At 54.1% G+C, this 253326-nt stretch overlaps 15 protein-coding genes and 1 long non-coding RNA gene across 40 annotated transcripts; 7 read left to right on the top strand and 9 right to left on the bottom strand.

The window, feature by feature from the left end:
* Nucleotides 1-19782: 19782 nt before the first annotated feature.
* NANOS3 (nanos C2HC-type zinc finger 3) lies at nucleotides 19783-22929 on the top strand. The gene is made up of 2 exons (XM_014558443.2): nucleotides 19783-20641; nucleotides 22617-22929. Exons 1-2 carry the CDS (start codon nucleotides 20179-20181, stop codon nucleotides 22679-22681), a joined length of 528 nt encoding a protein of 175 aa, XP_014413929.1. The 5' UTR covers nucleotides 19783-20178; the 3' UTR covers nucleotides 22682-22929.
* Nucleotides 22930-24796: 1867 nt separating this feature from the next.
* On the bottom strand, nucleotides 24797-42488 carry C22H19orf57 (chromosome 22 C19orf57 homolog). Of its 2 annotated transcripts, XM_032465479.1 has the most exons (11): nucleotides 42214-42488; nucleotides 41184-41245; nucleotides 40594-40645; nucleotides 36930-37107; nucleotides 34369-34450; nucleotides 34029-34133; nucleotides 31218-32513; nucleotides 28111-28236; nucleotides 27799-27887; nucleotides 25896-25988; nucleotides 25201-25503 (listed from the first exon to the last, which is right to left on the bottom strand). In XM_032465479.1, the coding sequence occupies exons 1-11, from the start codon at nucleotides 42302-42304 to the stop codon at nucleotides 25350-25352; spliced, it is 2328 nt and encodes a 775-aa protein (XP_032321370.1). In that variant the 5' UTR covers nucleotides 42305-42488; the 3' UTR covers nucleotides 25201-25349. The 2 variants fall into 2 exon arrangements, with proteins under 2 accessions (XP_032321371.1, XP_032321370.1); XM_032465480.1 differs by lacking the exons at nucleotides 27799-27887; nucleotides 28111-28236; nucleotides 42214-42488 and adding an exon at nucleotides 41400-41507 and having other exon boundaries at nucleotides 24797-25503.
* On the top strand, nucleotides 41627-57760 carry CC2D1A (coiled-coil and C2 domain containing 1A). Of its 4 annotated transcripts, none has more exons than XM_032465477.1 (29): nucleotides 41676-41972; nucleotides 43366-43501; nucleotides 45205-45320; nucleotides 45414-45479; nucleotides 45708-45842; nucleotides 45938-46172; nucleotides 49697-49821; nucleotides 50127-50199; nucleotides 50371-50442; nucleotides 50541-50671; nucleotides 50751-50823; nucleotides 51505-51638; nucleotides 51983-52097; nucleotides 52179-52351; nucleotides 53039-53161; nucleotides 53245-53303; nucleotides 53395-53511; nucleotides 54703-54776; nucleotides 54852-54910; nucleotides 55029-55080; nucleotides 55167-55266; nucleotides 55354-55444; nucleotides 55740-55877; nucleotides 55966-56030; nucleotides 56572-56635; nucleotides 56728-56854; nucleotides 56930-57006; nucleotides 57096-57143; nucleotides 57226-57760. In XM_032465477.1, exons 1-29 carry the CDS (start codon nucleotides 41913-41915, stop codon nucleotides 57244-57246), a joined length of 2859 nt encoding a protein of 952 aa, XP_032321368.1. In that variant the 5' UTR covers nucleotides 41676-41912; the 3' UTR covers nucleotides 57247-57760. The 4 variants fall into 4 exon arrangements, with proteins under 4 accessions (XP_032321367.1, XP_032321366.1, XP_032321368.1 ...); XM_032465478.1 differs by having other exon boundaries at nucleotides 41768-41972; nucleotides 55969-56030; XM_032465476.1 differs by lacking the exon at nucleotides 43366-43501 and having other exon boundaries at nucleotides 41627-41972; nucleotides 55969-56030.
* Nucleotides 57761-58205: 445 nt separating this feature from the next.
* On the bottom strand, nucleotides 58206-64145 carry PODNL1 (podocan like 1). The gene is given in 12 exon segments (XM_032466360.1): nucleotides 58206-58661; nucleotides 58806-58954; nucleotides 59691-60348; nucleotides 60799-60914; nucleotides 61181-61337; nucleotides 61608-61717; nucleotides 61858-61922; nucleotides 62199-62292; nucleotides 62803-62961; nucleotides 62963-63028; nucleotides 63159-63209; nucleotides 64092-64145. Coding segments are annotated over 12 exon segments (1830 nt in total). The 3' UTR covers nucleotides 58206-58510.
* A 12870-nt stretch (nucleotides 64146-77015) lies between these two features.
* Nucleotides 77016-84814, top strand: DCAF15 (DDB1 and CUL4 associated factor 15). Of its 2 annotated transcripts, none has more exons than XM_032465471.1 (13): nucleotides 77016-77173; nucleotides 78788-78885; nucleotides 78976-79111; nucleotides 79775-79881; nucleotides 79963-80102; nucleotides 80187-80357; nucleotides 82347-82781; nucleotides 82891-82982; nucleotides 83086-83214; nucleotides 83308-83393; nucleotides 83611-83715; nucleotides 83803-83912; nucleotides 84282-84814. In XM_032465471.1, the coding sequence occupies exons 1-13, from the start codon at nucleotides 77042-77044 to the stop codon at nucleotides 84335-84337; spliced, it is 1797 nt and encodes a 598-aa protein (XP_032321362.1). In that variant the 5' UTR covers nucleotides 77016-77041; the 3' UTR covers nucleotides 84338-84814. The 2 variants fall into 2 exon arrangements, with proteins under 2 accessions (XP_032321362.1, XP_032321361.1); XM_032465470.1 differs by having other exon boundaries at nucleotides 83797-83912.
* Nucleotides 84815-84922: 108 nt separating this feature from the next.
* Nucleotides 84923-114897, bottom strand: RFX1 (regulatory factor X1). 6 transcript variants are annotated; one of them, XM_032465457.1, is made up of 22 exons: nucleotides 114681-114897; nucleotides 107825-108208; nucleotides 104426-104587; nucleotides 100855-100964; nucleotides 100553-100636; nucleotides 99761-99868; nucleotides 98770-98886; nucleotides 97727-97822; nucleotides 96120-96214; nucleotides 92990-93362; nucleotides 91350-91531; nucleotides 90222-90341; nucleotides 90016-90131; nucleotides 89672-89790; nucleotides 89481-89590; nucleotides 88874-89025; nucleotides 88697-88794; nucleotides 87478-87627; nucleotides 87174-87382; nucleotides 86613-86766; nucleotides 86485-86530; nucleotides 84923-86349 (listed from the first exon to the last, which is right to left on the bottom strand). In XM_032465457.1, the coding sequence occupies exons 2-22, from the start codon at nucleotides 108141-108143 to the stop codon at nucleotides 86180-86182; spliced, it is 3090 nt and encodes a 1029-aa protein (XP_032321348.1). In that variant the 5' UTR covers nucleotides 108144-108208; nucleotides 114681-114897; the 3' UTR covers nucleotides 84923-86179. The 6 variants fall into 6 exon arrangements, with proteins under 6 accessions (XP_032321348.1, XP_032321349.1, XP_032321350.1 ...); XM_032465458.1 differs by having other exon boundaries at nucleotides 107825-108204; XM_032465459.1 differs by lacking the exon at nucleotides 99761-99868.
* Nucleotides 102931-127656, top strand: RLN3 (relaxin 3). Of its 2 annotated transcripts, none has more exons than XM_032465474.1 (3): nucleotides 102931-103253; nucleotides 125230-125434; nucleotides 126852-127656. In XM_032465474.1, the coding sequence occupies exons 1-3, from the start codon at nucleotides 103050-103052 to the stop codon at nucleotides 127079-127081; spliced, it is 639 nt and encodes a 212-aa protein (XP_032321365.1). In that variant the 5' UTR covers nucleotides 102931-103049; the 3' UTR covers nucleotides 127082-127656. The 2 variants fall into 2 exon arrangements, with proteins under 2 accessions (XP_032321365.1, XP_006178734.1); XM_006178672.3 differs by lacking the exon at nucleotides 102931-103253 and adding an exon at nucleotides 115103-115792.
* Nucleotides 127657-127836: 180 nt separating this feature from the next.
* On the top strand, nucleotides 127837-143413 carry IL27RA (interleukin 27 receptor subunit alpha). Of its 5 annotated transcripts, XM_032465466.1 has the most exons (15): nucleotides 127837-128078; nucleotides 128514-128631; nucleotides 131478-131635; nucleotides 131725-131882; nucleotides 133410-133569; nucleotides 133664-133737; nucleotides 136115-136135; nucleotides 136220-136295; nucleotides 136391-136579; nucleotides 138806-138907; nucleotides 138982-139140; nucleotides 141701-141826; nucleotides 142201-142294; nucleotides 142482-142575; nucleotides 142696-143413. In XM_032465466.1, the coding sequence occupies exons 1-15, from the start codon at nucleotides 127985-127987 to the stop codon at nucleotides 142948-142950; spliced, it is 1878 nt and encodes a 625-aa protein (XP_032321357.1). In that variant the 5' UTR covers nucleotides 127837-127984; the 3' UTR covers nucleotides 142951-143413. The 5 variants fall into 5 exon arrangements, with proteins under 5 accessions (XP_032321357.1, XP_032321359.1, XP_032321356.1 ...); XM_032465468.1 differs by lacking the exon at nucleotides 136115-136135; XM_032465465.1 differs by having other exon boundaries at nucleotides 136115-136295.
* A 56-nt stretch (nucleotides 143414-143469) lies between these two features.
* Nucleotides 143470-151914, bottom strand: PALM3 (paralemmin 3). 2 transcript variants are annotated; one of them, XM_032465463.1, is made up of 7 exons: nucleotides 151697-151914; nucleotides 149170-149218; nucleotides 148209-148289; nucleotides 147550-147692; nucleotides 147303-147387; nucleotides 145558-145603; nucleotides 143470-145461 (listed from the first exon to the last, which is right to left on the bottom strand). In XM_032465463.1, exons 1-7 carry the CDS (start codon nucleotides 151735-151737, stop codon nucleotides 143798-143800), a joined length of 2109 nt encoding a protein of 702 aa, XP_032321354.1. In that variant the 5' UTR covers nucleotides 151738-151914; the 3' UTR covers nucleotides 143470-143797. The 2 variants fall into 2 exon arrangements, with proteins under 2 accessions (XP_032321354.1, XP_032321355.1); XM_032465464.1 differs by lacking the exon at nucleotides 151697-151914 and adding an exon at nucleotides 149530-149589.
* Nucleotides 151915-155757: 3843 nt separating this feature from the next.
* MISP3 (MISP family member 3) lies at nucleotides 155758-160463 on the top strand. 4 transcript variants are annotated; one of them, XM_032465454.1, is made up of 3 exons: nucleotides 155758-156128; nucleotides 156860-157469; nucleotides 157836-157971. In XM_032465454.1, exons 2-3 carry the CDS (start codon nucleotides 156881-156883, stop codon nucleotides 157955-157957), a joined length of 711 nt encoding a protein of 236 aa, XP_032321345.1. In that variant the 5' UTR covers nucleotides 155758-156128; nucleotides 156860-156880; the 3' UTR covers nucleotides 157958-157971. The 4 variants fall into 4 exon arrangements, with proteins under 4 accessions (XP_032321345.1, XP_032321346.1, XP_032321347.1 ...); XM_014554133.2 differs by lacking the exon at nucleotides 157836-157971 and adding exons at nucleotides 157976-158049; nucleotides 158305-160463 and having other exon boundaries at nucleotides 155796-157469; XM_032465455.1 differs by having other exon boundaries at nucleotides 155764-157469; nucleotides 157892-158028.
* A 1305-nt stretch (nucleotides 160464-161768) lies between these two features.
* C22H19orf67 (chromosome 22 C19orf67 homolog) lies at nucleotides 161769-164838 on the bottom strand. 2 transcript variants are annotated; one of them, XM_006178673.3, is made up of 7 exons: nucleotides 164680-164838; nucleotides 164224-164556; nucleotides 163361-163505; nucleotides 163147-163247; nucleotides 162878-163063; nucleotides 162404-162538; nucleotides 161769-161943 (listed from the first exon to the last, which is right to left on the bottom strand). In XM_006178673.3, the coding sequence occupies exons 2-7, from the start codon at nucleotides 164553-164555 to the stop codon at nucleotides 161769-161771; spliced, it is 1074 nt and encodes a 357-aa protein (XP_006178735.1). In that variant the 5' UTR covers nucleotide 164556; nucleotides 164680-164838. The 2 variants fall into 2 exon arrangements, with proteins under 2 accessions (XP_006178735.1, XP_032321343.1); XM_032465452.1 differs by having other exon boundaries at nucleotides 164224-164838.
* A 906-nt stretch (nucleotides 164839-165744) lies between these two features.
* SAMD1 (sterile alpha motif domain containing 1) lies at nucleotides 165745-168995 on the bottom strand. The gene is given in 7 exon segments (XM_032465451.1): nucleotides 165745-166487; nucleotides 166587-166698; nucleotides 166790-166886; nucleotides 166977-167271; nucleotides 167690-168124; nucleotides 168126-168322; nucleotides 168325-168995. Coding segments are annotated over 7 exon segments (1620 nt in total). The 5' UTR covers nucleotides 168650-168995; the 3' UTR covers nucleotides 165745-166328.
* A 931-nt stretch (nucleotides 168996-169926) lies between these two features.
* Nucleotides 169927-186679, bottom strand: PRKACA (protein kinase cAMP-activated catalytic subunit alpha). Its single transcript, XM_032465453.1, has 10 exons — nucleotides 186401-186679; nucleotides 178738-178799; nucleotides 178149-178277; nucleotides 176390-176488; nucleotides 175256-175338; nucleotides 174335-174461; nucleotides 174146-174241; nucleotides 173925-174047; nucleotides 171858-172022; nucleotides 169927-171436 (listed from the first exon to the last, which is right to left on the bottom strand). Exons 1-10 carry the CDS (start codon nucleotides 186444-186446, stop codon nucleotides 171311-171313), a joined length of 1056 nt encoding a protein of 351 aa, XP_032321344.1. The 5' UTR covers nucleotides 186447-186679; the 3' UTR covers nucleotides 169927-171310.
* Nucleotides 186680-188478: 1799 nt separating this feature from the next.
* On the bottom strand, nucleotides 188479-197158 carry ASF1B (anti-silencing function 1B histone chaperone). Its single transcript, XM_006178678.3, has 4 exons — nucleotides 196753-197158; nucleotides 191965-192080; nucleotides 190070-190246; nucleotides 188479-189693 (listed from the first exon to the last, which is right to left on the bottom strand). The coding sequence occupies exons 1-4, from the start codon at nucleotides 196859-196861 to the stop codon at nucleotides 189487-189489; spliced, it is 609 nt and encodes a 202-aa protein (XP_006178740.1). The 5' UTR covers nucleotides 196862-197158; the 3' UTR covers nucleotides 188479-189486.
* A 244-nt stretch (nucleotides 197159-197402) lies between these two features.
* On the top strand, nucleotides 197403-217073 carry LOC116659028. The gene is made up of 3 exons (XR_004314301.1): nucleotides 197403-197607; nucleotides 215128-215304; nucleotides 216939-217073. It is a non-coding gene; the product is annotated as an uncharacterized LOC116659028 (long non-coding RNA).
* ADGRL1 (adhesion G protein-coupled receptor L1) lies at nucleotides 208721-252055 on the bottom strand. 5 transcript variants are annotated; one of them, XM_032465446.1, is made up of 24 exons: nucleotides 251252-251613; nucleotides 237504-237668; nucleotides 233923-234136; nucleotides 230176-230285; nucleotides 226627-226641; nucleotides 222298-223098; nucleotides 221083-221397; nucleotides 220238-220341; nucleotides 219743-219928; nucleotides 219382-219420; nucleotides 219069-219252; nucleotides 218802-218924; nucleotides 218026-218240; nucleotides 217554-217724; nucleotides 216909-217118; nucleotides 216594-216814; nucleotides 216372-216438; nucleotides 215900-215991; nucleotides 215184-215352; nucleotides 213686-213814; nucleotides 213404-213500; nucleotides 213183-213311; nucleotides 213009-213026; nucleotides 208721-212558 (listed from the first exon to the last, which is right to left on the bottom strand). In XM_032465446.1, the coding sequence occupies exons 2-24, from the start codon at nucleotides 237571-237573 to the stop codon at nucleotides 211816-211818; spliced, it is 4422 nt and encodes a 1473-aa protein (XP_032321337.1). In that variant the 5' UTR covers nucleotides 237574-237668; nucleotides 251252-251613; the 3' UTR covers nucleotides 208721-211815. The 5 variants fall into 5 exon arrangements, with proteins under 5 accessions (XP_032321337.1, XP_032321339.1, XP_032321340.1 ...); XM_032465448.1 differs by lacking the exon at nucleotides 213009-213026 and having other exon boundaries at nucleotides 210867-212558; nucleotides 251252-252055; XM_032465449.1 differs by lacking the exon at nucleotides 217554-217724 and having other exon boundaries at nucleotides 210867-212558; nucleotides 251252-252055.
* Between the last annotated feature and the right edge of the window lie 1271 nt (nucleotides 252056-253326).

The following is a 253326-nucleotide window of genomic DNA, read 5'->3' as shown; positions in this document are numbered from 1 at the left end:
CCCGGATGCCACTTTGCCCTAAGATGGGACCCGGACCAATGGTCCCCAGACCACCACCACCACCATCACATCACAGGGTTCTGCAGCCAGAGGATCATTCCCCGACTTGTGTGAACACAGCTTTGGGGCACAGTTTTTCTCCCACCCCCAACATTTCTGAAGTCTTATAATTGGGGCTGGGGCTCATAATCTTCACCACCCACCTCCCAGGCAGTAAGAGTAATGCTGAGGGTAGGGGGACCCAGCAGCAGGCCCAGGCAGAAGACTGGAGTGGCCGGTTGGATGCCTCTGGGTCACCTCACACCCCCAAATTCCTCCAGAGCCCCTATTTCCTCAGTTCAGCTCAACAGGCTCCCACTTCGGATTTTGGTGGGATTAGGGTGAGGGGGCAGAAGCCACACCTAACTACTATCCCATGGGGCCCAGCCCTGGGGGGTTCCTGGGTCTTTCTTCTCTGTGGGGCCCAAGGGGCAGGCTGGCCCAGGCTGCAGGATCTGGCAGGTTGGGGCAGGAGGGGGCAGAGCTGCCTGTGGGGCCCCAGGGGAAGATTTGGGGTGGCACAGAATTCCCCGACTCAGGGTGGGGCCCGAGGGGGGAGGGGGTACTAACCACATGGCCTCCTGAGCAGCTTCAAACAGAGGGATGGAGTTCCTAGGTCCAGGGTCTTCCTGTGGAGACACACACACACACAATCATTTCAGAAGTATAAAGTGATCAAATTACAATGAGGCATCCCCTCCACTCTGCCCCTCCAGAACACTCCCTTCACACTCCAGGACAAGTTCTCCCATCAGAACCACCCTTCTCTCTTCTCATTATTAGTCCAATCAGGCACACATTAAGGGGAAATGTCTCCTCCACGCTGGCCTCCAGGGATACCTGTGCCAAGGGCCCTCAGCCCATATAAACCATTTTGCCGTTTCCCTGCACATGGCTTAGACCACCCTGACTCACTTAGCATCCCTCAGTCCACGCTTGGAGAGTCCTCCCAGTGCCCTCAGTCCTCTATCTGCAGCCCAATGCTCCACCACTGAGCAATACCCCCATCAGCCCTACATCTAGATCCCTGACATTTGCCCCCACATACCCTGGTTCTCAGCTGGCCAACTGACCCAGGGACAGCAGCCAACAGGGATCAGAGCTCTCCAAACTGGCCAACAGATCCTTTGTAATGACAGGGAGGAGTGAGAGGACAGGGCCAGGGTGAGGCCAGGCCAAGCGGTCAAGTGGCACAAGGCACACACACGCACGCCCATTTGTTCATTCTTCAAACATTCATTGAGTGCCTGCTGTGTGCCAGGTGAAGTGCTGTTCTGGGCACTAAAGACACAGCAGAGAACAAGCCAGAAAAAAACCCTGCCCTCGTGGGGCCGATACAATAAACAGACAGGTATAAAGATCTATGGTGTGTTGCGTGGCATGTGTTGGGAGAGGTAATAGAAGGGGGCAAAGGAGATGGAGTGAGGGGGTGGTGAGCAGGTCAGGAAAGGCTACCTTGAGGAGGAAGTGACATTTGAACAAAGATTTATAGGAGGTGAGGGAGAAGCCATGCGGACTTCTAGAGGAAAAGAATTCCAGGTGGAGCAGGAACAGCCAGTGCAAAGGCCCTGCAGCAGCATGTATGTACCTGGAACATTTGAGAAACAGCGAGGAGACCAGTGTGATGGAGGAGGGAAGGGAGCAGAGTGGTCAACTAAGTTTCAAATTCTTGCTTCTCCACTTCTAGTTGGGTGTCTTTGGCCAAATGATCACACCTCTCAGCCTCGCTTTCTTGATCTGTAAAATGGGCCTGAAAATGCGTTTTGAGGTCTGAGGGCCTGAGATGGAGTAGAAGCTGGATAAGCTTTTGCATGCAGTTACACCAAGTTTATGCCACCATGCAGACCTGGGGTGGGGGGCTGGGTCAAGGGACCCTGACAGACCCAGTCACCCTGTAGGTCACCCTGGTGGCTCATACGCAGGGCTGCCTGCCGGGCCCCATGGCAACGCTGCACACAGAGACATCAAACAGGCCCTGCCGAGGAAGTCCCACGTCACTGTGGTTAGGGTGGCTCCTCCCAGCCCAGCCCCCGGCTGGCGCTGTGCTCCTCCTTGCCAGTCAGGGCCCCTGCCTCCTGTCACCCTGGTGACAGGCTGTGTTATGGACTAAGCAGGGATCCCACCACCTGCCCCCTCACTAGGGCACCAGCCACTCCCCACATCCAGGGAAGGACATTATGTGGTGGCCCCCATTCACTGCCACTAACCCTTTCATTCAACCGCCCCAAACTGGTGTTGGGAGCATCAGGAAAGCCCTTACCTACCCACATACAACTCAGAGAGACAGAGTTCCTAGGGACCTGTGGGGACCCCGAGCTAAGTGCCTGAAATCCTCAGGGCAGGGTCCTTCCTGGTGTTGCTCCCAAGGCACTGGAGGGGTGAGTCAAATAGGAATAGCCCCCAAGCCTGGCCCAGCCCCCACCGGGGACTGACTCACTACCCACCCAGCACCAGATGACATCAGGGCCTGGCTGGCCACCCTCACTTGGCACCGGGCCAGAATGGGGGCGCCCAAGAGGTGTCACATCTGGCTGCCCTCTCCCCTCTGACTAGGGCCCGGCAGGCGCAGGGTTAAGAAGGGGCCCTCCTGGGGGTCTCCCCTCTAATCCCATCCCCCCCTTTCCCGGGGATTTCAGGCCCCAGCCCCTCTGACGTCACTGGGGGTTGCTATGGCAACTGGCCGAAGTTCCCAAATAAAATTACCGCGGGCGGGTTAAGTTTCCTAGGAGGCAGCCGACGGGTAAACAATGGCGGTGGCAGGCGGGGCCGGCGCGGGGCTGTCTCCCTCTCCCACCCTTCACTCTGCTGGGACCCGGGGGTCCCCAGGTCGAGGAGCAGGGTCCCCTCTCCGCCCGGTTCGGAGAGCCCGTGGATATCAGGGGAACTGGCGCACAGATGGGGGACAGTGAGGCCACCGCCGAGATGAGCGGGGGCGGGGTAGGTGAGGGGGGATCTCGGAGGGGAGGCTGGGGCGGCGGGGAACAAAGGGGAGACCTGAGGCCTGGGATCCGCCCCCTGCACACCCTGCCTTCCCCCGCCCCCGGCCGGCCGCCCGTCCAGCTGTGGCTGCTCCCAGCTGCCTGGCTCCCCGCATCTGGCGGGCCGCGCGCTCACTTCCTGTCGCCCCGGCTGCATGGAGGGAGGTAAAAATAACCCACCCCCTCCCCCTGCCGGCGGGCGCAGACGGCGGATCCTGCCGGCTTGGAGGAGGGCGAGGCCGAGCCACAGCCGGGGAGAGGAGCCCCCCTGAGGCCGACTGCCGTCCCTCCCACTGCCTCGGTGTCCTGGGAGGAGGGGCTCAAGGGGAGGTGACAGCCTAGGCTGCAGGGGAGGCTGGGGAGTCTACTGCATTAAGAAGGCCAGTACCTGGGCCACCAGAAACCGGGGAAACCCGGCATTTAAGTCCCACCCCTCACCCCTTGGAGAAGGGTGGGGGTACCAGCTCTAACTGGCTGGTGAAATGTAACCAACATGCCTGGATTCCAATCGGTCCCACTTACTAACTGTATAGAAAAGTTTCTTCTCTGGGCCTCAGTTTACCTATCTGCAGAATGGGGATGATAGTAGTATCCACTCCAAAGTGCATTTGCTCCATTATTGTTAGCTATTATTATTTCCCCCATTATTGTTAGCTATTATTATTTCCCCATCCCCAGGGCCCCGAGAACTTAAAGTACTCTTGCCAGATAAAATACAAGACACTTAGTTAAATTTGATTTTCAGATAAACAATGAATCATTTAGTATCAATATGTCCCATGCAATATTTGGGACATAATTTTACCAAAAAAAAAAAATTGTACTTACTCTGTATCTGAAAATCAAATTTAACTGGGCCTCCTGTATTTTTATTTGCTAAATCTGTTATTTCCAAGCCACCATCATCTCTGGCCTGAAAACACTCCAACAGTCTGGTCTCCCTGGTCTCCTTGCTTCCAGCCTTACTCCTTCCATCCATTCTCTAGAGAGAGCCAATTAAATCAAATCACATCTCCCTTCTACCACCCACTGTGAAAAGTTCCTCCATGGTCCCCCCTTGTCAGTCACAAGGCCCTGCTTATGAGGTCCCTGCCTTCTCTCCAACCTGCCTTTCATACCCACCTGCCAACTCATGGGCATCTTTCAATTCCTAGGCCATCACCTCCTCCAAGAAGCCTTCCTTACCTCTCACCATGACCCTCTGACTTTAGACTCTCCAGAGACTCTGCACTCCTCTGTCTTTCTACTCAACCATTTGAGTGATTTACTCAGTCATTTGAGTAACATGAACATTTCTTAAAGGATGCAAAGGTGGAGACTTCCTAGGCAGCTGGTCACTTTCATGACAGAGGAAGGGTGCCAAGGGGCACGTGCCTGCTCATCCTGCCCCAGTGTTGGCACCTGCTCTTTTCCACACTCCACAATGACTGGGGTCCTGTGGGCAGCTGAGTGGTGACTTGTATGGGTGCTGGGGAGCCTAGAGTGAAGTGATGCTGCCTCTTGGGTAACTCTCCCCCTGCCCTCATTTGAGCCTTGGAGGGAGCCTGGCACAGTCTCCGGAGGACACAACCCTGTGTCACCAGTCCCCAATGAGCCCACCCACCTGCTACAAATTACATGTCCCAGCCAAGCTCCGACATGGACTTGTCACTCATGTCTACGCTGGAGCCTCCCACAGATGTGACCACCCCCAAGAGGGGAGCATGAGGGCCCCTGTCTGGCTTCAAGCTTGGTGAAGGATTTTGCCTCTCTGTGACTCGGTTTCCCCATGTGTCAAATGCGAATAATACCCATGGAGCATCAGAGGGCTTGGAACATAGAACGTGCTCATGAAGTGTTAGATCCTTTGAGAGTGAGGGGAGGGTGAAAAGCCAAAAGCCCCCACCGCAGCCCTCCTGATACCCACCCCCAGGCCGGCTCCGCAGATCCCTCTAGGAAAATGGCTTCGACCCCCCCCCCCCATCGCAGCTTTGGCCCAGCTCCTCAGGGCATGTCTCACCCCACATCGAGTCCCCAGTGCCATCCCCGACCCTGATACCTGCCTCCTGAGAACAAGGGGTGGGTCTGGCTTGGGGAAAGACACCTTCCGTTCGTCCATCCCGCACTGGGCCACTGCTGTTTCCTTCGCCCTCATCCGTGCTAACCATGACTGCAGGTCTGACCTGAGTCCCTAATTTGAGTAAAGCCAACGGCTCCCACCAGGCTGGAGACTCGAACTCCGGCCCTAGCACGCTGACTGGGCGGGCGACCCGCGGCGGTTGCCAGGCAACACGCTGTTTGTTGGCGCGGGGGGGGGGCGGGGCCGGCGCGCGAGGTGACTCACAGCGGCGTGATGCGGGCGGGCTCGGCGCCCAGCAGCCTGGCGGGCGGCCCGGCCCCGGCGGGACCCGGCGGCTGGAGGGGCCCGGCGGCGGGGGCGCCGCAGCCCCCAGGTGGGCGCCCGAAGCCTGTTGGGAAACGGCGGAGCAAGCCTGGGCTCCCGGGGCTTGGTTCGAATCCTGGCCCAGCCTCTCACTTTCGGGTGTGACTTTTGCGCTCATTACCTCAGTTTGCTTATCAGTAAAATGGACGCGACATTGTAGGACGCAGTAATCCATTTCTGGTGCACAAGGCAGCTGGGATCATTACCCATTTACACTCCCAGGAACCACTTTGGTATGCCCTGACTTTGGGTTTGATCTTCTTGTGTCTTTCGGCAAACTTCATAATCTCACCAAGCCTCAGTTTCCCCATCAGTTAAAGGAGGTAGCAGGAACGCCCCATTTCTCCGGTGGTTTGGGGATTCCATGAATCAATAGTGAGACAACAGCCGGCGCATCTCAATACCAGGGGTCTGCCCCTCTCCCCTCCCGCAATAAGAGACGGAGTGTGGGAAGTTTTCTCCGTGGTCTAAGCCCTATAGGGCAAGGAGGTCAGGGCAGGGCGGACGCCCTTGGAAATGAGTGCGAGTCACAGGCCAAGAGTTGTGTGGTATGAACCTCGCTGCAGAGGCCCCCATCCCGAAGCTGGCCCTGGCAGCACCTGCTGCAAGCGGGCAGGAGGCCGGGGGGGCGGGGGGGTGGCTGGGCGTGAGTCACCGCCCAGCAATGAGGCGTGAGTCACGCAGGGCGGGGTCCCCCGGCAGCCCCCCCGCCCCCCCCCCCAGCGTCTCAGCAGCTCCCACAAAGGCCCTTTGAGAAGATTTCCCCACCCCCACCCCCAGCCCCTAGGCCCTTTGAGGGAGGTGGGCTCTGGGGCCAAGGTCCTGGTGGGCTGACCCCAGGAGCCCGGCTTGGGCCCGGGAGGCGCCAGCCTGCTTCCGCAGTGTCTGTGAAATGTCACCGTGGGCAGCCGGGCGTCCCCAGGGAGGGGGCTTCCAGGCTGCCTGAGTCACTCAAGGGACAGCAGAGGGTCACACGTATACAGCGGGCAAATTGAGTCAGGCTGTGTGGTTGGGCGGGTAGCCGGGGCCCTTGGAATCAAGCTTCAGAGCCATCATTCCTCCTACTCCACGGAGCCTGCAATTCAGGGAAGCCCATGACTTCTGGTAGGAAACAAGGGTGCTGGGGACACACCTGGCCACATCTCCTGGCTTTACTACCCCTGTGCCTAGACCTCCTCTCCTTGTCTACCCTGCGGCCTTCTCCCCACCTTAGCTGTCCCTCTTAAGCTTGGTGTGGAGGGAGCAGCAGGGCCTGGACTGGGTTGAGAAGAGAGGCCCTCCACTGGGAAGCAAAATTTAAGAGGGCACCAAAACACTCAGTAATCAAGGTTAAGTATTTTTTTTTTATAACAGCTTGACTGAGATAAAATTCACATACCACACAATCAACCTATTTAAAGTATAGGATTCAAATTGTCTAGTGTATTCATAGAATTGTGTAAGCATCACCACAATCAATTTCAGAACATTTTCATCACCTGCAAAAGAAACCCAGTACCCATTGGCGGTCACTCCCCCAACCCCTCATCCTCCCCCAGCCCTGGGTGCCCCTAATCTACTTTCTGTCTCTGTGTATGAATGAACGATACAATGTGACTTGTGACTGGCTTCATTCACTTCTCAAGATGCATTCATGTTGTAGCATGTTACCACTCTTTCATTCCTTTTTATTGCCAAATAATATCTGGTAGAGATATACCACATTTTCTTTTAATCCATTCATCAGTTAATGGACATTTGGGTGTTTTTCCCTTTTTGGCTAGCATGATTAATGCTGCTATGAACATTTGTGTACAAGTTTTGGTGCGGGAAGTCAAATAATAAAGGCATGACAGGGCTGGGATTACGGAGATGTGAGGTGAGGTGAGTCACACGAGAGCAAAATTGGGTCCCGTCTAGATCTGTGCTTTGCCAGTGTCACTTGGCTGCTGAGCACCTGAAACATGGCTAGTCCAGAATGAGATATGTTGAAAAAAAATTTTTTTAAAGAACGTGAAATACCAAGTTTTTTTCATGTTGGTTACATGTTGAAACAATGCTACTTGTGATACATCACATTAAGTCACTTACATTATTATCAACATTCATTTCACCTGTTTCTTTTTACTTTTTTTTAATGGAGGGACTGGGGATTGAACCCAGGATCTCATGCATGCTAAGCATGCACTCTACCACTGAGCTATTACCCTCCTCTACTTTACTTTTTGTAATGGGGCTACTAAAATTTTTTTTAATTACACTTGTGGCAGCTCAACTTTGTGGCTCACAGTATACAGTACTTCTGTTGGATAGTCTTGCACTGGGCTCACTGCCTGTTTTCTTCCCTTCTATTTACTTCTCGAGGGGCTGCCTGATCACACCATTGACACCAAGCTGCTAAATCAGGCCAACTTTCCCAGTCATCGCTGTCCTCAGGAGGCCATCACCTTTGCCCACTTCCTCCTTGGCTGCAGAACACTATATTCTCCTGGTGGCCCTCCTCCTCTTCAGTCTTCTTTGTGAAATGCCTCTCAAATGCTCTCCCTTCTGGGCCATACTGGAACATTGGTCACCACATACTAATCATAATCAACCCCTCTCTGAATATCTCCTCCCCGGTGGCCCGCAGGCTCCTCTGACTCAGCCTGCCTGCCCTTCCTCCTTCGTTCCTCAGCATCTGCACTTAGTCCATCTCTAAGACCTGTCCTTCCCTCTTCCTGAAGATACCCATTTCCACCTGTCCCCCAGGCCTCTGTCCTAATTCAGGCTCAGGTCTTCTCATCTGGTCCACCACACTGATCTCCCCATTGGCCCTCTGCTTCCGCCCTTGACCCCCTTGCTGTGTGTGCATGGCTTGGTGCACGTGACCTCACACTCTTGTTTATAACCTCCCACCAAATCTGCCATATTGTGATTCAGGTGGTGGTTATACAACTGCATGCATTTGTCAAAACTCACCTAACTGTATAAAGGCTGAATTTTCCTCTAGGTAAATGATACCTCAATAAACTTAACTGCAAATAAAAACCCTCCAAATCTTCCCATCCTTCTTAAATGCAAACTCCTCATTGGCTCTCAAGGCCCCACAGGAACTCACTTCCTCCAGAAGCCTTCCCTGATTGCACCTCATCCTCTAGGCTGGCCCCATGACTCCTCTACACTCCCCTGTGCTTCTGGCTTTCAGCACTGAAAACTATTCATTGCAATCAGCTAGCTAAGTGACTGCCACCACCCTACCCGCTTTGTCCCGCCACAGTGGCAGGCCAATGCCACGTGTTTTTTGTTTCCTAACACATCAGGAACGTGGTAATTATCAATATGCCCAAGCAACAGATATTGTCTGAGACTCCGCTCTCAGTGCTACAACAGTGATCCAGAGAAAGCTTCCTGCCCTGCAGGAGCTGACACATGACTACAAGAGTCAGAAACAAGAATATGCAGTAAAACATACATTGTGTTCAAAGGGGATAGGGTGATGAAAAAAACAGAGCGGGATAAAGCAAGGGGTGTGATTTTAAATAGGGGGCATCAGGGAAAGTCTTACTGAGGAGGTAATGTTTAAGCAGAGACCTGAAGGAGGTGAGGGAGGCAGCCATGTGGGTATCTAGGAGAAGAGAGTCCTTGGCAGAGAGAACAGCTTGTGCAAAGGCCTTGAGGCTGGACCATACAAGATGTATTTAAGGAACAGAGGAGAGGCTCATGGGGTGGAGCAGAGGGAGCAAGGGAGGGAGAAGAGGTGAAGCAGGGAGGGAACAGGGTAGAGTGTGCAGGGCCGAGGGGAGGACGTGGGCTTTTGGTATGAATGAAATGGGAGCCATGGAGGGTTCTGAGCAGGGAAGGAACATGATGAGACTAAGGTGTTCACAGGTGCCCTTGAACTGCGGTGGAACAGACGGTGTGAGGTTGAGGCACGGAGAGCAAGGTAGTGACAACTGCATCAGAGGTCCAGGGGAGAGATGATGGGGGTTGGACCCGGGTGGGGGCCCTGCAGAGGGTAGGATTCTAGATGACTTTAGAAGGGACAGTAGCCGAATTTGTTAACGGACTGCATTTGTTAAGAAAGGTTCTGGCTCCAGCTGGAAGAATGGAGCTGCCATTTCCGGAGACAGGGAGGATGGCTGGAGAAGCTGGTTTGTGGTTGAGGGAATGAGCTGCCAGCCCAGGGCCTTGTATGGACCTGGAGCAGCCCTGTCCAGACTCCAGTGGGGTGCAGAGGAAAGCATCCTCACAGCCGGGGGGTCCTTGCCTTCTGGAGCTTTCCTCCCAGCTGATTCCTGAGTGTGCAAGCTACACACATATCTGGGCACACATGGGCACCACCCGAGACCCCCACGGCCAGGCATGCCCAACCATGGCCACAGCCTTGGGGGTCCCTAGGGGCTGGGGCTTGCGGGCGATGGAGCTGAGAAGGGCCTTCTGGTTTACACACCCACCACGCCTACATCTGGGTCCCTGAGGAGACCCCCCAAGGGGACAGGAGGTGACATGGGGTGGGAAATCTCTCAGGGAGAGGTTCAGGAAGGGCTGCTGCTGAGTCACAGCCGTGGGTCCCCTATGAGTCAGCACTGGCAGGGGCCCCAGGAACTGGGGGCTGGGGTGGGGTGGGGAGGGCAGTTCCCACGCCAAAAGGAACCAGGCGGCTCGGGCACTGGGGCTTCCCCCACTGCCACTCCCGTCCTGTGCTGGGCTCCAGGGGATATTCACAGGACTTTGGGGGTGGGGGTGGGACTGACCACCGGGCCAGGATCCAGCAATCCTCTCTCCTGGCCTGACCCAACTGAGGAATGCAGCGGCTGCCTGCCCAGTCTGTGTTGCAGCAAGAAGGAGTAGAGCTAGACATGAAGAGAAACCACGTGCAAATGAGTAGGGACGTCAGTTCTAGGAGGCTTTAAGAAGAGCTTCTTTTTTCTGGGGTCCCTGCATTTTGGCAGTGGAGATTCCAGCCTTGGGGTAGGGGCGTCCTGGCAGAGTCCTCAACTGCTGGGGGGGTGGGGGTGGGGAGGGGTGGGAGGAAGAAGGAACCGAGAGCCAACTTGCCTCCACAGCTGGACAGCTCTGGAGTCTACTGCCCCCTGCTGGTGGCCACGGGAAGCTCAGTGGGCCGGAGAGCTGGCTGGAGGGCTTCTTCAAGCTCATCCTGGAAGGAAGGCGGGGAAAGGCCTTGCACAGAATCCCACCTCTGCAGTCTACAGGCTGTGCCTCCCCAGGTTAGGGCAGTCCCTCTCTGGGCTTCAGATGCCCATCTGTAAACATTACAATATTCACTTCATTGGCTTGCTGTAAAGAGTCTGAAATAATGGGGATTGAATGAATACATGTTGTACATTTCAAAGCAATCCCCTCCTTTTCAGTTAGAAGGGGGAGGCTACATAGGGGACATCAACAAAGCTGTCCCCACCCACAGAGGCCCAATTACTATTTACACCTATCCTCTTCCTTGCATGCTCCTCCCCTCCAGGGAAGTATCCCCCACTTGGGGGACGGCAGGTATAGAAGTAGGGCTGAATCCCAATAGCCCCTGAGGGGTCTGGGGATATCAATCCTCCTGGGCCAGCTGGAGCTTGGCTTTCTGGGCTGAGACCTAAAGGGAGCAGGGAGAGTGTGAGAAAGGGAGACTCATCAAGGAGAAACTGAGGCAAGGATGTGGTGAGGGGGCCGAAGGGGAGGGGCATGGCCAGGTGGAGCAGGCCCTGGTCCCACAGGGGTTAAGACCTGGGCTTGTAGGGGGTGGGGAGGGGCTCAGAGTTTTTCTTTACCCCTTCTGACTGCAGTGGGGGATAAATAACTGAACAGAATGAGAAATCTGTCAGCTCAGTCCTGGCCAATAGGAGGCCAGCTGGCACCACAGTCTCCCCAGAAGTGACCTCCTTCTATCAGCCTCGGTGGCCACAGCAGGCAGGGGCTGTGTATGGTTGGGGAGTAAAGAGTCCCTGGAAGAATCTTCAGCTAGTGTACTATTCCTGCTGTGTGTGCCCATGTACTTGGTGTGTGTGTGTGCGCGCGCATGTGTGAATATGGGGGCTCCATGTAAGCATCTCCAGGAGCTCAGGAGAGCCCCAACCTGTGTACCTCCTCCTGTATGTGACCTGTGTACCTCCTCCTGTATGTGACCTGTGTACCTGGCCTGTGTGTATGCCTACACCAGAGGGTTCCAGGTATACAAGTTCCCAAGTGTCCCTGTATTTTGTGTGCCCTTACAGACCCTTGTGGCCCAGGGGACCTGCTGCCTGGAAGTTTTGTGGGTGTGTTGGTTCTATGAATTCCAGTGTGCCTCTGCCCTTTGTGCATGAATGATTGCGCATATATTTGTGTGTCTGTGAGTTTTGTGTGTCTGTGTTTGCCCCTAAGACTGTGTGACTGACATGTCTCTTATGAGTGTTTCTGTTCTATGCATGTATCTGTGTGTTGTACCCGTGTATATCCATGTGCACTGAGGTGTTGTGTGCCAGGGTCTTCCCAAGGCTGTGCACCTTGGAGAGATATGTCGGTTCTGTGTTTACACCTGTGTACTGGTGTAACTTGTGTGCGCCCCTGGGCTTGTCTGTGTGTGTGTTTGTGTTCTGTGGCCATTCCTGCTAGTTTGTATATGTGTGTGTCAGTATTTTCTGTGTGTGCCCCTGGGATCCTCTCTATGCACTATGTTTCAGTTCTGAGGACACTCCTGTCCCTTCGATGTGGTGTCTGTATCTTGCATGTATCTGTGTGGCCCTGGTGTCCCTATGTGTGTAGCTGGGTTTTATGGACATCCTCGTATAGCGGGTGCCTCTGCATGTCCTACCATTCCCTCCGGTGCGTTTCTGTCTGGAAGCCCCTTGCACAGCCTTCCTTACGTTTTCGGTCCGCGTGCCTTTGTGCGCGTGTGCTCCCCGTGCGCCTTTGAGGTCTGCGTGCATCTGGGTTCCTGCGTGTGCCCGCTCGCGCCCCCGTGTCCCCATGTCCCCTGAGAGGGGCCTGGGAGCTGCGTCCTGGAGCCCCACGGGCATCCCCGCTTGCGTCCCGGTGAGACAGGCAGGAGGCCTCGGGGCGCACACGGCCGGCCGCGGCTGGACCCACCGCCCGGCAGGGCGCGGGGAGGAGGGAGGGGGCGGCGGCGGCGGGGAGCGCGGGCACGTCACCGAGACAGACAGGCGGGCAGGCGGGAGGCGGCGGCCGCGGGTTCGAGTCGGCGCCGGAGCCCGGCGGCCCCCTCCCCCTGCCCGCGGCCAGGGGAGCCCCCGCCCAGCCCCGGAGCCGCCAAAATGCAATTTCCCGTGCAGGCGAGTCGGCTCGGGGGGCTTTTCCGGGCGGGTTTTGGACAGAAGAGGAGCAACGCGGCGGCGGCCCAAAACGAGGTGAGCGCGGGCGCCCGGCGGGCTGGGGGCGCGGGCTGGGAGGGGCGGCCCGTGGGGAGGGGGCGCGGCGGGGCGGGGCGGCGGCGGGACCCGGCCGCAGCCCCCGCGCGCACCTGCTCGCGGCCGGGGGGCGGGCGCCCCGGCCTCTGCAGCCCGGCCCTCCATTGTTGCGGCAGCTGGGGAAGGGGGGCGGGGAGGCCCCGGCGGCATCTCTGCGTCTCGCCTTCCCCGAGAAGCAGCCCCGAGAGGACCAGACCCCCCACAGGGGACAGACCCACAAGTCCCGAGCCAGAGCCGCCGGGGGGAGGGCGGGCTAAGATGCCCCTGCGGGGCGGGGACGCATGATGAGGGTCGTAGGGGGCAGCAGTACCCCGGCCGCCTGACACCTGACCGCGGGAGGCCCCGGGACAGGGCGGCGGCGAGCTTTGTTCTTGGGGGCGCAGAGCGGGTGGGGACCTCGGATACCCGGGACCAGGAGAAGCTCCGGCCCGGCGCGCGCGTTCGGGAAGGCGCTCCTGGCCAAGTTCACGGGCGCGCAGGCCTGCACGGGCCCTGCGGAGACCGATCCCGGCGGGGGCCCCGCTCGGGCCTGGCTGCGGCCACGGGTCCTGGGCTGCAGCGGCGCCGCCTGTCGGAGCCCCGGCGCCCTCCGCGGGCTCCCCGCCGGCCTGTCATTACCGGCGGCGTCTGCAGGGTATTTACTGGGGCCAGGATTTGCTAACAAGAACACGCCCTCCAAAAGTGGCCATAAAAAGGAAAAAGGGTCTGGAATCCCACTGCTGGGGAGCCCTTTTAAAGCGACAGGGAGCCTTGCACAGGGACCTCGCCCTGGAGGGCATGCGGGGGCGGGGGGAGGGGACGACAGAGAAGACCCTTCATTGGTTGATGGGAGCTGAGAAGTACCCCTACCCCACTACATTTCAGTTCCCCCATCTCCTTTTCCACCCATTCCCCACCTCCCTGCACCGCTCACAGAAACCTTTACAGAATCACAATTACATATTCTCAACTCGCTGATGAAGACCCCAAAACCCGCACCCTATACTCGGACATACATCACCCCCATTATTACTCACATCACCTGGAAGAACGCTCACACACACATGCACACACACAGTCACCCATCATAACACTGCCACGTGGGCACACACATTATCCACAATGACGCGGACATCCAGGGCGGACCCCCGTGAAAACAGTGCCACACAAAAGTGAAGCTGCCACCGACCATGGTAGACACAGCCTTGAATATAACAGTGACACACATATAGTTTTCTGTTGCACACACAGGTACTCCCATGCTCACGGTCCCGTGGGCACCCATGGGCTGTCACCCAGAATAATCATGACAACCACAGATATGTAAATGCTCCAACACAAGTACATATAGGTACCATTATTCACAAGAAGTTGGACATGCACATATGGATATCCACGTGCCCCTGCCCAGGCAAGGACACACCCACAGTCACCCAGGCAATCTGACACACACACACAGATGGTACAAGACCTGCCCAGATGCTGACATCCTGACATCAGGTTATGGTAATCTTGACCTACACACATATAGTTAAACTGACCCTCCTAGACAGCCATTATAACACTGGCACCCACAAACAGATATGAACACTCCAACAGTACCTACACCCAGAGTCACCCACCCTGACACTTGATTATACCCTTGGATGCCTACATTAATACTGACCCACAGACAGACACAATAACACATGCACCAGGAAATTGACACATAGGAAAATGACCTAGGTGCATGCAGAAATCCAGTCACCTGGACTCCCACAAAGCCAGCACTTGCTTATTGAGGTTGCAGGCACTGTTACAGCACTGGGGATATAAAAGGTCAAAATCCGTGCCCTCCTGGAGCGGAAATTTTAGTGAGGAGGGTCGGGGGCACCATTATTGGGTGATACAGGCCACAGTCACCCACAGTGACACTGACAGATGCCAGACACCCACGTACATTGGCTCACACATCGACCTGCAATTACCCACAATTAGCCTGACACACACCCACAGTCACACTGACATCCACACACAAACAGAAGCCCACGGGAGTGCCGACACACAACTGGCTTAGAGATGGCCACCCACTATGTTACACACCCACCTGGATTTAAGACACTCACAGACCCCTCAAAATAGCCCACCAGAGTAGCTCAGACCCCAAGCCCAGCGCAGCCCCCCAGTAACAGGCCCAGAGGAAGCAGCTGCTGTCTGCATTTTTGCAGATGAAGCCAACCTTGACCCTGACCCTGGTCCCCCTGCACTATGAGCCTCCTCCGTAGGAGTGTCTGAATTTCTCATCAACCTGCCCAGGCCCCTCCACAGCCCCCAACCCAAACGCCGGGCCACCTTCTCACCTCCCCCAGCCCTGGCCCCACATCTGGTGGGCTTGGGAAGGAAGCTCAGACTCCTGGCCCACTGGCCGCCCCCAGGTCTGGGAAGTACAGAGGAGCCCCTTGTCTGAAGACAGGCATCAAAAGCCTGAACAGCCAGCAGCGGGAGAGGAAGCTGAGGAGACGGCCTGGGAGGGTGGGGTCGGAACCTGAGAGGCCATGCAGGTATCATGGAAATGAGGGGCCCCCTGCCTGCCAGTCTAGACAGCCCCAGCCATCAGCAGGCCCCCACATGGGGACCTCCATGGACGGTGCCACTGCGCATCCCATAATGGGCTCTTTGTCTGCCAAGCCCTGACCATCTCCTCCCCTGTGTGCCCCCCAGGTCCAAGCACACGCACACACAAGGGCACACACACAGGGACACACAGGCCACTAGACACCCCCTGGAAGCTCTGCATCTCTGACCTCACGGTGTGTCCCTGCCACCCTCCCCTGCCGCTCCCTGCACCCCCCAACCACCACCTTGTTCTTCAACTTGACAGCAAAGCTGCCTCCATCCACAGCAGAGCCTGCCCATCTGGCTCTGCTGGGACCTCTCACCTCTGACCCTGACCCCCAGCCTGAGCCAGCTGCCCTGCCTTCCTAGAGCTCAAGGTGGGGGCAGGGATAGGCTCTGGGTCAGCATGGCTTCTGAAAGGCTGCCCACCCCACCCCACTCATTCCCAGCCCCCTGCCCAGACAGACCCAGCTAGGGTGTAGGCCCCAGGGACTAAGGATGAGGAAGAAGCAGGCCCTGAAGGACACTACTGCTTTGCACCAGGGCCCAGGGTTGGGGGTGGGAGGAGACTGCTCCCTGCTTCCCATCCTGCTGGGCTTCAAAGTCACACTGGAGGCCCAGTCGGCCCCTGAGAAGGCCTCAGGACACTTGGCAGGAGGAACAGTCAGTGCCCCCCTGCCTAAGGGCCCCAGGTCCGGACAGTGAAATGCAGATAGATCAGAGGCCACCTTTCACCAAAGGCCAGCCCCAGACATGGAGGGGACAGGCCGACAGACACAGAGGGGAGATCAGGTGTACTGGGCCAGACACACACAGGCCTAACCCAGACAGCCAGAGACAGGCGCACACTGCAGGGCTGGGGACCCAGACAAATCCAGGTCTGTGAGGGGAACAGTCAGACCCAGACAGGAGGACCCAGACAGACACCGAGGGCGGGAAGCCCACACCGACCACCACAGACAAAGGGAGAGTCAGACCGTAGCCTGGGCCCAGAGAGCCCCTCCCCCATAGGATGGGTCTGGGGTCTGTGGGCCTCCCCTTGGCCCGAAGACCCACCCTCTTGCCCCAGCCCTGCTTTCCTGACTGTCTTCCCCCCGCCCCACCCCCCACCCCCCCGGAGTCAGAGAGACCTCTTTCAGGGACTTACCTCCTTGGTAGGTCAAGGTCAAAGTCCTCAGGGAAGCAAGAGGAGAGAAGCCACAGAAGAAATGGTGTCTTGGGGAGCCCTCCACCTTGTGGCCAGAGGGCCTCCTGCCCGATGACCCTGCATTCTAGCTTCATGGTCGTTAAGAACAGAGCTTTTGAGGAACCTGCCGAGAGAGTTCTGTTCCAAACTCTTAAAACCTCACCTTCCTCATCGATAAAATGGGTATCCTAATAATAAGGCGATATATGTAAAGCATTATTATTATTACCCCTATCCTCCCAACCCACCCTCCTTTCCCAGCATTCTGATTGTTAGAACCACCATCCTCAAAGCAGGAGACCCCCACATGCTCCTTCAGAAGGGCTGGACACCCTGTGCCTGAATGGGGCCCTGCAGGCCGGGTGGGTGGGCCACGGGAGAGGGCGCCCCACCCAGAGCTCCAGACAAGGGTAGGAACGTGATTGGACCTCTGGTCCTGGGAGTGAGGGTGGTAGGCGACAGAGTGGCCTCTGGGGAAGGCGCTGCATGAAGTTGGGGAATTTCAAGGGAGGCGGATTCTTACGGGGGTCCGGTTCCGATGGGGTGGGAGGCCAGTAGGGGTGGGCTCTGAGGGCGGGGCCCCAGGGCAGGCCTTAGGGAAGCTGGGCTCTTTTAGGACCAGTTTAGGGGGCGGATTTTAAGGAGGTTGAGTTTGGGGGCGGTCTACATGGGAGTCTATCTGGGCGGGCTTTAGAGGCGGAGAGCTGTGGGTGGGCTTTGAGGGGGCGGGTCTTGGAGGAGGATCCTGAGTCGGCGGCTTCCGAGGGGCGGATCTCTGGAGGCGGGCTCTAGCAGGGGATCTCTGGGGGGGGCTTAGAAGGCTGTGCTGGCTCTGGTCGCCCCCGTCGAAGTTATTTTGTCATTCACTCTATTCAGCACACGTGGAGCCCATGATCCGCGTTAGGTTTAGGCCGGGCGGGGCGGGGGGGTTTCATCCTTTAGGGCTCGAAATTGCCCTCAGTGAAATGGGAGGGGGCTGGAAATTTGAAGTCCCGTCCCAGGCGGTCTTCGGGGGTCCTCAGGTTAAGTTGGGGAGCGGCATCCCTCCCCTGAGACTGCAAGTGGGGGCACCTGAAGGGGCGGGCGCCCAACTCCGCGCCGACCCTGGAGGGAGAGACTGGGGGCCCGGTTTGCGGATGAGGAAATGTAGAAGGGGCAGCATCTTGCCCCAATCAGAGTCTGAGCAGGGATTTGACTGCAGCTTACTTTGAATCTGCATCCCGGGGCATCCCTCGAGGGTCTGTGCACTTGGGCGCTGACCTCCAGAAGGGCCTGAGACCCCGCAGGAGGGCGGCCGGTATCCCCCCTGGTCCTCGGGCTTCTCTCCGGTCCAATGGGCAGGTGGGCCCGCGGGCAGGGACACTGCCGGCCCTAATTTGCAAAGTGGAACCTCTGCCAGCCCCCCGGGGTTGTTGTGATTCATGAACAATCGTGCCTGGAACACGGTGAGGCTCACAGAAGGTATTACATTGTATTAAAATGACTTGTTTATCGCCTGGTTGCATCGATGCCCCCGGGGCCAGAACCGCTTGGCAGCCAGACATCTTGGGGCCACTAGGAATCCTTCCTCTGCCTCTCACCGGAGGTCTCACCGGAGGTGCCCTCTGGTCTCAAGTCTCCTAAACTGACAAATGGAAGTAGTATGCACCTTCGAGGGTGAGTTTTGAGGATGATTTAAGAAAATGGGTGGGGGAAAAAAACAAACAACCCACCCCACAAGCCCAGGGCCCAGTACTGCTACATTTACACAGCAAAGGCATCATAAATATCTACTGTTATTATTCCTTACATTTATCTCTTGCATTTTTCCCACATCCTGGAACAGAGTTGGCACCTAATAACTGCTAACTTAATGATTCTATAGGTCCCTCATTCCCTCCCCTCTCTTCCCTCACCCTATCTGGTTCCCTGACCCCCACCCACCCTCCACTCACAGTCCCCCAAGAAATTGCCAAGGGTTTGGGGGAACATTCAACCTGTCGGTGAGTTTGGGCAGCTCAGGCAAACCATCGACCGTTGAGTGGACCCCGAGGCCTGGAACTGCCGTCCACCCATCACGACCCCCCACATTCCAGATCTGGGGGAATCCCGAACACATCCCCTCCCTTAGCCACAGCGAAGGTCACAATCAACATTCATTGTTGTCGGTGGGTTGTGAGGACAGGAGGCCAGACCCACCGAGGGATGAATGTCACTGTGGCTGGGCCATACACAGCGAAAGGGGAATGGGATGGGGGACAGAACCCACCCTTGGACTCCCCCACAAAATTACTCAGCCAGTACTTGACCCTGACCCCAGCCTCTCACCCCTTGTGGAGGGTGGTGTCTGGGATTGCTATGAACACAGGCTGGGTTTGGTGAATAAATCCTGGAGGGTTGGGGGAGTGAACCACAGGCTCGGGACTGAGCAGCTGAAAAACTCTTCTGAAAGGGATGAGTGAGCCCTGCTCCCAGAAAACTCAATAAAGGTTTCTTGAAAAAATGAATGAATGAGGTGGGTAGGTGGCATAACTCCTCTTCTCTGCGTTCAAGTCCCGGGCCCAGCTTTCTCAGCTCTTTGCCCAGACCCCGCAGAATCCTGCTTTACCTTCTAATTGCCCACCTAGCACCTTGATGCCGGCGGATCCCTCCACCTGCCAGTCTGTGCCCCATCTGGGTGTCTCCTAAGCACACCCCATCCTCCTGAGACTGAGCTGAGGTCTCATTTGAGGGAGAGAGCAAGGTGCTGGCCAGTGCTAGGAGTCCCCCCATTGGCCCAACCTGCGCCTCTGCTCCCCTCCACCCCGGTAATGTTTTGCCTCACCCCCTTTCCACCCCAGGACCAGGAAGGGCTGCCTCCTCTATACCTAGTAACTGGATGGGGTAGTCAGGCTGTGTGTTTGTCTTTGTGAATAACCTTATGGGCAAGTGGCTTCATACCTCATTTTGTTCATCCATTAAATGGGGGTTCCACTGACCAAGAGTGTGAAAACTCCCTGAGGGAGATCAGAGCTGGAAGCCTTTGTCCTTGTACCCCCACCTCATAAGTTAGACCCATCTTCCTTCCAAAGACAGCTGGAATATCAGCAGCTCCCCCCTACCCCCCAGCCACAGAGCCCTAGGGTACTTGGCCCCTCCCCTAGCCCAGAAGAAGGAAGAAAGAAGTTACTAAGTTACTGGTTACAGCAATGCTAGTCTTTGGGGCAGGGCTTCCAACCCCCCCCCCCCAACACCCTGTAGGGCAGGAGTGGCAGGCCTCCTCCTAGGAGGGGTAGGCAGGGGTAGCCCTCCCCATGCCCTCTGGGTGGGGTGTGTAGCTCCGTATTGCTGGTGCCCCCTGCAGCCTGTCTGGTCACCACCCCCTGCCCCCAGCCCACCCGGAGACTGCATCCCCTTGGCAGGTGCATTTTGGGGGGAGCGGCAGCAAGCTCCCCAGTGCCAATAAGGAATCTCCCACAGCCTGATCCTCCCTCTTCACACCCCCTTGGAGATATAAGGAGGGGACTGACAGCCTAGACTCCTCGGCTCCAGAGAGGGGAAGGGAGGGGCAAGGAGGAAGGGGTAGAAAGGCTGGCTTTGGGGCAGGTTTCTTTTCTCTCTGCCCCTCGTCCTGGCACACGTTGCCCAGCCATGGGGACCTTCAACCTATGGACAGATTACCTGGGTTTGGCACGCCTAGTGAGGGCTATGCGTGGGGAAGAGGAGCCCAAGACCAGGCTAGACCCCCAGCCAGAATCCATGCCAGGACCGGAGGATCAGAGGCCCAGCCCGGAATCCTCACCAGCTCCTGAACGCCTGTGCTCTTTCTGCAAACACAACGGCGAGTCCCGGGCCATCTACCAGTCCCACGTGCTCAAGGACGAAGCGGGCCGGGTCCTGTGCCCTATTCTTCGCGACTACGTGTGCCCCCAGTGCGGTGCCACTCGCGAGCGTGCCCACACCCGCCGCTTCTGCCCGCTCACCGGCCAGGGCTACACCTCAGTCTACAGCTACACCACCCGCAACTCGGCCGGCAAGAAGCTGGCCCGCCCAGACAAGGCGAGGTCGCAGGACTCGGGACACCGCCGAGGAGGAGGAGGAGGTGCCTGTGCAGGTAGCTGGGGGGACTTGCTTCGGAGGTGGCCTGCCTTGGGCTGAGCCCCTTGGGGCCTCTGTGAAGTGGGGTTAACCCCAGGGGTTACCGACTTCAGAGGGTTGCGGGGACATAATCCATGTAGGAAGCTTAGAACCGTACTCTAGAACTGCTGCCCAGTGTGGGTAAGCTGGGGCTGGGCTTCCCAGTGTGGCCTGGGGCAAGGCATTATCCTCGGGGCCCAAAGGGGAAATGCCAACCTTTTCCAGGCACGGGGTGATCTGGCAGGGAGGCGGTGGGGACTAGCGGTGGACTGCGGACAGGTCCAACAGGGACTCCAATCTTGTTGGCACTTAGGAGCTGTGTGGCCAGACACAAATTGCTGAATTTAGAGAAACCGAGCCTCATTTGTTCACTCATTTGCTAAACAGTGCTGGGCTGGTAGACAGGAGAGTGACAGTTCAAACACAGGAATGGGGGAATCTAGAGAAAGCCTCTGATCCAACGAAGGGGTCCAGGAGGGCTTCCTGGACAAAGTAACTTCTGGGAGCTGAATTGAGTTTGGCGGAGCTCTGGAAGTGTGGCCCAGGCATTTTGGCTTGTTCAGGAACTTTGCCAAGTTCATTGTGTCTGGGACAGAACACGCGTGCATATATAGTAGAGCAGAAGGTGTCAGGAGATTTCAGGGACAGCAAAAGGTCCTATAGGTCCTTGCCATTGACCTTAAAGAGTTTGGACTTGGGCACCAGGGGGCCGAGGAAGTGGACAAGAGCAGGTCTGCGGGTTAGCAGCATGTTAGACTGTGAGTGTGTTAGACCGTGGCTAACAAGCTGGACTGTAGGGACAGATCTGAGTGTCGGAAGAGGCTGGTTCTCCAGGCAGAGGCGTTCAAGGCAGTGAGGAGGGCGAGTCCCAGCACCCAGGGAAACGTCAGGTTGGAGGGGAGTGCCACAACTTCACTGTGTGTGGATCAGCTCAGGCAGGTGGCTAGGGATGAAACTTGGAAGAGAGCTGTAGCTGGAGCCTCCCTGAGGTCTAAAAGGGCTCTCCCCACACTGCACCGCCCACCACATAGGGTCGCGGATCTTGCCCATCAAATGTGGATTCCAGTTCTGCATGTCTGGGTGCAGGCTGAGCACCTGAGTTTCTAGCCAGCTCCCTCTGACGCTGCCATGCTGCAAGGTCATGGGCCCAGCAGGCTGAGTAGCTCTGGCTTAAATGGCAGCAGTTATTATTACAGATGCGAAAGACTTCAGCTTCTGCGGGATTTTAAAAGAGAAATCCGTTTTAGCAACTTTAATTGCCTTTGGGGAAGTCAGCCAACAGAGGAGATGGGTCTGACAGGGTGGTGCCGCTGTCCATTTGGGTGCCCTGTGTGGGTGCTGCCGCTCCCATCAGACTGTGAGCCCCTCTGGAAGTGACTATGGGGGAGGACCCCTCCCCATCTGGGCAGCTGTGCGGTGAACATTTGTTAGAAGGGTGAGAGATTGCCTCCAAGAGAAGATAGTATTTATTCCCTATGAGGTCTGATGAGAGACCAGGAGAGGTGGGAAGCTGAAGGGGCGTAGAGATCATGGTCTCAGAACCTTCCTCTTTCCCCTTAAGTCCGAGCCGAGGGAACACGGAAACTTGTCTCCTGCGGGCGGTGGGGGGTGTGGGGCAGGGGGAGTCCTCATCACGATATTGACACAGAAAGGCTGCTTGTCCTCCCTGGTAACATTCTAGGTGTAACAAATCCGGGGTTCTAGAGCCCTGCGGCCGCGAGGGGGCAGCACGGCAGCACTGAGTTGTAGTTTCTGCGCTTTGTGTCTGGCTCTGGGTCCCACCTGGTGCTGCCCTGGTCCGGGAATGTCACAGGGGTGCTATTCCAGAAGTAGCCTCCAGGTGGCGCCAGAGCTCCGACAGTCTCGCAAGTCGAGTCGGTACTTCGGGAACATTGAATCATCGCCTATTATTAAATGTTTTTCTCCTCTCCGCTCTGCTTTTTAAAACCCAGGTTCCAAAGGTGCCGGGAAGCCTTCCGGAACTTCTCCTTCCTGCAGTCCCTCCACTTCTGCCTAAGAGGCTGGCGCCGGCAGGACGGGAATACTGCCTTCACCTGGGGGTGGGGGTGGGGGAAGATCCGCCCTCTGAAGATCCGCCCCTAGGCCCTGCCCCTAGCCTAGGGGCCTGGCAGGAGGGCCCGGCCTAGGAGCACAGACGAAAGAGCTCCGCTGAAAGGAAGGAAGTGGTCTCCGGTACCCCCACCCTCCGTCCCCAGCGCTGAGCACCCAGTCAGCACTCAATAAATGCTTGTGAATGGATCAGCATCAGATGTGGGACAAGGTAGTGTGAACAGCGCCAAAGGGGCTTGGGGAACCTTCTTCTCCTGGCTGCATTCATCAGCCCCCACGTTACTGTGACCTCTATTTTCCCCAACTATTTGGATTTCCATTCACCCTGGGGTGCAGGGGTGAGCTGCTTTGTGCTGAGAAATGGGAGTGGGCACCGCTGGGCAGCTGTGGGGTTCTGAGGGTAGCCCCAGCTGGGGACTTCTGAGCACTTGCTGCTAGGTTAGTGCCATGAGGCTGTTTCTGTGACGTCTGGTGTTTGCAAGCTCTTCCAGTCACCTCTTTCATGTTGACATGTCAGATGGGTGGCATCGCCCACACTAGGTGCCCGATTTGAGGGGAAAATGGAGAGACAATTAGAGTATCCCCCCACCTGCCGCCATCATCCTCATCTAAGAGGCCCTCAGTGAATGTTTAGGTCACCATGGTGCCCCAGCAACTGGGGGCCATAAAGTAACATATCAGGGCCTTCAGAGCAAGGGAAGGACTTCTGGGCTGGGGTAGTGGGGCTGTAAGGAATATGTCCTGGGGGGTGGGGCCAGGCGAGGCCTTGGGTAGGGAGCACCACAGAGGTGATCTGGCTGTGCTAGGGCAGGAGGCCTTGGGTAGGGGGCTGTACTTGGGGGCCAGGGCATCCCCATCTCCTGTGCCTCCTCCACCCCCAGCCTCCAGGGGGCAGCAGGTGGCAAGTGTTAACCCACATTCCTCCCCCAAGTGGAGGGCTGGCCTGAGGGCCTGCGCTCCACCTTCAGCCCACAAGGTCTCCCAGGGTTGAGTGGGGACAGGATTTGGAATCACAGGTCCTCTTTGCCCTTGATTTTTCCACCTCAGATGGAAGCTGAGGCCACCCAAGAGGAGGGCTGGGGAGAGCCAGGGATGGGAGACAACCCCTGAAGACAGCCTGCTGCCCAGGCTTGAAGAGGAGGGGGAAGGTGGAGAAAGACACAGAGGAGGCCTCCTTAGCAGCCCCAAGAGTTTCAAACTCAGTCAGGGGACACGACACTCCAGCCAGCCCCAGCTGCCTGCAGCTGTTAATTGTATAAGCCAGAGCCCCTGGGGCTTGATACCCAGGGATTGGGAACGTCCTTTTAGGTTCAAGGAAGGAGCTGTACATTCAGCTGGAAGAAGTGTTGGGGGCTCCTGACCCGCCTTGCTCCCTCCTGAATGGGGTCTCCCGGAGTGTAAGAAGGCAGTGGGAGAAGGGCTCTGCCTTGGCCGTAGGAGTTGGGGTGCAGGAGTCACAGGCAAAGCAACTGATAAAGTCTTGGGTCTGGTCAACTTTGTGGTAACCAGTTTAACACACGTCTTCTGTAAAATGGGTTTCACAGCAACACCTGGGACTGCTCACGATGGGATGGCATCAGGGCTGTGGTAAGGCTTGGTGGGGCAGGGTGTGAAAAGCCTGCCTTCAAGACCCTCCAGGTATTAGCTGTGTTTGCATCCGTAACAAGCCCCCAGGACTGCCTCCCTCTGGGCTGGGCCCTCCAAGCAGCCTGTCCCATGGAAAGAAGCCATCTGAGCATTGAATGCAAACTCACAAGCTCTCCAGCTGGACAGTCAGCCAAGATGTCTCATTGGGCTGTTGCTTCACTGAAACTGTGTGTCTGAATGTGTGCACACGTGCGCATGTGCACATACAGCCACCTGCTCCTGGAGAGTCCTACACAGTCGGTAACTCATGGTGACCCCTACACTCCTGGGGCCCAGCAGCAGCCCAGCTTGCCTTCCCAGGGAGGATGAGAAGTAGAAGTAAAAGGAGAAAAGGGTGGTTAGGGAGTTCTGTGGGCAGAACATCAAGGAACTGAAAATGCCTCAAACCCCAAACAACAGGTCACAAGGTCTGAGGTCTGGCTAGGGAATCATTTATTAATGGTCTTCCCAGAAGAAATAAAATGGAAATCTGGAGAAAAACAAGGGTACAACCAACAAAGAGAGCCCTTTTCTCTTCCAGGAAAGAAACAAATTCTGAACCTTCCATAACCTCAGCTAAGGAGCCGAAATTTGCAAACCCAGATAAACATCTGGGCGGCTCTGGGTCCCTGCTTAGAAGCAGCCCACTTCCTGGGGCCTCAGCCCGCCTCCCGCCCCCAGGCCTCCGCCACAGGGAGGAGCAGGCTCCCTCCCCCACGGCTCCCAAGGGAGGCTGTTGACATGGGCAGGGCCTTCTGGGTGTCCCATGGGAAGCTGACTTCTGGTTTGGCTGAGGGGAGATTTCTGGGGCCCACCGCTGGAGCATCTTGGAGAGTAACAGAAGACCAGGGGGCACATAGGGGCCTGAGGGCTTTCTGGGGTCTGCTGAGGGATTGTTTCCAACTGTTTGGCAGGAACATCAGGCCCTTCTGGGGGCCGGCAAGCTCGTGTGCACACACACCGCCATCCCCCAGCAGTTGGGAAGCAGTCTACAAATCCCTCCAGGACTGCTCCCCTAGAGGGAGGTTCCCAGCCCCCTTTGGCGTGTACGGTGTGGGGCCCTTCCTTGCTGGCTTTGCTTTCCGGTAGCAGCTGAGGCGCTTGGAGGCCTCCAGGTCCCGATGGGCGCTCATGATCAGCCGGCTGCGTGGAAATGCATGTGAGCTGTGCGCCACCTTGAGACAGTGGGACCGCACCTCACACTGCACACCAGCCTGCTCAGACACGCACGCACACACACGGAGCCTCACATAGGCACACGCGCCCCCATAATCAGAATCGGCCTGTTTCAGGGCAGGTTGTGACCCTTCTAGACCCTCTTCAGAACCTAACAGCTCTGTGAAGGATGGGTCTGTGACACATTGAACGGGCTGAGGCCCAGGTGCGATGGAGGTTCCCGGAGGCCACTCTCTGGGGGGCCCTGGCCCACCCTGGGACCTGAGCCTCACCGCTGCTCTGGGCCCTCCCGCCATCCTCCTGTGGCCCTATCCCCTCCGCCCGTCAGGAGGATCTGTGGACCCAAGCCCAACCCTTACTTCAGGCTGGAGAGCTCGATGACAAGGCCCCGCACAGTGTCTGTTGCATCCTCCATCCTGGCGGCTTCGCAGGTCTTGATCCCCATTTGGGTCCTGGTGGGAAGGGAGGGAGAACGAGAGGCCTGACCTCACTGGACAGCTCCACCAGACTCCATCCTGGGGGCTGTCTTCTCCAGAGATGAATTATTTTGACAACTATGAAGCCATCATGAGTAGGCCCAGAATCCAGCCGCTTCTCCCACTGCCAGGGCCCTTGGCTGACAGTTGCCACAGCCTTCTTAGTCCCAGCTCCTGCCTCTACTACTATTTGAGCAAAGAGGAGGGAGATTTGTGTCTGAGTCTCTGATGGCCTCCATGCAACCCCACATGGATGGCTGGAAGTCTCCAGGTGGGTCCCAGGGAATGGTTCTGTGGCCTGTGAATGGGACAGGCAAGGGACTAAGACCCAGGTTAGCCAGTCATCTCAGGGTAGCCAAGGCAGGTGGAGCAGAACTGGAGTTCCCACAGTGAGAGCCTAGGAAATGCTGCCAGGCTTGGGTGAGAGGCCAGGAAGGCGACCCTCTGCCCGGCACAGGCTGTACACATTAAATCTGGTGGGTGCCGCGGCCACCCCTTCCATAGATACCAACATCGTGCAGTGCCAGCCCTTCCAGGAACTGCTCTGGGCACTGGGGAGGCTGCGTGGGACAAAACACTTAGTTTCCATCTAGTTGGGGTGGGAGCGGGGGCGAGTGAGAGGCAGACAATGAGGTGGTCAGATGGTAGAGTGGGAGGGGTAGAAAAAGACGGCAGGGAAGGGGTTAAAGTTACAACCTGTGGTTATCAGGAAGGCTGCCCCCCCCCCCAAGGAGAAGACATTTGGGAAAGAACATTCCAGAGCCCTAAGAAGTGCTCAGGGAATGGCCAGGAATTCCCTGTCCCCCCATGTGGCATGGAGGGTGGAGGGCTGTGGAAAAGGAAACCCAGCCAAAGTCCCGCCTCACAGCCCTGCACCATCTGCCTCACCTCCAGACCCCATCCCTTCCCTCCCTAACCCCTCCTCCACACTTGCAAGCCAGAAACAGAAACTTGGCCATAAATAATTGATAGGCCACCAATCTGCAGAGAAGCCAGTTCAAGTACAAAGTAATAGGAGAGGATGGTCCCCCAGTGCTAGCCACCAGCCCGGCTGGGAGAAAGGACACGAAAGGACACAAAGGAGGTGATGGTCTGTGAGAGGCTCTGGGGTGCGAGAAGAGGACCCTCCAAAACACACACACCCACACACACCCACACACACACACACACACACACTCCACGGGCTGGAGGGACAGTGCACCCGGTGGCCTGCAGGAGGGAGAAAAGGTAGACTGCCTTGGGGAAACATAACCAAGCAGGAAATAAGACAATGGGAGAGGTCAGAGACTCCGGAGGGCCCGCGGGTGCCAGAGTGGGCATGGCCCCAAGCTCATGTGGGCCAGTGGTTCTCAAGCCCTGTCTGGGTCCCCTCCCCCTCCTCAGAGACTCAGGGAAAGCTCTGGATCTTCTTTGCAGAAAAATACACAATGCGCATTAAAACAACCCACAGAACTGTGGGCATCTCACCATCCTATGGGTCCTTGGGAGAGATTCTGGCTTGGGTACAGATTGCTGACCACCAGTTCTCCACCTCCAGGGAGCACGGGACATGCGCAGTTTGAAAGTTGGGACTTAGCATACTTACTGGACTGAGGAAAGTACCTCCGAGGGGAGAGCCAGGGCCCCCTCCATCACCCTCACCAGCAAAGTGGGAGCTCACAGGGCTGGGGTGAGGGGGAGCGCAGGGACTCTAGCACCAGGAAGGCAGCCACACTCTCCCCTCCCAGGAACAAGGGAGGACTCTTGCCAAAGCAAGGGTCCTGGGGTGGCCTCCCACCCTGCCTACCTCGGCTGGGCCTTGGCAAGAGGGCCTCCATCAGCATGTGGGCTGGTGCTAGGCCAGCAAGGCTCCAGCCCACTCCCTGCAGGAAACAACTGGAAAGAGAGAGCACACACAGGTGAACAGCCCAGCTGCGCAAGCCCTGCACGGGGAAGAAGTCACGCAGGGGAGGCTGGGCTTCTCCTCTGCCACTGAGGCTGGACTACTGCAGGGGAAGAGTGGTGTCAGGGAGGGACGCCTGACCTAGGGGCCACCAGCCCGGGCTGCTCTCACCCTCCCTCCTTGGAAAGAGAGCGGAAGGGCAATACTGGGCCTGACCCTGGGGTCCTCTTCAAGGCCTGCGCCTTCTGACGCGCTGATCTGTCCTGGTGCACGGCTCCATCCAAACAGTCTCTGTCCCTGACGACTGAGGCATGGTGCTGCCTCTGGCTTGCCCTGCAGTATCTAAAAGGGTAAAGAGAAGACCCTAGGGTGGGGGGTGACAGCAGCGAGGCGGACATCTGGTGTGGACGGGAAGAGGCCAGGCCAGATAAGCCTCACGAGTTTCATGTCAGGAAAAGATTTTGCAAATATATTTTGAAGGGAAAATTCATAATTAATAGGGGGGAAGAGCCAGATAACCCTGAGAAGCTTAAATTTCAAAATGTCAATGGTGGTTTAATTTTCATGGAAAATGTCAGGCTGAATTGTGGAGGTGACATACATCCTTCTGAAAAGAGGCAGGGAGGCTGAGGTAGAACGACAAGCCCAGGGTTGCCGGGCCTCTAGTGAGGAGACCAAAGTCCTGGAGTGGGAGATGGGGTGGAGGGCTTGAGCTTGATCTGCAAAGGGCCCCCGAATCCAAAGGAATGGGCACAATGGACAGCTTGCAGCCCAGCTGCTGTGACTTGGGGACAACTCTGCCCCGAGACACTTCACAAAGCCTGGAAACATTTTTGGTTGTCACGTCCAGGGGAGAGGGTGCTCCTAGTACCTGGAGGGTGGGGGCTGGGGGTGCTGCTCAACACCCTGCAGTGCACAGGAGGCGGCCCAGCCCCTAGCACCAGCGGTGCCGAGGTCAGGACAAGGTGCCCGCTGTAGACAATACAGTTTTGGCCAACTGTTCATGGACGTGACTCTGACTTAAAATACAGGCTGATGGCCACAGATTCAGCCAACGTGCAGCACCATTCTTGGTCATGAGGAATAATCTTCCCCAAAGGTACCACAGCTCCAACCAGGGTAGTGTAAATGTCACAACAGAGGTGGCACTTGTATCGAATGTGTGGGGGCTGCCCCTGCAGGCCCTGAGAGGGACCTGGGAGCCAGCGTTTTAAATGACACTCTTTATGGGAGGCTCCATTGGCCCTGGGGTGAGCATCATGTCCCAAAGGAGCTCCTATGAGAATAAAACCTCACGCTTTCCTGGGAGGGCACCTGGGTTTGAAACCTGCCCATCACTGCTGCGAGTCCCTAAGTCCCCTCCTCTGAAGCAGTGCTCACAGCTGTGCCACAGTGAGGTCGACGGCCGTACTCTCCACCCACCTGTGTTCTGTTCCCATGTGTCCCTGCGCACCCGGCCTTCCTGCCAGGGGCAGTCTGGAACCTTCCCATGGGAACCTGCACCTGGGTCGCCTGACTTGTTCAGGAATGCCCGGTGTCAAAACAAAATGCGCCTGGGCGTCAGCGGCCTTGTCAGGACAGTGCCTCCTCCCCCAGCAGGCCTGTCGGGTCTGACCACCCCAGCTGTCTGCCGGGTCCCCTGCGCTGGCACTGCCGATGCCTTGGTGCTTTCAGAGCGCAGTGGCTGGCGGCATGTCTGGGAGCTGCTCGCTCCTTCACCTGCTGGATGATGCCCAATGTCCCACTGCTCCCCCAGCCTTCCCCCCCAGGCACTACCCAAGGGGCCAGAGACTGTGGACAACTTAGCTCTTCTTTCCAAGTGAGGGGTTTGCATTTTTCAAGAGATGAGGCTTTCATGAGAGTTTCAGCTCTGCTCAGCACCTGAATGCCTCCCTCTCCCAGGCAATTGTTTTCAAATGCTGCATCTGAACTGCACTGTGACTCGTGTTCTCGCTTGTCTGTGATCACAGCAACGTGCGAAGGGCGGTACAAGGAATCTGAGGCAGGGCAGGGAGGGCTAGATTTCAAAAGTCACCGAGTAGGCAAAAGTCACAAGTGACCCTTGGCCATCCCATGGGAAGGCAGCACCCGAGACCCACATTCGCTCAGCCCAGCCGCACTCCCCTCCGCAGCCAGAACAGCTGGCTTTCTTCAGCTGGGCACCAGATGAAGTCCTTTGCCGTGTTTCAGGGCTGTGTCGTATGAAAAAACTCTTTTAAGTGCCGAAATGACATGGTACAAAACGCTCACTCTGGGAGTGTCAGGCAGGAATGGTGCTACTGAAAACTTCACAGAGGCAGGGACCACACCTGGTCTGTTCACTCTGGGCTCTAACATCTTAAAGCAAAAACAGTTCTTTTAAAAATTAGAGTTTTAAAACAGGGCTGGCCAAAGAAACAGAGGCACACTTGTGAAGCGACTTGGGCTCGTGTTCATTCTGCAGCAGAATGGCTGAGATGCACCTGTAGAATCTGGCTGACCTGAGGGCAGACCCGGCCTCCTCCCCTCCTGGCTGCCTCACCTTGCACAGGTGTCTGACCTTCTCCAGCCTCTCAGCCACACCCAGTGTGTGGAAAGAGAACCGCCCACCTCTTAGGGCACTCAGCTCAGGCTCAGGTGAGCCAGGCAGCGGCCAGGGATGTGGTGCTTTCTCAGGGGGCAGGGCCAAAGCAGGGAAGCCACCTGCCCTGACAGGTGGTGGCCAAGGGCCAGCCCAGGCTCAGCAGGCAGATGCCTGAAGGAAGCAAAGCCCCTACAAATTCTAGCAGACAAACTAAATTCCATGTATATGTTTGAACAACAATCATATCGGGGACCCCAATGACCCTAAAGATGGGAAAAGGTTCCTTCCGGTTGGCAAGTGAAGTCCCCTCCCCCAGGCCCAGCTTTGCAGTCACTCTAGGTCACCCCTTTAGGTCGGCCGCCCTCCATACACCCCTTGGGAACCTGCAGCCAGAGCAGGCACTGAAGAGTGGGGGTGGGGAGCAGGTGCTCCAGGGGTTCCAGCTGGGGTAGCGGGCGGAGGGGAGGACCACCGTCGGCTCTGCCTGGGCTGACAAAATACGTCTGTGTCACGTCTTGGGGCTCTTCAGCTCCCACACAGAAGGGCCCCTCATAGAGAAAGACAGGCCTGTCTTGTCCTTTCCGGAAAGTCACTGACTCCACACCCACTGAAGCTGTGACTCAGACCCCTGAACTCACCTGCTGTCTGAACAGACCGCCACCATGTGCCCATCTTCCCCCCACTGCTGGGCAGTGTGGAAGATCGTGCCAATTTGGAGCTTGCCCTGGGACATCTGGCTGTAACTCAGGGAAGCTCTTACCTGCTCAGGTGGGGCCTCAAAGCCAGGGGCTTCCAGGGCATCCTGTATCTGGCTGTCTGGCAGGAAGTCAAGCTCCATGGCTGGGGACCACCCCCAGATGGCCGGGTCTGAAGAGTCGGGAGGATGTTCCGGCTGGCCAGCTGGGGTGTCTGGGCTGCCCTGGTGTGCCCCAGCATTCCACGGAGGGCCGTCCACTGCTTCTCTGTATACTGGTGAAGCAGTGGCTCCAAGGGACAGACTGAGCCCCTTGAGGTCTTGTTTGTGGCTCTGGCTCCCTAACTCAGCTGCCTTTTCACCCACAGGCTGCAACGGCAAAGGCAGCGCGCACACATCTCCCAGCCCCTCTTGATCTGGGCTTAGCACCTGTGTCTGACCTACACTTGGACCCATTTCCCGGGCTAAAGAGCTAGAATCTCCAGCACCAATTGTGGGCTCCTGGATCTCACGAGCCAGAGGCAGGGAGGCTGCAAGGCCGCCTGGGACATCACCAGGGGGCTTGTCCTCTTGCCTTGCCTCCCCTCTGCCTCCTGTGGTCTCCCCAGCGAGAGGCGTGCAGCTGAGTAGGGCCCCACTGAGGCCTCCATCAGGAGCCTTCCCACTGGGAGAGGCAGGCACCCTGGCGCTGACCTCCCTGTCTGGCTTGGCTACCTCTGGAGCCCTCTGTTCTGGCTCAGCAGGGTCTGTGCCCACGTCTGCAATGACAACGGCTCCAAGTGGGGAGTGTCTTGGGCTGCTACAGCTCCATTCTGCCTCCCCGCCAGTCCCGCTGGGTGTCTGCAGGGGGTCAGGAGGGCCCTGGGCTGCAGATCCCAGCACTGGGCCTGGAGTGTCCTGGCCCAGGATGCCATCTCCTTCCTCCTGGTGCTCCTCAGGCAGGCCAGCCCCTGCTCCCCGTTGGGCACCTCCCCCGTGGGGGGCTCCTTGGTCTGGCTCCTTCTCTTCAGCATCACTATTTGGCAGGTGCCCTGTCTGGCTGTGATCGCCTGGGACACAACCCTCCTCCGTGCTTCCACCATCTGGCACATTGGTCCCTTGCTCTGACAGGTGGTCCTGGCTGGCCCCCCCTGAGGCTGAGGACATTGTCCCCCACTTCGGGGAAGCGTTGGTGGAGGCTACAGGCTCAGGATCCCCACTGCTGGGCACAGGCATCACAGGGTTTTGGCCATTGGGCTCGGGGCAGGTGCCATCTGCCTGGGTCTGGTCTCCTGGGTCCCTGGCCTCCTGGAGAACAAGCCCTGGGGACCCCTCCTGAGGCTGGCTTCCAGCCTGCTGGTAACTGGGCTCTGGCAGTGTTTCCTGTGGAGAGAGAAAAGACTCAGTCTGGAGCCTTCAGTGATCAACCGCCCTGAAGACTTTTCTGGTCATGACTGCCTCTGTACAAAGTCTCAGGATGCTCCGTGGATGACAGTGCACCCAGACAGGGATCAGAACCAATGCCGGGCAGGGCTTCGTGCCAGGGGCTGCAAGGTACTGGAAGCTCAGGAGCCCCTCCTCCTACCAGCTCCTTCTCCCCACCAGCACGAGTCATGCGAGGGGCTCCCGGGAAGATCAAGGATAGAAAAACCAAGGAGGTCCTGTGGATCACACCAGGGTCATCAATTGCCTGGTGTTGCTGATGGATCAAGTTATATTAACATGTTACCACTGGGGGATGCTGCGGGAGGGCACACAGGGGCCTCTCTGTGCTGTTCTGTTTTTGTGGTAAAACACAGACAACCTAAAATTCACCATTTTAATCATTTTAAAGTGTACAATTCAGTGGCATTAAGTATATTCACATTGCGTGCAATGATCACCACCATCTGTCTCCAGAACTCTTTCACCTTCCCCAACTGAATCTCTGCTCCCATTAAGCACTAACCCTCCCCCAGCTCCCAGCAACCCCAATTCTACTTTCGTGGACTCGGTAGAATTTGACTACTCTAGGGACCTCGTTTAAGTCGGATCATATAGTATTTGTTGCTTTGTGACTGGCTTCTTATTCTTCGCCTATGTCCTCCAGGCTCAACCATGCTGTAGTATGTGTCAGAATTTTCTTCCTTTTAAAGGCTGAATAATATTCCATTGTGTGAATATACCACATTTTGTTTACTCATTCATCTGCTCATGGACCCTTGGGTTTCTCCCACCTTTAGGCTACTGTGAATAATGCTGCAGTGACCACAGATGTACAAATATCTGTTCCGTTGTACAGCTGTAGCACAATTTGCTCATCTATTCAGGTGGTTATGTGTTTCACACTAGTTTGTTCCTTTTTTATTGCTGGGTTGTGTTTTATTGTTGGTGTGGATGGACTATGATTTCTCCAGCCATTCACTCATTGAAGGACATCGGGGTTTCCCAGTTGGAGGTGATTACAAACACAGCTGCTCAGAATGCCCACCACTCACTTTTTTAGGGGCATGTGTTCCAGAGACAACGTGACCCCTGGAGCTCATGGTGGCAAGGACAAGAGCACACTGTAATACATCCCCCACTCACCCAGAAGCCTCTGGTAAGCAAAGGGGTTCAAGGGTAGAACGTGGGCTGCCTTTCTGAGTCTCACTACTTTCCTGCAACCTGGGGAAGAGAGCTCTGGCCTTGACAGCTTCAGCGCAGGCACAGCTGTCTGAACACCTCTCACAGGCCTCCAAGCTCCTGGCACAGCACCTGTCTGTCCACAGACATCTATAGCGCTGAAAATGTGGAGGTGGGTGCGGAGATACAGGACTAGCCACTGCCAAGGAAAACCACAGTTGAACTCAACTGCCAAGGTTGGGCCAAGAGGCAGAGCATCTGTAGGGCCCAGCCTGGCTGATGGTAGGGTCTTACCGAGCTGAAGGCCCCACTCCTGAGGTCCTCTTCCCTCCTCTCTGCTTGTCTTGTCACTATCTTCCTGGGTTTTGCAAACTGGGGGACAAACCTCCCAACTGAGTTCTGTGAACCAGATACAAAAAGAATAAAGCAGCAATAAAGATAAGGGAGGAATGAGGTCTCAGAGATAAAACAAACAGTAGAACTGGTTTCCTTCTTGCAGTCTCAGACCCGGCCCTTGCCTTCCTCCCCAGCACATACTCTCACCAGCAGCTGTTGACGATGAACAGAGACAAGAACTCCAGCTTAAGGGAGGCAGCATCTTTCGTACATACATGAGGCCATAAAACAGGCTCACCTGGGAAGGAGGAAAGGGAACGGGTTCCTTTTCTGGTTGCCCGGGGAGCCTGGAGGGAGCTCCTGCTTCCTTATCAGGAGAGCTGGGAGGAGAAAGACAAAACAGAGGAGATTCTGAAGTCCTCCTAACGCTACCTGTTAAATTGCAGAATAAGACAAACAGAGAACGAAATCCAAAGGCAAAGTAGTGCTCAGGGTCTCCTAAGAGGGTGGCCCTGGAGCGCCTGCTTGTGGGGGGAGGTGGGTAAGGGGAGCAGCGCCCTGGGGAACATCGGACTGCCAAGAAGGGTACCGAGTCCCACGTCCCAGATCAAGCTGCCTGCTGTGGTGGCACTTTACTCTTACAGTCCCAGGAATTGGCTCCTGAAGTCAGAACAGGAATTCTCATTTGGACTGACTCTCCAGCCCCCAACTCTGCAAATTCTAAAAAGTCATAGATACAAAAATACACAGTGTCTAAATAAATGGGTGTATTCATAATCAATGAAATGTGGAAGCAACCAAGATGGCCTTCAGTGGGTGAGTAGATAAATAAACTGGTACACACAGGCAATGGGACAGTATTTTGGTGCTAAAAAGAAATGAGCTCTTAAGCCATGAAGACACATGGAGATACCTCAAATGCACATTACCAAGTGAAAGGAGCCAATCTGAAAAGGCTACTGTATAATTCCAACTATTTGATATTCCAGAAAGAGCATGCTATGGGGACAGTGAAAAGATCAGTGGTTTCCAAGGGCTGAGGGGAGAGATGAACAGGCTAGGATTTCTACAGCAGTGAAAACACTCAGTGTGATACTAAGTGATGGATACATGTCATTGCACTTTTGTCCAAACCTACAGAATGTACAACACACATAATGAACTTTAAAGTAAACCGTGGACTGTGGGTGATTATCATGGGTCAATGTAGGCTCACCTTGGTGAGAAATGTACCATTCTGGTGAGTGGTGGTGGTAACGGGCAGGCTATCCATGCTTGGAAGTGGGGGTGGGGTAAGTGGGAAACCACTGCTCCTTCCTCTCAGTTTTATTGTAAACCTAAAACTGCTCTAAAAAAATACAGTCTTTAAAAAAAAAAACTGGTGAGACTGATGGTTATAGCTAAAGAAATGTGGCTCTGTATATTGTTAAAAAAAAAAAAGGATCAAAATCTGGAACTGAAACTTCACGATTTCAACTTTGGAAGTGGAACAGAAAAAAAAGCATGAGGACACACGGTAATAGGCTTCAATTGTGCCAAGAGGGGTTATGGAGACAGAATCAGTCTAGATACTGATAGCAACCGTCTGTTTGAAAATTTTTAATTGGGATGGGTTGTTTGGGCGGCTTCTGGAGTGCTGGCAAGATTTCACTGCTCAACATAAATGTGTTAAGCTGACTGCTTTATGTTGGTTTTTTTCTGTTATATTTCTGTGCATGCCGTATTTCTTAATAAAACATCAAAAAAGCAAAAACAGAAGACAACAGCGGGAATCCACGTCTGTGGATTCTGACTAGTCTTATGGACTCAGCATAGTGGGCAGCAGCCGCGACCCCAACAGCCCTGTTGGCTTCTCCAGGAGTGACACAGCGACACTGTTGTGTCTGTCTGGGAGAATGGCTTACGTGTGACATGTGGCCCCTCCTTCATGCCACACATACAGCAGGGCCACCTTTACCCCTAAGATGGCAAAGACCTGAGATCAGACAGACATATACCCGAGAAAACAGCTCTGTCAGTTGGATTGCATGCCTCAATTTTTCACTCAGAAAATGTGCTAGTCCAATCCATGATGCTTTTACTGAAGACTTCAGGGAGCAGGAACCTGGCTTCTCCCAATTCCTGCTAACCCTTTCTACTTTGCTACAGTTACATGTGGTTTAACCCTGTGGAGACTAAGTGGTTCTCCAGATCTTCCTTTTCTTTCCACAACCCCTCTACTATGCTTCATTAGATATTTTCTGAAAAAATTAGGGAACTAGGAAACCTCAGTGGTGAAGAGCACAGAAGCCAGACACAGCCAGAACCCCAGCCTGCCTTGTACCAGCTCAGTGGTCTTAGGCAAGTCATTTGACCTCTTGAAGCCTCAGAGTCCTCATCTGCCAAATGGGGATAAAAACCCATGTCACAGTGCCATGAAGATTAAATGAGATGATGTGTGAGAAGTATTTATTATATTATTATAGCTAATAAGCATGCTGCCTGGAACATGAAGATCATTATTCTCTCTTGTGGGTTACTATTTCACAGACCCACGACTCCTTCAGTCCCCTCCTGATTAAGAGGGAGCATGGGATAACTATGGATTTGACCTGCAGGCAGGACAAGTTGTATTCTGTAACTAAGTGACCTTGAAAAATTCAAGGTTTTCCTTGCCTGTGATTAAAATATTGACTTTTTTTTGCTAGAGGGGAGAGTCCCCGGAGCAAAGCTTTGAGAAGCTCAATCCAAGAACACTGAGCCCCTGATGGGGAAGCATGGCCCTGGATGGGTCATGTCAATTGGTCCCCTCCCCTTTGCATCCACTGGCCGTGACCACTGTCAGCAGAGAGGCTTGCTGGAATGTTCCGAGCCACCTACCTGGGGGCTGCCTGTCCTGGATCCTCCCTGCTCTGCTCTGCAGAGGGAGCGGGTCCTGATCTGCCTGCTGACTCTTCAGGGTGATGCAGATGGCCCAATGTGGAATTCTGGGGGGCCCTATCAGAGTCTCCTCGCCTTGGGTTCTTTGGAAATTTCAGAGGACGGATTCCTTCTCCTCCTAATTTAGAGACAAAAGAAGATGAAGGGGTTGGGGGTAGCAGGGAGCAGGCACTGCCATGGCTGACAACCAAACACATGAGGGCCACTGAGGCAATGTGAGCAAACTTGTGCAATGGGCAGGAAATTCTTGCTCTGATGCTTGCCTGGAGAGCAAGAGATGGGATGGAATCTCATCCAGGTGGGACCCAGGAGCTTACATGACCATGGGATGCAAAGGCTTTTTATCGATTGACTAGTCATGACTGATGCTGGATCCTGAGGTGACCTGGCCTGGCTCGGAAACACCTGAGACAACCTGGCCCAGCTGACTGTCTCTCTGAGGAAGTGGTGAGAGGTGTGTGCTGTCTCCTGTGTGTCTCAAATGTCCCTGCAGAGGGGCCATCCTTGACTTTTCCTTAGAGCAACTCCTCCCAGGCCCATGCTCCGTTTTATTCACTTCACATCTTTTCTCTACAAGTATCTGATGTACTGGGTCATTTTCTGTATCTGATGTACTGGGTCATTTTCTGTCTCCCCTACTACAACCTGTTCCATGCAAGGAGGGGCCTTATCTTTCTCACTCTCTGCTGGGTCTCAAGCAGCTAGGAGAGCATCTAGTAAACCGTTGGTGCCCAATAAGTACTTGGTAGACAACTGAATGAATGCACATGAAAACAAAGATCAGTTCCCAGGAAATGCAGACAACACTAAATTATGTACCACTCTGGCTTTCCATGACGCTTGCAGAATATCCATCCTAGGAAAACTGGGACCCAGAGTCATCAAGTGCTAAGGAGGTGACTTCTCCGCTGCCTCTCGGTCCCTTATATCCCCACAATACCTTTTCCCATCACTGAAAGCAATTTAGAGCTTTAAAGGCACTTATTAACATCCATTTGTTGAATGAAGGAAATTCCCTTACACAGAAACTGCCAGTAGTGGCTGGCTTGTAAGACCTCTTCATATCTGGCCCCAACCGAACCATTTGTCAATAAATAAATAAAAAGGGTTGACTCTAGTGAGTTCCATGCCAGACACTGTCCTGAGAACTCAGCTGTGTCATGATAAAACCCTGAGGTAGGGTCCTGATGTTATAACCATCTTACAGATGAGAAAGCTGAGGCACAGAGAGGCCAAGGAAGCTGGAATCGGATCCAGGCAGTCCAGCTCCAGAGCCTGTACACTTAACAGTACTCGAGCATTTACTGAGCACCTACTGTGTACTGAACTTCTGACCAGGCAGCAAGAACAAGAAGACAAACCATATCCAGGTCTGATTTTCCTGGAGGTCAGTCACATAGACGCCTGCCGGCGTCAGCTCCTTACACATCTTAAAATAAACCCGTTGAAGGAGTTCCCTCCCCACAACATTGAATGGCTAGGGTCTGCCTTAGCATTCATTCAGTTTTTTGGGGCTCCACTAGACCACAGTGGCTTTCCTGTAATTTCTCCTAATTCTGTCAGTTACAGTTCTTGTGTGCCCATTTAGAACTTTACCCAACTGCTGTGCGTTTGATTAGCTCTCTCGGTGAGAAGCATTTTTCTTCCCACCCTCCCAACTAGATCTTGAAGCTGTCAAGGGTGGGAACTGAGTCTGCTGCACCCTTTGATCATTGCCCTGCTCCCACCCCCATCTCAGATACCCACCCAGCACCGCATCCAGAGCAAGGCTCCGACGAATGTTTCTTACACACATTCCCACCTTGTGGTTTGTCAGAAAATGCAAAAATACAGCGGCTTCATTTATTTAATTTCTTAAGATGTTTCCTTTGTTCATCCAATGGACATTTGTACCAAATAAAAAGGGAAAATATCAACAGACGTGAAGAGGCTTCCATTTCCTTCCTGTGATCTGTCCCCACCGGATTAATTTAAGAAAAACTAACGCAGAACCTTGTGTTCAACACCAAAGGCCAAAGACATCAGGGGGGAAAGGGCTCCTTTCACCCTCTGCCAGAATCATCTTCCTCTCTCCCCACCCCATCCAGGACACACAGAAAGAGCTGTCCTGGGCCAGTCTAAGGTCCACTGAGCTGGGGAGTCCACTGCCAAGAGAGGCCCCAAATGATCTGCTGTGGGTGGGCCTGGCTGTCCTCAGCTTCCTCCTCCAAGGTCAGAGGAATTCCTGTGTCTCCAAGCAGCCTGCTGCTCATCTCTGCACAAAACATCTTCGATCTGTTGATAAAATTTCTTTCCTGTCCCACATCTTGGGAGAAAAAAATGAGTGCTACTCTCAAAGTTCATTAACCACTCACTGGTTACTTCTAAATTTTTGAGAAATTTAAATTACCTCAGACAATGACAGGGAAATGGAGCTATACTATGTAATACAGGGTAAGCTTTCCTTTCCAATGAGGAAATTCTACACGTATATTGACAAGTAAAGATGGTCTTGAAATACACAAAGTGAAAAACAGAGGATGAAACTCAGTATGTGTGATGATTCTATTTTCCAATAAAAACCCTGTTATTTGTGTATACAAAGGAAAAGTCTGGAAAAGTAACAGACTGAGGCTCAGTTCCTGTTTGTTTGTTTGTTTGTTTTTTATGTTCCACTATATGGTCGATCATCATCTTATGGTGGTGGGGGATGTTAACATTTGGGGAAGCTGGGGAAAGGGTAGACAGAACTCTGAATAATTTTTGCAACTTTTCTGTAAACTTAAAATTGTTTCAAAATGAAGCTTTCTTTTAATCTGAAAGGATATTCATAACAGCAGCATATGTTTGTGTACAACCATGAGTCTATTCTCGGCTTTTTATAAATTCTAATCCACATGTGAGCTCTAGGGCATGGTTCTCAACTTTGGTACTATTGACATTTGGGGGCCAGGTCATTCTGTGTCGTGTGGGCTGTCCTCCATATTCCACGATTTTGAGCAGCATTCCTGGCCTACACCCACTAAAATGCCACTACCCCTCCTCCCCTGCCCACCAACACACATACATCCACACCAGTTGTGAAAACCAAAAATGTCTCAAGACATTGCCAGATGTCCTCTGGAGGTCAAACTACTTCCCCCCAACAGGTTGCAAATCACTGTTCTAACTGAAAGGATACATGCCCTTATTATCCCCTACTTATAGGAGGAAAGTGAGGCCCAGAGTGTCATCCGCCATCAGACAGTGAGACGAACCCAGGTTTTGGGTTCAAAAGTGAAGCACTTAGCCACACACCAGATGGCCTTACAGTACATCTCTATACATGTGACATCTGGGAGAGTGGGCCTGCATAGAGGCTGCACTCCTGCCCTGAAGCCTGGGGGCGTCCCCGAGGCTGTGGGGTCCCACTAAAGGCTGAAGGAAGTGCCACAAAGCTTTCACTTTTTACGGTAAGTACTTCTCCATATTTTATACTTTTCTACTAGCGTGGATTAAGTCACTGTTACAGCTGTTGCTGTTTTAAGGAGCTTGGTGTAGTCATATTAGCATTTCTGCAATAACTCACACTCCTCCTATAAGCAGAAGCAGCAATAAAGAGGTGTCAACTTAAACATCCAAATACCTGAGGTCCGAAGCTTCTTCCTCTTACTCATTTTATCCCTCCCTAGAGAAATCTGAAAACAAGGAACAAATTTTATCATTACAAGCAGTTCCTGTCCCTGAGTACAGACCCACTGACCTTGGCTGAGGCCACCCCAACCTCACCTGGGCCCATCTGGCTGCCCCAGGGGTCAGCTGGGCCCCGAAGAGGACACAGGGTGGGAGTCATAGCTATGGCTTGGGCTGTGGGTAGGAATTCAAAACTCCTCCATGCTGCAGAGAACAGAGAGGGAACTGCCTATCTTCTGCCCAGAGTCTAAGAGCACCTGGGCCAGGAGCTGGGGCCGTGGGAAGCTCTAGGACACTCCTTCTAGTCTCTAAGATGGAGCAGCCTGTGTGAAGCCGTCTCCCTCCAGGCTGGGGTACCTGGGGCCCTTCCAGGGACACCCCAGGACTTTCGAGGTGACACCTGGGGTCCTTCAGGGTCATCTGGGGACTTTAGAGGGGCCACCTGGGGTCCTTCAGGGGATGCCTGGGGCCTTGGAGAGGCAGGAGTCGCCACAGGTCAATCAGTTCCTTCCAGCCTAGGGGGCCAGACAAGCCCAAACCAACCTGGGCCACAGAAGTTGTCAAGGTCTCTCTGTCCTTATCAGGAACTGGAAGGCTATCTGGATCTGTTGGGGGAATAATTTGATTAAATTATTTGCGTAAAATCTTTTTGAAAAAAGAAAAGTCAAAGTTGGCCCTCACGGAGGCTGGGCAGCTGGGGTTCCAAGGCCCGAGCGCTGTGGACGCGGCTTCCGGTGACCAAGCCCACACTAACCCTACCCAAGGCACTGAAAAGTGAGGACTGCCCAGACCAGAACCGCCAGGAGAGGCCTCAGCTCGCAGGTGGCCTCGCAAAGAGAACCCAGCGGCCCTCACACCTGCAAACGCTCCGCCTCTTTCCCGCGCACTACAAGGCCCTATCGCTCGCGCACGCGCGATACCAGCACCGCCCCTCCTACTTGAGGACGCTCCGCCTCTTTCCCGCGCGACCCTGCGGCACCGCCCACTTCCCTGCAGCGCGCATGCGAGCTCGCGCACTGCCTGCTGGGAATTGTAGTTTCAGTGGGGGTGGGCCCGGCAAGTCCAGTGGCTGCGCTCCGGTACCGCGGCGCCCAAGGGCCGAGGCGGAAGTTGGGCCGCCACCCGTGGGGCTGAGGGCGCGGGACGGCGGTCGCCGAGCGCCAACGAGGGGCGCGGGGTTCAGGAAGGTCGCGTGCGCGGCCATAGGCCCGGGGGGAGGAGTCAGGGCAAGGCCAGGCCAGGGGCCAGTGGTCCAAGTATCCAGCCTGGAAGATGCACAAGAGGAAGGGACCCCCGGGACCTCCAGGCCGAGGCGCTGCCACCGCCCGCCAGGTGAGTCTGTATCTCATGGCTCGGCTGAGGGAACCCTTCCCACCCTTCCGATCCTTTTTAGACGTTCAAAGGAGCCCTGCCCACCCCTGCCCCCCCCCCGCCCCGAATCTGTTCTTCACCCCCAGGTGAGCCCGGGTCCCCGCCCCCCAGGTTAAGTTCAACTCCCCCCCCCCACCCCCGAGTGCGGCCTACTAGCCCCGGCTCCCCAGCTCCTGGCGCCCCGCCCAGAGTTCAGAGCCACCTGTTGCAGCAGCAGCTGCCAGTCTAGGAGAGGAAGGCCTCGGACCTGGGGTAGTGCTCACCTGACCTGAGCACTTGCAGAACCCTCGCATCAACCGGGCCGGGTCAGACTCTTTTTATCCCCATTGTACAGACGAGGACACTGAGGCCCAGAGAGGTAAAGACACCTGCCCAAGGTCATAGGGATTAACTGCTTGGCCAGAGCTAAGCACAAATCCAGAGCTGCTGCCATGAGCCCATAGGTCTGTGTTTCGGCCTCGTCTTACTCTCTCATCTCTTTTGCCCCAGGCACCGGGAGAGTTTGATTTTCCTCAGCTTTGATGGAAGGAACCTAGGCCATAGCTTAGTGCCCAAGTTTTAGAGTCTGGCTGACCTGAAATTTTCTCCTGGCTTCTGCACATTGGACACTTGACTTCATGGCTCTAAGCCTCAGTTTCCTCATATGTAAAATGGACGCCCTAAGAGTCCCTATGTCACAGGACAATTATGAAAATTCATTGAGATAGTTTATGGAAAGTGCTAGAACATAGCACTTAATAAGTGCTGTCATCATCATTGCTAGTAGACGGAGCCATATATAATTGCTGATACTTGACCATTTTTGACTCACAGAAAGGGGGATAATTTTGTGTATATCAACCTAATACTATCACACCATGACTGGCCATTAACCAGAATAGGATAGGAAGACTGGTATATTACACAGCAAAGACCCCACTTTCAACTTCTTTGTTGTCTGGGCTTCTAATTGCTCTTGACACCTCCAGCCTTCCTGCATGGCTCCCTCTGCTGAAGATGCTGGAAAGGAAAAGACTAGATGTGCAGAGTGGCTTTGCTTTGGGAAGGGCATGCAGCCTTCTTTCCCCCACTGAACTTGGCTAGCGGCGCATCAAGGGTATGGGCTCAGAGCCGGGAGCTGGGTCGCTCCACCTGCCCTTTGCCCCATGTTGATCTGTGCCAGAGGGCCTGGCCCATCTTGGGACACCTGTTGTGTTCTGAGCCTGTTCCAGCTTCCTGGCACTCCCCAGGGAAATAGCTTTCCCCAGGATCCCTGGGTTCCCTTCCTCCCAAGGGAACTCCAGGTCCATCATGGTTGCCTCTGGCCAGTTGGGGTGCATCCCAAGATCTGACTGTACCCTCCCTGTTCCCCAAGCTGGGCCTGCTGGTTGACCTCTCCCCAGATGGCCTGTTGATCCCTGAGGATGGAGTTAATGATGAGGAACTGGAGGCTGAGTTCTTGGCCTTGGTGGGGGGCCAACCCCAAGCCCTGGAGAAGCTTAAAGGCAAAGGTGAGACTTTCAACACACCCCTGAACATTTTCTGAACTCCTGCTATGGGCAGGGTGTGGAGCTGGGTGCTGGGAAGATGGGGGAATGGAGATAGCGAAGGTCCCTGCCTTCCTGGAACCTACAGTCTGGGTAAGAGGTTAAGTGATTAACTCTGGACCCAGAATGAGGGTATGAATCCCACCTCTGCAACATACTGTCTGTGTGACTTGATGAATCCCAGCACCTGTGTGGGCTTCGGTTTCCCTGTCTGTAAAATGGGAATAATGACCATGCTTGTATCATAGGAGTTAGTCTTCTAAGTTTATCAGACACTTCACACAGGACCTGGCATGTCCTCCAACCCGAAGCACAGAACAATGGGGGAGGCCTGTGAGCTGGACTGGGATTCCTGGAGGAGGCACACTCAAAGGCGAGGGCCACGTGAAGACTTGGGGAGCGCTTCTGTGAGGGGAGGGGTCGGGGCACATGCAGAGGCCCTGGCAGTGATGGCGGGGGTCAGGGGACTCTGCAGTGATCAAGTGGGGCTGGAGCTCAGGGCAAACAGAGCCTTTATACTTTTTAGTAACATAGCTGATCCTCATTAACGATCCCTATATCCATCATTCCTATATTTCAAATTTGTTAATTCACCTACTGGCTTAACTTTATTTGTAACCCCCAAATCAGTGCTTGTAGCGCTTTTGCAGTCCTTCACAGACATGCACAGAGCTGCAAAAAGTTTGAGTCACACCATTTGCATGTTTCCAGCTGAGGAGATACTCTGCCTCCTTGTCTCAGCACATACTATAAGTGTACCCTTTTCTTGATCTGCTTGGTGCCATGTTTTTCTCCTTTTTCTGCTTTTGTTGGTGATTTTGCCTATCCAAATGTTCCCCATGTGTAGTGCTGACTGTCTGCTGTCCCTAAGTATAAGAAGGCTGGGATGTACCTTACAGATAATTTTCATTCAGACATGAGTTACTGTGCTGTTGGCCTCAAGTTCGATGTTAACAAATCAACTATATTAAGTTAGATGTGTTTTTTTTTAATGAGTGTGTAATGCGTGTGGGTGTCTGTGTACGTCTATGTGTATGAGTGTGTGTGTCTATGCGTGTGTGTGTTTGTGTGTATAAGTTAGGTGTCTTTAAATAGAAAAGCACATAAAGCAAGGTTATGTATGACCAGTTGACAAAAATGTTGTGCCCAGAGGCTCACGGGAACTTAGCGCTGTATTTCCTCCAGGGGCAATGGTTCAGTGTTCACTAACTCCGTGTTTGTGGCAACTTCATAAAACATAGATACCACAAATAATGAGAATAACAGGAATAACAAAATGCTGATAATAAGCTATTCTAAGAGCCTCACTTACCTTTAGTCCCCATAGTCTACCTGTGAGAGAGAGACTGTTGTGTCCCCATCTAACACATGGGAAGACTGAGGCCCAGGGAGGTGAAGTGACTTGCCTGAGGTCACACAGTGAGAAAGTTGCAGATCTGGGGCTCCAATTCCAGCTTGATAAGGAAGAGTTCAGGCCAGGGAGGTTGGCGGGGAGTGGGATCATGCCTGGTGGGCCCGAGGGCAGTGGAGTGCCATGGAAAGCCTGGGAGGGGGACATGCTGCCCTACTGCCTGCTATCCTATTTTTCGGGGCTGTGGGTCACTGGGACAGGAGGCTGGGGACTCTTCAAGAATCCTGGTCCAGCTGGGGCCTCCCTCTGCTTCCAGGTCCCCTGCCCATGGAGGCCATTGAGAAGATGGCCAGCCTGTGCATGAGAGACCCAGATGAGGATGATGAGGAGGGGACGGACGAGGAGGATGTGGAGGCTGATGACGACCTGCTGGTGAGCACGCAGGATGGGACAGGGGACCTTTCTCCTGCTGTTGCCCCGTCCAGCAGGCCCTCATGACTGGCCCCCGACCATGTGTCCCTGCAGGCGGAACTGAATGAGGTCCTAGGGGAGGAACAGAAGGCTTCGGAGTCCCACCCTCCTGTGGCCCAGGTATACCTCTAATGACACTGGTCCCTACAGCCCAGGGTTCAAGGCCCTGCTTTTCTTCCCCTCTCAGCCATGGGGCCTGGGGCAGGTGGCAGGATGCCTCTGAGCCCCAGTTCTCTGCCCTGCGAAATGGGTTGATGATGGTGTGCAGTAGGTATTCAACCAAGGCTGCTGTTGGGGCAGGCCCGAGTAGGGTCACCACCCAGACCATGCGCCTGGCCCCTCCCGCAGCCAAAGGCCACAACCCCCAGCCCAGGGGTGGAGGCCACCTTGCAGGAGAGGCTGGCCCTCTACCAGACAGCGATCGAAAGTGCTCGACAAGCCGGAGATGGTGCCAAGATGCGGCGCTATGACCGGGGGCTCAAGGTAAGCGGGCAGACGGGAGGCTGCTGGGACCTCACCACTGCCCCCTGCACCCAGCTCCAGGCTCCCCGCAAACCCACGTTCACACCTTCTCTCAGACGCTTGAAAACCTGCTGGCCTCCGTCCGGAAGGGCAACACCATCGATGAAGGGGACATCCCGCCGCCTGTGGCTGTGGGGAAGGGCCCAGTGGCCACACCCAGCCGCACCCCTGCACCCGCCCAGCCGGCCCCTACAAACCCGCCGGCCCCAGATCCCAAGGTCATCGTGGAGGGTCCTCCTTCCACTGCCCCAGCTTCATCCCTGGTGTCGGCTAAGCCCCAGCTGCCCCCAGGTAGGCCAGGGGCAGGGCTGGGCTGACATGGGGTGGGGGGTTTTCAGTGGTAGGCCCGTCTGTGGAGCTGCAGGCCCCGCACTGAGTGTTAGGCATTTATAACACCCTTCTCCCCTCTAATCCTACCTTCCAAGGGGTACACGGGCACACTGAGAGGTTTTTTGTGTGGTGACAGTAAAATATATATAACAAAACATTTGTGAGAGGCTAATATTGAAAAAGCTCTGTGTCCTTTCATTTGTCACATGTCTCTTCCTAAAGGGTTTATATTATATGGGCATATTGTTTTTATAAAGTGCATGGCTTTGCTGTGTTACCTATGTTACCAAACAGGAGGTAGAGCTTGGCAGTATCTGATTAAGATCTGATTACTTTCTGCCTCAGAAAGAGGGACAATAAATGTCTCAGTTTAAAAAATTAAAAAACAAGTAACTTTTTGCCATTTAACCATTTTTCATTGTGCAACTGAGTGGCATTTAGCACATTCACAATGTTATGCAACCATCACCTCTATCTATTTCTAAAACTTTTTCATCACCCCAAACAGAAACTCTGTCCCCATGAAGCACTAACTCCCCATTCCCTCTCCTCCAGCCCTCAGTAACCTCTGTTCTACTTTCTGTCTCTGGATTTGCCCCCCGTAGATATTTCACGTAAGGAGACCCGTACACTGTTTGTCCTTCTGTGTCTGGCTTCCTTCACTTGGCATGTTGCAGCTAATGTATGTCAGAACTCCATTTATTTCAGGGCTGAGTAACATTCCCACACCTAGAGTTTTAAATGAATAATTCCCAACCCTCAGCTTGTCTGTCTTTTTTCCTAAAACTCACCTCCTGGAGGATGCATCTCCCAAGAAGTTTTCTTTCCCAACTTCTCCCTCTCCCACTTCAGGAAAGGAGTGCCCACGTAATATGGATGCTTCTAGAATATGAATTTGGGGCTCCGCCCCAGGGGCAAATACTATCCCAGCAGGAAACAGAGAGATACTTAAAACAACAGCCTGGGGTTCAGAAAGTGAACACCTGGTCTCTAAATCATAATGGGGTGTTTGGTATATACTTTGGCCAGGGCTCAGGGAATCGCATGATGTCACAATAATGACTCTGTCTCTTTGCATCTATTTGTTGGTGTGAAGCAGGTTTCTCTACACATTAAAAAAAAAGGAAAGTAGAAAAAAAAATGGAGGAAACAGGAGCTAAATGTTAGGGGGTGGACTCAGCCCCACCATGTCAGCAAGCACTACCTTGCCAATAAAATGTTATTCTTGGTATATAAAAATTATTTATCAGAAAGCTCAATATATTTAGGCTTTGCTCAATTTCATGCTAGTAATAATTGTGACAATAATTAGACCCAGGAAGAAAAATTCTTTAACCCTGAGAGAGACTTGCAATGACAGGAAATGAAGCCAGTCAAATGTCAAGGTGTTTTGCTTCAACCTGCAGACACCTTCTCAGGCAAGGCCGCTGAAACTTAAAACAGTGGGTCCCGTCAGTCTGAAAAAGTCCAACACGTGCTGTTTTCTGGGTGTTTCTAGGATCTGTAGACGCTAGGTGGTGTATCTATTGTACTTCGGGTTTTTTTATACCAACAATTGTACCTATTGCTTTCAAGTTAGGGATACTTCCCCCTGAAAAGGCATTGAGCCTATCATTTGAAACTGTAAGTAATGTACCATTTAAAAAGCAGTTTAACCGTCTGTTTCCCAACTCTGTTGACACACTGCATAGATGTACATTTCAGTGTGCAATAAGGTAGCCACAGAAAGACTTTCAAGTGCCCACATATATCACGTTAGGGTAGAGTTCTGTGGGAGACGTGGAGGTAAATAAGAGATCTAAAATTCCCGATTGCTGAAAGTGAACCCTGCATGTGTTTAAAAAGTAAGTATTGGTATATACACAAGAGAATTAAAAGCAGAGGCTTGGAGAGGTATTTGTACACTCGTGTTCACAGTAATATTATCTATAATAGTCAAAAGGTAGGAAAAAACCCAGTGTCCATTGACAGATACAGACACACCTCGTTTCTCAAGCTTTGCTTTATTGCAGTTCGCCAACTTTGTTGTTTTTTTTTTTTAACAAATTGAAGGTTTGTGGCAGTCTTACTTTGAGCAAGTTTATTGGCACTGTTTTCCCAACAGCATTTGTTCACTTTGTGTCTCTGTGTCTCATTTTGGTAATTCTCGCAGTATTTCAAGCTTTTTCGTTGCTATTAGATTTGTTATGGGCATCTGTGATCAATGATGTTTTTTTTTCTTGTAGTAGACAAGCCAAGTATTATCAGTTTTACAGTTCACTTGTGCACTCATGCACACACGCCCTCACTCACTGATTTGTTCAGACGTTTACTGAGCACTTCTTATGTGCCAGGCATGGTACGAGGCATTGGGTTTAACAATGATTAAGACAAAATCCCTCAAGGAGCTTGCAGTCTAATGGTTCAGTGGTCTCTGATGTTACTACTATGACTTGCTAAAGGCTCAGAGGTTAGTTAGCACTTTTTAACAATGAAGTATTTTTTGATTAAAGTATGAATGTTGTTTTTTTTAGAAATAATGCTGTTGCATACTTAATAGACTATAGTGTAGTGTGAGCATAACATTTATGTGCACTGGGAAACCAAAAACATTGTGTGACTCACTTTATTTTGATAACTGCTGTATTGCGGTGCTCTGGAACTGAACATGTAATATCTCGGTGGTGTGCCTGCAAATGGATAAACAAACATGGACCATCCATACAATAGAATATTATTCAGCCTTAAAAAGGAAGGAAATTCTGACACATGCTACAACATGGATGAACCTGGAAGACATTATGCTGAGTGAAATAAGCCAGTCACAAAAGGACAAATACTGTATGATTCTAAGTACATGAGGTCCCTAAAGTAGTCAAGTTCATAGAGAAAGTAGAATGGTGAATGCCATGGGCTAGGGGAGGGCGAATCGGAAATTAGCATTTAATGGAGGCAGAGTTTCAGTTTGGGAAGATGAGAAGTTCTGGAGGTGGATGGTGGTAATGGTTGCACAATAATGTGAATGTACTTAATTTCATTGAACCGTACACTTAAGAAGGGTTAAGATGGTGAATTTAAGTTATGTGTATTTTACCGCGATTTAAAAAAATAAAATGAAAAGTAAATATTGGTGAGTTTCAAATCTCCGTAGTAGTTGGGATACATGAGATTTAAAAGAGTGGAGTGATGGTTTTCTTTTTCGAGTGTCAGTATTTAAAGACACTGGGAATGACAACCCTCACCACTTTTTCAACTTTAAATAAAGTTTTAGATGTCAACTTAGAAACAGGTAGGGATACATAAAGTTTTCTAAAATTCTCTTGGGGGCAAAACAGTAGTGGCTCCAGAGACTGTCACGGGGTTGAGTGCCCACCATGCCATCTTCAGGCTGTGTGACCTTGGGGAGGCAACATTCCCTCTCTGAGCCTTAATTCTCACATCTAAAAAGTGAACCTAAGCCTAAGAGACTTAAGTAGAAATGGTTTGTGTGCTGTTCTCCCTTCCAGCTCCCTGCAGCCCTGGCCCCCTGGCCCAGTTGCAGAGCCGCCAGCGTGAGTACAAGCTAGCCGCCCTCCACGCCAAGCAGCAGGGAGATACTGCCGCTGCCACCAGATACTTCCGTGTGGCCAAGGTGTGTCCAGAGAGAGGGCAGGATGCTTCTGACAAAGCATGAGGGCAAAGATCAGGGCCTCTGGGGTCAGATAGATGCAAATTTGACTCCTGGTCACTCTGTAGCTATAGTTTGCTGCACCTCTTGAAGCCTCAGTTTACCCTCTCTGTGAAATAGGCATAGGTGTCCGGAAGAGGCTTGGGTAAGCTGCTGAAAAGGAAGGGACAGTGCTGGGATTCCTCCATCACGTGGCAGAGCATGGAGGCTCCCCGGGGGTCCTGACTCCCAACTGCAGCCTCCTCCCCTGATCTACTTCCTTCTCCCAGAGCTTTGATGCGGTCTTGGAGGCCCTGAGCCGAGGGGAGCCTGTGGACCTATCTCGCCTGCCCCCTCCACCTGGTGAGGACCCCTCCCTGACACCCTCCAGGACTGCTGGAGGCTAAGTTCTTCCTGATGCTACAACCCCACTGGTCAGGCCCAGGGACCCCCCGCCAGGCCAGACCAGCCTGGTTGAGGGGAGGGGGCAACCACAAGCAAGCCCCTCATTGGATGGGCCCTGTCTGTTCCTAGACCAGCTGCCCCCGGACCCACCATCACCGCCACCACAGCCTCCAGCGCCTGCTGCAGTGCCATCCATGCCAGGTGTGTTCCTGGGACCCTGTGGGTTGGGCAGGCTAGAACGAGACAGTCTACCCTTCCCTAGATTCTTAATCCTGCCCCACTCTCCTGGTCCCGCCCAGAGGTTCCTCCACCCCCAAAGACTCTCCTGGAGGCACTAGAGCAGCGGATGGAGCGGTACCGCGTGGCGGCAGCTCAGGCCAAGACCAAGGGGGACCAGCGGAAAGCTCGCATGCACGAGCGCATCGTCAAGGTGGGTGGAGGCCGAGTGGGTGAGTTGGCAGCCCCTGGAGACCTCACCCAGAAGCCCTAACAACCTGTGTTCCCTGCAGCAATACCAAGACGCCGTCCGAGCCCACAAGGCTGGGCGAGCCGTGGACGTGGCAGAGCTACCAGTGCCCCCAGGTAGGCCCCGCCCCCGGTCCCCACCCCCCCAGCCTCAGAGACTTTGCAGGTGCTATTCCTTCCGACTGTATAGTCTCAGAGAGCTGATTGCTGTACGTTCAGAAATTCTGCAAGCTTCTTAAACAATTAGTAGCTTAAGATAAGTCAGAGTGGCAGAGTTTACACCGTGGAAATTGGCAAACACTAAAAATCAGGGGGTTTCATCTGGAGAGCCTGTTCACCAGCCCTCCACTCCCGATCCCTCCATCTCCTCTTTGTTCAGCTCCTGCCTTCCTAGTCATCAGCTCTCAGCTGTACAGATACCTCCTCAGCCATCCACCAGCCCCTCGGTGGGTTAGAGGCATCCGCTGGGTTCTCAGAGCTGCCTGTGTGTCCCTCACAAGAGCAATTAGGTCTCTGCACCTTGGCCCCCCGGGAGTCCCTCCAGGCCCGGGACCACCTCTTATGCCCAGCACACCACCTCACAGTGCTTGCCTGTTGGAATCTGGTCAAGGCCCTGGGTCAGGCAAGCAGAGCCAAGAGGCAGGAGGGAGGTTGGAATGGTCTGGTGTCTCCACCGAACCAGCAGCAGCTCCTTCCTGGTATTCAATGGCCTGAGGCTCCTTAGTGGGGGAGGAACCTGTGTCTCCCCCATTATGGTGTGGGTCTTCCCCTCCTGACTGGTCCCAACTGGCCGCCCAGGCTTTCCCCCGATCCAGGGCCTGGAGGCCACTGAGCCCACCCAACAGAGCCTGGTGGGGGTCCTAGAGACCGCCATGAAGCTGGCCAACCAGGACGAAGGCCCAGAGGACGAAGAGGATGAGGAGCCTAAGAAGGTGTGAGGGGCTGGGGCCGTGGGGTGAGGCAAGGGAAACAAAGCCCCAGTAGTCCTGACCCTGAGCCAGAAAGAACTGGCTTCACACCCAGCCCTGCCACTTCCTGGCTGGGGCAAGTCACTGTGCTCTCGGGGCCTTGGGCTCCTCTGTAGCGAGCACAGTAACAGTCGTTCTCTCCCAGGGCTGTTGCAAAGATTCAGTGTGAACAAGATCCTATGTTGTGTTCATTGCTGAGGAAATAGTAACTAAGACGGTTAGTGTTGTCAGTGTCGGGCCCTGACTCTTTTGGGGAGTGGGCTCATCATAGGCTCTGGGAAAGCCTTGACTTCGTCTCCACCTCTCAGCAACCCAACAGCCCTGCAGCCCCCACGGCTCAGCCCAAAGCCCCACCCTCAAGGGCGCCCCAGTCAGGATCCACCCCAGCAGCCAAATCAGCCCCCAAAGGCACATCCACCAGAGGTAAGTACACCCTCCCCACCCTGGCTGCCTATTGCCTGGCCATGGTCTGGGCAGCACCTGAAGATGCCACTGTGCCCACAGCCCAGCAGCAGCTGGCTTTCCTGGAGAGCCGAAAGAAGCAGCTCCTGCAGGCTGCACTGCGAGCCAAGCAGAAGAACGATGTGGAGGGCGCCAAGATGCACCTGCGCCAGGCCAAGGGGCTGGAGCCCATGCTGGAGGCCTCACGCAATGGGCTGCCTGTGGACATTGCCAAGGTGAACCCTCCAGGCCTACTGGACCTTCCCAGGCGCTCGCCCATCAGGCTTGTGCCACTTAGCAGCCATGTGACTTGGAGTGTATTAGTCAGGATCAAGTTAAAAGTACTCCCTTCCCCCATAAGACAGTGGCTGAAACAAGACAGACATTTATATTTCTTCCATGTAACATTCAAGGCATTCTGGTCTCTGAAAGACAAAGCCCTCCAGGGCCCAGGTTCTTTCTATCTTGTTGCTTTGCTACCCTAGGAGGTCATTCTTGTCCATATGGTTAAAGTGGAGTCATGTCTTATCTGCATCCAGGCTATGGGAAGTTACGTGGATTTGCCATCACTTCTGCTTGTCTCCCACTGGCCAGAACCGAGTCACATGGTCACACCTAGCTGGGACCTGTAGTCTCTTGCTAGGCTGCTGTGTACCCAGCCAGAACTCCATTATTAGGGAAGAGAGGATGGGGATCAGGCTTGGGGGAAAATGGTTAACAGATTCTGCCATTTTGGGCAGGACCATCCGCTTTTCTTTGAGCATTGCTTTTCTCCTTGGGCAAGAAGAAAGAACAGGGACTGGGGGATGGAGCAGTAGTCAGGGAAGGGCTCTCTAAGGAGAGGTGACATTTCCACAGAGCCCTAGGTGGGTCTGCCTGTTGCTGACCAGCAGGCCCTTCCCCATGAGCCTCATTCTCCCCAGGTGCCGCCCGCCCCCGTCAACAAGGATGACTTCGCCCTGGTCCAGCGGCCCGGCCCAGGTCTGTCTCAGGAGTCTGCCCGGCGCTACGGTGAACTCACCAAGCTCATAAGGCAGCAGCACGAGGTGATGGGGGATTCCTTGCCCAGGTCAGCACAAGGGCATGCCCCCCGCCCAACCCTCCCCTCACTGTCTTCTGCTCCCCCTAGATGTGCCTGAACCACTCCAACCAGTTCACCCACCTGGGCAACATTGCCGAAACCACCAAGTAAGAAGCCCTGCCCCCATCCCCACCAGACTTCTGCACCCCCAGCCTGGCCCTGAGACCAGGGACCTGAGCAGGGCCCTCTTGCTGGCAGATTTGAGAAGCTGGCGGAGGACTGTAAGCGGAGCATGGAGATTCTGAAGCAGGCCTTTGCCCGGGGTCTCCCTACGCCCACAGCTCGCTTTGAGCAGAGAACCTTCAGCGTCATCAAGTAAGGCCCCGATGCCCCATGGCCTGGGCACCCCTTTGGAGAGGGGTTTGTGCTCCCTGGAAGCCAGCAGAGGACTTGTCTCTGGAGGAGAGTTTGGGTGGGTGGTGGAAGCACAGTACGTGCAAGGGTCCCGAGGCACACGTGACATGCCTCAGAGTGAAAGATGGTGATGGGGTATTGACAGTGACACGTTTGGAAATGGGGACGATCTAGTGAGTGCAGAGATGTGCCTCATCCCAAAGGCCTGGACAAGCTTGTGGGATGGTTGTTGTTGGTCCTGCTCCTGTTCAGTCTTCTCACCCCAGGGAGTTGGGACCATTTTCCCCACTTACAGATGAAGTTAGGTGCAGCCACTGGGATAACCTGAGGTCACCACCTCAGATAACCCACATCCCTTACCCTGGCTCCCCCACACCTGCACAGCCTGGCTCCCTGTCACCTCATCTCCCACTGTCCCCACTTCACTCATCTCCTGCCACACAGACCTCGTTTTGATTAATCAGACTCACCAGCCATGTTTCCACTCAGGACCTTTGCACCAGCTGTTTCCTCTGCTCAGACCCTGTTCCTCAGGTCTGCACATAGCGGTCTCTTCTTGATGTTCAGAGTGAACTACGATGTTACCTCCCCTGAGAAGCCCTCCCTGACCACTCTGTCAGAAGCAGCCCAACCCTCCTGAGCACACTTCACTCTCTCCCCTGATTTAATTCTCTGCAGAGTTGTTGTTTTGTTTGTTTCTCTACTTACGTGTTCATTGGCCATCTGTCCACTCAGCTGGCCCGGGCTCCATGAGCACAGGGATGGGGTCTCCCTCATTTCCTTCTGTGTCCCCAGCAGTGAGGACATTGGCTGGCATATAGTAGGTGTACAAGAAGCATTGTCCAAGGAAGAGAAGACCCCACAGCAGTTAGGGCATTTGTTGGTGAACTTTAGAAGATTCCAGAAATCTTATGCAAGGAAGGAAAGGTCCCATAGCACTGAGGCCACATAGTAGGTCCCAAATAAATCTGTGCCGACTGAAGAAAGGACTTGAAATGTAGCCAGTGGTGGACCTGGATGGAGAATTCTAGGCTAGTTTTAAAACTCGGGCCTAGAGCCTGGGGTGGGGGTTACACCCTGCCCTGCTGAGGGCAGAGAAGGCGGGCAGGCAGTGACACTGAGATGCCTGTCTCCCGCCTGCCCTCCCGGAAGGATCTTCCCTGACCTCAGCGGCAACGACATGCTCCTGTTCATCGTGAAGGGCATCAACCTGCCCACACCCCCAGGTGAGGGGGTGGCAGGCAGGGGTGGGGCCGTGGGGGCCACCCCTCTGCCCAGCTTTGACCCTTGTTTGCCCACAGGGCTGTCCCCCGGTGACCTGGATGTCTTTGTTCGGTTCGACTTCCCCTATCCCAATGTGGTATGTAGAGAGCTGGGGAGGGACAGGCTCAGGCCCCATCAGACTGGGGAGTGGGTCCAGCAGGGGTTCAAGTGCAGGCCCCAGCCCCTGAGTTTTTTTGCCTCCTGCCTGGTCCCAGGAAGAAGCTCAGAAAGACAAGACCAGCGTGATCAAGAACACAGATTCCCCTGGTGAGCCTTGGCAGGAGGCAGTCCCCTTGCAGAAAGAACGTGGAACCATAGCCTGACCCTTCCCTCCTTCCTCCTTCCCCTGGCAGAGTTCAAGGAGCAGTTCAAACTCTGCATCAACCGCAGCCACCGTGGCTTCCGAAGGGCCATCCAGACCAAAGGCATCAAGTTCGAAGTGGTCCACAAGGGGTGAGCTGGGGCCGCCGGTGTTGCATGGGCTCTGGAGGAGGGGGAGCTTCCCTGGGCCCACCATCCTGTCCCCTCCCACACACACAGGGGGCTCTTCAAGACCGACCGGGTCCTGGGCACAGCCCAACTGAAGCTGGACGCCCTGGAGACGGCATGCGAGGTCCGGGAGATCCTTGAGGTGAGAGGTGGACTTCATCTGAATGCTCCAGTGTAGCCATGCCACTCATGAGCGTCACTCACGTGCTCCTGCTCTGAGCCTCCCAGGGGTCCCTTCCACTGACCCAGGCCCTCCCCTGGAGTCCCAGAGCTCCCCATTGCCCAGCCCTAACCACTCTCAGCTCTCTGCTTGTTCTGACCAGCTGATGTCTCAGCTGTACCCATGGGCTCCTATTTTGGAAATTGCTCTAGTTTTCCCTGATCCTGGCCCTGAGCCACTGCCTGCTTCCTAACAGCCTCCCCTCACTCCCACCCAGGTTCTGGATGGTCGCAGGCCCACAGGGGGGCGGCTGGAGGTGATGGTTCGGATTCGGGAACCCCTGACGGCCCAGCAGTTGGAGACGACAACTGAGAGGTGGCTGGTCATCGACCCTGTGCCGGCAGCTATGCCCACAGTGAGACCCCTGCTCATCAGCAGCCCGAGGGAGGGAGGTTTGGTTCAAGGAGGGCCGAGACTCACAAGACTGATTCTGTCCCCTGAAGCAGGTTTCTGGGTCCAAGGGAAAGGCCCCCCCCTTGCCTGCTCCTACGAGGGAGCCAGGGAACAGGTAGGTGGCTGGGCCAGGCTGTGCTGGGGAGACCCCCCTTCTTCTTGCCTCAGCTCCTCTTGGACAGCTTCCCATCAGGTGCAAAGTGGAGCATGTCCCTCCCCCACTCCAAAACCTCTCCTGGGTCCCTTTTTCCTGGAACATCTCATTTAAACTCAGCTTGATCTTTAGGATCTTTTGTGATCTGACCGTTGTCAATATATCCAGCTTTCTCCCCACTTCCTCCTGTTGGTTCCTGGCTACACTTAGTTTTCACTGGCCTTTGGGCTTCTCTGTGTTATAGTGCACTGAGCACCCCTATCCCTACACTTGCTCCCTGCTCCTCTGCCCAACTGTGTTTGAGTACCAACTTGACTGTCACCTTCTCCAGGAAGCCCTTCCTGACACGTGGTATACAGTCATTGTCCCTATTAGGTTGTTGGCTCAAGCAGCACTGAGGTGGGCCTGGCTTGTCTCCCTCTGTTCTCTGGTGTGTCTGTTGAATTAACGGGGTCAGGGATGGGGTATCCCTGCAGCCCCTCATCCCTCCCCAACCCCATAGATCAGCCCGGCCCCTGCATAGTCTCAGCGTGCTGGCCTTCGACCAAGAGCGTCTGGAGCGGAAGGTGGGTACCCACCCGGCTAGGCTCAGTGGGGTGGGATTGAGGAGGTCGGCGGGCCCAGGCAGGGCCCTCATAGCTCCATCTGCACCCCCTAGATCCTGGCCCTCAGGCAGGCAAGGCGGCCCGTGCCCCCGGAGGTGGCCCAGCAGTACCAGGACATCACGCAACGCAGCCAGTGGCAGAGGGCACAGCTGGAGCAAGGGGGCCCAGGCATCCGGCGGGGTAGGAGTTCAGGGATGGGCCCGTGGGGGAGGGCCGGGGGCAGCGGGCCCCATCCTGACCCCCTTCCTCCCTCAGAGTACGCGGCCCAGCTGGAGCGTCAGCTGCAGTTCTACACGGAGGCAGCCCGGCGCCTGGGCAGTGACGGCAGCAGGGTGAGCCGGGCGAGGGCTGGGCGGGTGTTTGGGGGTCAGGGCTGCCAGGGGCTGCCCCCTGACCACCTGTTGCCCACCCCCCACCCCAGGAGGCCGCAAAGGAGGCCCTGTATCGACGGAACCTGGTCGAGAGTGAGGTGAGCAGCTTGGGCACTGGGGTTAGGGGCTGGGCAGCTGCGGCCCTGTCCCGTACTCTGACCCCAGCGGCCTCTCCCTCAGCTGCAGCGGCTCCGCAGGTGAGGGGCTGACAGCACGGGCGGCCCCTGGAGAGCGGGGAGCAAGCCTGAGGCCCCTGCTCTGGGAGGAGCTAACATGGCCACAGACTCCAACCAGTTGAGCAGACAATCAATGGACAATCGGCTCTGGATGGACATGTTCCCCCACTGGGCCCACCCAGTCTGGCTGGAGCCTCCCTGGCAGGGGGCGTTGGGGATGGTATCCGCCAGCCTGTGTGTGCCCCTCACCCAGGCCTGGCTGGGGGGGCCCCAGAGAGTCCGTTTGCACAGCCCAGGGGTGTGCGGCGCCTTGCCTGCCTCCAAGGTGGGAGGGCGGCTAGGACCAAGCCCCAAGGGCCCCTGCAAGCACTTTACTTCCTGCCCCTCCCAGCCTTAACCCCGAAGTCCACCTACACCCCAAAGAAGCCACTGAGGCCAGCCAGAGCCTGGTTGGCTCCCCAGAGGGTTGCCCTGGCCCAGCTGGGCCCCCAGGGCTGACACACAGAATAAACAGCCAGGGCCACACCCGGCTCACTCTGTCCTGCCTTTGTGTCTTGCTCCTGCCCTCAGTGCCTGGCTGGGTGTCCTCTGACAGCTCCCCTAGGAGCAGACAGAGAGGTGCCTGCGAGGGGGGCAGTCTGAAGGGAGTGTGCCTGTGAGGGATGTGTTCTCCTCACACACTTGCTGTGGGGATACATGTGAAGGCCTTCACGTGTGTCACGAGGGCCTGAGGGCATCTGCGTATGTTTCTTCAGCTGGTGGCCTTGGGACTATCTTGGTTTACCCATGTGGTCAGGTCACATGTGGTGGTGCTTAGTGACCCATGTGTGTCTCAAGGCCTCGAAAGCCAGCCCTGCCGCTCACTGGCCGCGGGACCTGGACCAAGTTGCTTGACCCACTTAGCGTCCCAGAGCTTCAGCTTCCCCAGCTGCACGCGGGGGCGACAAGAGCCCCTCCCCCAAGCTGAAGGGCACTGGTCGGTGGTGAGCACTTGCAAGGGCTAGGCTTTATTATTGCCGTCTCCATCTGCCTGGGCAGTCAGGAAGTGTCCAGCAGAGTCAGAGTTGCCTGCACATCTGGCGTGTGAGGTGCACGCTTCAGTCGCTCCCGGGCTCCCTGTGTGTCGCGGTGGCGCCCCGTCCCAGCGTCCTGGCCAGCACAGGTCAGGCAGGCCCAACTCTCCATCCCTGGGAGAGCCAGATCGAGGCTCCAGGTGGGTGCTGTCTCCTTAGTCCATGGCCCAGCTGAGCCCCAGGGGTCTGGGCTGCTCTGCTTGGGCCCCTCCAGGCTCAGGGGCCCCCTGCCCATGGCCGACGTGGGGCTGTGGGCGGCAGCCGGACCAAGACGTGCTCGGGGTTGCCTGTCGTGTCCACCATGCGCAGGTGCGGGAGGCCCAGGAAGGCCTCAGGGGCGATGCTAGTCATGTGAAGCCTGTTTGCCCTGGACCGAGAGGCAGGCGTGAGAGTGGGTTGGAGGGGAGGAAGCCACAATTACCCTGATACCCCTGAACCTGCTTGCATCCACCACAGCCCATAGCCTGCCCCGTCTACCTGGACCTGCCTGGCCCAGCCACCCACAGGGCACCTGAGGAAGAGGGCACGCAGGCGGGGCGTGCTGAGGAAGGCTTCAGGGCCCACGTGGCTGATGCGGTTGCCCTGCAGGTGCAGCTCCTCTAGGGCCTCGGGCAGGTCAGGGGGCACGAAGGACAGCTCGTTGTGGCTGAGGTCCAGCACCTGGGCAAGCAGGCAGAGATGGCACCATGGCTGCCTCAAGCCCTGGGCTACCCATTCAGCCAAGCCCCAAACCACTCTCCCCCCAGGCCCTCCTGCCCCTCGACCTCCAGCCCAGCCCTTCTGCCCCCTCCCCTCACCTACTTCATGGCTGCCAAATTCCTCTGCTCAACAGAAATAAACTGAGTCCCCTTTGGGCTGGCCCTGTCCTAGATGGTGGAAGGGCCAGACAGACAGGGTCACTGCCTGCTGTGGGAGCCAACGATTCAGTCTGTCACTCACAGAGATGGTACTCCCTTGCCTCCTCGTGCCCTTTAACCCTCCACTGTTCACTTGTGGTTGTTGGTTGCTTTCCCCCTAACTAGGGTGTTTGTGCCAGGGGCCAGGAGTTGTGTCAGTTCTGTGCCCAGCAGCATCTCCAGTGTCTAGAACAGTGCCTGGCACCCACAGGTGCACTAAATTCTGTGGCATCAGCAGTGCTCAGAAGGAGCCAGAGACTGTGGAATTCACTGGGGACGGTGAGGGGGTGGTCGCAGAGGACCAGGTGGCAGGGGGTGGTCGCAGAGGCCAAGGCCTGGAGCCTGGATCTGTCTTGCCCACCCCAGGACTGGCCTACAGTGGGGGCTTTCTTTTTAGCCTCCAGGGCCCTGTCAGGGAGGACTGGGCAGGCCGGGGGCTGCTGGAGGGGCTGTGGGGACACCCATGGACGTTCAGTGTGGCTAACCAGCCTACCCCTGACCTGGAGGGCCTGCAGCTCGTGCCAGGTGCCAGGCCCGATGTCGCCCACACGCAGCCGGTTATGCGCCAGGCTGAGCTCCTGAAGTTGGTCCAGGCCAGCCAGCGGCTCAGGCTCAAGGGCTCGCAGCTGGTTTCGCTGCAGCCGCAGGGTGTGCAGGCCAGCGGGCAGGCCGGTGGGCAGCCGGGTCAGCTGGTTGCCGGCCAGGTCGAGGCTGCGCAGGGCACGCAGCCGGCGGAAGGCCCGGGGGTGCACGCGGGCGCTGGCCAGGCAGTTATAGGCCAGGTTGAGCTCAGTCAGGCGGGGGGTGGCGGCCAGGTCGTGGGCACCCAGAGTGGTCACACGGTTGTGGGGCAGCACCAGGGCCCGCAGGCGGCGGGGCAGCGCCTGGGGCACGTGGTCTAGCCCGTTGCCATACAGGTGCAGCGTGTGCAGGCCACGCAGCGGCCGCAGCGCCCCGGCCGGCAGCCCCGCTGTCCCCAGCTGGTTGTGCTGCAGCAGCAGGTAGCGCAGGCCTCGCATGCCATGCAGCCGGGCCGCCTCCACCCAGCGGATGCGGTTGCGGCCCAGGTGCAGCACGGCCAGGGTGCGGGGCAGGCCAGCGGGCACAGCAGCCAGCTGGTTGTGGGACAGGTCCAGGTACTCAAGGCAGTGCAGCTTGCTGGCGGGAGAGAGAGGGCCAGCGTTGGGCTGGGCACCCAGAATGGGGGTCAGGGGGATCTTGAGGGTAGGGAGTTGAGGAGGGGTCCTGGGAGTTGTAAGCTGGAGATTCCAACTTGGGAATGATGAGCTGAGAGACCAGAGCAGGAGGTAAACCTGGGGTGATCAGGGCAGATTCCAGTCTGAGGGTTAGAGGTGGGGGTGACCAGGACAGAGTCCTGGGTCTGAGATCTTCTTGTGGCAAGCTGTGATGTCGGGTAATAAGACCACGGCATAGGGTGCTGGCAGGTGCTTGGCTGAGCCTGGCACATAGCAGGCACGCACCAAGTGAGGCCTTGAGAGTCAGGAATCGTAGTGGGGAGATGGAGGGCTGGGGTCCCAGACTCTGAGTCCTCATCCTCTCCTGCCAACATGAGGCTGCACCCCCAACCCACCCTGTCCCAGGCCCCACCTGAAAGTGGTGGCGTCCAGGCCACTGTCTGCCAGCCGGTTGTGCTGGAGGTAGAGCTCACGGAGGTGGGTCTGGCGGCTTAGGGCTCCTCGGGGCACCTTGGAGATGAGGTTGTCCTGGGAAGGGAGAAGAGAATGAGACTGAGGGTCCAGGATAGAGGGCAGCAGGGAGCCACAGAGGGTTCTAGAGTAAGGGAGGAGGAGCTCACCTGAGCACATCTGCTCAGAGAGCACCTGTGTATGACCCATGCACAGGGAAGAGACTTGGAGAGAGACATTTCCTATGGCCGGAATTGTGAGGAGGTGGAGGGGTCCCCCAGGAGAGAGGTGCAGGGGGCCCGAGGAGGTGGGGACATGGGGGTGGTGAGGTGAAGGAGGCGTACCTGCAGGTGGAGTCGCTCCAGCGAGGGCGGCAGGCTGGGCGGCACGTAGCTGAGCCGGTTGCTGGAAAGGCTGAGGGTGGTGACTGCCTCGGAGCCGCGGAAGGCGTCGGGGGGCAGGCCGGCATTGCTCAGCTGGTTGTTGTGGAGGTACACGGACCTGAGGGGAGCCAGGCTCCAGCCACCAGCCTGGCCCTGGCCTCCCCACCACCCTGCACCCCAGCTCAGGGCTGCCTTCAGTGTGGGGGTGTGAGTGTGTGTGTGCTCCCTCCACTTCAGTCTGGAATTCTCCAGACAGAGCATCCAGGGCCCTGTCTCCCCTCCAGATCCCCGCAGAGTGGGCTCACGATCCCCCTCAGATCCCCAGGGTAAGGAGTGATCCCAGGCATGTCTGAGACCCCGGGGGGGCCTGGGCTGGGCCAGGGGCTACCTGAGAGCTGGCTTCTCCCCAAAGGTGAGCGGGAAGATCTCTGTCACTTCGTTGGCAGCCAGATCAGCAACACGGAGGGAGCGGGGCAGAAACTGGGGAGCCACAGAGAGCTGCGGGAGCACAGCTGCAATGGTCCAGGTGGTCCCCTTCCAGCCCCACGCTGTCCCATCTGCACCCCTCCTGGGCTGCACCCCTGCCGGGCCAGGCCTGGGCGGGGGATTCGAGGAGTTGGGGTGAGGAGGGGGCTCACCTTGTTGTGGGCCACGTAGATGTGCTGCAGCTGGGTGAGGGACTCAAAGGCCTCATCCGGCAGGCCTGTGAGTGAGGTGGGCGGTGAGGGGACCCCAGTCCTGGGGGCGGGCAGGGGAGAGCCTGTGCTCCCATCCAGCCGGGGACTGGCAGAGGTTCCTCCGAGCACTGCCCCTCCTTGTCCTCAAAAGCCACAGCCCCCACCCCCACCCCCTGAGTTTCCATCCTGCTCAGCAAAGGGCAGTTCTGGGAACTACCGCAGAGCTGCCCACAGACCAAGCCGCAGAGAGAGGACAGCGGGGACCGTGCTGAGGAGAGGCGGCCTCCCGTTGTCCCCCTCACCCTCAGAGGAGATGAGGTTGTTGTGGAGGTTGAGGGTCCGCAGGCCACTGAGGCGTGACAGCTCGTTGTAGGGGAGCTCCTGGAGCTGGTTGTTCTATGGGGCAGGGTAGGGGCACTCACACCGACACCCGTGACCCTGAGCCCTCAACAGATGACCCCGAGCTCTGAGTCTCAGCTTCCCATCAGCCTAAACAGTGAGCTCCAAGGCCCGATCACCCCATACTCGATCCGAAATGCCTTGTTACCTCTTTATCCAGTAACAGCCCAGTAACCAAAAAGACATTAGCCCCCCGACACCCCATCCACCCCTACAGTTGACCCCAAATGCCCCATCACACCAATCCTAAGCAACTCCTAATCACCAAGACATCCACCCCTAAACCCTCAGCCCCTCTCCCACTTCCAACATCTGTACCCCTGCCTCCTCTCACCTCTGACATACAGACCCCTGCGCTCTCAAGGCCAGCTTTCACCAGTGCCAAGACCCACATGCCCAGTGCCTCATCCCTGCACAGGGACCCCACTCCCCAACACCCTCAACTCCAGCACTTCCCATTCTCCTCCCCGCTTCCCCTGGGTGCTACCCTGCACCCCCAGGCCCCACCTGCAGGGAGAGGTGCTGAGCTGCCCTGGTGATATTGTCTGGGAACACCCGCAGGTCCAGGCCATCGCAGTCCACTGTGTCAGCTCGGGGACAGGAGCAGCGTGGGGGGCAGGCCCGGGGCGGGGGCTGCGAGCTCTCCCCCAGGTGGGGGAAGGAGGCAGTCCTCCATGCCGAGGGCGGGTGGGGGGCCAGGCAGCAGCAGGAGCAGCAGCAATATGCTCAGCCGCTGGGAGTTGAGGGATGGGTCAGGGTGTCCTCAGCTGGGCACTGGGTCACCATGGCAACAGGAGCATCCCTACAGTGGGGTGGGTGGGCAGGCAGGCCCCACCCTCAGACCCTCCCCTGCCCTACCTTACCATAGCCAGCCTCAGCTCTGCCGTCTTGCCCGAACTGCTGACCAGGGCTCCCTAATGGAAACCAGGCGGTCACCTCCTGGAGGTTCTGCTGTGGCCACCACCGCCCCCCATCTCTCGGCACAGGCCACCCTCCCCCCAGCCTGTTCTCCCAGGGGCTCAGGGAAGCTGGCCCACCCTTTCCCCGCCTTGCAGAGGGCGGGCAGGCACCAGATGGGGTGGTGAGGACAGGCCAGCCCGTCCCCTCCGTCCCACCCGCCTCCCCCCACCCTCCGCGCCCCTCCACCACCCCAGCTCTGCTTGCGTAACCTCGGCCAGCCTGGGCCGGGCCACAGGAGCAAAGAATGTTTGGGGGAAAGCTGAGATTCGCCCTGTCTGGTATTTGGGCCGACCGCAGGAGTAGGGGTGGGGGCAGAGGAGTGGAGGACGCTTCAGGGCACAGGAGAGTCCTCAAGGAACTGGGGCTGGCAGCGAGGGGTCAGGGCAGGACTGGGCTCAGCCTGCCAGTCCAGACACCAGCCTGGGAGCTCCCAGCCAGGTCTGCCATCTAGGTCTCTCCTCCCCCACTGCCAGCTGGCCTCACTGGCAGCGAGATTCCCCCCTCCCCAAATGGCCACAGCTGCTGCCCAAAGGAAATTACACGTATTGAGGCACCAGCCCAGTGGTTAAGGATGTGCACTCAGGGGCAGCCTGCCTGGGTTTGAACCTGGGCTCTGCCACCTCTCTGGCCTTGGTTTCCTGCTCTGCAAAGTGGGGGAATGGTTGCCTCGCCTCTCAGGAGTGGTGTAAGGATTAAATGGGATGGTGCATCAGAAGTAGGTGAGACAATGAATGCCCGGCAGCCCCAGGCCCTCAACAGCAGAGTAGCATTGTGTGCAGAGGGGTGAGGAAGCCTGTCTCTGCCCAAAGTCCGATCCCCGGAAATGCACCACTCACCAGTGCGGTGACTTCAGACAAGAAGTTTTCCTGCCCGAATCTCAGCTTTTCCATGTATAAAATAGAGATGACAGAAGATCCTTCCTCTAAAGGCTGTCACAAGGCAAAACCAGAAAGTTCTCAGCACAGAATCTGCCCCTCACCCGTGCTCAGCTTGGTGGGGAGTGGCTGCTCGAAGGGCATGAAGGAAGTTGAGGTCTCTCAGAAAGAGACTGAGATGAGGATTGAGTGCATTTGTCCTGGAGACAGCAGCTATAGGGAAGCAGCAATGTGGCAGAGGGAAGGAAGGGAGCAGTCAAAAGTCAATGAGTTATCACAAGTGAAATCAACTTGTCTGGAACTTGCCAGTTCTAGACCTCAAAATCCTACACCCCATGGACCCTCAGTCCTGGGCAGGTTGGGATTGTTGGTCACTCTCGTTATCAAGCAAATTCCTGCCATAGGCAGCTGGGGCTCAGTCCTGCTGGGGAACACTGGGAGATCAGAATCATCCCACCCAAGGGGTGAGACAGCTGGGGTATTGATCCTCCAACTCTCTCCATCAGTCACTGGTTGAGGGCTGTCCCCAAGGGGCCTAAATTCCCTGGCACTCTGGGTAGAGCAGGCCCCATCCCTAAAGAGATATTAGGTGCCTGATGGTGAGGCCTGAGGGGGCCATGGTAGGCCCTAAACAGTATCTACTATAGGTGGTTTGGGGGTCAAGCCATGGAGAGATAAAAGTGAAGTATCTCAGGTGGGTGGGAAGAAGGGACCAAGATGTGGGAGAATGATGGAGAGACAGAGTGTCTCTATTTTGTTTTTAATTTTAACTATTTATTTATTTATTTATTTATTTATTTATTTATTTATTTATTTAGTGGAGGCACTGCAGATTGAACCAAGGACCTTGTGCATGCTAAGTATGCACTCTACCACTGAACTATACCCTCCCCCCAGGGTGTCTGTATTATTAACCCCCACTTCCACAGAGGAGGAAACTTGGACCCAAAGAGGTAGTCATTTGACCATATTTCCCAGGACTGTGTGGCCTCCTGAGATAGGACCCTCAGGGCTGGGACAGAAGACAGGTCTTAGCTTTGACGAGAAGAGAACAGCAGGCCCCACTCCAAGTTCTCCAGGTGGGACTACAGCCACTAGCTTGGACATCGTGTAGAATCAACTCAGGCTTCCTAGCAGTATAATGGGACCAGCTCCAGGGAGCTACTGAACTATGACACTGATCCTAGCCCCAAGGGAAACAGCAGTGAGAACCAAGCTGTGTTAGTTTCTGGCAGGCCTCTTACAATTGCAAAGGACAGAGAATCCAATTCAAATTAACTAACGCAAACAAGGGTATTTATTAACTCATGAAGGGAAACGTTGAGGGGGGTGTCCTTCAGGCATAGCTGGATCCAGGGGCTCAAATGACATCCTCAGGATGGAGTCTCTCACTTAACTCTCAGTTCTACCAGCAGGCTTCTTTGTGTAGTGCCAAGATATCCCCAGCTTTGTCCAGCTGAAAGCCCCAAGCTATCATTGGCCTAAGCTTTGGTCACATATCCATCTGGAATCAGTCCCTGTGGCCAGAGAGATGGAATGTGTTGATTGGCTAGAAACTTAACCACCACTCTTATAAATGACCCACTGGCTTTATCATCATGTAACGAACTCCCTGCTCTATGCTCTGCCGTGCTTAGCCCAGTTCTGCCCATTCCAGCTCTGCCCAGCCCAGCCCAGTCCTCCGCTGCCTTGCCCAGTCCTCCGCTGCCCTGCCCTGCCCAGGAGGGAGTTCTGCAGGGATAGCAACAGAGTATGGTCCACCAACATAGAGCCTGGCAGAATCAGCATTTAGTACACTTTTATGAACTGCATGTACGATTGTGTCTGTACCTATGGGGAGATTTGCATAGAGAAGGGTGTTTCTTGGTTCCCCTGAGGCTCTGATCTCAGAGTAGGGAGGACTGTCGAGTCAGGGGGACAAGGGACAGTTGCAGTAACACAGAGTAGATGGTGCAGCAACCTGGTCTCATTTTGGTTAGTGGGGAAGGAGGGGCAGGATTGATGTGGGAGGGAGCAAGAAGCTTATGGAAAATACAATTTCCCAATTGGAAAAGGAAAGGAGGGATCTTAACTCAGTACCAGTTAACAATCCCAAGACACACCTTGGGCCTGCCCCTCCTCATCTTCTGATGGCATCCAGTCCTGAGACACAGACTAAAGCCAAACTCCTCAATGAGCTTTCGTCTTACTGATGAGCCCTTCAGGATCTGGACCCAATCCATAATACTACTGATATTTAGCTGGGCGTATGGCTGCCTAAAATAAAGAACTACATTTCCCAGGCTCCCTTGCAGGTAGATGTGGTCACATGACTGTGTAAGCAGCTGTGGTATGTGCAACTTTGAGGAAGTGGGGGTGCCTTTCTGTTTCCTACTGTTGCAATGTAGATGTGATGGCTGGAACTCTATCAGCCATATTGGGCCATGACATTGTCTTGGAACTAGAGGCCTTGAATGGTAGGGCAACAAAATAGAAGGGACTTGGGTCTCACATACCATGGAAGTCTGCGCTATCCATGGACTGACCAGTGTTTTGATCACTTGCTATTTGCCCTATTGAAAGAGGAATCACATGCCCTAAATAGTATAGATGGCCAAACACATGACACCTAACATTGGATAGCTGAGCTCATCATCATTTAATTAGTCACAAATACTCACAGGCCAGAATTGGAAGAGGACATTGTACACAATGTAGAGCCATATGTGGGAGGTGCACTTGGGAGCAGAGCCAAGAAGTAAGGGCGATGAGAGATGGACTTGGTGGTGACAAAAGGGTGGGATGACCTCTGGTTCCCATTGGAGGATGTGATTGGCTTGTGTGAATAACTTCTTGGTGTGGCAGAGAGGTGAAACCCATTAGGGGACCAGATGAGGTGTGGCTGGTCTGGGTGATAGAGAACTAGTCAGGTGGGGAGCCTTTCCCACTGGTTGGGGTAGGGGTGCCTATCTGACAAAAGCACAGAAACTCACATCTAGGCCTTTGGGGCCCTGTGAGGCTCAAAGACACCAAAGCAACACATGGAATTTCAGGCCTTTTCACACAAACAGTGCCAGTCAGCCTGACAGTGAGAGAACAACATATCTCTCTTGTTTGAGTCATCACTTCTCTTTTATTTCTTTTCTTCTCTTTTAAAAACTGAATCTTGTCCTAGTGGATACAGGGGATACCCACAGACGTGAGAGCTGAAGCCACAGCACGGATGTTGTTTTCCAAGGAGAAAGCTTAGAAGGAGAAGAGAAGGGAGTCAAAGGGAGATCCCTCAAGGATGCTTATACTTGAGGTGGGGGCAGAAGAGAAGCAAGCGATGGCTGTGGAGAAGGAGGGTGAGAAAGGAACCTAAAGGTATCTGGTAAAACTGAAGATGTGCCTGCCATGTACTTGTGATGGTTCATGTGTATGTGTCAAATATAAAATCATATGATAACATTTTATTGGGTCATGGGATGCCCGGATTAAACATTCTTTCTGGGCTCCTCAGTCGGGTGTTTCCAGAGGAGATTAGCATTTGAATCCATGGACTCAATAAGCTAGATGGCCCTCCCCAGTGTGCCTGGGTATCGTCGTCCAATCCACTGCAGCCCTGAACAGACTGAAAGGCAGAGGAAGGAGGAACTCATCCCTTTTACCGTCCTGTGGGGACATGCATCTTCTCTTGCATCAGGACTGGGATGTACACCATTGGCTCTTCTGGTTCTCAGGCCTCAGACTGGAATTATACCACCAGCTTTCCTGGGTCCCCAGCTTCCAGACAGCAGCTCATGGGACTTAGCCTCCAAAATCACATGAGTCATTTCCTCATAATAAATCTCCTTGTATATATAGATTTTATATATGTAAAAGGATATACATATCTCAGCAGTATTATATATGTGTACTTATATACAGGTATATATTTCCTACATATGTATATGTGTATATATACATATGCATAGTATCTCCTTGAACAACATGGATCCACTTATATGCAGATTCTTTTCACTGAATTCGTACTACAGTTGTACATGATCTATGGTGGGTTGAATCTGCAAATCCGGAACCTCAGATTCGCAGGGCCAACTGTAGAGTTATACACGGATTTTTGACTGTGCAGAGGGTCAGCCCCCTAATCCCCAGGTTGTTCAAGGGTTTTATATATCTATATCTATATCTATCTATCTATCTATCTATCTATCTATCTATCTATCTATCTATCTATCTATCTATCTATCTATCTATCTCCAAGATCATTCTGCATTACAAACAGCCCCAAACGTCAGTGACTAACATCAGAGCTGGTCATCCCCACGACAGAATCTCAACAGATCAGCGGCAGGACCTCTGAGCCACAGAGTCACCCAGGGACCCCGTCCAACAGGGGCCACACCGTCTTGAACAGCAAGCAGTCCTTGCTCAGCTGGTCCTGTGAAACAGCCAGATTCGCCATCACATCTTTTGTGTTTCCACTCTGAAGGGCCACCCGACCCTCCTGCTCCCCTTTCATTGGCCAGAATTGGTCACGTGGTCCTACCTGACCGCACGGAACCAAGAAATGGCTGGGGGTGGGGCGAATCTGGTCCGGGAAAAGGAGCAAGTGAATTATTTGGATTATTACCCTCTCTGCGACACCCAACGACCGACAATCTGTTCTGGAAGAGTTCTTACACAGCCCCCAACAGGTATGTACAAGGATGTTCCCGTACAGGCTTGTTTATAATAGTAAAAATTCCCTCTTTCCCTCCATCCCACACAGCTAGCAACTTCACTTCATTTCACTCACGCAGAGAACCCCCCCTCACCAAATCCGCTGATCAGAAGCAATTTTTTTGACTCTGTCTCCTCTTCCCTGCCTTACTTTTGTAAGGGCCATTGTAACCAGTAACCACAAACTGGGTGGCTCTACACAACAGAAATGAATTCATTTCAGAGGTCCAGATTATTTCTTTGGGCTTGTGGAGGCTAGAAGTCCAAAGTCAAGGTGTTGTCAGGGTTGGTTCCTTTGGAGACTCCTTCCTGGGCTCTCTTCCAGCTTCTCATGGCTGCTGGCAATCTTTGACGTTCCTGGGCCTGGAGCTGCGTCACAGAACTCCCCACCTCGGTTTTCACGTGGTCTTTTATCCGCGTATGTCAGTTTTTCTACCCTTCTCCCTACCTTCCTTCCTTTCTTTCTGAGAATAGAAGAGGCGTTTATTGGGTTACGCTGCCATAGACAACAGCGGGCCACATGGACAGAGAGGTGCCTGTGTGAGCGCCGGGGGTCCTCTTCTGCTTCTTTTAAGGACACCGGTCATTGGATTTAGGGCACACCCGGTTAATCCAAGATAATCTCAAAATCCTTCATTTAATTACATCTTTTTTTCCAAATAAGTTCATACTCACGTGGTCTGGGGGTTAGGATATCAGCACATCTTTTTGTGGCTCACCATTCAAACCACGACATGGATTAGTCAGTAGAGCTAATCTTGTGAGAAAAAAAAAGTTTCAGAGCAAGGCCAACAGTATTCATTGTTTCTATAAACTAAAAATTTTCACAGCTTGGTGGTCTCTACGGGGAGAACTGGGAGGCTGGGGCCCAGCGGGAAGGGGAGCCTGCCACCATATATCCTTGTATCCCTGTTGAATTAAAGAAGACTTGACTGGGATGTATATGACATACAATAAAAATGAAAATATTTTAAGTATACATGAAACAAAACTCATCATTTCAAAACTCAACATGGATGCACCTGGGAAAAACCATCACCATGGTTCCTGAACGTTTCTGTCACCCCCAAAAGCATCCTCATGCCCCTTTGTCAGCCCTCCCTCCCTCCTTTCACCTCCAGCCCCAGGCCACCACTGATCTGTTGTCCATCACCATGGACTATGGTACATTTTCTAGAAATTAATAAATGGAATCATAGAGTGTGTCATTTCTGCTGTCCAGCTTATTCCATTTGGTAGTGGTTATGAGATTCATTCATGTTGTCACATGTAACTATAGTGGTTTTTTAAAAAGTCCGTTTAATATTAATTGAGATATAATTGACATATAACATTGTATTCGTTTTAAGTGTACCATAGTTCATTCTTTTCTATTATTTGGTAGTATCCACTGAATGGATGAACCAACTTTTTTTTTTAAATCACAAGTTGAGGAACTTTTGGCTTGTTTCCCTTTGTTGGATAATACAAATAAAGCAGGTGTGGATAGTCATATATGAGTCTTCGAGGAAATGTGTCTTTTTAAAAAATTTATTTTATTTATTTTTTTGGGGGGAAGGAAATTAGGCTCACTCATTTGCTTGTTATTTTTAGTGGAGGTATCAGGGATTGAACCCAGGACCTCAGGCATGCCAAACACGCACTATACCACTGAGTTATACCCTCCCCTCAAAAGACACAGTATTTGTCCTTTTGTGACTGGTTTATTTCACTTCATATAATGTCCTCATGTGTCTTTTAAAAAGCTTCTCTTAGGTAAATATGTAAGAGTTAAATGGTCGGATCGTATGGTAGGTGTGCATTTAACTTTTTGAAAACCTGAGAAACTGTATTCCAGCTTGGTTGTGTCATTTTTCATTCCCACCAGCAGCCTAACAGAGTCCCAGTTCCCTCACATCCTTGTCAGCACTTGGTATAGTCAGTCTGTTTAATTGGAGCCTTTTTAGAGGGTATGTAGCGGTCTATGATTGTGACTTTATTTGCTTTTCCTTAATGCCTAATAATGTTGAGTATCTTTTCATGTGCTTATTGTCCATTCTAGGTCTTCCTCGTGTTGAATTTTGAATTGTGTGAATCTAATACTTATTTAAAAAGTAAATGATCTCACCCATTAGGTTAGCTTGTATTAAAAAAAAAAAAAAGAAAACCCAAACCCAGAAGGTAACAAGTGTTAACGAGGATGTAGGGAAATTGCAAACCTTGCACACCTTGAGGAATGTAAAATGGTACAGCTGGGGTGGAAAACAGTATGGCAGTTCCTCAAAAAAAAATTAAACATAGAATTATGTTCCAGCAATTGCACTTCTGGATATACACCCAAAGAAACCATAGCAAGGAACTGACCAGATATTTGCACACCATGTTCATAGCAGCACTATTCACAGTAACCAAGAGGTGGAAGCAACCCAAGAGTCCATCAGTGGATGAATGGATAAACAAAATGTGGTGTATTCACACTACAAAATATTATTCAGCACTAAAAAGAAAGGCAATGCTGACACACGCTACAACATGTATGAACTTGAGGACATTAGATGAAGTGAAATAAACCAGTCACAAAAGGACAAATACTGTATGATTACACTTACTTGAGGTCCCTAGAGTTTCGAATTCATAGAGACAGAAAATAGAATGGTGGGTGCCAGGGGCTGGGGGAGACAAGGTTAGGAGTAGGTGTTTAATGAGGCCAGAGGTCCTGTTTGGAGTAATGGAGAAGTTCTGCAGATGGAGGTGGTGATGATTCCACAATGATACAAATGTACTTAATGCCACTGAATCGTATACTTAAAAAAAGCCAAGATGGTAAATTTTATGTTATATACATGTCACCACAATTTTTTTAATGTGATAAAGAAAATTTTTACTACAAACAGGCAAGCTTAAATGAAGTTTCTTCAATAAATTGTATTCCAATGTACTTGTTACATATATATTTATACATACACACATACATAAAACTTAAGTACAGTGGAACAAATTTATTTGTATATATAACAAACTTAAGTACACTGGAATACAATACATATGTGAAATGTATATACACTATGTACAATGTGTATTTGAAATATGTATATTAAACAATTTCATATACATGTTATATTAGTTTGCATACAGGTTTGGGACCATGTGATTTTCTATTTTTTTTCCTTTAAAAAATTTTTATTTCTAATTTATCCCTCCCCACCACCTTTCTTCTCTGGTAACCAGAAGTTTGTTTTCTGTGTCTGTGAGTCTATTTCTGTTTTTAAATAAGTTCATTTGTATCATATTTTAGAGTACACATAAAAGTTATATTATGTGATGTTTGTCTTTCTCTTTCTGATTTACTTCACTTAGCATGATCATTTCTAAGGCCATATGTGTTGCTGCAAACATCATTTCATTCTTTTTTATGGTTGAGTAGTATTTCATTATATATATATATACCACAACTTCTTTATCCAATCATCTGTCGATGGACATGTAGGTTGCTTCCATGTCTTTGCTTTTGTAAATAGTTCTGCTATGTACATTGGGGTGTGAGTATCTTTTTAAATTAGAGTTTTCTCTGGATATATGCCCAGGAGTGGGATTGCTGGATTATATGGCAACTCTATTTTTAGTTTTTTAAGGAATCTCTATACAGTTTTTCTTTTTTTCACATATAACACATTTGTTTCCAAAGAGTGTTTCCCATAGTAAGTTTTTGAAAATAGAAAGTAAACGTAAGTATTCTGTGAAACTATATTCAAGGACTGACAGATTTAGGGGAGAAACACTTTATATACTGTACGATATATATATTGAAAACAAAAACAAACATTATAAAAAGTATAAAAATAGACAAAGATACAAATATTTTTAGTTTTGTAACTAACCTCCATACTGTTTTCTGTAGTGGCTGCACCAATTTAAATTCCCATCAACGGTATCGGAGGGTTCCCTTTCTCCACACCCTCTCCAGCATTTATTGTTTGTAGACTTTTTAATGGTGGCTATTCTGACTGGTGTGAGATGATACTTCATTGTAGTTTTCACTTGCATTTCTCAAGTAATTAGTGATGTTGAATGTCTTTCATATGCCTGTTGGCCATCTGTATGTCTTCTTTGGAGAAATGTCTATTTAGGTCTGGGACCATGTGATTTTCTGACAATGTGTCCTTACATTCTCCCATTAAGAGTTGGAGTCTATGTCCCTTCCCGTTGAATCTGGGTGGACCTTTGTGACTAATGCAATCAATAGACTTAGGTAGATGTTATTCAATACCATTTCTGAGCCTAGAGCATAAAAGGTGGTACACATTGCTTCTGGTTCTCTCTCACAGGAGTTGCCCTTAGAACCCCTCCACCATGCTGTGAGGAAGCCCAAGACACTTGGACCAGCCACTCGGTTCTGTTCTGGCTGACAGACAGCATGTGAAGCACGAAGAAGCCTTTGAGGTGACTCCAGCCCCAGGCACCATCTGACTCTAGCTGCATAAGACACCTCAAGTGAGAATTGCCCAGCCGAGCCCAGCCAACACTTAGGACTGTGCAAGATAATAAGACTAAATGATTATTGTTATTTTACACCACTGTGCTTGGTGTTGCTTTTTATATAACAATGGATAACTGATACAAGGTCTCTTTATTGGGGTAGGTGGGGCTGTGGAAGGAGGATGAGGGGGGGACCCCCTGTCTGCTTTCCTTCATCCTGCTTAAAGGGGTCACTGGTTGAAAGGGCTTCAGGCTGCCAGGAGGTGGGCAATTTGGTCAACTTGTTGGGAAGTCACCAAGTGTGGATTCCTAGGAGCTTTCAGGAAAAGCTTTGCTCTCCCAAGACCTGGGGTCTGCATGAGGGAGTGGAACCTCTTGTAAACACATGTCCAACTGACTTGGCTCAAATTGTGTCCTCCCTGTCCTTCCCCACATCAGAAAATGGCAACGCCTTCCCCCCAGGCGCTAAAGCCATATTTAACTCCTTTCTCACTTCTACAGTCCATGAGCATCACCCGACAGCTCTGAACATAACCACATTTCTCCATTTTTACTGCTACTATCTGAATTCAAGCCACCATCACCTCCTTCTCTAGCCCCTCTAGGGCCATTCTTGTCCCCGCCACAAACCATCCTCTACACAGCGGCCATAGTGTCCTTCCCCCCAGCTCCGTAAAACCTATTTATTTTGAAATAATTTCTGATTTACAGAAGATCTTTGCTATGGACTGAATTCTTGTGTCCCCCTAGAAATTTATATGTTGAAGCCCTAATCCCCAGTGTGATGGTATTAGGAGGTGGGGGCCTTTGGGAGATAATTAGGTCATGAGGGTGGAGCCTTTATGAATGGGATTAGTGCCCTTATAAGGAAGCTTTGGCTCTCACGCTCTCTCTGTCTGCCTGCCTCTCTCTTGCTCTCTCTTTCTGCAATGTGAGGGTATAGCTAGGAGGCATCTGTCCACAATCCAGGAAGTGGACCCTCACCAGACACCAGGTCTGCCAGCATCTTGATCTTGGGTATTCCAGCCTCCGAAACTGTGAGAAATGTGTTTGTTGTAAAACCACTCAGTCTATAGTATTTTTGTTATGGCAGCCTAAACAGACTAAGATAATCTGCAGAGGTGGTTGGTACAGAGAATTCTTGTCAACTCTTCACCCAACTGCTCCAAATGTTAACATCTTGTACAACCACAGTAAATTAACTAAGTTGGTACCATACTATGCACTAAACTACAGACTTACATGAATTTCACCAGTTTTCACTCCAGTATCCTTTTCTGGTCCAGGATCCCATCTGAGATGTCACATTTCATTTGATTATCACATCCTAGACTCCTCTAAACTGTGCCAGGTTCTTGGTCATGGTTTCTCATGACCCTGACACTTTTGAAGTATATTAGTCTGGTCTTTTGTAGAATGTCCTGTCCCTCCATTTGGGACAAGCATCTGATGTTTTCTCATTAGATTGAGATTATGGGGTTTAGAGAGGATACCAGAGAGCTAAGTGTCCTTCTCAACAGGTCACATCAAGGGCCCTTGTCATGCACGTGACTTATCACTACGATGGTAATCTTGATCCCTTGATTGTGCTGGTATCTTGCCAGGTTTCTTCACTGTCAGCTTACTTTTTCCCATTCTATTCTTTCTTCCTTAAAGGTGAGTAACTACAAATAATCATATGATATCACTCCTATGTGGAACCTAAAAAAATGATACAAATTCTATTTACAAACCAAAGACAGACTCATGGACATAGAAAACAAACTATGGTTACCAAAGGGGAAAGGGCAGGGGAGGGATAAATTAGGAATTTGGGATTAACAGATGCACATTACTACATATAAAGCAGATAAACAACAAGGACCTACTATATAGCACAGGGAATGATATTCAGTTTCTTGTTATAACATGTAATGGAAAAGAATCTGAAAAGAAAAAAAAATATAAAACTGAATCGCTTCGCTGTATACCTGAAACTAACATTATAAATCAACTACACTTCAATAAAAACTTTTTTTTGAAAAGTGAATCACTAAATCCAGCCCACACCCAAAGAGGGGAATTAACCTCCACCTCCCAGAGGGAGGCATATCAAAGAATTTATGGACATTTTAAAAAACTCCCAGTAATTCATAAATATTTTAGGAGACATACTTTTAGGGTAGGCAAGTTTCATCCACTAATTTTAGCATCCATTGGTAGATCTTGCCTGCTGCACTGATTTCTGTGGTAATTGAGAGATGGTAATTTTCTACTTCCCTCATTCCTTCTACATTTATTAATTGGACATCTTCTATAAGGAAGATTGGCCCCTTTCCCCCATTTATTTATTCAATCATTTATTTATATCAGTATGGGCTCATGGGTATTTATTTAATACTTTGAATCACAATGATCTTTTAAATCTCATCTCAGATTCCATCATCTTCTATTAAAAACCTTCCAGAGGCTTCCCTTTATGCTTCAGAGTAAAATCCAAGTGTTTTATTTACCTACAAGCCTCATACGCTCCCTACCTGCTTCTAAGTCCTTGTCTGTTTTCCTTCCTTCCTTTTTTCCTTGCTCATTCCTGCTCTGGCCCAACTGGCCTTTTTGTGGTACCTCAGTCATGCCACCCTCATCCCCATGAAACCTTTGTCTTTGCTGGAATATTCCTCCTCCTCACCTTCACAGGGCCCCTCTCTGACTGTCCTAAGCAGCCTTCTTCCTTCCTCTCTAATCCTACCTGGAATTAGATAATATAAACTTATACCCTTGATTATTATCTGTCTTGTTCATTGCCATATCCCCAGGGCTTAGAATATAGTAGGTGCTCAATAAGTATTTGTTGGATAAATGAATGTATGAGGCTGGAAGAATTTGAGGGCCAGATCCACTTGATTCTTCTCTGATTATAGTCACAACAGGTCGCATCTGAGGTATATATGTGCCAGGTATTCAGGAGCGCTACACTGTAGGCCTTAGTTTTAGCATGTGTCAAATGGAGATAATGAAAGGACCTATCTCCAAAATGGTTGAGAAAGTTAAATGAGCTAAGGCACAGGAAGAGGATGCACATATCAGACATCAAACAATTGTTATTACTATCATCTATAAAATGGGCATAACAGCGACCTACTACATAGAATTGTAAATTCGGAATTGTTTCTGGCAAATGTAAAGCGCTATACAAGTGACTGATGCTGTTATTATCCATCATCATGCCTCCTGGCCGCCACCTCCCCCGCCCCCAACCCATCTGAAAGATGTTTTAATCGAATTATATCCTTTTATTTTGCAAATCCCTTTCCTCGGCTCGGCCCGGTGGCCGGGGGATGCTTGCCAGGCCTCCGCGCACCGGGACTTGGCGCGGACATCCCTGGGCTGGGGTTTCGGGCCCTCCTGGACCACAGGCTCCCATCGCCCCGCCTACAGGCCTGGACCGCCTGGGTCTCCATGGAAACCCACCAGCCACAAGGGGGCGTGACGCCGTGGAGACAGATCTCGGCCTCTGCCTATCCGGTCAAAGTCAGCTCGGCGAGGGGCGCAAATGGAGCCTCTGATGGGTGCGTCCTTGCGGGAAGGCGGGAACACGGCGATGGGCCGCGGGGACTGTACAGTCTTTACCAATCAAAGGCCGAGTTGGCTGTGATGGACAGGCGTAGCGGGAAAAGGCCCCGAGTGCGGGCTTTCACCCAACCCGCGGGCCGCAGTGCCGAGAACGGGCCAATGAGGAGGCGACGGGGGTGGGGCGAAGAGACCGGTTGCTCCGGAAGTGGAGGGAGGGGGTGAAAATGGCGCCCAGCTCGAAATCGGAGCGGAACAGCGGGGCCGGGAGCGGCGGCGGCGGCCCCGGGGGCGCCGGAGGGAAGCGGGCAGTGGGGCGGCGGCGGGAGCACGTCCTCAAACAGCTGGAGCGGGTCAAGGTGAGCCCTGGAGTCTGGGAGGAGCGCGCCGGGGGGTGTGGAGGAGGGACGAGGGAGGCGGAGGGAGGGCGTTCGCGGGGTGAGGGGTTGGGGGCGGAGCTCCGGGTGAGGGGGCTCGGATGAAGGGGGTTGGGCGGGGCCCCGGGGAGAGGGATGGATTGGGGGTGCTGGAGGGGGAGCTTGGATGAAGGGAGCTGGGGGCGGGGCCCCGGGAAGGAGCTTGGACGGAGGGGCTGGGTGCGGGGCCCCGGGGAGGGGGCTTGAATGGCGGGGGCCTTAGAGGCCGCTGGGGGAATAAGGAGGAAGGGGGCGACCCAGGGTCAGACTCATTTTTCAAAACCCTGCTCCCGTAGCCCCTCCGTTACGGAGCCTTCCCGCCTCCTTGGCAAAGCCCCTACCGGCTTTGAGATTTCTCCGCCTGGGGTTCCTCTCTCTGTCCAGCTTTCACCGCACGGGAGCTGGGAGTTCCTGTAACTGCGTTTGCCTCCCCATTGAATGGGAGGGAGCTCCCTGGAGAAGGCCTGATCTTCAGCTACCTGAGCAGGGCTCTGTCTCCCCCATCAGACTTTAAACTCTTAGTGTGCCCGGGATCTTTCCCCCATCAATTTGGGAGCTCTGGGAGGGCAGACATGTGAATCTGCTGTCAGGTCAGCAGCAACTGGGGCAGGACTGTCTCCGTGGATAGTGGGTAGTGTGCCTTCTCCATTAGGCTGGGAACTCTGAGGACAGGGCTATGTCTTCTCCTTTTGACTAGAGTTCTTTGGGCGGGGACAGTCGCCACCCTCAGACTGATTGCTCCTTGGGTTGGGCTGTGGCTCCGCCCTTAACTTGGAAGCTCCCTGGACAGGGATTGTGTCTCCCTGTCAGCCTGGGCCTCACTGACAGGGCTGTTCCACCAGACTAGGATCTCCTTGAAGGCTGGGCTGTTCTCCCCCATTAGACTGGGTAGTAGGACCCAAGGTGCTCTGACTCCTCAGTGACCAACTTGTGCCTGTCTGGCCCCCCAGATCCTTCCTTGGTGAAGTTTTTGGGGTGAGGGAGTTGGTTAGAAGGCAGCAGTTGAGAAGGGGGAGTCGGGACACTTGGTTAGACTCATCCTTCTGTCTGCCTTGATTGGCCCCCAGCTGAGGCCGGGGATGTCCCGAGGAACCACCCATGTGTAGGCTAGTGAGCTGGGGACAGCTGAGTGTAGTTGGTCAAGCCCCCATCCCAGCCCCCTTAGTGGTCCTGGACACCCGCAACTCATTGTGCAGAGTGGCAGCCTTCAGGAAGGCTGCTAGGTGGCCCAGTGTGGGCCAGGGGTGACTGGGGAACCTTCCTGGGGGAGTGATGCTAGTGCTAGTTCTCAGACCCCAGGGGCTTGGGCAAGAGGAACCCTAAGGGTAAAGAGATACGGAGTCGGGAGGGTGGCACGGGTCCCTGGTAGAGAATCAGGCTCGAGCGGTTCGCACCTTCCAGAGCTTGGACCACCTAGACCATCATGGTTGGCAGGGAATGGGCCTGTATGGCTGGGCTGGGCTGAGCTGGACACCAAGGGTGCAGCTCTGCCTTGGGTGAGGGGACTGGGGGGCTGCAGGCCACCTGCGTCAAGAGCCCTGGCTGCCCCTTCCACAGATCAGTGGGCAGCTCTCTCCTCGCCTCTTCCGAAAGCTGCCACCCAGGGTCTGCGTCTCTCTCAAGAACATTGTGGATGAAGACTTCCTCTACGCAGGGTGAGGCTGGTGCCAGGCAGGGGGGCAGCTGGGTGGGGTGGCAGGCTGTCCTCTGACCTGGCCACACGACGCTTCCCTCCACCCCCACAGACACATCTTCCTGGGCTTTTCCAAGTGCGGCCGTTACGTTCTCTCCTACACCAGCAGCAGTGGGGATGACGACTTCTCTTTCTACATCTACCACCTCTACTGGTGGGAGTTCAACGTCCACAGCAAGCTCAAGCTGGTAGGGCCGGGCCTGGCACTGGGCTGTCCCTTCTAACAGCATGACTCCTGCAGGTCACAGCACCCCTCTGAGCCGCAGGTTCCATGGCTGTCAAATGGAGACAGTGTACCCATGGAGTCATTGTCAAGTCTCCAAGTGTTGAGTTGAACTATAGGAAATTGCCATTTTTAGAGTTGAAAATGGGTAAACAGCAGTAATTTCATATGGTTCGATGGCTCAGGCCAGGAGGGACCCATTAGCTTTGTTAGGACCAAGCGGCCTGCCACTGCCACTTTAGCCCTGACCTTGACTCCTCGAATGCCCCACCCCAGGAGGTGAGTGCTGTTACCCCTGGTAACAGCACATGAGCTCAGAGAGGTGAGCAGGTCTCAGGGTGGGTCAGGCCTGGAACTGATGTGTCTGGCTGAGCCCCCTCTGCTTGGGCAGGGCTCCCATTGGCTGCATCCTGTCCTGGGCCCAGCCTCCCTCTCTGTGTCCCCAGCTTGTGAAGGGAAGCACTTGTGAGCTTCCTCAGCCTGTTCTCAGGAAGGCAGAGGGATGCGGGGTGGGGGCGGCTTGGGGATCCCTGGCCTGACACTGGCTGCATTGTTCAGCCTCGGGTGGGGCCCCCCGTAGGCCCCCGGGTACGCTCCCACCCTACCCTTACCCAAACATGCCGCTCAGGTCCGGCAGGTGCGGCTCTTCCAAGATGAAGAGATCTACAGTGACCTGTACCTGACCGTGTGTGAATGGCCCAGTGATGCCTCCAAGGTCATTGTCTTCGGCTTCAAGTGAGACTTGGGGCCAGGGAGGCCGAGGGTGGGTGAGGGTGGGCGCTTGGGCCGGGCTGCTGAGGCTGTGCTGGCCCCCAGCACCCGCTCAGCCAATGGCATGCTCATGAACATGATGATGATGAGTGATGAGAACCACCGGGACATCTACATCAGCACTGTGGCCGTGCCACCACCAGGCCGCTGTGCCGCCTGCCGGGATGCCATCCGGGCCCACCCAGGTGAGGGGCTGCAGCCCGGGGTGCGGGCTGTCTGCCTCTCCGCCCCGGGGCCACAACTGAGCCATGTGGCCTGTGTTGCTGCAGGTGACCCGAGCGCGCAGTGCCTGCGGCATGGCTTCATGCTGCACACCAAGTACCAGGTGGTCTACCCCTTCCCCACTTTCCAGCCTGCCTTCCAGCTCAAGAAGGACCAGGTGGTGCTGCTCAACACCAGCTACTCCCTGGTGGCCTGTGCCGTCTCGGTCCACTCGGCAGGTATGCCCCGGGAGCTGCCCCTCAGCCTGCCCGCTGCCAGCACCAACCTGGACAGCAGGCAGGCCCCCCTCGCACTGTCAGCCTCAGGGCCTGTGATCCACGGACTTGGCCAGGCAGCCCCAGGAGGTCGGTCTTGTCACTACCCCCACATCACAGATGAGGAGACCGAGGCCGGGAGAGGTGAAGTCCCTCTCCAGGGTCACAGCCAGGAAGCGGGAAAGTGGGAACCCAGCCACACCCCACCCCAGTGCTGTTCACTAGAACTTTCCACAGGGGCTGGGATGTTCCATATCTGCAGTGTCTGCTACAGTTGCCACCAGTAGCCACTTGAAAGTGTCTCATGTGATTAAATTTAATTTTAGTTAACGTTAAGTTCAAATAGTCACATGTAGTCAGCAGCTACCATACTGGATGGTGCAGTGCTTCCTTCTCTTCAGAAAGAGAAATGCTAATTTAAAAATTTCAAGGAGTGGTTAGTGGACAGATGGCTATCTTACATTTTTGGTGTTCGGAGAAATGCCAGTAAAAATCAGGTGATGTTGCTTGACAGAGTGGCAAACGTTAGGAAGCTGGATAATGCCACTGGCTGGTGACAACATGGGTCCCTGGGGGCTCTCCGATACTCATGGCAACAGAGGGTACCTGTTGCCCAGCAGCCCCACAGCCATGCATGTCCAAGGCTCTGGTGGCAGGAGCTGGGGGCAGCCTGGTATACACCCCCAGGGATTGGAGAGGTAGGACAGGGTGGGCACTCCCCTTGGATCAGCAGGCCCAAGGAGAGCCCAAGCATGCATGGCTGTAGAGAGCGTGCCTTGAAGACATGCTCATACAGGGAGGTCTAGAATCTGATACAGATGCCACTTATAGATAAATTAGAAATGTGTTCCACTTTTGACAAGAATCCAGTCAAATAAAGATCCCTGTTGCCCCTGCAGAGGGGAGGGAGAATGGACATGAAAGGAAAATTGCATATATATAACTAAGCCCATGAACCAGCCAGGGGCCTCCCGCCCCTGCCCTGGCCGCCTGTGCCGGCGTGGACAAGGCCCTGCTTCTTGCCATGCTGTGAGTCCCCAGCAAGCCAGGGCTGGATGGGGCTGAGGGCCCCTGCCCAGTTAGGAAGGACCACATGGCACAAGATCTGGCCATGTGCACAAGGCCCAGGTGAGGGGCATTGTTACCCGTGTCTTAACACTCATCTCACCATAGGAGGGTATTTACACAGATGGGGAGTTTTAACTCGAACATTTTCCACTCATCCTCCTTCCCTCTGGAAGTGCCGCCACTCTGGCAAACAAGAGTGCATTGGTTGGCTTGCATTATCTCAGTGTGACCTTGGACAAGTTTCTCTGAGCCTCAGCCTCGAGTCCTGAGCTGGGAGGATAGTTCTCCTCTCCAGGGGTTGCTTGTGGTGGCCCGAAGGAGGCAGGGCAGGCAGGGCCCAGGGCCCAGCCACGGTGCTGCTCGGTGAATGCGTTGGGGTCCTCCACACTGACCATACATTCCCCAGGGGTTCCGGCCCCCCATCAGGTGGAGTCATAGACAGAGGTTTGGGATTCAGCCAGGCTGTGCCTGTGCTGATCTGGCTCAGGTTGGGGAGGACAGAGGGCTGTGTAGTAAACTCTCAGACTTATGTGGCTTCTATCTTTCATCATCATAGACTATCAGCTCCCCAAGGGCAGGGGTTTTTGTCTGTCTTGTTCACTCCCGTGATCTGGGTGTGGCATACAGCAGATGCTCAAGAATAAGGTTTGAATGAACAAGTCAGTGCATGTGTGCACACGCACACGTGTGTGTGTCTAAAAGTCCTTTTTCTCTTCTGGGTGTTTCAGACTGATCTCAGCATATGTAAGTCTTCTAGAAGGGTCTCCTCAAGGAAGATTTCTAAGAACCCTCCAGAGTTATGAGGGAGGTCAGGAGAGCGTCCTGATCTTGAACCCATCTGTTGACCCCTTTCCACCTCCATCACTTTTTATTTTTATGTTCCAGGCGATAGCAGCTTCTGCCAAATCCTGTATGACCACACCACCTATCCCCCAGCCCCTCCCAGCTCCCCTGGGCCCCAGAGCCCAGAGATGCCCCCTGTCCTCCCCAGTGTCTGCCCTGAAGCAGCCCCAGCCCGGCCCTCTGGAGCTCCCGAGCCCTCACCCGCCATCGCCAAAGCCAAGGAGTTTGTGGCCGACATCTTCCGCAGGGCCAAAGAGGCCAAGGGTGGAGCCTCAGAGGAAGTCCGGCCACCCCCCTGCCCAGGGCCCTCAGACAGCCGCTGCCGCCTGCCCTCTGAGCCCCTAGCCCCAGGTGGGGAGGCAGTGCCCCGGGACAGCCCCACTGCCACAGAGGCACCTGCCCCTGAGCCTGGATACGTCAACTACACCAAGCTGTATTACGTGCTGGGGTCCAGCGAGGGGACGGAGCCAGAGGATGGTGAGCAGGGGGCCCACTCGGCAGGCAGGGTCCCAGGTGTGGGAGGCTGGCCTGGAGGGGCCTCTAGGCCTCCCGCTGCCATCCCTACCCCCATATCCTGCCCCCTCAGAGTTTGAGGATGACAAGATCTCCCTGCCTTTCGTGGTGACTGATCTCCGAGGCCGCAACCTGCGGCCCATGCGGGAGCGAGCTGCTGTCCAGGTTGGTGCTGGCAGGGGCAGGCCGAGGGGCAGCTCCTGGGGAACCTGCTGGTCTGGCAGGTGGTGCAGGCCTCCTCTTACAAGCCTCTGGCCACTCTCCACAGGGTCAGTACCTGACAGTGGAACAGCTCACGCTGGACTTCGAGTATGTCATCAACGAGGTCATCCGCCATGACGCCACTTGGGGTCACCAGTTCTGTTCCTTCAGCGACTATGACATCGTCATCCTGGAGGTGGGCCCAGGGGTAGGGCAGGGCAGGCCCAGGACCTCCCCCTCTGGGCGGCTTTCTCAATAGCTGTCACCATCCACACCCCCCCAAACCCAGGTCTGCCCAGAAACCAACCAGGTCCTCATTAACATCGGCCTGCTGCTCCTGGCGTTCCCGTCCCCCACCGAGGAAGGCCAGCTCCGGTGAGAGGGCAGGGAGCCCGCCCTCACCCTTGCCCAGTAGGGTCCTGAACTCAAGACACCTCAGTGCTGGGGGGTGGGGTGGGAGAAGACTCTCCTGCTCCTAAAACTTTGTTACTGCTCCAAAGACGAAAGCCCTTCAGGGTAGCTGGGTTTCAAGCTCAGGGACCAAGTGGTCGCACCCCCTTTATCTTCTGCTCACCACCCCTCCTCACTGTAGACCAAAGACCTATCACACCAGCCTCAAGGTGGCATGGGACCTCAACACAGGCATCTTTGTGACAGTCAGCGTGGGTGACCTCACTGAGGTCAAAGGGCAGACCAGGTGAGGCAGGGCTGGGGCTGGGGCGGCCAGGGCTTGGGGCAGGTTGGCCTGGTTTGAGAGCTGCTCACCTGTCTCTCTCAGCGGCAGCGTCTGGAGCTCATACCGCAAGAGCTGTGTGGACATGGTCATGAAGTGGCTGGTGCCTGAGAGCAGCGGCCGGTATGTCAACAGGATGACCAACGAGGCGCTGCACAAAGGTGGGCCCTGTGACCTGACAACAGTCAGGACTGAAGTCCTTATCCTGGGGCTTGGGCCTGGAGCAGATGCTCACTCCTAAGTGTTGCTGGATGGTGGAGCACGTTGGCTGTGCTAGTGGACACTGTCGCATTGGGGTGAGGGGAGGCAGCCCAGGCCAAGACCAGGGGACCAGCTCAGGTGTGACACCTGGGGGCCCTGGCCAGTCACTCATTCATTCAGCAGACATTTATTAACTGGCTGCAGGCAGGAGTCAGAAGATAACTCAGTAGGGTGCTTGCCTTCCAGAACCTTCTGGGCCCATATCAAGTTAGGGAGACAGGCCTGGGTGAGCAGAAGTTCCAAGGCTCCGTCCTCATCCTTCCCTGCAGGGTGCTCACTGAAGGTTCTGGCGGACAGTGAGCGATACACGTGGATTGTGCTGTGAGGGCCCGGCCACCCTGGACATTGACTCCAACTACCTCCGCGGCCTGGGAGCTGGCCGCCTTCCCAGCAGCCTCTGCCCAGCTGACCGGCTGACCGACTGATGAGACCGATGAGCGGCACTAGTGTTAAGCTGCGGGAAGGGGGCTGGGCGGGGCAGCCCCTGGTGGCCTGAGAGTCTGGACACTTCTTATTTATGCCTATTTAAGTTGGGAAGGGGCAGAGGGAGGGAGCCCCCTGCCCCACCAGCCTTGGGCGCCTGCCTTCACCCTAAGCTGGGCATGGGCACTCGTTCCTTGCGAGCTTGCCCCTTTCCTCGGCTACAGGTGTGGACATTGCCCCCCAACCCCTAGAGGCCAGATGGACCCTGTATCCCTGCCCTGACCACCCCCAGCACCACCCTCCCAATGGTGAACCTCGTGGCCATCACCCCTCTCCTCCACCCTGTTCCTCTTCACATAATAAATGTTTAATTTCTGAATGTCACTGAGTTCCCTATACTGCCTGCCACTCAGGTGCTTGGGGGGTCCAGCTGGAGCCCTTATCCCCAAGGCCCCCACCAAGGCCCGGCAAGTCAGCAGTAGCCAAATATCACAGCGGAATTTATTGTGTTTTAAGAAAGACTACAAAAAGGTAGAAAACAGCTCGGCACACTAGACTACCACACATGTGGACACTTTCACCGCCAGGGGAGGGGAGGCCCCGAGGGGTAGGGAGGGGGAGTGGACAAGCCACCCCAAAAGCTGTAGCACACGGAGCACACAAAATAGTGATTTTTATACAATAGGTCAGGTTTTTCTTTTTTTTTTCTTTTTTCCTTTTTTTTTCCGCTTTTTGCCAGAAACATCTATCTCACAGGTTGAAAACACTGAGAAAACCGGAACAGATAAGGCCATGATGGTTGGAAAAAAACCCAACAAGTTACCAACTCCGCTCAGGCGGCGCTCACAAATCGCACAATAGTCATGTGGGGGGCAGGGTCGCACGCACGGAGGAGAAGCAAGGTCTCCAGGGGGAGTAGGAGCATGGAGGTTCCATTACAAACCAGCGGCGAGGAGGGCCCAGGCCTCAGGGTCTTGGATCTGATCAAGCGGAGTACCCGGCCCTGGCTGGGGCAGGCACGGGCACTTGGAGCAGGCCCGCTGCCCGCAGCAGGCCCCTCCGGGCTCCGTTGCCCGGTCCAGCCTGCTGCTCTTTGGAAGCTGGAGGCAGTGCCCCTGCTGCCCTTCCCCTATCCAGGCCAGGCAGTGCCCCGCTGTAGGGCTGTGGGGCAAGAGAGGGCCTAGCTCTGGAGAAGATGCGACACCCACGGCTTTAATTGCACTTATACCAAGAAGGGGGAAGCGGTGGGGTTGCTGGGGGAGGGGTCCCAGGACTGCTGCTGACAGTGACGGGTCCCCAGGTGATGCCCACCTGCGCCCACCCGGGGCTCAGGGCTGGGCCCAGGACAGGCTGTGCAAAGCCAGCGAGCTGAATAAGTTAACAGTTCCGCAAGGGAGGGGGCCTGCCTGCCTGCCCCCTGGGGTGGTGGGGGAGGGGAGGGAGATGTTGTGGCCTTCGGGCCAAGGGGCCAAGCTGGCTGCCCCAGGGGGCACCTGGGCACGGCGGCGGGTTCCTTAAGGCACGTCTTTTGTGTCAGAGTTTGCAGCTGCGGCTCCGCCCGGCCCTGTGATTGTGCGGCCCCATAGGGGGCGGGGACCCCCTTGCCTTCCCTGTCTCGGAGGCCCCCTCCTGGCCCTGGCCGAAACTGGAGCGGTGACAGCGAAGCCACAGAAGCTGTGAGGGACCCTGGCGAGGAGGGGCGGCGGGGTAGGGTGGGCGGGCGGGGCGGGGGGAGGCCGCGGTCTTAGCTGGAGGGCAGCGCTTGCACGAAGAGGCCGCGCGCGTCCGTCCGCGCCAGCTTGGCCGGTGGCTCCAGAGCCTCGGGGCCCAGCGCGGGCGACTCGCCGCCGGCCGCGAGCGAGATGTCCTGCGGCAGCTCATCCTCGCTCTCGTCCTCCTCTTCCTCCTCCTCGTCTGTGGCACACGGGCCAGGCCTGGCTCAGTGCGGGGCAGCGGCGCCACCAGGCCTCCGCTGGCACCTCCTCCACCCCAGCCCCCCTGTACGCCGCCGCCTTACTCAGGCCCTGGGTAGGGAAACTCTTCACTTACCTTTGTCCGGGTCCAAGGAGTTCAGGGAGGTAGCCAGGTTGGCGAACTAGAAGGAGGGGAGAGGAGAAGGGGTGAGGGTCCAGCCGAGGGGCGCCCCGCCCGTGCCCTCAGAGTCCCGCCGCGCGCACCTCGCCCATGACGGCGATGGGGGTCTCGCCCTTGGCCTGGGCTACGCGATGCTCGATCAGGTAGTACATGTACTCATCGTAGAGCAGGCGGATGAGGTGGAAGGAGCCGAAGCTGGCGGCGCTGCGCAGGGTCAGGTCGCGGATCACCATGGAGCTGGGGCAGTGGCAGAGAGGAGACCCTCAGACCCGGACTCACCCCTTCGCCCCCATTCCCTGCCGCAAAGACCCGAGGCTTGAGCAAGCCTAGCTACCACAGCGTGGCCCCGCACAGGCTTCCCTAGGGCGTCCATGAGAGATGGAGGAGGGCCCTAGCCCCGCCCATCGTCAGCAGGACCCCCGCCTTCAGAAAAGGCCCGTGAGGCCTCTGGAGGCAGGGCTTTCTGTGGTCCCACCCTCAAGGGGGCGTATCCTCATATAGGCCCACCCTCCCCGAAGAAGCAGGGCCTTCTCTGGTCTAATTTTGGCCTGGCCCCAGAGCCTTTTCTGGGTCCAGCAGCGGTAGGAGGAGCTTCCTCTGGCCCAGCCCCTTTCCCGCCCGTATCCCGCCCAGCCAGCGCGCACCTGTAGAAGGACCACTTGAGGAGGAAGAGCTTAGCGGCCTTGGGGAAGCCGGCGCTGCCCTGGTATGGCTTGAGCACCTGGCTCACGACGCCGTCCAGCCAGGCTGCCCACTGCTCCAGTGAATTCTGCTGCTGCAGCGTCACTTTGAAGTCCTGCTCTAGCCGCTGCACCACGCGGTCCTCGCAGCGGCACACCCATGAGGCCTGCTCCTGGGACACAGCGGGGCAGGTGCCCGCGGCTCAGCTGGCGCCCCAGGCCTGTCCCACCGGACCTACCCGAGCTCGCCTGCCCCGTCCGCGCTCACCTGCACGTTGGCGAAGTCCACACGGTTGAGATCGCTCAGCATCTGGTTGATCTGCGCGGTGTTCTGCAGCACAGCGCGCGCCGCCTGCGCCAAGTGGTTGAGCGACGTGTAGCGCCGCAGTGTCTGCGCGAAGGCGCCGGCCGCTGCCACCTGTGGGGCCCGAGGCTTGTGGCTTCTGCGGAACCCACCCTCGCCGTCCCCGGCCCCACCCACTGCAACCTCTGTGAGCCTTCCTCCTAAAAGAGAGGGATGTACCTTTTGCTTTTACTGGGGGGGACCAAAGGGTCGGGATTTCCAAACTTTGGGTGTCCACCAACTCAAAGAATGAGTCCAAATAAATCAATGTGGGTCTGAACAGCATTATTATTTTTAATGAAAAAACACAAGAAAATACCAGAAGCCACGGCTCAGAAAGGGCATTGCTTCCATAACCTTTTGTTTCATTTTGTTTGGATATTATTCCCTTGAATGTCAGCTCCGGGAGGGCCAGAGTTTTGGCCATCTTGGTCACTGCTATGGTCCCAACACTGAGAACCATGCTGGGCACACAGCAGGTGCTCAATAAATGCATATACAATAAATGAATATCTAAATCTTGCCAGATCAGAAGGGCTTCCCCCCTAGATCCAGCTTCTACTCTCCCGGGGCCCTGCCCTGTGTCCAGCATACCCAAGGGTCATTCTTCAGACATTTAGTTCTGTTTAGCTGTCATGTTATCATCTTAAAGACTTAAAAAAAAAACAACCTTTTCTTTCTTTTTATTATTATTGTTTGCTCAAGAGCAAGCACATCCCATCTAATTCCTCACATCTTGGTAGTTAGGGAATGTGCAGCCTTGATGAAGAGGGCCATTATTGTTGCCTTATAGATTTTCTTTTTTTTTTGTCTTAGATTTTATCTCATTCTGAACACAAAAGCACTTTCTGTTGAAGTTATCTGAAGAGAACTAGTTCAAGTTTGCACTCAGTTTTTATTTTTTTAAGATGCTGTGTTGCATACAAAAATACCACAAATGGGTTGTTTCAGAAGTGTGCACCCGAGGAAGCTGGTTTGTAAAGACAACGCCCAAAGTTCATTCCGAGGGAACAGACATGAGGACAAATCTTACTGCCTCTGTCAGGCACAGAAGACCGAGGCCCCCAACCCACAGCCCCTTAGCCAGGAAGGAGGAGCCAGGCTGTGGGCCCAAGCTGGCCCTCAGCCTCCCTCACACACTCACCTTCACCCGCAGCATCTCCTCGGGTATGTTCACCATGGCATGGGTGAGCCAGCTCTCCAGGCTCTTGGCAAAGTTCCGGATCGCTTGGGTCAAGGCACCTGTGGGTGGTAGCGAGGGCTGGTCGGGACTCGGGGGCGGGGTGGGGCGGGGTGGGGGTACCAGGGGCCGCGCACTCACTGGGGATGGGCCGTAGCACATCAGGGATGAGGATCTCCACCAGGCCCTGGTACAGCACGTTGTCACAGTGCTTGGTCCACTGGAGCACAGGCTCGAATTTGGAGAGGAGCACCAGGATGGCCTTTGGCAGCCGCTTCTCAGCCTCATCGTGCCTGTGGGCACCCACCCCACCCCAGGGTCACAAGGACATTCCATGGTCGCATATCCAGAGTCAGAAGGGCTCAGCACCCCCACCCCACCCAGGGCTCAGGCAGGTACTCCCTGCTTCTCGCAGACCCCCAGGGTGAGGCTGACCCAGGCCACGATGCCCCTAGGGTCAGAGAGGGACCTTACACCCTGCATACCAGGGCACAGGCACCTACCCACCACAGGGAGGAAATGGCTTGGGGGTCATGTCATCCCATACACCGAGCATCAGACTGGTACACATGCACATGCTTGAGCGGGGCTCAGAAGGCATGTGCACCCCACAAACTGCAGGGGTCTGACAGGAGCCCCCACCCCTGCATGAAATCTGAGCTCTGGCCCCCTCAGCCTTGGGTGCTGACTCACATGGTGCCCAACCAACTTCCTTTCCCACTCCCCGCCTCGACGCAGAGGCACTCACACAGCCAGCGGCGGCGCCTCGCTGGGCTGGCTGAGGTTGTACCTCCAGAAGGTTTTCCACAGTGTCTCCACCAGGGTGAACTGCAGGTTCACCATGACATCGACGATGGCCTGTTGGGGAGGCTGGGTGTTCATGAGGCTGGGCGGCTGCATGGCCCTCCCTTGCCCCTGCCCGCTGCCCACAAGCCCTACCTCACAGTGTTCCCGGTACAGGACCTGGAAGGCCTTGATGTCTCCAGGCCCGACGCCCTCGGGCAGCACTTTGCCCTGGAGGTCAAGCTCTGAGAAGTCAGGGAGGCTCCTTGAGGCATCTGGGAACAGAAGAGACACCATGAGGCCCCTCATCCCCCACCTGCCTGCCCCCTCAAGCCTCATCCTGGGACCCCACTAAGTTGGCACCACGTTGCTATGAAACAGAAGTTCCCCCATGTGCAGTGGGGCTGATGAGGTCCAGGGAGGGCAAGTGAACCATGCACACTCTCCAGGACCCGAAGACCCTGCCAGAGGCCCCACCCCAGAGCCCAGGGAGCCCTCACCCAGAAACTGCTGGTACTGCTGGACCTGGGCACTGATGTCCGACAGCCCAGTGGCCTGCTGTGGGCCCACGGCCACACCGTTGGTCATGCCCTCCATTTTCTGAATGGGTTTGAGCCTGGGGAAAGGATGGGCAGGCGGCTGGAGCGGGGACGGGCTGCCATGCCCTTCCCTGCCCACCAGCACTGGGCCTGGCCCATCCTCCTACCTCTGCTTCTGTGAGAAGGGTTGGCCCCGCATAGCCATGTGCTGCTGGTCTTCCATCAGCCGCAGCAGGGGAGAGCTGGCCTTGATGCGCAGGCCGTAGTAGTGGTACTTAGAGTTGCCCCTAGAAGGGAGGCAGAGGGTGAGGGCTGGGTTGGGGGAGGCCACCAGTCGTCCCCCAAGAGCGTCACATCACACCCACCTCCCCTCTGCTAGGGGGCCAAACAGAGCCCCATGTTCCACAGAGCTAGGGGTGCTGGGCTGGGGAAGTGCAGGGACTGTGGGTCCCAGGAGAGGCCCCCACCTGCAGACCGAGCCCTGTGAAGCCAGGGCCAGTGTCAGGGGGCGAGTGCTTAGCAGTTATTTGCTGACTGCTACTCATAACAATGTGCCAGGCACTGTTCCGAGCACTTAGCACATACGAATCCACGTGTTCCTCATCCCTACCCTACGAAGGGTGCTCCTGGCATCCTGGATTGACAGATGAGGAAACTGAGACACAAAGAGATGCAGTACTTTGCTCAAGGTTATGCATGTACATATGTTTGAATGAATGAATGAGGTGCTGTCTAGGGCCTAAGCTGGGAGCTGGAACCAAGTGACGAGCAGGGCTCAGTCTGGAGAGGTGTGAGGGGGTCACAGAGGAGAAGCGGGGAAGGGTAGGATCACAGGATGGCTCCTTGCTCCTTCCTAAGTGAATTCACTGCCCCACGACCCTGAGTAAGTACTGACTGTGTACATCCCCCGCACTCTCAAGGGATGTGCATTTCAGCACTGGAAGACAGATCAGAAACAAGAGAAGTAACATAAAAGGCCTGTTGGAAGGTGCTAAGTGCTGAGGAGAAACAGTAAGGGGGAGTGGATGTCAGAGAGGTGGTGGAAGGCTGCAGTTTTATTTAAGTGGGCCAGGAGGTGTTTGATCAGGAGATGGGGAAAGACACACAAGGCACAAGGCACAGCCAGTGGACAGGCCCTGGGGTGGGAGCATGCACGTGTCAGAGGAGCTGTGAAGAGGCCAAATGGGGCTGGAGAGGAGTGAGTGAGGGTACAAAGGGGAGCTGAAGCCCTCAATAATGTGGGGGGAGGGTGAGCCTTGTGGCTGCTGGGGGCTGTCAGGGGCAGGTGGCCCCACCTGGTACCGAGACGTCGGGTGCGCAGGCCCATGAAGACTGAGCGGATGAGCTTGCCGAAGGACGCGGCGTTGACAGGCTCCAGCTTCTGCTCCTGGCAGTGCAGCAGGTAGTGGCAGTAGAGGGTGCTCCGCGGCAGGCTCACGCCCTCAGCCGTCTCGTAGTTGTCCAGAAGCCACTGGACCTGGGGCCCGAGGGGGGACAGGAGAGTGCTAACTGCTACCATTTCTCAACTGCTCGCTGCTCAGCACTCTCTATATTTCTGACTGTGATCCTGACAACCCCACGAGAGGGCACGTTGTCTCACAGTCACCCATGGGAACTAAATCTGATGGAATTCTCTAGGACTGCACTGTCCAAATCAGTCACCACCAGCCACACAGAACTATTTAAATTAATTTATGCTGAATGGAAAAAGCCAATGTCAAAAGGTCACATGAAGTAGGATTCCACTCACAGAACATTCTTGAAATGACAGTGTTACAGAAATGGGGAACCGATTCATGATTGCCAGGGGTTAGGGATGATCAGAAGGAGGAGGGCAGGGGTGACTCTAAAGGTGGGAGATCTTTGCAGTGATGGAACAGTTCTGCATGTTGATTATGGTGGTGGTTTCCCACATCTTTCCATGTGATACAAAGACAGAAGCAGACACCAGCCTGGTACCAATGTCAGTTTTCTGGTTAGATACTGAACTGCAGTTACATAAAATATAATTAGTGGGGAACCTGGGGGAAGGGGCCACAGGGATCTCTACTATTTCTGCAGCTTCTGTGACTTTACAATTCTTTCAAAATAGTTTTTTAAAAAACCACTCAACTCAGTTCCTGGGGCCTGGAAACTCACATTTCAAGTGCTCAATAGCCTCATGCAGCCAGAGGCCTCTGCACTGGGCAGCACAGAGAGAACATTTCTATCACCGGAGAACGTGCTGTCAGACAGCACTGTTCTAGTGAGCCATGTTTTCAGGACCCATTAGTGGGTCATGAGATCAGTTATGTCAGCATTTAATAAAACAGACTAGAAGCCAGGCCACATGGCTTGAGGGAAGGCTGGCCTTCCTAGAAAGCTTCCGTCTTGGTTATGGGGTCCACAGTGGGTTGCCATGGGAGAGGGCAGTAGTTAAAAATGAGGGGAAGCCATCACTCCAGACCCCAAGCTCCAAGAGGGACAGGGACCACTCCAGGAGCACCCCACCACAGTAACAGAGCTGGTGAGGGGCCCGGTCAGCGTTAGGATCTAGGGCTGCTCCACAGAGCTGCCTCTGGGCAGAGGGAGTTTATCTCTCTGCCTGCCAGATGGACACGAAACCTTGTTCAGAGCAGCTCCTCCCAAGGTGGCGTCTGCCTCTCCATCCCCTTGCCGTCTATCCGCCATCACCGTCTACTATCTGAGTAGATGATGCTTCTGGGGTATCACCTCTGAGAGCTTCATGCAATTAGCTGAGGCCCAGAGAGGCTGAGTAACTTGTCTGAGGCCACACAGCGAAGATTTAATTCCAGGCCACCTTCACCTGAGCACCCTGGCACCAGGCCACCCCGGCTCCTGTTGATGGTGGCCCACAACCACCACCCACCACCTCCAGCCAGGGTCCCCCCACCCCCACTGCCCCGCCTCCTCCGGGGCCTGGGCTGGCACTTACAGTGGCTGGTGAGGCACGGGTGGTGTGAGAGTAGGACTGGCTGGCACTGCCCAGCATGTAGCCGCCTTGGATCACGTAGGTGCCTGCTCCGCTGCCACTGCTGCTGCCGCTGCCGCCGCCCCCACCACCGCCTCCCCCGCCGCCACTGCCACCGCCACCACCGCTGCTGTTGCTGGCCCCACTCCCACTGCTGGTGGAGCTGGCGACCACCTGGCTGCCGGACACGTACATGGGCACAGAGCCACTGCTGGCCACCGCCTGGGAGGTGGCAGGAGTGCTGACCTGGGCAGCTGTGCCCGCGGCCTCGTAGTAGCTGGTGCTGGCGGTCTGCGTGTACAGCGGCGTTTCGGGGTAGGGGTAGGTGCTGGAGCGGCTGTGAAAGGAGAGGGAGAGAGTCAGGGGACAAGAGCTGGGTGGCCAAGGGGCATGACTGAGGGGAGTTCTGCAGCAGGGGACCTCTCAGAAGGGGAGGGTGAAGCAAGAGCCCTCCATACTGGACCAGTCATCACCCCGAGTGCTTGACGAGCAATTTTTCATTTAATCCTCAGAGCAGCCCCTGACTTGGGAGTCCCCACTTCAGACATGAGCAAGTGGAGCTAGAAGGGCTAGGTAACTTGCAACAGGCCACGCACTTCACTCAATCATAAAAAGAACTACTGAGAGCCTGCTGTATGCTGGGCACTGCTCTAGGTATGGGAAATCCAATAGTGGACAAAGCAGAAAAGGCCCTGCCCTAGGGGAGTTAACGTCCTAAGCGAGGGAACCAGAGAAGAAGCCAAGTGCAAAGGTAAGTCAACAGCACTGCGGAAGGTGGCGTGCACCAAGGTACACGAGTCAGGAAGGGGGTGTGGGGGGCTCTGCTTCTCAGTCCAGTAGCCACCTGGAGGGGCTGGTTGGTGATGACTGTCGGAGTATAGATGGGTTTCCCTTTGACCCAGTGATATATCCCGCCCTAGAGAGTTCTCCAGCTACCCCAGAACCTGCATCAGGTGAGGTGGGCTCAAGGCTGCAAGTCACTGCAAGAGAGTAAAAATGACTGGGGCTCCATCTTTAGTGGGTTGTTAAGGTAAAAGGTGATGGAATCCTACACAGGGGTGAGGGAGGAGGAGGGAGGTTTTGAGGTCCTGCCAAAGAACAAGCCCCAGAACATCCCATTAAGTGAACAAAAGAGGTAGGGAAGGGTGTGGATGGTGCCTTGGGAAGGAAGGAGATGATGTGGCATTTCATAGCTACATCTGCCATCTCTGAGGGGGTGGAGGGCCCATGGACATGGGGCAGGCACCTCACTAGACATGGTTGGACACAGTTTTGATTTTTCAGTCCCTCCTAATATATTTATTAGTGATTTTAAAACATACATTCAATTTTTTAAATTCAGGAAGAGAGGGAGGCCAGTCAGGAATGGTCTGGCTCAGAAGGTGCCAAAGGATGAAGGGGAGGGAGTCTTGCGGGCCTCTGGGGGCAGCAAGGAGAGAGATTGGGGTGGGGCTGTGTGGTCACTCAAGGTGAGCATCGCCCATCAAACCCCAGGATACAGCTCTTGCTCACTATTTCCTGGTTCAGATGCATCCACATCTACTACTCAAGTGACACCGAGTGCGTGACCTGAGCCAGTGCTGTGCGCCTGCCGGCCCTCCTCCCCCAGCAGGGACCACAGTGTGCCCAGCACCCCACACGCAACACGTGCTCCCAGAAAACATTGCTTCAAGAGCTATTTGCTGAAACAATAAACGAATGTGTGTGTCTCTGGACACAACCTGGACAGGCCCAGGGATGGAGGCCCAGAGACTATGACTTTGGTCAGGGCGAGGAACAGGGCCAGCGAAGAGCTGGGAACATGGTAATGACCCACTGTGAGGGAGAGACAAGAGATACAAGAACTTCACAGCAGAAGAAGCCGATGGCATCGGTGGACTATGTGTGATCACGCACTATAATCAACAGAGGAAAGAATTCAGTCAGAAGCAAAAACAGACCAGGGGAGGCAGAAGGAGCCCCTACGGGCCTCGAGAGCCAGGCTCTTCTCTGGAATGCCCTCTGTGGTCCCTGCCAGCTCTGGTCAACGGCACAGATAAGACTGGCAGCACCAGAAATAAACCGACAGAACTACAAGGAAACTGGATGCCACGACTCAGGTGCTGGGGCCACTCCCCTGGGGTCAGCCACAGCATCAATGACCCAGGGTCTGAGTCATTCCATGAACTAATCCACCCCCAGTGGCATGCCCAGAGGGACAGGCGACAGGGATGTAAGAAAAAAAGATCAGGCAAATGCAAAGAAAGCCAAATGAAACTTCCAAAACACAGACACAACAACTACAGTAACTCTGAGTCCTGGAATTATTACCACAGAAACTGGGAGATGGAAGGTGGTGTATGGAGGGTCCCCGGTAAGAAGCCAGAGCCGGGGTGAGGGCAGGCCTGGGGCAGACATCTGCTGATGTGGCCCATGCTAATGCTGAGATGTGTGCAGCACCAGGGAGTGGAAGTCACCTATGGGTTGCCTGGGTGGGGACTGGCTACGTCATTCAGGCTGTGGCTGTACAGAGGAGTATCATACAGCGGTTAAGAGATGACTGGTACCCACATGGTCTAATTAATAGTGGAAGAGCTTTGAGATACGTGGCTAGGGAAGAAATTAGGGACAGAACACACTGCCTCTATTTCTGAACAAAGAATGTGGGTAACTTCAATTCTCAGAGTATCTCTGGGAGGAAACAAAGAAACAGATCACAGCATCCCCTCCGGGGCAGGGTTGCGGGTCAGGAGTGAAAGAGAGTTCTTTTTTCACTGTTTAGCACTCCCTATTACTTAGAAATTTTTATCTTGTAAATTTTTTTTTTTAATTTTTCACTTTTGTTTTTTGGGTTTTTTTGCAAAGAACCAGCCCCACCTGACTCCAAAGCCCTAAGCTATGCTGAGATGCTTTTCCCAGCCTGCCAGGGTCCCTCTGTTTTGCCTCTTCCTGGTGGTGGCAGGCTGCCGTTCGGGAGTACCCACCATCTGATTTGTCACCTGAGGCCTTGAAGGCTGGCTGCTCCACTGAGGGCTGAGGCCTCAAGTCCTGGGGGGTCCTGGGGAGACCCATGCCCCTCCTCCTGTCCCCTCCCCCAGCACTCCCCCCCACTCACATGGCGCTGGCCGTGTAACTGGCATCGCCGCCCTCCACATACTGCACTTGGCTGGAGTACACATGTGGGACTGGCACCTGCTGGAGCTGCTGCACCTGGTGTGGGAGGAAGGGTATACAGGGTCAGGGGTGGGCCAACTCCTTGCCTCTGCTTCTAAAGGTCTGGCAGCTGCCTAAGTTCGCTGGGACACCTAGCTGGAAGGCTGCACTTCTGGGCTCTCTGAACACCCTGGACTAGGCCAGGGGTCAGAGGCCCACAGGCTGGGAATTAGGCACAACTGTGTCAGGAGAAGCCAAGACTCTCTGCTTGGGCTGGGGACAGCAAGGGTGGGGCCTGAGGTAAGGTGGCCAGAGGGGACCCCAGACTCCTACTGTGGGTGTGAAAGTTGAACTCCAGGGGCAGAGCCAAGTTCTGGGACAAGGCTGTCACTAAAGTCGATGCCTGGAACTACAGACAAGGCCTCAGAGTTGGAGCCTGCATCAAGGACATACCCCTATGAACAGGGTTGGGGGGGTGGGGGGTTCACAGGATGCTAGGGGTGGAGTCGGGGCCAGGGGTGGGGCCCCATTTGTGGGCCAGAACCTGGAACTACAGACAAAGCCTTAGGGGCGGGGCCTGAATTCCCCAACCCCATCCCCCCCAGTCTGTAGGGGCGGAGCCTGGGACATGGAGCCCGCTTTAGGGGAATCAGAGGCGGGTCACCAGACTGGCCCGGTGGAGGTGGGGGTCTACAAGGCTTGCGGGGGCCGGGCACGGGCCGGGGCCAGCGCATCCCGCCCCGCCCGCCCCTTGCACCCTGCCCGTGCGTCCGCCACCTACTTTGAGGGCCGTGGCGGCCGTGCCGAACACTAGCACCTGGGGGACTCTCTGGATCCTGACCCTCTGGTCGGGGCTGGCTTGGGCCGGGAGCCCGGGCAGTGGCTCGAGGACCACTTTCTGCTGCGGCAGGAGCAGGTGCGGGGGCAGCACACCCACCAGCTCCACCCATTGCTCGGCGCCCGGCTCGTAATGGGGCGGCGGCGGCTCGGGGCTGCCTAGCTGCGGGGCCTCGCCGCTGCACGCGGGCGGGAGCGGCGGTGGCTCCTGGGCCAGCACGCCCGGCCCGGGCCCGGGCGTGGGCGGCCGGGGCGGCGGCTCCGGTGGCGGCGTGGGCTGGGGCTCTTGCTGCTCTGCCTTCCTAGCGGGAAACTGACTGCCTGAGCTCTGGAGGACAAACAGAGACACTGTGGGGTCACCGGGGGCGGCCGCGGGCGGGGCTCCAGGCCTCCACCGCCCACCAGGCTGCTGAGCTCAGGCAGCAACCCGACCAGAAGATGCCCACCCCGAGTCAGGGAGGGGAGAATCCAGGTATCTCTTAGCAAATCCTGGGCCCTGAACTGCCAGGTGCGGGGAAAGAGGAAGGCAACAGGACCGCGTCTGCAGCCCACGGAGCCCAGGGTGAGGCTGGGGTTCTGAAGGCTCCAGCTGCCTCCCCCACACCCAGATAGATCCCCTCAGGGTAGCTCCACACCCTCCCTGCGGCCTGAAGGGACTGCACCTCTCCCCTCCCCAGCCCAGCCCAGGGCCCAGCCCTAGTTTGCCCAGAAGTAGGTGGGGGAGACACACACCTCTTGAGCCACATGGACTGGCTGGAGCCCTTGCACTGTGAGCTGCTGCACGGGGCCAGCTTTGGGCACCTGTGGAGTGGCCTGGACCACAGACCTCTGGGGAAGGAAAGGTGAGTCAGAATATGGTAACCATGGTGAGGATGGCTGCCCACTTGTCCCCAAGCACCACCCCCTGCCCACATGAACTCGTAAGCCTCACAGCAGCCCAGTAAGAAAAGAGTGAGTCCCTGCTCTCCACCCCAGCTCCCTATGTGGGTTATCTCACACCCCCACCTCCATGATGCTGACTGTCCTCACTTCTGTGCTCACTCTGCGTCCTCAGGCACAGAGTGAGGGACAGAGGCTGGGGGGAGGGTAAATGCTGAGTGATGGAGCCAGGTCTTGAACCTAGGTCTAGAGGTTGAGGGAGGCTGGGAGGCCAGGCAGCAGAGTACCTATGAATCCCAGGGTGGGGTTTCTGCTTTCCTCCAGGGAAAAGGTCTGTGGCTTTCATCTGGTTTTCCAAGGGGCTGGGAACCCCTCAACTTGAGTGGTAGCAACCAGATGACAGACAACCCTTGCTTCTTAACCTGCTCTGGCCGCCATGGCTGGCAGCTCGAATGAGGCCTTCTGCAGAAGATTGGGCATGGATTTGGAGGCTGAGGCCTCTCCCTGAGCCCTTTAGGGGTGAGCCAAGACTTGGCCTTGGGGTTTTCTCCAGGCAAATGGGCTCAAAGAGGTCCAGGTTGTTTTCTGAAGCCATTTCCAGGGCCCATTCAATGCGAGGTGCTTTCCACCAGGACGGCATCTCATCCTCACAGCAGCCCCAACCACACTGCTCCCAGGCCCCCAGGGCAGAAGCCATTATTTAGATGAGAATGCACAGTCTGGAGAGAAGCAGAGGTGCTTGCCAAAGGCCCAGGTGGCAGGGTGGGGCTGGACCCCCATCTGCTTGTCTGTCACTGGCCTTCCCTACAGCAAATCCCACGGACAGCTGAAAGAGGACGCAGAGGCCGCCTGGCCAGGACCCCTCGCCCCTGCCACTGCCCGCCTTGGCCTGGCACCTCTTGGGTGACGGGGACACTCTGCGGGACACTGTGGACTTGCAGCTGCTGCGACACCGTGCCCGTGGGAGCCCCAGCCGTCTTGCTGGAGGAGCTATTGGCCTGCACCGGCGACCGCTGCAAGGGAAGGAGACACGGGACTGTTGTGTGGGGCAGCCGGGACCTGAAGCAACTCTGCTCAGGAGGGCTGTCCTGAGAGCTATCTGGAGAGGGCGGCAGCCAGTGGGCATGTACCCAAACCACCAAAGCTGGTAACCAAGTGCATCCCATGGTCCCTACCACAACCCCAGTCATCCCAGGGCAAGGTTCAGAGTTCATCCCAGAAATGCTGCCCTGGGATGAGAGAGGGTAGATGAGGGGATCCCCACTTTCCAGATGAGGCACAGATGGGAAGGGATGTGTGCAGAGCCACACACCTGTGAGTGGTGGCGCCAGGCACTGAACCCAAGTGTCCTGGCTACAGAGCCCCCATTAGCTCTGGGCCATGTTATGTCAGCACGTCGATGGGCAGTTCGTATCATCAGCTATTTTACACACAGAGCACTCTGCGCTCAGAAGGCTCCGAGGGCCTGCCCAGATTCCCCCAGGACTAAAGGTCTGAGCCAGGGGTCTGACCTTGAGCTCCTGATGCTGACACCCATGCTCCTGGCCACCCATGGCTTGCCTGCCTCCAAACCCTCCTCAGTGGTTGGGGGTCCCCAGAATCACCCTGTGCTTGGAGGAGGAGCCTCTCCCCACCCTGTCAAGGGTAAAGGGGCCCACTTTGCTGCCTGGGATGCAGTGCCCTGAGCCAGAGCTTCGAGGCTTATCTTGACCCAGTGAGGGAAGCTGCCTCCTCCTCCTGGAGCCTGACACTCAACTTAAAGCCAGCAGAGCTAAGAATCTAGTGGTCAAGCCACCCCACCCAGGGTCTGCAAGGAGTCTGGGGGAGTGAGTCCTCATGCCTTTGGGGAGAGGGGCAGGGAGGGTAGCCAAAGGGGCCACCACCTACCTCAGGGGGCGAGTGCACCTGCTGGGTGCCATGCACCGTCAGGGAGACCTGGCCACCCTTGCCGCCCGGGGCTGTGCTCTGCACCACCAGACGCTGCGTGGGGAGAGCCTGGAGCCAGGAGGGAGAAGGACCACAGTTCACTGGTGACAGCCCATATGGTTTTAACAAGCACCTGTGTGATACCTGGCGATGTCCTGGTACTGCACACATATTAGCTCACGGAATCGTCCCAACAGTCCTGATGCCACAGTCGCTCCCCCACTTCACAGAGGGTGACAGTGAGGCCCAGGAGAGCGAAAGTACTTGCCCCAGGTCCTGGATCCCATAAGAGACAGAGCCAAGGTTTGTGTCCAGGGAGCCTGGCTCCACAGGCCACTTGAAATGTGCTCTCACCCTTGAAACCAGACAGGACTTTGTCCCAGACTGTGCTGGGCCCCGGCACCCACTGTGCAGCCTTCCAGGGGACAGACCACGGTGCACTCACAGCCTCTGTGCTGGCTATGGGCTCTTGGTTCCTAACTGGCTCTGGTTCTCTGCTTTGGGACATTGGGACTGGACCCACAAGCCACACTCCTTACAGTCAATCCTTAGTTCTGTTAAGATGACTCCTGCAGTTCCTCCTTCCCTGACGGGCCCTGACACAGCCTCACCAGCTGGAAGCAGCAGGCGGGGCAGCCCTTGGATAGGACCCATGTCCTCGATGCTGGTGACAGCAGATCCAAGTGGGCCATAGGGGTTGCTTCTCCACCTTGCGGAGGCTGCAAGGGCGGGGACTGGATGCGAAGGCCTTACCTGCTGCGGCACTGGGATGTTGGTGAGCTGGAGGGGTGACACGTGGCCAGGCTTGGCCTGCACACTTGTCTGGACCAGCAGCCGCTGCGGGGGAAGGAGTAAGGACCTGAGCCGTGCTGGCTTCCCCCGGGAGGCCAGGCCCGGGTGGGTGGAGGGGCGGTAGCAATGAACATCTTGATAAGAGCAGGTGAGCAGATGGTTCTGGCAGCGGGGGGCGGGGGGGGGAAGGTACCTGCGGCCACAGCCCCACTGCCCCCTCATGTGCCCCCTCTACCCACCCCTGGGGGAGGGGCGTGTCCTACCTGCTGGGTGCCCTGCACCTGCTGAACCACCTGAGTGGGGACTCCAGTCTGGCTGGCCGTGGAGCCTGGGCTGGCCTCTGACACAGTCTCGCTGGCCCGCATGGCACCTTCTGTGAGGAAAACGTCACCAGGTCAGCTCTGCCTGCTGCCCCTTCCCCTATCCTGAGCCTGAGCCCCATGGGGATGGGATGATGCAGCCTGAAGCCACAGCTACAACGGGGCCAGACCTCTCCGAGAATCCTGCCTGGCCCCCACCAGAGCTGTAGCTTCAGAACACTGCCCATTGGGGTGGACTGGGGGCCACAAGGAATTATAATCCTTAACCTCCTCCTAGAAGCAGCCTCACCCCTACCCCTACCCTCATCGACCCGAAGTCAGACCAGAAGGGGTGACTGAAAAGCCATGGTGAGGCTCAGAGGGATGATGGATCCCTTTAACCAACAGACAGGACTGTGGATAGTAACTAACACCGCCCTCCCCACCCCCTACTCCGGCCAGGGTCCTGGCAGCCTTGGAAGGTGTTGGAGCCACCATCCTTGAGATAACCCCTGGCTTCCCAGGTATGGAAGCTGGTCAGAGGAGTAGCCCCAGAAGGCCTCCTAGCCTACGGCCAAACACCCCCTTCCTCTCCAGCATCCCAGCCCTCCTATCCTCAGAGCGGTGGGGGTGGCTGAGGGCTTGGAGCTGGGCAGGCGGGTACTCACGCTGACAGGCAGCCGAGAAGAGGGAATCATGGAACATGGTGCCCACCCGCTCCCACCCAGCCCCTGCCCCTCATCCATCCAGGGGAGCCTGCCTGGCACTCCTAGCTCCTTGCCCACCTCTTCAGGAACAGCAGGGTGTGCAGGCGGCTTTATACCGGCAACCTTGGGGAGCTAATCCCCCCAGTGGATGCAGAGCTCCTGGCTGCCCTCTTGGGATAAACACGTCCCTCCCAGCAGGCACAGCCCGAGCAGGGCCCTTGCAGGGCTGGGGCCACGCTGTGGGGTCAGGAGGGAGGCTGGTACCTGGAGATGTTATCATGAAGGCGCAGGTCAAGTTTCAAGCACGGCTTGCTAAGCGATTAACGGGGGAGCTGGGGTGGGGAGAGGCATGGAGTTCAAGTGTCCCTGACAGGCACTGGCTGGGAGACCCTCATCCTAGCCAGGACACCATCTATCCCACCCGCTGTGTGGCCTGGTTGCTCCCAGTAGTTTCTGAGGCATGGTGGGGCTAGAGGCACACATGTACCTGTCCTTCCGCCAGCGTGTGGCTGGAAGGAGCCAAGGTCCCAGCCCTGCCCTCTGGGGGCCCCATGGTAGGATTGGAGGGAGGTGGGCAAGGAGTAATAGGAGGAACTACAGCATTTCCAGTGCCCTAGGCACCGCACTAGGTCTTCCTGGGCAGCTGGAGGTGGAAAGAACTTTTATTACCTCTGTTTTCAGAGAAAGCAACAGAGACCGGAAGATAGGAAGTGACTTGTCTGAGGTCACCCAGTGGGGAACTGGCAGGCCAGGACACAGGCCCATGTTTGTGCCCACATGAACCCTACACCATGTGTGGAACCCAGAGTCATGGGTCAGGCCTAGGCTGAGGCCCCAAAGGCAGTGGTGTGCAAATTCGGGCATGCAGGTACAGGAAGACAGTGAGCTGGGAGCCTATGCGGACACCACAAGGTCCAGAGCATCCCTTTGGGGTTCAGACTCCAAAGCTGATAGGTGGGCTTCAGCTGTGTGGGGAGACATGGAGAAACACCTGGCCAGGACAGAAAGGTCATCGCAGGTAGAAGCAAGGAGCTCAGGGCTGAGTCTGGGGCAGAGCATATGCATGTGTATATGCTGGGTGGTGGGGAGTGGTGGCCAGAGGTGGGGCAGGCACTGGGACAACCCCAGCCTGCTCAGCCAGCTGCCTGTGCAGCCAGTTCCGGGAGGCACTGATCCCTCTGTTTTGCTGGAATCGTTCTTTGCAGCCACTTGGGTTTCCCTGAACGGTGACAGAAGAGGCCCTCACTGAGCTGGCCCACGGGGAGAAACCTGAGAAAGCCCCGAGTCACGTGACAGGCCCGACACACCTGGGTGTACACGGGGCACAGGGAGCCAGGCACAGCCCAAGGGACAGTGCCTAACCAAGGAGGCCTGTGGCAGGTTTAGCCTGGCTCAGGGTGGGCAGCAAGTGGAGGGCTGGCCCTGGGCCACCTCCTAGGCTCCAGGGCTCTGATGAAAACACCAAGATTGATTTCTGAGTGGCACCCTGAGAAGTGGGAGGCCTGGGGACTTGCTGAGATCAAGCATCTGCCTGGGACAGGGAAGCCCCGGGAAGCAGTCTTGCCCATCTGCTGCCTCGGGGGTGGCCCTCAAGGCCGAAGCCCCATGCTTGCCAGGCCAGGAGGGCACACCGGGCCACATCATGAGGATGAGCAGGTGAGGTTCCAAAGTCTACTCTTTGGACAAAGGGCCTCCTATGTGTGAGCCCATCTGCCTGTGACCACTGTGTCTTGCCCCTGCTGTGTGTGTGTGTGTGTGTGTGTGTGTGTGTGTGTGTGTGTGTGTGTGTGTGTGTGTGTGTGTGTGTGTGTGTGTGTGTGTAGGGGGACCCTTTGAGTGCTCGTATCAGTGTGCAGATTCCATTCTGAGCATATGCACGCCCAGAATGGAGGGCCCCGCCGTCTCAAGTCTCTAGTCCGGAAGCGGCAGCTCATTTCCTGTCCCTCGATCTGATAAGCGTCTCTTCCTCCCTGGCCGTACACTTCCTCATTGAGATCTACTCGTGCCTCAAATGCCACAGGCTACTTGGAGGAAGACAGAGGGAAGCCTGAGAGGCTTGGCTCCAAGCAGGGGCCCAGTTCACCATGGACAACAGATGGGACAGTCTGGCCCTCCCCTTCCCGAGCCTTTGCTCCCATGGATGATTTCAGTCAAAGGCTCTTTGGGGGGCCTGTGGGTCCTTGCTGCCCGCAGGGTCCTAGGTCCTTTGTCTGCCCTGATCTTTGTTTCCACATCTGTGCTTGAGATACTGACAAACACCCTCCCTGTCCCTCTCCCGGACACAAGTCTACTTGGATTCCCAAGGACTCCCAAGTGAGAGAGAAGCAGGGAAGAGAGGCTGTACGTGGTCCTTCCTTCAGCCCAGCCCGATCCCCTTCCAGCAGGCTGGTTTCACCTTCTGAGAAACGGCTGGTAGAGACCCACAGCACCCTCCTTCTGTTCGACTTTTGGGTGAGAGCCTGGTGGCCTCTGAGCATGGGGATTTATGGATCTAGAGGACTGTCCCTAAGCAGGGAAATTTGAGCTTCCTGCCCACCACCTCCAAAGTCACCTTAGGGCAGGGCTCACAAAGATTGGGCTAGATGAGCTGCTTCTGGGGCTGCTCCTGGCTGGCTTCCAGCCTGGGCTCCGGGTCTGGGTCCAGGGCCCCTCCCTGCTTCCTCCCTGTGATTGCCCTGGGTCCCTGGTCAGCTCAGATTGCTTCTGGCTCTGGAGGAGCCCCAGGCGCCTTGTTGCAGCCTTCGCTGGTGTCAGTTACACCCCCACCTCCACCCGTAGGAATGGCTTACATGGCCCCAAAGCCACCCTTAGATAAAAGGGACACTAACCTGGGGGAGGGTTATGGGGGAACCCTGGGAAATCACTGCAAGGGGATGGGGGGTGGTCAATGGAGCAGCAAGTTTGGTGACAACGGCACAAGTCAACCTCCTCTTCCTCAGAACAAATCAAGGAAGCATCGTCCAGCAACCCTTCTGGGGACGGGCTCGCTCCTGTCAGGACCAGAAGCAGAAGGGAGATGAAATTCCCTAGGACCACTATGAAAGAGAAACCACTGCCCAGCCAAAGAAGGGAGGCTGAGATTCACACCAACAGCCCGTCACACCAACACTGCAACCTGTCCACAGAGTGCTCAAAGCCTAACGGTTGGAGTGGGGAGGCGGGACAAAGCCCTTGACCTCTAAGCACCAGGGCTTCTCTCTAGGAGCGCTGGGAGGAACTACAGAAGCCGAGGGAAGGAGAGGAGGCAGGCTGGGACTTCGGGTGTTCTGGAGTCTGAAGCCATGCACCTATTCTAGACCCTTGCTCTGGGGACCCTGGACACCCGAAGCAGCGAAAGCCAGCACTCAGGAGGTCCAGGGCCAGTAAGATGTCCTGGAGGCTATGAAAAGTCCTCCAGTGGTGACAGGCAAGCCCTCCTACTTGTTCTTAGCTGTGCAGGGGCTGATGGGATGTGAGGGCTGAACTGGGTCAGGCCAGTATCCGCAAGAGATGAGCCACCACAAAGTCTGGGGTGGGAGTGCTACAGGCAGAGAGCACCACAAGTGCAAAGGCCCAGAGACGAACTGAGTCTGGAAGGTTTGCAGAGACCCAAGAAGGCCAGTGGGACTGAAGCAGGTGTGCAAGGGGTAGGTTGGTACCAGGTGGGGCTGGATGGCCAGCAGGCCTTAAAGCTAGAGTCGGGAGGTTGGACACTTGTCAGCAGGGGGACAGGGAGTATGGAGATTTTAAAGCCCTTTCCTGTGGGCTACAGGGGGCCAGATCTCCTATGGCCAAGAAAGACCAGACCAAGGTTTCTCAGTGGAAACATCTGGGTTGAACTGGGACATGATGGGACCTAATCAACAGTTGTCAAGGGACTCCCTCTGGTTGTGGTGGGGCGAGCTGAGGCTGGACCAGGGTGGGCGCTGTGGAACTGGGAGAGGTGGTGGGTTCTGGCTGAATTTAGGAGATGGAACCAAGAGGCCTTGCTTGCTCAGGATGGGTAAGACAGGCATGAAGGCTGACCCAGGCTTAGGGGTATTATTTACTAGGTCAAGGAAGTCTCGAAGGAGGCCAGATCTGAAGAAGGAAAAAAAACCCCAGACTTCTATTTGGCCATGCTGGTTTGAGAGGACTCTCTGACTGAGTGGATGGGCTGCAGGTGGTGCGGGCTCAGGGCTGAGGGCCAGGGCACAGACCTCAATGTGGGCACTATCAGCATAGAGGTGGCATCGAAAGCTGAGACACCGGACAAGGCCACCATGGAGGAGCAGTCACTGGTGCAGAGAGGAGGCCTCAGGTCACTGCTGAGGTCACTGCTGACAAGGTCAGAGGAGGAGAAAGCAGCAAAGAGTACCTAGAAGGGGTGGCAGGGAGGAGGGCAGAGACCAGGGCAGGAGGACCCCTCTGGGAGGAGGAGGACCAGTGTGCCAGGCGCTGCCCAGAGGCCAAGGAAGAGGAAGAATGAGTGACTTGTGGATCGACAAGATGGGGGCTGTGGGTGGCCCTGACTGGGATGCTGGGGAGGGAAGATGCAGGCAGCTGAGGAGAGAGCACCAGGTGAAGGGAGGAAGGTTGAATCCCTTGAGGAATTCTAACTTCAAGGGAAGATACTCAGGTGGCAGTTGAAGGGGGTGCAGGGACTGGGGGGGTCCTAGTTAAAATGGAAGCTGTTTCCTCTTTGCAATCTGGTGGAAGAGACCTGCAAGAGAGGGGCCAAGTGAGGCGGCCAGGATGGCTGGAGCGAGTCCTGGAGGGGGCAGCCTGGAACAGGCGGCAGGACTGGGGTGGGGGGGATGCTTCACCCTTTGAGCAGTGAGAAAGCAGAGCTGGTGGGTGCAGATAGACCCGGGAGCTAGAAGGCTGGCTGCGGTGGAGATGGGGTCCTTCTTGTCATGTGATGATGCCTTGTCCTCACTGAGGTCAGTATCAGGGTCAGAGGTCAAGGGCACAGAGTGAGAAGGAGGTGATGGAGGTTAGGGGAGACAGGGCGGGGGGAGTGAGCTTCTCAGAGAGTCGGGGGGTAGGTATACTGGCGAGGAAATGTGGTAGGATCCTTGTGCAGCATTGAGAACCCACAGGAGATTTGTGGCCTGGCCTCACTCGGTGCCGGTGCGCTTAGCATGACTCTCACACCATCCATCCATACCAGTCTGTGTGGTAAAGAGTCACTGTCCTGAGTTCCTGTGTAGCCCTAACCCCTGGCCCTCCCTAGGGACCCTGACACTGCCAGGAGCCTCTAGGACACTTCTGGGGCCCCAGCTGCATCTGTCCTGGTCCTCTGGGGCCATGCCAATTGCCACAAATTTTGGCTATTGTCCAATGGTCCTAAACGCAGTCTTGACCTGCTCCTTCCGCAGCTTCCCAGGATGCCCTTAGGATCCGCACCACCTCCTTGTCTGCCCTGGAAGGACTGGGGCCAGCCTCAACGTGGGGTTTTGCCCCATGCTCTGCTCTATACAGAGCGCATCAGAAACCGCTAGTGACACCCAGTCCCGTTCTGAGCCCCACCTTCTCCCTCAGGGGAGTGACTGCCTATCCTGACCCTCTGCTCCCACTTCTTCCTGCTCAGCCCCTCCCCATCCTGGAATACACGGGCATGGGGAAGATGCTGTAAGCAGGAACCACCCAAGCTTCCTGGTCATTTGCTCCATGGCCTCAGAGGGCGGCCACAGTGACAAACAGGAGCCCTGGGGCACATCACATGGTCATGAACTAGCCCAGCCAAGAGCCCCACTTGGCCCGAGTCTGGCCAGAAATGAAATGGGCAGGAAGGGGAAGTGATGTCTCCAGGCCTCCCAGCAGACCTCCTCGAACTGCCGCAGGGAACACCGCACACATGTCCCCTGAGCACACGAAGCTGTCATGACCCCTTTGTGGATGACGGTGGTCTGCTCACCCTCTATCTTCAGCAAGTGTTTGCAAACTAACTCCACTGCCCAATCCTTTCTTCAAGTGACATCTTACTTGAGGCTAGAGACAGAAACAGCTCTAAGAGCTGCCCTGGTGAGAAGGAGTTGGGGGGCACAGAGGCCTCCCTGCTTGGCCTGACTTCTCCTTCCCCAGAGATGCCCCCCAAATCCCACCTGGGAACTCCAAAGAGTTTGAAGCTGCCCTCCTGGTGACAGGCACAGTAAGTGACAGTAGGAGGGCATCAGTATGCTCTGCCATCCAGGATGCTAGGCTCCCCAAAACTCCTTTCGGAGTTGTTCACAGAGTGCCCTGGCTCCAAGCACATGTCCACTTACCAGAGACGGTGACCACGATGTACTGCTGGGATGCTGGGGACGGGGCGGGTGCGCCGGCCGGCTGCGAGGGCGTGGGGGCAGCCGGAAGCTCTGTCACGTACTGCTTCTGGCTGCCCGGTGGCTGTGTCTGGGGCTGGGGGTTCTGCAGCTCGGTGACATATTGGGGCTGGGGGGTGGCGGCGGTGGCTGGGGGCTGGGGGGGTTGGGGTGCTGCTGAGGGTGGGGGCGGCGGCTGGGGCTGGGCCTGTGGAGGGGCCTGTGGCGGCTGGGATGGTTGCGGGGCTGCCTGTAGCTCGGTAACATACGCCTGTGTTGCCATGCCAACAGTGGGGAAAATGATAATAAATAAGGCCTTTTTTTTTTTTTTTTTTTTTTTTTTGCTTGCTTGGGAAGAAGAAGGGGAGGTGGGGAAAGAAAAAAAAAAAGAAGAAGGAAAAACAAGAATTAATCTACAGGCAGAGGAAACCAGGGACAGATCCTGGCTCCCTAGAGACATGTACGGGTTCAGTAACTTAATTAAGTCCCAGGGCTGGCAAGATATAACCAACCCATCACTGCAGGGGAACCATGAACTGAGGCTAGTCTGCACCTCTTCCACTCACCCCTGCCCAGGAGTCCTGCTCTCGTCCTCCCAGCACCCAGCGTGTGGGAGATCCCTGTGCTGTGGGGAACTCTGGCTTTCACCCGGAAACAAATAGTACAAATAGTACGGTTCTCCTGAGGGACCTGCCAGGCTGGGCACTTTCTTTACATTTATTTCATTTTAAACTTTGCAACAATCACATCTGAGTTTCCGTTTGGTCCGCCAGAGGAGGAGCTGAGACTCAGAGAGGTTAAGGAGTTAGCCTCATGCCACACAGCAGGGAAGTGGCAGGACTGAGTCTGAACCCTGGGCATTCTGAGCACTTGACTAGTCAGCTAATTGCCGGAAAGGAAAGTCATGGGGCAAGCTGTCTCCCAGCCAGCCTGTGCCAGTTCCCTGCACAGCCACCATCTGGGCTGGGATTCTTGGCTGAGTATCATCCCCAGTGGGGTGCCAGACACTGGGAAGGTGTTTGAGTCCAACAAACCCCTGAGCTGCTCACAGCCACAGAAGTGAAGGCAGTTAAGGGTGGCGATACCAGATGTGAGCTCATCACAGAGAGAGGGCCCTTGAAGGGCCAGGGGTAACCAGGCTGGGAGCAGGCCATGGCCACAGGGCAGGCCCAGCAGCCGCTGCTGACTTCAGAACGGGGCCCACCTGACCAGGCAGAGGCAGCTTTTCTGGCTGCTAAAAAGTTGAGGTCCCTTTCCCAAGGTGCTGGGTGAGGGACACTGTCTCTCTTGTGAAGCCCCATCCCTCTTGCCAAGTCAGCAGTGGGCAGGGCAGGTGAGACACAAGCTCTGGTCCAGTCAGGGCACGACTTGAACTTGGCTACCTCCTAGGTGTGACTTGTGCAAAGGGCTTCCTCTCCGTGGGCCTCCACTGCCCCATCTGTGAAATGGGAAGACAGCAGGCCTACAATACAGGGTTGCTGAGTGCAGTCTGATCATGTGGGCAGTGCTTGGCCAACACCTAGTGCAGCGTGAGCACTTAAAAATGGCTCTGGTTCCCGTCATTGCCCAGGGCCCTTTAACAAGGATCTGAGTAAAACTACAAAAAGCCTCTGGGCCCTGCCTCCCTGCTTTGGGTAACTGTCTACAAAGGAAACAGGGGCTTCTGTCTGCACATGGGTGGGCTCTCTGGGCTTGGGGTAGGCTGGGAGGGGCTGCAGGGCTCTGACGGGGTGAGCAGAGCTGGCAGAGCCCTGGGGCCACCTTCCCTGCCAAGCCAGGTCATTATAGAGAGAGGGGCAGAGATAGGAGGACTGGGCCCTGGTCCAGGTGGTGAGGAACTGTCCTGGGCTTTCCCATGGGGCAGGATAGAAGGGTGGCCTGCTGGGGACTCAGGCAGCAGGGGGAGCTTGCCCATCTGGAGAGGGAAGAGGCTACTGTCTGCCATGCACACAGAGAAGACATCTTCCCCCAGCCCCTGCCTTCCTCAAACTCCTTCCTGCCAGCATTAGAGGGGCCCGTCTTTGTGGGCCTCTCTGCACTACTGAGTCCAAACTCTGGCCCAGATTAGGTGCTCCAGTTACTGCAGATGATCAGCGCCTGTCTATCCAGTGTCAGTCCCACCTCAACAGGAACCCTGGCCTGTCTCTTAATTCATGAACATGTAAATGACCTTCCTCTGGGTCTCAGTTTCCCCATCTGTTACCTGGGGATGATGAAAACACCCAATTCATAGGGCTGTTGTAAAAATCCAATGTGATCAGCCCAGTACCCAATAAGTGCTGAGAAGTGGAAGCTGCTATTATTATTCATTCAACAAACATCCATGCTAGATGAGGCTGGAGGGGGAAGGAGACAGACATGATCCTCAAGCTCTTGGAAAGAGGCACCAAGGGGAACTCTGACTCTTGTGTTCATCAGCCTTATGCAGGGAGCTGATTAAATGCAGGTTCCTGGGCCCCACTGCCAGAGTCTGGGATGACCCTGGAGTCTGTTGTTTGAGCTAGTCCCCTGGATGATTCTGAGGCAGGTGGTACTGGGGGCACTGAGAAACCCTGGCCTAGGCTTTCCCAGCTTGGAAAGCTTGCCCCTTGTGGGCCCTCCCACCACGAAAGGGCTTTAAAAGCTCCACACTTGGTGCTTTCTCCCCCTCGAGGTGGAGAGCCTGCAGGCTTCCTCCTTTCCACTCAGGGGCAGGGGAAGAAAGCGATGAGACAGCTGAAAGGCTGAGCTCAAAAGGGGGAAGTGGAGATGGATAAAACAGTTAAACTGATTTCTCTAATGGAGACCTTCTCAGCACTGTCATTGTTAGTCTTCAGGAAGAACGATGCAGGATGTCAAGTTTCCCATATTTATTTCACCCGGGAACCCCCTTTTTTTTTCCATTTGTGGAAGACTAGATTCAGAGTTCTGTAGGGTGTTCCCTGGGGAGGCATAAGTTACAAATATCCATACAGGATGAGGCATTCCCCATCTATTTGAGCATGAGACCACTCAGCAAATCTTTCCTTAGCAATGAAACTGCCCCCCGCAAAAAAACCCAAAAAACACACCAATGACTGCACCTGTCTTCAAAGCCAACACCTGTTTTTGGAGAATGTTTGAATCAATTCCTTAGGTCAGGGGCTGGCAAATTTCTGTGAAGGATCAGAGAGTCAAGATTTTTGGCTTTGTGGACAGACAGTCCATTGCAATGACTCAACTCTGCCACTGAAGTGGGAAAGCAGTCATAGACAATATGTAAACAAGTGAGTGGCTGTGTGTCAATAAAAGTTTATTTTTAGACACTGAGATTTGAATTTTATATAATTTTCACATACCATCATATATTATTCACATCACAAAATACCCCTCAAAAATGTAGAAATCATTCTCCGCTCACAGGCCATAAAAAGCAGGTGGAGGCTGTAGTTTGCTGACTTGTTTTGGATGCCAGATCCTTAACCAAACGGTTTACACACAAGGCCCTCCCAAGGAAATGGAAGGAAAATCTCACTTTCCTCACCTGTAGAATGGCTTCAAAAATGAACTTTCCAGAGAATGAGGAAATTAAATATAATGATGTGAGATTCCTTCATTCTCTATATCCAGTTAGTTTTTAAGGCTTGTCAATAATTCATCCAAAGTAAATCCTAAGGCCGGGGCATATCCCTCCATCTTCATCAGCGCCGTGCTAGTCTGGGCTACCATAATCTCCTGCACGGGCCCCCTGCAACAGCCTCATCACTAGCTCCCAGCTTCACTCTTGCCTCTATATGATCTATATGATCCTTTGAAAACACAAACTCCATCATGCCACTCCTCTATTCAGAAGGCTCTAAGGCTCCCCATCACATTGAATAAATAAAATTCAGAGCCCTCCCCATGACCTGCAGGGTCCCATGGGATCTGGCCCCTCCAGTCCCCTTTCTCACTCTGGTTGTGCTCTAGCAACACCGTCTCTCCTTCCCAAATGCTCCAGACCTCCTCCTGCCTCAGGACCTTTGCACCAGCTCTTCTGCCTACTCACATGCTCTCCTCACCTGTACCACTGGCTCCTTCTAATCACTCATGTCTCAGCTTATATGTCACCTTCTCAGGCCTCAAGCATCCCCCTTCCATGTACTCTGGAGTACATATTCCTGTTTTATTTTCTCCCTGGCCCTGTATCCTGTTTGTTTGTTTATTTTCCTCTTCCCTCCATGACCAGAAAGGTAAGCTCCCCAAGGTTGGAGATCTGGACTGCCTTGCCCATCACTCTAACCTCAGGTACCAGAACACTGACAGGCATACAGTGGGGACTTAACTTTTAACGTTAAATAAGTGTCTGTAATGCTGGGAACACCCTGCTAGTGAGTGTCAAAAGCCAGTTCGAATCTACCGACTGGTAAGACCTTGAGAAAAAGCTACTACTTCCTGCCAGTAGCAAGCTTGTGGTACAGGGGCAGGTGATGCCTCCTGGTCCAGAAGAGGCCCCTTAGGCCAGGAAGACCGCACTGTGTAGTTGCTGTCTGGAGGCCGTGTCCCTGGGGAGAGTCTGCCTGGCCCATCCCCTGTCTTCTGCCCCAAGATGCTGGGGTGGGTGGCAGGAGGGGAAGGTGAGACCCTCAGCTCCAGAGACACCTTTCCCAGGTCCCTACTTTTCCCACAACACCCACACCCCCCAGCTCATCCAGCTGCCTCCCGGAAGGTTGAGTCTGAGCCCAATTTTCTTTCTGGCTACTCTCCTAAAGCTGGAGGAGGACCTTAGAAGAGTGACACTTTCTCACTATAAACTCCTGGGATCCCTGTCATCGTCCCACACAGCCCAACAAGTGAGTCAAGCTTTAAAGCCACTAGGCTCTCGCTCGATGCAAAATGATAAAAATAAATGTGAATGGTGTAATTGTAAGGGCTGAACAGGAAGCAACAATCATCATAATAACAGTAGCAGCCAACATACTTTGAGCAATTACTATGTATCTTATGCTCAACATGTATTCCTTTATGGGATCCACAGCACAGTAATATAAGATTAAAATCATTACCAGTGAGCACTGCAGCTAGCTTAGATGGGAGAAAACACAGGCCCAGAGAAGTTAAGTTACTTGCCCAAGAGCATACAGCTAAAAAGCAGTTGATTGTCTCAAGGACAAGCGACCAAAGCCAGTGTTCCCTTCTGTAGTCAAATGACCTCTCTGGGCTTGGGCCCTTCAAATGCATAAGATATAGTGGGGTGGGAAGGGCAGTAAACAGGACTAGGTCACGGGTAACATCACTTTCTGCTCAGAGTTCCCCTTTCTAATAGATGCCAATGATCTGGCAACTTGGTTATTTCTAGATCTTTACTGAAAATTAATCTCAACTCTTCCTAACTTTCAAGGGGTCCTAACCACCTCACAAAGGGGCCTGGGAAAAGTCCCTGGAGAAGTGACATCTCCCAGCCTTATCTCAAATTTTTGGGGGAAAGCTTTGTGAGAACCCAAAATGTTCGTTCTCCTTGAAGTGTATTGATTGATTTTAAAAGAAAAAAGCTGCAGTTTGCACTTGGCTCTGTTAATACCAAGCACCAAGCTCCAAAGCAAGACAGAGAATAAGCAAAGTGAACTTGGCCTGGCTGCCTATTTAAAAAAAAAATTCTTCCCCAAGCTGGCAGATCTTGTCACCTGGCAAAGCAGTCACTCAGACTCTTCTAACCAACATGGAGAAATTCCCCTTTCCTCTGACCTCAGTGTCCCGCTCTCCGCCCACGTGGCTCTGGAAGCTGGTACCTCCTCAGTGACATGTGACCCACTTGACACCAACTTGATTGACACAAAAACATGTGTCTGGCCAAGAGAAGCAGCTTAAGAAACTTCCTCGAGCACCATTTACTTCCCATTCTCAGAAAGGAAGACTAGGATGGGCAATACAGTTAGGAATGGTCCCATCTCCAGGAACAAGCCCCCTGCCGAGGGACAACAGGAGATCTTAGATCTTAGAGCTGCCCACAGAGAAGCGATCAAGTTTCTGTTCCTCTAACTCAGGCATCCAAGATACTCCTGCCACAGGCTTCCCTTTCTGCAAATCAAATCGTCCAGACTAAAGCAATACACCCTAGCCCACAGCTTCATGTAACTGTCTACCTTCACCTCCTCTCAGAAAGAAGGTAGATTTAGGAGCAGACAGCAATGTTAAAATTAACATTAACAGTCAATCTATTTAAAAAAAAAAAGCATTCAGAAACAGTAGATAGGAGTAAAAAGTTCAAGGACGAACCCTTGAGAAATTCCTGAAAGGAATTAGGAATCCCTGAAATGCAGAAAAGAGGCTATGGCAATAATTCTCCCCACTCTACAGGATGGAAAACTGAGGCCTCAGATGTGGCAGGCACTCAGTCCTGGCGGGTTCTAAAGGGACGCGGCACAGGTGGCCTCCCATTGCCTAGAGGAGCCGGAAGGCCTAGGCGGCAGCTGCCCCACCCGGTTCCCGGGGCACCGGCCGGCCCCGCCCACACCTTGCGGCCTGGCCCCGCCCACCCACCTCGGTCCCGCCTCGCTACCCCCTCTCTCCCATTGGCCCAGCATTCCCAGTCCCGCCCCTCCGCACCTCCCGACATATAAAAGCCCCCCACCCCGGCCGGCCGCCCTCCACTAGCTGCCGGCCTGCGAGCGCCCGCCCCTCGCGGGGGCCGGGCCGCGGGGCCCGGGGGCGGGTGGTGTCGCCCCAGCCGGGCCCCGGCCCCATCCCCCATGGCCCCGACAGTCGCCGCCGCCATTTTGACTGCCCGCCCCTTCCCCCAAGACTATGATTACAGCGACACCCGCCGCCCGGGCCCCGCCGCCCTCCTCGGCCCGGCCCGCCACCCTAGGGCCGCCCCAGTTACCTCGGCTTCTCCCCACTTCTGTCCGCGGAAGGGCTTTCCAGAGGTCTCGGAGGCGATGTTGGGAGGGGGACAGAACGTGCCGGGGTCCCCGGGCCTGGCCGGGGGGGTGGGGGTGGGGGTCGGCCGGGCGGTTGTTGTTGTTGACTCGCGTTGCCGGGTTGCTTGGTCGCCACGACTACCGTGGCTATGGCGCCTCCGTTTCCCTCACCGGGGCAACTGTTGCTACCCACCCTACTTACGTCACGCGCCGGGGCGGGGTCCAGGGTGATTGGAGGCGCCGGGAAAAATTACTGGACGGCGCCTGGCCCTGCCGCTAAGTTATTGGCTCCGAGGCACGCTTTTCAACGTCCTCTCGACTTTCCGGCGTTCTGATTCATCAGTATGACTGTCCATCAAAGGAAACTGAACCCTCAAAGGCATCCGAGCCCGTCACTCCCTCAAGGAAGCAGAGGGCTAAGAATAAAGGGGTGGGGTCTGTGAGGTCGGGATTGGTTTGCGGCTGTAAAATCTACCTTCTGGTTCGACTAAAGGGACGTCAATCTATTCCAAGGTTTGCCGCGCTCGCTCGCTGGAGGCCGTGTGCTTGCGCGGCACGCACAGCCAGCTGGGAGTGGTAGTCCGTTCCTTGCGTACTTTAAACGCCTCACCAAATATAAAGAGCGAGAAACGATCTCTCCTTCAGACTTCTCCCTTTCCTGGTGGACCACTTCTTGGCCTCGTGCGCTGACGTCACGAAAGAATGCGGTGACGCAGTGCTGCTCGTCTGTGACGGCAGCGGCGGAGGCCGGCTCGGGGCTCGATGACATCACCGGCCCTCTTTCCCTCCCCATGTTGTCCTATGCTGGTAGGATGGACGTGCGGAGCCGAGACAGAGTTCCATCCCGGGGCTCAGCCCCAGAGCGACGCCTCCGCCACAGCTTCTGCCTAGACCCGGCCGAAAGCGCAATCGTCCTCGCTCTCCCGCCTCCCCGCCCCATTAGGCTCGGAAAGGTCACCGCTGCTCGGGCGGCCGCGGCTATCTCGGCCCCGCAGGAGGCGCGGGCCGCCCTGGGAAAGGTCTCGCGCAGGCGGGGGACTTAATTAGCTGCTTCTACCACGGGCGATAAATAAAGGTCAGCTCCTGGCCCCTCCCGGGGCAGCTTGTGCCGCTCAACAGGGCTCCGCACCAATCCCCTATTCCTACCCCCAGTCCTCCGTACCTCAGTTTTTCTAGGGGAGGAGAAGAGATAGAAGCGGGGCCTACACTACGGTGAGCGTCTCGGGTGCAAAAACTCAATCAAGATAATATTCTAATGCAATATTTTAAAATATCAAATTTAATAGGGAAAAAATAAACCCATGGTGAACAAAATAGCAAAATTTTAAATAAAAACAGGATCTGCCAGGACTGACAGAATGAGGTGAGTCATGCAAGTGCGGGTCAGGTCTTTTTTTTTTTTTTTTTGCTTTAATTTTTAATTTTAAAAAATATTTTCTTGGTGACTGAGTTTTTTGACACCCCTTAAATTGTGCCCTAATCCTCACCCGAGACAAAAGAGGGAGGAAAATGAAAGGGAAGACTCAGCCTGCATTTATAATTCAAATTCCACTGTGTGACAGTGAGAAAGTGGCTCGCCCTCTCTGAGCTCCTGTTGCCTCCATTCAATCAACATTACACTTCCTTCATGCCATACCCTGGGTGTAAAAATGAAGAAAGACAAGTCCTGAGACTCTGCATTCTACTACAATAAGAGACATAAGCAGCGAGATTAATATTTAAGGTTCATAAGGACTGTGAGAGCAACGTTAGAGTCTGTACCGTAATGGTGAGAGAACATTGTTGGTTGTGTAACTTGAGGAGGGGTCATTCAAAAGGCCTGGGGACAGGAAAAACAGCTGGCTGGGGTGGAATGAGCAAAGAGGAAAGTGCCAGGAGGTGAGCTCAGAAATGTAAAAGTAGAGGGTGGCTCTACAGAGCATAGAGCATATGCTTAGCATGTTTGTGCGAGGTCCCAGGTTCAGTCCCCAGTACCTCCATTGGAAAAAAGAAAGAAAGAAAGAAATGTAAAGGTAGTCATGACTGCAGAAATCCTCCCAAGAACCCAGCAATGTGGAATATTCCCCCTAACTTGACAGGTAAGTAGACAAAAGTCTCAGAAGGGGAAGTAGCTCCTCCAGGATCATGCAGACAGAACCTAGACAGTCTGTTTCCTTTCCTGGGACTTTCCAGTATGCTTTGCTGCCCCAGAGTGTGACCCTCGATGGTAGACAAGAAGCAGCAGTAGTTCCATCTGCCTCGATATTCTAGCTGAGCCCCGAAAATAAATGAGACTTCCAGGCAGGAGGCGCCTGGTTTAAATCTCAACTGGCAATTCAAGTCACTCAGCCCCTGCACCTGCTCCTGCGAGACAGGTTGGGTCCCAGGGCCAGCCATGTTGGTTGGGGAGGAGGCCTGGAGCCCTATTTTTATTGGCCATCCATTTCCCCACCTTCCTGAAGTCCTTGAACCCCAAGATGGGTACAAGCAAGCCTGGAAATCATTCCTTCAAACAAAATTATTCATTACAGAACTTAAAGGCAGGGAAGGGAGTGTGGGGCTAGAAATGGTCTGTATTTTTATCTGGTGGTGGTAGCACAGGTATATGGATGTAAAAATTCCCTGAACTCGCTAAGATCTGTGCACTATTTTGTATGTTATACTTCAGTTTGAAAGTTACAACACACATACACACACAAACACATTTATGAACCCATTGTAAGTAGCTCTCAACCGATTCCTTTCTGGAAACGTTGGTAATTAAAAGTAAGAAATTAAGCATGATCTTGCCTTCCCTGTGGTAGATTTTCATGGTCACCAAACAGCCCAATAATGCCAGCTAAAAAATGTGGCAGGAATGAGAGAATTAGAAAAATCACCATTTTGCAAAAGTCAGTGAAATAACTAATTTAGGCAGTGATCATCAATGGGTGTTACAAAACATCAGGTGGGGAGCAAGGTATGCACAGGGCACCAGAGTGTTCGCTGGGTGTAGGGGCACAGACTTTACCACAGGGGCCAGACTGTCACCAGTGTCAGCTGCAGTGAAGCTCAGCAGCACAATAGAGGGAACCTCGGGTCTCCTGATATGATACCAAAGGAAGGTCACAGCTTTCCCTAGGACATCTCTTGCCAAAATGTTGAACCTGACACTGATCAAGTCTCTCAACCTAACGTCCAGTTTACAGGAAACAGCAAGGGTAGAGGAACAAGTTAAAGGACATCAGGAAGCAACTGACAAACCCCGAGGGTGGAGTGTGCTACAGAACAACTGTCCCAGTCTCTTTAACAAGTCGGTCATGAAAGGAAGTGGGGACTATTCTAGGGCAGGTGACATCATTGACATATGGGGCCAAATTGTTCTCTGTCACAGAGGGCTGTGCTGTGCACTGTAGAGTACTGAGCCGCATCTCTGGCTACCACTCACTACATGCCAGTAGCATCCCCCTGCCAGCAGGTGTGACAACCAAAGGTATCTCCAGACACGGCAACTGTCCTTGGAAATACTGCTCTAGAGGATGGTGGAGCAACTGACAGAAGGACCCAGGGTCCTCAGGCTGTCTGCCAGCAGAGACAAACATTCTCTCTTGTTTAAGCCAGTTATTGGGTTGCTGTTAGATTCAGAGACCTTTGGAATTCTGTTCCACATTTTATAGTCACTGAAAGTTTTGCCCCAGATAAGAATACTCATTGACGCAGGAAATTGGAGGCAGTGTAGGCGTCCATCCCTAGGGGACTAGAAAGATGCAGTAAGAAGCCTGCGTAATACAGAATACTAAGCCAATGGTGAAGGCAACAAAGTAGCTCTTAAAAAATAGGATGCTGATGGGGTGAAACTCAGACACAACAGCATTTTAAAATAAGCTAGCCTTGCTCCTGACCCAGGTGTCAAGGTTGAGAGGTCTCCATGGAATTCTGCCCAAAGGGAGAGAAAAAAATTAAATTAAGAACCATCTACTAATGTGGATGTAATGAAATAAGAATCTGACACTTGGTGCACTGAAATCCAAGCAAGATGTCCTTCTATTTTGCTGGGAATTCATCATACATTTCTGCTTATTATACATGAGTTGTAGTGAATGATTAGCAGGCTGGTTCTTCTAACTTTTCAAACTATATTCACAATAGGATTAAATAAATAAATAAATAAATATATTTATATATATAAATTTATATTTATAAATATATATAAATTTATATTTATAAATATATATATGGCATATAAACACTATGCAGCTATATCCATGGATCTAATGGAATCTAATGTCAGGGGACATGTGCTCAAACAGGTTTGGGAAAATATATTGGAAGCAGGATTTTGATGGACCAAGACAATCTTGGAAAGCTATTGCTGGAGGCACTGTACCATCACACTGAAAGGAAGATTTGTAAAAGAAAAGAATGGATTGAGATTTAAAACTCAAAACAAAGAGAGGTGATCCCCTAAATACTTGAGCTTTTTGAGAAAATGCTTGGGACACAAGCATATCTACATGAAACTCAGGGGAATTTGAATATCTGCTTTGGTGTAAGATGATACTGAAGAATGATTGTATGTTTTGTTAGGTGTGAAAATGGCAGTACATTATGTAGGAAGATAACCTTATTTTTCAGAGATGTGTGTTATAGTCTTTAGAGATAAAAAATGCTGTCAGTAAGGTTGAAAAGAAATGGTGTGTTTAAAGCACCTAGGACAAAGCCAGGCATGTAGCAAATCCTCAATAAGTGTTACTGGTCATTGATTTAAAAGTTTGGAGAAATGACAATGTATTTACTACTCATTTCATAACCATATGGTAAATCTCCTTAATATATAAAGAACTCCTAGAGATCAGAAAGAAAAAGATCAACAAGCCAAAGGAATAATGGGCAAGGACATTGACCAGACAGGAAAGAGAAAACTATAAATAGTCTTAAACACATGGAAATATGTTCCCCCTCAGTGGTGATAAGGGAAATTTTCTCTACTCTGAGATACAGTTTTTTCACCTGTCCTGTTGGCAAACATCCAACGTTTGGTTAACACTCTGTTGGTGAAGCTGAAGGGAAACAGGACCTCTCATCCATTGCTGGAGGGGGTGTGAATTAATCGTACCCTCAAGGAGGGAGATTTGGCAAAAAAATTACAAATGCACATAATCTTCAAGCCAGAAATCTCACTTTGTGGAATTTACCTACAGATACACTTGCACACGTGTGAAATGACATTTGAGCCAAGTTCTTCATTGTGGTGTTAACCTAAGAACAAATGGATGACAAAATGTCTGTCTCTGGCAGTGAAATTAATTATGGGGCATCTATACAGCAAAATACGACGTGGCTGTAGAAAAATGACAAGGATGCATAAAGAGAGCTTCGCAAAGGGGAGATCTCCAGCATTTGTTGTTAAGTAGAGGGGCGGGGGAGGAAGGCATAGAAGAATTTGTAAAACATGCCACTTGAACTGAAATCCTGACACATTCTACCATGTGGTAAACCATGAAGCCTCGTGCTAAATCCAAGAAGTCAGACACACAAGGGCAAATACTGTGTGGTTCCACTTTACAACGTAAAGAATAAGCAAATTAACAGAGACAAGAAGTAGAATGGTGGTTACCAGGAGTTGGGGAAAAGAGGAATCTGTATTATTGTCTAACTGAGTACAGAGTTTCAGTTTGGGAAGATGGAAAAGTTCTGGGGATGAATGTTAGTGATGGTTGCACAACAATGTGAATATACTTAATGCTACTGAACCGTACACTTAAAAATGGCTGAAATGGCATATTTTATATATAATTTACCACATTAAAAAGAAAAAACTTTTTAATGCTACCTTTAATGTAAAAGCAGGTGTGGGGACGGATAAGAACTAGTATTCATATTTGTTTGTATACGTGCACAGAAATTCTGGAAAGCAAGAGTGCTGGGTTACCAAGGGGACAGAGAGGAAGGAAACAGACTTGGGAGGGAGATACTGTAGCGTAAACCTTAAGATTTTTGTTTTTTGAAGCACATGAATGTACTAGCTATTCAAAAGTAAAATTAGTTAAGACATTTGAAGAATTACTTTACTTAGGATTTGTAAGATTTGGGTGCATTTTTATGCTCGGACCATAATAACAATGATGATAACAATAATGATATTGGTAGCAGATAACATTTCTGAATTCGTATGTGTTAGTTTCCCACAACTGCTGTAACCTTTCGCCACAACTGAGTGGCTTACAGCAATGGAAGTGTATTCTCTCATAGTTCTGGAGGCTGCAAGTCCGAAATCAAGGTGTCAGCAGAGCCCTGACTCCCTCCGAAAGCTCTAGGGGAGGATCCTTCCTTGTCTCTTGCAGATTCTGGTGGCTCCTGGCATGACCTGGCCCTTTTGGCTGCAGCACTCCAATCTCTGCTTCTGTCTTCGCAGGGCCTTATCTCTTCTGTCTGTGTCTTTAACACTTGTCATTGGATTTAGAGCCCACCCAGATAATCCAGGATGATCTCATTTTAAAACCCTTAATTACATCTTCAAAGACCGTTGTTTTTTTTTTTTTTTTAATCCAAATACGATCACGTTCACAGGTCTTGGGGGATTAGGATGTGGATATATCTTTCTGCAGGTAACCATTCAACCCACTGCACTGACTGTGCTATGCTCGGTACTAAGCCCTTGAGGTAAATTCACCCAAGTCCTTCAATAGCCCTGTGAAATAGATCATTTATTATCGCCATCTTACTAATGAATTCAGAAAGGTGTAACATCTTGCTCAAGGTCACACAGGAAGCTGTGTTGGGCTCAAAACTGATTCACGTGTGAAGCGCAAAATAAGCTTCTGGTTCTGGAACAATTGGTTAAACTCAAACAATCAGGCAGCAGATATTTCCTGGTGTGTTTGTTCTTTGGCAGCCCCTTGGCCAAGATCAGGGAGAAAAGGGCAGAAGGGTGCGTCCCTTGAGAGTCGCTGGGAGAAGAGGCAGAGAAGGGGAGCGTATTATTCATCAGCCCTTTCGAAGCAGAACAATCAGATATGATTCCTGCCTTCTGGAGCATTGCCCTTGGCCTGAGACACCTCAGGGGGCAACCAAGGCCAGGCATTTGTCATGAAGAAAAGGACAAAGGAATAAAGTTCGAATCCAAAGGGAATGCATCAAGTAGAGGTAACATTTAATTAAGCAGCACTTCCTGCATGCTACTGACTGTTTTAAGAATTTGATGCACTCATTGAATCCTCCCTGTTTTACAGGTGAGGAAACCAAGGCACAGAGAGGTTAAGTGACTTGCTCAAGGCCACACAGCAGGAACAAGGCAGAAATGGGATTCGAACCAGCTCTGCCCATCATCAGAGCCCTTAGTGTTGTGTTTTTAAGTTGAGATGAAATTGACATAACATAAAATGAACCGTGTTAAAGTGAACCATTCAGTGGCGTTTAGTATTTTCATAATGTTGTGCAACAACCACCTCTACCTAGTTCCAAAACGTTTTCATCACCCAGAGGCATACCTGATAGCAATTACTCTTCATTCCTCCCTCCTCCCAACCCCTGGCAACTACCAGTCTGCTTTTTATCTCTGTGGGTTTACCTGTTCTGTACATCTATATTTCTTTTTTTCTTTTTAATGGAGGTACTGGGGATCGAACCCAGGACCTCCTGCATTCTAAGCATGAGCTATTTCCCTCCCTCCTCTGCACATCTCCTATTAATGGAATTATACACAATATGGGACCTTTTACGTCTGGCTTCTTTCACTCAGCATAATGTTTTCAAGGTTCATCCACATGGTAGTGTGTGTCAGTGCTTCATTCCTTTTTATGGTGAGTGATATTCCATTGTGTGCATGGACCACCTTTTGTGTATCCATCCGTCTGCTGATGGGCACTTGGGCTGTTTCCACTTTTTGGCTATTGTGACTAGTGCTACTATGAACATGCGTTTATATGGAACATCTAAGTGGTTAATTTCATTTCATATGGATTTCATCTCGATATTGAAAAAATAATAATACTATCAATTGAGAGAGCTTAGAAGCAACCACATCAGCCCCCACGCCCAGTAGCAACGAGCAGAGTCGGCATTCATGTCTTGGCCTCTCAATGTCACTCTCCAATAAAGTGAACCCAGTCTCCCTGGGGAGAATGGCTGATTCTAGGACTGGGGCGGGGAAAATTCAAGATAAGCCTGGAACATCTTGTGGTGCTAGAAAGTGAGGAAGTGCTTTAAAAAAAAAAAAAAAAATGAAGCTATGCCAAAAGAGCAGTGCCTGAAATAAAATGCTTAGAGCAGGGGCCAACGGAAAGCGCTCCCAATGGCCAAAGTTGGAACAATTTGGACAATGAAATAAATAATAGCACTGGATTTTAACCCAAAGAATAAAAATAAGTATTCATGAGTCCATATTAGTATAAATGATTGAACAAATAAATAAGTGGAGATGAAACAACTCTTCCTGATAGCAGATTCCAAATAATAAATAATAGCAAATGTAAAAGGAGAGAGGTAAATGGAAAATTACTAATAAACAAACAGCACAGTAAGAATTTCTACACACACGATCCATCAATTAATGTGAAAATTGGTGGGTGGAACTTCAAAGGGAAACAGAATCTTTGCAGAGCTTGAAAGTGTCTCACTCAAAGTATTTATCACTTAGCATAGTTTTAACATCTGTTCACAAATTCTTCCACACCCCTCCTCCCAGGAGGTGGAGCTTAATTCCCCTGCTCTGGGTGGAGGCTGGGAATGTTTTTTTTCTGGACCTGAGTGGTGGATTCAGAAGTGTGTTCAGTTTGTGAAAATTCTTCTAGGTATCCACTTACTATCTGGGCACTTTTTGGTATGTGTGTCATACTTTGATAAAAAGTTTGTCAGCATGGAAAAAAAAAAGAAAGAAAAGAAATAGATGCAGTTATCTGTTTCAGAGATGCACATGTTGGTATTAAAACTGTAATGAGCTTTCCCCTTGAGAGTTTACTATTGCTTAATAAACCCTCACTTCACTTTCTTGAAAAAAAAAGTAATGAAAAGCAAGGAATTGATGATGGATAAAGTCAAGATGGTCACTTCTGCAGGGAGGAAGGGACTGTGACCAGGGAAGGAGGACATCTGTGGTACTGGCACCACCCTACTTCCTATCTGGGTGATGATGACATGAGTGTCCTGTTTATAATGATTATTTAAATTGCACAAATTGCAAATGTACGTTTTTCACATTCTGGTGGCATCCTAGAGCAGGTTTATAGTAACCTGTGAGAACTGATTTGTTAACTTTTAGGAATTTGGAGACATCACACTGATATCACGTTGGTAGCTTGAAATTGGCAGAAACCTATAACTGCTACAAATCGGGGCCTTTTTTTTCCCCCTGGAGAGCCCATTGTTAAACACTTCCCAGCACAAAACAGTTTCTCTCTATTTATGATATTATATAAACACTTACAAATTATTTTAAAATTCTGGTAACATACACATAACATAAAACGTACCATTTTAACCATTTTAAGGGCCCAGTTCAGTGGCATTAAGTACATTTCCACTGCTGTGCAACCATCACTACCATCCATCTCCAGAACTCTTTTCATCTTGCAAAACTGAAACTCTGTCCCCATAACAATTTTTTTTAACCTTTTAAAGTTTCCCTTGCAGAACATGGATTCTGGACCCAGAGGCTCTGTTCAAATTCCAACGCCCAGCCCCATTTACTAGCTGACCTTGGGCACCTTATGCCACAACTCTGTTTCCACATCAGTAGCATGGGGATACTCTTAGTCCTAATCTCATAGTCCAGTGGCTCTCAAAATTGTGGTTTCTGGACCAGAAGCATCAGCATGGTCTGCAAATTTTTTGCAAATATAGGCTGACCCCAGTGAGCTGGGGGGTTTTGTTTGTTTGTTTTGTCTTTTTGTGGGGGAAGGGGAGGTAATAGGTTTTATTTATTTATTTTTCATGGAGGTACTGGGGAATGAACTCAGGATCCTGTGCATGCTAAACACACACTCTACCGCTGAACTATACCCTCCCCACCCCATCCCCAGCGAGCAGTTTTAACCAGCTCTCCAGGAGATTCTGAGGTTTGCTCAAATTTGAGAACCATTATTATCATAGGTTGTAGGGAGGATCAAATCATTAAACAAGTGTAAGTATTTAGAACGGTGCCTGGCCCCTTGGCTCATGCACTGTAGACACTCACTTTTTTATTACCGAGGAGTCGAGAGACACTCGCAGCACAGTGGTGTTGGGCGGCGTTGGGGGTGCTGGCTGTGCCCCCTCTCCACGTCTGGTGGGGGCTCTGGGTCCCTGGTCACTGCTGAATGGAGGCCTTCTCGCCTCTCTGTTGACGATGACAGTGAGCTGGACCACATCACCTCATCCTTGGCGAAAGGTTATCACTCAGTCCGGGAAACGGGAAAGGTTGGGTTGGGGGGAGCCGTGCCCGCCTCCCCTCTGCTGGAGGAGATAAAGGAGGTCACTTGGCTCCTCCACCGCAGGTAGGGGGAACTGAGAGTTATAAATGGGGGGCCAGGAGGGAGTGGAGGAAACTGCCTCACTGCACCCACTCTCACGTCTCAGGCAGCCCCGTCCAGCATGGCCAAGCGCCCGCTGCTGCTCCTGCTGGCTGTGTGGGTGCTGGCTGGGGAGCTGTGGCTGAGGACCGAGGCCCGAACAGCACCCTACAGAGTGAAGCTTTGCGGCCGTGAATTCATCCGAGCAGTCATCTTTACCTGCGGGGGGTCCCGGTGGAGACGGTCGGACATCCTGGCCCATGAAGCTCTGGGTGAGACTTGGGAGGTAGTGTGTATGACGGGGAGGGGGATTGATGGGATGTGGGATAGGTTCAAGGAGAGATAAAGGGCCAGGGCAGGAGAGTCCTTCCTTTCCTACATGCAGCTGGGGAAATGGGCCAAGGCTGGGGGAGCCAGTTAGAAGAGCTGCGGAGCTGGGATGGAGGGGTAGGGCGGCCAACCATTTCCACCTGCTAAAAGTCAGAGAACAGGCTACTCTTTCTGGAACACCTGCTATGTTCGAGCCCTGTGATAGGAAAGGCTGCTGTTTGTACGACCCTGGTAGGCACCATTCAGAAGCCAAAACTGAAGTGATTTCCAACTCTTTAGGGAAGGTAGTGTGAGGGGTGTGGTGTATACAATTTGCCCCCTAGGAGGTGACCTTCCTTCCATATTGCTTTCCCTCCTTGATCCTCTTTATCTGCAAAGAGGAGGCAAGACCCTGTATCTTGCAGGTTTGTTAAGTGGCAAAATTGAGTCAAAACAGATTAGGACACAGTCTAAACAGGTCAGTGGGCTCAATCTGGGCTCAAGCAGAGGGCAGGCAACTGACAAAAAATAGATGATCATGATGATGATATGAATGTGGACTTAGAAGACACACTGCCTGGATTCAAACAGCAGGTCTACACCTTAATAGCCGTTTGTCCTTGTGAAGTTACTTTACTGAATTGGGCTTCAGTGTTGTCCTCTGGAAAACGGGGGCGATAATAACAACATGGAGTTGTCATTGAGAAGGATAAAGGACTTAATCTACTAAAGCCCTTACAGCAGTGTCTGGCAAAAAAAAAAAAAAAAAAAAAAAAAAAAAAAGAAGCAGTGTTTGGCACACAGTAAGTTCTCAATAAATAATCAGTGCTATTTTGTGCGCTTGCCATGTGCCAGACACTAATTTTTTAAATGGGTATTAATTAAGTCATCTACTCTGTATAAAACCCTAGAAGGTCCGAGTTATTATTATCCCCACTTTGCAGACAAGGAAACTGAAGCTCAGAGAAGTAAATTTACTTGTTCAGGATTATAACTCAGAGGCTGGATCAGTGCTTAGTTCGGCTCCCAAACACATGTTCTCAACTATCAGGTCCTCCATAAATAAATAGTAAGGGAAAAGAGGGGGAGGGTAGTAGCTCAGTGGTAGAGTGTGTGCTTAGCACAAGGTCCTAGGTTCAATCCCCAATACCCCCACTAAAAACAAAACAAAACAAACAGACAAAACAGTAAAGGAAAGCCAAGTTTAATGGGGTTAAGTAAGCTGCCTATCAAAGCTGGAACCCAGGCCTGACTGGAATCAAAACCTTTACCCACAAGGCTGAGTCATAAGAACAGAGAAGTAGCTGGACCAGCCAGGAACCTGGACTCTGGGTGTGACAAGAGTGAGTCCTAAGCACTAAGTCTTTCCATCTTTTGCAGGGGATGCCTTCCCAGATGCAGACTCTGAAGCAAACAGCAAGCTGGATGAGGCAGTGGCTTCCAGCGAGTGGCTGGCTCTGACCAAGTCCCCCCAGGCCTTCTATGGGGGCCGACCGGGCTGGCAGGGAACCGCCGGTGCTCTGCGGGGCAGCCGCGATGTCCTGGCTGGCCTCTCCAGCAACTGCTGCAAGTGGGGGTGCAGCAAGAGTGAAATCAGCAGCCTCTGCTAGAACGGAGACAGGGGAGGGGCGCTGGGGTGAACGCCCCAGCCCTGCCATCCACCTAACTGGTGTCCAGCTGGGCACCTGTTCCTGGCCCCTCACCCGTTCATTCATCAGCAAGTCACAGAGGTCAGGCACTGGGGGCTCCCCCTACCCAACCCTGACCTTCGTCCAGCCTACCCTGAACCGTACCTGGCCAAATGGGGACCCTGACCTCTCCCCAACCTATATCATGCCTTTCCTGGCCTATGCTGTCCCCTGATGCAGCAGTGCCCCTACTCTCCCCAAACTGGCCACACTGAGACCCTTGCCCAAACTGTGACTCTCTCCTGCCCTAACTGTGGCCACTGTCCCCTCGCTAGCCCAAATTATAGCCCTGCCCCATTCCAGCCTTTGCTCCCTCCCTTCCCCCTGCCTTCCAGCCCCTCTACCTCTAACCCCGCCTGCTGGGGTTCTAATGCCGTGGACCCGTGTTGGTGATCGGTCCCCTCTGTTCTGTTCATATCCTGGGGTGGGAAGCTGGGTGGGGGGATGGATCAGAACCTTCTACGACCCCCAAAATAAAAGTTCCAAAGGACTTTGCAGGGTGTGCGTGGTGTTTTGTGGGGAGGGGCGGGTCTGAGGGGAGCGAGGCCGCACCCTCAGCGCCCCCCCACGCCCCAGACTCCCTCCTGTCCCTCCACCACTCCTCCTCTCCCCTCTCCCCGCCCTCCCCCTCCCCCTCCCCAGCCCCAGCGGGGACTTTCCGGCACAGCGAAGGGGCTGGGACCCGGAGCGCAAGGTGCGGAGGCGGCGGGGAGGGGTGGCTCCGCTTCCCGTCGCCGCTCGAGCGCTGGCCCCGAGAGCGCGGCGAGCGGCGCGGCCGCGCTGGGCCGGGCAGGGCCGAGAGGCACTGGGGGGCGCGGGGGCGCCATGCCGGGGGCCCGGGCCTCCCCCTTCCCGCCGCGGCCGAAACTGGTGCTGCTGCTTCTGCTGTTGCTGCTGTTCCAGTGGACTCAGCTGCGGGGTGAGTTGTGGAGCGAGCTCGTGTCGGGCGCTCTGTCGCCGCGCTCACGAGAACAGCGCATATCCTCCAGGGTGAAACACAGGTTTGCGGAATGAATGACAGAGGTCCGGACGCCACTCGGCTCTTCACCCGGGGCAGGGATCAGGCAGAGAAAGGACTCGGGGAATAGGCGGCAGCGAGCGGGGAGCCAGAGGCCGGGGTTGGGGGTAGGGGTAGGGCTCTTGGGGTGGTAACAGGATGTGGCGGGCAGAGGGAGAGGAGTTCTGCCTAAAGCCTGGGGAGCGGTGCCCAGCGGCCGCTTCCTGCTGCTCGCTTCCGTCAGGGACTCTGAATCGCCCTCCTCGATTGTCAGAAGTCGGGGAAGTTCAGGTTCAGGTGTGTGCGGGCGCCTGGGGGAATTGACCGTCCCTCGGACCCTCCCGCCTCCTTCTCCAGGCAGCCCTGGGCCACTACAGTGCTATGGAATTGGACCCTTGGGTGACTTGAACTGCTCGTGGGAGCCTCTTGGGGACCTAGGAGCCCTCTCCGCTCTATACCACCAGAGCCAGAAGTAGTGAGTACAATGGGGTGACGGGGAAACTGAGGCTTTGAAAGGGTGACCACTCAGGTCCTGGCATTCTCAGGTTGAGAGGTCCCCAGCCCTGCCCCACCCTCAAGCCCTTCGATTCCAAATTTCCTCATTTCCTTGCTGTGTTACTCTGGACCAGTCACTTTCCCTCTCTGAGCCTTTCCTTTTCCTCTGTCAAATGGTGATAATAAAGAAACCTGCCTCCCGGGGTTGATTCTGAGGATTCAACTCAGGAACTTGGTAAAGAGACAATGCTTAATGATTAGAAGGTGTTTTTATTGCTGTGTGACCTTAGGCAAGTAGCTTAACCTCTCTGAGCGTATGAAAAGTTCATTCTGTATGGTGCTGAGGATGCAGCAGTGAGAGACACAGAAAGCCTCGTGGAGTCTGCAGTCCAAGGGGGTGACTGATGTTGCTTCATGATGAATCACACCTGATGAAACTCAAATTTGTTTCAAATTTGGCTGAGTGGAGAGTAAAAGCAGCATTTAAAGGTGGGAACTGGGGGAGACTTTTTTTTTATAATGGTGGTAAAATACAAATAAAATTTAGAACTTTTTTCTCAAGCATCTATAAGCGTACACTTTAGTGGCATTAAGTGCATTCACATTGTTACACAGCCATCACCACCATCCGTCTCCAGAAGTGGGGCCTAGTTTTATTGGTAGAGGATGAGAGAATAAGAATAGGTCCCCCATTTTTTTAATGAGGCAAAATTCACATAAAATTAAACATCTTCAAGTGAACAATTCTGTGGCATTTAGTATGTTCACAATGTTGCGCAACACCGCCTCTATCTAGTTCCAGAACATTTCCATCACCCCCAAAGGAAGGTTTATCGCCAATAGCAGTCACTCCCTAGCCCCTGGCAACCACTGATCTACTTTCTGTCTCTATGAATTTGCCTGTTGTGGATATTTCGTATCAATGGGATCATACAATATGTGGTCTTTTGTGCCTGGTTTCTTGCACTGAGCTTATTTTTGAGGTTCATCCATGTTGGAGCATGAATCAGAACTTCATTCCTTTTTAATGGCTGAGCAATAGTCCACTGTATGGATATACTGTGCTTTGTTCATCCATTCATCTCTTGATGGACATTTGGGTTGTTTCTGCCTTTGGGCAATTGTGACTAGCAGTGCTATGAATATCACTGTGTAAGTTTTTGAGTCTTTGTTGTCAGTTCTTTTTTTTTTTTTTTTTAATAAATGATGCTTACTTTTATTTATTTATTTTAATGGAGGGACCGAGGATTGAACCCAGGACTTCATGCATGCTAAAGCATGCGTTCTACCACTGAGCTATACCCACCCCTCTGTTGTCAGTTCTTTGGGGTATACACATAGGAGTAAAATTGCCGAGTCACATGGCAATTCTGTGTTTAACTATTTGAGGAACCACCTAAGTGTTTTCTGCAACAGCTGCTCCATTTTAGGTTCCCACTAGCCATGTCTGAGGGCTCCAATTTCTCCACACATATTTGCCAACGTGTGTTTTTGTTGTTTTTGATGAAGGCTTTTATTTGAATCTTTGAAATCCAGTCCTTTGAGACATCTTCATGCCTTTGTCTCTCACCCATATCTGACCCATCAGCAGGCCTTGCCAGCTCCATCTTCCATGTTATCCAGAATCTGGCAACTCCTTGCCTCCTTGGAACCCACCATGGTCCAGTCCCCATCAGCGCCGGACTGGACCACGTAGTCACCTCCTCCCTGAACTCTGGTTTCCACCCTCAGCCCCACAGTCTTTTCTCTGCCCCACCATGCAGAGGGCACTTGTGAATTTCTGCATCAGGGCATGTCCCTCCTGTGCTCACAGCCCTCCAGGGCTCCCACCTCACTCAGGGTAAAAGCCAGAATCCTTCCTGCAGCCCACCAGGCCCCAAACGATCTGCTTGTCACCTCCCTGCCCTCACCTCCTCCCACTTCCCCCCCTCACTCACTCTCTTCCAGCCATGCGAGCCTCCTCCTCACTGTTTCTCATAAAACCGTAGGCACAGTTTGGCCTCAGGGCCTTTGCACTGGCTGCTCCGTCTTTCCCCAGGTACTGCACGGCTCTGCCTTCACATCCTTCAGGCTTTTATTCAAATGTCTCATCAGAGAGAACTTTTCTGACCACCCTCCCTAAAATAGCGCTGTCACCCCCATCCCATCATCACACTGCATCCTCCTCACCCTGCTTGATTGTTATTTACATCGCTTATACCACCATCAGTTTTATATTTATATGCTTCTCATCTGCCTCCCCCACCGGAACACCAGCTCCAGAGAGCCAATCCTTGGCTGCTGTGGGCATATTCCTACTCTCAGCTTCTACAACAGGGCCTGGCACAAAGTATCTATTTGCTAACTGAACAGTTACACAGAAGTAAATGTGGATATGTATATAATAGATGCTCAATTAAAAAAAACAATGCTCACATAACATGCATGGTGCACCTGACACTCGCTGTTCTAAATGCATTCCATTTTGAGGGGAAGGGTCTAGCTCAGTGGTAGAGTGTGTGCTTAGCATATATGAGGTCCTGGGTTCAATCTCTAGTACCTCCTAAATAAACAAACAAACAAACCTAATTACCACCTCCCAATTTAAAAAATGAATTCCATTTCTTATCTCATTGATTTTGCTCCCCTATTCAGTCGTCTCAGTGGGTACATTTATCACCCTCATTTTGTAGATGAGGAAACTGAAGCACAGAGAAGTTAAGTCACTTGCTCAAGGTCACACAGCTCTGAAGCAGCAGAACTGGGACTTGAACCTGGGCAGAGCAGATGTTATTGTTACGGCTCTGGGCCCAGCCCACTATACCATTCCTGCATCTCTCCTCACAGCCATTCCAACAAAATCTGGACTGTGACAGTGCCCACTGGGCAGAGCTGGGTGACCATTCCACGGGAACAGCTCACCACGTCTGATGAACTCCTTGTCTGGGCGGTCAAGGCGGGCCAGCCTCTCTGGCCCCCAGTGTTCGTGAACCTCGAAACCCGAAGTAAACAGGCGAGAGGATGGGTGAGCTATCTATGGGGTGGATGGTCCTGGAGGCCCCAGCTCAGTGGACCTCGTCCTGTCCTTCCTCAGTGAAGCCGGATGCTCCCCGACTGGGCCCTGATGTGGACTTCTCAGAAGATGACCCCCTTGAAGCCACTGTCCAATGGGCCCCTCCATTGTGGCCACCCCATAAGGTTCTGGTCTGCCAGTTCTACTACCGAAGATGCCAGGAGAGGACCTGGATCCTGGTGAGTGTCAGGGACCCTTTCCCCTAACCTGTTCTGGGTAGGGCCCGGGACGTCTCCACTCAGAGACCCAGCCCAGAGCTCCTTCCTCACCTGCCCCTGGAGTCTGTCCACATTCCTCACAAAGGATCTGTACATGCATCTTGTTCAGCTGAAAACTTCCCCCTCAAGATGCTCTATAAATTCCATTCAGTCCCAATCTAAATTCCATGTGAAATTTTTGAGAAACTCAATAAACTGCCTCTAACATTTTGGTGAATGAATAGAAATTCTCAAATTGCTTACATTACCCTTAAGATAAGAATAACAGAAAGAGAGAGGGTATGGCTCAGTGGTAGAGTGCATGCTTAGTATGTAGGAGGACCCAGGTTCAATCCCTAGTACCTGCGTTAAAAAAGAAAGAAAGAAACCTAACTACTCCCCTCCCCCCCCAAATAAATAAATAAATTGTTAAAAAAGTTTTAAAAGTTCTAAAAAGTTAAAACAAACAAAAAAGAATCACAGCAGACACTTAGCATCTACTGTATGCCAGACACTGTTCTAGGCTCCTTATTTACAAGAACTCATTGAGATAGGTGCTTTTTATAGCTGCCCACTTTGCAGGTGAGGAACAGAATAGAGCCTCGTTTGCAGTAAATACTCAAAAATAATAAAAGCAGCTCACATGTCTAGACACCTGCCATGTATCAGGTCCCCAGCTAAGCAATCTGCATGGATTATCTTGTTAAGTACCCCCGAACCCCCTCTATAGTAGATGCTTTTGAGTGCTCTATTTTATAGTGGGGGAAGCTGAATCTCAGAGAAGTTAAGAAACTTTCCCAAGCTCACACAGCAAGAAAATGGAAGACAACTCCAGAGCAATGGGACCCCAGGAGTTGAGGGGCCTGCCCGTGTATTTTAAGAGCACAGCCAGGAAGTTGCATATATCTTCCCTCTCCTATCTCATTAGCCAGAACACAATCACATGATCTTGCCTGATTGCAAGGGAGACTGGGAAGTGTAGTCTTTACACTTGACACGTAAGTTCCCAACTGATAGTCAGGGGTTCTGTTTCCAAAGGAAGAAGGGGATAATGGATATTGGGGGTAACCCACTGTCTCAGTCACAACTTTCGATGCAAAACACTACAGTATAGAGCAGAGTTGTTGTCACTGTGAATATTTATGCAATTCAGAGCAATGCTGAGATGCAGGCTTTGAAATCTGCCTGCCTGGATGTGAATCTCAGCTGCAGCACTCATCAGCTCTGTGATCTTGGGCATGTCACTTCCCCTCTCTTGGCCCTCTTGTTTTCCTCATCGGTAAAGTGGGAATAATAATATAATTTGCCACCTATGGCTATACCTGGCGCAGAGGATGATCGACTTGTCTCTTGCCAGAGATTGCCCCAGTTTTAAAACCAAAAGCCCTGTGTCGTGGGAACCCACTCTGTCCCAGGCAAAGCAGGACAGTTGGTCATCCTACTGACATATAAGGTCAAGTACTTTCAATTCAGTCATAAGCTCTTCACTCTCCCCTGTCTCTCCCCTAGCTGGAGCCAGAAGTGAAGTCCATACCACTGACACCTATTGAGATCCAGGACCTAGATCTCGCCACTGCCTATGAGATGTCTGGCCACTGCCAGGTGGAGAAAGAAGAGGATCTGTGGGGCGAGTGGAGCCCCATTCTGTCCTTCCAGACACCTCCCTCTGGTGAGGATCTCTGGGCTTTACTCTCATCCCCTCTCCAGGAAGTCTAGCCAGTCATGTCATTCCCATTTGTCCCTCCTTTCCTCATCCCTGCCAGCTCCAAAAGATGTGTGGATATCGGGGAACATATGTGGGGCATCAGGTGGACAGGAACTCCTGCTTCTGTGGAAGGTGAGTTGTGGGGATCAGTTACATTTCTCTGCATGTGTCAGGAAACCCCAAATAACGATGTAGACAAGACAGAGGCCACTGTGCTGCCCTCTTGAGGTTGCTTCAAGGCTTCAAGGAGGGGATGTTCAGAGAATTCCTGGCGCAGTGCTGGGCACAAAGCAAGACTCCAGCAATGCTGGCTAAATCTAGGAGAGCTGAGCTAAGACAAGAAGATAGGTACAGGTGTTCTGGGTGGGGGAACATGAGGTGCAAAGATGTAGAAGTAAGACAAGTCTCCACAAAATACAGCACAGCATGCTAAGGCTGTGATGCTAGTATCAAAATGGCATTATGAAAAATATATATATATACCAAAAAAAAGGCAGTATGAGATAACAGACAAGGATGAAACAGTTCTCACTGATCCAAATCTGCTAAGAACCTACTATGTTCCAGGCATTGCTAGGCCTTGGCTCACAGTAAATATGGCAAGAAACAAAACAATAGGACTCATACTTTCTTGGGTCACTCAGTCTAATATTACTTATTTCAACCATACATACACTTACAGAGCTCTTCCTGTATACCAGGTCCTAGCCTATGCACTTATTTATATTAACTAACTTTACTGATGAGAAACATGAGACGCACAGAGGTTGCCCCAAATCATACAACTGATAAGTGGTGGAGCTGAGATTCCCTGGCTTTCAAACAGCGATTCACAGTTTTAGTGCCTCTATTTTATAACACACACTTTGTAGTGTCCCTTTACTATACTGAAATGAAATATATAGATAGTATATAGAATATATGGATTATATATAGAATATATAGATAATATAACCCAAATATATACATATTTTAAAATATATATAATACAGTGTTCTAATTGTAACATTCGGTAGCAAAAAAGGGGAAATAAGGCTACTACATAGTGGAAAAAGATTTGGTTCACCAGTATGATATGAGTACTAAATCTGTATGTACCTCATAACATGGCTTTAAAATACATAAAGTAAAAATTGATAGAACTACAAGGAGAAATGTATGAATCCACAACCATTGTGGGAGATTTTAACATGTGCCCATAAGTACTTTCATAATAAACAGATGGAAAACAAGCCAAGATCTAGAGTATCTGAATAAGTGAATAACAAACAACCTAATAGACTCACGTAGGAAACTTCAGAATGTGCATTCTTTTCATACATAAATAGGATATTTACCAAAATCAGCCACATGCCAGGCTGTAGAGCCAGTTTCCAGGGACTTCAAAAGGATGAGGTGATGCAGGGCACATTGAAAAATTCTCTGATCAGAACACAGATTGTGTTGGAAATTGATAATAAAATCTGTTTAGAAAGTCCCCATTTGTTCAGAATGTTTTAAAATTCAGTGAATATTAAAACCAGGTCCCAAAAAGCTTTTGTATTTATATGTCAAAAGAAGTCTGGTTCTAGGATCAATCAGGCTTTTCATCTACAGAAGTATCCAGTGGGGATGCCATTCAAAAGTCACAAGGGACATGGAACAAATTTTTGTTTCTAAGAGAGCGTGGTTCCCTGGCTCTTGCCTGCCTATCACTGAGGCAACCAAACACTCTCACACGTTTCCCCAAAGCATTCTGGAGGGTACCATCCTCTTTGCTACACATAACCACTCCTCTATACAACAGTGGGAATTTTGCAATCCGTAAGAAACTGCATACGACAGGTGAGGGTGAGGTGGGTGAGGCAGTGTCATACAAATGCAAGGTGAGATCCTGTCTTTACTTAAAATCTTGATTATTTGTTTGTCATGGGTTTTTTTTCTTTTGTATTAATTTTGATTGATTAAAATATTGTATTAGGAGGGAGGGTAGAGTGCGTGCTTAGCATGCATGAGGTCCTGGGTTTGATCCCCAGTACTGTTAAATAAGTAAATAAATAAAAATAAACCTAATTGCCTCCACCTCCACAAAAAAATTGTATTAAAATGTAATTGATCTTGACTGGATCTTTGGTATCCTCTCTTATTTTGCGCACTCACCTCACCCTAGTTGCGGCCCAGGAGCTGTATTCTAATTCCACCTCTGCCGCTGAGCCTTCCTGAGACTCTGTTTCCTCATCTGTAAAGTGAAGCCAACAAAAATATTTCGCTGACTGGTTTGTCAGGTGGCCTCACTGAGATGTATATGCCTGATAAATGGGAGATTTGTGTGTGTGTGTGGAGGGGAGGTAATCAGATTTTTTTTTGAGGGAGGGACTGGGGATTGGACCCAAGACCTTGTGCATGCTAAGCGCGCGCGCACACACACACACACACACACACACACACACACACACACACACACACTACCACTGAGCTATACCCTCCCCACAATGGGAGATGCTAACCCCTTCTTCTCCTCATCCCTCAGGCCTCGGGGCACTGTGTGCAGGTGAGCTATAGAGTCTGGTTCCAGGTTAAAGATCAGGAGCTGATCCAGGAGACGCCCTATTGCAACCTCTCCATCCCCACCCAGGTGGAGTGGGCCAGCGTGTCTGCCGTGAACGCCACAATCTGGGAGCCTCCCACCAACCTCTCTTTGGCCTGCTTGGGTAAGAGGCCGTGAACTTCCTCTGCGCGATGCCCTGGAGGTGCACGCAGGGACTTCTGGAGTGGACAGTTGTGATTTCTCTTCTCCACCCTCTAGGTCCTGGCTTCGGCCCCTGTGATGTGGTGGTCAGAAGCATTGCTGGGAGCACAGAGCTGCTGGTGACTTGGCAACAGGGGTCTGGGGAGCTGTGGGAGCACGTGGTGGACTGGGCTCGGGACGGGGACCCTCTGGAGGACCTCAACTGGGTCCGGCTTCCTCCTGGGAAACTTAGTGCTGTGTTGCCAGGTGAGGCCCCAGGATACCTGGGTTTCCATTTCAGCTGCTGGAGAGCAGACCCATGGATGGATTTGCAGGAGAGAGTATTAAAGTATCATTAATTCATGCAAGAAATATTCACTGACCCCGACCCACTGTGTACCAGGCCCTGTTCTAGACACTGGTACACAGTGATGGTAGCTGATGCAGATTGGTATTGGCATTTACCATAAGCATTAAGTCATTCAAACTCCCTTATAAAGTAGGTTTCTTGGGGGAGGGTATATAGCTCAGTGGTAGAGCACATGCTTAGCATGCACGAGGTCCTAGCTTTAATCCCCAGTACCTCCATTAAAAAAAAAAAAAAAGATAGATTTCTGCTGTTATCTTGCAGATGAAGAAAAAGGCCCAGGGAGGTTAAGCAACTTGCCTAAAGCCATACAGCAAGTAGGTGGTAGAGCCAGGATTTGAACAACATAGTCAGGCTCATGAAGCCAAACCCTGAACTATCACTCTGTTCTCTTCTCAGCAACATCCCTGCTAACATTCTTTTTTCTTTTTTTTTAACTTTTCTCCTTTTTTTGGTGGGGGAGGTAATTAGGTTTACTTATTTAAACAGAGGTACTGGGAATTGAACCCAGGACCTCGTGCATGCTAAGCAGGTGCTCTACCACTGAGCTATACCCTCCCCTACCTGCTCAACATTCTTGTAGGGCAGGCAGCCAATGAAACAGAAACAAGTACCTCTATAATGTAATTGGGGCACAAAAAAAAAAAAAGTCAGCATAAAGGGGAGGAGGGAGGAGAGCTATTTTAGAAAGGAAAGGCCTCTCTGGCCTGGGAAGGGTGTAGCTCAGTGGTAGAGCACATCATTATCATGATGGAGGTCCTGGGGATTGAACCCAGGACCTCCATTAATAACAAAAAAAAAAGTAGAAGAAAAGGCCTCTCTGGGTATTTGAACTCAGACCCAAAGGTGAGACAGGGAGCTAAGAGGATGTCGGAGGGAAAAGCAAGAGGGAACAGACGGGAATGTGCCTGATGCATTAGGGTGATGGCAAGGAGTCCAATGTGGCTGGAGTAAAATGAGCAAGGGGGAGGAGTGGGAGGAGGTGAGGGCAGGGAGGTGATGGGGCAGATTGTGCAAAGCTTTGTGGGTCATGGAAAGAACTTTGACTTTTGCTTTGAGTGAAGTGGGAGCCAGAGTGTTCTGAGCAGAGGAGGGATGTGTCCTGCCTCAGGTGCTCACAGGCACCCCCTGGCTGCTGTGGGGGGAACAGACTGGGAGGGAGAGGGCTGGAGCTGAGAGACCTAGAAGGGACTCTGTTTGTCCAGGTGGGAGATGATGGGGACTGAACCTGGTGGGGACCGAGAAGAGGAGAGAAGCAGGCAGGTTCTTGTTGGGGATTCTTAGAGCTGAATTTGAGGGACACATCTGGATGTGTTGCATCTGATACGCTTATCCAAATGGAATTGTCCATGGGACGGTCAGATACTCAGGTCTCAGGCCTGGCAATAAGTTCCAGGCTGAGACTTGACATTGGGGAATCTGTCCTTGGTGTAAAGGACTTGGCAGAGCATGAGAAGGTGTTGAGTAAGAGATTTAGGATAGAGTCCCAAGACCCATAAGTATATACAGACAAAAGAAGAGGACCCCAGTTCTGGAAAATTCCCAGTTGGGGGAGGCCATATGGCAGCAGTAGGTTTTGAGAAGGGACTTCAGGAGCCTCATTTACTCCGATGGGTGGTGTCAGGGCCCCACTCATAGCCTGGTGTTTCTCCCAGCCTCTGGCACCTGCATTCCTGGCCTGAGGGCTTTTTCTGGTCTGAATCACTTTGCCTGCGTAGACAGCTGGAAATGCCGGGAAGTCAAGGCCCCCTCAGATGCAGCCCTCTACAATGACCCATAATGGTTGATGGATAAATACCCCAGCTCCCTCCCTCCTGCCGTGGGCTGGCTCTCAGGCCTGCGCTCTGTGCTGCCACCCAGAGGCCCCCAGCGGGACTGAGCCTTGGTTGGCCATATTGGGAATCTGTTCTCTAACACACCATTTACTGGCTGCCTTTCCTTCCCTGCCTCGCTTCCCCACTGCCCTACTGGTGTTTTCTGGGGTTCCCTCCCCAGAATAATTACTTTTACCTAAATCCTTAACTCAGGGTGTCTTTCTGGGGACACATATGAAAATTCCTACAAAATAAGAAATGAGTGGAGGAAGAGAGCCAACTCTAACTGGCCTTTACTCTTCCCTCACCCAGGGGATTTTGAAGGAGGGGTCCCCTACCGAATCACGGTGACAGCAGTCACTCCTTGGGGTTTGGCCCCTTCCCCCTCAGTCTGGAAGTTCAGAGAGGAACTAGGTAAGTGGTGAGGCTGGAGGATGGAGGGTCCTGGAACCCTGGCAGACCTTGACCCACTGACATTCTCTCCCCAGCACCCTTAGCGGGGCCAGTGCTTTGGCGACTCCAGGATTCCCCTCCAGGAACCCCTGCCATAGCCTGGGAAGAGGTCCCAAGGCATCAACTTCGGGGCCATCTCACCCACTACACTCTGTGTGCCCGGAGTGGGACCAGGCCTTCTGTCTGCATGAATGGTGAGCTCCACTGTGTTGTGCCCCTGCTCCCTGCCCATACTAGACACTCCTATCAGTCTACCCCTCCCCTTCCCCTGGGATGGGCCCCTTTGGTTCCCTCTCAGCCCCTAGGAGAACACATGGTATCATTGGTTCCCTAGCGAATAATAACCCTGGTGGCTATCAATTTAATAGATTGCCATTTGGCCATTAAAAATGAAGATACCAATCTATATTTATTGACATTGAAAGATGCCTGTCACATTACATTAAGTGAGAAAGATAAGAGGTTATAAAACTCCATAGGATGGTTCCATTTTTATAAAATAAACCTGGCACTAAGCGAAGCAGAGGCACAAATATGAAAAGAAATTCCCCCACAATGTCCATAGGCATTATAGAATTATGTATGATTTTTATTTCTTTTTCATACCTTTAGGTATATGCTAAATGTTTGTTCTGAGCACAGATTTCTTTTTTTTTTTTTAATTTCTGGTTTAAAAAAATTTTTTTGGAGGGGAGATAATTAGGTTTATTCATTTATTTTTAATGGAGGTACTAAGGATTGAACCCAGGACCTTGTGCATGCTAAGCACATTTTCTACCCCTGAGCTATATATCCCTCCACAAATTCATTTTAAAAAATATCTTTGTTACCCTTCCCCCCCCAGTTTTATTGCAATATCATTGATAGACATCACTGAAAGTTTAAGGTGTACAGCATAATGGTTTGACTTACGTACTGTGAAATGATTCCTATGGTAAGTTTAGTTAACATCTGTCATCTTATATAGGTACAATAAAAAGAAAAAGCAAGGAAAAAAGTGAAAATACCCTTTTTTCTAATGACAAAAGTTATCTGTTCTTGTTTAAAAACTGACACATTAAAGAAGTATACTCGTGTATCAGCATCCTCCTCAGCATCCTCCTCATTTCACAGATCCTGACAACGCAGCTTCCATATTTTTCCACGCATGTATTAACATAGAGATAGGAGTTGTGCTTTTTGAAAGTTTTAAGCATTTTTTTTTTAATAGAGGTACTGGGGATTGAACCCAGGACCTCCTGCATGCTAAGGATGCACTCTACCCCTGAGCTATACCCCCTCCCCACTAAACTTTTTTATTATAGGAAATTTCAAGCACAAACAAAAGTATGGTAGGGGACAGTGTAGCTTAGCGGTAGAGTGCATGCCTCGCATGCAGGAGGTCCTGGGTTCAGTCCCTAGTATGTCCATTAAAATAAATAAATAAATAAGTAAACCTAATTGCCTCCCCGCCACCAAATAAAAAATAAAATGGAGAAAGAGAAATTTAAAAAAAATTTTAAGTACAAAAAAAAATAACATACCCTCATGTACCTACCATCCAGTTTCAATAATTACCTATTTTCCCAATCTTGTTTCAGTTTATCCCTCACATATTTTTTTTCTAGAGTCTTTGGTGCCTTTTCACCCCTAAATAATTCAGAACTTCAGCATTTGTCTCTAACTGATAAAGCCTATTTTTTAACATAGTTACTTTGCCTATGTTTGTGCATAGTATGATTGCACCTTGCATGTGTAGATAGATAGGTAGATATCATTAGGTTAAAAATCATGTATATTTATTTATATATACCTGTACCTGTTATTATTATTAAAAGAGGACCATGTGCTAGGCCCCTGAGGCTTATGACTGATGTTTTGCAACTTCCTTTTTCTCACCTGATGACTTAGCTTGGACATCTTTCTATGGCAGTTATAGCTTGATCCACGTTCACGTCTCCTATAATCCTGTAACAAACCAAAAAGCTACTTCCTCTTTCGGCCTATAAGCCAAAAAGGGTGATTCAGTTAAAAAGTAAACAAAAACAATTCCGAGAAATGCAAACCTCTTCCCTTCACCTGGTGTGAATTTCCCTTCACTGGATTCCGTGCAGGTGAGGGATACGATACTCATGCAATTTTTTATTTATTCAAATATACCGTTGATCCGTGAACGAAACAGGTTTGAACTGCGCAGGTCCACTTATATGTGGCTTTTTTCAAGGGTAAATACTACATTACTGCATGATTTGCATTTGGTTGAATCCACGGATTTGGGACTGAGGGTACAGAGGAACCGTGGATAAGGAGGGCAGACTATAAGCTATACTCAAATTTTTGACTGAATGGAGGGTCAGCACCCCTAACCTCCATGTTCAAGAGTCAACTGTATATCATTTTTGAGTGTCTTCTATGTGCCAGGCACTGAGCCAGGTCCTAGGAATACAGCTTTTGTGGAGCTGACTTTTTAATGGGGGACATGCAGGCATAGACAAAGTAAACAGTATCTAAGCAGTGTGTTAAATAGTGATAAGTGCTGGATAGAAAATGAAGCAAGGAAGATGGGTAGTGAAGCAGGTGCTATTTTAATTTGGGTGGAGGGGAAAATGGTCAGCGAAGGCCTCACTGAGAAGGTGACCTTTGAGCAAACAGCTGAAGGAGGTGAGGAGATAGCCATGTGAATATCTGGGAGAGTGTGGCAGACTGCATGGCATGTGCAAAGGTCCTGCGATAGGACTTGACTACCACCCTAACTTCTCTTGGTGTGTCCTTCAGTGAGTGGCAGCACCCAGACCATCACCCTGCCCGACCTTCCCTGGGGTCCCTGCGAGCTGTGGGTGACCGCGTCCACCATCGCAGGACAGGGCCCACCTGGCCCAAGCCTCCGATTTCACCTACCAGGTAGAGGGGCTGGGGTGGGACTGACATGGAAGGGGCTTGCTCCATTTGAGGGGGTTATATATTCATTACTGAGCTCCAGTGGGTGGGCAACCTTTTAACATGAGGGGGTGGATATTTACAATTCCTCAGAGCATTTTGAATCTGCTAAATACTGTTTTGGATTATCAGGTGATGTGTGTCTCTGACCCTTTCCCACCATCCCTGACTTTGACCTTTCCACTAGCTCCCCCCCCCCATTCTTAGCCCCTACCCATTCATAAGCCCCGCCCTTTTACCTACCTCCCTTACCTGCTCCCTGCCCCATCTATGAGCCTTACCCCACCCTTCCCAGCTGCCCTGGTGTCCAAATGTTCTTCTGCCTCTCCCACCACCAGATAACACCCTGAAGTGGAAAGTTCTGCCAGGCGTCCTTCTCCTATGGGTTTTGCTCCTGACAGGCTGTGGCCTGAGCCTAGCTGCCTCTGGAAGGTGAGGCTGTCAGACACGTGGGTCTGTTCCCAGGTGGGGAGAGCAGCTGGGCATTAGCTGTGCTTGGGGGAAGGGGGGTAGTCAGGGGACGACGCCTTGGGACTCTGCAATGTTCCTGGACCCTGTGATCTGGGCCTGGGTGTCTAGCCACCCGGACTCCCTGCCCTGAGTCTTACCCACTTGCCAGGTGCGTCCACCTACGGCACAAGGTTCTACCCCAGTGGGCCTGGGAGAAGGTTCCTGATCCTGCCAACAGGAACTTTAGCCTGCCCAACATGGAGGTGAGCAAAAAGCCTGGCTTGTTGAGGCCCTCTGGGGGGGCTGGGGAAAGCTGGGGCAGTGGGGGATAGGTGAGATTTGGTGGGTAGGAGGGAAAGAATCTCAGCTTCCTCTCTTCCCAGGAGGTGCCCCAGGCCCAGCCCCCTGGGGACTCGCCCATACTGGAAGTGGAGGAGATGGAGCAGGTACCAGTTGTGGAGCCCCCTCAGACCTTGGCCCCACTTGACTCTGGGTATGAGAAACACTTCCTGCCCACACCTGAGGAGCTGGGCCTTCTGGGCCCCACTCCGGGCTCCAGGTTCTGGCCTGAAAACATTCCAGGTGGGGAGAAGGGTGCTCATTTGACAGATGAAGATACTGAGGCTCAGAGAGGCTGAGTCACTTGCCTGAGGACACCCAGCCAGGAAGAGCTGCGATTCAAGGACCCCTACAGTGAAGGGCCTGGCCCTACAGGGAATATATGGATGGATGAGGGAGCAAAGGAAAATATATGAAATCCAAAGTGGCAGCTGCCTCCCCAAATCTGTCCTGCTGCTATAATAGAACTGTAGCTGGGCGCACTCCCAGCCTCCCTTGCGGCTGGGCGTGGCCAGGGACTGAGTTCTCACGGGTGGAGCGGAAGCAGAAGGGACGTGTGCCAATACCGAGTCTGGGCATTAGCCGGGGCTCCTCTGCATTCTCTTCTCTTTCCCATGAGTTGGAGCATTGCTGTGCCCTGTGATACAGCTTTAGCCATACCCAAGGTGAAGGTGGGGCAATAAATGGAAAGGAACCAGAGTTCCCGACTGCATGGATCAGAAGTGCCCAGAGAAATAAATGTTTAATGTTTTGATAGCTACAGATAGATCTGGAGGTCTTTTTGTTACAGCAGCCGCATTTACACTCTCACTGACTCATAATCTTTGATGCTAGCAGACAGAAGCCCTCCACTTCTCACCAGGAGACGGTGAGGTGGTTCTGTGTCAGCAACATATGTGCTCACACCGTCTGAATGCTTAACATTTTATTTTCAAGTATAAAGGCTTTGTCACTGAAGGGAGCCAGGGTCAGAGGCAGCAGGCAAGGGGTCCGGAAGCCCAGGTGGAGGCGGACATGTGGGCCAGCTGGCTCCCAGGTGCCAAGGCCCATCCCATGGTGCCCTGTCTGAGCCTGGGACCCTCTGCTGGATGCCAAGAGGCCGAGGTAGCTGTGAGAGGAGCTGGGAGTTGGGTGGCGGGTACAGGCTCACATCACCGTACAACACTGGCACGTCTTCTGCTTAGGGCCCCTCGCCTCTTCGCCCTCAGGAGGGGCAGATGGCTCTGGCTGCTGGGCAGGCGCATAGGTGGGCACAGTGTGGGCACTGGGGTTAGCCCTGGGCCCCTCCGCCTGAAGCAGTGGCTGGCACTCAGCTGGCTGCTCCTGAGCTGGGGTCTCTGCCAGGAGGGGTGTGGCATCCCCAGAGGGGTCCTGGCCCTCAGCAGGGGTTTGGGGCTTTGCCGCTTCCTCCTCCAGGGAGACTTCCTGCTTCTCCTGAGGCTGCTGTCCTTCTTCCTCCAGACTTGGTTCCTCCTTGGCCCCCAGGGAAGCCCCTGCCTCGCTCACCCCCTCTGCCTGACATTCTTTTCCTCTTCCTGACTCTCTCTCCTCTTCTGGACTCAGATCTTCCTTGACCCCTTTGGTCTTCTCTGTTTGCAGTGGTTCCTCACCTCCTGTTCTCTCTGCCTTCAGTGATGCCTCATCTCCTTTTGTCTCTGCCTCCAGTGGTTCCTCACCTCCCATTCTCTCTGCCTTCAGAGATGCCTCACTTTCTTTTCTCCCTGTCACCAAAGGTTCTTCGATTGCCTCAAGCTTTTCCTCACTTCCTTTCTCCCCTACTCCCAACAGCTCCTCACCTCTTTCCCTCTCTGCCCTCAAAGGTCCCTCAACTTCCTTTCTTTCTGCCAACAATGGGTCCTCGCCTCCTTCCTGCTCCGTCTCCACCTTTTCCTCATCTCTCCTCTCCAGCTCCAAGGATTCCTCGCTTCCTTTCCTCTTCTCTGCTAGCGACATTTCTGCCCCTTCTGGCTCTGTGTCCACCTTTCCCTCGCTTCCCTTCTTCCCAGCAGATTCCTCTGCCCGCCCCCTCTCCACCGCCCACGTTTCCTCCTTGCCTCCACCCTCTGCCCCCAGTGGACTCTCATTTCCTCCCTCCCTTCCTAGTGCCTTTGGCTCTTCCAACCCCTCCACCACCAGCTCCTCCCACTCCTCACTGAGAGTCACTCTCTCCACCCAAATGAAGGACCCCTCCTCTCCTCCCAAGTCTCCCCGCCCATTACCATCAGGGCTGCCCCTGGGGGCACCTTCCCCTCCTGCAGAAGCTGCTCCCTCCAGTCCCCCCTGGAGCCTTGCGGAGCTGGTCTGTGCAACCTCCAGGGCCTTGCCCACCTCCCCAGTGGCCTCTGAGTCGCTGCCCTCTGTGCCTCCCACCCCTTCCCAGACCACCTCCATGTCGCCCCTGTCCTCCTTGACCCACACTGGGAGCTCTGGGCGCCCGGCTTCCTGTCTGTCCCCGATGGCCTCCAGCACCATCTCCTCCACCTTAGCCTCCAGCTCTGGGCCTGTGGCCCCCATGGCACAGTCCTCTGTGGTCCTAAGCCCCTCCCACACCACCTTCACCACACCTCCCCCTTTGGCTTCATTCACTCCTTGCTCAGACGCTGTCACCCCGTGACACGGCTCCTGCTCTGGAGTGGGGGTGGATCCACTGCAGGGGCCATTGGCTTCTGAGGCGGCCCCTGCTGCCCCAGGGACCAGCCTCGGGGTGGGTGGAACCCCAACAGCCTCATCTCTGGGCTCAGAGTGGGGCTCTGGGTATGTGACCAGTGGTCCAGCTGGTAGGGAGGCTCTCTTGCTTAGATCAGTCTGGCCTGGAGGAGTCAGGGGAGAGGGGGAGAGGAGAGATGGGGCAACAGAGTGAGATTCAGACCCTTCCTCTGGGGACCCCCAGACCTCAAAATACCCACCTGCAGGACCTGCCTCCACAGTGGGCTCAGAGAGAGGACGGTGACCCTGCAGGAATGTCAGGAACAAGGTCAGGCCAGCCCATCTCCACCACCAGCCTCCTGCATGCCAGTACCCCTCCCCTGCTCAAATACCCTCAATGGCTCCCCATTACCTTGAGGACTAAACCCTCTATTGTACCTCAGGCCTTCCTCACCTGTCTTATCTCCATCTGCTCCACTGCCTTGCACACAGTAGGTGCTTAATCAATACTGTGTCCATGCAGCCAATCCCTGTGTACTGGGGACCTACTCTGCCAGCTACTGAGCTTACTTAAGAGACACTTAAGCCTTTTGCTATTGGACTTACACTCCAGTGGGAGGAGGCAGGTGATAAACATAAATAGTCAGGGAGTGAAAAAGGCTATAGCAGGGGGAAAAAATGCAGGATGAAGGTCTGGGGAGTGCCTGGGAAGTGATGGGGTGCCTCCTTCAGGTATAAGATGCTAGAGGGCCTCCTGGCAGAGGTGACATTGAACAGAGTCCTGAAAGGTGAGAAGAGCCAGCCTTGAGTCAAGAGGTGGGAAAGGGCATTCCAGATGGCAGGGACAGCAAGTGCAAGGGTCCTGGGGTTGTAATGAGTTAGGCAAGTTCAAGGACTAGAAAAGGGAGTCAGTGTGGCTGGAGATGGGGGTAGGGAGTGGAAGGCAGTGAGAGGAAGATGTGAGCAAGTGGAAGAAGAGCTCAGGGAGGGGAGCTGCGGACAGCCTTGCAGGCCAGCTAGACCAAACCGCACAAATCTCCTCACAGTTCCCTGATCCTACCCTTTTTTCAGCTTTCAGGCCTTTGCATAGGCTGTTTCCTCTGCCTGGAATTCCCTTTCTCTTACTTCCTAGTTCCCACCCAGATTCAGCATAGATGTCAGTTCCTCCAAGAAGCCTTCCCTGAACTCCCAACCTCACTCAAGTGCTTCCCCCACATCCTGGGCTCCCCCTCACAGACTCTTTGTACCCCATCTCCTCATCTGGACTGTGGGCCAGGAAGCATGCCTTGCACATCTCCAGCAAGGAACTCCCGGCTTAGACTAAAAACCCAACAAGTGCGTCCCATCCTGGTTAAAGTTCTCTCCTTTTCTGTCCTGTGACAGGCACCTGGGAGCCAAGATAAGGCACCGGGCGAGGTGGGGACTGTGGAAAACCCACACCTCACTGTGGCCAGGCACAAATGTTGCTGGATCTTTGGACTTCACAGACGACCCAGAGAGCCAGATTTTATTGTGAAGGTGTCCTGATTTTCAAAAGCCTGTGCATTGTGCGGCATGTGGATTGTATCTTTATAAAGACATTACCAAAACAAACCTTCAAAACCCAAAAACCGTATATAGATGCCTCAAATTATGAGAGCATCTTGTGGTGACTCTTTCCTACCTTTAAGGCCAAATTCCATGAGCACTTCCCCACATTTTCTGACTACTTTCCTCATTCGGAACATACCAGCAACCATATATCAAAATGTTCCCTCACACCTGTGCCAGGTGCTAAGCTATGATCTCATCGAATCTCTCTCACATCTCTTCCACGTGTGTGCTGTTCTTGTGCTCAGTTTAGAGATGGGGAAACTGAGGCTTGGGCACGGAAAGCGACTGGCCCATAGACCACAGAGCAAAGAAGTAGTAGAGGACCTAGCATATAAACAGTACTTGGAGGCGTCCTGCTTTGGGCCCTGCTGGCCACACCCCTCCCCCCACCATCTTCCCCCAAGCTCCTCACCTGTCTGCGCCAGGTGGGCCTGCCTGAGGGCTTGTGCTGGGCACCTGTGGATGCACTTTGCAACAGCTGCAGCTGGGACTGGAGTCTGGGGAAGAGAGGGGCTGCTAGGACCCTGGTCCCCGGCTCAATGGACCACTCCCCCTCCCTTCCCCTGCAGTCTCAACTTGCTGCCTCCCCAGAATGGGCTGGGGGTGGGTCTCAACCTAGTCAGGCTGGGGCAAAGCCATCAAGCAGGGATCCTACTCACGTGAACAAGCTGTCTTCCAGGTTCCGGATGCGGGCCTGAGCCTGGCCCTCAGGTGACTGGGGGTCTTGCAAGGTGGGGTCTTGGGGTCGCTCTGGCTCCTCAGCCGCCCCGTCCATTAGCCAACGTTCCCGAAGAGAGTTCCTCTGGACGTGGGCAGGGCATATGGACTATCCCACCTTATGTAGGGCCCCCTCCAGATCCCCCATGCTGGGCAGATTTCTTATTGCCCCACAATTACCCAGATGGGACAGACATCTCTCCCTCAGGCTGGGGTACGTGCCCTCACTGCCCTCCATCCCCTCCATCCCCAACAATGCCAGGTGGGACAGACACCCCATTACCAGCCCACAGCATTCCCAAGCTGGGAAAAACACCCATCCATCTCCTCAGCCTTTCTAGAATGGGACAGACACCCCCAAAAGTGAAATCAACGTCCCCATTGGCCGCTCCCTACCCCAAAGCTGAACAAACATCTCCACTGCCCCACACTCTTCCCAAAGGTGGAACAAATGTCCCCATCACCACCACCCCCTCTCTCAAGCTGGAAATCAATAAACCCCCATGATTAGGCACAGGCTCCTTTGGCCCTCCGAACTGACTCTCACAGACACCTCCACTTCATTGCCCGGGTTAGGCAGGTGCCCCCTCCCGCCCCCAACCTTGAGCCGCTCCACGCGGAGTTTCTCTTCTTCCAGCTCCCGGCGCGCGGCGCGGATCTCCTCCTGCAGCCGCCGCTTCTCCTGCGCACAGAGGATCCGGGGCTGCCCACGGGCCGGGCGGGGCCGGGCGGGGCCGCCGCCTCCCCGCCACCCTCCCTCCTCCGCCGGGCTTGCGGGGGCTCCCGGGACTCCCGGGGCTGCGAGTTGCGCGGGGCAGCGGAACACACGTCGGGGCTCCAGGCAGGGAGGGGGCACAGGACGCGCTGACTCAGCAGCGAGTAGGGGCGGGGCCAGCAGGGGCGGGACCAGCCGCGCCCGGGAAGCTGCGGAGGCCTTGTTTGCGCCGAATGGGGGGTCAGTGGATGGGGAGGGCCTTGTAAGGGTTATCTGGGGGGCGGTGTCTGAGATATGGGGTTAAGAGGGACGGGGTTCAGAGAGATGGGGGTCCAGATACGAGGAACAAAGGGAGGGAGCTAGTGAGATGGGGGCTCAAAAATGGAGGTGAAGTCATGGGGGTCCAGCGAGACTAGGATGCAGAAGTTGGGGACCAGAGATGGGGCTTAGTGAGATGGGGGTTCAGAGAGATGGGGTCCACAGAGATGAAGATTTAGATATGGGAGTTTAGAGAGATGAAGTCCACGTATGGGGGTCTGAGAGACGGGGTCCAGACGTGGGGTGTTTGGGAGACAAGGGTTCAAGAATGGAGCATTGGATGGTGCAGATTTCAAGAGTGCGGAGCCCACAGCTCTCCACTCTGCGGGGAGTAGTGACCAGACAGAGAGGAGGGGCCTGAGGACTTAGGTGGGGCGCCCCAGGGAAGGCTGAAACTGAGGGTGCTCCCCTCCACCTTCACCGCACTAGGCCTGCTCCCCATGATAGGTGGGAGGTGAGGAAGAGGCATTGAGCACGGCTAGGGGTGCCCAGGGCGCTGGGCGGAGCTCTCTATTAGGGCTTCCCTTACCGCGATGACCTCTAGCCGCTGCCGGTAGAGGGAGCTCTCGGCCATGGGCCTGCAGGGAGAGAGCAGGGGTTGCGAAAGGGGTCTCCCAGGGCCCCACCTCTCAGCAGGCCCGTCTCTTGAATACCCCTCTTTAAGATAAGATCCCTGAGCTGCTTGGAACTCAATCAAAGCCCAGTGTTTTCCTCTATCTCCGCTTTGCACCTGAGAGGAGTCGGGGCAAGGGGCAGGGGTCCTGTGAGGGGGAGAGAGCAGAGACCAAAACAGGTTGAGCTAAATCCCTTCCCAGGCCTGACATCGCCTCTCTGAGCCTCAGTTTCTCCATCTCTAAAGTGGGCCGGGATAGCTTGACCGTCACCTCACCTTGCAGAGAGATGCCCTTCCAAGGAAGTATCCGTGCAGGAAAAATCTTAGGACCTAGTGCTCCAAAATCAGTAGCATTGTTTATTATTAATAACTTTAATCATTTCCAATAACTTTAATAATTTATTAATTATAATGATCATTCCCAGTCTGTCCTACAGAAATCCTGCAAGACCCCAACACGCACTGTGTTTGCTTCCAGTTCCACACCCTCTCTGGACCTTGGCTCCTACCCAGCCAGCATCCCTTAAGCACTAGAGGGTGAGGAAGCCTGAGAAGTGTTCATCCCACTGTGGACACATACCATTGCCATGGTAACTCTGGAGCTGCCTCCTCTACCAGCAAACCACCCTCGCTGGGGGTAAGGGTCACCAGGTCACACTGCCTAGTGCTGGACTCTGAACTGGAAGGAGGGGGAGAATGACTGGCCGTTTAAGGTTTAACCTGAAATTCCCCCATCACTGTCCTCCTCAGAGCACCCCAGGATCCTCAGTGCCCAAACTCCAGGGCCACCCCCTAGCCAATCCAGACTTCCCCTGGAAGCTGAAGGCAGTTTGTGGGTGCTTCGGGGAGTCATCGTCACATCAACCTATCATCACAGACCTGCACTGAGTGCTGACTATGTGCAGGCGCCTCACAGGCTGATTATCTAGAAGGATATATCCGTCTACCTGTTGGCCCTGACATTTAGCCCAGGGTGGGCACAGAGTGAGCCCTCAAACATTTATTAATTTGAGCACTAACCTATTGAGTGAGCATTAACCTCACTGCCCAAACTCTAGTGGGGCCTCCCGGATCTTCTCTGGCCTCACCACGAAGGCATAATAGCGAGCTCACATTTAACACATACTATATATAGCTCTCTAAGTGCCCCACGGTGCTTCCGCTCGGCTCCCACAGCCACCTCCCCCTCCTTGTTCTGATCCTGAGACACTGTAGCCGACTCTACTGAATTGACATTCCAACTGAGAATAAAATCAGCCAGCCAGTAGCCAATGCACACCATGTGCCCGGCACTGTTAAATGCTGTACATTTACTCATTTAACCCTCTCTACCATGCTAGGAGGTAAAATCATACTGTCCCCATTTGATAGATGAGGAAACTGAGGCTCCAAGAAGTGGTGAAAAGACTTGTCTAAGTCTACTGAGTCAGGATTGAAACTCAAGGCTCTCAGGCCCAAAACACTGGGAACACTTTGGGGAAGTGGGGAGTCCAGGCATCCTTGTCTTGGCAGCAAGGAGACCAGAGATCAACTAGGGGGTCTCTGACTTCTCTTAGGGCAGAGTACTGAAGTCATGCTTTACAGGGTATCCCAAAGGAAGCTCAGACCCCCTGCTAATAAGTTTGCCCCTACGGGAAGGCTGAAGTCCCCCCTTCTGCTCTCCCACCCTCAAGCTGTAATCTCCTTGCCTCTTCCTTGCTGGGGGGGGGGGGATCAGGTTCCCGTTGCTAGGCAACCAGGTTTGTAGTTGGTGAATAATGCAACAGGGAACCCAAAAGAGTGAGGAACCAAATTGGGGTCCCTGGAGGGAGCCCCTTTTCCGGAACTCTTTGCAAACCTCTAGAGCCCCTCCACCCTCTTACTTTAAAAAGCCCTCACACCCTGAATATTAAAATACCCTGCACACCTCTTGAGATGTTACATATCTGTAACTCTACAAGAATAGCATTCATGGTGGTGGCCTTTTTTGCCCCACCAGGAACAGTTGGTGGTCATTTCATTAAACAAGTGATTGTTTCCATTTTGCCCTCCTCTTTCCCAGTTTGGGAGCTGTTAACTTTTTCTGTTGAATCTTAAACATTTTCTCCTAAACTGGATACTCAGGGATGATTCTAGAGGCAAAATATGGGAGTGAAGGGACCCTGACATTCCCCGCCCCCACCAGATAACAGCCCCACCCCCAGGCTGGACTTTGGGCTTGAAGCCTGCCAGCGGAAAATCCCCAAAAAAGAAGAGGGTGGGGGTTCACATCTCCCACCTGACTCTCTGGGGAGGGGGCATTGAAAAGCCTGTAAGGTTGGCTGCTAGCCTCCCTCCACTCCTTCTTGGGAGAGGCTAGCTGGGACTCTCACCACCCCCCATCTCCCGACAGTAGAAAGGTCAGCGTATTCCATGAACCCCTCCCAGGCCCTGCCCACCGGCCCCCCTGACCCTGGACACTTACATGAGTGTGGCCGGAGCCCACACCTGGCTCTGCAGGGCCATCTCTGCCCAGAAGCCCACGTTCTGGTCTTCGAGTTCAGGACCCACCACCCGCTTGTGGAAAGGTGCCCTAGAGGCTGTGACTTGGCTGTCTGGAGTTGGAGGGGGGGACCTGCAGGCGGGCACTGGGAGAGCTGGTCCAGCTGGTTTGGGCCAGGAGGCAGGAGACACACGGGCTGGGCTGAGGGGGGCTGGGGGCTGGCGGGCAGTTCTGGGGAGGTACTATCAGCTGTCCTGATCAATTATTTACCAGCTACTGGCCTCCTTGCTCCACTCAGCTGCCTCCCGGCAAACACACACTCACAGGCACAGTAGAGCTTGTGGACAAGAACTGGGAGTCCCTGACCCCCCTCAGACAATAGCGCCTCCACTTGGCACCTTAGAAACTTCAAGTCCAGCTGCCCACCAAGGGTCACCCACTTTTCAGTGTCGTTGCACACCACACATGAGAGATACTTTCACACACTACTGCCCTCCCTCCTTGGACCCTGGCTCTGGGAAGATAGGGCTGATCTGGCTAGAAGATTCTAGAGACCAGAGCCTGTGCCCCAGGGAAGACAGAAGGCCTGGGCTCTGGACAATTCTGGGCAACTTCCCCCAGGTTTCTAGGCCTCAGTTTCCCCTTTTGTAGAATGAGAGAATTAGATCAAATGACCTCCAGGACCCTGGACACCTCTTAGATGCTATTACTATTGGGGAGGGGGTGATGAGGAAAGTCTAGAGAACTTCCTACCCAAATTTTGAGGGTCCCTGTTCTACCCTCTATCTCATTCTTAAAGGGCCAGCACCCCTTTCCTCAGCTGATTATGAGTTTCCTTCAACCACCCCTTTGGGAAAATTGTCTCCTACTCTCCAGGCTGGTCTCCTGCAGCCCCCAGCGCTTCCCTCATCACAGCCCTGGTCACACTGTGCAATTCTGACATGAACCTCAATGAGAAGGCCCTTGTACTTGGGCCCCTTGCTTTAGAGGGCACGCTCCCCATGGGGCAAAAGGAATGTACCCAGCTAAATCCTCCCTCCCTCTTCTAGATCCGACTCAGGGTGGCCAAGAAGTGGCCAAGGGCAGCTGTTGGCAGAGGGGTGAGGAAAGAGCTTGGGCATGCAGGGGGGTGGGCTCCCTAGGTGTGTGCACAGGGCTCCTCGCTGTGCAGAGTTGGGGGGTGGGAAGCAAAAGGGGCCAGATTGAGGGTGGGGGTTTCCCTGTGCTCCACATTCTAGCACAAAACCCCTAGGGATTCAAAATGTTTTCCATTGAATCTGGCCTTCTAGGTCATTCTAAAATTTTTATATTTATATTTGCCATGATAGGAAAAGAGAATATATTTTTTTAAATTAGTTTTTAAATTGTGGTAAAATACACATAACAAAACTTACCATCAGTGGCATTTAATACATTCACAATGTTTGTGCAACTTTCACCAGAAATTTCCAAAACTTTTCATCATTCCCAAAGGAAATCCTGTACTCATTAGGCAGTCACTACTCATCCTCCCACCCCCTGCAGCCCTTGGCAACCACCAATCTGCATCTGTCTCTATAGATTTACCTATTCTGATTATAGTATGAGCTCAATTGTATTAAAGATGTCTAGTCAGCACACACACACACAGAAAAGATTTACCTATTTTGGACATTGCTTGTCAATGGAATGCACAATATGTTTTATGCCCAGTTTCTTTCACTGAGCATCATGGTTTCAAGTTTCATCCATAGTGTAGCATGAATCAGTGCTTCATTCGTTTTTAATGGCTGAATAATATTCCATTATATGGATATATCACATTTTGTTTATCCATTCATCTGTTGATGGAAATTTGGATTGTTTCCACCTTTTGGAGGAGAGAATATTCTAAATACTGGCTTGCAGTTTGATTTTATAACTGTAAATTTTAGATGTGTAGAAGATAGGCTTCCCTTTGTACTCTTGTCCTGGGTTCCACATTGAGGCAAGATTGTTCAGTTTATAATTGAGTCTGTCTCCCAACCTCAACTGCAACTTCCAAGTCTGGCTTCTTTCTTTGTTCCCAGCATTGAGAACATCCTTAAACAACTGTTCTGTGTCAGGTACGGTTCTAGGCATGGGGGAGTTGGGTGAGCATGACAAACAGAAAATGTTGTAATGCAGCTCACTTTCTGGTTGGGGAGGGAGACACATAATATACAAGTAAACAAAGAAATAAAGGTGATTGATGATAACTGCAGTATTGGGTGAGTTACAGAAAATAACAGGGATAGGGTTATGGGGCAGAGCTGTGTGTGATGTAAGCTGGTGATCAGAGACCACTTCTCCAAAGAACTGATATTTGAGCTAAGATCTGAATAGCAGAAGCCAACCATGTGATGAGTTATTCCAAGCAGAGGGAAAGGCAAGTGCAAAGACCCTGCAGTGACAATGCAGTTGGGTGGGTGGGTGGGTGGGGGGTTTGAGGAAAGCATGAAGGCTCGGATGGAGTGTATCAGAAGATGACATCTGATAAGTGGAAAGGGCTTTCTGAGCCACAGTGGGAAATTCGGAGTTTTCTTCTGAGTTAGATGGGGAGTCATTGGAGGACAGTGAATGGCTAGGACAAGGGTGGAGAGAAGTGGATGAATTCAGAGTATGTTTTGGAGGGAGAGCAAACAGCAATCCAATATATGAATGGATTGGAGAGGGATAGCTGAAGGAAAGAGAGTAATTGAGGCTAATTCAATAGCGTTCAGTTTGACATATCTATTAAACTGGGGACGGTTGGATATGAGTCCAAAACCCAGGGGAGAAAGAGCGAGAGTTATAAACTTGGGAGACATCAGCATGCAGATGGTGTTTAAAACATGAGACTGGAACTTGTCAACATCTGAGTATTAGCAGTAAAGAGATCTTATACTTAAACTGAGTAATAGATGAGAACTCAACAGAAGTTTTACAAAGGCATAGTAGGGAAACAAGGCATAGTACACAGCCTGAGTTGGCAACAGCAGGGAGCTGTTACCATCCCCCCCTCCCCAAGCCCTGGACAAGGCTTGGAGGGAGGGGGGCATGGGATAAACATCCTGACCTCACTCTCCTCTCTCACATCAGCCAACTTCAGTGGAAGCCAGAGGGGAAGGAAGCTCATTGATGCAGGTGAAACCGAAGTCCGAGAAGGGGTGCCCAAGAGGTAGGAGGAAAATCAGGAGAGGGTAATGTCCTTGAAGACCAAGGAGCTAATGGAGAAGAAATCATGGAGGAGCCAGGGACAGGGTCTGGCAAATGAAGGTCATGGGTGTCCCTGGACAGAGAAGGTTCAGTGGCATGGTGGAACCAAGAGCCCAGTAAGCATGGCGAGAGGAGGGACAGACGGTGATAAAGGGGAGAGTCCACTATAGAGAGAACTCATTCCAGAAGTATAGTTTGAACCCTCATCCTCTCTGAAGGCAGTAGGCGCCATTATCCCCATTTTACAGACAAGGAAACTGAGCCTTGGAGAAGGCTGGCACCTTGCTCAGGTTATAAGTGGGATAGAAACCGGGGGGGCCTAATTCCAATTAGGTCAAGGGTAGAGGGAGGAAGGAGGTCAGATGGTCAAAGGGAGGAGGATAGCAGTTTAAGATTGGGATCCAGGAGAGAGTAGAATGAGAGGGTGGACAGAAGGGAGTAACAGAGGTAGGAAGAGAGTTGGGGGAAGATAATTGGATTACTGGGGGTTCCTGAGGCTGTGTAGCCCCCTGCTTTCTCTAGGTAATTATATATTGTTTCCTGGTTACCCTAGAATGGTGGGGGCGGGGGAAGGGGTTTGGAGACAGCCCAGGGGAAGAGAGAACTATGTCCCTGGAGGTGGGTCGCCGGCTGAGGGCATCGATCCTGGCCTTGAACACCACAATCTAGCCCCAGCAGGGAGCTACTTCCTCCCGCAAGTCTGGATACCTCTCTGGGCCTTCCCAGTCTCCTGGGCCCAAGGTGACCGCCTTTCAAACCTCAGCCGCTCCGCTAAGCCCTGGACGCGCTGTGCGTGAGTCCCTCCTCCCTCGGCCCCAGTAATGCACTTGGCGGCGGACGCCTCGCGGACTTTTCCGGGAGGGGTGAGGGGAGGCTCCCTCTGGGCTTGGCACCGCCCGGAACCATGCTGAGCCCAGGCACTGGGAAGGAGACTGGAGAGTGCGGTGAGACGGTTCCTGGCGCCCCCTTCAGCCCGAGCTGAGCGCCGCAGGGGTGGAAAGTGGAAGGACAGCCCAGAGGCTATGGGCGTCGCTGCCCACCGGCTGACACAGACTGGGCGGGACTGGCAAGGCCCCGGAAAGATGGCTTCGGGGGACACTCAACCAGAGGACAGTGATTCAGAGGCCTAGTCAGGCGTGCAGCTGGGGCCAAGCCTCCAATGCCGAGGAGGTGGCGCCCACTGAGTGAACACGGCACGCAGGTAGCAGGTTATGTCTAGGTAAGCCCTCTTGCAAGAAGTCCAATGCCCTAAGCTGATTGACATGAGGCGCGCCAGTGGACGAATTCTGGTGCGGAGCCGAGGCGCCCCCGCTTCGAGGGCGGGGCCAGGGCGGGGCCCAGAGTCCTCTCGGCAGGTGCAGGAGGCGGTGCTCGGTCCTGCCCCCGGGGGCCGTTCTTGCAGGCCAGGGGCGGGTCAGAGAAGCGGCCGGTGCCGGCGACGCCTTGGAACCCGCGGGCGGCGACTGCGGGCACAGGTGCCGCGCAGGGCACTGTGACCCAGGTCTGGGCATCAAAACTCCAGCGCTAGGAGCTAAGGCTTCCGAGCTGCTTCTTATCCTGAACACCGAGGCCCCCGGGCCGGAGAGCGGAGCCCTGGGGTCGTCTGAAGTGCGGGGCCCTGAGCCCCCTGGGTCAAACAGCGAAATCCCCGGGCCTGCAGCTGAGCAGGACACCGAGGTCCCTGCGCCCTCCCTAGAACAGGGCGCAGAGATTCCCGAGCGAGAGAGCCAAGTCCTCCGGTCGTCAGCCGGGCAGGACTCAGAGCGCCTTGGGCGGTCAGCAGCTGGGGCCTTTTAGAGTCCTGGGCCAGGCAGCGAAGACCCTGAGCCGTCTGAAGCGCAAGGCAGGAGGGTTCTGGAGCAGTGTCCCCCTCAGGGTCCCGAGACCTCCTCAGAGTCAGACTCGGAAGCACCCCAGCTGCATTTTCTACTGCGCTCCGACACCCCACAGCAGTCCCCGGAGGAACAGCTCATGGAGACGCCCATCGAGCGCGAAATCCGCCGCAGCTGCGAACGCGAGGAGAGCCTGCGCCGGAGCCGAGGCCTGAGCCCAGGTCGAGCGGGCCGCGAATTCGTCGAACTGCGCCTGCGGCCGGTGCTCAGCCTGCCGGGCCCTGGCCCCGCGCTCCCGCGCGCCTTGGAGCGCGCTCGGGCGGGCGCGCAGATGCAGCGAGACATCGAGCGGGAGGCCAATCGGCAGGCGGCGCTGGCGCGCCCCGCGGTCCCGGAGCAGCGCGCCGGGCCGCCGCCGCCGCCGCCGCCGCCGCCGCCGCAGCCCCTCGGCGAGCTCAAGCGCTTCTTCGAAGCTGCTGGCGGGTGTGGCTCATCGCCAGAGGCGAAGGGCAGCGCGGGCCCGCAGCGACTGCCTGAGTCCGGAGGCCGCCCGCGCTCAGCCGTGCAGGGCCGGTGCCCGGTGCCGGCCCACTCCCCGCCGCCCATCGCACCATCGCTGTTGGAGCAGGAGGTGCGCGAGGTGAATGAGCGCGAGCGGGAGCTGCAGCGCCAGCGGCTCAGCGTCTACGGAACCGCCGAGTTCAAGGAGCCGGCTCCCAGCCTCACCGGTAAGTCACCGATGCCCGGACGCTGGGGACTCCTAAGGCTCCAGCTGCCCTCACCGACTACCCAACTCCAGTGGCCTTCTGATCCTCAGGGTCCCCATTCCTGGCTCCCGGACTCCTGAGACTCCCCCCAACTCTCCTCTCTGCCTACCCCTTCTGGTCTGCCCACCCCTATGCTCCACACCCCCCACCTTGGACTCCCAGATCCACCCCACCTAGTCTCGTGGTGAGGGAAGGGAGGAGGATTCCAGATGTCTTTGTTGGGTTCCAGGGAACCCTCCCTGGGTTCTGGCACACCTGGATTCTCCCTCTGAATTTTCGGGTTCCTTCCTCCCTACTCTGGGTTTGTTCGTCTCCCTCCTCCCTCAGGATGGAGGCCTCCATGGGGAGGAGGGGAAGGGGGCGAACGCCTGTGTGTGTTTAAGGGGTGCGGCCAGTCTCCTTCGTCCTGGCTGCCTCCAGCTGGTGAAAGGAGGGGCAATCCCGGCTGAGCGCCCCTTCCCCCGCAGCGAGCAGGGGCGACGGAAAGCTGGCAGTGACCTGGCCTCCCCGCAGGAAGGCTTCGGAGAACGGCCTGGATCAGGTGGGATCCCTTTTCTCCTCGTGCCTCAGGCGCTTGTCGCTGCCCCCACCTCTCTGCGCGGGAGAAGGCTGGGCTGGGGAAAGGGTCCCCCTGGGAAGTCACTCTGCTCTAGGACACAAAGTCCCGGGCGTGGTCGGGGGACTGACGAGGCGGCGGTGGTCCTGGGGCCCAAACCGCTCCACCCTGCGCCTGGATGTCCCCACCTGTGGTGCGGAGGCCCATGAGGCAGGCGTTCGATCTGGCCCCTCTCCCCAGGAAGAGCGGAAGCCTTGAGGTTCGAGCCAACTGGGATCCACGGACGAAAGTAACATGCCCGTCAGAGGACTCAGGCAGGGACGACCAGGAGTGCCCTCCGGAGGGGCGGAAGGGGCTAGAGGTCTGCACCGGGGAGGATGAAATCGATCAGCCCATCCTTGAACCTGATTTTTTGTGAAATTGACTGGTATCTTCTATAAAAATGTTAGTCCCTATTGGGAAACACCACCACCACAGCTCCGCCAGTAAAACAGTCCAGCCCTTCTCTGCCTAACTGCAAACAGAACTAGCTTCTCCTTACGGCCTTTGACTGTTAGAGGACCGGGGTCACCTCCTCGGCTGCCCCCACTCCCCAATAAAGCCCCTTCTTTCTGGGCAGTGCAGGCTGTTTTCTTCTAGGTCCTCTTCTGGGGTGGGGCGGGAGCGCGGCAGGCGGAGGAAGACCTGAGAAAAGGCTGAAGGCGCTGGCGGGAATGTGGAACGGCCCCTTACCGCCCTGTTCCGGAGCCGCAGGTCTCCCCCGGCCCGGCTGAGGTCTTAGTGCCCCCTGGCGGCGCGGGTACGAACTGTGGCCTTCGGAAAAACAGAGCTCTTGCCCTCCCTTTACAGATTTCATTTACATTATTGGTGCCAGCGGCGTGCCCCGCTCAGTGTGCTGGCTAGACAGAGGTGATAAGAGGTTGTTCCCGCCCTGGCGACGTAAACAATAGCTATCAAAAAAAAAAAAAAATCATAGGGAGTGGTGGTGGTGGTTCAAGCTCCTTAGCAGGGCATACAAGGCCATTTATAATCTGCCTAGCAATTGCAAACCTCACATGCTACAGACTTCAGACAGATATTAAGAGAGATGGGATGTGTTGTGAAATAAATGCCTCACTTCAACGGACAGGTAGGTGTTTGCATCACCAATGCTGATTGAGCTCAGTGGTGTCAACCTGCTTTTTTCCAAAAGCAATTGAAAACTAACCCTTAAAAAGAGAAATCTACTGAACTTTAAATAATTTTTACTATTTAGGAAACTTTTTTAATTGGTTAGGGGCAGGAGGGGACAGCAAGCAACATCTGTTTGCAATAGGGCTTGTGGTTGTCAATTGGCAAGCCCTCCTTAATTCCTCTCTGTCCCAAGACAAGGGGTTCAAGGCCTCCCTGGAGAGGTTCAAGAGGGTCTGTGAACGTACTAAGCTGTAAAATTGTATCTGTGCAGTATATTCTGTGGTTTTAGTATACCAGCTTCTTAGAGGTGCACTGAGATTCAGACAAAATCGAAGAGCCAAGAAGGTTTTAGAATCATTGTTTAAACTCCTGGATTTATCCAACTCTGTATGTCCTGGGTCTTGCTCACACAGCACTGCACCTCAAGAGCTCAGTGCAAAGACCCACCCTGACCCCATCATCAGCATACTGACCACATGCTTGACTGTGACTCTAGGAGGCATGGAAAGAAAGGCAGGAAAGAGCGAGCACTGCCAAGGTGGAAAATGGAAACACTCAAGGACCTGTTCTTAATTCCCGACAGGGGAGTTAAGAACTGAGCATGTAGAGTTGACAAAACCACTTAAGTTTAGACCTGGGTTCTCTAACTTTCTTGAAGGATAAAATTACCCAAGTTACCCTTATGCCAAGTAGATCACATCTATTAAGAGGCCTTGACATTAAGAGAGCTCGGCAGGTGCTTCTGCCATGGAGCCAAGTTTGAGAGCCATGATGTTGATGTAGGTTAGCATTTCTCAAAGTGTGGTGTCTGGACCAGCAACATCAGTATCACTTGGGAACGTGTTAGAAACATCCATTGTTGGGCCCCATCCCAGACTTAATGATCAAACCCTCCATGTGATTCTGAGGTACGCCAAAGTTAGGGAATCATGGGTGTAGACAGTTCCCAAGCAACAGGACCCAGGAAATCAAGCCTGTTTCCTTCCTCTCCCAGTATTCCTACCACCCACATGAAATCTAGTTTTAAGTGGCCTGTGGATTTATCTTAAGGGAGACAGATTAAAGCTGCATCTGGCTAGTACGTTCGTACTAAGATGTGCTCTAAGTGTAAAATACACAAAAGATTTTTTAAAACTAAGTACGAAAAAAGAGGGGTATCTCAACTTCTTACAATGATTATATGTTGAAATGATATATTGGGTTAAATAAAAATCTCACTAAAATTAGTCTGACCTCTTTATTTTTTAAATGTCACTACTAGAAAATTTGAAATTACAAATGTGACTCACATTTGTGGCTCACTTTAAATTTCTATTGGACTGGGCTAAACGGTGGTGGTGAACTCACAGGGCCCTCAAATTAGTATTAGGGAAATTCAGAATCCCTTTGGACTCATTCAGACTTGGGTTGTTGACTAAAAAATCCTTGATGCAGCCAGAAATTGTCACCAGAAGGCCCCCCTCAACCCAAAAGAACAAGGGTTTTGGTCCAACCCTGATTCAGTTCACGTCTCACTTCCATTTTTGTCATTTATAATCTGGGATAATAATACTTACGATAATACTATGTGCCAGGGACTGTTAGGAAGCGAGTGCTGTGCTCAAAGTCATGAAAGCAGGCTCCAAGTCACTCCGACTCTGAAAATGCTAGCGGGAATCAAAGGTGTCCCTCAGTTTAAAGAGGGGTAACTCGCAGCTGAGTGACAGCCAAACCAACAAGGACACCCCTCCCCTCGCAAGTGACCAGTTCCTATCAGAAGAACCCAGTTCAGGTCCAGGCTCTGCCACTTGGTCACAGTAGGTCTAGACAGGTGAATTTCACCTCTCAGTACAAGTCTCCTCTCCTTAGCGACCCCAACTTGAAGTGCCTTACGGCTCTCCCACCCTGCCGAAGCCCTGGACACCCCAGGGGGTACACCAGCCCATGACCCCAAAGCTGGAAGAGAAAGATCTAACCGCAGCTCTTAGGAAACTGATTGCTGGCCCTTTCCTGGGGCACGTCGGGAAATGTAGTTTTTTGGTACAGGGAAATAATTTCCGGGTCAAAACATGAGAGTGGGCGTGGTTCTGTGTCCCTTCCCACAGTGGGTGTTGAATTTCCCCGCTACCCGAAACTTGCGGTTTTCTGGGTTCCGGTTGTTGACAGGAGCCTCTACTTCCCTTTTAGCTTCATGCACCCTCCGCGCATGCTCTGAGCTCCCGTCCGCCAGTCGGTGGACTATGATTTTGTTTCCAGACTACACTTCCCAGAAGGTCATGCGAGCGGGCGTGGCCTCCTCGCCCCAAGGGGAGGGGCGCGGCGCTCCGAGCGGACGCTGAGCCTGTGACCTCTTTCTTTTATTTAACACGAAACTGGTGTGTCCACACGCAGGGCAGCGGCCGGGCCGGACCCGGTACGGACGGGTCAGTTCGGCCTGGCCCCTTGGAAGGCGAAGCGAAGCTGCACTAGGAGAACGAGTGAGCCCCTCCCCTACCCCCTCTCCTGGACTTTGGAACTGTCAAGCTCCAGCTCCCAGGACCCCCTCTCCAGGTTCAAGACCCCTGCGCTGCCCACGCCGCTGGCCCCGCCGCGCTTGCGGGCCGAGCCGTTCCTGCTTGGCCCATGAGGATCTGCACCAGCAGGTCGGTGGCCAGCATGTGCGACGGCTCCTCGAAGCCGATGGTCAGCAGCTGCTGGTAGTCCCCAGGAGGCTGCGGGCACAAAATCCTGGGGACCGGGGACAGAGAGGCCTGGACGTGAGGGCCCCCTGCTACTCGGGAGCCCCTCCCCTTGAGCGAGAGGCTGTGGCTGAAAGAGCCTTTGTTTCAGTTGGGGGTGGGAAAAACCCTGGGGGAAAGTGGTTTCCTTGTTGATGAGAAACCTAGAGGGTAATGGCTCTGGGAGGCTGAGCAACTCTAGCCCTGATCTGGCCAATTACTCAGCTAGCTGTGTGTCCTTGAGCAGGTAACTTAACTTCTCTGAGCACCTGTTCTTTGTAAAATGGGGCTAGTAGTATAGACCTCAGTGGGTTGTTACACGAGTTTGCATAAAAGCACTTTTCATGGCCCAATAAAATGCTATCATTATTACCAAGGGAAACAGTGTTGGGGAAGATAGATAGTCTTTGGTTGTGTTCTGTCCCTCCCTCCAGACCTCACACCCACTTTGCCATTGCCCTAGCTCGTACCATGAATAAAGGTCATCCTCAGCTGGTCCTAGGGGTACCCATCGGCCGATGGACCACAGCTTCTGAATCTGGGGGCATGAATTGGCTGGACTCTTGCCTGTGTCTTCCCATGTATCTCGATAGCACAGGAAGTAGCTGGAAAGGAAAGGGGCAGCAATTAAAAGTGAACAGTTTCTTAGTTTCTGCTGTGAGGGCTTTAATTCTGGAGGTAAGGTGGAAACTTATCAGAGGTTGCCTTCAGGTTCTCAGGTAGGAATATGACTTAATACTGAGGGCTTTTCTCTCTGCCAGCCTCCTTTTAAGATGAAGACTTTTATTTTGATGGGGGCATATTTTTTTTAAGATGAAAATGACCTTTCAAAGGTCCTTGATTTCCTGCTTGGCTTTCTACACTTTTGTGGTGATGGTTCAGAGGGCCATACTGGCATTCTGCATAGACAGGGGGAGGACTCTGATTCTGGTAAGGGGACTCACTAATCCACATGGGAATCTTGTTCCCGGCTGCTGGGCTCTGGGATGGTTTCCAGGTTCCAGCGCATCTTCTTATATAGGTATCGGGGGAAACGGCCGGCGGTGTAGGCAGCAGGGGCACAGTATCTGAAGATGGACACCTCGTGGGAAGGACTGATGGAGAACCTCCCACAGAAGAAACAGGAGATGCTGGCAGGAGATGGGAGTGTGGAGAATGAGGCTGTGCCCCGGACTCCACCCCCAACCCCAATCCCAGTCTCCTACCATTTTACCTTAGGGGGTCAGTCTCCTCCAGGTCCACAAACCCAAATGAGGCATACATGAGGACCAGCTGTTCCAGGCGCAGGGTCAGCTGTTGGGAAATCTCCAACAGCTGCATGGAAGATGGGGCACAATGAGATTAGCTGGCCTGCCAGGAGCATCCTCCCCATTATGCAGGCCTGAGGGATGAAGGGGTACGGGGTGTAGGAAACCTGTTCCACACACCGCCTTTCGGATCAGCTCCTGTAGAGCTCCATAGATGGGGGGAACACTCCGAGCAGCTGCCTCCAGGTACAGGAAGTAGGGCTCACACATCTGCAAGAAGGTGGGCATGGCTTTGGCGAGCTGTTCCTTCTGCACTCGGTCCCTGCTGAAGGGAGAAGGGGGCCTTTGCCTGAGGTCCCTCACCCGCCCCCCCCACCAATTTCTCCTTTTCTACTCATCCCCCACTGTATCCCTGGCCCTGACCCCCATTGTGAAATCCCTCAGTGTCAGACCTTTCTCAGAGCATCTTCCAGGACCACCAGCATCAAAAACATTTGAAAGACTTGTTAAAATGCAGGCACCTGAGTCCCGCGACTGACTTTGATTCAGTTGGTGAAGCCCAGAAATCTAAGGTTTAAGCAGCCTCCCAGGTGATTCCAATGAACATTGAAATGTGAGAATCACAGTCCGCTTTACCATGGTCTGTAAATCATATTATCCTTTGGGGGTCTCAAACTGGTAGTTAGCAGGCCAAATATGGCTCAGATAGGTTTTATGTAGCCTGCCCAAGGTTCAAAACCTAAGCCAAGGGTTAGAAAGTGGGAGAAAAGTTCTAGTCTAGTGATTCGGCAATCCCCAGGGTCCATATAATAGCAGACACTCCCTAACCCCAAATTTCTTTTTTTTCTAACCCCGAATTTCTACAGTCCTCATAACTCTTTGAAATTGGGTTCCTAATCAGCTAGCTTCCGGTTCGTAATGTTTTTATTTTGTTTTGTCTTAATGTTCTTGAGTTTGCAAACCTAGTGTATATCGCCTATCTTGTAACCCCCTCCTCTGTCTCCTTATCCATGGGTAGAACCTAGGACCCTGTCCAGCATCACCTGTAGAGCAAGTAGCTCTGGAAATCATCTGCCTTCTTGAGCAGGTAGCGGAGCTGTTCGGTGATGGGGCTGAACATGGTGTCCAAGGATAGGCGAGGGGCGGGCCCGGGGCCTGGGGCCAGAGGCTCAAGGGAAGGCGAAGAGGTGGAGGCCTCGGGCAGCTGCCCCTCGACGTCCTCGGGCTCCGCCTCGGGTGGGTCCCCAGGTTGGCCAGAGGGGGGCGACCGCAAGGGGTCTCCGCAAGGCTGTGCCCCAGGTTGCGAGTCGTCCAGGAGCGGCGTTTCCCCAGAGCCGGCGGGGAGCGGCCCCACGAACCACTGCTCGGTAGCCATCCTGCGGCAGGAGGCGGGGACCGGAGCTCTTTAAGCCTCCGCGTCTCACATTGGCCGCGGGTTCGACCCCGCCCAGGGTACCTCGGACTTGCCTGGCTTGGGAGCGCGTCCCTCTTCAACTCACCCTGGTCTCGACCTCTCTGCCCGCGCCGCGTGGAGGGAGTTCGCCTCATTTGAATTTCAACACGCAGGAGGGGCGCAGCCGCTCCGGCCCGAGCTGCGCGCCCGCAGGACCCCGCGCACAAGCGCGCTCCCGGAACCTGGCAGTGGGGTACGCGTGCAAGGGAAGCGATCTGGGACGCCGCTGGCGGCGTGTTCTGGGGGTGCGGCCCAGGGGCCAGTGCCTTTAACTCTCCGAGGTTGGTTTCCTAGGGAGGAGGAGGTCTCTTTACCGGGCGTCCAAACCCCGGGGGGCGCACGTATAGAAAGCGAGGACGGCCCCGCCCCACTCGCTGAGCCTCTTGACTCCCAAGCCCCGGAATCTGTATTTTAAAAAATAGAACTCTATTGGAGTTGAGAAATTGCATTAGAACTTAGCATGTGATGTAGTAGCTACTACTACTACTAACAATACTACAAATCTTCACGTGGAAAGATTTTCCCACCCCTTATCTCATCTGATGCCACAATCCCTTCTGTTCCTTTTATGGAAAGGACCGTGAGGCCTGGAGACCCTTCTATGGACCCAGAACAGATCCCTGCCCCCAATAGTTGTAGGCTGGGTTCTTTACAGCAGGCAATGGTTGTCAGATATATAGTTATGAAGCGAAATACATTAATTAAAGACTCTGGGTAAAGAACTCAGACAGGTGTCAGATTCCACCCTGTGTGACCCTGAGCAAGCATCTTTACTGTGCTGAGCCAGTTGCCACGTCTGTAAAGTGGGTTTTTAATGAGCTATGCCTCATGGGGCTATGGTGAGAACCCAGAGAATGCTTGTAAAGCCTAGTTAACTGCTAGTCACTTAGCAAATATTTGAGCACCTACTGTGTGTGCCCAGGCACTGTCCTGGGAATGGGGAGATGTCCTCCTGGATTAGTTACAGTTACACTCACAGCTGGCTTTGACACAGCCCTCATTCACTGTCTCCCTGCCTCAAACAATTCTGTCCTAAGCCTAGACTCCCAGGAGACTGGTGTGGCTGTTCATCACCTTTCCCGGACTGCATTCATAAAATGACTCTGTAGCATTTTTCCTTCTCTTTTTTTAAAATTTTATTTAAAAAACCTTCGGTGCAATATTAAAAAGCAATACAGCCAGCTGGAGCGAAAACAAACAGAAAGAAAGAGTAGGGGTAGGGAAGACCCAGGGACCCCATCCCAACTGCTCCCAGGGGCTGGAGGCCAGGGACAGACTGGGGAGGGGCCTGGGTGGTGGGGGAGAGAGGAAAGGCCACCCACCAAAATGAACAGGCAGAACAAAACATTTATATAGGAAACATCTGGCTGAACTGAAGAGGATCAGGGGAGGTGGGAAGACCCCCAATCTTTTTTTTCCCAAAAAATGTCCTAGATTGGGGAGAGGGTTGGCCGCCTGGGGTGAAATGAGCAGGCCTTGTCCCACCCCACACTCCTCTGTCATGGAGTACAGGATGTGCTGGAGGCCAGAGGTGTGTGTGTAGGGGAGACACAGGGAAGAGATGAGTAGGGAGGAATGCCCCCTCATTGGAATCTGTTAGGAAGGCTGAGGGTGTCCCTGTCCAGCTCCTGGATTCTGGGGATCTTGGGTGAGATAGGGACTGGAATGGGTCGGGGCAGGGGTGAGGCTGGGGGCTCAGCCTAGAAAGCCATCAGGGTCATCATCCTCAAAGTGGCCTTGCTGCAGCACCTTGATGTGGTGCTCGTAGATTTTCAGCGCTGGGCCAAGGCGGATGGACAGGCCGGTCAGCACATCTGTGCGCTGCATGAGCAGCAAAGACTTGCCATCAATTTCCTAGGTGGGACAGAAAGAGAGAGAGAGAGAAGCAGGATCAGAGCATACCCTCGCTGAGGCCCTGGAACGGAGGGGCTAAGCTGAGGGCTGGGGACTCACCTGCTCTTGGAAAGCTGTTGCCTGCTCAGGGAAGCCTGCCTCGGTGAAGTACTCTACCACGTCGGTCACCGTCCACTCCACAGGATCAGCTGGCTTTTCCTTGCGCCCAGAACTGTGTCGGAACAGAAAGAACCAGTGAACAGTGCTGCTCCTCTGGTTCTGTTACACGTTAGCGCCCCCATGTCTCAAACACCCCAACTTACGGACAGCCAAAGGGGGTCCCATCTGCCCCAGGTAGGGCTGGTTTTCCTGGGGGCAAAGGCACAGGGGATGGGGAGTCTGGCCCAGTGGCAGCAGAGGCTGGGAAATAAAACGCATACGCCTGTGGTTTTGTCTTAGGGCTTGGTTCCTTCACACCAGGCGCCCTCCCCCACACAGAGGGGTCCTTACCTGATCCCCCTTCCTTATTCATGGCAGCCATGGAAAATACCTGGCGGGAGCCACTGCCTGGCGCTGGCCCTCGCCCTTCCTCCTGGCCCTGGTGGGGGCCACAAGGCGTCCACTCCTTGACCCTCTCCTTGGAATTCTGAGGGCCCCGCTCTCCATTAAGCTGGTGGTGCTGGGCACCTGCAGGACGGTCACCCTCGGGCACCTCGGAGCCCTCAGATACTTCATCTTCATCGTCTTCATCTTCATCATCTTCCTCCTCCTCTTCCTTCTCAAGCACTCGCTCTTCTCCACCTCTCTGGTGTAAGGGAGAGAGGCACCCAAAGTTAGGAGCTGTTCTGGCCCTGGGCCCCAATCCCTGGGATCCAGGACCGAGTGGTGTGCCTAACCGCCACCTTTATTACCAACACGTACTAACTTTTACACATTCACTCGGTGCCAGGCTGTGTTAATAAAGCCCTCAGTGGCCAAATCTCACTAAACTCACTGAACAGCCCCAAAGGGTCGCTACTGTTATTAAGTCGTGCTTTACAGCCGAGGAAACTGAGGCTGGGGAAGATTAAGTCACTTGCCAAGGTCACCACGCTCCGAGCTCGCAGAGAAGCAGCGCAAAACCCGGTCCGCCCGCCGCCAGATTCCTCCCAGGACTCCCGCCCCGCCACCAACTTCGCCCGCACCTGCCCACCTCGCGGCGCCCCCCTCCGCGGCGCGCTCACCTTGCTCCGCGACGCGCGGGCGCTCGCGGCCGGCGGCGCCCGCCCGGGCCTGTCCCCGCGGGGCAGTGCAAGCGCACCGAGTCGGGTGCGCTCCAGGCGGCCCCGCGCTGCCGCTTCCTCCTCTAGCAGCCCCTGCACGCGGCCTCGGGTCAGACGGCCGCCGGCCCCGCCGCTGCCCCCGAGGTAGCGCACGACTTCCCGCAGGCTCACGGGCCGCGCCGGGCCGCCGGCCCGCGCCGCGCCCCCCTCCGGCGGCTGCTGTGGCTGCGGCGGCGGCGGCGGCGGCTGCTGCTGCTGTGGCGGCGCCGGCGGCTGTGGCGGCGGCGGCAGCGGCGGCTCCCGGGCGGCGACGGAGGGCGGGGGGGCGCGGCGCGGGCCGGCCGGGGGCGCCACTGCCGGAGGAGCAGCGGGCGCGGGCGGCGGCGCGGCTAGGGGCGGCGGCCCGCTGCGCGCGGGGGCCCGGCTGCGCGGGGCCGGGCGAGGGGGGCGCTGTTGCGGCGGCAGCGGCGGGCCGCGCGGGGCGCCCGGGCCGGGCGGCGGCGGCGACGGGCGCGGGCGGTGGCGGCGGGGCGGGCGTGGGCGGCGGCGCGGCGGCGGTGGCGGCGGGGCCCCCGCGGGGGGCGCGCGGCGGGCCGGCGGGGTGGCTCCGCGCCGGGGCGGCTGGACGCGCGCCGCGTTGCGGTACGAGATGCTCCCCTTGTAGCTGACCCGGAGCACGGCGCGCTGCTGGATCAGTTTCTCGAGCTCGGCGCGCGTGCGCTCCGGCTCCGGGCCGTGCCGCCGCCGCACCATCCGGCAGATGCGCTCCAGGTCCGGCCGCGCCTTGCGCGAGCGCAGCGAGTCGATGGTGTCCAAGATCCACTCTTGATAGTGCGGGGAAGCGCTGGACGACGAGGTAGCGGCCGCCGTGGTGGCGGCCGCCGCCGTCTCCGGCGGGGGTAGGGCCGGGGGCCCAGCCATGCCTCCCGCCCGGCCCGGCTGCACCGTGCGCGCTGCCTCCCTCCCAGCGCGGCGCCCCCCTCCCCGGCTCCCCTCCCTCCGCCGCTGCCCGCCTCCTCCGCCTCCCCCCCCCGGGGGGCGCAGCGCCTCAGCGGAGCGGCGGCGGCGCTGCTGTTTCTTTGCAAAAAAAAAAAAAAAAAAAAAGAAGAACGAGAGAGAGAGCGAGAGAGAAAAAACAGTGAGAAAGAAAAGAGAGAAAAAATATGCACACACTCACTCACTCGCACGCACGCACACACAGACCCGCTTCTGCTGGGCGCGCGCGGGGCCGGGGATGCGAGGAGGGAGGAGGGGAGCGCGGCGCGGCCGGCCCCTCCCCGCCGCCGCCGCCGCCGCACGCGCGCCCTGCGCCCGGGACACTCCGGCCCCCCTTCCTTCCCTCCCTCCCTCCTCCCCGCCGCCCGCCTTCCTCCCTCCCACCCCCACGCGTCCGCTTTTAAGGTGGAGCCCGGGCCCCCCGCCCGCCCCCTTTACCCTGCGCTCTCGCTCACTCCGGCTCGCTCCGGCCCCCCCTTACAACTCCCGCGCGCTTTTTAAGGAGGCGCCGCGGAGTTGGCGCCGGGGCGGGGGCGGGGGAAAGCGGCGGGCGGGGGAGGGGGAGGGGAGCGCCGGGGGGAGGGGAGAGGGGGCAGGCGGGGCGGGCGGGCGGTGCTCGGCCGCCCTCCAGCCATTGGGCGCGGGACCCAGACGTCCCCGGCGCCCAGCCCCCCTCTCCACGCCTCCCCGGCGCGCTCCGCTCTCGGGACCGCACTTACCGGGAACTCGCAGCCCGCGGGCCGGCCCACCGCGCTCACCGGGGGCGGCGGGGACCCTCGGACCTCCGCCGCCCCCGCGCACCTTGGGCGCGCTTGGCCCCGCTCGGAGGATGCGGGGAGGGGCACGCACCGTCTCCCCCACCCTACACCCCGCTTGCCAGGGCCGCCCCCGCCGCCGATCGGCCTCCGGGCGCGCCAGCCCCAGCGTCTCCCTAGAGCGTCCGCCCTTTCGGCCTCGGGCTGGACGCAGAGGGGGCGCGCCTCAGAAATGCGGGGACCCCTAATCCGGGGTCAAAGGGCAGTTTGGCGCCCCCTTCTCCTGCGGGGCGGGGGCAGTGGCGAAATTCCAGCTAAACCCGGTTTTACCAGGACTCAAGGCCAGGTGCTGATCGGCCTGGACGCTGGGGTCCGAAATTCCCTTTCACTCCCCCTGGGGGTGTGTGGGTGGGTGACCGAAGTCGAGAACACCAGTGACACTTTTTTTTAAACAAAACTTTATTGATAATAGTTTTCAAATATGTTTACAACAGCACACTGTTCAAGAGGAAGTTGCGTCCTTCGCAGCACACAGGTTGAATCGCCCCCGCGCCCACCCAGGGCCCCACCCCAGGCCTGAGAGCTCCTCCTGGGATGGGGAGAAAAATATAAGAGGGACAAATGTGGGGGTGAGTGGGGTGGCTCCCGACTTTTCTATTGAGAGAAAAAACCACAAATGGGGAGGGAGGGAGGGAGAAGGGGTGATTGATAGCTGACAGCTAAGCAGAGGAGGAGCGCCCAGGATGGGGGAGTGGGGGGCGGAGGCTGCTGGGTGAATAAAACAAGTAGCCCCTCCCCAACAACCCTGGCCTTGAACCCGGGGCCATCAGGGGGAGGAGGGGCTTTGCCTCCATTTGCGGGGGCGGGGGGGGGGTTGCCTTCCTAACTGAGAGGAGGCTGGACATTAAAATCTCGCTGAGAATAAAATTAAGGAGTTTGGGGAGAGTGATGCTGGGAGGAAAGACCCTGGACTTGGGGCTCCCCCTCTGTCTTTTAAGCGAACAACTCCTCTTTGGCAGGGAGAGGGGCAGCTGCTTTGTCTGGGTCCCGAAGCCCAAGGGTGAATACAGGTCTGTAGGGGCAAAAAGGGGTAGGAGTTTCCTCAAGGGGTTGAGACCCTTCCTGGCTTGGCAGGGGGACCCCCGGGAGCAGGGGGATGGGGGAGATTAGCAGCTTGGGGGAGGTTAGAACCCCAGCTCCTTCCTTTACAGTCTGCTTCCCAGCCTTGTTAAAATGGATTTGGGGAGGAGGGGCATGGGAAGGGGTGGGAGAGGAAGGAGGGAGAGAGGCATTGGTGGAACTTAAATAAGATTGTACATTGTTTTTTAAAAAAAACTCTAGCAAGTGGCCCACTGAACATGTCACTAAAATCTCTCCTTCCCTGGCAGGATTGCTCTGAAGGGAAGGGTGGCTTTTCGTTCATTCGCTCTTAGAGAGTGGCGCCTGTGGTTTGTGCCGGGGAGGTGGGGGGCTGGAGTTAAATTTGGGCCCCTCTTTCCACACCTTGTCCCTGACACAGCAGCATGACCTGGTCTGACTGGAAGAACTGAGAAACTCGTTTAAAACAGGCAGAAGTGGGCTGGGGTTAGGGGCCGTGGAGAAGGAAGGCAAAAGCGGTGGGAGAGGCAGGAGGGCAAAGGGGATGAGGGGGAGCAGCTGGTGTTTCCATCCCTCCAAATATCTGGGCTTCTGCTCCCCCTACCCTGGAGGAGGATGGGGGTCAAATTAGATGCAAGGAACTCTGGGGCCCTCTGGCTGTTCAATCCAACCCCCCCACCCCCCCACCAAAAAAAAAAAAAAAAAGAAAACCCATGGGGGTACAGGCACACCCCTAAAACTCAGAAAACTCCTTGCCACACTTCTCATTGATGGAGACTCGGATCTCTTCCTCCTCATAGTCGTCAAAGTTACTTGTGTCCCCAGGGCCTTTAAACTTTGGTATGAAGGGAGCTTCCACCTGGAGAGGGGTCAAGAACCACTCAGACCTCAGCAGTCAACATAATTATTGCTACAACAATAAATGCGAATGGGTTAACATTCATGAGATAACTTACTCTGACCCAGGCCTGAGCTTAGCATTAGGGTGTGGACTCAGCTTAACAGCCCAAGAACCTTGTTATAGCCAACTCACTGATGGGGAAATTACTTTCGGGGCGGGGGGGTGTCTCCTGCCTAAGGTCACAGAGTGGCCAAATGGCTCCACAATTCTACTTCTTAACTCCTATTGCTCTAAACTGCCTCATCTAGATTGACCCAGACCCTGCAGGATTTTTTCAGACTCCTCTTTCCTTTCCACCTCTCCACTGGCAACACTCCCTGGCTCTTGGCCTTCCCCTCAGAACCCTCAGTACACGGGGGGATGGGTGAGGGGGGCCCACCTTCCTCTGGTAGATAGCAATCCAGTCAGTCGTGGCAAACCACTTGTGGTTCTTGATGTCATTGACCCCATTCTTGAGGTTCCCAAAGCGTTTGGTGAGGTCAACCTGCAGAAGATTCCGCAGCAGATCCTTCAGGTCAGAGCTGAAATGGGATGGGAACCGCACCTGGAGAGGGGGCAACACAGACAAGTTGGGAAACTGGCTCAGAGCTTGGGGAGCCCGGAACACTACCTTTACCATCCAAAATCTTATTGGGTGGAGGATGCTAAACCGGAGTGTGCGTCGGAAACCCATTGAAACAGCTTCTTGGGCCTGCTGGAGATTCTCATTCAGGAGGTCTGGGTGGGGCCTGAGAAACTGTATTTCTCACTGGGTCATGTTGATGCTGCTAGAGAGGGGCCCACTTTGAGAACTGCTGCTCTAAGGTTCCCATTTTAGAGAAGAGGAAACAGGTTTGGGAGGGTTAAACAGCTTGCCCAAAATCACATAGAGGAGCAGGAGCGGGTAGTTCCATCTTGGGTCTGTTGGACTCCAGAACTTCCATTCTTAGCCACTGGCTCCTAAGGTGGCTCTGCTGGGGTCTGGGGACTTCTGAAATATTCATGCTTCCGAGAGAAATCATTGTTTTTCTGTTTCTCTCTCTCTATCTCTATATAGCTACAGCTCTTTTACTCTTTAAGGCTCAGTTCAACTCTTCCAGAAGCTTTCCCCAAATGCTTTGAGCCCACAGCCTTTATAGACAAGCAGTCACTGGATTTACAGCCATGAGAACTGAATTCCAGCATTGCTCTGCCTGTAACATGCTGTGTGACCTTGACCATGGCCCTTAACCTCTCTGGGCCTGTGCCTGCCCCTCTGGCATGGGGCAGATATCCTGGGGTTACATGAAGGAGATAATCCCACTGAGGGTGCATGGGAACTGGAAAACGCTAAAAAGAAGGGAGCCATGCTCATCTCCACTCCCGCCCTGAAACTTTTGTGGCTTTTCCTTTTCCTTGTTTCTCCTACCCCTGGGCCATTTTCTCGGCAATTTCTATTCTGCCAAATGGCAGGTACCTCATCTTCCCTTTTTTTTTTTAAAAAAAATGTATTTATTTATTTTTTGAGGTGGGAGGTAATTAGGGTTTTCTTAAACTTATTTATTTACTTTAATGGAGGTACTGGGGATTGAACCCAGGACGCTGTGCATACTAGGCATGTGTTCTACCACTTGAGCTACTCCCTGCCCCATCTTTCCTTTCTCAGTGGCCCCACTTTGCAGTTGGTGATTCTCTCAACTTCCCTGAGAGGCAAGTGGCTGGTCCCCCAGTTCTGAGATAGATGAAACTCAGAGAAGCCAAGACATTTGCCTGAAATTTCAGAGTCGAGACTCAGAGACAGGTCAGCCCACCTAGGCTGAGCTAGGAGCTACTCCCCCATTTCCTGGGCCAAATGGAGGGATGGCTGCTCCTCCTGGTGAGGTAGGTGAGCTGAGGACAGAGGTGGGGTTCCCAACCTCTCTTGGGATGAACCAGACATGTCTGTTCTCTGCTATTCCAATTCCTCACCCCCTCAGAGTGCTGGGGTACAGTGGTGGGGTGGGTGCATCGGGGCCGCTGGCACTTAATGCACTCCAGGGATCTAACAGTTTCCCCACCCCTTCCCCACCCGCTCTGAGTTAGGAAGTCTGCATCTGGGAAAGGAGGCAGGGGCCTACACCCTATGTGACTCCTGGGAGAGGTCTGGGGTGGCACCTGGGAACCCAACATACTCACTTTTCTGCTGTGAAACTTGTGAAAACTCATGCTAAGGGGGCTAAGTAGAAGCGAGAAGAGCCTCATGTCAGGCCAGGCAGGAGTCTGGATGAGGCTTGGGGTTTTGGAAAACCTTGGGATTCCGACACTATGGGTCCAGGACCAGACAGCAAGGCTGTGTGAAGGGGTGGCTTCAGCGAGCGTGGCGGGTATGCCCGGCCTCACTGCCTGGTCTGACATAATGAACTTGTAGATTGTTCTGACAGCGAGCAGGACTCCTCAGTGAGCAGGGAAGGGTCTGTCTCAGGGTGAAGCCCCCTCATCCGGGCCTCACCTTCCCAGAGACAATCTTCTCGTAGATCTGGATGGGCTGGTCCGCGAAGAAGGGCGGGTAGCCTGCAGCCATCTCATAGATGAGAACCCCCAGGGCCCACCAGTCCACAGCTTTGTTGTAGCCCTGGAGTGAGATGGGGGTGCAGGTGAGGGGAGAAGGATAAGGAGGGGGCACTGGTGGAGCAGGCCTCAAGGCAGCAAGAGGGGTAGGGAGGCGCCTACTTTACTCAGGATGATCTCAGGGGCCAGGTATTCGGGGGTCCCACACAAGGTCCAGGTGCGGCCTTTCACACGCTTGGCGAAACCGAAGTCCGTCACCTGTGGGCACAAGAATGGGACGTTGTCTGGATGGTGGGGGAGGGCTCAGGCCAAGGCCACTGGGGGCCGCCCCTCACCAGGCCCAGTTGGCACCTGAATGTAGCCCTGCTGGTCGATGAGGAGGTTCTCTGGCTTCAGGTCCCGGTAGATGAGATCGAGCGAGTGCAGGTACTCGAAGGTCAGGACGATCTGGGCCGCATAGAAGCGGGCATGGGGCTCACTGATGGGGACAATCAGGGAAGGGATGGGTAAGTGTGGGCGGCCACACCAGCAGGGCCTGCCTGCTCCCCAGTGGTCCAGCAGGTGGGCCTGTAGAGCTGCCTCCAGTCCAGCTACCCAAAATGCATAAGCAGAACAGCCTGATTCATATATAGCCCCAAACTGGAAACACCCCAAATGTCCATCAACAGAGGGCTGGAATCACAGATTGTGCTAGATTCATACAATGGAATCCTACCCAACACCACCACCAGGACAAATGATGAATATACCCGACAATGTGGTGAGCTCTCAAAATGATTATGTGAAGCAAGAGAAAAAAGGGACAAAAGAATATGGACTGTGTGATTCCATTTATATCAAGTCCAAACCCAGACCAAACACATTTACGGTGTTTGAAGCCAGAAAGGACATTTGCCTCTGTTGGGGCAGTGATTTGCCAAGAAAGACATTCGAGGGAATTTTCTGGGGTGGTGGTTACACAAGTGTGTGCAGCTGTCAAAAACCCATGGAACAGAACAGTGAAAACCTGTGCATTTTATTGGATGGAAAGTGCATATCTACATAAATAAATAAAATAAAACGATAGCACAAATTTAGAAATGACATAAAATTGCCCACTTAAATGGTGACACCTAAGTCACTATGTTTGTTTTGTGTTGTGGTGGTTGAGAGATCGCAGATTCCTCAGCCCAGAGGGAACAAGAACCCACAGGGACCCTGAGAGGCCACTTCCATGGATGACAACTGTGGATACCCCCAAGCCCAGTGCGGCAGGGGGCGCGGCTGGCTCACCTGAATCTCCCGATCCGCCGCAGGTGTGAGAACATCTCCCCACCGGGCACGTACTCCATGACCATGTATAAATTTGAATTGTCCTGTGGGAAGCAGTAGTTGATCAGGGCCCCACTCCCCCAGCCCTGGGCCCCATCTGATGGCCTGGTGACCTTACCTGGCAGGTGTTCAGAAATAAAGTGAGGGCAACAATCTTGGCTCCCATGTGAAGCATGTTCCAAGCACCAGGCACTCTGCTCACTGACTACCTGTCTCATTTCCTTTTGCCCGTGAGAAAGATGGGGCAGCCATCCTGCTTACCGGGGCCAAAAGTGAGGGCTAGCTCGAGGTACGCAGAGGACCTGGCCAGTGTACCCAGGGTGCAGAGAAAACTCCATGATGGCTCGTGTCTGTGACTATCTTGAGCAAGGCTCTTGGGGCCATAGTTTTGTCATCTGACAAATGGGACCGGGATGGGCTACAAAATTTGTGTCCCCCCGCACCACGCCAAAATAAAAGTGTGAGGCTTCTTTTTAAAAATGATTATGAATTTCAAGACGGTGGCAGCTGAGCCTTAATCCAAGCGTGGGGCCCTTGTGACTGCTGGGGTCACAGACCCAGAGTGGCCTTTTCCATCTCTCGCAGCCATTGCTTGGGACAGCACCCCAAATAGCTCACGCAGAGTGCTCATGATGTGCTCGGAACTGTCATGGCAGTCCCGATTGTTGGGGACTGCTACGACCTCCATTTTACAGATGAAGAGACAGAGGCTTAGGGGAATGAAATTGCTCGCCAGGGTCACATAGCCAGGAAGTGCCTGGCTGGGATTTCAACCCAGGCTGAGTGGCACAGTTTGTGCAGCTGGCCACACTTCAGGTTCTTGCTGAAAACAGAGCAGAGATTTTGAGGGATGTTATCTGGGTTGGGTGACTTGCCCAAGGTTATCAAGCTGGAAGTTGGCAAGCCCACTTGAACTTGGGTCTGTCAGAGACCCAGACTCACTTGCCCCTGACCCCCAGGGGGTTTCCTTCTCCCCTATCAGTGGGCCCGCCTTCACAGGCAGCCATTGGTTATTGTTGGCCCAACCCCAGCTCTAGGAACCCAGAGGCTGCTCCACCTGGCAGTGGCCCTGGTTCGCGGCCGCTGGGACCCCACCTTGAAGGAGAACTCGAGTTTGACAAGGAACGGAAAGTTGACCGCCTGCAGGATGCGCTTTTCGTTCAGGGTATGCTCAATCTGTTTCAGCTTCACCACCTGCAGGGGTGGGAGGGGAGGGTGGAGAGGAGGCGGTGTGAGATGGTCCTCGTCTTCCCAGCTGCCCACAAAGAAGGGCGACAGGGCCAGGCCTGTTCCTGCCTCCAGAATCCTTTGAGTGTCTGGGGCCTGTCAGGCCCTGGGTTGGGTGGCTGACCTCATATGGCATGCAGTTCAGGGCAAGAACACGAGTCATTGGGCCACAGGGGTCAGACTATGGTAGGGGAAGCTCAGGGCCTATGGATGCCCAGATAAGGTGCCAGTCAGGGTCTGGGGGAAGGGGTAGTCAGAGAAGGCTTCCTGGAGGAAGAGGCAGCTAAGCTGAAACTGAACTGACAGGCAGGAGTAGCACTCAAGGAGTGGGGGTTTTTGTGGGAGGGTAATAGCTCAGTGGTAGAGTGCATGCTTAGCATGCACAAAGTCCTGAGTTCAGTCCTCAGTACCTCCACTTAAAAAAAAAGATGGCAGGGTGGGAGGCTTAAAAATACCTTCCCTGCATTTAGAGCACCCCCACACATCCACCTGAACCCCAGGCTAATTCCTCATCAGCTCTCAGCTGTCCCCAGCAGGTGTCTTACGTGCTGTGACAGGCACCCTGAGTGGTTCACACTGGGAGCATGCCAGTCTGGAAGCCTAGATGAGAGAGGGGAAGTGACTTGCCCAGGGTCACATGCAGCTAGTCGACATCAGGCCAGCTTGTCACATGCAGGCAGCCTGGCCCCTCGGCCAGCTCTAAACCACTGCATTGGGGCTTTTTCTGTTTTCGCTGACAGTTGTATCCTTTGGGTCTACACCTGCACTGTCCAGCAGAGTTCACACTAGCTGCTGAGTACTTGAAATGTGGCTGGTTGACTGGGAAACCGGGTTTAAAATTTGAAGTCTCTAAAATGAAAGTTTAAAAACTGATACTTGATGTGGTTCCCAGATAACTTGCAAGCCTTTTGGAACAATTTGGCCTATGTTGATCTACTTTTTCGTTTGTGTGTGTGTGTGTGTGTGCAGATAATTAGATTTATTTACTTGTTTATTTATTTATTATTTTTAATGGAGGTCCTGGGTTCAATCCCCAGGACCTCGTGCATGCTAAGCACATGCTCTACCACTGAGCTATACCCTCCCCAGTGCTTTTTCTATTTCTCTACTTTTCCTTGTCTTTCCAGTGCAAATTGACATCTGAACGGAGATGTGTTATGAGTGTAAAATGCACCCTGGATTTCTAAGACTCAGTAGGAAAAAAAGAATGGAAAATGTCTCATTAATATTTCTACACTGGTTACATATATTGAAATGATAATGTTGCAGATGTAGCATCTTAATTACAACACACTGTTAAAATGAGTTCCTGCCTCTTTTTTTTTTTAACCTTTTAAATGAGGGGTCTAGAAAATTTAAAACTGTCTGTGGCTTGTGTATATTTCTCCAGGATGGTGCTACTCTAGAGCAGTGCCTGGGGAAAAGTAGAGTCTCAAAAATATTTACAGAAAGATGGTCTGTATAAAAGCCACTTCCCCTAGGAAGATTCCTGGGGTCCTCGAATGAGGCAAGGTGTCTCACCCTACGTCCAGTGCCTGGACTGGCATCGGTGGCTACCCTGGAGGGGAAGCTTCCTGAAGGCAGCATGGTACCCTTCCCACTCTTGGGTGGTGAGGGCTGGCCTCACCTTCTGTTTGTCAAGGATCTTCATGGCAAAGTGGTTTCCGCTCTCCTTGTGCTTTACTAGCATCACCCGTCCGAAGGAGCCCGTGCCGAGGGTCTTGATTCGTTCAAACTGATCCAAATGGGCTGTATTCTGTAGGCAGAGGGGGTCCGGAGGGTCAGGGACTCCCTGGCTCCCTGTAGCCTGCTGGGCCAAAGTTTGGGGCATCCCCCCTGACACCAGCAGAGGGGGCCCTGAGGACCAGGTGGAGCCAGGCGGGTGAGGAAGGGGCGGAAAAACAAGATGGTGGAGGGCGCATTCCTCAAGGCTGGTGGCAGGGGCCAGATCCGGCCCTGGCCTGGGGCCCAGGAGCTGCTGGCAGCTGCCTGGGGGGCAGGGGCTGCCAGTTGGAAGGGGGTTATGGGGTGGGGGAGCCCAGCAGAGGGTGATCAGGGGCCTCCACCCAGGAGCACCTGGGTATCTAGGGAGCAAATGAGGGCAGGTCTGCAGCCCTCCAGGGCCCTAAAATCCTAGCTATGTCACAGTGATGCAGGTGGGGGGTTGGGGGGACATCAGCTCAACCCTCCCAGGGCTCTGTACCCAGGGGGCTTACCTGAGCAGGATTTTCCCATTTTTTAAGAAAATCTTCTTTGGCTTTGGCTAAAAACTCTTTCACTGAAAGGGAGAGAGGAGAGTTAGTTGGAGACCCCATCTCGTTGGCCTGGTCCTGGGCTATTCCTGGAGGGATGCGGATTTGTGGATAGTGGGGTGCAGTCGTCTCAGCCCAGAGCCTGACCTTCTCCCAGTGTCTTCGGATGCCCTGACTGAGTCTGAGGGTAGCCTGTTGGGGGGTGGGGGCTGATCTGGGCTGGGGCCTGGGCTCCCTTTACCAGAGAGAGGTAGGGTCCAGCCTGCACTCTGTCCAAAATGGGGGACAGAGCAACTTGGGGGTCACCCTCAGGGGGACAAAGGGCGGCGCCCAGGCCGGCCCACCCCCCCTCGCCCCAGTTCTGACCGGCATTCCACAGCCAGCGACGCCGCCGGCCGAGGTATTTATAGCCTCGGGATTTGGCTGCTCCTCTGGCCCCTTCTCTAGGGAGGCCAGGCCCCGGGTGGAGGCCTCTGGGGCTCGGGTAGCAGGCGCCCTTGGGGGGTTCAGCTGTTGCCTTGGCCCCCAGCTGGCCCCATTCCTGCCTTTGCCAATAGAGGGGCCCTCACTCCAGAGCAGGTTCAAGGGAAGCTTTGCCTGATGTCCGCCCCCTGCAGGCCCCTCTGCACCCCAAAGCAAACATCACCATCCGGCTAACACTGAAGCCTTCTTGGGGGACCCTGGGCTTGCTGTTCTGTGTCCACTATCTCATTTGTTTCACTTGCCAACTTTCCTTTTATCCATTCTCCCCATTTACCATCCCAGGAAACTGAGGCCTGAAAACAGGCATTCCCGCTAATGTGGAGAGGTAGCCCAGAAAAGCAGTTAAGGACCAGGATTCTGAGACGAGATCAGGTTCGGATCCTGGCCTGGTCCCTGATGAGCTGTGTGACCTTAGGGAACTGATCTCACCTCTGGGCTTTGGTTTTCCTCATCTGTAAAATGGGGACAATAATAATCATGACCTGGCAGGGTGATTGTGAGGACTGAATGAGTTAACCTTCGCAAAGGGTGTTGGATGGTGCCTGGCAAGGGTTAGAGCCATATAAGTGTTAGCTATTAATTTTGCTTTTAAGTATTTTTTAAAATGGAGGTATAAAACACAGGCGGAGCATTGAGTGCTTAAATCTTAAGTGTGTGGCCAGATGTATTCTTACATTACGGACCTGTCCTTGTAACTGCCACCTGGGGCCAGGCGCATGGTTGTTCAGGGACCCTCCCTGTGTACCAGCTCTGTGCTGAATGCTTCCTGTGCTTAATTCCTACACTGATGGCTCAGAGCTGCTCTTACTCCCATCGTACAGGTGAGAAGACTGGCCTGGGATCACTTCCCGGGCCCCAATGCCCATGATATTAACTGCTTTATTTCTGACTGGTCACCAGGCATCAGGGTGGCCCTTGGACAGAGCTGTCCTCAACCCTGTTGTTCCTGGGACAGTTGCCATCCTGAGGGGTCCTGCACACTTTTACTTTGGCTTTGCCTATCATTGGCTTATCCCACCCATATACAGTGCCAGGAATCCCACATAGCCTCATGGGTAGCCACAACCCTGTCCCCCCTAATTGTCCCCAAGTCTTTCCCTCAGCGTTCAAAGTTAAGAGCCTTTCATGGGGCTACAGGAGTGGCAGATTCAGGAAAGACTGTTAGCCAGAAAAGCCCTACAAAGAATGACTGAGCAGAGGGGGTGATCAAGGAATGGCCAGGAATCCTAGGCTGGTGCCTGGTTGGGCCACCAACTGTCAGACCTCTCTAAGCCTGGGGCCTGCACCACATCCAATGCTTTCATTAGCAGAATCACCTTCCTTGGAAATCTCCAAACGTACACACTACATTCTGGATGGAGGTGGGGGTGAGGTACCCTTTTGGGGCTCTACTGTCACCCACCCAAGAAGTCAGAGAGGAGTGGGCTTGGGAGGAACCCAGGAGAAAGCCTGGGCTTGCTTCTCCTTTTGTTCGCAGCTGTCCCTGAGAACGGCCACATCCTGCTTTTCCACCACTTGTGGGCCTACGCCTCTGTCTGTCTGCTGGTGCCTCTGTCTGTCTGCTGGTACCCCACTGAGAGGCTCCACAGGGCACCTTGATCCTAGCACAGCCCTGCTCTAGCCTTTCAAAGTGCAGAACAGCCCAGGCTGTGTCCTCTCTGGTGCCATCGGTTTGCCAGATTTGGGGATGGGACGCAGGGTGTGGCAGTGCCAGAAGAGTGGGCAGATAAAGAGGGATACTGATGGGGGGAATCCCAGCCAGGAGCCCCCATACTCACCTCTGCTTCCTGCCTCTTCCAGCAGAGGGTACAATGAGGGGTGCAGTGGGATAGGGTGATCTGGGGCCTGTCTGCCCCTGGCCAGGGAGGCTCACGGTGCTGGCTGAGGCTTAGGTGCCAAAAGGGTGTGGCGCAGGTAGCCCAGGAAACGGACAATCAGGTGGCCCCAGAGGAGCAGCTGCAGCCACAGCTGGAAGGTGGTCTCTGAGTCCCCACCCCAGCCCCTGCCTGAGCCCAGATCCATCCCAGGCTGCTCTGAGCTCTCCCTGGAACCTTCCCTTTGCAGGGAAACCAGGAATACACAGAGCCTCAGAGCTGGCTTCCTTGGGAGGGCCTCGGGGGACAGGGGAAGAGGAGCTGGTTGCCAGGGAAGCATTTATAGGTACCTGCTCCCTGCTGGCCAAGGTCTGTAAAGGCCCTCCTTGGCAGGAGGCGGTGGGAAGATTCTCCTGAGGGTGTCCCTCCTGGCTGGCCTGCCTGCCCTGGGGGTGGGGTGCTAAAGCTAACTTCCTTTTCCAGGGACTTCACTGCTCCTGGGCTGCCAGGCTCTGCCTTTCTCAGTGGGTGCTGGACTACCCAGAGGATGGCACCCAATGTGCCCAGGGTGGAGCCCACTGGGCAGAGGGGAAGGAGTTAAGGCTCAGGCCAAGGCAGCAGCCAGGGGCTCCCTGGAGGTCAGAGGCCCCAGAGCTCCGTTAATTAGCTGAAAGAGCAGCTGGAGAGAAAGGCAGGGGTGGGAGGGGAATGAGAGCCACCCTATTTTCTCTCCCAAGTGCTCTCTGAACCTGGAGCACCCCCAAATTTTGCTGCTCCGAGAAAGAGATGGGTACATCTAGCTTTGTCTTGCTCGTATGCAGGGGTGGAGAGGGGAATGGCATCCCGGGATGTCCTTGGCCTCTGTCAAACCTTGCCCTGTGCTTGGCTCTGCTCTCAGCCATGAAAGTCCAAACCGGAAACGAAATGCTAAACCCAGGGGTGGGGGAGGGGGAAGCAGCCTTGACCATCTTCCTCCTTCTTTTCAGATCCCAAAAGAAGTGGAGGGTCAGAGGCAGCTTCTCCTGAGAGTGCCCGGGCACCCATGGCCCCTGCTGACAACAGGAAGTGGCAGAGAAGGGAAACCCAGCTGGCTTCTGGAGTCTGCCCGCCTGTCCATGTCTTCTGCGGGAGGGGTGCCAGCTTCCACACTGGTCCGGATTTGATTTGGGCTCACAGAGAGAACATCTCTCAAAAAGCCAAGGCCACAGCAGAAGGCAGGGGCCCAGCCTCAGACCCCTGTAGACAACAATTTCAGGACCCTCTGCTCCCTGAAACCTGGTTGTCCTGGAAATTCTGGGGCAGGAATGCCCAGTATGGGCTGGGATCCCTACTCGGGGCTGGCTGACTCCTCCAGTCTAGCTTGGATCCCTTGCTCTTGGCTGGACCATTCCCCAGTCTGAGCTGGACACCAACACTGGACTGGACCAACCTCCATTCTGAACTGGACCCCTATTCTGGACTGGATAATCCCCCAATTTGAGCTAGATCTCAACATTGGGTTGGACGACTCCCCAGTGTGATGGACCCCTTCATTCTGTACTGGACCACTGTCTATTATAACCTGGACTCCATCACTGAGCTGGACCAACCCCCATTTGGAGCTGAATCCCAACACTGAGCTCGACCACCCCACTGTCTGGGTCTAAGCTGGATACCCCCGACTCTGGGTGGACTATCCCCCTTGTCTGAACTGAACCACCCATCCCCCCTGCTCTTTCCCAGGCCCCCCAGCCCAGGGTTGTTAGTAAAGGAGGGTTTCCAGGGCCAGCCAGGAGCTCACAGTCTTTTCCTCTCCACCTGCTCCCTAAACCCTACTGCAATCTCTCCCTGACTTGAGGGTCAGAGAGTGCCTGGGAAGTTGCTATAGCAACAGGGCTCCGCCTCACCATCGTTGGTATTGGAAGCCATCGCTCAGTCTTCCTCTCTGGGCACCAGGACTACGGTGGCTGGGAAGGCTCATGAGACCTGCTGCACCAGCTTGGCTGCCCATTGCCAGAGCCCTGCCTATAGGGGGAGCCAGTGAGTTGTGGGGTAGTGGCTAGGAGAGAAACCCAACCTGGGGGCCAGTGGCTGCAGGGGAGGGGCAGAGGGGACCTTCAAGTTACTGTAGGCCCAGTTGGACTAAGGCAAAAGGTGCGTTATCAGGACCCTCTTGTGCACCCATACAACTGCCAATGCACAGAGGCTGTTTGGCCCTCTCAGGCCTCTGTAGGATGTTAGAGGGCCACAATTCTTCCCATCTAGGGACCTCTTGGGGACAATTCTCACTCTCAGAGCCTGGATCTGCTTTTCCCTCTGGCCTGGGGGTGGGGGGTGGTTCTGGAGGGCTCCCTCTCACGAGCCCTGTCCTTTCTCCTATGAGCTCTCAGGGGTGCTTTTGGCCAGGGCAGCTAAGGCCTGAGCCCCATTTAGCCTCCTGTCCCCAGGGCCTCTAGGGGCCACTACCGTCTCTCAATTCCTCCAGCTTGCTCAGGGCCCAGGGTTTGGTCTTTTTTCTCTGCCTTCTTAGCATCTTACCCAGGCCCCTGCCAATGGCTGTGGCATCTTTGGGTATACACTTCCCCCACCCTACCCCAGGGCGTGTTCTACATCCCTGCCTTCTTGGGAGGAGGCCAATGCTGTCCTGTCCCGGCAATGGAGATAGTAGCACAGGGGGCTGCAGGATGCTAGACTGGTTCCTACGGAGGTTTGGGCATTTTCCTTACTCTAATCGGGCTCGTGTCTGGCAGATGAAATTCAGGTGCCCCCTGCAGGCTGGCCTGACTACTACCCCCGCCCCCACCCGGCTCCCACGCCATCCTAGTTACAAGAGGGCAAATTTTGTCTAACTCCATCCTCTCAGAATCAGAGCTTGGAAGCAAAGAGGGGCTTCCTTCCTCATCCGATTTCCTTCTCTGGGAGCCCCTGCAAGGCTTGGAAGGAAGTACAGTTTAGGGTGTTTCCCAAAATGTGACATAGGTCCCATTGGCAGGGCCTGAAATGATTTTAGAGATGTTTCACTTTTCTAGTTACTTTGTATTTCAATGTGTATCAGAGAGAATATAACTGGCACAGCAATCCCATGATTTCATTTATATTATTGCTTAGGACGGATCAAAATTTACATCTGGACGAAAGTGAGTCAAAATTTTTATTTTACGTTAACAAAATAGAAGTGAATAGAGTAAAAATCAGGGAGGCGGCTTGAGAATGTTGGAGTTGGGAAATCGTGGGGTTCCAGAAGTTGGCTGGGAGGTGGATCTGATGTGAATCCTACCTCTGTGGCATCATCTATGTCAAACTCAGAGAGCTCGTTTGGAAAATTCGGATTAACAGTCCGTTATGAAAATTACTTGAGCAGACAGATCAATGGAGACCACTTAGCCTGGCCCATCCTGGATGCCCAAGACCTAGTGGCTCTATTTCATCTTGATAGTCCATTCCTGGGTGTCCGGCCTGCGCTCTGAGAGACTTAGCGGTTCCTTCTGGAGCCTCTGATCATTTTCTTGGGGATCCTTTTCCCTGTGCAGCTTTCCACTTCCCCCCTCCTCACTACAAGTGTTTGATACGCCCTGAAAGTTTTCCAGGACTATGTCATCTCCCTAACTTTCAACTGAGCCACTGAAATATATAGCTGTCTGCCTCCATCTTCCACCTCCCAGCCAGTCTCACCTGCTGGGGGCCTGGCCCCTCCCCCTCTGCCTAGTCCCCTCCAAGCTCATGCCTAGACCTTTTTTGGTCACTACCCACCTGCTCCTCTGTCATCAAGCACTCAGCTACAGGCACTTGCCTCCCTGTCCCCCGCCCATCGGTGACATGTCAGGCCTCTCCATGGCTGCTTGGCGATTCTGAGTTCTGCCATTTGAATCCGGGTGGGAATAAAGTTCCCTGACTTCCATGCCTGGGTCTTTCTTGGGGGGAGCATTCAGGGAACCCAGATGCTGGGGTTTGAGACCAATAACCGGGAGAGGACATTAAGTACGTGGCTTCCCTTTTCAGCTCTGTTTCTGGGTAACTGGAAGGGGATCCTAGCTGAGGTCCAGCTTTAGGCCTGGAGTGATGACAATTTAACAGCTGGAGGAATTGAGGAAGGGGCTCAAGACCATTTCTGAAGGCATTTCCAGGTATAGAATCTCTTTCTTTGGCTGGATGGAAAAGGCCACTATAATTTGGGGGCTGAGGGGGAAACAGGTCCATCTCTGGCTGAACCCTGGGAATGATCATAATCTATCTGTCCCTTGGCAAAGCAAGTCATTAGATGTCACTCACTACTATTCCCAACTGCCATCCCTCTTTCTCAAGCTGAATGAGCCTTGCTAAACCCAGACACTCTTCATCTCCTACTTTCCATCCCAAGCCAGGAGTGGGTGAAGGAGCCCAGGGGACTGGGTGAATGAAGGAGCCTCAGTTGTGAAACAACCATTTATTGAGGGGCCCTCCAAGGAGCCTAGAGCTCACTGCATAGCAAGAGATGGGAAGGGGCTCTCTGCTGACCACCCCCCCCCCCCCCCCCCCCCCCCCCCCCCCGCAAACTAGGAAACAGGACGCAATGAATTCCATCAAGATCGGCCCAAACTTGGCTTTGGAAGCACTGAAGCAGTTCTCTAGGTTCATAAACAGTCTGCTACCCCAGCCAGGGACAGACGCTTGCTTGGAGGAGGGAGCACAGGCAGAGAAGCAGAGAAGCAGAGTGACAGAGAGTGACAGGATGAGAGCGGGGCAGAGGGACCCAGAAAGATCCTGTCCCCCATGCCAAGGGACACAGAAGGAAAAAACAACGCTGGAGGTAGCTCTGGGAAATGCTCAGGGGGAGCAGAGTGGGTTTAGAGGGGGGCTGTGATAAGGTGAAGAGGGGAAGGGCAGGAGAAAGATGGCGGGGGCTGGAGGGGGGAGGGGTGTGGTCACCAAGTGGCCAAGGTCCCTCCGGTGGGAGGCAGACCCCACAGCACTCCCAGACTGGCAGAAGCCTGGGTGGGGGTATGGCAGTGGGTCCCATCTGTGGGAGAGGTGAGTGAGGAAGTAGAGGGATCAGAATCTAGGGAGAAGGGCCAGGAAAGGAGAGGGGGTGGTGACAGGGCCCCATGTGGGGCTCCAGCGGTCATACGTGCCATGGTTGGCAGTGACAGCTGGGGGGGCACAGTCTTTGCAATGGGGGGAGGTCTTTGGCACGGGGGTTCCTACAGGGTCCTCTGCGGGCCTTGGGCCCCAACCTTGGACAGACAGCGCGAAGGAGTGCAGGGGGGTAAGCAGAGAGAAATGGGGGGGGCGCGTGGGGGGAGGGGCCAGGCGGTGATGGACGGAGGGGGATGGCAGCGCGGGGCCGGAATCGGGGTCACGGCCCCGGCACTCACCGCTCTCCTGCTCGCTGCCCTTCTTGGCGGCGGCGGCGTTGCCCATCGCGGCTGCGGCGGCCGGGGCCGGTCCCGGAGCTGCGGCGCGGAGGGTGCTGGAGGCGGCCCGCGGCCCCGGAGCGCGCTGGGCGGCGGCGGCGGCGGCCCCTCGGGTTGGCTGCGCTGGCTGCGGCGCCGCGACCCCCGCCCAGCCCCTGCTTCCCGCGTCTCTCCGCGCCCGCCCGCCCGGGAACCTCAGCCCAAGTCCGCTGCTGCTGTCCGTGACGCCCCCGCAGCCCGCCGCTCATTGGCCTAGGCTGCCCTGACTGACGGCACTGAGCTGCCGCCCATTGGCCCTCCGCGACCCTCCCGCGCCGACATAGGCTCTCGGCCCCGTGACGCGCCCCTAGGACGCCCGGCCACTCGCGCTCTCGCAAGGCCTCAGCCAGGCGGGCCGACGCGCCTGGTTGGTCGAGGTTCCCGACAGGGCCCGGGGCTCGCCCAGCTAGGCCGCCAATTGGCGGAGGCGCGCTGTCCGGCAAGCCCCCCGCAGAACGTTCAGTGTCAATCCCGGGGTGAGAGGGCGGGGCGGAGGTGCAGCCTGCTACCCCGGCCGGCCGGGTGGGGCGGCCGAAGCTGGCGGGCGGCCGCGCAGCGCTCCGAGGCCCAGGAGGCGGTCCAGGCAGGCGTCCGCCCGGCCTCGTGCGCGCCGCAGTCTCCCGCCCCCGCTCAGTGCGGCAGCGGCTGCTGGCCAGCCAAGGTTGGCGCCGCGGCCCACCCCCAACCCGGCGCAGCCGCTGTCCACCTGCCAGCGGGGGAGGGGCGCGGCAGGCGCCGCGGGTCATAGGTCGTCGGGCCGCCGGTCGTCATTCATAAGGCCTGGCGCAGGTTAGCAGTAGCAGGCTCTGAGTCCGGGCTGGGGTACTCTGGGTCTCCCTCAGCCACAGACCGAGCTTCAGGAGGATGCTGGGTTCCGAGAGCCAGGGGATGTTGTGAGAGGGGCGCTCAGTATCCATCCCTTTGCTGGGCGCCCACCTGGGCTCATGCCAGTAGTATGAGCTGGCACTCGTTAAATACATTACTTTGTACTGCACTCCTGTCACATAGGTACTATTATCATCACTCCCATTTTACAGATGAGGAATATGGGGTGCAGCCAGGCTGAGGATTCCCTGTCTGGGCAATGCAAAAGGAACCTGCCCTCCTAGAGCAGAGTAGCAAGATGCCCCTTCCTTTAAGGTGCCCTTTTAATACACAGCCTGAGGAGGTCAGTTTCCCATTGCCACGTTACTGACGTTCGGGGCCGGATCATTCCTTGCCGAGGGGCGGGGGGCATCTTGTGCACTGTAAGGTGTTTAGCAGCATCCCAAGTCTCTCTGTCCACTGGATGCCAGTAGAACCTCTGTCTCCTCTGCCACTTTTGACAACCAAAACCATCTCTAGACATTGTTACATGTGCCCTCGAGGGCAAAACTGCCTCCAGTTGAGAACTACTTAAGTAGAGGAAGGCCCAGAGGTGATGGGAGGGGCGGGAGACTAGAGCCAGTCCTCCTGTGCTTGGAAGGGCTAGCTAGCCTCAGGTCCACAAGCCAATTCACTGCTCTGTCTCTAGACTTGTACAACCTGCACCCCACCCAGCAGCTGTCTGGACCCACATTCCTAAGGCGACCAAAGTCTCAGGGAGAGAAAAGTCAGGGTTTTTCTGTGAATTATGGGGAAATGGCTCACTAGCCAAACCACTCCATCTGGGCTGTGGAGTTACAAAATAAGGTTAAGTAAAATTTAATAAAAATGTTACTGTGTGTGTCCTTGGAGCACAGTGTTAATTTCTTCCTGCAGGTCAAGGTCAAAGTCTGAAAAATCACTGTTTATGCTCTATCTACGGAACAGCCGGCTTGCTTAAGTTTTGACAAGAAAAACCCTTCCCTGGACCTCAGTTTGGAATACAACTATAACAATTAAGACTAGAGTAAGAAGCTGTACAAGGAGACAACTAGTAGTCAACCTGCTGGCTGGGGCAAGAGGCTCCCTGCTCTCCTTTAATGAAGAAAGATGGACAAAACTGCCTCAGCCTACCCGAGACAAAAGCAGATACAGTCTAGATGAAGTGCTTTTTATTTTTAGACCAACCAAACATATTTAATATAAAAACCCTTTAATATACAAACTGTAATCACAACAGCATCCACATAGCAGCAAGGGGACGAGGGTGCAGGTGGGGAGCATGGCGGCGGGAGGAAAGGTTTTCAGGGCCCCTGCTGCTTCCCTTGTCTGTACTCTGTGGCCTATGAGAGCATGAGTTCTTAGCAGAGGGCAGATCAAGGCAGCCAGAAGCAGAGGGGCCCTGATACCGACACTGGGACAGACCAAACACAGCAGGCCCCTCCAGCATGCCATCCTGTCACAGTGGCAGCCTCCAGGGAAAGCCACATCCAGTTAGGAGGTATCAGGAAGGTGGTTGTGACTGAGAGGAGAGTCAACCATCTTTCCTCAGCATCCTGCTGATCACCCTCAGGAACAGTTTTCCAGAGGACTGTTTGATTGAAAAGAGCTAAAAATCATCTTAGGAGAGGGACAGAAGTTAATTCCAAATCCACCTCTACCAAGACTCCTGGCCTGTGACTCCAGAAAGCTGGGTGGTTCTGCTCAGATGTTTGGGAAGGGAAAGAAATGACAGAGCCTCCCCCACAACAGGGCCGGAGCCTTGCCAGGCATTGACCAAGAAAGCCTCAGGGTAGGCCAGCGAGGTCTGTGGGAAGAGCTTTGGGTCAATGGTACTCATGGGAGCACCGTGGCACAGTGGCCTGCAGGTGGAGTTTACAGTGCGTGCGGAAGAGAGGAAGAACACAAGTCAGAAAGAATGAAGAACTCAAGTACCTGCTTCTTTCAGGCTTGGGCAGTAGAGGTGAGATGATCCTTCTGGGCCAGGGCTAGGAAAGACCCGAGGCCCCTTCCTTCCTCGGGGCCAAGTTTGACTGTCTTGGATACAGCTGACGGCCCCAAAGTCCTCAATATGGCCTCCACAAGACTGTCCGTGAGGCCTGGCTGCCCCCTCCAGATGTGCCAGGAGACTGGCTGTGGTCCCATCTGGGCCCAGAGTCCCACAGTTAGATGCAGTCCATGGAGTTCTCAGGGAGGAGGCCAGGGATGCAGCCAGAGAGACCCAAGCCCTTGATGGGAGTGCAGCTGAGGGGGAGGCCACAGCCCAGGGTGGGGTCCTGGTTCTCTATGGCCTCCAGCCTGTCTGTGTTGTTGTCCCAGTTGATATGGAAGCGGGTCACCCGGGGGTTTGAGGCCAAGATGTTCCGCTGGAGCTGGGGCAGGAAGAGGAACGTCAACACTTGTTAGCACACCGTCTAGCTACTCCCATAAAGCTGGGGCATTCTCAGACCCCCACCGCAAGCCCAGGAAGAGCAGACCTTGCTTATTCCATCACCACCAACAATACGTGTAGAATGCAAGGGAATGCCTATGCAGTGATTCAGGGCCGGGGCCTATCTAATCTTTATTCTGTGAGGCAAACTTCGACAAAGAGCTTTCTCTCTCCTGTTCCAGCCCCATGCTGCCAGATCTGAGCACTACTTGAAAACTTTAAGAAGTGACGTTGGCTTCCAAGTCCAAGGACTCAACTAACCCCAGGTGCAAAAGAGCCTGCCTATCTGAAGCAGGAAGTGCAGCGACAGGCCCCACCTGAGAGAAGTCTGGCTTCAGGGGTGGGTTCTCCCGCAGCTCAGGGTTGGGGTACTCATTGTTGACATAGTAGCCCACTCGGATGAACTCCTGTCCATGGTAGGTGCAGGTGATGAGAACCACAGTCACACCCACGGCGTCGGTCTCCGGGATGAGGGATGGATTGGGGGCATCAGCCTAGGGGGAACATATGCTGGGCCTTAGCACTGATTGCCAGTCACGCCTTGACTGGTAATACAACGATTCTCAGGCAACACATCTTTACTGAGCCAAAAGTATGGTTTCTGCCCTTGGGAGTTTTCAGTCGAGTAGGGAAGACAGAATCAATCATACAAATGGCTGTAAAATGCCAAATGTGACAGATGTCACCCAGGAGAAGTATATGGTGCTAAGGAGGAGTATAGTAAGCAAGGGGGAGATTGGTATAAAATGAGGCTGAACAGGTGGTCAGGTGGGTACCAGGGCAATCATGGCCTGCTGGGCCAGTTCAAGGGCTTAGAAAAGACCGAGAACGTTTAGCAAGATGTAAGTATGGCATTGCTCCTGTCTGAAAAGCTGCCTCTGGAGGCCAGTGGAGCTGTGATAGGAGGAGGGCTCAGTGGGGTCAAGGAGACTAAGCAGGAGGCTACAGAGGTCATCCTGAGAGAATGACAGTGGCCTGGACCAGGCAGTAGAGAAAGACAGAAGTGGACAGATCTGGCGTGTGTTGTTACTGACAGGATGGGCTACGTAAATGGTGCAAAATGAGACCAATACAAAATGAGACCACGGAGCCTCCTGTTCAAAAATTGTTAAGTTTCAGCCAGTGACAGCAGAACATTATAGCAAGCGTGGGGTGCTGTGTGACTGCATGCCCAGGAAGCCGGCCCTGCTTGTTGGGTAGACAGGGCTGGTGGACCGGATGTAAGTGGGTGAGGGCTTAGGTGATGGGATGAGGTTGCTTAGACTAGGGCTGGAATAGCCAAGGTGGAAGTTAAGTGAATGGATCTGAGCAGAGGCTCTCAAACTTTAGTGTGCCTAAGAATGACACTGAATCTGCTTTTCTGACAACCCCTGTGATGACGGGTTAGAGAGCCATTTAGCAGCTGCAGTGGATCCTCCTTATTCACGGATTCTGTATTTGTAAATTCGACTACTTGCTGAAATGTACTTATAACCCCCCAATCGATAGTCCGGGGCTTTCATGATCATTCGAGGACATGCACAGAGCAAGGGATTTGAGTAGCCCAGTGTGTATGTTTCCAGCTGAGGTAGAATGAGGTAACACTCTGCCTTTTTGTTCCAGCTCTCAGACTGTAAACGTGCTTCCTTTTTTGCGGTCTTAGTTTTTTTTTGCATTTTTTTGTGTTTTGCTGGTAATTTTGCTGTTTAAAAGGGCCCCAAAGCATAGTGCTGAGTGCTGTCTAATGTCCACAAGAGCGAGAAGGCGGGGATGTACCTGACGGAGAAAATCCGTGTGTCAGATAAGCGTTGTTCAGGCGTGAGTTATAGTGCTGTGGGCCATGAGTTCAATGTGAGTAAACCAACAATACTACTAAGCCAGGGAATCTTTAAACAGCAAAACACACAAGATTAAGTATTGACTGGCTAACAAAAATGTGACTCACAGGAACCTAACCCTGTATTCCCTCTAGTATTCACTAATTCAGCATTTGCAGCAACTTTATAGAGCAAAACTCCCAGGAATAATGAGGCTCAGCTGTCAGTCAGTGGCTCCTGGTAACAGCTGTGACATAGAGGTGGAGGAGAGAAAGGTATCTGAAGCACCTTTGAGGTCAGACAGGGCTTGAGAGCAGAGCCAGGATTTGAACCTGCACTTTGGACCACTGAACCACTGTGTGTGCTTCTGGGTAGAAGAGGATGTTTCTAGGCGTCAAGGCCTATGGGATTCTTACCTGAAAGACGAACATGTGTCTCCCTGCTGGGACAGGGCCAACCAGCACCGAGTCTAGGATTTGATCAAACTCCTCACTTTCAGCTGAGCCGACATAGATGATCTTCCACTCTAGGTCTGCAAGGACACAGGGCGTTAAGGAATTGAAAAAGCTCGACAGCAAGAAGGTCGGGAAGGGGGTCTTCTCGTGTTAGTTTTGGAATAAGTCCTTAATACACATAGATTTTTATACCCAAGAACACCTGACATCCACTGGGCATTATATGCCAGGACTGTGGTCCTGAACACTGGGGAAGGTGCGAAGCTTTATTTCCAGTGGGGAAGTTTCTCCTGTGAGCCTAGCTTTGCCAGATGACCTTGACCCTGCACCTCTGGGGAAAATCGGGCCTCATAGAGCCTGAGGGTGAACCGTATGGCAGAGGTTGAATTAAGAGCCACGTGATGGAGGCACAAAGGCGGGCCGAGGAGGGAATGGCAGGGATTTGGGCCATTTCAGGGCCCTGCCCTCTGGGTGCTGGGATAGGAAGCAGCATCCTCTTTCACACACAGGGACCGGTGCCACCGAACTGAGTAGATCCCTCGACAACTGGGGCAGGGCAGTAGACTGCAGTCCAGCAGGAGAGCCAGCCGGCAGGAGAGGGAAGACAAGGTCGCTGGGGGAGCCGGCCAGTTCCCAGGTCCTCCAAACCCAGCACCAAGTCCTGCCTGCTCTCAGACATTCGGGCAACAGTGACTCGGTCGACAAATGTGGCATCATAAGTCAATCCTCTGAACCCCAACTCTCTTGCATCCTGTCCAGTAGGGGGACCCCCATGCCTGGGTATGTTCCAGCAAGATAAAAGGAAAAGGGCTTAATGAGACCCTGCCCATCAATCACAGGAAATTCCCAGTGACTGTGGCTGCTTGCTGGAGGTCCAAGTGTATCAGGGACAAGGTCACGCTAGTACAGGGAAATTTGGCAAGAGACCTGAAACTTATTTTAGGTTCTTTGAAATTACACAACCCATGGCTCCAGCAGCCGGGGGAAGTTTCACAAGTGGCAATTTTCACAGGAAGCAAACTGTTCCTTGGTCCCATAAGAGCATCCAACTTTGGAAGTACAGCAATGCCAGGCCATGACTAGGGAGGTTTGTCGCCTGAGCTCCAAGCTCTTCCTCGACACACTGGCTTCACATCCCTTTGCAGTTTATATCCAGGCCTTCTACTCAGGGACCCTAGCAGGTCTGTAGGATATGGTGGCCACTGGGCTCACTGGGATTCAGTCAAACTCATCTCTTATTATTTGTAGGGAGGAGTTAAGTTTATTGATTTGTTTTTGTTACAAGTAGTGACAAAACTAGATACAACATGTTTTTGGACGAAGAGAAAACAAGCTAGCTTTGTTCTCACCCTTCCAACAAATTCTATCATTTGGTATCTTTCCTTCTGGCCTTTTCCCCCATCACCAGTGGAGTCACGGAACATGCATGTGCATTTAACTAATGTGCTGGGGGGAAACAAAAAGATTTAAATAGCACACAGGCCCTGGTGTATGCCATGGGCGCTCAGTGTTCAATACAGTTGGCAAAACCTAAACAAAGACTGTGGGTGCAGACCGGAAGAGAGAAACGCAGGCGGCCAGGTAAACGGGCTGCAATGGCTCCCTCTGCGCAAGCCGGAAAGAAACCAGAGAATTAACCAAGCACCACAGAGAAATCCTGACTCAAAGAGTTAGAGGAACTGATAAAATCGTCTATGGAAGAGAGAAGATGACTGAAATGAGGACCTACAAGTTGGAATCTCCTTAAACCTACTAAAGCTGTAAGCAAAAGCGTACTTAAGCGACTCCAGTTTTGAATTAGATATGGGGCATCAATCACCTACACAGCACAAGCTCATTTCTAGTGAGGACAGGACACGATTGCACACACGTGACATTGTGTACCTAACCTTCTAAGCAATTTCAAGGGTAAATTGACTATGTTATGTTTTGTTTTTATGCCTTAGCTTTATAATCTAACCACTGCATAAGATGCTCCTCCACCATGTATGAAAACAAAACTAAAACCAACAATAAAAGATATGTAAAAAAAATTATTGTAGTTGAACTAGCTGGAGAATCTGTTTCCTGCCTTAAGAAAAAAACACAAAAAAACAAAAAAACTTATCTAGTAGGTATTTTTGTTTATCACTTTGCCTTTGTTTGTATCATACCGATAAACCTTGGCCTGACCACTGCATGTTAGGTGTGGGTCAGAATGTCTGGATCCAAGACTTATTCAAGCAGTATCTGTTGAATTCCTCAACTAAATAGGGGAACAGCACATCTAATGTGTTGACGTGGACCCACGCGTTGGAAGCATCTATTTCCAGATGCTGAGAAGAGAGAGCAAAAGGAGTTTGGAGCCCTTGGGATAATTGGTCAACTGACTGAATGGTGGCTGGGTGTTCAGAGCTTCAGTCACCAGTGTCAAGGTGACAAGACTGATTGAGATTTCTCCAAGATCTAAGAGACTTCTAAAGCCAGGCTCACTCCATCTGTTTGGGAGACAGGAAACAAGTTCTCTCTGCTCTGTGGGAAGAGGCAGAAAGCAAGTTGGCAGGTCAGAGTTAAGGAGAGCCCTAGGGCTAGAGCCAAGGAGTCTCAACTTCCAGGCCAGAGTTGGCTTTCCAACTGGAATTTCTCTGAACAAAAGCTTTATTGTCCAGGTATAATTAATAATAGCACCCCCTTTTCCCCTTTTGACAGTGTTATGTGGAAACAAATTCTATGCTCAGTCCTATTTATGCTCCACTTCTAAAATAGGGGATGCAATCTTTCTTTACCAGGTTATAGAAAAGATAAAGAACCCTGGACAGAGAACTCAAAGACAAGACCTAGCGTCAATAATTCTACAAACTGGCTATGCGACCTTGGAGGTCATTCCATTTTTCTCTATTAAAAAATAATGACCAGCAGGTTGACTTTAGTCTTTCCTGCTCTCATTCTATAAACAAATTAGTAAAGTAACAGAGCAGGGGCGTTGTAGGAATAAAAGTGCTAGATAATGACCATGCAACCATTTTTAAATGCAGGGAGCACAAACAGGCTGATTGAAACTTGATCTCCTGCCATCTGGGAACTGTGAATCCCTTAACCTATTAGCTCCTTACATCTCCTCCTGGCTTTAAAATTAAATCTTATTCCACAGGGTCATTCTATACTTTATTTATTTATTTACACCCTGCCTTGTTCCAAAAAGGATTTAACTGGGCTTATTCTATAGTTAGTCACAAGTAGGCTCCTTAATTTAAAAAGGAGAGAAACCAGGGAGAGACTGATCCATTGGCCCAGCTCAAGCACACACACACATCAAAACTGCATCAACCCCAGCCTGGTCCAAGTGGCCGATCTGCGGGCAAACCACCTGCCTACCACTGAGAGGTGCTAGTTAGCACCCCCTGGCCTCACAGAACTCCACCCGCTCGGCTGCTGCCTCTTCCCTTTTAACCACCAAGTGAAGTGGTCAAATGGAGTACTTCCTCCTGAAAGTGGTGCCAAGACTCGCTCAATGACCTGAGATTTTTCGATTTTTATAGACCTTTACTGGAAAGGTCTTTTCCTCTTTGTGGCTCCCGTCTTCTCATCTGTGAGATGAGAGCCATGTCCACCTTTATCGCACAGAAGAATAAGTACATCTGTGAAAGCACCTTGGAAAAGATGCACAAAAGGTTGTGACCTCCCAGCTGATTGTTTAAAGCCTGATCCTGTCAGGGCTCAACCTGGCACACCCACCCCCAAGACTAGGTCAGACCATCAAAAGTTTTGGGATTCTGCTGCAGTAGGTCAGCAGGAATCTGGCCAGCAAACAGTAGGAAACTGCTAATGCTCTCCTGGCCAGGCCGCCCCTCAGATTTGAGTGTGATCATTGAAGTCCACAGAGAGGAGGGAGGAACAGGAGCTGGGGAGACCGGTTATCTTCAAAGCCTGGAGCCAGAAGCCAGGCCATACTCCCCAGGTGGAGCTGGGGCCAGACTAAGGAGGGAAGCCTGGTTAAAGGCGTAGAAAACAAACAGAAGTGGGTGAAGTTGGGGTTGTTTAAATATCAGCAGGTAGGGGAGGAGATTATGGGGAGACAAATGGGGAGATGGGGTGAGGTCTTGCCATAGGAAGAGAGGGTCTTCACAGGGAAAATGGGGAAGGGGGCTGAGATTTCCATATGGGAAATAGGAGGGGGCTGGGGTTTCCGTAAGAGAAATTTGAGGGGGCTGGATGTTGGGGTCACCATAGAAAAAAAATTAGGCGGAGTGTCTCGTTACAGGGAAAAAGGAATTGGTGGGGAAGACTGGGTGGCTGGAATGGCAATCTGCTCATACAGAAATAGAAGGTGGGGGTATTTCTTACTACAGGGAAGACGGGGTGGCTGAGGATCTCTTCAGGTTAAAGAAAGGAGGCTGAGGTCTTAACATAGTAAACGGGTGTCCAGGAGGAGCGCCACAGGAGAAAGAGGAGGATGATGAGGACTCCACGGGGGAGAACGGGAGTAGTCGTGAGGGTGGGGAGTGGGGGTAGTCTCCAAAGGGAGGTTGGGGCTGGAGGGGGGATTGGTTCACGGGAGATCGGGGTTTGGGGAGAAGGAGTGTGTTTCACAGGGTTGGCCTCCGGGTAGTCTCCAAGGGAAAGTCGGGGCTGGAGGGGGGATTGGTTCACGGGAGATCGGGGTTTGGGGAGAAGGAGTGTGTTTCACAGGGTTGGCCTCCGGGTAGTCTCCAAGGGAAAGTCGGGGTTGGCCTAGGGGAGGGGGGTGTCTCCACACAGGCCCAGCCTCACCGTCCGCCAGGGCCTCACTGCACTCGAAGCTGATCTCGAACCGGAAGGGGCTGTGGAAAGGGCTCGGATTCTCCAGCACCGCCACGTTCAGCACCGACACCTTGGCCATCGCCTTGTCGGGCCGCGGCTGAGGCTAGAGCTGGGGCCGAGCCCGCGTCTGGGTCCCGTAGGGTCAGCAGAGCAGCGTTGCCCAAATCCACTCCCGCCTCTTCTGACCGCGGTCTGAAGCGCGTATCTTGTCCGCGCGCCTCCTTCAAATAGCCGGCCCCACCCTCTGGCCAATCACCGTCAACGCTCCCCGACGGCGCGAGCGCCCCCTCAGCCAATCCTGGAGCGCCGGTCGGCGCGCGCTGACTACCAGGACCAATCCATGGAGCTCCCTCTCCAGGATGCGGGAGGGAGGTGGGACCTTTTCTTGGCTTCTTTGGGTGTCCGCCGGGAACCAATCCCCAGAGTCTCCGACTCGGAAGTCAAGGGCGGGGTGGGCGGGGTCAGAGCGCGGGGCTCCTCCTGGCCAATCCCGAGGGTCCCCGCATAAGCGTGGTCGGCGCTTAGCCCCGCCCTTCCGGGAGACGCATCCAGCAGTGGGCAACGCGGCCAACCGCCGAGCGGTGGCGCGCGGTGCTCGCTTAAGAGGGCGGGAAGGGCGGTGCTTCACCCGCGGTGATTGGCAGGGAGGAGTGGGGCGGGGGTAAAGCAGGTTCTTTGAGAGGTGATTGGCTGAGTCGGCCGCGGGGCGGGAAGGGGTAAGATTCGGTTAGGGATTCGTGAGAGACGATCGGAAGTTGGCTGCTGTCGTGGTTGAGCCTGGTGTTCAGAGAAAGGAGCGTTTGCGGACTCGGTGTCTGTCAGCAGGTGAGCGTTGCCGGAAGTTTCTCTAAGGGGCTCCCGGCCCTTAAGGCCCAGCGGCCTGGGAGTCCGTTGTGAACGTTGTGAACGTTTAACTCACCCCTGAAGGGAGAGAGTGCGGCGGTAATGCGGTTCACTGGGGCCTGGGACCAGGGAGTCAGGCCTGGTTCGAATGCCGCCCTCGCCCCCGCGAGAGCCTCTGGGAGGTTTCAGGTGGACAACCCTGTAAATGGGAGTTCGAATCTGGCCTCTGCCACTCACCGCGCGAGGTCACGTTTCCCCGCCGATTGAACCGGGTCATGAAATTTTACTGGCATGACTTATGGCTACATGATAGAAACTTATAGAAACTTCTCTCCATCCACACTCCTAGCCCGGACCACCGTCGCTCCCTGTCTGGAAGACTCCAGGAACCTCCACACTCAGTCTCTCTGCTTCCAGACGCAACAACATCCCTAATTTTACACTTTTCTATAGTAACCACGTTAAAAAAAAAAGTTAAAAAAGAACAGGTTAAATTAACTTTAATATATGTAACCCAGTATAGCCAGAGTGTCATTTAAACATGTGATCCATATTAAAAAAAAAAAAACATCTGGGGTATGTTACATTGCATTACTCAATAGTAAGGATCTGAAATCCTGTGTATGTTTTACACTTAAACTGCATCTGTGATTCAGGTGCTACATTTTTACCGGAAATAGTTTAGGTTTCATATAGTTTACCGCTGAAGTATAGGTTCACACGCCCAAGCTGTTTCCAGCATAGTTAAAAGTTTTTCATGAGCCCAATCTTTTTTGGTTGCTTTTAAATTGAAGCGTTACTTGATTTAAGTGACACGGAATGTTCGCGTTTCACAGTGGCACTAGCCACGTTCAGGTGCTCATGACCTCCTGTGCCTGCTGTATTATTGGGCAGTGCAGCTCTGAAACAGATTGGATCAGTCACAACTGCTTAAAATGTAAGTGGTTTTCTATTGTTGTCAGTGTGAGAGTACTTTCTTCAAGGCCCTACATGCGTTGTTTCTTACTCCCCACCCAGCTCCAACTTCAGTTCAGCAGACTGACCCTCTTTTTGTTCCATAAAAATCTGACATGGCACTCCTTTTCTCCCAGCTCTTGGCATGGCTGGTACCTTCTTGTCATTCAGGTCTCTGCTCAAATGTCCTCTCCTGGGGAGACCTTTCCAAGGATCTCCTAGACAGTGTTCAGATTCACAGGGTGTAAGCCTGAACAGTTTCAAGCCGCTAGCATTTCTTATCCAGCCTCCTCTGTGGCCTCTTGATGTCAGGCATTTTTGTATCTACATCTCACAATAAGTGAAAAAAAAAATTTTTTTTTTTTGTTTTTTAATTGAAAGAATTATTTTGCTTTCCCCATTGAAAAGATTTGGCTGCAAGAAAATTCACATTATGATTGGCTATGATTTCTTGGCAGTCACTGGGCATACTTGGGAATTTTTGTGACTTGAGAAAATCTAATTTTCAAATTATTTCCGAATGTAATTTGATTGTTTATGAATATGAAATTTAATGATGAATGAAATTGTTATGATGTTATGTTTTCTATACGTTTGATTAAACATTTATTCATTCCAACTTTGTAGTTTTCTTTTTGCATCATGGAACTTTTTTTTCCTTTATCTCCCCACCCCAGCCTTTTCATAGCCCCTAAAAAGCTCATCAGCCATGAGTATTATGTCTGTGGTGCTAATGAAGAAAGTGGCCCTGTCTACAATGCCTTCTCCCTACAGCTGGCTGAATAATCTTCAGTTGTAAACCAGATCATGTCATTACTCTGCTTAAAACCTTCAAAAGCTTATCATACCTAGAATGAAACTTAAGATCTTTACTGTGGCTTAGGAGGCCCTGCATGGTGGCCTCAGCTGACCTCTCAGGCCTCATCTATCAGTCTCTCTCTTGTCACCACTCTCAAGCCCTGCTGGCTTTATTTCCCATCTTTCAACACACCACATTTATTCCTGCTGCAGGGCTTTGCACTTGCTGTTCCCTCTACCTGGAGTGTGCTTCCTTCACATAATTGTGGGGCTGTTTCATTCTCATCATTTATGGTTCACCTCACATGTCCCTCCCAAAGGAGCCTTCTCAGACAACCCTAGTTAAAGTAGACCTTCATTAATCACAAAAGCCTTCTTTCTTATCTTAGGAACACTTACCAGAATCTGTATATATATATTGGTTTTACTTGTGCTTATTATCTCTTCATCCTTCAGTAGATTGAAAGCTGACTGAGGGCAGAGATCCCACCTGTCTCACATTGACCTCTCTGTATTTTCAGAGCTTAGCACAAGGCTTCACATATAGGAAGTCTTCAGTGATTTTTTTTTAAAAGAATAAATGTATATAAAGGGTTAGCATAAGGGGGAGATATAGCTCAGAGGTACAGCACATACTTAGCATGCACGAAGTCCTGGGTTCAATCCCCAGTACCTCCATTAAAAAAAATAAAATATCCTAATACCACCCCCCGAAAAAAAGACAACTAAAAAGGAAGGGGGGCTAAGCATAGTACCTGGAATGTGAAAACTACTCCATAAACATGAACTGTTAGTAGTACATAGTAATAAGTCAACGTTTTTCTTATCTAATATTTCAGGTGCACTCACACTCAAAAAAGCATAAGAAATGCTGTAACAAAATACATTCTTACCCATTACCCAGCTTAGAAGTCAAACTTACTGATGCAGTTGAAAGGCCTTATATACCCCTGCCTCAAACTCATTCCTCTCTTCTTTTTTCAAATGTAACTACAATTATGGATTTGTGTATTCTTCTGTGCGTGTTTGTACATGTTTAATATATGCCTTTAAACTATATATAGTATTGTATGTAATGTTCTCCACTTTTACATGAATAATATCTGTGCAAAGAAGAACTACTAGAGCAGGCCTAAGCCTGCTATCCTTAGAAAGTCCTGTTTGAAAGATTGGCCCTTGGCTGGTGTCTAGGAACTTGGATTTCAGGAGGTGCCTACCATTTCCTAAATGATACAGGTGGCTCATGGTGCCAAAACTGTACAGTGTGGTTTGTGTTGAACACCTGCTTTCCTTCTGGAGTCTGGAAGTTTGGTACTTGACTAGCCCCCCAGAATACCCTGGGCACTGAGTCTCTAATGAGCTTTCCTGATGGACAACATTTCACACATGTTATCACAGCTCAGCTGTAGGAAGTAAGCACATCCTGTGTGACTCCACTGGGAGAAGACTCTTGGAGTGCCTGGTTTCCTTCAGACTTTGCCCCATGAGCCTTTTCCCTTGGCTGATTTTGCTTTGTAACCTTTCGCTGTAAGAAACCATAGCCCTGAGTAGGCTATATGCTAAATCCTTTGAGTCCTCCTAGTAAATCATTGAAATGATGGGTGATCTTGGGGACCCCTGACACAGTATCATACTGGATATATCCTGACAGGGCTGGAACTAGGAGGAGGAAAGCAAGGGCACAAAATTTAAGGAGGCACTCATTGTCAGTCACACAAGTGCCAGCCTGTACCTGCATGACCCTGAGGGTGAGCGCCTCCTAAAATTTTCACTCTAGAAAACTAGCTTGCTTCACTCTGGTCCCAGCCCTACCTTCTGAAGCTTGCTTTTTTTGGTCTAACATGATGCTTTTGAGATGTATATATGTGACACATGTGTAGCTCTAAGTCATTTTCACTGCTACATAGCTGTGCTGTCTGATGTGGTAGCTACATGTGGCTATTTGTATTTCAGTTAATCAAAATTAAATGAAAAATTAAATTCCCCAGCCACTTAGCTACTTTTCATATGTTTGATAGACACCTGTGGCTAATGGCTACCACATTAGAAAACTTAAAGAATACTTCCATGATCACCGGAAGTTTTGTTGGACAGTGTTTACTTATCCATTTACCTCTTGCTTGATACTTAGTTTCCAGTTTTCTACTCTTACAAACAGCGCTGTAGTGTTCATTGTTGTGCACGCTCTCTGTGTACACATGCAGGAGTCTCCCTAGGATACGTATCTAAGAGTTGAATTGCTGGGTTTGGGGAATATTCACCTTTACTTGATATTGCCAGTTCTTCAAAATGATCACTCCAGTTCTCACTACCACCGGCAGTGTTGCTCTTGCTCAGTGTCCTTATCAACACTTGCTATTGTCAGACTTTAACATGTTTGTATCTCTGATGGGTGTGAATTAGTGGTTTCAGTTTGTATTACCCTGATTATGAGTGAGCTTGAGCTTTTATATGTGTTTATTGGGCCATTTGCCTTTTGTGAATTGCCTGTTCATATCTTTACCCATTTTCCTACTGGATTGTCCATCTCTTGAGTGCAGGAGTTCTTACATCTGAGGCTTTCCTCTTCATTTGTGTGGTATCTTCTGATGTTCAGAACTTATTATTATCATTGTTATTATTTTATTATCAGAATTATAAATCTTCTTACAGTTTGTGTTTTTTTTTGTGTGTGTGCCTTGCTTAAAAAATCTCACTCTGAGGTCAGTAAGATATCCTACTGTATTTTCTTCTGGAAGTTCTACTTTTCATATTTAGCTTTAAGAAGAAATCTACCTGGAATTTATTTTTGTTTATGATGTGTGGTAGGACTGTGTTGTAAAAATTTTAATGTGGTAACCAGTTGTCTCAGCTCTATTTACTGAGGAGTACAGTGGTTCTTAAAATGTGATCCCCTGGGGATCCCCAAGAACCTTTTAGGGAATTCATGAGATAAACTAAAAGAATGATTCTAAGGCATCACTTGCCTTTCTCATTTACGCTATGTGTTGTCATGTGCACTATTGGTACAAAAGTAATGATGGGTAAGGCTGCTGACCCCTCAAGCAGGAATCAGTGCAGTGTCGCCATGATGTGGTAGCGGTTGCCATTGTATTCCTCACCACCACACACTCAAAGTTAAAACAGTTTCACTTAAGAATATCCTTAAAGAAGCAGTGAAAGTAGTAATTGTGTTCAGGCTTAGCCCTGCAGCAGGTCTTTCTAATATTCTGTGTGGCGAAATGGGAAGTTTGCATAGAGCAGTTCTGTCGCATGCTGGAGAAGGATGGTGGTTGAGGTAAAGCACTTGTGTAGTTGTTTGAGTTTAGATAGAACTGCTGACTTTTTTCATGAACACCATTTTTTACTTGAATAGTTATTAATTATTCAGATTAGGATATTTGGCATATAGTTTCTTAGACATGAAGTGAGTGATCACTTAGAGTACAATTGACAGTTTGTTGCCAATAATCATATTCGAACTTTTAAGCAAAACTTAGACATTTGGGAAACTTATTCACCACCGTGAGCCTGACTTTTCAGGATTTAAAGGCTTTCCTGATGAGATCAGTGGTGATACTAACAAATATGATTGTGAAAATACTGTATAGTGAAATGCAAAAACTCAGTATATCAGTATTTTCCAGAAGACCAATGCATGATGTTACAAAATCAGTCATGAGTAAAAAGATCAATTAAAATTGTAAGATAGGCCAGTGGGTTTCATTGTAACAGTATGAAAAGTTTATTGATACAATTTCACATTCCACATTGTAACTAACTTTAATACACCACTACTTGTTGAGTTTTGGTATAGTAGCAAAGTAGAATATCCCCAATTAGCTGAAAAGGCTTTAACACTCCTCCCTTTCCCAATTATGTATCTATGTGAGGCTGGATTTTCTTCATATATTTCAACCCAAACATCATATTGCAACAGATTGGCTGCAATAAACTGTGTGAGAATCCAGCTGTCTTTCATTAACACCAGACAGGAGCTTTACAAAAATGTAAAACAATGCCATTCTTTTCACTACTTTAAATGTACACAGTTATTTTAAAATAAATAGGTTATTTATATTAACATTTAGTAGATTTATTAGCTAATTTAATTTAGTTAAATATTTAAAAGTTTCCTGAGTTTTAATTTCCAGTTCAGTAAATATAAATACATATAGTCTCTGTCCCCATAAACAGCAGTTCGTTAGGGTCCACATTAATTTTTTTTTAATTTAATTTTTTAGAGCAGTTTTAGGTTCATAGCAAAATTGAGAGTAAGGTACATAGACTTTTCATATACCCTTTCCCCCTCCCACGTGCATAGTATCCCCAAGCATGAACAGCCACCACCAAAATGGTAAATTTATTGCAATTAATGAGCCTGTACATCATCACCCAAAGTGTGTAGCTTACTTAAGGCTCACTCTTGATGAACATGTATCCATCATTACATTATTGTACAGAATATTTTCACTGCCCTAAAAATCCTCTGTGCTCTTCCCAGTCATCCCCCGCCACACTCATTAATTTTTAAAAGGCTAAAGTGATCCCAAGACCAAAAATTGTAAGATCCTCTGAATTAATCCATCCTTTTCCTAGTGATCTGTAATCTCTGCCTAGAGCAGGTTTCCATCTAGTCACATGTCTTCCATTGGTCTTTTTGTTTCTTCCTGTGCCAATACCACATTGTCTTAAATATTACCACACCATAATCAATCTTGGTAAGGCTAGTTTCCCATCTTGTTCTTCTTCCATTGGTGTTGGTTATTCTTGGCCTTTGTTCTTCCACAGAAATTGGGATGCAGAAATATTTTTTCCTATGACAAAAGTATTATATGTTTAATGCAAATAATTTTTAAAATACAGAGTTGTGAGAAAGTTATAATTACCCACTACAGATAAACTGTTAATATTCTGGTGTATAGCTTTATATTCTGCATGTATTACATATATATACACACATACACATACATGCACAATACACAGTTTCACATATGTATACATACATTTTTGTATATATGTGCCATCAAAACAAAAGTGGGGTTATATTTTACCTTGTTTTTATATCTAGGTTTCTCCCCTTAGTATTATGCATATATTTCCATGTCATTTAGTATTCTTCTGCATTATCATTTTTAATGGCTTCATGGTATTCTGCTTATGAGTGTGTAATTGTTGTTATAATTTATGTAACAATTTTCTATGCTGAAATTTTAGATGCTTTCTTGTTTCACCTCAGAAGCCTGACTACAGCTAACCTTCTTGCCACTGTCTTCATTTACATGTGTGATTCCTTAGGGTCAATTCCCAGGAGAGGACTGGTTGGCTTAAAGTGAGGGCTTCAGTTGTGAGAAGCTGGGATAACTTGAACAGAGGCAAAGGGTGGTGGAAGACAGTGGGGCCAGGCAGATAGAAAAAAGTGGGAGTTGCAAGGGTTTTGGTCAAGAAGGTCCCAGTGAAGTAAGAAGGGATATAAATGGGGGAAAAAGAAGCCAGCAAGGTCCTGCCATCACAGCTCACTGACTGAGATGTTTGAAAGGGTAAGAGAGGAGCAGAATAAGCCTGAGGAAATTGTAGTGATGAAGGACTAGCCTCAGCACAGCTGCCCTAGAGCTTCCCAAGGGCTCATGGGAGAGAGGAGGTTTTCTCAAGGGCAGAGGTGCCAGTGCTTTCAGTCCTTTGGGGATCTGAAGAGAATACTCTGTTGCTCTGCTTTAATGCTTTCCCTCTGCCTTAACTCACATGGGTCTACTCTGGACAGTCCTAAAATACTAGCTACATAGGGACCATCAGGCTGTGACACAGTTAGTGGGCATCTCCTCTGATGTAGGGAGCCAAGCTGAAGTGGGGTTGGCAGGCAGTGATGGGGGCCTGGCAACGGCAGCTGAGGGCAGGCAGCCCCTGGGATCGGAAGACCAAGATGGAGGCCTGGCCCAGCTTTCTCTTATTAGCTGAGTGAACGTGGGTACATTCTCGAACTTTTCTGAGCTTCAGCTTCTGCAGCTGTAAAACAGGGCTAAGTAAAACCTGCCTCACAGGTAGTTGAAAGGATTAAATTGGACAGCATTCATAAAGCATCTACAGGGTGTGGGCTCTTTGAACTGCTTAGTAATCTTATTTGAGTAAGTTATTTAATCATTCTAACTTCAGTTTCCTCATCTGATAAATGGGGATAATAATACACTTCTTGTGATAAGTAAGATGAAATGTAAGAAAGAGCTTTGAAATGAATCTCAACAAGTTATTGTTTCTGGGCACGTGCAAATGGTTGCCCCAAGTGTGTACGGGTGCCAGTAACAAGCACTGAAGGTCACAGGTTGTCAGGCACAGCAGGTTTTACTGTGTGTGTGGAGGAGTTGGATGTGTGCAGTGCTGGGAGAGTAAAGGACACAAAGGCGGAGGAGTTGGCCGTATTGTAGAGTCTCATCTTACGCCAGGATTAAATTTTAGAGTCAGAGCATGAGTTACGTTTACCCTTAAAGCTCCTCACTTGTTCACAGAGCATCTCTCATTAAGTTCAGTAGAATCAGTTCCTCTTCAGCATAGGATTGGGTTGGGCACCAACTAAAATGTTGAGCTTAGGTTTCAGGGCCATGCTGAATTAAAAACAGCTACCCACAGTGAGAGATGCATGGGAACTGAGAGCAGCTGAGGGAGTGGTCTTAAATCCTATCTCAGGGCCTCTGGGTCTTATGCTCAATACAGCTTTATGTCCTTTAACAAATATTTATTGATCACCTACTGTGTGCCAGACACTGTGCTAGACAATAGGGAACAGCAGTTAAAAAGATAGACCATTGCACATTATCTTCTAGTCAGGGAGGCAGACAATAAACAAACAAAAAAGATAGTTTGTGAGATGGGAGTACTATGGGAGACAAAACAAGACAGGGGTTAGGACATTCTGGAGTGGCCACTTGCAATTTAAATGAAATAGCCTGGGAAGCTGGGAAACTCTGATTTTCATAAGCCCTGTAGAAGAATAAATGAACCCTACGAACAGCCAGTGCAAAGGCCCTGAGGCAGGGAGGAGGGTGCCTGCATGTTTGTGGACAGTGAGGACCCCAGTGTGGCTGGAGTGGCGGGAAGGAGGAGGAGAGCCATGGGGATGAGATCTGATGCTGTAGGGCCTTGCTGATCTTGGCCAGGCCTCTCACCTGGGTGAGAGAGGAGGACTTTGGAGAGTTTAGAGCAGAAGAGGGACAAAATATGCTTAGTGAGATCACTCTGGTTTCGGTGTTGAGAAAAGGTTGAAGAGGGACAAGGGAGCTACTTAGAGGACTGTTATAGTGATCCTGGTGAGAGACAGCAGTGGCTTGAACCAAGGCAGTGAGAACTAGTTAATTCTGGATATTTTTAAGTTACAGCCTACATTGCATCTACTGTCAGGTTAGATGTGGGATATGAAACAGTAAATGAGTTCAAGGGAAGCTCCAAGGGTTTTAGCTTCAGTCTCGGGGTGGAGAAGCCTTTGGGAGAAACTGGAGCAGCAGCTGTGTACGTGTGTGTGTATGTATGTAACTGGTTTAGGACAGGTTAAGTTTGAGATCTTAACTAGACACCCAGGGGGAGATGTGGAGTAGATAGTTGGATCTAAATGAATCCAGAGCTCAAGGTAGAAGTGTTGGCTAGAGCTCTGTGTTTGGAAGTCATCAGCATGATAGACAGTGCAGCTGACCCTTGAACAGTGCAGAGGGTTAGGGATTCTGATGCCTGTGCAATCAAAAATCCACATAGAAGTTTTGACTCCCCCTCAACTTAACTATTAATAGCTACTGTTGACTGGAGACTTACTGATAACATAAGCAATCAGTTACACATATTTTGTATGTTATATGTATTAGATGCTGTATTTTTATAATAAAATAAGCTAGAAAAAATGTTAAGAAAGTCATAAGAGAAAATACATTTACAATACTGTACTGTATTTATCAATACTGTAAGTTTACATCATCTGTTTACAGGATGAATCATCTATCAGTAGCTACATCAGTATTGCCTTATATGATACAAAATACTGTAGATGTTACACATCTTAACACTGTACATCAAAAATGAAAAGATGATGTGAAAAATAAATTCATATTTATTACAGGTATAATAATTCATGCATTGATAATGAGGAAGCAGCAATGATTGCTTTATGGCAGCCTAGTGAATTTGATGATGCCATGTACCATCTGTGTTTTTGTGCATAAGTTTTGATAAATTTTAACTTTTTATAATAGTTTCATGTATATTTTATGGTAGTAAATGATGAAATAGACTAGTATCTACATATATTTTATGTATTCATGACATACCTTTTTCTTAACTTTTTTGATATTTCTAGGCTACGTGGTTCATCTGTGAGTTTTTATTTAAATTGTCACAAACCTCCCAAAAATTTTTCCAACATACTTATTTAAAAAAATTCACATCTAAGTGGACCTGTGCAGTTCAAACCTGTGTTGCTCGAGGGTCAACTGTATTTAAAACCATGAGGTGGGATGAGATCACCCAGGGAGTGGATGTTGGTAGAGAAAAGGTCCAAGGCTAAGTTGGGCTTGTCAACATTAAGAGGTGAGATGAGAAGGAACCAGCGATGGAGACTGGGAAGGAGTAGCTTTGGGTGGAGAGGAGGAATGGGTGAGTGTGGCATCCTGGATGCCTGTGTTGAGGGCAGAGGGGCATGGAGAAAGGTGTTTGCACTGTTAGGTCATTCCTCTCTCTGAGCATTGGCAGTGTTATTTGAGAATGTGAAATACACATGATGCAAGTCCACTGTCATGATTGAAGATACACAATTCCAGTAATGTGTGGGAGTCTAGGAGTGGCTGTGGGAATCATACAGGCACAGCTTACAGTTCCTGTGCTATGCTTTAATATAGCCTGTGGACGGCGTCCAGGCCGAGAAGGGCTTCTCTGAGAAGCCACATGGCACAGTGCCCTGGCCCATTCAGCCTTGGATGTGCATCCAGGCACTGTAAGCCTCAGTTTCCCTATCTGTAAAATGGAGCTCTGATAACCTCCACCCAGAGCATTTATACGGATTCAAAGAGAAATTGCACCTTAATTGCTCAGCCAGGCCCAGGAACCCCCCAGGTTCCATAAACAGTAATGATTCCGTGACTTTGTGTTCACTGTGTGTTCTCCACTGTGTGTTCTAAATGCTGCAGTACAGGTGCCTCACTGTGTCACAGACTCACGGGGATGCTCCGTGCAGATCCACTCACCCATTCCTCTCCACCCACCCCACCAAATGAGTCACACCACTCTTGTCATTCCAAGAAATCTTAATTTCTTTATTGTTTGATTTTTTTTTGACTCAACAATTTTTTTTAACTTTTTGTTTTTTTCTGAAACGTTCTTGTTGTTATGAGCCTTTTGTTTTGTTCTCGTTAAATGCACTCGACCCAAAATTGGTTTGGCATATCGAAAAGGAGACCAAGGAGGGACTGAGGGCAAGGGAGAAGGGGGAGGAGGCCTGAATGGACAGAGAGAAATTGAGGGTGAGAGAAGAGGAACACGGAGACAGTGAGAAAGATAGGGAAAGAGGTGGAGACAGAGAAAAAGGAAGGCAAGGAAAACCAAACACAAAAGCAAAAAAAAAAAAAAAAAAAAAAAAAAAATCCAGAGAAAAATAATTAACAAGATTTAAAAGCAAATGAATTCAGGGGCCCAAGGAAGGGAGTAGGAGAGGAAACCAAGACCCTTCCTTCTCTATACCGTCCCAGCTGGGGTGGGGGCATCAAGGCACCAGGTCTGGTTGGGGTGGGGGGACACCTGGGCTCTCGGGGTAGCTTTGTGCTGGACTGCAGTGGTGTCCAGCTCTACCAGGGGGGCCCTGCCACGCAGCTCTGAGGCCTGGGAATCCACCTTGGTGATTCTGGCTGGAATGGGAACCAAGGGACCCCCTGCACCCTCACTCTCCCTTTGATTGTCGGAGTCTGGAGAGATAAAAGGAGGATTGGGCAGGGGAGAGGAAGCAGGACTCCTTGCTTGCCTCCAGTGCCCCTGGGAACTCTCCCATCCTGCCTTCTCTTCCAGCCCTCTCTGCTAGTGTCAGAGGCAGCCTCTGACTAGCTGGGTTGATGCCCAGGCTGGGCCATCTCCTCCATTTACCCTTGTCTCCCACCAACTCTTCACAGGTCTCTAGCCACCACTCCCTACAGAGGAGTTCCTGGCCTAGTGAAGCCAAGGAAAGCCATGGATCTGTCTCCTGCCTCCCTCACAAAGCCATCCGGACAAGACCTTTCCCATCCTTCATCTCCCTGTCCAGACTCACCCATGGTCTGGTGAAAGGGGTTAATTAAGCCTTCCTACCCAGAAAAAAACAGTTGGAACCCAGCCTTACTTTCTCCCCGCACCTACCCCCCTGAATGGGACAAACCACCATCTTTGGTCTGACCCCTTCTCCCCTAACTGATGGGGACAAGCCAGCCCCAGCTCCCCAGGAGGAGGGGCATTCTAGCAGCAAAAAGGGCCCCTCCAGCCACTTATCTGTCCCTTCCCTCAGTTCCTCCCTAGAGTCCCTCCCCCTTAACCTAAAGAAATTCATGGCAGCAGCAGGCTAAGACCCAAAGATGTTTGAAAACTCATGGCACTTGTGAGAAAAGAGGGACAGAGATGAGAGGTCAGAGCAGAGGTGGAGGGCCACCCCTGGGGAAATGGCAATGATGGGGCTGGGCTAGTATGGCAATGGGACTACGCTACCCCCAGTGTTGGGGGGTTGTTGCTGGGAAGGCCAGGGTGACAGACTGGAGAGGAGGGGACTGGGAGAGGTACTCAGGGGACATCCCAAGCCTGGAACTTCTGGTATCTGCAGGTTTGGGGTTGAGCCCTCAGAAGGTGGGTGTCCCGACCCTAGCCAGGCCTGGTACCTGGTATTGCCCTCCCCTGCGGGAGTGTGTAGGGTAGGGAAGGTGATTTCTCACCTTTGGCCTCCCCACCCCCTGAAAGAAGACAACCTCACCACTCCCAGCCCTCCCTTCTCAGTCATACCCACCACTATCAAACCCTGCTGCCCTCTTTTTCCTTCCCCGTCAACCTCTCTAGGCAGGAAATCAGCCACTTCTTCCCAGGCCAGAGTCCCAGAAGCAATATACAAGAAGCAGGAACTCAAAGGGAAAGCACAGCCATCTTGGCAAAAGCATCTTTGGGTGTGAGGGTGCCTCCCCCGGGCCAGTGGGGAGGGGTGGCGGAGACAGGCCCCGAGTCCTGGGGCAGGCAGTGAGGTACACGCCCCAGGAGGGCTGAATGATGCCAGGGAGAGGCGGAGCGGGGAAGGAGGCGACAGAAACGGGTGCCGGGAAGGAAACGGGTTCTTTGTTTCGATGTTGCTTCTAGATTTTGTTTTCTGTCTCTGGATTGTAAAAAGCTGCTCTGGCGGCCCGCCCACCCCGGCTGGGGATGCACACATACACGGAGAAGTCCTGGCTGCCAGGGCCCGGTGGCGCAGCTCTGCTCCGGAGAAATCCCGGGCTGGCCGGGCCGCAGGTTCCCGGTGGCTTCAAGTGATGAGATTTTCTTTTTTTTTTCTTTTTTTTTTCTTTTCCATTTCATTGAAATATTTACAGCAATGGGGGAAGAGGAGGAGAGAGGAAGGGGTAAGAGGGCCCCCTGGGGAAAGATCCAAGCCCAGGACCCACTCCCCAGGGAGATCCAGACCCAAAATCTGCTCCCCAGATAGCCGAGCCCACAGGACTGGGAACTGCTCAAATATGGCCACCCCTGTGGGCTGGGGGCCCTGCGGGGAGTTGTGCTTCATCAGGAGTCGCCCCAAGGGAGGGGGTCATTGGGTGCACTCAAGGAGGGCTGAGGGGGGCAGGCTTGCTGGGAAGGCAGGGACAAAGAGCAGAAAGAAGGAGCTTCGGAGAAAGATCTACCTTTAAACCACCAGCCACAACTGCCCATTCCTCTTGCCTTGGGGCTTTCTCCCACCTAGGGTTCTCTCCCCGGCCAGAGGCCCCAGGCTCCTCAGAGCAGGGAACTGCAGTGCAGAGGAACCTGTCCATCTGTCCTGCCTCCACTGCTCCCTCCCGGTGCAGCTGGCAGCACTTCTGGCTGCAAAGAGAGGAGCAGCTGACAGGTTCCATCCAGCAGGGCCTTTGGCCCAGGGAAACCGGAGCCCTCGTTTCCCTCCAGGGAGTAGGAAGAGTAGGGGGGAGGGGGAGGTCAAGAGTGGGCTTCACCCTTCCAAATTTTCCTTCCTCACTCCCCTGGGGACCTCTTGGCTCCTCACCGCACTTCCCCCAAATTGAGCTGGTGCACATGGCTGGTGGGAAACCCTGTCTGTGAACCCTGCACCTTAGGCCCCCACAGCAGAGCCCCTGAGGGGCTTGGAGGGCCCACGGCCAAGGGGTGCCTGGAGAGAGTGGTCCATTGGCCACTGCCTCCATCAGTCTCCCTCTCCCACCAGAGCCCCGCCCAGGGTTCCCTCCCTGGCCTGGGCCACCAGCCCCTGGTCCATGAGGTCCCTTAGAGACTGGTAACCAGTTGCATCTGCCCATCCCCATCAGGCCCTGGCCCCTCAAGGCCTGGGGCCGCCAGGTAGCCCTCATGGCTGGGCCGCCGCACCTGGTAATAGCCCTGCAGGGGGTTCCGGGCCACCAGGGCCGGCGGGCGCGAGGTGTAGTAGATTTCGGGGGGACCAGGGGGTGCGGGTGGGGGTGGGGGCAGGGCCTCACTGGGCCCCTCAGGGCTGCTGTCCGGGTAGGAGGGCGAGTCCCGCAGGTTGGCCCCGCTGGCATAGAGGGAGTCCCGGCCCGGAGGGGAGGAGAGGGGCCGGCTGGTGGCCCCATCCTCCGCCGTGCAGCTCTCCGACTCGTCCAGATCGCTCTGGTACAGCACCGACTGGGCCCGGGGCAGCAGCAGTGGCTCCTCCAGGGCCTTGTAGAGAAGTTCGATCTCTGCCCGGTCAGCACCCCCGGGCCCACCTGCCTCTTCCTCGCCGCTGCCCCCCGGCACAGGGGGCACAGGGGGCTCAGGTGGCGGAGGGCCCTTGGCTCCGCTGCTGCCGCCCCGCAGGTTGTTGTGCACCAGCTCCGAGATGATCATCTTCTCGAAGGCAGCAGCGTCGGCCAGGTTCCGGCCTCGAGGTGGCTCGGGGCCCCCGTCCCCTGGAGGGAAATCCCCACTTCGCAAGGAGTAACTGTTGTTGAAGTTGCCGTTGAGGGGCAGCGTGTCCATGCCGCAGGCTTCCCGGCCTCCCAAGGGGTGCTCTGCAGGCAGAAGGGAGCTGCTCAGAAGGAGAGCCAGGCAGTGAGAGGGGCGCAGGCCATGTGGAGGGGGTTGTCTGCTTTCATCTGGTTTTCCCTGGGCTGAACCCTGCCCCTGGGGACTTGTATTTGCTCCCTTCCCTGGTAGTGGGGACACTAGCTCAACAGTTGTTAATGGAGGTGGGTGTGGTAACCAGTTTCCCCAGGGTCCCCTCCTAGCTGGGGGCTCAGAATCTCAGCAATATGAGGAGATCTGAGTGACCAGGTCCATTTCCCATGGTCTGACCCCCATCACCTTCAATCCCCACCTAATGCAATACCATCCAGAGACTGTATGTGTGCTTGGTGGGGGGCACCTGAGTTCTCTCTAAGTGAAGCCATCTGAGGAGGTCACTGTTGCGTTGCATTCCCCTCCCGACCTTGGAAATGTTACTAGGAAACAGTCACACTTACTGGGTTCCCGGTAGCTCCCTGCAGTTGCCAGTGAGGAGGGAAAAGAGAAGGTGAGGGTGAGCTCAGAATGCCAAGTCCAGGTTCCAGGTCAGGAAGCATGAGGTTGCCCCAAGTGGAGACCCCACACTCCCTGACCTGGGCCATCACCCTCTCCTGGCACCAGCGTGCTCTCACCTGGGGAGTTGAAGACGGGGGGTGAGGAGGGATTGAAGCCCACTGACTCAGCAATGAGGGTGTTGTAGGGGCTAGTGCCCCCACGGGGCTGCAGCACAGGGTTGGTCAGCAGATGGTTCCCCATGGTACCTGCCCAAGAGGTCAGAGGTCACAAGGCAGCCAGGGGACACAGGCCTGGGAATCTTGAGGGACTGGAGCTGGCTCAGGGGATGCCATCTCACCTCGGTTCAGGGTAGGGGTGCTGTTGATGTCGCCTGCCATGAAGGAGGATTCCGTCTGTTTCCTCACGGTGTCATTCCACATCCTCCGGATTCGGCTCTGGGGACACAGCCCAGATGTGAGGGGGCTCTTGGGCCGCCTACCCACCAGGATCCTTCTGAGACCACTTGCCTGATGAGCACTACCAGGGACCTGGGTGGAGAACTGCCCTACCTCTCGGGCTCTCGGGTCCAACACTCAGCCCCAGGGAGCCCTGCCTGGTGCCCCAGCCCCAGCCCGGATACCTGGGTCCCCGTGTAGTAGCGGGTGTTGCTCCGCATGGCTGAGGTCTTGAGTGAGCCATGAGCGCCCCCGGGCGGGGAGCGGATGCAGCAGTAGGAGTGACGCAGGCACTTGCTGTACTCCTTATGCACCTGAGGGGCGAGGAGGACAGGCAGTTGGCAGTGGGTGCCCCGGCCTTGGGAGTCCAGAGACCAAGCTCCCGGTGGGCATCAGAAACCTCACTATCTCCTGTCCCCTAACAGCCAGCCATGCAGGCTCTCTCTTCCCACCCAGGCCCATCCTCCTTTCTCCACCTTCACCAACAATTTCTCATCCATTTATTCACTCGGCAGATCTTTACTAAGCATCCTCTGTATACCCGGCATGGTTTAGGCCCCAAGGATAGACACAGATCAGACACAAAGCCCTACTTCTCAGAGCTCGTATTTTCTAGTAGACAGAGATAGAATATATGTGCAAACATCAGAACTTGATGTTGGGTGTTTGATGGTGTGAAGTGCTGCCAAGACAACCGTGGCTGCGGGTTAGGCTGGGGTAGGGGTTGGGGGGGTGTGATTTCAAATAGATCAGGGGAGGCCTCACTGAGACGTTTCTGCAAAGACTTACAAGAAAAAAGGCAGTGAACCCTGCAGATATCTGGGGAAGGGCAGGGGACAAGCCCTGAGGAGGGTCTATGTCTAGGTGTCTAAGGGAGCAGAAGAAGGCATGGCTGGAGGGAAGGGAAGGGAAGAAAAGGGGAGCCCAGGTTGGAGCGTGTGGGCTTGGGGGCTCCTTTAAGGATGCTACTGGCACTGTGTGAGGTGGGGGCCATGCAAAGATGCTGGCTTTGACTGTGTGCCTCATGAGGGCTATGTAAGACTGTCATTGTCCCTGTGTGATGAGGACCATGGGACAGTTCTGAGCAGAACAGGGATATAATCAACCTTGCAGCAGAGAACTCCTTCATCCCCTCCTTAGGCTTACCTTCCTCACTGTTTCCCCCAGAGCAACAACGGTCTGACTGGGGCTCCCCACTGCCTTCAGGATGAGTCTACAAATGCCTTGGCTCAGTCCCCCTGGCTTTAGTCTTGAGCCTACTGCCTGTATACCCTCCCCACATTCCTCTGCTTCTGTTATCTCCTTATTTTTTATTTTTTATTTTTTTTTAAGATTCAGACTTTAACATACAAAGGAAACCTCCTATCACCACAAAACTCAGTTTGTCCCCATCACAGCAGGAAATGTTCTGTCTGGGTGGCAGCACTCAGTCATCTCCCTCCACATGCTTGATCTGTGCCCCACGCTGTGGGGAGGGTCTGTCATCACGGCCCTGTCGTGCTCTTCCAACTCTCCAAATCTGTCCTGCGGTCTCGTTCCTCCAGGCCACTATATCGTGCTCTTTCCCAGAACCCTCTTCACCCCTGGCTAAAACCTCCCTGACCCTGAGCCCGTGCTTCCCTCCCAGCAGACACACGTCCCACCACAGAAGGCAGGCACCTGGGCCCCTTCCCTGGACCTCACCTTCTTCTGTAAGGCGCAGTGAAAGACGAAGATGAAGACCCCCTGGAAGGCGTTGAAGGTGGTGAAGAGATAGGCCATGACCACCGACTCCTTGTTGATGAAGAGGAGGCCGAAAGCCCAGGTGAGGCCCAGCAGGAAGAGCAGCGCGATGGCCCCCAGGGCCCAGGATCTGGGGATGAGTGGAGAGGGGACAGGGATGTCAAATGTCAAAGTCCCCACTAGCAGAGACCCCTCCTGCAGAGCCTTGCTACATGTCCCGCTTTGGGTGGGCCTGGATACTGCCTGCAAAGACCCGCTCAGGGTGAGTGGGCCTGCCCAGCAACACTTTGACCCAGGCTGATCCCGAGGGGCAGGCAGAGGTCAGGGGCCAGGGTTCCATGAATGGCCAGTCCTTCCCCTGCACCCTTCATCCTTTTGGCCATGTTTCCAGGCCTTTAAACCATCTTTTGCTGCCTATTTCTCTTTAAGTTGCCCTGAAAGGGACTCAGCCTCACCCTAAGCAGTTACGTGCCTAAGACTATTGTTGGATGTGTTAATGCCACGTTTTCTAATACTTTTTAAATAGCTACGTAAACAGCACAATGAAATAACAATTTTGTCCTTAAAATCACAGTATGTGACACCAGAGGTGAGAACACTAGCTTTTAGGAAACCCTGGGAGAGGCCTGGCCCAGCTTGGGGGGCTTGGGGCATGGGTGTGGGGAGGGGGTGCTCACTTAATGTTGTCGAGGCGACTGGAGTCGGGCTTGAGCACAGATGAGCTCCGGATCATCTTATGCAGAGTCACCATGAGAAACACCAGGTTCACCTGGGGATGGGACAAGGGGAAGAGCTGGGCCGGGGTCGCTCTGCCTCTTGGTGTCAGCTCCTGGCCAAGTCTCAGCCTCAACCCCCCTTCTTCAGGGCCCCCTCTGCTGGTGTACCTGTCCCCAGGTGCCTGCTGACCGGTAGCTCTTAATGTGGCTCCTGGGGCTGGGGGGCCAGGGCCCATGGCCTGACACAGAGCAGGGGCTCATGTCACAGCTCCTGGATGGACGGCACTCTACAGACCCACTCTGCTCGTTTTCTTAGTTGGCTGCTCAGTTCTGGTGGTTTTCAAGGGCTTGGGGAGAATGGGGGGCTTGGGGTCAAAGCTAGCCTAGGTGAAGGACAGGGATTCAGTACTGGGGATACTTCCTTACAACTTACCACGATAACAAAGGACACGGGCCCAATAAAGCTCCAAATGAAATAATTGTCCACTCGGAGCCAGCAGCTGTAAAGAAAGCAGGGCCAGGGTAGCAAGAGGTAAAAGGGTGGGCTTTCCCCCCTCTGACTCCAGGAGCCCAGTGCCCCAAGGTCCTGGCCCAAGGAGTGCTGCTGAGCAGGGAGCCAAGGAAGAGGAGAGACTTGGGGGTGAGGGGCACTCACGCCTTCTCGGTGCCGTAGCTGCGGTAGTCGATGGCGGCTGCGATGCCCACCACCAGGGCTGGGAAGCAGTACCCGCCCAGGTAGTAGTACTTGGTGCGGGAGTACTCGCTCTCAAACACCTCCACCAGCAGCAGATAGAGGTGCACGCCCTCCAGGCACAGCCAGGAGAAGGCAGCCAGGAAGAAGTAGTGCAGCAAGCCAGCGAAGATGGGGCAGGCAATCTAAGGGGGTGGGGAGCACCACAGGTGAGGGGCTGCCCCCGGCCGGCTGGGGTCACCTCTCCCCCAACTGTTCCTGCCCCAGAGTCCTGCTCACCTCATACTGAGTCTTGTCTATCCCAACCAGGAAGAGCAGCTCAGCCAGGAAGAGGTTGATGCACAGGTTCTTGTGGATGGTGTTCCGGTCAGTCTGCAGTCCCCGCAGGAAGCAGAAGGTGGAGATGCAGATTGCCAGGCAGACCAGGGAGATGACGATGCCCACCCAGGTGATGACCGACAGCAGCAGCTCATTGATGCGGCCCTGGTACTGGGGGAAGGAGCAGGGGGTGTGCTTAGAGCCTCTGACCTTGCACACAGCCAGGGCTCAGCTTAGGTGTCAGCTATGGGCAAGGCTGTGGGCCACAAGCACCACCAATGCAGCCCACCTGGCCTTCTGCCCCCTTGGCTAGCTTGCCAGCCCCCACCCCTCTGCAGGCGGCACGCTCACTTCCTCATGCTCTGGAAGGCTCGTGGAGAGATGACAAAGGTGACACCAACTTGCTTCTCCAGGGTGCCTTGGGAGAAGGTGGGACCATGACCAGAGAGAACCAGACGTATGGCCTCACGCCCCTGGCAAGACTCAGGCCCCCCATGCCCACGAAGCTGGCCTTCCCTGGCACCGCCCATGCAGCGCTCTCTATGCCATGCAAAGCCGGGCCAGCAAGTGGGCCCGCCCGGAGGAGCGGAGTGCCGGCCAGCTTACGATCTCGCGGTGAGCCATGAGCACGGCAAAGTTGGTGAGGTGGCTGCAGGCACACGTGGTATGGGTCTTGTTGGACTCCACCAGGCGGCAGCCCTGGGTTGACCAGTAGCCCAGCATGGAACGCTCCGAGTAGTTCCAGAAGGAGCAGTTAGCATTGAAGTGGTTCTTGGCCTGTTGTGTGGTGGTGGCCGGGGGGTCAGATCCAGGGAGTCCCACTCCAGCCCCCAAACCCAGCTATGGGGACAGGGGCAATCACAAGAGAAGTGCCTGGGGCTTCGGGCTCCAGGCAACAGTCTAAGATCTCTGGGGATAAATGGCCCAAACTGCTGGATGAGGGCTGGGAGGCTGGTGCCCCAGGGAGGAGTTGTAACTTGCTCTTGGGGTGGGTGAACACACAGTGGGGGTGGGGTACACAGCATGGGAAAATGGAGGATGCTGGGACCCTCACGGAGGGAGGGGCACTTCAGCTCACCTCTAGGTGGGCCACGGTGAAGACGACAGGGTCCATGAGGAAGACGCGGCTGGACTCCTTGTTGATGGATGCTGCGATGACCTGCGAGTTCACCACCAGGGAGGCGCCGCCCGGGCCCCCAGTGCCCGCTTCGCCCGCCAGCTTCACTGTGGCGTTCTCGGTGGACAGGAAGAGGCCCAGGTTGTTGTAGAGGATGAAGACAACTTTGACCACTCCTGGGGGAGGACAGGCACGGCGGGGTGCCATCAGCCCCTGACTGGTACAGCTCCACTCATACTAGCCATACTTCGGGACCTCCGAAGCCAGGCTGTAGCCCAGGGAAGCGGGGCTTTGGTAGCCTTTCCACGGGAACACTGCTCAGTTGTAGGCATTTCCAATGGTAGGGCAGTGGACCAGGACACACAGGGCTGGGTCCCTGGCCCACCTCTCACTTGCCGTGTGACCTTGGGCAATTCCCTAACCTTTCTGAGCCTTAGTCTCAAATGGGACAATCCTCCCCGAGCTATGAGGATCATCTGCTACTGCCCAGGAGTGAGCCCCAAATACTCCAAAGTGGCTTAGGTTCTGTGGGGCTTTGGCGGGGGGGTGGGGTCCCCATGAACCCCTTGGTATGTTACACTAACTTGAGTGCAGCTATGGCTCTGTGTGTTGGGACCCATAGGTCTGTGTTGCTATGGGTCCTGATCTCTTCTCAGATTCTTCAACCTGATAAAAATTAAGAACTGCTATTCTCTATAAGAGGAGCAGAGATGCCTGCACAGGACCCACGAACTGACCGTTGCGGCTGTTCTGCTTGATGGTGTTGGCGGACAGCTGGATCGAGTTCTCGCTCGGGTACTCCTGGGGGAACACCAGCTCCTGCACTTGGCCCTCTGTGTTCAGAACTGTGACCTCTAGGACTGTGGGGACAGGGAATGGCAGGGCACACATGGTTGGGGTCTGTCCATAGTCCAGGGGCCTGGGCTACATGGTCCCCAGCCCGGGCAGGCCCCCCTGTTCAATATTTGTGTCCAGACCTGCCCCACCATAACTGTGGCACTCACCCACATTCTGCTTGGCGGCCAGGAAGCGGGCAGGTTCCCTGACATTGTCAGCCAGCAGGAAGGCACCCTCCTCTAGCACGTCCAGGAGCATGGTGGCCGTGTGCACCTGCTCTGTGGCATTCATGTCCTTCCAGGACTCAAGAGCCTCCGGCCGCAGCAGGTTGTCCACTGTCTCCACCACAGCCTGCAAGGTTGGGGGGCAGTGCTGTGATTGCCCCTAATCCTCCAGTTCCTCATGCTGGGGTCTGTGTCCCGTCCTAACCTCCACTCCCAGTGCGATGCCCCTTGGCCGACAGAAGCCCCTGGGCCTCACCTTGATGTAGTCCTTGCAGGTTCTCTCCCGCTTGTGCATCTACAGGAAGAGATGGAGGTGCTGTCAGGCCTGGCCTCCCAGCCCCACTCCTCCAACCCCGACACTCATGTTTGGGCCTTGGGGAGCTTGCTCTTCTGCCTCTGCTACTGACCTGGGGCTAGGCCATGAGCAAGAGCCACTCCTAAGGGATCTCCCACCCCCAGGACCATGCAGGGCAGCCCATAAGGGAGACCTAGTAGGCCTGGGGTCCGTCCTTCCTCTCTGATCACCATGGGTGGCAGCTCTGTGGTACCAGGCTAGATATTTCCTAAGTGCCCAGGGCAGTGCCCCCTGCCCCCTTGGCCCTGCTGCCAGGCCCCACCTTGTTGTAGTTCTTGCCAGCTGACTCGCGCTCGATGGGCCGCAGGGCCTGCAGCTGGGCATCCAGGATGTCCAGCAGTTGCTCCATCAGCTTCACAGAGGAGGACACGTCACCCGCATAGATGGAGCCCCGGGTGTGGCGGGCCAGCTCGCTGGCAATATTGGCTGCATTCTCCCCGCTCTTGATCTGCGTGAGGCGGGAGTGTCAGCCCCTGCGCTCTGTCAGGGACCATCTGGCTTCCCACGCAGTCCCTCCTCACAGACCCAGCCTGCTGAGCCCCTCTCATCCCTCTCTCTGCTGCCCCTTCTCCCTGTCTGCCCTCTCCCTCCCCATCTCTCTCTGCTCCCTCTGTAGGCTCAGGAGTGGACCCCACAGTCCTGCCTCCCAGAACTGCTGGCCCCTGTTTGTCTCGCCAGTTGTTCACTGTCCCCGCTGTGCCCAAGGCCTGCTGTGTGAGCACACGGCCTGCCTAGGAGGGGCAGCTGCTGCTGGTACCTTCTGGGCCACCTGGTTGACCCAGGGGGAGGTGCAGTTGCTGAGGTCAGGGCCCCGGGGGTTCCAGAGCCCCAGGGCTGGTAGACACTGGAAGGAGGCAATTCCTGTAAGGACAGACGGACAGAAACAGAGAAGGGAGCCACAGGGAAGGAGAGGAGAATGGGCCAAAGCAGGGAGAAAGGAGATGACAAAGAGGGATGAGTGGGTGAGGGGAACACGGAAGACCAGATATGAAGTGAGCCAGACAGTCAAGAGAAGTGTCACTCTAAGGTGACATAAGGCACCCCTACTTCCCCTCCCTCTTGGCTCCCCTTCCATCTTTGCCTACCATGTTTGGAACCTTCTACCAAGGCCCATCTCGGAAGCCCCACCACTTCCCCCATGAAGCCTCTTCTGATCCTCCCCTCAGATCCCTGGAGTGTGTGGGCCCGGCCCCACCCTCTCGTCACTTCATCTGCTCTCTGTCTTGTCACCAGCTGCTCCTGGGCCTGTTCCATTTCAGCCTAAGCCCAGGACCCAAGTCATCTCCCATGGGCTCCCTGCAGGGTCCGCCCAAGGTTCTGCATACAGCAGGTGCTTAGTATTGTAGGCAGGGGACAGGGTGGAGAGGGGGCAGTGTCTGAGCTGCTGCTGTGTTCTAGGAGCTCTCTGGGGCTCTGAGGCTCCAGCTGCAGACATCAGATGTGACCCCGCATAAAGCCCACATTGGCAAGAGATGGACAAGGTAAGTACATCTATGCTAAGCTGAGCGATTGGGCATGTCCCCTGTCCCTTCCCTGGCCAGACCAGCAGTAGCCATTCCCCAAGCCAGCTGCGGTGGAGGTAACTTTGGCTTCAGTACTCACCTCGAGTCCCCTTGGGGCAGGGCCTCTCCACCAGCATGCCCTGCTGGGTAGCTGGCCACTGGACCCGCCGCACCTCTCGAGGTTCACAGAAGAGCTCTGGGGACACATGCAGATTGGGGGCTGGAGGCCGCCGGGTGCTGGGGGCTGGGGCAGTGGCTGGAGGTAGGTCAGGTCCCAGCTGGTTGATTGCACCCACGGGGTGTGTGGTGAGAGGCGCCCGGCGGAGTGGGGTGGTGGCTGCGGGTGAGGCCGTGCTGGTCAGGGGTGTGGGCCGGGCAGTGGTGGTTGTGCTGAGCGGTGGGGAAGTGGCTGGGCCTAGAAGGGAGAGAGGATACGAGATAGGGTTACTCCCCTGCTTGAGGCGCTGCCGTAGTGTGTCTGGGCACGCAGTCCCTGGCATCTTAGCGTCTCTGTCGCCTACTCAAGTAAAAAGATACCCTGGTCTGCACTGGGTCTGGGATACCTCCCTTGGCCTCTCTGCCCACAGAGGGCCCTTGTACCCCTGGGACCATCTAAAGCATCAAAAGGTGGTAAATTTACTCATTCATACTCTTGAGATCTGAGAAAGCAACCACAGAGGCCAGGAAGGAGGTGTCTGGGTGCTGCTGAACACAGCCACCTCCCATCTGCATTCCACCCTCTGGTCTCTCTTACCTGGCCACGTCCCTCTGGGGAACCTCAGTTCCTCCTTTTGGGTTAGACCCAGCTCCCTGGAGCTGAGGGGCTGCTCTGAGCTGGATTAGGGCAGCTGAGGGGGCAAAACAAGACTGTAGAGGGACCCCCCCCCACCAGTTCTAGTCAACATCAGCAGCTCAGCTTTGTTCTGTTTTACTTATGTTGGGCTTCCACTCAAGGTTTTGGTTGAAGGGGTTCCAGGGCTCAAAGTGTACAGGTCTCTGGGAGACATAGTGCAGCTTAAGTAGGAGCCCAGAGTCCTGGATCCAAATCCTCAAATAAGTAAGCTAATTCCCCAGCCATCCAGTGCTGGGTTTCCTCATCTGTAAAACGGGGACAATAACACCCCTGCCCCTGTCTCATGGAAGATCAGAGGAGTCAACTGTGAAGCCTTTAGAACAGCCTCTGTCATATTGCCATTATGTGACTGACCTCCATCCAGGGCCTCCCCAAACCCACCTCCAGAGGTCAGAGTGCACTCCTCACCCTGGGACCAAGGTTGGGGGTGGGGTGTTGGAAGCAAACTGGAGCAGTCCTCACCAGCACTGGGGTCAGGTGGCCCGAACTCCAGGCTATAGCGCACCACGAAGTAGTTGTTCCAGACATAGAGCTGGTTGTCGCGGGGGTTATAGTCGACAGAAGAGACGAACTGGTAGGGGTTGGGGAAGGCCAGGCTGACGGGCTCCTCACGGTTGGCGTTGGTGTTGAAGGCATAGTCCACGCGGTTGCCGGCCGCCTCGCTGTCATCGTCCACGTACACGGAGCGCAGCACATAGAGGACGCCGCACACCATGAAGGCGTTGGACGCCGAGCGCTTGTCGTAGCCGGTCTCCCATGTGCCCTCGAAGCGCAGCGTGTAGGGGTTGAGCTGGCTCACCACCAGCCGCCCGTTGTTGCCCTCGGTAGCGTAGATGACCCACAGCCCGTTCTCATCCACGGCCAGGTCAATGTCAGTCTTGCCCCCCCAGCGGTAGGGGGAGGTATCATGGTAATTGGCCGTGTTGATGACCGTCTCTCCACTCTTGATGCGCGTGCGCAGATCGTACTTGACGATATTGCGCGTGCGTTCCTTGTTGTAGAAGACCGCCCCGTCATAGACCACAAAGCCCGTGCCATCCACGCGGTTGGGCAGGCGGTAGGTGGTAGTGTGGCGCGCCGCCACGTAGTCCTCCCATGAGGCGTACTCGGTCAGCGTGTCCGTGCGGTAGGGGATCCAGGGCATGACGTAGATGCGGTCGCCCGCTTGCAGTGGGTCTTTGCACCATGCTCCAGACTGGTGCTCCGACTCGTGCGTTGAGGTGGGCTCCAGCACTTTCTGCAGGGTCCCTGGGCACACGAAGACTGGGCCAGGCGGGTGGGCGGGGCGGACATGGGGAGAGGAGGAGCAGAGGCGAGGGAGGGGGAGAGAGAGAGGCAAGTTGGTCACGAGGCCAGAGGGGAGCCAAGCTGTCCCCTCCTGCTGCTGCAGTCACGGTTGCTTGGTAGGGCTGGTGATGGGAAGGGGGTTTCCGGGCTGGGACCCCTGCCCCGCCCAGCTGCCCCTCTCCCTGGAGATGTCAACCCTGGAGGCCATTAAGAGCAGGGTTAGTGGTGGGAGGTGGTGCCCCTCTTTCCTTCCCTGGCTGCTAGAGACCCCACAGGCTGGGGATAAGGGGTTTGGCAAGAGCCATCCCAGAGACGTTCTCATGTGCCTAAAGCGGGGGGGGGTGGGGGGGTGGAAAAGATTTCCTCACTGCAGCCACTGGTGACTTTGAGGTTCCAGGGACTCAGAGCCCTGCCCCTTCACCATCGTCTGCGCCCCCTATGGAAGAGCTAGGGTCAAGGGTCCCATCCTTCACCAACCACACCAGGACAAATTTTTTTTTTTTTAAACTCCATTTTCTTCCTCCTGCAAAAATTGCAAGGTAGAATGATGTTTCCGTACCCATTGTGGGTGGGCTTCAGGAGTGCACTCCTATTCCAGGGTGGGAGAGGCACCCCCACACCCAGTAGCCATGAAATCAGTAGCTGAGGAAGGGTTTTTGGAAAAGTCTGGCCCCTCCTGAGGGTGCCCAGCCCTGCCCCCAGCCGGCAAGGTCTCTCATGGGGTTTATTCAGCAGCAGACACTGACACTGGTGCACAGGGGTTGGGGGGAGGACATGGGGAGGGGTAGGACTCCCAGGAGAGTTGGGGAGGGGGAAGGAGAGCTGTGTGGAGGGAAGAGACAAGGTGGGGGAGGGGGCCTCCTCGAGGTCCTGGCTCCAAGGGAGTCACGCTGGAGAGCACCTGGGAAGAAAGGGTTAGTGCTGGCGAGGAGAGAGGGGGGTGAGCAGAGAATTCACTCCAAGGCCCAGGCCCGACTGAGGGTCCCTTGGGGGGGCAGTCCCAGGTCCAGCTCACAGGGGGCAAGGGAGGGAACCAGGTGCTAGGATAAAGACCCAGCCCGCCCCCAACAGGCCCCCCCCACCTCCCCTGTCCCGACCCCGATTTACCTGCAACCATCCCCGGCTCGGGAGGAGGGACCAAGGCAGCGCTGATGTCAGAAAGGTGGGGGGCCCCCGCCCCACCCCCCCATTCCCTGAAAAGGAGGAAAACCTCAACTGCATCTCGTTGGCCGCCAATGGCCTGCCCACCCTTGCCCAGTCACGTCCCAGTGCCACCTATTCCTGGCCTCCCCTTACTGACCCAGTGGGGGTCTGGACTTTCAGTCAGTGTGACCAGGCTCCCCTGTTCCTCCCACGGTGGTGGCATCCATCCATCCAGGATGGCTGGGGCCTCCCTCTCACCTCCCTGCTAGCAGAACCCACGGACAGGCCAGGGTGAGAGTCTGCAGTGAATTCTCTGCTCCTGCTTGGCCTGTCATCAAAGCAGCTGGCACCAAGGGGATAGCGAGGGCCAGGACTTGGCACCGACTTGGGGGGCGGGCAGCCCCAGTGGCTAGCGGGGCCAGGGCAGGATCCGCTCCTCACTCCCTCACTTTCAGCCTCACTCTTCAGCAGGCTTAGGTGGGTGGGTGGGGATACCCAGCCCTCCCTTCACAGCATAAGGGACAGTTTGACCCCAGGGTCTCCAGGCACAAAGCAGCCAGGGGCATGCCCTGTTTTAGGAAGAATAGGGGAGCCTGGGGCACAGAGGTGGGCAGGAACCAGAAGGATCCTGGCCTGAGCTCTGGGGCTCCACCATCTCACTGTCCCCAGTGCCGTGAAGGGTTGACCTGCACCTTCCGTCCAGCACACCTGGCCTCTGCCCTTTCCTCCTGTGCCTGGGTCTCCCCTCTCCCCAAGCCGAGTCCCCCTGCCAGCTTTGTGACGCCTGAGCAGATGTGTTTGTGTGTGTAAGGGGGGCAGTGGGAGGTCTCAGAACCTGGCCTGGTTGGAAGGGCATGGAGGAGGAAAATGTGGTTAGAGGTTACCCTAGGGAAAGGGGAGAAGGTGAGGAAGGGTCTGCTTGGGGCCTTAGCCAGCAAGGACCCCTCCCCAGCACCAAGCTCCCAATACTTCCTGTTCCCTCCCACCCACCCCTTGAAGAGAAAAGATCCCAGGCTGCCGTATCCAAACCACCACCGGGCCTGCAAGAAGAGTGTCTGGTGCTGGGTGGGAGAGACTCCAGGAGAGAGAGAGGTGGGGAGAGTGGAGGGGTGCAGTGAGGGGCAGGGTGGTGGGCTGGCTGCCCAGGCATCTATGAGATGGGGGAGGGGAAAGGGGGAGGGGAGCAGCTCGGAGGGACCCCGCCCCACCTCCCTCAAAGGGGATGCTCCATAGACCACCGTAATTTCAAGGCAAAAGTGATCCTGAAAGGTCATCTCTTCCAGTCCTGCCCCATGCCTCAAAACTGTCAATTTCCCAAAACTTTCAGGGGAGGAAGTGACCATCCCCAACATCCAAGTCCTCCAAGCCTTTGGGCTGCAGCCCCGCACACCACGGGGGGCTTCCCTCCTCTGCTGAAGGTTTAACCTGCGGCAGCAAGAAATTACGGTGCTCATGGAAGTCCCCAGACCCAGCCTGTACCTCCCCCGCCCCCCTCTCCCTGGTCCTCTAACCACAACAGCCCAGAAGAAACCCTGACTGCAGCTTCGCAAGTATTTCAGAACCAGAGAAAATGCTCCCCCGCCCGTCGCTCCCCCCACCGTGAGGCCCGCCCCCGCCCCCTTGCCCTGATTTGGCAGGCTGCCCTCCCAGGGCTGGGGACAGCTTACACCCCTCCCCAGGGCTGGGCCCCCAGCTGGTGGAGGACAGGGGTTGGGGGTGGGGGAAACTGGTGCTCCGTGCTCCAAAACAGCTCTGGGCCTTGGAAACGCCAAACCAGAAGGAACTTAAGCCACCAGGAGCCAGAGAGAGAGAGAGAGAGAGGAGGAATCTGCTCCCCAAAAGGAAAACAAAGGTGTCCCCTCCACCCTGCCTCCCCGGAACCAGACACATGTTACAAAAGTTGGGGCAGGAAGAAGAGAGGAGAGAGACGGCTCACCCAGTGCCCTCTGCCCCCAAATGGGAGCCAGGGAAGGGGGTCCCTCCCTCCCCACCCGCCCTGGATGCTTACACACTTCTCCTGAAGGAGGCAAAAGAAGTATGAGAGAAGGCCAGGTCCCCCCCCCCCCCCCCGCAAGGGCGAGGGACTAGGAATGAGGAGGGACAGGGAGAGAGAAAGAGAGAGAGAGACAGAAAGTCCTGCCCGAGCTCAGAGAAGAGCTTCCTCAGGTGTCTGGAGGGTGGAGTTGCCTGGCCGCACCAGGGCTGGCCCCACTGGGGGGGGACAGCAGGGTAGGGGATAGCGACTGGACCAAGTTAGGGGTGGGGAGAAGAAGGGGCCGGAGGGGAGGGCGGGTCACATAAGTATGGTACAGGTAAAACAAAGTCTGAGTTAGGGGTTAGCATTGGTAACAGTGCGTTTACCTTTCTGCTCCACTTCTACTTTAAGCATCGGAAGAGAGAGAGAAAACAAATTGAAAAAAAAATGTGCAAGAAAAAAAGAGAAAAAAAAAGATTAAATTGCTTTTGTTTCTTTTCTGGCAACACGCCCCCTTTTCCTTTCTTTCCTCACTCCTGGTTCCCCACACCCCGAAGGTAGCATCAGCCCCCACCCCCAGGTCCTTTCCTCTAGGGAGGGTGTCGGGGAGACAGTCACAGGGAGGGGGAGACACATGGGAGGACAGAGACCAAGAGAGACACAGGGTGGTGGGGAGAGGGAGGTTGGGGTGTGCAGGCAGGTGGACAGAGCCCTCATAGTGGAAGGGGCACCCTCAGTGCAGCAGGGGCTGAGGAGAGGGGAGCCCCAGCTGGGAGGCGGCTCTGCTTAGTGGGGGCACCAGGGAGGGATGGGGGGGTGGAGGAACCATTTGGATCCCCTCAGCCCTGCCTGCTGCCCTCCTAGAACCAGGGACCCAGGGGAGGGGGTTCAGTGCCTCCTGGGGCCTGGTAACGCCAGCTTCGAGAGCACACTGAACTACTCCCCTTTCTGCGCTGGCCTTGCAAGAGTCCAGCTGAGTTTCCCCAAACCCCCAGAACCCAAAAAAAGCCAACACAGAGAGAGGGTGGCAGCGTCAGACACGGAATGACGGAGAGGCAGACAGGCAGCGCCCCCTGGGCCTCAAAAGAGCCCGGTGGGGGAGACAGAGGCAGAGAGGGAAGAGGCTGGGGTAGGGGACATCACAGATGGGGCAGGACAGCAGATGGGGGCACAGACACGCTCCCACGCTCCCCCGGGGCAAGCCCGAGGCTTAGTTTCTCTGCCCAGCTTCCCCCCTGGGGGCCCAGGAGCTGGGAGTTCCCAGCCCGCTGCTGGGGTGGGCTGGGGTGGGCGGGCGGCACCTGGGGGAGGAAGGGGGCACGGTTAGACTGTGCTCAGCTGCAAGGCAAATCCAGCGTTAGTCGGGCCTGTCCGGTGTGTGTGGTGGGGGGGTGGTCCCACACACCCACAGCTCCCTTCCCACGGCAGCCCCTGCACCCACCCCTGACCAGCACTGGGGTCACCCCAGCCTCTGAAGCCCAGGGCAAGATGGCTGCCCAGGCTGCTCCCCCTCCAGGCTCTGTGTCCCTGGCCCCTCAGGAACCTCTGACCAGGGCCTTGCTCTCTGGAGGGGCAGTGTTTGGCTTCCTTCCCAGCGCCTCATCCAGGGCCTGGTACACAGGAGGTGCTCAGCGAAACGTTTGGGGCCCCTGTTCTGTGGTGTGGCTTCCATCACCTTTGTAACTTCAACCCTCTTCTTCTGGGACCAGGAGCTAGCTCAGACACCCTAACACATCCTCCGTGTATGTGACAGTGTGTATGTGTGTCCCCTGTCTCCCCAGGGCTCAGGGTAGCTCTCTTCCACCAGACTGGGGGCTGTGCATCCCCTGGACTGTCCTGCCCTCCATCCCCTGAGCCCTCCTAGTCTCTGTGGGCCATGACCGCCAGCCCACACTAGGAGGTTCAGCTCCAGAAGCTTTCTAAGCTCCTCTCCTCCCCACAGCCTCTAACTTTCCTGCTTCTTTACCTGCATGGTAGCCACTTGCTTTGGACGCCACTTGGACCAGGGGACTTTTTTCCTGCCCTTTATCTTACCTGCCTCGGGAGAAATTGGGTGCGTCATCTGTTACTAGTTTTATTTTGATTACCAATAGCAATGATAATAATTGGTAAAAATCATGACTGCCAAGTGCTGTGCTTACTAGGTGCCAGGACCACTCTAGGCACCTCCTGGGCAGCCTTTCGAGAATCTTGTCTATAGGTGAAGAAGCAGGATCAGTGAAGTGAAGCGACAAGGCCGAGGCCACACAGCTGGCAAAGGCGGGCACTGCTCCCTTCACACCTGTGGCTGAGTGCACACAAGGGGCTTTCATCCACATTCTCTGAACTCTTTCCCAGGGAAGGCATCTGATTCCCTCCCACCATCACAGAGAAAGGTATAGGCTCAGCCGGATGGAAAGGGCACCCAAACCATTACTGAGCACATCCTGAACCAGGCTTGGGTCTGGGCGCTGGGGGGTGAAGAGGAGGCTCTGCCCTGGGCTAGGCGCTTCACACACACGACCTCCTAGACTCTTGCCTCTTCCTGCAGCGGTGCAGAGAAATGAAGTCATTTGCTCAAGTTTAAGAGCCAGAAAATCTAAGAGCTGGGGCCGAGCCTTGAACCCAGCCTGATTCTTCCACTGTGCTAAGCTCCCCAACTCCTGCCCCGCTTCCCTGCTGCCCCAGCCACGGGGGTGGGCAGTGTCCCCAGTGCTGTGGGGAGGCTTCAAGAATCAGATGGGCGGCCCCCTCAGGAAGTGGTTGGAGGTCTTGGTCGCTGAAAGGAAAGGGTGAGGAGTAAAAGAAGGTTATGGAAGCACATAAGAGATCCTGTCTCCCCCAACACGTCCATGGTCACCTGCGCGGAGAAATCAAAGGTTGTGGGGGAAGGCAGGGGTGGGAGGGGAGAGGAGGGAGAGTCACAGGGCCTCTTGCTCCCCCGCCCCTGCCCCCCACACTCAGACACCCTTGTGGCCCTGCCTCCTCCCCCCTCTGCCTGGAGGCCCTACCTCCAGGTTGGCTAGGAAGCTGGGGGGTGGAGAGGAGGGAATGGATGAGGGGAAAGGGAGGGAGGAGTGAGGGCCGGAAAGAAGGGCTGTGTTAAGGGTTGGGTGCTGAGGAGGAGAGACCCTGTCACTGTTTGCTCCCCTTGGCCAGGTGCAAGAATGGTAGGCCCCTGGCTCTCCGGATCACCTTCCTCAGGCTTCCTGGGTGCCACCCTTAGCCCAACATGGTGGCACTTCCTTTGCAGACAGGAAGTACTGCCGTGGTAATGGGCAAACAGCCGGGAGTTAGAATCTGTGGAAGATGCCCCTAGCCCTTCACACCAGACCTGCCACTAGGCCTCAGAGGCTGGTCCACCGCTCTGTGGGTATAGAGTTCAGCTTCCAGGACTGGGAAGGGGCAGGAGTAGGGGCATGTGAGGGGTGAGGGGGACAAGAGAAAGGAAAGGGAGCTGAGAGGAAGTGGGGTGAGTGAGAGGGGAGAGCAGGCGTGTACGTGGGGGTCAGGAAGGGCAGGGATGTGAGAAGAGGAAGGTGGCAGAGGGGTTAGAGGGCGTCAAGGTCCAGGGAGAGGAGAGAAAGATGTAAGTGTGTCAAGTGGAGGACTTGGCCGTGGCCTTGAAGTGTGTAAATAAGCCAAGCGCGTGTGAAGACGCAGGGTGAGCAGGCCAGGGTGACAAGGGATGGAGAAGGTGCCCTGTGGATGGGGACAGTCTTTGGGGGTGGGAGTGGGGCAGCACCGGGTGGACAAGGGTGTCTGGGAGAAGAGAATGTGTAAGGGAGGGAGCAGGCCCAGCCGTCCCCTGTGCCTTGCCGCCCCCCTCCTTGGCCGTGTGTGTGTGTGTGTGTGTGTGTGTGTGTGTGTGTGTGTGTGTTTTCAAGGTGTCTCCTCCTCACTTGCTTCTGGGAGGGGGAAGGGCCCGTGTCCGCATGAGGAACAAGATGACTCACTGTAGGGGACACAGTCGTACTGCACCTCCAGGTACTTGTAGGTCCCAGGACAGGGGTCAGGAAAGGCGTCGGAGCCGGCAACCACCACGCACTGGGTGCGGTTATTACACCTGTGGAGGAGAGACAGGGAGCTGGGAAAAGACAGGCCTGGAGCTGGGGGGGCAACTCCAGGGTCAGGAAAGGAATGGACACCCCCAAAATTGAGAAGGAACATGGAGATCACACCAGGGGCCTTGTGTGGGTGTTGTTTTCTGTTCCCTGCCTGCTCTCTATTACCAGACAGGATTCTTCTGTTTCCAGCCTTGGCACGGCATGAAGTTCAGGGTGGGGCCAGAGGTGTCGCCCCAGAAACTGCTTCCCATAAGCTGCTTCCTCAGCTACCCTTCCTTCATCACTTTCATCCTATCTGAGTGTCACCAGTGCCATTACGTCCTTGTGATTTTTCCTCAGTTGACCGTAAAACCCCTCCTTTGTTCATGGAAGAGTAAGATGTGAAGCTACACATGCGAGCTGGTGTCTTTGCAAACATGCTATTGATGAAAGGCTCACGGTGTTTGCCTGTGTTCCCTTCAGACCTCATCTTGACATGCCCCACCCTCTGGACAGCGCTGCTGTGAGGCTCTGCATCCTCCATTCCCCACGGGGACACCCTCGAATCCCTGTCAACTTCTCAGGAAGCTGGCTAACACATAAAGGAAGGCCTTCTTCTTCTTCTTCCTTTAAAAAATTTTTTTTTGTGTGGGTAGGGAATTTGGTTGGTTGGTTGGTTTGTTTAAAGGAGGTACTGGGGATTGAACCCAGGACCTCATGCGTGCTACCCATGCACTCTACCACTGAGCTATACCCTCCCTGCAAGAGAGGCCTTCTTACTGATAACAAAAAGATGTTTCTTCTCTGCTGTTTCCATGATCAAGGTCTGTTTCCTGGAGCAGGCTGGGCAGGAAAGCAACCTGACTAGGGGTGTGTAGGAAGCAGTTTGGGGGAGCTTCCCAACAGCTACAGGGCAGAAGGGGCTGCTGTGTCTTCTCTTCAATCCTGTCCTTAACCAGTGAGTACTTAACTCATACCCACTCATCTCAACCCCTTCTTTAAAAATATAACACTGACCTCAGAAGGTTAAACAAAGAGATAGTTACCTATGACCCAACCATGACATCCCTAGTTATAGTCCCCAAAGCACTGAAAACAGGTGCTCAAAATGACTTTTCATAGCAGCATCATTCACACAATCACCAAAAGGAGCAGACAACCCAGATGTCCATTGATGGATGAGTAGATAAACAAAACACAGGACATCCACGCAACGGAATATTATTTGGCCATAAAAAGGAAGCAAGCTCTAACACAACGTGGCTGAGCCTTGAAAACATCACACTCAGTGAAAGAAGCCAGACACAAAGGCCACATGTTTCATGATTCTATTTATATGAAATGTCCAAAACAGGCAAGTCCAGAGAAAGAAAGTAGATTAGTGGTTGCCAGGGACTAGGGGTGGGGGGGGTGGCCAATGGAATGGGGAGTGATGGCTGAGGGCAACAGAGTTTCCTTTTGAGGTGATGAAAATGTTCTGGAAGGTTGCACAACATTGTGAACATAACTAACGCCACTGAATTGTTCACTTTAAAACACTGGATTTTATGTTATGTGAATTTCACCCTAACTTAAGGATGAAAACAAAGCCCAAACCACAAAAACTCTGGCCTTTTAGCAGGAGATGGCATGTCCCAGCCTCCGCTGAAGCTGGAAGGGCACTTAGATTGAGTTCTGGCCTGGGAGGTCGGAGTGGGAGTTACGTGGCTTTTAAGAGGGGGGTGGGGGCTGTGCTGCTGAGACTGACAGAAGTGTGAGCTGAGGGTCTCTTCAACTCTGATCTTGTGGAAGTCTCTGTATTTATTCTGGGGTGTCTCTGAGTAGTGGAGCTGCACCCTTAACTAATATAAAGAGCCTCTGGGTTTAAGACAGGGGTGCAGCAGCCCATCACGTTCCCTCAGCCCTCGACAGTGACCATATTGCTCAGTGTCCCCCCTCTGGAACTCAGAACCCAGGCGCATCAGGACTGAGCCAGTCGCTGTGCTGGGCACTTGGGGAGACCACGGACTGTGAGGCCCGTGCTGACCAAAGCGGCCAGGGAGAACCTGGAAAGGCAGGAGGGAGGCGGAAAAGATTCTGGTCTGGGACTGTCCCTGCAAGGGTGGTGGGAGACAGGAAGTGGGGAAGAGGGACAAGACTGCTGGAGGGCAATGGACGTCTGAGAGAGGAACGGTGGGAGGGAGGCGATGAGGCGGCTCTGGCCCACCCATTTGAGCCACCTGACCATGCCCACGCCTGCCCAAAACTCTTGGGAAGCTTTCACTGACCCCACCAAGTGACATAGCCTAGAATCCCCAAGGAGCTGCAGAGCTGGACCCAGGCCTCCTTCCCCTTTCCACCTCTATGCTCAGGGTCCTGGAGTGAACCTGGAACTCTCTCAGGCATTTGGCAAAACTTCAGGGAGCACCTGCGGTGTAGCTGGCTGTGGACATAGCAGTGACAGACAAAACTCCCTTTCCCTGTGGGGCTGACAGCCCAGTGAAGGAGGACATAAAATAGACGTGATAAAGAGGCAAATATCCAACAGAACTGTGCGTGGAAGTCAGGACCAGGAGAGAGAATGCAGGGAAGAGGCTGGGAAGTGGGGGGCTGTGATGTTACAAGGTGGTCAGGCAGTCCTCACTGAGAGGTTAGGTAAAAAGAAATCCCTCAGTAAGGGGAGGGAGGAGCCAGGCGGGTGTTGGGGAACAGCATTCCAGGCAGGGGGAACAGCCGGTGCAAAGGCCTAGAGGGAGCCCTTGGTGGAAGATGCCTGACGTGTGTCAGGTAACTGAAGCCCATTGAGTGAGGAGGAGCGTGAGGAGGTGAGAGCCGGGAGAGGATAGGGCAGAGTGTGCAGGGTTTTGTGGGCCTGGGGGAGGACTCAGGCTTCTGCTCTGAGTGAGGTGGGAGCCTAGGAGGGCTCTGGGGTGAGGAGGGCCCTGACTTGGTGCTCACAGGCGCCCTCTGGTGGCTATGAGGGGAACAGACCATAGCAGGCAAGACAGGGCAAGGAGACGGGGCGGAAGATACTGCAGCAGCCTGGGGGGCTTGGCAGTGGAAGCAGTGGTCAAATCTGGGTATAACTTGCAGGAAGAGCTGACCAGCTCCAGGTGGTCTGGCTGTGAGAGAGGCTTCTGCAGCTTTGCACACGCAGTGCCTCTGCCTGGCATCCCCCTTACAGACACGCAGAGAAGCAGTCTCACACCGCCTCGCTCCCTCACGTTCTCACGCGTTCTCTCAGACACCCAAAAGCACATACACTTCTGTCACCTGTGTTCAGATGTGACCGCCTCAGGGAAGTCTGACCAGACGTCCAGGCTGTCCCTTCAGCTCCCATGACACCTCACTCTGTCCTGCCATGGCTTTTACTCTGCAAGCCCCCAGTTAATCTTGGCGTGAGCTTCTGGAGGAGATGGGCTCTTGGTGGGGGCGGGGGGTACAGGCTGAGAGGTGATAGGCTGGTGAGGGGATGAGCAGGGTCCTACCTGCTGTTTGCACAGGACCCAGCACCTAGTGGTTGCTCAGGAAACACACGCTGAATGCGTAAAAGGAAGACTGAAGGTGAACGAGGTGCGCTGGCCAGGGGGTCACGTGGAGGACATGTACTTTACTCAGGGACCCCAGGGACTGCTGCCACCCCTTCTCCTGGGAGACCCGCGGGGTGGGGCCCCTCACCTCTGCGACATGATCTTGAAGGCGTCCGGCAGGTAGCACTGCACGTTCTCCATCTGGAAAGGGTCGGCGTCGCAGATCTTGTCATCGGTGCGGCCATAGTTGGCGTTCTCCACCATGATGACGTCGCTGCCTGGGCACCGCAGCTCGATGGGGTAGCCTTCACATGCCAGCTCCCGGCGCATCAGCCCGAACGGGAGCCCGGCCCGGCTCAGGCCTGAGGGCAGGAGAGGAGGGAGTCACACCTGGGCTGGGAGGGGAGGGAAGACCCTGCCAAAGAAGGGCCACCTCCAGCCTGACTGTATCACGATGCGAGCTATATGAATTTCAGCTTATTCATCTGCAAAATGGGCTTCTAAGGGTGCCCACCTGTGTAGTAAGGCCATTAGCTGGGCCCAAAGAGAGTATGGCCCAGGCCTCAGCTCCTGGGAGGTGCTGCCTAAGCCCCTGGAGTGTCTTTGCTTACCTGGGGGCTTTGAGCCATGCTGGACAGTGTGTTACAGGTTGAATTCTGTCTTCCCTCCCTCTCAAAATTCATATGCTGAAACCAAGTTCCAACCCCTAGAACCTCAGAACACGACTGCATTTGGTGATAGGGTCTTTACAGAGGTAATCAGATTAAAATGAGGCCATTAAGGTGGGCCCTAATCCAATATGAACGGTGTCCTTGGAAACAGAGGAAATTTGGACCCTGAGGGACGCCCAGTAGGAAGACATGCAGAGACAGGGAGAAGACAGCCGCCGACAAACCAAGGAGAGGGGCCTGGAACAGACCGTTCCCTTGTGGTCCTCGGAAGGAACCGAGCCTGCTGACACCCTGACCTTGGACTTCTAGCCTCTAGAACGGGGACAGAATACTTTTCTGTTGCTTAAGTCCCCAGCTCTGTGGTACTTTGTTACAGGAGCCCTAGGAAACCCATACAGTAACAGCGTGGTTTCTGCTGGCTTCTGGAGGGGCTGGAGACCGAGGCCACCCCGTGGGTGGACAGCCCGGTCTACGTGACTGAGCCCCAGTGAAGACTCTAGACACCAAGGCTCAGGGGAGCTTCCCGAATTAGCAGGCAGTACAACGTGCACGCTGTCACTTGTCGCTGCCAGGAGAGTTCCCGCTGTCCGCGACTGCACTGAGGGGGAACAAGCAGAAGCCCTGTGCGTGGAACTTTCCTGGATGCTGCCCCATGTGCCTTTTCTCTTGGCTGATCTTAATCTGTGTCTGTTCACCGCCATAAACTGTAACCACGAGTATAATGGTGTTTCTGAATTCTGTGAATCCCTGAGGCGAATCATCAAATCTGAGGGTGGTCTGGGGGATCCCCAAACTTGCAACTGATATCAGAAGGGAGGGTAGCCTGGGGCCCTTCCCCAACTTCACACTGCCCCATGCAAGGAGCAGAGGGGGCAGAGGGGATGCGCTCATGTTCTAGAAGAAACCACAGAGCATGGCATTGCCACTTCCCAGCTGAAAGGCCAGGTGTGTCCTTTGGGCCAGGGCTTCTCACGCATGGTGTGGCCTGGAAATCAGCAGTATCAGCATCCCGTTCAGAATGCAGATTCTGTGTCCCCTGACCCAGGCCTGCTGACTCAGCATCTGGGGGATGAAACCAGGAACCTTCAACGCGCCCACCAGCAATTCTGCTACATGCTCTAGTTTGGACGGCCACTGCCGGAACCTCACCAGGCCTCAGTTTCCAGATCTATAAAACGGATCACCACAGCCCAGTGCTGTCCTAAGAGGATGCTGTGCTAGAAAAATCGTTTTTTAATTTATTTTATTTTTTAAGACTTTTTTGGGGGGGGAGATAAGGCGATTTTTAAAAAAGTTATGTATTTACTTATTTTAATGGAGGTGCTGGGGATTGAACCCATGACCTTGTGCATGCTAAGCACATGCTCTACCAGAGCTATAACTTCCCCATAGAAAATGATCTGAAGGAGGTATGGTGCCATGCACAGTGAGGGCGCCACAGGGAGGGGCCTCCTTGCTTTCACCTGGAAAACCTCCCACAGTTGCCCTGACAATGAAAGAACATGCTATGGGCATGCCCAGTTCTCCAAGGGGTTGCACTGTGACATGTCAGTTCCCATCCTGTGCCATTCAGGGACTGAGAACTTGGATTCAGGAGCCAGGTGGCCGGGCTTTAAATCCCAGCTGGGCCACTCCCTGGCTGATAGCCTTGTCCAGTCACTGATCAACTCTGGGCCCATTTCCTTCCCTAAGGAGCTGACAACTCCTACCTCGTAGACCCAAGCAGAGGGTGCAGTGCACCCAGTACATAGTGAGGCAATAGGCCGCTAATTACTGTTATCATTAAGAGTATTAAGGCAGCTAGTCTCTGTCGGACAGGGCCGGCTCAGTCCATGCCTGCAGGGCGGCCACCTTCTTAGACACTGTTCCCAGCCAGACCTTGCAGGATGCCAGAGGGGAGTGGGGGTGCAGAGTGGCCCTGAGGCACCATTGTAGGGACTGTCACTTGCAGATGAAGAAAAGGTACCCCTGCATGATGGCAGCAGAGCGAAATGGGTCCCTTTTCTGAGATCTGGTCCCTCCAGTGCCGGCTGGGGGCCCAGCGGAGTTGGCAGCTAGGCCCTTGAGGTTTTTTGGGGTGAGCTGAGTCCCGCTGGGGGGAAAGTTTTACATGTGTTCCTCTAGCTCCATCTGCCTCCACATCTAATTTTAGCCCTTTCTGGGCTTGGGAAGGAGGCTGGGGGTGGAGGGCTGGCTCAGAGGGGTCTGGGGGTGGAAGCAGCCCATCCTGGCCCAGCTGGGGCTGTAGGGCAGGACCTGGATGGGTAGAGAAAACCGGTGCTCCAGGAGCAGAGGGTACCAGTTGGTCGGGGCAGTGCCAAGGCCCTGTGGCATGGCTGAACAACACCCCTCCACCTCTGTGGCTTTCTGGAGCATGGGGCTATGTGAAGGGGCCCTGGGTGGCAGGGTCCACCACCAGTGCCCTCCAGATGGGCTGGGAGGGGCAGGCAGGGGGCATACCCAAGGCAAGGGCAAGGCCAATGGGCCTCTTCCCTCTGCCTCTCCTCTTGAACTGCCCTGGCCCCCACCTGGGCCTACCATGGGGACTATAATTGAGTAATTGGCGAGGGTGGGCGGGCAGGCTTGGGGCACTAATTGTGGCGTGCACAGGATCCCGGGGCCGGCATAGGGCCGGGCCGGGTAATTAGTTGTTTTTAAATAAACGTCAGCGGGCATGCTTTAATTAAGCCTTCTTCCCAGCGAGAGCCTCGGAGATGTAATCACACGGAGAGAGACACACACAAGATAGAAGGCGTCTGCTCACCGGGAAGGCCTGTCCCGGTCCCAGGAGGCCACAGCCCAAATCCCAGGCTCCAGGAACCCCCATGGGATGACCCCTGGTGCTCTGGGTTGGGGGGTGGGGGGCTGATCCAGGGACCGCGTGGTGGTGCCGGGGGTGTAACCACCCAGTCTTCCTCTGGCCTGGTTCCGCCACTGTCCGGGCCCAGGTGGGGGCTGTGGCTCTTTAACAAGTGGTCGGGAGGTATTTCAGTGTTTGATCCACCCTCCTGGGACGGTTTTGGAGGCGCAGCCCGTCCCCAGCCCTAGCAGCACCTACCTTGGGTGGCCGAGGTGACCAGGACCGCAGTGATGCAGAGACTCCAGAGCACGGCAGCCAGGCGGGCCATGGCGGCGGCCAGCGGTGTGTTCCGGGCGCTCAGTGGCCTGTGCAGGGGGCCTCGCCCCGCATCACCAGGTGGGCACCACGACCTGGCCCACCAGCCTGGGGAGGACAGGGAAAGTGAGGCGGGAGCTGAGGGGGGCCTCCAGCAAACCCAGGAAGAGGGGTGTTTGGGCTGGTCCCCTCTCCTCCTGCTGGCTGCCGAAGGCTTCCATCCTGCAATCCCGAGGGGCCAGTGGATGTAATTCCCTCAGGCCAGTTGTATCTGACAGAAGCCACACCCTGGGGGCACAGGCTGATCCCCCTCCAAGACCTCTGGCTCACACTGCCCACTCCCCATCCCCACTCCGGCAGACAGACCCACCCACCTGGGCACCTCGGGCAATACGGTACCTCCTAGAAGCACCTCCTGTGGTCTGGCGCCCCCCTCGGGTGACTCATCAGGGTGTCAGGGCTGTGAAGGACCCCCCTGCACCCAGGCAGGCCTCAAACCCCCCAACACAGAGGACAATTCTCTGGAAGCCTCTTCCCCAGCCCGAAATTGAGACCCTGCGTCCTCACCCAGTGAGGCATCCAGGGTGGGGGACCCAGGCATCTTGGCCCCAGCTCGCAGTCTCCCGATCTTGGGCAGGAATCCAGGTCCCCACCCCCAGCCCCCTGCTTCCTGTCTCTCTGGCTCTGGTAGCTCATTAGAATCCAGCTGGCTGGCGCCACAGATCGGGGACCAGGGACAACCAAGTCCCCTCTTTCCTCTCAGGGGGACCCTCGGGGTAAGCTGGAGACAGGCAGGTGGGGCGAGGGGCGGGTGCAGCCCCTGGGGAGCCAGGGAGGGTGAAGGAGGGTGGGAGTTGCAGTCCTTCCCCGCTGTCTGTCTGTTCCCAGACATACTGGCTCCGAGTGACAAAGCCTGGTTCTGAACTGTTTCCTCTCCCTCACAGCCTCTCCTTCCCTTCTCGTTCCCTCCATCTCCCCTGGATACTCTCAAGGTTGCAAGCCCAGATCTCTAATCTCGGACCTCTGCTTTGTCTACACTCGGGTTCTCCAAGGGTGGCACCAGCCTGGCCAGGAACTTGCTAGAAACACACATGCTCTGAGGAGGGCCAGCACCCTGTGTTTTAACCAGCCCTCCAGTGTGCAAACCTCCTGCTCTGTCCTCTCACCTTCACCCTAGCCTGTCCCACGGTCTTAGCACCACTGACTGGCCAATACTTCCCAAATCTGTTTGGAATCTCTCAAAAGAACCCCGACTACTGTTTTTTCCCCTCAAATGAAAGCCTATCTATCAGCCCAGTTAGCTTCCTGACCCCACCTCTGCTCTAGCCACTCCTGCCTCCTGCTATTCCTCAACCCCACCAGGCCCTGCCCCAGGGCCTTTGCACTTGTTACTTCCTCTGCATATATCTCCTGCCTGCTAGTTATTCGCATGGCTTCTCCCTCAGCTCCCTCACCTCCTTTAGGCCTTGGTTCAAATGTAACTAGTTATCTCTTTTATGGAAGGGCCGCTGCACAGACAGGGATCATTGCATTGTTTTGCTCTTGACCCCATTCCCAGCTTCTTATAACAGATCTGACACAGAGCAATGAATGTTGAATGAATCTCATACCCTCAACTTAAGAATCCTCCTCAATTCCTCCCTCCTCTCTTCCCCTCCCCTTCATAAGCCGCTCCATCAGCAAGTCCCATGAGCTCTGCCTCCAGAGTATCTCTCCAACCTGCCCACTTCTAGCCCCCGGTGCCACCATCAGGACCAAGCCACCATCCTGCCACACCTGGATGCTTGCTCTGGCCTCCTCCTCCCAGCCTCCCTGCCTCCACTCAGTGCTAAGGGATCACTTAATGATGTAGGTCTGAGTATTAACCTCCTCCTCTGCTCTCCCCTGAGGTCTCTGTTCCTCACCAGGGCCTAGAGGCCTCTGGTTCCCTGGTGCCACGACCCTCTCCAACCTGCCCCTGTCCTGTTCCAAGAAGCTCCAGCTTCCTTCCAGCTCGAGCCTTTGCCTGGGCTGTTCTTCTACTTGGAATACTCTCCCGGCAACCCCGCACACCTGCAGCAGCCTCTCACCACTCAGGGCTCAACACCAAGGTCACCCCAGTGGAGTGACCTACCCCCACCAGCCCGACCACTCCCGCCACCTCGCCCTTTAGCCCCATTTTTAATCCACGGCACCTGAAATTACCTTCTTCTATAAGCAGGTCATGTTGTCAGCCTCCCCCACTAGACTGTGAGCTCCTGAGGGCAAGGACTCAGCACAGGTTCTCAAGAAATAAAGATGTGAGCGGCCTGCCCACGGGGCAAGATCCACACCTCCAGGCCTGTCTCTTGAAATGGGAAGGTGATTTCCCAGTGAGCCCTGCAGACCTGCTCCCGGACCCCACCCCGCAGCAGCAATCTGTGCCCCCTCTCACCACCTTCCTGCTTTCAGGAAACTACCTGCTCTGCTTCCTCAGCCCACAAGCATCTCTCATCTGTCGCAACCCTGCCCAGGTCAGGCCTTCGACAGTTTCAGTGCATTCCATGGGGTTTTATGAGTTTTCGTGGTGGTGGTGGTGGAGTTCTTCACCACTCATTTCTCCCCCTACCTCATCTTCCAGCCATGGTCAGGCTCAGGGGAGGCACTGACCCTAGGCTGAAGGACACTCTCCCTTAGGGAGTTAAACTGGTTAGCATCTGGTGACTGCTGGAGAGACTGCCAGATGCCAGGGGCAGCTGGCCAGTGTGGGTCTGGAGCCTGACTCTGCCATTTCATGCCCAGTGACCCTGAGCTGGTTCTTTCCCCTGCCTCATCTCCGTTCCCTCGGGGACTCAAATCTGCCAGGGTTCTGGAAAGGACAACAGTCTGCACACACAGTAGGCCAGCACAGCATCGGACCCACTGGAGGGTGCTGTCACAGCACAGCATGAGTCAGGGCCCCGGGAGCATCCGTCCAAGCACCCTGGGATGTTGGGATGCTGGACTCCAGGCCTTCTCCCCACCCACATCCCCGCCTCAGGGATCCAACCAGCCTCATAGCTTTATTTATTTAGTTAATGGAGGTACTGGGGATTGAACCCAGGACCTTCTGCGTGCTAAGCACGTGCTTTACCACTGAGCTATACCCGCCGCCCCCTGACTCATGGCTTTAGACACCATCTAGACCGTGATGACTGCCACATCTGAGTCCCAGCCCCATCTCTCTCCTCATGTCCACACTTCCATCTGCGTCTCCAAGGCACCTTCAGCCTGGTCTGTTTCCGAAGAGCGGTCTTTTTCAAGACAATCTCAACACATCGCTTCCTGTTGAAATCCCTGCCCCCGCTCCTACTCCACGGCTCATGAGGCCACACACGCCTGGCTCCTGCCCCTCCCATCCACCCCTCCAGCCACGCCGGGTCCCATTGTGTAGTCTTGGCCTGGGTCCCCATACCCGTGTCCCTTAGATCTCAGCTCATGGGGCCCCCGCCACCCCACATCATAGCAACTTGCACTCCCATAACCTCCCAATTCTCCACTTTCCTCTGGGTAAAATGCAGATAACTCACAGGGGAGCTGCCCAACAAGGTGAATGCACACCCGTGGGACACTCAGGGCACCAGTGCCTCAGGGGCACAGAAAGTGTTCCCCATGGGCTGCCTGCTGCTCCCCGAAGCCCCCTCCCTGGAACAGCTCCTCCAGGAAGCCCTGGGCACCCCCAGAACTGTCCCCACCTCAAAGATGGAGTCAGCCGAGCTGGGCACTGCAGTCTGTGTTCCCTCTCTTCCTGGCCCACCGGGCCCAGGGAGCTTCACCCGCCGCCCGGTGTGCACCCGGGCGAGGAGGAAGGTGGGACGTGGTGGGTGGGAACCACCTGGGACACCCAGGCCTGCACATCCCTGAAGCCTTGGGCAGGCATCTTATGGATGGAAGTGTGCCCCGCCCCCAACAAAAGAGCATATACTGGAGTCCCGTCCCCCAGCATCTCAGAATGGGGACTTACTGGGAGACAGGGTCTTTAACGAGATAATCAAGTTAAAATGAATGAGGTCACTAGGGTGGACCCTAATGCAGTATGACTGGTGTCCTCATCAAAAGGGGACATTTGGACACACACACTCAAGGAGAATGCCACATGAGGACGGAGGCAGAGATCAGGGTGATGTGTCCGCAAGCCAAGGAAGACCAAGGACTGCTGGAAACCACCAGAGGCCAGAGGAGAGGGTCTCCCTCAGAGCGCCCAGGAGGAACCACCCCTGCCTTGGTCTTGGACTTGCGGCCTCTAGAACCGGGAGACAATACATTTCCATCGTTAAAGCCACCCAGTCTGGGGTCAGGGGTCAGGACACATGGCAGGGGGTGGTGGAGGCAGAGATGGGGGCAGGGCCCTGACCACATGGCTTCAGGGGAACCTTTCACAAACTATGGGGTGTCGGGGGCCAGCTGGGACCTCCAGTTTGCCAGAACTGCCCACAATGCCAGGGACAGTGGCTGACACTTCTCTGTTCCATTCTGAGTACTGCATGCCTGTGTCTCATTTAATCCTAATAAGAACTTAGTAAGGGGTGGGGGGTGTGTACCCACATTTTACAGAAGAGGAAAGTGAGATCCCAGGGGCATCCAACTGGCAAGGGGGGCTTTAAACCCCAGGCTGGGCACAGAGAGCTGGGAAGACCTGGGGGGCCAGAAGAACCCCCTCCTCTGGGTCCCCACTGCACCTGTGTGACTGAGTGTCCTCAGAAGTGGACACACTCGGAGGTTCCACACCCACAGAAGTTGGTGAGCCCACACCTGCGTCCATCCCCATCTCGGGCCTCAGTGGATTTGGGTGAGTGCATGGGAAACAGGGCTAGGAGGGGGACAGGGTCCCAGGTGTGTCAGACCCCCAGGTCATGCCGGCTGCCCACTGGCCCCACACCTGCTGCTGAGCCCCACATCAGTCTCAAGTCAAGACGTGAGGGCAGGAGGGTCCCAGGGGCAGGTGGCCTGGCCCAGGCTCTGTCCTCAGGTGCCCTGGGATGGGGCACGGAAGGGTGACAGGAGGAGAACCGGCTGCTGGAGGAGAGGGGGTGCTGCTAGCCTGCCCTAGAGTGACGTTGCCATGGCAACCCTCTGTGCATGAGTGGGTGGGAGTCTGAATGCCTGGGGGGGCACCAACAGGGGGGTTCTGGGCCCCTCAACACAGAAGTCTCCTGCCTCTTGCTCCCTCCCCAGCAGCCTTAAGTCCTCCCCAAATTTGGCAACCTGAGAGCCCAGCTCCCCAGGCCCTCCTCCTCCAAGAAACTCTTGGGCATAGCCAAGTGGGTAAGTGGCAGGCCCTGGGATAGGTACAAAGACTTGGTTCCTGGGTTTGAATCTGCTGTGCAGCCTCAGGCCAGGCTCTCGGCCTCTCTGAGCCCATTTCCCCATCCCTACTCTAAGACTAATAGATTTCCCTTGCAGAGATGAAGCAAGTGCTCAGAGTGTCAGGCACAAGGACTCCTTCAGGAAGGGGGCTGTGGGTTCCAGGAAGGCAGGATCCCCACCAAACCCTCAGCTCCGTCCCTCCATCTTCCCACATCTCAGCAGAGGGCAGCCCAGTCCTCCCAGGCACTCTAGAACCGTACAGTTAATCTGGATCCGGCTTCTCTCATCCTTACAGCAGCTCCTGCGTAGGAATCCCTATAGCAGATTCTGTCAGAATCTGCTCACTTTCCCCCTACTCCCTGGTCGCCTCCCTGGTCCAGCCCCATCATCTCCCCCTCATCCAGCTCTGTCCTCTCCTCGCCTGTCTCCTGGCTCTCCATCCTCGCAGCCCAGTCTGTTCCCCCAACAGCAGCCAGAGGGCGCCTGTGAGCACCTGAGTCCCAGCACGTCCCTCCTCTGCTGAGAACCCTTCAAGACTCCCATCTCGCTCAGAGCAAAAGCCGAAGTCCTTCCTCAGCACACAAGGCCCAGCACACTCTGCTCCACCCCCTCCCTACCCTCACCTCCTTCCACTTTTCTCCTTACTCACTAGCACCAGGCACAGTCCCCTCTCAGGGCCTTTGCACAGGCTGTTCCCTCCTCCCCACATACCTGCGTAACTCCTCCCTTGCCCCTTTCCGGTCTTTGCTCAGACGCTGCTGTCTCTGGGCAGCCCTTCTGGCCCCAGCACTCCTGCTCTGGCTTTAGTATGCCACGGAACTCACGCTAGCAAGCCAGCCACGCCTTTTACTTATTTGCTTATTATCTCTCTCCCACTAGCTGTTGGCGCCACAGGGTGGGGTTTGTCTGTCTTGTAAATTTTAAAAGGTCACTCTGGCTGCCAAGTGGTGCTGGACTGCAGGGGGCTGGAACCATTCAAAGCATCCCCTTCTCCCTGGCTGCCTCCTCCCTGCTCTCCTCATCTATCTGCCACTACCTCCCAATCTGATCTCCACCCTGCAGCCATAGTGATCTCTGCAAGGTGAAAACCTGATCACATCCCTTCCTGTATACAGTCCTCTATGGCTCCCTATTGCCCAAGAGGCCTCAACACAGCATTTCAGGCCCTGGTCTCCTGCCACCTTCTCATCATCTTCTCTGCTCTGGCCTCCCAAGGGGCCTGTTCTCTCTTCACCCCCAACACCTCTCTCTCACATACACAGAGGATTCCCACCCTCTGCTCCTTCTTCCTTCAAAAGGCTCTGCCTGACAGGACTGTGTGGGTCCCTCCAGTACCCACACCAGCAGCATACTGGCTTCCACATTTTGCTCCCCTCATTGGACCTGGGCTCTGCTGTTGAACATCTTTCTATCCACCAGCTGCAGACTCTGCAGGGAAAGTTCCATCGCAGGTTGGCCTGGCTCTCTGTTGCCTGCCCAGCCCTGGGCAAGGAGAGGGTACTTGTTAATTTGTTTAATGAACAAAGATGAAACAGACCCACAGGATAGGTCTTCCATTTGGTGGACAGTTATCTGGTCCCCACCTGGTCACAAGTGCTTTGGAGGACAACAGGCTTATGGGGGTGGGGGGGAGTGTGTGGGTGCCAATGTAGATGGGTAGTCATGGAACACATCACCAAAAACATTTTAACAGAGGTCTCAAGGAGGTGAGTCATCCAGTTACTGGAGAAAGAGTATCCTAGGTGGCAGGAACAGCACATGCAAAGGCCCTGAGGTAGGAATTTGCTGGCTTGTGGCTTTGGCCCAGTGAATGAAGGGAGAGTGAGAAGGGGTGGGGATAGGTTTACAGGGCCAAGCGAGCAGGGCCTGAGCGCCGAGTGAGGGAATGTGCGGGAGTGAGGTGGGAGCTGCGGAGGTTCTGAGTGGGGAAAAGATATGCCCTGACTCAGGTACTCACAGACTCTGGCTGGCAAGGGAAGATTAAACTGTGTGTGTGCGTATGTCGGGGCAGTGGAGGAGGCTTGTTGCTGAGAGCAGAGGGTGCTCCCCACCCCCAACTTCTTCGTTTCTCTGGGTCCACCCTGCTGTCAAAACCAGAAACCTGCAGTTTCCCCATCCCCCCTTCCCTCTGCCCTCCAGCCTGTTAGCCACTAAATCATATCAACTCTGTCTCAAAAACTCCACACTGGTCCACCTCTACTGTCTCAAGGCCTCCACCCGAGCCTTCACCTTGACAGCCGCAGTGGCCTCCTCCCCCCACCGGCCTCCTGGCCTCCCTCCCTGCCCTCTGCAGTTCTCTCCCACAAAGCAGCCAGAGAGAGCATGTGCTGAACATTCCAACCCTGTCTCATGGGGCTTGACCCCTTCACAGGCCTCCCCAGCCCCATGGACAAGTAGAAACGCAAACCCACAAACAGTCCTTCGGCCCCTAAGACAAGCCTCCTCTCTCCATGCCTGGCCAGATGTCTTTCCTTTTCCTCTCCAAGCCATCCGCCTTCTTTCTGACCTCAAGGCGGGCCCCTCCCTCTCATAAGCTCTCCGTCCCCTCCATTTCATCCCTCCTTGTCCTCCAGGCCTTGGCTGGGAAGCCCCCTCCACCAGGAAGCTCTCCCTGACTTACAGGCCAGCGGGCACCTCCTCTATGCTCCTCACTGCGGCAGGTTGGTAACACAGTGGCCCGGGGTCCACTTCCACCCCAAGGTGTATATAGTCCGGCCATATGCCTCATGGGCACAGGAGAGCAGTGCTGAAAACTGTCACAGGAGCCAGAGCCTGAGGCAGAGGGCATGGGAGAAGGTGCTGGGCTCCCAGGAGACAGGCGGTAAAGGGGCAGGGTGGGGATGCAGAGACCAGACGGAGGGGGAGACGGTGCTCAGCAGTGCAGGAGGGAAGAGGCCCTGGTTCTCAGGGTCCGAGATTCAAATCCCAGCTGTGCCCACTTTAGGCTGTGTGACGTGGCCGTTCCTCCTCTGCAGTCTGTCTCTTCCCCCCGGGGGGGAAACGGGACAAAAGCCTCACAGTGGTGGTTATGAGGCTTGGAAATAATATTCAGCAATTCTATATGTCTCTTTTAGAGCACCTACTAGATGCCAGGCACTGATCTAGGTGCTGGAGAGACAGTCTGGACGAGCCAGACACAGAGCATTAAAGATGTCAATCCGTGAGGAACTCATGTTTTGTGTGTGTGTGTGCGTGTGTGTAGGGGGGGTGTCATGCAATCTTAAGGAGGGTGATTGAGAAAGGCCGGACACTTCAGCAAAGCTCTGAGAAGGTGAAGGAGGAGCCACAGAGGTGCCCAGGGAGAATAGCATTCCACATGGCGGGCATAGTTTGTGCAAAGGTCCTGGGGCTGAATCAGACCTGCATGTTTGAGGACCAGTGAGGCAGCCAGTGTGGCCGTGTGGCCAGGAGGGAGTGAGCATGGGGGAGTGGGAGGAGGTGAGGGCAGGGAGGTGAAGGGGACAGACTGCACTATCTGATGGGGGTGCATCCATGGGTGCCCTGACCTCCACCACCAGAGGCAACTGGGGTGGGGCGTGATCCAGGACAGAGTGAGCCACCTGTGGCCTGGGCACTGCCCACAGCCAATGAGCTAAGAATGGTTTCGCCCCTTTCAAAGGGTTAAGAAGAAGAGGCAGAGGAAGAACGTGCAACAGAGCTAGAAAGCCTGAAAAGGTCTCCAGCACCTACTACCTGGCTCTTCAGAGAGCAGCGGCTCTCACCTGGGAGGGCGCACAATTCTGTCCCCCTCCCCAGGCCATTTGGCATTGTCTGGAGACACTTTTAGGTGTCACAACTGGGTGGGGGGATGCTACTGGAGTCTAGAGGGTAGAGGCCAAGGATGCTGGAAAGTTCTACAATGCACAGGTCAGCCCCCACCCCCAAAAGAATGATGTGGCCCCAACACAGAAACGCCACAGTGGGGAGACTCTGCCCTGGGCCCCTCCCCTGCCGGCACCACCTCTCTGACACGGTACAGGAGTGCCTACGGGGCTCCCTCCCTGCCTGCTCCTAACCTGCGGGGTATTTTTCGCCTCTGAGGGAGGGGCCCTGGCTGTTTTTAGCTTTGTGGGGGCAGGGTTATTTTTAGCCTGGGCATTTACTGATTACAATTTTTATCTTCCCCAAATTTTAGAGATGGGAGGAGGGTAGCAGGGGGCTTCGGCTTGGCTGGTTCCCCAGGGCCAGGGCAGACCAGTGAAACATGGGTGTGAGAGACTGAGTCAGTGTTCCCTTGGAGGAGGAGCTGCTCAGGACTTGTCCCTGGGGTTCCTACCCCCCTCAAGGGCAGGGGGCCCCCGACATGGCTCTCCAGGCTCTAATTCCTATATGGACACAGCCTGGCAGGGAAGTCGCCTGCCCACAGTACACCCCCACATATCGCAGCACCCATGAGGCCACCTCAGGGAGAGTCCTCAAGGTGTGTGTGTGGGACAGGTGCAGAGCTGGCCTGGTCACCCCCCCAGGTGGGGAGCCATCAATCCCCCAAGGGGACCAGCTTGATGGGGAGCCCCTGGAGTCTCCAGCCCTTTGAGAGCCCCCTTCCCGTTCATTCAGTTAAGAATTCTCAAACACCTAGTGTGGTCCAGGCTTGAGTCTAGGCACCTGGTGTCCAAAAGCAAACCAAATAGCAAATTCCCTGAGCACTTGGATCCCGGTCCAGGAGACAGACAATAAACAAACAGGCGCAATCAATCAGGAAATTACAGAGTGTGCGAAAAGCCATCCATGCTGTCAAAGTCAGGAGGCTGGTGGGAGGCTGCATGGGGTACAGGTACTGAGGAGGTGACATCTGAAGTGGGTGAGGGGGCAAAAAGCTTTGCAGATGTCTGGGTGAGGGTCCCCAGGTGAAGGGCTGGCCAGTGCAAAGGTCTTGGGGTAGAATCAGGCTTAGCACATTGGAGGAGCAGCGAGGAGAGAGGGGGCGAGGGGAGGAGGTGATAGGGAAGATCATGCAGGTCTGGACCCCAGGACACCCCGTGCTTGGGATAGCTGGGGTGCCAAGACGCAGGGGCTGCTGCCTCCCGAGTCAGGGGCTGCCCTCCCCAGCTGGGACTCCAACCACTCTGGATGGGGAGACACAAGACTTCTCCCCAACTTCTATGATAGGAGCCCCTCGACTAAAGTTGCTTGGGTCGCTAGACTGTGAGCTCCCTGAGGACAGGACTTGGGCACTGTCCCCACGGCAACTAGTGGAGAAGACACCTGGCAGATTTTCATGGATTGCATCAAGAGGTGTGCCCAGCCTCGCTCCAAGGAGCCCCATGTACACACACCTGGGCACATGCTTGCAGGTGCACACAAGATGCAGACAGCAGCTCACACACGGACATGGACACACACACACACACACACACACACACACACACACGGCCAGCCCCTCTGCAAAACTCACAAACACCAGCACACAGGAGACCCTTATGAATACAGGACCAGCCTAGTGGATACACGGCCACTCACAGGTCACCATCCAAATCACATAGAACAGGAACACACAGGTGCAGATGTGTAACAGAGGACTGGATTCTAGGGGCAGCGGGACCCAGTCCCAGGCTTCTGTTCAGCAGCCCCCTCCCATCTGGGAGCCCGCTTCCTCTTTCATCAAGTGGCCAAGCCCCGGCCCAGGAGAAACGATGGTGCAGTCAGGTCCAGTTCCAGACCCAGGGAACCCCCATCTCAGGAGTTTCCCCCTCCTGCCTCCAGGGAGGGTCTGGAGGAGGGGAAATGTCTGGCGTCTGGAAACTGAATACTCGAGAGGAGCCCACACAGAAACCAGAGCCTCCTGTGTGTCCTTGGCCACACGTCTGGCTGGAGATGTAGGAGGGGACTGAGACAGTGAACTTCAGCTCCCCATGGCCAGTGGGAGGGGACGGCGGCGGGGATAGCACTCCTCCTGCTCTCCATCGGGGTACCCACTCTGGGGCCAAGCAGCACAGCCTCCTGGGATCAGCACCCCTGCCCCCAGGCCCCCAGAAGCCTAGGCTGGGGCTGAAGTGCCTCACTCTTCTGCCAGGCTGGGCGCCCAGGGAGGATGCAAATGCCAGGCACAGGCTGCAGGCGGCCCTGCACAGGCAGGTGGAGCCCAGGCCAGGACCAGACCCGCTTGATGCAAACAGACTCCAGAGCAGCCAGGGGGCCCCCCTGAACCCTCCCCCTGGGGGCCCCAGGACAAGGGGCTCCTCAGGGCAGGCTGGGAATAGAAGCCAGGCTTCGAGTCTCCTGCCTTCCTCCTCCTCCCTGCAGGCTCCATGGCCCAGGTGCGCTGGTCCCCAGCTCCCTGCCCTCCCCCAACCCTGGGTACTATCTCCGTGCCCAAGGGCAGGCGTCAGCACTGCTGATGCCTTAGGCCTACTCCCCATAAGTGGGGGTTGGGATGGGTACCCCGTGGAGGGAGGGAGGGCTTAGCGGAGCATAGGAGAACAAGCGAGCTTGGGATGACCTGAGGTCCTGTGGGAGGTCACTGAGGGAGAGGAGGAGGGTGGCCATGCCAGCAAGAGGCCCGGGCACTCACATGTGAGCACACACGTCTGTGGTTTGGTGCATGGGGGCCACTGCTGCCAGCCAGGGATCGAATTAGTTCCCTTTTCCGCTTTTCAGATGATTTTTCATCTCTGTAATTAATGGGCAAGTCAGTTCTGAACAGCATGGCAGGCAAATTACTAGTTAGGAAAATCACGGATAATTTTCTCGATATGATAATGAAGGTTGTATTCCTTCTCTTATTCTCCCTGTTTTCATCCTACTTTTAAGTAATAAATTCGGCATTAGTGGGAGGGGAGTGGGGAGGTAGGAGAAGTCACCTGCCCCTACAGCTGGAGCCTGACCCAGGCCCACCCAAGAGTCCTCAGCCCCCGGCCATGAAGCAGATGGAGAGGATGACAGACGGCGACCCTCTGTGGGGCATCCTGACACCCCAATGATCTATTCAGGGAGCCAGGCCTAGGAGTCCAGGTGGACGGCAGGGAACCCCCAGGCTGTTAGCTGGGGTGAAGAAGTTGGGTCTGAGGTCAGGTTACAGGCTCATGCCAGCCCTTGGATGCTGGAGAGAGGATCAGTGACCAATTGCCTCTCCCCAAGCAGCATCCAGGGTGGCTGGCCCAGAGCAGATATCCACCCTCAAGTGTTGCCCACACCTGTCCCCACACTGTCCAACCCCTGCTCCTCAGTGACTCCCGAAGCAGCTAAGAGAACATGGCAAGCAGAGAGAGGGAGAGAGAGAGAGAGAGGCGTAGAGGCAACCAGCCATCTTGGCAGCCATTTTGAACCCCTCCCCCTGCTCCCCCCGGAACACCACGTTTGGATGTGGGCAGACAAACCCAGGCCCTGGGTCCTGCAGAAGCCAGGAGGAAAGGAGGCCCTGTCTCAAGACTGGGATGCAGGGACACCCACTCAGCTGCCATGACTCGGGTGGGGGCGGTGTAGCGGAGAAGTGGACCACAAAGGTATAGGGAGGTGCTGGGCAGGGATGGGGCTGGGTGCTGACCGAGACTGTAAGACCAGGGACAGGGATGTGCTTGGGGGCTGTGTGCAGGCTGGGTGCTGTCTTCAGATGGGTGCCAGGGGTGCAATGGAGTAACGCCCGTGGGGCCACTTTTTGGGCCGCGGCTGGAGCACACACAGCACCGCCCACCCTCTTCTGGCACGGACTCCTGTCCCAGGACCCTCAGATAGAAAGATGACAATCGAAACCCCATCGTTCTACCCAATGAACAACCTCGAAGAGAGGGAGGGCTTGTCCTCAAAGCCCGAATCCGGGTGATTCAAACCCAACAGCTTCCCATGCCTAACCTGGTACCGCGGAGGAAGATGCTTTCGGTGGCTGCAGTCAGCCAGACACCGAGACAGACGCCTCCCCATCCCCCGCGCCTCTGCCTCCCAGAGAAAAACAACCCCCAGCCCAGCATCCTGCGGTGCCAGCCCCCGATACGGCTCCTCCGGAGTCCCGGGTCCTCGCGAGGCGCGCACACGCACCCTCTCCGCTCACACCCAGACACCTACACAAACAGGGCGCCAAGCACCCGCACGCACACGCACCGGGGACACGCAGGCACCGCCGCGCCGCTTCCCCACAAAGGCTGGCGCGCGCGCGGGCACACGCAGCCACGCGCGGGCACACTCGCCGTCCCCTCCCCCCACGGGCACCCCGCGGCCGCTCATCCGCACCCCCGACGCTCCGAGGGGGGTCTCCCCTCCCGGTTCCCTCACCGGTGGGGGTGAGGTGCAGGCCGCCCTTGGTTCCCCTCGCGTTCAGGTGCGGTGACCCGCGGCTTCAGCATCCCCTCCCCCTTCCCGGCCCGGACAGGCCCCGGTTCCCATCCTCCCCACCTCGGCCGGCACACCTGGCCCAGGTACGGCGTCCCCCTCGCCCTGGGCCCGCAGACACTCACCTGTCCAGCGCCACTCCGGGGTCGACCCTGCGCGTCTCTCCTATGGTTCCGTGAACCCAGGCCCCCCGCCCGGCACATCTCCCGGAACCGGGGCCGTGGGGGGAGGGAGGGAAACGGGCGAGGGGTGGCGGGGCCCAGCACCGCCGCCACCAACCAAAAATTGAAAAAAAAAAAAAAAAAAAGCGGATTACACAGGTCCAAAGGCGGCCCCTTCGCGGCAGCGGAGACTCGGGGCTGGGGGTGAGCGGGTCCGCGCCCCTCCCGGGGAGGAAGGCGGTGGAGGCGGCGGGGCGGGGGCGGCGTCAGAGCTCCGGGGGCTGGGGCAAGGCGGAGCCCCCCGAGGCGGCGCCAGCAGTGGCCCGCATCTCCCCCGCAGCTCCGCGGCCCCGACGGAGGCGGCACGTGTGCACCCAGGCGACTTCCCAGCCCCCTCCGACGGCAGCAGCCAAGGGGTTAAAGGGGTAGCTGGGGCGCCCCAGCAGTCCCCGGCCGCCCGGCGGCGCCGCTCCAGGGCCCGCGCGGTCCCATCCGCCGGGGCCTCCTCGGCAGACGGCGGGGCGGGGGCGCCGCAGCGCCGACAGCTCCCGTGCCGACGGCTCGGGGTCCCCGCAGTAGCCGCGGGGGGCTCGGGTAGGGGGCGGGCGGCGCGGAGCTTGCGGGGGGCGCGGCTGTAGGCGGGCGCGGCGGTGTCGCGCCCCCGGGGTGGCCGGAGGAGTGGCGCCGGGCCGGGCCCGTGGGCACCGCAGGACGCGCGGACCGAGCCGGCGCGGGGCACCAGCAATGACAAGCCGCCTGCTCGCCCCTCTCCCCGGCGCACCCGCTCCGGGAGGGGGGCGGCGGGCGCACAAAAAACCCGGCCCGGAGCCGCCGCCCGGGACTGGTCGCCGCAACCTGCCCGGGCGCACCGGGGCGGACCCGAAAACCCGGGGTGGATTTCCCTCCCTTTCGCCCCCTTAGCCCCCCCTGGAAAAAAGGAGAGAGGGAAGGCGACGTGCTGAATCCCGGCGTTGGAACGGGAAGTGGGGGAAGGGAGACGGGCTCAAGGAAGACCCGGAGCGGATTTTGCCAGTAGTGAAGTAGAGGAAAGGCGCAGAGCGTGGTGAGGGGAGAAATGAGAGATCTGGAAGGGGTACGCAAAACCCGGGTTGGATGAGACAGAGATGCGACGAACGAAGGGAGTTGCGACAGGGCCAAATGCACCCGGGGCAAGCAAATTTCGGTCCGGATTCTTCCTCGGGAGACGGAGTAATGCGTCATGCCTAATACAGAGGGAATAAGCAAGACCTGGCCTAGAGTTCCTAGACCTGGACTCGCAGGGGAGGGGGGCTCCAGGAGGGGGCTGCTTAGTGGCTGAGGCGGCGTGAGCTGCCCCCATCTTCCTGGCAGCGACGTGCAAGAAGGAGGGGCAAAAGGAGGGCTGGACTTGGGCACGGAGGGATCCGAGGCTCTGGCTGCGCCCAAGCGGGCAGGTAAAAGCGGTTTCAGGATCCAGGGGCAATGCGAAGGGAATGCGATGAGGAGGCCGCTACCCTGGGAGACCAGACCTACAATAAAAGGCGAGGGAGGGCTCCAAAGCCAGGACTGGACTATGAAGGATGGGACAAGACCCCTGCAAAAGATCCCTGGCAACTGGACAAGGGCTTGGAGCCGACTAGGGTGGAGGAGCGGGGAGGGAGTTAGTTCGGGGAGGTTAGTATCTATAAACGCCTCAAACGTCTCGCTTTGGGAGGGGGGCGGGGGAAGAGAAAAAATTGAATTTTATGTTCTCGGCAAGAGTAAAAACCCGGTACGGATTTCCACAGCCTGGCAACTACACTGCAGCTGGTGGACTTGAAGAAGTAGGGCAAGGAACCAGCGGGTTCCTAGGCACTTGGCTGAGGGTGGCGAGGGACTGGTTTCAGGCTGAGGCCACAGAAGGGAGCTCCGCACCCCTCCTCTGGGGTGGGGAAGGCAGTCCGACCCGGGCTTGGATCCCCGGAGCCAGAGCTATGACTGCCAAGGCCCACGGTGGGGGGCTATAAAACTGGGCCCCAGGCCAAAAATAGGCACTTCAGCAGAATAGATAGCTCAACGCA

Source organism: Camelus ferus, chromosome 22 (genome assembly GCF_009834535.1).
Source record: "Camelus ferus isolate YT-003-E chromosome 22, BCGSAC_Cfer_1.0, whole genome shotgun sequence".
Taxonomy (NCBI): Eukaryota; Metazoa; Chordata; class Mammalia; order Artiodactyla; family Camelidae; genus Camelus; species Camelus ferus.
This window is presented reverse-complemented; position numbering and strand designations above follow the sequence as displayed.

Coding starts and splice junctions, on each gene's coding strand:
- NANOS3 (XM_014558443.2), top strand. CDS start 20,179: ATGGGGACCTTCAACCTATGGACAGATTACCTGGGTTTGGCACGCCTA. Junction 20,642..22,616: donor AGGAGGAGGTGCCTGTGCAG/GTAGCTGGGGGG, acceptor TTTAAAACCCAG/GTTCCAAAGGTGCCGGGAAG.
- CC2D1A (XM_032465475.1), top strand. CDS start 41,642: ATGCGAGCTCGCGCACTGCCTGCTGGGAATTGTAGTTTCAGTGGGGGT. Junction 54,777..54,851: donor CAACCTGCCCACACCCCCAG/GTGAGGGGGTGG, acceptor GTTTGCCCACAG/GGCTGTCCCCCGGTGACCTG. Junction 57,144..57,225: donor GGAACCTGGTCGAGAGTGAG/GTGAGCAGCTTG, acceptor CCTCTCCCTCAG/CTGCAGCGGCTCCGCAGGTG.
- C22H19orf57 (XM_032465479.1), bottom strand. CDS start 42,304: ATGCGAGGGTTCTGCAAGTGCTCAGGTCAGGTGAGCACTACCCCAGGT. Junction 37,108..40,593: donor GAAGAAGCTTCGGACCTCAG/GTATTTGGATGT, acceptor TCTCTAAATTAG/GAGGAGAAGGAATCCGTCCT. Junction 32,514..34,028: donor GGAGTGGGGCCTTCAGCTCG/GTAAGACCCTAC, acceptor CTCTCTCCACAG/GAAACACTGCCAGAGCCCAG.
- DCAF15 (XM_032465470.1), top strand. CDS start 77,042: ATGGCGCCCAGCTCGAAATCGGAGCGGAACAGCGGGGCCGGGAGCGGC. Junction 80,358..82,346: donor CGTCTCGGTCCACTCGGCAG/GTATGCCCCGGG, acceptor TTTATGTTCCAG/GCGATAGCAGCTTCTGCCAA. Junction 83,394..83,610: donor ACCGAGGAAGGCCAGCTCCG/GTGAGAGGGCAG, acceptor TCCTCACTGTAG/ACCAAAGACCTATCACACCA.
- RLN3 (XM_032465474.1), top strand. CDS start 103,050: ATGAAAACACCAAGATTGATTTCTGAGTGGCACCCTGAGAAGTGGGAG. Junction 103,254..125,229: donor CACATCATGAGGATGAGCAG/GTGAGGTTCCAA, acceptor CTCACGTCTCAG/GCAGCCCCGTCCAGCATGGC. Junction 125,435..126,851: donor CCTGGCCCATGAAGCTCTGG/GTGAGACTTGGG, acceptor CATCTTTTGCAG/GGGATGCCTTCCCAGATGCA.
- RFX1 (XM_032465457.1), bottom strand. CDS start 108,143: ATGGCAACACAGGCGTATGTTACCGAGCTACAGGCAGCCCCGCAACCA. Junction 90,342..91,349: donor ACCCGACGTCTCGGTACCAG/GTGGGGCCACCT, acceptor CCTCCCTTCTAG/GGGCAACTCTAAGTACCACT. Junction 86,531..86,612: donor CCATCGCCGTCATGGGCGAG/GTGCGCGCGGCG, acceptor CCCTCCTTCTAG/TTCGCCAACCTGGCTACCTC.
- IL27RA (XM_032465465.1), top strand. CDS start 127,985: ATGCCGGGGGCCCGGGCCTCCCCCTTCCCGCCGCGGCCGAAACTGGTG. Junction 128,632..131,477: donor TACCACCAGAGCCAGAAGTA/GTGAGTACAATG, acceptor CTCTCCTCACAG/CCATTCCAACAAAATCTGGA. Junction 133,570..133,663: donor CTTCCAGACACCTCCCTCTG/GTGAGGATCTCT, acceptor CATCCCTGCCAG/CTCCAAAAGATGTGTGGATA.
- PALM3 (XM_032465463.1), bottom strand. CDS start 151,737: ATGGCCCTGCAGAGCCAGGTGTGGGCTCCGGCCACACTCAT. Junction 149,219..151,696: donor TGGGCTCCGGCCACACTCAT/GTAAGTGTCCAG, acceptor CTCTCCCTGCAG/GCCCATGGCCGAGAGCTCCC. Junction 148,290..149,169: donor AGCGGCTAGAGGTCATCGCG/GTAAGGGAAGCC, acceptor CTCTGTGCGCAG/GAGAAGCGGCGGCTGCAGGA.
- MISP3 (XM_032465454.1), top strand. CDS start 156,881: ATGGAGACGCCCATCGAGCGCGAAATCCGCCGCAGCTGCGAACGCGAG. Junction 157,470..157,835: donor GCCGGCTCCCAGCCTCACCG/GTAAGTCACCGA, acceptor CTCCTCCCTCAG/GATGGAGGCCTCCATGGGGA.
- C22H19orf67 (XM_032465452.1), bottom strand. CDS start 164,555: ATGGCTACCGAGCAGTGGTTCGTGGGGCCGCTCCCCGCCGGCTCTGGG. Junction 163,506..164,223: donor CAGAGCTACTTGCTCTACAG/GTGATGCTGGAC, acceptor TTCTCCCTTCAG/CAGGGACCGAGTGCAGAAGG. Junction 163,064..163,146: donor GAGGAGACTGACCCCCTAAG/GTAAAATGGTAG, acceptor ATCTCCTGCCAG/CATCTCCTGTTTCTTCTGTG.
- PRKACA (XM_032465453.1), bottom strand. CDS start 186,446: ATGGGCAACGCCGCCGCCGCCAAGAAGGGCAGCGAGCAGGAGAGCG. Junction 176,489..178,148: donor AGATCCTTGACAAACAGAAG/GTGAGGCCAGCC, acceptor CCACCCCTGCAG/GTGGTGAAGCTGAAACAGAT. Junction 174,462..175,255: donor CGGCGGATCGGGAGATTCAG/GTGAGCCAGCCG, acceptor TGTCCCCATCAG/TGAGCCCCATGCCCGCTTCT.
- ASF1B (XM_006178678.3), bottom strand. CDS start 196,861: ATGGCCAAGGTGTCGGTGCTGAACGTGGCGGTGCTGGAGAATCCGAGC. Junction 192,081..196,752: donor CAGTGAGGCCCTGGCGGACG/GTGAGGCTGGGC, acceptor GTGTCCTTGCAG/ACCTAGAGTGGAAGATCATC. Junction 190,247..191,964: donor GACACATGTTCGTCTTTCAG/GTAAGAATCCCA, acceptor TGTTCCCCCTAG/GCTGATGCCCCCAATCCATC.
- ADGRL1 (XM_032465446.1), bottom strand. CDS start 237,573: ATGGCCCGCCTGGCTGCCGTGCTCTGGAGTCTCTGCATCACTGCGGTC. Junction 217,119..217,553: donor TCATGGCTCACCGCGAGATC/GTAAGCTGGCCG, acceptor TCCTTCCCCCAG/TACCAGGGCCGCATCAATGA. Junction 216,815..216,908: donor TAGACAAGACTCAGTATGAG/GTGAGCAGGACT, acceptor CCACCCCCTTAG/ATTGCCTGCCCCATCTTCGC.